We start from the raw sequence: 288,358 nt of genomic DNA, 5'->3' as shown, positions 1-288,358 counted from the left end.
AATCTTGGCTTCACACGTATCAGCAGCATGCTCTGCTCTATAGGCTGACAGCTGGGCCCTGTAATCCGCTTGAGTAACTCCCAGATGCCAGGAGCACATTTCTCTTGAGAACTGTACGATACCTTTTTAATAAAGTAATGATTAGGGTTAAATAAGAATCACTGCTCATGTGGGACTTATCATCCTATCAATTACGCTAATTGCTGCTGTTATGGAACCTAAATGAGAGCCTTGTCACAAGCTGCCTGCCCTTATTCTGAAAGCCTACTGTAGTAGTTCACAGCTGTCCAACCTTTTGTATTACTGCCAGTATTTTTTTAGGGTGACCAGACATGCTAGTTTTCTGGGATTTGATCACCTTAAGTTTAGTATATGACCATGTATGTGCTTGTTTATTTTAGTTTTTCAAATGCTTTTTGTAATCAGTTATGTGTTAGTTTTGATTTATGCTCATGTTGTTTCCTAAATAATTATTACGAGTTGTTAACACAATGGGCCGTATCTTGCACCCAGCACAATTGACTTTGAACACCGACGCATGTATCATTCCTATTTTGCACCCGCGTACAGCGGACTTTTCCCTCCACAGACGCACGTCGGTAAAATAGTGAATGAACTTGCGCTCGCGGGGGCGGTTCAGCGAAAAGAGGAGGCGTGTTCCGGCGCAAACTTCCCCTGGTGCTATTTTGCTGTTTTTGAAAACAATTCCGCCAGGAAAAACCTAGTCAAAAGATGTTGCGCGTTAGTCATATGGTATTTTAAGGGCGCGTGCTTGGCCATTATGTAGCGTGTGAACAACGTGCATACACTTTGATTCTCCAATCTAAACAGACGCAGCCGTTTTCATTTTTGCTAATCATACATTACAAGGAAACAAATTAACACTCGAGGGAAATCATTGTTGTGTCCACGAAGATGTGAAAAAAAATAGCAATAAATCTAGCTTACACATTTAGCTACCCAAATTATTATACGCCTGTTTAACCGAAGCTAATGTGGGTTAGGTTTTTCTTATGAGGTTCTCCCATCATCCTCATACAATGTCACTTCTCTGTGTTTTATAGCCCTGATGAGAACGTTGGTCTCCTCGGCTGTGAATCGCTCCTGGCGCGCGCTGGATAATCCGCCGTTATAATAGCAATCCGCCATGGAACAAGCGCGCCTGCTCTTAAAGGGAATGTGAGAGGACGCTCTGATTGGTTTATTTCACGTTACGCCCAAACCACACCTATGAGTAATGAAGCGACTTCAGACCAACACATTTTAGATTTGCATCGGGCGCAAGAGTAATTTATCCCGCCGGTATAATAGCAACAGCGCCCGGGATTCGCCCACAAAGTTACTTGCGTTTCGCGTTTGATTCTTGCGTTTCAGATCGTTAAAATATGGCCCAATGATTACAATACATGGAACATTTTGCATGTTGATTCAGAGTTTGCGTCATCTGAAGTTCTCGCAGTTGGAGTGTCTTCACAGGTGTTGGGTCATCTAAAGTCTTCGTAAGAGGCTGGAGCTGACGTACTCTTTAGTTACCTCGGGATGGGCATTACGAGATAAAACCAAAGCAAATGGAAAATAACTACCGTTGCTGCTGTTCATAATATTTCAAGCAAAAGATAACCATGTGCATTTGGTCTGATATAACTGGAGTACAAGTTAATGAGATATATTATGTGAATGCTTGGCTAAAGAGATGTGCCTTTAATCCAGATTTAAACTGGGGGAGTGAGCCCAGAACATTATCAGGAAGGCAGGAAGGTCAGTCATGTAGTGCATCAAGAGAAGATGTTTTCTTTCCAATCAAGGCATACTTGTTGAGTTGTTTTTCGAATTGTCGAGAACTCTAAAATTTAACATGCTAAGTGAGGCCTGTAGAGTCTGAGATGTACCGTAGCTCTTGGGTATTTTGCACTGTCTGACCTTGGGGTGAATTTGCTGTCTTGAATGTTTTCCACTTGTGAATAATCTGTATGATGGACTTCAAATTGCTTGGAAATGGCATTGTAACCCTTCTTAGATTGATGGGCAGCAACAATTGCTTCTCTAAGATTGCTAAGATTGCTGATGTCTTGCTTCCTTGGCATTGTGTTAACACACCTGAATGCTCCAGCAAACTGCCAAAACTTCAGCTTTTATAGAGCTGGTTACACTTGCTGACGATCAATTAATCAAAGGCATTTAATTAGCAGCGCCTGACTGCTACTTACCCTTTTAATTCTTTTGGAAGCAGGAAGGGTGTACATAGTTTGTCACACATGGCTTCTCCATTTGACCTAATTTTTATGATAAATAAACCATGACACGGTGTAATATGTCATGTGTTGTTGTTCATCTGAGGTGGTATTTACCTAATTTTAAGACTTTCCAAGGACCAGATGATTTCTTTATTATTTCCTGATACGTAAAACCATATAATTGTCTTGGATGTGTCTGTTTGTGGTCTACAGAAGGAACAAATAAAGATAAATAATTACAAATAATATTTAGTTAACATGTCACTTTGCACTCACAATGACACGCAGCAAGGAAATCAGTAAACATAATACAAATATATGGTTGATATAAATGTCAGTATTCTTAATCACAATTAAATGAACAATACTAATTCAGTAATACAATTAATAAATCACTGCTATAAACAATTACATGAAACCATAATCCATAATCCGAAACCATAGTGGACGTTATCGAGTGCACTCATTCAATCCCATAATGCACCGCAATATCCTATCCTAATGCACTCTCTGTCCTATTTTTCTCTGTCCCTAAAATCCCTGTCAAACTCCAACTCATACAATTTTATCTCGCAATATATTCCTTTCTGAATTATCTTTTTTACACCTCACTTTATAACATGCTCAACTTTTTCAGTGACGTTACAAACATCACATGTGTATGATATGTATTTGCCCATTTTAAAAAGGGTTAATTTAAATCTGGTATGTCCTAGCCTTAACCTTGAGAAAACCACTTCTTCTCTTCTGTAATTTCCTTTAAAAGCTTTCCCCTTTATCGAATTCTGTGTATTGTAATAATGTCTCCCTTTGCTATCTGTGTCCCATTTTATTCTGCCATAAGTCTCCCACTGCGGTTCCTATTATTGATTTGACCTCACCTTTTCCAAAGGGAACTTTCATTATTTCTTTATCCGTTCATTTCAATGCAGCCTTTGCAATCATACAATATCTGCTTTCTCATTGCCCTCCACACCAACATGAGCTGGAAGACACCACAACTTTACAATAATTAAATTCTTTGTATTCTCAACAATATCATTGATATTTCCTTCAATAAATCATCTCTTTTTGTTTCACTTGCATTCAGACTACTACGAGTTTTATATAGTTTAATCATTAGTCCTTCTCTCCACATTGAATCATAAGCTTTCTCAATATCAAAATACACTATAATCATAACCTCTTTTGTGCTAATATCTTTTTCTGCCTCATTACCTCATTTCACTAAGGCATATCGCATATCCTTTGGTGAAAGCCATTTTGATGTGCGCAAATCATTCCTCTTTGTTCTAAATAATATGACAATCTGTGAACTATTACCTTTTCCATCCATTTACACACAAGTGAGATGTTAATGCTATAGGCCTGCAATTTCCTGCATTATCTGGGGTTTTGCCCGGCTTAATAAAAGGTAATATCTCTGCACTTTTACTCCATATTTTATTAAATAAACTTTCAATACTTTGTCAGGCAATTGTCTGAACATTTCATAGCACACTAATTGGTCTTGTCCTGGAGCCATATACCCACTTTTCTCTAAAGCCGTTTTCAGCTCATGTAGTGAAGTCCATGTCAAGAGGAGAATTTTCACTATTCTTTTTCTTTAATATTTCTGGAAATGTCCTTATAATGTCCTCTTTCCATTGTTTGTGCATTTCATCTTAGTGACTTCCATTATGTATGCTTACAAACGTCTTGCCCAAAAGATCTGCTTTCTCCTTATTTGTAATTAACAAATATTCTTCATCAACTGACACTAATTTTGGCGTATTTTCTTATCCCACTCACCTTGACTAAACGTCATCCAATTTTATTTCTCTTCCAAATAGAGGAGCAGAATTTTCATCATGTTTTCCTCTTGGACAACGTAACTATTTTCCATGCCATAGCTCTCTTTCTTTGGTACTCAATCAAATTCTTTTGACTCAATTGCTTCCTTAAAATTCGAAAATATCTATTTCTATTTTCTACATTTATCGTTCCACCATGGAATCATTTCCCTTTTTCCATTCATTGTGCTTTTAGGAATGCATGCTGATAATCATGTTAAAATCACTGCTTCTGCACAGCTGTCTACACCACCCTCCATCGCTATTGTTTCAGTGGACTCTTTATTCATGCATTACTTTTCATTCACATAAATTACTCATATTTCCTGAGACCAAAGTAAGGTCTATGAAACTGGGTTTCTTGTAACATCCACTCTAGTGCCACTTCCATCATTAAGATTGCAGACAAGTGATCTCTCATCCATTAGTTCTTCAACCATTTCTCCATTTATATCTACGTGATTGATTCCCTATACATTTTTATGGGCGTTAAAGCCACACCATATTTCTCTTCCATCAACACTTTCTAAAATCCCTTTGAAATATTTGCAATTGATAGCTTCTTATAAGGATTATAAAAATGTATTACTTTTCTGGGTAATGGTGCGTTCACACCGGACGCGAATAGGGCGTCAGGCGCGAGTGATTTCAATGTTAAGTCAATACAAAGACGCGTTATGCGCGTAAAAAAAATCCTGCGGTGTGAATGAGGCGAAGAGTGCTGGGCGGTAGACGCGAATACGCCTCATTCGCGCGAACTTGAAATAAAGCGAATTGAGCGTCTGGTGCGTTACGTGCAAATTATTTTATAGTGCTATTTGTGCATTCACGCGTTTGACGCGAATTCGCGTCTGCCGCCCGAGTTGAAAAATCTGAACTTCTGCGTCAATTCGCGCCGCGTTAACCAATCGGAGCCTGCTTGCTGCTGTCACGTGGTGAAGTGACGTGATAAACGGGGGAATGCCTGATGTCATTTTAAATGTTTGGCCTCAATAACTTATGTTTGGCCTTAATAAATTATTTTGTAATGACTAAATGCCCGCGTGAAAGAAGGAATGACATTGTTCAGATGTTAACTATGTGACACGACACTGAACACTTGCATTCATGAATGAGATGAAGAAAAACTTACATAACGTTAATTAAAGAAGTCGTTTGACCTACGTTATAACGAGTCATTAATGTATTTTAACTTATATGTTTCATATAATAGAGCCGAAGCTATAGATTGTGAATTTAAACATTTCTCGTTTACCAGCGGCAAACGTCAGGAGGACTAGCCGAAGTGAGGCTGCTCCAGGCGGGTTACATGAGCGCTGAGCGCCCGGTGATCGCCTTGATCTCACAGCTCCGAAACGTCAGATCAAATTTTTGAAATAGACGCTATCTTTATAAACAAACCACAGATTTGAGATATAAACAACTACATTCTCGACTGAACAACTCTTAAAACTACATTTCGTGACACAATAACAGTAGTATTTTTAAATTTCCCGCAGCACTTGCCTCTCGGATTTCGCCTCGGACGCGCTTCAATTTCGCTCCAAACGCTTTTTACGCGCGTCCAAAGCGAAATGGACACGCGTAAAAAGCAAGCGTTTGGAGCGAAATTGACGCGTGTCCGAGGCGAAATCCGCTTCTTTTGCATTCAAAATGTTCAAGCGTCAAACTAGACGCAGCAGGCGCGAATTTGACGCGCTATTCGCGTCCGGTGTGAACGCACAGTAACACTTTATAATACTGTTCCGTCGTTAATGAATAACTACACAGGAACAAATGAGAAACGCAATATTAACATCCAAGTATATAAGATGAAGGCAGAAACAGAACATTCAGAAACAAAGGGAAAACAGGGTAATTCCTGATAAAGGCAAGGTAAGCAAAACTGAACTAAACATACAAAGGATACAACCATAAAGGACAAAACCAGACAAGGAACATGAGAAACACTGGGATATATACGCACAAGGGCTGATTGGCTAACAAGACACACCTGGGATCGAACAAAGAACGAATCAACAAGAAAAACTACAAAGTTATCACAGGGTGTTTTGAAGACAGACGAAGACAGATGAATATAGTTCCCAACGAAGTTTAATAGCAAATGTACTCGGCAACAGACGTAAACAAACACCACTGACCGTGACCGTAACCAGACACAGAGTGAAGACAGAGGTACAACTACAGTGAACTAAACAAGGTAATTAGTAGAACACAGCTGGAACAAATGAACTAATAATGACATGACCATGCAACTAAAGAGTGGTGGGAAATCAAACAAATGTAGGCATGAGCTGAAGAAATTCTAACTAAAAGTCATTGAACTTAATTAAACTGAACATAATGGTGAAAAGTGACAACAAAGGTTCAAAACAGAAAATAGCATAATAGTCCACACAGGACCAAGGAAACACATGACAGGATTCATGAAAATAGCACTGAATGAGGTAATTCAATATTAACTACGGTACTCTTTTTTGTCTTCATATCTCCCAGAGGACTATTACTATACAGGTCAATTAATGAGAGTAATGTACAATATATACTTAATTCTAAAATAAAGATCATGGTAACCTACTAGTAATTACTAAAATATTACCAAATCCTTCAGGAAGGAATTACTAATTATTTGGAACAGTATTCTAAAGTCAGTGGTGTAAATAAATATAGTTAGTTTACTGTACTGTCTTTTTGGCAGTATCAAAGATATAAGCAACATTTACTCTATACTTGACTACATTTTTTTATTAGTATGTACTCCAATACATTTGTAATGAGGGTAGCACTTTATTTTACAGTCCTGTTCCCCATGTACATACTGTATACTTTTTATAGTAATTACAATAACTGGGTAATAACAAGCTACTAACCTGAACCTAAATCTAACCTTAACCCATCTACCGTATTTTCCGGACTATAAGTCGCTCCAGAGTATAAGTCGCGTCAGTCAAAAAATGCGTCATGAAGAGGGAAAAAAAACATATATAAGTCGCACTGGACTATAAGTCGCATTTATTTAGAAGTTTATTTCACAAAATCCAAGACCAAGAACAGACATTTAATCTGGAAAGGCAAGTTATTCAACTACACAACAGCACACAGAACAACAGGCTGAATAGTGTCTGGTGTGTTAGCGTAACACATTAACAGTTATTCAGCTGCACAATAGCATAAAGAACATATACCTGGGAGGCTGAATAGGCTAAACTAACATTAGCCAGCGAGTCCAACAAGCAGTGTTTGGAATAACGGCGTTTAAAATAACGGCGTTAGGTAACGACGTTATTTTTTCAGTAACGGGGTAATCTAACTAATTACTTTTCCCGTCGTTACAACGCCGTTAACGTTACTGGATGTTAAATGCGGTGCGTTATATGCATTGATTGAATAAACTGTAATCCGATTCCGAACGCACCCCTGGCTCACAGCTAGTGAGGAGGTGGGTTAATAACGATGTAAGCGATTATGATTGGCTAAGGCAGAGTCATGTTTCATAGTAGCCAATCAGAGCCAATGTTTTTACACACATGCCAGCACACGCGCCAGGCGCCACACACACACACACAACCGCGCGCTAAACAGATTTGACGGAGCAGCAGAGATGGCGAGTCAGGAGCAATCCGATGAAAAGTTGGTGGAGATATAAGCACTACGTCAAATTTATTGTAGTCAAAGGCAAGAACGTGCATGTAATGTGTACATTATGTCCAGGAGCGAAGACTTTGTCGACATACGTTGTAAGCAACTCTAATTTAATGAAGCATATCTCACATTGACACGCGCATCTACAAAGCTAGTGGCAAAAAACACCGATATACCTCCACCACAGATGCTAGTTCGCCAGTTGTCAATGGTTGAGAGAGTTTGATTTAATTTGCTAGAGTTATGCACTTTATATGGTGTAACCGTTTACTTTTCTTACAAAGTAAAATTAATACTTGAAGTGCCGGATAAACCTCTTGCTGTCTGTCGACGTGCAATAAATATTGAAAGTTATATACAAACACCCGTCTGTTCTACTCATTTCAACTGACTTGTGAAAACTGCTTACAAAAATCCAAATTCTTTGGATTATAGCAACTTTCTTTTTTTTTTACAGTAACGCAAATAGTTACTTTCCCTGGTAACGAGTTACTTTTATTATAGAGTAATTGAGTTACTAACTCAGTTACTTTTTGGAACAAGTAGTGAGTAACTATAACTAATTACTTTTTTAAAGTAACGTTCCCAACACTGCCAACAAGTTACCGGTAAGCAAGTTCACCAAGCTCCTGATCTCATTCCTCAACACTGAATCCATTGAGTTCTTCCTCGGTGTCGCTTCTGAACAACTCCGCTAACTAGAGCGACCTCTCGTGGCTGTAGACGGAAATGTTTTCTCTTGGTTCATCTCAGTCAGTATGATTTAATTTTGATATATTAGTTGCACCTGACTAGAAGTCGCAGGACTTATAGTCTGGAAAATATGGTAGTTACCTTATATTAACCAGTACTTACTTAGGTAAGTACACTGTATATACACATAAGTACACGTTATTTGTACTGTAAAATAAAGTGTAAACGTAATGAGTAATGCAATTACGGGTGTGTCTCAGTCTCCTCCCTAGTCCAGTAGTGAGGGCACTGATCAAAGAGCTCATTTTAAGGCTGCTCAATCGCAACAACTGAAACCTTCGCTCCATAAAAAGTCCCACAATGAAAACACTGTGAAACACCGCACTGTGAAAACCAGGGAGCCTTAACAAAACTCCTGAAGCGCGAAGCTTAAATCATGTGAGCCAGTGCACTACACATGACGACACACAATAGATGTTTTTAAAAATACAAACTATTCATTTATATTTCAGCATAAACATGCATCGTCAGACAGGTATTGAATATAATCTTCCTTTTTTTCTAATATATTTAATCTCCAATAACTCTCTCACTGCCTCTACAATTGTCCTTTTCAATCACTTTTTCTCGGTTGCTGCATTGCCACATTCCCAATCTTACAGATGAAAGCTACAAAACTGTTCTCATCCATAATCAGTGTATCCTCATTCATCTTTTTGGTCCATGGATTTATTTCTGTTTGCCTATGACTTATTGTGTGAGATGGAATTTCTATTGAATGTCTTCTTGCAGACTGACTTGAGTTAGAAACCACATGAGTATCACTGACTCTGGCTAGATCAATTTCCTTCAAAACTGCATCAGCGTATGAAACTTGGTTAGTTTTGTACTTTCAAAATTTTGTAATTTTGTACTTCTGTACATATCTCTAGCCTTCCTTTGAACCAAACATACTCCAAAAGCAGGTCTGTGCTCACCACCACAGTTTCAACATCAGATTTTAGCATTTTTACCACATTTACCACACTCGTCTTTCCTTCCACATCTAGCACATCTTTGCTTTCCTTTGCATTGTGTCCCATTCTTTGGCAATCGCAACATGGCATTGGGTTTGGGATATACTCCCTAAAATCATAACTCGAGTAACCCACTCTTATTTTCTTAGGCATAGCCTTTTCAAACTCCAGGAGTAGTGACAGGCTATCCCTTTTCTTTGCATTTGTAATCTTGTAGATTTCATCACCTTTCCCCCTTTCACTTCTCGAATTATCTCATCCATCGTCTTTGTTAAAGGTACATCATAAATAACACATTTATGCTTCGCTGCATTTTCCTGGGATGTGTGCATTAATTCTTTCTCTGTTCAGTGTTTCAGAACGGAGGAATTTATCTCTTTGCAGTTTATCTTTAGCAAAAACCAGTAGCCTCCTGTTGCTTAGATATTTATCAAACTTGATTTTACCGATTTCTTATTCAATTGCTTTCATCAGTTTAGTGGGTGAAAGTGCAAAAAAACGTATTTGAAAGTTATCACTTTCCATTTAGTTTGGTCATCCTCGTCTCTCACACTTGTCTTTGCAGCACTAGTTTTTTGTTTGTTTATGCCATCTCCAATCCTAGAGTTCAACTTTCAGAAAACTATTAACTTCTATTTTTCATCTTTCTTGTTACATCCTGCCAAAACATATCATCACTATTACCAAACAGTAAATAAATAACAGTAAATCATGCATAATTACGTGCAACTAAACCAAAACCAAACCCGGAAGCAATATATTTACAGTCCTGTTTCCCATGTACATAGTATGTACTTATTAAAATTAATTACAATAACTGGGTAATAACTACATACTAACCCTGTACCTATCCCTAACCTTAACCCATGTAGTTAACCAGTACATTGTAAGAACATGTAAGTGTACTGTTAAATAAACTGCAACCCCAAACCCTTTTCTTAACCCTACCTCTTTATTAGGTATACGTTGTTCATTTATATTACTCAGTACTTAAATGCACTGCATAGTTACACTGTAACAAAGACACCTTAAAATAAAGTGTACACATTTTTTCCTTTGATGCTTTTCACCTTGATGAGTATAGAGTATGATGAGTATATTCAGCTCTTTGAGGTCTGTTTATGGTCTCTTTGAGGTCTCTTTGAGGTCTGTTTAAAGTCGGTTTTAGATCTCTTTGAGGTCTTTTTAAGGTCTCTTTGAGGTCTCTTTGGGGTCTGTTTGAGGTCTCTTTGAGGTCTTTTTAAGGTCTCTTTGAGGTCTCTTTGGGGTCTGTTTGAAGTCTCTTTGAGGTCGGTTTTAGATCTCTTTGTGGTCTCTTTGGGGTCTCTTTGAGGTCTGTTTGAAGTCTGTTTGAGGTCTCTATAATGTATCTATGAGGTCTGTTTAAGGTCTCTTTGAGGTCTGTTTGAGGTCTACTTAAGGTCTATTTAAGGTCTCTTTAAGGTCTGTTTGAAGTCTCTTTGAGGTCTGTTTGAAGTCTCTTTGAGGTCTGTTTGAGGTCTCTTTGGGGCCTGTTTGAAGTCTCTTTAATGTCTCTATGAGGTCTCTTTAATGTTTCTATGAAGTCTGTTTAAGGTCTCTTTGAGGTCTCTTTAATTTCTCTATAAAGTCTCTTTGAGGTCTCTTTAATGTCTCTTTGAGGTCTCCTTGAGGTCTGTTTGAGGTCTCCTTGAGGTCTGTTTGAGGTCTCTTTAACGTCTCTTTGAGGTCTCTTTGAGGTCTGTTTAACGTCTCCTTGAGGTCTGTTTAACGTCTCCTTGAGGTCTGTTTAACGTCTCTTTGAGGTCTGTTTAACGTCTCCTTGAGGTCTGTTTAACGTCTCCTTGAGGTCTTTTTAAGGTCTCTTTGGGGTCTGTTTGAGGTCTCTTTGAGGTCGGTTTTAGATCTCTTTGAGGTCTATTTGGGGTCTCTTTGAGGTCTGTTTGAAGTCTGTTTGAGGTCTATATAATGTATCTATGAGGTCTGTTTAAGGTCTCTTCGAGGTCTGTTTGAAGTCTCTTTGAGGTCTGTTTGAGGTATTTTTAAGGTCTCTTTGAGGTCTATTTGTGGTCTCTTTAATGTTTCTATGAAGTCTGTTTGAGGTCTGTTTGACGTCTGTTTAAGGTCTCTTTGAGGTCTCTTTAATTTCTCTATAAAGTCTGTTTGAGGTCTCTTTAATGTCTCTTTGAGGTCTCCTTGGGGTCTGTTTGAGGTCTGTTTGAGGTCTCCTTGAGGTATGTTTGAGGTCTCTTTGAGGTCTCTTTGAGGTCTCTTTGAGGTCTCTTTGAGGTCTCTTTGAGGTCTCTTTGAGGTCGGTTTATTGTCTCTTTGAGGTCTGTTTAACGTCTCTTTGAGGTCTGTTTAACGTCTCTTTGAGGTCTGTTTAACGTCTCCTTGAGGTCTGTTTAACGTCTCCTTGAGGTCTGTTTAACGTCTCTTTGAGGTCTGTTTAACGTCTTTTTGAGGTCTGTTTAACGTCTCCTTGAGGTCTCTTTAACGTCTCATTGAGGTCTGTTTAACGTCTCTTTGAGGTCTGTTTAACGTCTCTTTAAGGTCTGTTTAACGTCTCTTTGAGGTCCGTTTAACGTCTCTTTGAGGTCTGTTTAACGTCTCCTTGAGGTCTGTTTAACGTCTCTTTGAGGTCTGTTTAATGTCTCTTTGATGTCTGTTTGAAGTCTCTGTTTAACGTCTCTTTGAGGTCTGTTTAACGTCTCCTTGAGGTCTGTTTAACGTCTCCTTGAGGTCTGTTTAACGTCTCTTTGAGGTCTGTTTAACGTCTTTTTGAGGTCTGTTTAACGTCTCCTTGAGGTCTCTTTAACGTCTCATTGAGGTCTGTTTAACGTCTCTTTGAGGTCTGTTTAACGTCTCTTTAAGGTCTGTTTAACGTCTCTTTGAGGTCCGTTTAACGTCTCTTTGAGGTCTGTTTAACGTCTCCTTGAGGTCTGTTTAACGTCTCTTTGAGGTCTGTTTAATGTCTCTTTGATGTCTGTTTAACGTCTCTTTGAGGTCTGTTTAACGTCTCTTTGAGGTCTGTTTAACGTCTCTTTGATGTCTGTTTAACGTCTCATTGAGGTCTGTTTAACGTCTCCTTGAGGTCTGTTTAATGTCTCTTTGATGTCTGTTTAACGTCTCATTGAGGTCTGTTTAACGTCTCTTTGAGGTCTGTTTAACGTCTCTTTAAGGTCTGTTTAACGTCTCTTTGAGGTCCGTTTAACGTCTCTTTGAGGTCTGTTTAACGTCTCCTTGAGGTCTGTTTAACGTCTCTTTGAGGTCTGTTTAATGTCTCTTTGATGTCTGTTTAACGTCTCTTTGAGGTCTGTTTAACGTCTCTTTGAGGTCTGTTTAACGTCTCTTTGAGGTCTGTTTAATGTCTCTTTGAGGTCTGTTTAATGTCTCTTTGAGGTCTGTTTAATGTCTCTTTGAGGTCTGTTTAACGTCTCTTTGAGGTCTGTTTAACGTCTCTTTGAGGTCCGTTTAACGTCTCTTTGAGGTCTGTTTAATGTCTCTTTGAGGTCTGTTTAATGTCTCTTTAAGGTCTGTTTAACGTCTCTTTGAGGTCTGTTTAACGTCTCTTTAAGGTCTGTTTGCTCTCCTGTTGGTTTGTTTATTTTGACATGACAGGCTGTTGAGAAACAGTCTGAACACCTTGTAGGACTGATGCTATTCAAAACATGAACTCAACAGAGTTCTTATACTTATTTGTGTTTGTTTGTGTGTATTCAAGCGGCCCCCGCTCAACAGACATGTTTTATGTGATCTGCTGAGCGTCCTGCAGTATATCTCTGTGGCAGCATGTCAGGAAGCCAATGTGAGACAGCGAGAGATAGAGCAAGACAGCGAGAGACGGGGAGAGAGGGATTCCCACCCTCCCACACATCCGTCTGTCTCAGTGTATCACAGTGCTCAATATTGGCAGTGATTATTACAGAAAAGCTATATTTATATGCACAAGTGCTCAAAAGCAATCAAACTGAATAATTGTATAAACAATATCCTGTTGCCAGTCCAAGAAGTCTAGAATATCTACTGTATGCTGTAGAGAAAAAAGCATCGTTTTTCTCAATGTGAATGCCCAGTATTTAAAGATGAAATTTGTAATTTCTGTGCCACTTTATTTATCAAACGTATTTGCAAAATTCCCAAACACAGTTATGGCCCTTTCCTCTCTGTCCCCATTTACTGTACCAGTGCTCAGACACATAGATGGTCCCTCCCTAAACTCACGCCATTAGTTAAGCCAGAGGTTGACAAGTTGGCTGTTCAAAAATTTTCAATGTGTAAGAATGTCACAGAAACACAGTCTGCATTTTTATATGCACAGCAGCATGATGGTTATAGAGAGAAAGCTGCATGCACGTATGCATTCACTGTGTTTGAGACATACCCTCAAAGCTTGTATGCATTATACACATCCCATTTCACACTGTCTAAACTCAAGTTCACTTATCATGCTCTCATCATCCGGCTTCACGGATATGAAGGACACTCTGTGAACATGCCAAATGACTGAAATAAAAAGTGCCCCCAAAGCATTCTGTTTGGCTGAACAAACAATCTGACAGTTTTTATATTACTGTTTACTGAGACCAGGGCTGTGTCACGGTCTGGTGGGGTTTTGATCAGCAGGCACAACGAAGATGATGAAATTTAAAAAGTTATTTATTAACAAACTAAAATAAATCAGAATACAGACACAGGCAGAAGATTAAATGAACCAAACTTCACTCACACGACGAGAACCTTCAAATGAACAGAGAACAGAGGAACTTCTGTACACAACGATAATGAAGTGCTGACAGGTGTGCTAGTTAATGAATGTCCATGACAAGACAACAGATTAGTGGCGTGAAACTAGAACAAAAGAAGCAAGTAGGCTACTGAAGAGAAACAAACTAAGAGTCCATGAAAATGAAACTAAAGAGCATAATCGTGACAGGCTGTCACCGAGATCTTAAGACAGTTTTTTCAGAGATATTTTTAAAGGGAGTAGAATCATTTTCTGCATACAATTGCATAAAAATCATGGTTTCACTTTATTTTGATGGTCCCTTTAACACATTCTGTTGATTATAAGTACCCTAAGTAACGTTGCACTTGCATGTCTACTAACTCTCAGTATAGTGTTAATAAAGTATTAATAGACTGGCAGGGTAAGAATAAGTTGACATGTAGTTGCAAAGTTACTTATAGTCAACAGAATGTTAGAAGAGGATCATCAAAATAAAGTGTTACCAAAATAATTTACAGCACATTTAACCATGAACATAGCTTGACATTTAGACCATGATACTGGGTATTCAGGTTTCTAAGTTTCACATTCATGCACCCTGATAAACATAAATAAATAACGGCTTGTCTCGCACTTGTGCATCAGTCACACTTACACCAGATGAATGCACCATCCAGCTTGTCCTGAAATTACTTTTTGGACCAGATAGCAGTAAATTGGATATTCCTTTAATACATTTTCTGCCACAGATTTCCCCCCAAACTGAAAAAAAAATACAGGGCATAACATTTTCTGTGACTGTATAAGGATGTGAACATCTTAAGAGGAAAGCACTATTTCATTTATAATTGGTCATTTGTTGCCAAATATTTGGCCAAGACCACCTAGTTCCACATTGTATAACTTTATACTGCAATAAGGGATAGCCTCCCAAAAGTGTCTTTAAAGAGACAATACAAGGAAAATGCAGTTTGAAAAGCCCAAGAAACATACCACAGCATTTTGTTGGATGAAAACATCCTACCTGAAGAGTTGAGCCTTATCTTTCAACCTGCAAAAGACCTACAGTATAATCTTTTCTGGTGACACTGTCACTGGAAGTATATTCAGGCTGTTGTTGATAGGCTTAAAACGTGAAGAGATCAGAAAATGTTGGATTTTTTTTTTATTATTGTTTATTTATTTATACATATTAACCATTTAAAGTGTATTTAATTACTCACATTACTTATTTTGGAGTTGTTTTTTGTTAAATAAAATCTTTCAAACACCATCTGCAGTATTATAGCGAATTATTCACAAACTGAATTATGCAAAGCTAAAATCTGTGCTGGATTCAATTTGACAGCATAATTCCCAATCTTGTAAGTTGGTTGTGAGTACGAGGTTGAGGACGATGCAGCGGAGTACTTCATAATTTGACACTCTTAACTTGGACTGCACACCACTGCCATCCAGACCCCTGAACCATTTCTTTAACATGCTGAAATACTGGAATCATTTGATGAATATCTGCTGCCAGCACAAATAGAAAATGTACTCAAACATCTCTTTTAAATGAAATACTATTTGCTGCCGTTTTGAAAAGTGAAAAAAGTGAAAGTGACATGTGAAGGCCAAGTATGGTAACCCATACTCGTATTTGTCCACTGCATTTAAAGTTAGTGCACACACTACTATAGACATTAAACTTATCTGTCCAACATTTGCATATTATTCTGCCTAGACATTCACTCACGGTAAATGTGTTCACATGTGCTATTAATGTAAAGTAGACTGACAAGCACAAACAGAAATATGCTTGAACACATAATGCATAAATAATGATGTCCTTGTTGAGCACATAGTGCAAATATTCACAGTGAAGGGTGAAACAATTATATAATGGATATAATAACTGGTTGACCTTTTGGCTGCATAACATCCACCTAGCATTTTATGTACAGTACTTGCACAGAAGACCTACAAAAGTATTTTTGCACCATTCCTTAAAAAAAAACGTGTTTAGGCGCAGAAGTATTCTTGGACTGAATGAATCAGTCGTGCCGAAGCATCTCAGTCACGTTGAGTCAGGACTCTGATTGCGCCACTCCAGAATTGTTTTGATGTTTTTCTGTTAAAGCATTTTTATTGTGGTTGATTTATTCCTGTGTTTTGGGTCACAGTCTTGTTGTATCACCCAAATGCTGCTGAGTTTCAATTGACATAACATTCTTGCAATGTGTCCTGATCAACTTGAAAATGAATTTTTCTGTCAATGATAGCAAGCTGAGGCAACAAAGCAGCCCCAAATCATGACGCTCTTCCACTACACTGCCTTTTTCTCCACACTTAGCATTTCGTGTTTTATTTCCAGACACATAAGTCCAGAAAACATTTTGCCAGTAGCAGTCGCTCTTTTTCACACTCAGGATGTGCAGATTAATTTTTTTCCTCCTTGATGTTCTCCCTTGAACATCATTGTTGTTCAGTGGTTTGCGTGTCATAGATATGTCAGCACATTCCACAGACATTCGGTCTTTAACTCACATGCGTCATCCGAAATTGCATACTATATAGTACTGTAGGTACTACATTTGGCCGACAGTTATGTACTGAATTTTTTTATATTGTTGTCTGAGGTCAACTTATGACGTTCGCTTGGGTATTACATTCAAAAACATCAAAATGAATAAGTAATAGGCTATTTTCTTCCCTGGTTTTGAGCCTAGCTCCTGAAACGCTGGGTTTTTATGGGCGTGCCGCATTGAAGACTTGGAAGTAAACGCCCACTGCTATGATTGGATAACAGTTTTGCATATTATAATGAATTTCATGTAATGCGTGAATCGGTGGGCGGGGCTAAACAGGCGGTTTTGAAGTAGGCGTCGATCTTCTTCTGCGGAGGCGGGGTTTGATACCCTGTGACGTCATAGATCCCCACTCTGAAAAACCTGTCATTCGCTGTGCCAATAAAAGTTTTTAATGGACTAGCAAGGAAGTTTTCAGTTCGGAAACTTATAAGATATTCTTATAGTATAATGATGACCTCTTATATGTCAAAAGCTCAAGAAAATTTGATTTCTCAGTTCATCACCCCTTTAAAAAAGTATGTTCTGTATAGTATGAATGTGTGTAGCATGAATTAAATTAGAAAATTCCGCCATGGTGTCATTGTCATGTGACCTACAGCGTCAGTTGCGTTGCTTCACTTCCATTCACAAATCCTCTCCTGTGGCCTTATGGGATAGTAAAGTGTCCAGTGGTTGCGAATCTCACCGGAAGTAGTGGGTCATCCAGGTCATTTTCGCTACTGTTTTATGAATACTATCTCAGAGCAGTTCTTGTGAATGGCAAACTCAAAATGTCCTGAGTTTTTTAAAAATATAAATATAGTGGAGAGTGGCTCTGACAAACTCCAATCTCGGCTCATTGCTTAAGGGTAGTTTCATTCTGACTCTAATTAGCTTTTTGACAAGTCATTAGCCTATAGAATGACATATTTGTTCCTGTTTTAACTGTACTGTACTGTACTGTACTGCATGACAGAATAATTAAACACAGTATCCAGTAACAAGTCATTCTGAATTCATGATGCCTGAATAATATTTCTCTCGTCAGTGCTTCTGTTCTCCCCAGAGGATTATGGCTTCTCATTTTACTATATTGAAGCTAAAACTAAACAAAGCTAAGGAAAGAAAGCCCAGTCTGTCATCTTTTTCTGTTTATGATATGATGAATAATTTCTGTTCACCTCACAATGCCTGCCACATCCGTTCTTTATATTTATTGTAATCTGAAATATATTGAAGCACCCTTATCTAGTTTGAATGAGAAGGCAACAAACCTTTAAAGGCTGAGAAATACATAATATTATGAATATTATTATTGCCCAGTGTGTGTGTGTTTATATATAGATATCCTGGAATAAAAGGTTAAACAAAGGCATATGTTAAACCTAAGACATGTCCCACTGTCACAGTCAGCATATTTGCAGAGATACTGTACATAATAATCTCTTCAGAAGTGAGTTTGTGGCTTACATCCTTTGACTATTATCTAAATCCAGACAAATTATGGGCGAGACTGTCAGTATGTAGAAATATTTTCAAAATGTTGTCCTCAAAGACAAACACCAAAATAAGCTCAGACTGCTAAACATTTTCTAAATTGTCATATATGTTTTATTTAATTTTGTTTGAATTAAGGGCCATTCACACACGATGCTCTCTTGCGTTTTGCCTGCAGAACCAGTAACCAAAACAATTTCAAATTTCCAAAACCAGTTTAAATAAAAGTGAATAACTGAGCAAATAAAGGCACATATGTGTATGTTTTCTCTGTGCTCTTGTTTGTTATAATTTGCAGCGAGTCTAAAACTTGTATGCTGTTCTATGGACAATGTTTTGGATATTTTACACGTGCATTTATGCATTAGGCAGACATTTTTATCCAAAGCAACTAGCAATGAATCTAAGGTACACCTTTAATCAATCAGTGTATGCATTCCCTGAATATCCTCCTTATTTTTCAGATTTCTATATTAGCCACTGTGAAGTAAACTGCCTGCTACAAACCAGTGGTTATGACCACAAATTAAAAGAATATGATAACAATATCAAGTAGCATAATGGACTGTCTGTGCAGCTAAAATACTGTAACTGGCAGTGGCTGACACTGAAAGCCAAGTTAAACATGCATGTGTCCACTCTTATGTTAAAAATAAAGTAAATAAGGCTTGGATACTTTATCTTCTACTGTTGGTCCTTCCTCTGTGACGACCATTGAAACCCACTCGACCATGCTAAACCACTCACCGAACACTTTATGTTGAACACACTTTATGTTGAAATGTGTACGGGAGGGTTCCTCAAATCCAAGCCTTAAACCCTGATCAAACTCACCTGCAGGTCATAGTATAGTAAAGCTTTATAGTAAAGCTGAAGGCAGTGCACGGTCTCATCCTCTCTTCTTCTGTCTAGGTTCACAGAGTTCCTGGAGCCTTTTGAAAGAGTTATCCAACCTGAAGAACTGTGGCTGTACAAGAACCCTCTGGTGGAATCAGACCACATCCCGAAGAGAGTCATGATTGTAAGTGCACATCAGTCAGCACAAATATTACGGCAAATTTAATCATGCTTTCCAGTAAGGCTGGATTGCTTTCACTCGTATGAACACATTTGAAGATGCATGATTGTTCATTAAGTTTCCAGACTGCTTTCATATTACTGCTGAAGAGGAGCTTCAGAGACACACTATACACATTTCCATTATTTCACACTGATTTCATAAGAGTTTGATGGGTTCAATGTGATAATTGCACTCACATATTATTACAAAAAGCAATAATCATATTCATAAAAACATCCAATGCAGTCATTACACAAGTCTTGCTATTATCTCCAGGAGTCTGCCTATCTTCCTTATTGGTCTTATTCAATAACCACTTGTGTTGGTGCATTTTAATGGTGTGTTAAAAGTCGTTATTAAATTATTTTCATTATCATTTGTTATACACTACTCATAAAACAACAGGAACTGTTTATACAATGTCACACCAACAGATGTTTCCACCACACATTATTATAGAATAGAGTCATGTGCAACTATCATATACAGATACGCACAGGAGACCCCAAAATACATATTTAACAAAACAATAAATAAATGAAAAATTAAATTCAACAATAATCAACATTTTTAACTGAATATTTTAATTGAATATTTTCTTGGTTTAGAAAAGGGCATTTTGTAGAAAACTAGTGCCTTTAGTTAAACTATATTGTAAGATATGTCTGTATATAAACTATATCTGTAATATCAGTACTGTAGATAACTTACAGTAAAAAGATTGCTCAATAATAATAGTACAGAATAGTAGGTTTCACTTTATTTGGATGGTCCCTTTAACACATTCTGTTGTCTATAAGTAACATTGCCCCTTCATGTCTTCTAACTATCATTAGTGTTAGTAGAGCATTAGTAGACTGGTAGGGTTAGGGTTAGAATAAGTTGGCATGTAGTTGCAAAGTTACTTATAGTCAGTAGAAAGTCTGTTGGAGGAGCATCACAATAAAGAGTTTGCAGATATTAAGCAGACAGTCTACTAATACTCTAATGAGAGTTAGCTGACATGTAGTTGCACAGTTACTTATAGTTAACAGAATGTTCAAAAGGGACCATCAAAATAAAGTGTTACCGAATAGTAAATAGTAAAGAAGTCCAATAGTAATACAAAAAGGCAGTAACACGTACAGATTGTTCCCCCGTCAATTTTTAAAAAAAGATTGGGAAATATTTGTATATATACTATATATATATATATATATATATATATATATATATATATAAAATGCTCCAAAAATTCATATTCTTCCTTCAGATGAGAAGTGGGGAAATTTTCAGACTAAAGATATTTAAACTCGTATATTACCCATATTCAAATATGTTTAATTTTTCAAGTACTTATTGTAAAGGGCCACGAATATATGGATTTAACAGGCATGATCTCACCCTTCTGTGGATTTTCTTTAAATCCAGAAATTTGAACAAAAACATCTCTCAGTTTGAGCAGGTTTGTGTGGGAGGTGGTTGGAGGTGTAAACTGTATGAGCTTTTATAACCTCGAGATATAAAGACATTCATGAAGTGGCAGGAAAAAAAAACTTTGATTTCATCTAGCCCATTATATGCTTTTGGATAGAAAAACAGCTTCCTTTTCTTTTCTTTTTTTTTTTGCCATAATCATGTCGGCTTTGTGAAATAGGATGCAGCAAAGGGATATTGTGTTCATTTTTCTTTACAGGCAATTTCATTCCTCACCCCGTTGGCTGTGATATTCGTGGTGAAGATTATACAGAGGACAGACAAGACAGAAATTAAAGAGGCTTGTTTAGGTGAGTACCCAAACCATGCCGAAGATATAGTCAACAAAGTCAATGACTAATGTACATCATTCAAATCTGTACAAAATTAATGTTTCTACCATTATTACTCAGGCAAACATGAAAAGTGACTTTTATACTGCATGAGTGATTGTCTTTTCTTCCCTATTGTGACATATATCCGAGTGAAACCTCTTCTGGAACAAGAACAAATATAGGGTGAGACTTGATTTTGTCCGTGGGGAATTGATTGGATGGTTTGATGGTTGTGGTTTGCAATTGGTGGATCTCATGTGAGTGACAGGTCTAGTGCCAGTAAGCATGACATCAGAGAAGAGATGTCACTGAAAGAAGGAGAGGAAATTATTTTGATTAAACATTTCAAGGGCACATGAATTTAAGAAAAAAAATTATGATGTACTGATAAATCTATCCATTAATAAATAATTACAATAATTACAAATTTGGGTCAAATATGGACAAACCCAGCCGTTGGGTAACATTTTTAAATAAAAAATTTTAACCCAACGGTTGGATTCGTCCATATTTTACCCAAATTTGGGTTAAACAACCCAGCATTTTTTAGAGTAATTTATTTTTTATTTTTTATATCAAATCAATATTTCATGTACACATAAATATTTATTTGGTGAGGTGCCATTACTCTGTTGTCCGTTACTAACGTTAATCATTTTTACTTAAGTGGCAAGCCTCTGCTTTACATATTGGTCCTGATAACTCTGTTAGGTTGGGGTCACTATTGTGACAAAAGATTGGCTGTACATTCTTCCTTACTTAATGAATATTCATAGTGAACCAACTCTGTTTCCCCAGCCTGTCATCGGTAATTCCTCATTTTGTTGAGAATGAATATTAGATTAATTTGCTCTTTTTAAAATAAGGGAAAGGACTTTTATGGAAGGAATTTCCTAACATTGTACAATAATCACACTACTTACATGATAATAGTCATATCATGAGAAGATTTGGCTTCATACGATAAAAAAACCCCCAACTTGATGTACTGTACTATGAAACTGTGAGACTCAAAGCTTTCCCCCTGCAAAAATGGTTCTTAAACATGATGCCCACAATGCCTATTGGACAATCATAAACTCGATCTGCCCAGTCACAGTCAAATAATTAGTTTATTGCATGTTCCACATGTAATCACTGTGTTTTTTTATAAAGGCCTATTTACATTGATTTCATACACTCTGCCCTATAATTCAGGAAACACACCATGCTTTTTTTATCACGCCACAAATTCTCAAAGAATCTAAAATGGTTACACGTGCTCTCCCTTGTTGCCTTATTTGCTTGTTCAAGTTGTTCCTCCAAACCATGTTTCTGTGTTTCTTTGTTTAATCAACCATTTGTCTCCACGGTAATCCCACATTCTGCAGAGACTACAAAAATCAACGACTTACATTACACATTTAACATTTAATACAGTTTGCCTTAAGCCTCAACGAGCAGCCTGGGAATGCAATGTTTTGTTTTTTATTTGTTTTGTGCAGGGCCAACCCACTCCTTTCTACTCTACAGAATTTGATCCTTCGCGCCCCAAAAAATGCACTCTTCTACCATTACCTACTTCAATCAGAGGATTCTGGTAAAGGGTTTGTTCCCGCGAATGTGAAAAGTCAGTCACTATTACAAAAAAATACCAAAAGAGCACCATTAAAGCATATCATGAAAGCCTCTCCTTCACTGTAGCTCTTAAATTTCATTCAATCTTACTGAAATATCAGCTTCAACACACGACGAACCAGGTTTGACGTGATGCCACTGACTCCACATGTCTTGTGACTGACTGTGGCAGTTTGAAATAATACCAAATGTACTTTTTGAATGTTATTTGAGAGCAATATTTTAAATGAATAATACTTAAATCTATGTTTGCTTCTCACACAAAGCTATTGTACGACTTCAGAAGACTTATGCAGCACAATAGTCATGTGGATTATTTTGATTTAAGTGAAGTCTGTAAAACCTAAAATGTTGCTAACATTATTTACGGTAAATTTCTGGCAACCACAGCTGCCGTTTTTTTACCGTAAATTTAACATATAGTTTTTTTTTACAGTGTATTATAATAATCTCTCTTGCCTTCACACATGTGATTATGGATATTACAGATACTTTATGGAATAGTCCAAACTGGATTGAGAATGTTGAATGTCGAATGAGTGAACGAAGTCAAAGCCATTAAAAGAAAGCTGTACAAATCCAATTAAAAAGTCTTCAGAAGAAGAAAAAATTAAATGACCATGTGCTTTTCTAAGATGACTGGTTAAAATTGCACAATTACAAAAGAGCCAGGAGGACTTGAAACTGATTTCATTACAGGGCTCCAGACTAACTTTTTTCACTAGGAGCACAGTGGCCCCCAACTGAACATTTTAGGGGCACAACCAGAAAATTTAGGGGCACACACCGTAAATCAAGATGCTAACCAAATATTCACATTTCTACAAATTTCCACTGTATTAAATACTTTGATAAGATGTAGAAATTACAATGTGCTGTTTCAAATTCAGTGTCACATTTTATTGTGCACTTTTGAAGATGCAACAACAAGGTAAACCGACACCACCATCGCCGTCATGACAGAAGAAATATAAAAAAAATATACCATTAGGGTTGTGCCGATAGACAGACATCGCGATGTTTAGCCGAACGCACATAGCAGGTTGTGATATTTGTTTCCGTCTCCTTCCCACAGATGTGTAGGCAGTAGAGTGCGGATCGGGCCGAATTTTTCTGTCCGAGACCGGCCCGCGTCCGACAGAGCAGTAACCGAACCCGACCCGAGCCCGACAAGCATAAATATATTTATGTCCGAACCCGACCCGAGACCGGCAGTTAAAATCCCATTTTTTTCTCATACTAAAGACAATTGTATGTTTGTTTGTGTGGAAAGCGCGCTTTTATTAAGCAACTGTAGGAAGGCAATCGAAAATGTCAATAGGATGAGCGCATCAGCACGCATGGAGCAACAAGCGCTCTTAACACAGGCGCGCGGACATTATGCACGTGTCTCATTGTCACGGCTACATAAACAAATGTCCGCACACAGGAAGACAGATGTTATGGTAATATTTTTATTTTACATGTATTTTAATCACAAAAACGATCGTTTGCATCAAGTGAAAGCATTAGGCACATTGGCTACCTACATAATAAACTGTTTTAAATTTAAAATGTTCAATGCCTTATCGCGCTGATGTGACCGAGCCCGACCCGAACCCGAACATCATTTCTAAATATCTGTCCGAACCCGGCCCGTCCCGTCGGGTCCCGTCGGGCTCGGGTCGGGTATCCATCCTCTAGTACGCAGTACGCTCGATTATCTCTAGGACCCTCCCCCTCCACACATTAGCCATTTACAGTGGCCATTCCCTATTCTCCTCGCACTCATTGGCCTGCCACACATTCTGGATTCATTGACTCGCCCCTTCCACGTTTAATGTGTAAAAATTTTTTTACTGGTCGCACATGTGCGACTGGATGTAAAATTCAGTCGCACACTCTCAAATTTTGGTCGGAAAATGCAACTATTTGGTCTCAGTCTGGAACCCTGCATTACGTAAAGACAAACAGGTCCACAATGTGATCCTTCAGGTGTGAAGTGTTCAAAAAGACGCCATTACCCAGTATGGGTGACAGAGGTAATGACAATAAACATTTAGTCTCAGGTGGCTTTCACAACTTTCTAATCTTGACGTTGGTCCCCTCAAGCTTAAGCATTGAAAAAAAGGTTCAGAACAGTCCAACTAACTGTTAATGTTAACTAAAAGTAGCAAATCAGTGACAGTAAAAAGTAACATAAATTCTAGGTCAGTCAGTTCACTTAATAACTGCAGTGTGTGTACAGTAATTATAGGCACAGTTTCTGTTTGTTCATACACTCGAGCGTTGACAGCTATTCAGCTTGCACCAATTAGTAAATTCCTAAAAGAAACCCAATGTTATTTTGAGGAAACCTCAGATATTTTTTTTTGACACCTCAGAAAGGTACTGTGGTTGTCCAATAGGTGTTTATGAAGGTGTTACTTTAAACTTGTCTAGCTGTTTTTTGATTACTTGAATGGAAATTATTCAACATTGCTGCCCTAAGAGTTCATAAAGACCCTATACAATCATAATTAGAGTTTGCAAGTCATTAGAGGCTAACATCTTTATGCTAATATTCAAGTTGACAATACACTTTTACCAAATGTACATTAGTGCCATATCATAATGCAAAGCCTACAAGTTAATAAATAACAAGGTAATAAATAAAAACAGTTATTATAATAACATTATTGTAATGCTGGCTTTTAATGCTTCTAAGGTTTTGGAAATAAATAATCAAGTCAGCATTAAGAATCATAAAACGATCAATGTTATCAAAAGGCTTATTGGTCTTGGTAAGACCTGGTTATGTCAGTGCATATAATGTAATACAATACGCATTTTATGCTTTGATTCGAGTCTGAACTGCACAGTGCTTTAACATAACCTTCATCCCTTCAAAAAAAAATGTTCTTCAAGCAGATGAACAGACTTTTTAATGGGTAGAGATACAGACAGCAGGAGTAAAATTGGGATGGTAAAGTAGCACAGGAAGCTATAAATAGTCAAACTGTCCAAGAGAGTTACTCCTTCTTGTTCCATTACCAGAGGCCAACCACTGAGGGAAGGACCCGGTTGAAATCGAAGTTGGCAAGAACCAAATTCAGTGTAGCCTCTTTTTACATTGTGCAGGACCCACGGAGACACATTTGGCAGATGTTTGGCAGATGTTTTACTAAAGGAACCAGTATCTCGAGACTGACCTCTGGTGCTATATGCAAGGGGTCAACTCGGCACCCTGAAGTGAATAACGGGCAAGGAACAACCGAACTGGCTCCTGGTAACTTCCTTGGAGGGTGTGAGTGTCCCAGTGCCACAACGAACCCGGGCAGACACTGAGACTTGAACTCGCTAGAAAACCGCTGAGCCCCGAAGCACCAAGGGTGGCGAGGTTGGCAGAACGGTCCCCTGAGGGCACAGAGGGGAAACGGGCATTGTATAATGAGGTGTGGACCGTTCCCCCCATAAGCGTCAGGACCTCTTTGCCGAAGCCTTAGCGTGAATGACAGTTCTAAGATCTGTCTTCCCTCTAGAAGACTTTGGCTGAGAGTGTGTGTGTGTGTGTGTGTGTGTGTGTGTGTGTGTGTGTGTGTGTGTGTGTGTGTGTGTGTGTGTGTGTGTGTGTGTGTGTGTGTGTGTGTGTGTGTGTGTGTGTGTGTGTGTGTGTGTGTGTGTGTGTGCCTGCAAAAGCGACATGGTATGTAGACACGCACTGGCCTGACCTGGTGCGATGTAAGCCTTACCCACCAAAGCCGAAGTTGTTCTACGTGGCTCGGTGGGTTGAGGGACGATGCCGTATTAGAAGACAGATAGTTCTTGAGCGTCTGTTCCACTTTAGGCAGCGAAAAGACTGGTCCTGTCTCAAACCCCTCCACTAGATCCATTTGCGATTCCCACGATCTGAGCTGCCGCTGTGCCTCGGCGACATCTGGACCCGAACCGTGAGGACGGCAAGCTTAGGCACTCTCCAAGAGCCGCTCACAATGAACACAGTCCGCCCCCTCGAGCTGACCGTGCATGCTCCGCTCCCAAACATAAAACGCATTTAAACTGTTGTTTGTTCACCTTCACCATAACTCCTTTCTAAATGATGATATAGTGCTTAAACAGACTACAATTAAAAGTCAAGGACAGTTCAAAACAAAGCGCTTGCTGAAAGCACAGAAGCTGACATTGTTTGGTCCACACGCTCTTTATAGCTTCCTGGTCATGACGTCACCCCACCTGTGACGTCCCGCTATACCAGTGGACTGATTTCACATGTGCTTCAGGACGCAATCATGCAGGGACGACCCCACAGCGTCTCTACTATGATGAGTTCCCTCAAAAGGGAAGTTGAAACATTTGTCAAAAATTATTTTCCTTTTTGCCATTTCCACTCTCTGTCAAAAATACAGTTTCAGGGAGCATTTCCTCTTTCAGAATTGAAAGTAAATGTCCACTGAGTTCCTTGATGAAACCCTGATATAATGTAATGTTTAATGCACTTCATGTTGTTGATAACAAAAATAATGTATATATTTTTTTCTCTTTGTAACTTTATATCAATATGGTACAATATTATTATATTCAAATCAATGTGATAAATGTATGGAAGCTTGTCTTTGCCACTAGATTAAAACAAATTTAATTGGGAATTTTTATTTCACAATTCAGATTTTTTTTGCAATTGCTCACAATTCTGAGAAAAGAAGATTTGCTTGGTATCGCAATTGCTAGTTATAAAGTCCAATTCTGAAGGGATTATTTTTTATAACACAATTGCAACCTTATGCCACGCAATTCTGACTTTATAACTTGCAATTGTGAGTTTATATCATGCAATTCTGAGAAAAAAGTCAGAATTGTGAGATGAAAGTTCACAATTACCTTTTTTATTTTTTATTCAGTGGCAGTAACATGCTTTCATATTAAAAAGTTATGTCAAAAGTAATCAGATTATGTAATCTAAAATGTGTAATGTAATAGATTGTTACAAATTATAATTCTCGCCATGTAATTTTAAATAAGTACAATTTGTGAGTAATCCACCCTGGTTGGAGTGGTTAATCCACAGGATAATTATCTTTGTCAACTCACTCTCCATTATTATCAGACATCTGAAAAGTGTACCTGAAAAGGTTTTACAGTTAACAAGGAATTTCAGTTGAAACCTACGACAAATAAATCCTGCTCTGTAGTCAACAATGTTCTTTTTTTTGTATATGCACTGTGTACTGTGCTAGACTAACTGGGACTTGTCACAACACTTACATATTGTTACTATTTTGTTGGTTTAACTGCTTCTATTGTTCTTATTTGTAAGTAGCTTTGGACAAAAGCATCTGCTAAATGGTTAAATGTAAATATAAATCGAGTATTTAACAGGCATCAATCATGAAGACAACGGATGCTGTTTAGGACATAATATAGTGGATTGTTTAAGGCTGATATCAGATTAGAAAGGTCACTTAACTGTGAATGCTGTCTAACAGAGTCATTATTAATCTGCTTGTCTCTTGTTTTCTCTATTTTGCAGCGGTATCTCTCGCACTAGCTTTGAACGGCGTCTTCACAAATACCATCAAGTTGATAGTTGGCAGGTAATGTAAAAACATGATTTCTGTATCATTTCCATAATAATTAAATGTTAGACCACTTTAAAGGAATGTTCCGGGATGATTAAAAACTGGAATCACTGAAAGGATTTTAGACTCATCTTTAAGTATTCTTTACAAAATAAAATAAAAATCACAGCTACAGTAAGGCACTTACAATGGAAGTAAAGAAGGCCAGGTGATATAAATACACACTGGAGGGGGGAACAAAGACAGACACAAGCTGAACGCAAGCTAATGTTGATTAGATTGGCACAGTTAGGAAACAATGGTGGACTTCTCATGTTTTGTAGTGCTGTGTCAGTAGCTGATGCTATATGGAACACCCTTCAGGTATTACGATTGTCTAGAATCACAGCAATTTACTGGCTGATGGTTCTTGCACCACCCATCGAGACACGTCACCTGTACTGTATCTCAAAAGGACATACTCGCGACATTACTCCTCAGATTTCTTTTCTTCAGGAAGTGGTTGATCTGACCTGTGCAGTGAGGCGTTATCTTCCTATTCTCACTTTAGAGAATAATTTTCAGACAACCTTCTTTGAGAGTTTCATTACAAAGGATGACACATATTGATGTGTGTGTGTGAAGTACTTGCTCAAGCAGCACTTAACTGCCCATCTGACTGTCAACTCACCTTCTTTCTGAGGAAATTATGTGACTTCTGCTCAATGTAGCTTGCTGGATTCTACAAACTATACAACATGGTTAAACCAATTTCGACATGGTTTGTCTCGCTTCAACAGAGTGCTTTCCACGACTGTTGTCCAGTACTAAAGGAAAACTCCAGTACTCAGAAAGGAAATACCTTCTCTTTTGGAGAAAGGAACCACAGAGGAAGTGCCTCCTTCCCAGGTAGAGTCTGGCTTTTACAGCGGATATTTTCCTAATTCTGCTGGGCCAGCTCCAAATGAAATTGTTTCAGTGGTGGATCAACGATTCACTTGGGTAACCCCAAGTTGGCATTCTCACCACAGAGTTATTCGAGTTAATTGCAAGGGATTTTGTACTCTTTTACTTTGAACACGACCCTGGTTTTTGACGCAAGATGTCTGGCTAGATGCGGTCTGTGATCGCAAGACGATCAAGACGGATACCTCTTTGGTGGGCTGGGACATGCTCTATCAAGGCCGTCCGGCCCACTGAGTAGGCATAGAACAAGTTTCTGTCTGTCAGGGGGGTTCTGTTCCAGATCGGCTGAAGCTGGGAGTAGACTTGGGGCGTGTGTCCACCAAAGCATTTTTTCCTAAGGCCAGAATATATTTTCAATAGTTTTCAATGCCTGGCAGGACAAATACCACAGTGATCAATTGGCACATCTTGATTGCAAATGGAACAAAATCATCCAAAAGCAGAGCAAGTACTTTACAAGTCTTAATTTTTATAATCAGAAGTGAACTATCTGCAAAATCAGATACTAGTACAGGCCAATTCACACCGCACTGACCAACAGGGAAACAAGCTCCAACAGACGCCAACAGACTCCATCAGGCGTAACACACTGATCTGATAAAACCCGACAAAACTATTTAAGGCACAGTTTGAGGACCATAAGTGGAGCTTACACCCTCAAGTAGTAAGTGTGAGTAAGTAAGCAGAGGTTTGATAAGGCAAAGATGTATCTGTTTGACCTTTTGGTTCTGGCCTCTGTACGGAGCACTCTGATTGGTTCTGGCCTTTCTTCTGAGATAACTGAAACCATTTTGAATTGAATCTATGAAGCGTCTTTATTCTTATAAGTCACGGCTCTTTGTGTTGTGGTGCAGGGAGTTGGAGTTGGACCCAGTCCACTGCTTTATTGGTTCAGTGAAAACATTCTTTGGTTTCCCACTTTATGTGTGGAGACGACTAAGGCCTACACATATTCCTTCATGGGATTTGCCCGTGGTCCTTCAGGGTTTGACAGACTCTCAGTTATAACTGTTGGAGTCAGCCTCATGGAGTGTTCTTGAAACAAGAAATGCTATTTCTGCAGCTAATGAGGCTCATTAATTGATTTTGCCACTGGGCATTCATGCAAACTCTACTAGTTCAGATAAGACCACTTTGGTAAGTTACTTGGGTTTATTAAACACAATTTATCTTTGGTGGTATGGTTCCTTATGGGGGTTCTTGCTCCATAATTAATGACATACAGAGCCTTAGCATTAACCCCCCATAGAACTATCAGCTTGAGTGATATACAGATTTTAAAGTAAAACAGTTTTAACATGTAGACGTAGCAGTAAATCCCTGGACATCTATACTGTAGCTTGGCTATGAGGATGACTGTTTCTCGGCGATGATGTCCGTGACAGCTAGGACTTGAAAGCCTTGGTAATCTGAAACAAAGAGACGACAGCCAGAAGGTGTACAGAAATATGCATTATACTTATAGTGGTGAGGGCGGGAGGGTTGCGAGCAGTTTGAGCATGCTTTCCAAGCAGTAGTGCCACGTATCCTCCCGGTCTAATAGGAGAATGGTAGTTGTTGGAGTGATTTGACAGCTGACCACGTCAGCTGATTGCAGCCTATGCCTACGTGGCCTGTCTGAACTAACGCTGTGCCCGATGAGTGTAACTTCTTCCAAAGTATTGTTTAGGGGGGCTTCCTTGGAGGATAATATCAGTTTCTGCTTCAGCTATTTTGTAGTGGTATACTGTGTCCATAATGTCAGCTACTGATGCAACACAAGTGAACCTCTGTCCTTGTTTTTGCTTCCTTTGTTGGAGATCTGAGGGGTGATGGCACGAGCATGTCTTTTTGAGGCATAGGTGACATCAATAGGTGCATTTACATGGTGCATTGAATTCCAATTTCAATTGGTTTAAAATAGATTGACCAAACGTCCCATTTTTCCCGGAAATGTCCGCGACGCGCACATACACATTGAGTGGAGCAGCATTGCACACAAAATGCCAAAGTGTAAGTGCAGCTTCGCAGTTGAACTGCAAAAAAAATTCCCACATACCGTCCCGATCGGGACAAGTGGGAGGCGGAGTGCACCGTGTGCAAAGCTGACACATATGTTTCAGTGTCTAATAAAGTTGTTGGAGATCCCAAAGCTCACATGGACACCGACAAACATAAAAAAGCTGTGCGAGGTGAGAGTTCTTCTGCAAAGTTGACTGAGTTCTTTGTTAGACCTGGGAAAACAGAGGGTGCTGTAAATGCAGTGGAAGGTGCGATGGCAATTCATACAGTGAAACACCACAACAGCTACAGGTCCATGGATTGCACCAGTACCTTGCTAAAAAAGTAATTTCCAGACTCGCCATCGTCAATGGGGTTATAGCGTCCCACTCTGTTGAAGTCGCTCATGAAGCACTCAAAGAAATCCAGTACTGTGGTGTTTCTACAGACGGGAGTAACCACGGAGCAGTGAAAATATTCCCAATCATAATCCAATATTTTGACTGGAAGAAGGGTGGTGTGCAAACAAAATTGATTGAGGTTAAAGACACACCTAATGAGACAGCAGAAACCATCGCAAAATATCTCACTGAAACACTGGCAAAAAACAATTTGTCTGAAAAATGTATTGCATTTACTGGCAACAATTGCAACACACAGTTTGGAGGAATCTGACGTGATGAAGCAGGAAAGAATGTGTTTGCAAATTTGAAGAGGTTGCTGCAGAACAAGACTGATGATCGGTGTGGGTTGCCCAGCACACATATTGAATAATTGTGCTCATTATGGGGCAGACACAATAGATGTTGACATTGAGAATATCATGCTCAAAATCTACCAGTACTTCCACATTTACACCGTGCGCACTGAGAGCCTGAAGGAGTACTGTGATTTTGTTGAGATTGATTACAGAAGGATCCTCACTCACAGCAAGACAAGGTGGCTGTCATTGTTCCCAAGCATTGAGAGGATGATACTGATGTTTCCAGCTTTAAATGCATATTTTCTGTCTCAGCAAAAGCCAAACATAGTACTCCAGATTTTTTTTGAAAATGACTTCGCTGAGATCTACCTCTGGCAAATGCACTCACTCATGTCTGTGTTCCACACCCACATTCAAGAAATGGAACAGGAGAACATGTCCATTATGGAGGTGAGGAAAATATTGAACAATATCCACACCATTCTTCTTCAACGCAAGAGCAACAACTTCATGTCCCTTAAAGCTAAGGGACTACTGGCACAAAAGCGCAAAGATGGACATGGTAAGGGCTCTGACCAGTTCTGTGCTGAATTGCAAGGCCTGTACAGTGCATGTCTGGAGTATCTGGAGAAGTGGATGACTCCCATGGAAGAGTTCTCAACATTCATGTGGATGGATCTGAGTGAGCCACCAAACTGGAATGATGTGGAGGCCTGCATCAAGTATTTTGGAGAGAAGGGGGTGGAAGTTGATGATGTCAAGTGTTTTGACCAGGTTGCCAATCTTAAGAAATGATCAGAAATGCGCAACAGTGATGAGGAGTTCAGTGGCCTGCTAGTGGACCAAATATTTTGAGAAGGCAAAAAACATTGCATGTTACTCACAGCTACTGAAGATTGCACAGTTTGTCTTTGCACTTCCCTCTCACAATGTCACACTGATGCAGAGCCAGTGGACCAAGGAGAGGAACCAGCTGTCTGTTGAGTCACTGAAGGGGATTCTATTAGTGCAATACAATTTCAAAGACGCTTCTTGCAAAGACTTTTGTGCTTATTTGTTGAGCAACCGAAAACTTCTGGGAAAGATCAGCTCTACAGCAAAATATGGATGGTAAGACAAGCAGGATGAAGAAAAAAAAGCAGGATGAAGAAGAAAAGCAGGATGAAGAAAAAAAAGCAGGATGAAGAAGACAAGCAGGATGAAAAGCAGGATGAAGAAGAAAAGCAGGATGAAGAAGAAAAGCAGGATGAAGAAGACAACTAAAGATTAAAAGTATAGATAATTTTTGCTTGTTAAGTTAGTATCTTTGTGAGACTGTTTTATCTTTGAGTATTTATCTTAGGGTAATAGGAGATATTTTGTTGAAGCTAAATTTTCTAACACAGGAGATGTCCTATGTAGAACATTTTTTCATATTATTATTATTTTTTTGAAAAGAGAGCTATTATTTTGTTACAGGTTGTTAAAGATTTTATTTTATTTTATTACAGTAGTTATTTTTGCACCCTTGAGGCATAATAAAGCATGTTAATTAACCTCTGAGAAGCCTGTCTGAATTTGTGTCTAGAGGCCGGGCCGAGTGTCCTCTTTTTTGGAAATATAAATATGGTCACCCATCCAAACTGAATGAAAATGCTCCATGTAAACACCTCAATCGGAATAAAAACCGATTGAAATTTAATCTAAAATTCTCTGTCCACTCATCTTCTGTGAAGTGGTGCAGAACAGCGTTGTCCCACAAGTGCTTGCTTCGGACTCTCATCTGCGTTTTTACTCCTTGATTAATATAAACATCATTTCATAAAGCTTTGTGCGCTCGTCGTCTCCTAATTATGACCCAAAATAGATAAATATTTGGTCTGCTTTTTAAAACAAAGAAAAGGAGGATGGATAGTATAAGACAACAGCTGCTCTGTATATTCGCGCATTGTGCATGTCAAAAGATTAAATCCGATTTGAAGCTTGTGATCACTTTATTTAGCGTTAATGTAAACACTATGTTCGGATTCATCAATTGGAAAGTGTCCATGAAAACATGGATAATGACATTAATATGTGGTGTATCAGCTTAAAGGGTAACTAAACCCTAAAACAACTTTTTTTAGTTAATGATCTGTAAGACTGGGGCTTTAGTAATGCTGTTCATTGATTCAAGTAATGTTTTTGACATTTGGGTATAAAGTGTTTTATTTCTACAATATATGGTGTAAAAACGTCTGAGTGCTGCCCTCTTCAGGTTGAACGGTGGCTACTGCAGTTGAATTTTCCTATTGGCAGTTGTGGTACCCTGTGATGTAAGAGGGTACCAGCTAACCCCGCCCTTGCCTACAGAGAGACACGTCTCAGGTGTACGCCCCCCCTCCACTGGGCTCTGCCCACTTTTCCAGCATTTTTCAAATATTGCCAGTGGGTGGAGTCAGGCTCTGACCAGGGGTTTAGTTACCCTTTAAAATTGAAAGGCTGCTCACGACAGAGACAATGGGTGGAGCTTGACGTAAAGCTCCCCCTGTCTGGACCTTATCGGTGAATTAAGAAGTTCCAGCCACACCCTAGCCCTAACCTTACCCCTGTCCCTCAAACTAAATTAGGTTAAGCTCCATCCCTTAGATCCAAAGAGGTGGACCCATTTGATTCATTGGACTCTGCAGTAAGTTCCACAAGCAATACATTGGTGTGATACTATACAGGCTTCAGTTAACCATCACACCTGGAGGGTGTTCCCCATAGCACCAGCTACTGATGCAGCATCTAGTTCCCTTCTCAGGGAAGCAAAGTCACACTGAGATGTTCTATGCTGATGGATGGTGGAAGCTCTCCTAGCGTCTTAGGCTATAGGCAGGGAAACACTCTGGCTGGATGGCCAGTAGGCCTAGAACAGAATATCGTAAACAAATACAAAAAATACAAAACATGGATAATTGCAAAATTTTGTACATATAAGTGGTGTTTATTATGTAGTTCAGAGGCTTGGAAACATTAGTTCCACCTAAATAAATACAGTGATTTAATAACTAGATAACAGATCATCCATCACTATGATTATTGTGCTAGATAGACCCATTTCCTTGCCTGTGATTTTCAAGCAATCCTGAAGAACTTGATTAGCTGGTTCTGGTGAGTTTGGAGCTAAACTCTGTAGAACAGTGTGTCCCCATGAGCAGGGTTGAAGACCTCTGTTGTATAAAGATTTATTAGGACAGGGGTGCAAAAATCAATTCCTGGAGGGCATAATTTCGAGATTCTTACTTGTAAAAAGCATTCACATTCTTAACTTGTAATTACAGCTTGTAAACTGGTGTTTTTCTGAGAGTAACTTGTACCACATGACCGCTGTACCACCTGGTATGTGTGTTGAACTCTGCAGGGCTGTGGCCCTCTGGGAACTGAGTTTTGCACCCCTTTATTATGATATGTGTGCTTTTATTTGTAATCATGCTCTTACCATTGGCTGAGATCTCTGATGTTCATCTTGATCTCAGGCCAAGGCCAGACTACTTCCACCGCTGTTTCCCTGATGGCCAAATGAATCCCAAGATGCTGTGTACTGGAGAGCCAGACCTAGTGTCTGAGGGTCGGAAGAGTTTTCCCAGCAGCCATTCGTCCTGTAAGTGCCAATGCGTAAGCTTAACACATTGTTTGATCTGCTTTAGTTGTACAAGATATTTTAGTTGGCTAAACTTTCAAACGTGTATAGGGGAGAGCATTGTCAGTTGTAACAGGCAGCATCTGCTCCAATCAGAACCAAGCTACAGTGATGCAAACAGACATTTTCCACATTCTCATTCTTGATATGGTAGCAGAGATATTGTGCATCCCTAATGTATATTTCAATCATGACAATTCTCTGAATCATTTTAATGAATATGATAATGTATTTGGTCTTGGCGGACTAGAGTATTGACATGCTACAAAGATATGGTGCTGCTGCATGAATAGGCACACACAAATTCCTCAACAAGACAAAAAAACAAAGGAGATGATACAAATACAAGCCGATATGCAATCATGCTGCTATATGTAAAACATACTTCTGTATTGATAGAAATATATAAATCCTCTCAACAGACACATCAGAAAGACAACAGGACACTACAGCAGATCTATCGCCAAGATGCATTGCTTAAAATCTAGAGGCTATCTGGGCTATCAAAGCACAAAGATATTTAACTAGTGACTTGCAAGTAGCAGTGTGTACCTGGGTGCCATAACCTTAGGTATGTTAACTATTGGCCTAAACCAGTTAAAGTATGTGTGCCTGAGCCAATAAGGCTTAAACTTACCTAGTTAGAACGTGCACTATGTGTTAGTGAAATAAATTAACAAATTGTCTTGTAAAATGACTCATTTTCATATAAAACATGGTGTCATGCAAGCTATGTTTTCTGTATCCTCTTCGGATCGCCCGAAACCCCCAAGCAATATCATTTATGGGACCTCGGTATTTATAAAACCCTGCGTACGGCCCTGATATGCAAGAACACTAGTCATTCTATATGTTCTACTCTAGGGACCGATGGCGAGGCCGAATGCCTGATGGTCCTTGCTGGAGATGAGGAGTGGAACATTTAAAAATAAACACTTTTTATCATAACATGAAGATAACCTGTAGCCCATCTGAATTATATAACAATCAGACTATCCATCTCATAGTGAAAACCATGTTGCCTAGCAAAATTTAAATAACAATAGAAGTGAAATCTTATTGTATTTTTGAAATCTGGGTACAGTCTTACGTTTTAAAATCACGTACGGTGGAAGTTTGGTCCCGTCCACGAGACATGTAAACATGACAGTCACGCAGCTCTTGGACGGTTAGCTTTTATTTGACTGTTTGTGTTTTTAAGACTGTCTTCTTGTGCTCGGGATTTCCTAACGTTACACTCTGACACACCGTATTTCTTGGCACACTCGTTTTATGCATATTTATTGTTGTGGGTGTATTTTTGAAATGTCTAGACACTGAATATAAGACAAAACCGATTTTTCAGATGTATTTCTAAGAAAAAAACATTATCTTATATTCGGAACAATGTGGTACTAGTGACTGTATTAATGATTTTTCAGCCATTTTGACTAAAATCATCTAAAAATCATCCTCCATTAGCCAAATCATTTTTGCACTTGGTTGGATTTGCACTGCATGAACAATCTCACTGCTTTCTCTTGCAAGCTCATGCCAATGCCTATATTATTTGTAATGGGTTCTCATTCAGGCAAACCTTATTTTTCTTCCAAACTCATTGCTGATTCCAAGTGATCAAGGGCTACATACAAAAGTGCGTTACATTTAAATACATTGCAATGGTTCCACAAGTAGTGGGTACTCGTGCAACATAAGCAATGATTTGCATCTGAGTGAACAAAACGGAGGGAAGTTAGCGAGAGAACGGCGCCAAAAAGCAGTTCAGGACTGGCCTACAGCGAACACTGAACCAGATTATTTAAATGTTCAGAATAAGCAGAGGCCAATCAGCTTGTGCCCTGCAGAATGTGCTAATGGTGTGATTACTTGCTGATTGCATGTAAAGGACCTATCAGCAGCACCATCAGGATATGAAAAGTGATTAGATATTGAACAACACACAGCAACGCCAACTGACTTTTTAAGGTGATTGCATCAAGTGACAACAACATCTGCTGTCAAGGACACTGAATGCATCTACAACAGTGGTTCCAAACCCTTGTCTTTAACTGTTAAAGAAAGAAGAATAAACGTCACTATGAAAGCCAAACATCATGCCTGCGTACCATCTGTACAAAGCCTTTAGACTCGTCTGGCTTTATAGTTCAGCACAGGGATCTTGCCTTTACAGTGAAAGACGGTGATATTGAGTTACTCATAAAGGATCTCAGAATATAAAATACCATTTGTTGCAAGGTTATAATCAATAAAAATATCTGTATTTTATGCTTCAGATGCATCTGGTATGTATAGGCCTGTAAAAATACTTAGAAACTGTTCAGAGTGGTTGCATAGAAGAACAAAGGAAGAAAACGATGAAGGAAAAGTTGTTTTATAGTCTGCTACTCTTGAGGTCGTGAGGATTAGAGTTGGTGAATTTATTAAGCTGAAAGACTCTTTGGTTTTCAGATGTTATGGCGCCTTGGCACTTACTGCAGGCACAATCATTCTTTAATTCATCGTGTAGAGAGCAAATGCTTGTAAATAAGTGCATTTATTCCATATTAGGACAATGACATGCAGGCAAATAAATTTATACAGAAACTCCAAAGTCTGACTTTGTAACGCATGCTTTTTTTAGCCTTCCCCCAAGCCCTTGATTTGACTAACAGAAGGATAACACTTCAAAAGTCATTTTCAGTTGCTTTTGTCAAGATAGCAAGTTGAGAAGCAAAAAGACTTTTGTTATTGCCCCTCCTATTCATCAAAAACAAAAATTAAACCTGTCTAAGTAAGACTCAAGTTTACCCTGGTTTTATCAACGTAGATATCCTATGTTTCACTTTAAATCCTATAATAAATTAAATTAATCCTGAAAAATGCTTTTTGCATAGAAAAATAGACAAAAAATAGACACAAATCCAAGGCAATCGAGATGCATCCGTGTTGTTTTATGCTATTTGTTATGTTATGTTTTGTTATTTAATCAAATGAGTAAGTGTGCTCCAGTCTTACTGAGATTAAGAATCTCTTTTACAAAAGCATCCTGACTCAGATCCCATTCTCTAATTTAAATAAGGTTGATATGAGGATAATAACATCTTAATGGGTAATACCATTGACATTAGCTGAGTTAAAGTATGATAAAGTAAAATACCATCACGATTAAGAACAAAACGCTTCAGTTAAACATTTTAAGGTTTACCCTCTTTAAATTGAATATATAAAGCAAACTGTTTGCTGAAATATCCATAAAATTAATATAAAGAGTGAAATATGATTGAATGGTTTATCGGTCAATCAGGTTCATGTAAAAGTTGTTTTTGTAATTATTTAAATAGGGTCACGACACAGAATCATCATTCTTTTAATTCATTTTTAATATTAAAATAAAGTGATGTCTGCAACCAGATGCCTGTCACGGAGTCAACAGAGCCATCCCTTCCGCCCACTGCACCTGATCACTACACTCCGCCCACCCGATCAGTCACCTGAATTCTAATCACCTGCACCTGCACATCATGATTACACTCCCTATATCAGCCACCGTTCCCTTCACTTCAGTGTCTGGTCTTGTCTCTACACGACCTAGACTATGCACCTGAACACTACCAGCTACTGATCTACTTACCAGCTACTGATCTACTTACCAGCTACTGATCTACTTACCAGCTACTGATCTACTTACCAGCTACTGATCTACTTACCAGCTACTGATCTACTTACCAGCTACTGATCTACTTACCAGCTACTGATCTACTTACCAGCTACTGATCTACTTACCAGCTACTGATCTACTTACCAGCTACTGATCTACTTACCAGCTACTGATCTACTTACCAGCTACTGATCTACTTACCAGCTACTGATCTACTTACCAGCTACTGATCTACTTACCAGCTACTGATCTACTTACCTAAAGTCCTGTTGTTCCCCGTTGTCTCCGTTCATCGTCTTGGTTGTCATCGGTAGTGATGGCAAAATGAGGCTTCCTGAACCACTGAGACCTCGCAGCCCATTGCTTCACCCAAAGGTTCATTACTCAAAGCTTCATTCATTATTGCTCACTAGTGACACCTAGCTACTGTGCAATGATATAGCAGACAAATTAAGTAATTCTGAACCAATGACCTGAGCAGACTTATGATGTCCGTATCCCGATCCCCCATTTCATTTATTTATGTATTTTCTTCTCACTGTAATATCTGTAACCTTTCATTTGCAATAATAAAAGTACATTAGCAGACATTTTGTCCATTGCCTGGGTATAAAATACAATATGTATCTTTCTTTGACTGAATTTACTTGTGCAAAAACAACTGTCACACACACAATTCATTAATTATTCATAAATTGTTTGGATAGTGCCAGTATGAACAACAAAAGTGAAACGAGTGCAGTGCTTATGTTGGAGGGAGTGTAATAAAGTAAACTGCAACAGAATAGTCTGGGGTGGGAAAAGTTAAGAATTGTTTCTGGGAGGTTTTGTGCCGTGAATGGTTAAAGTTTTAGTGCAGTGTTGTGCTTATGGGACTGTGGATATAGAGGAGTTTGCCGTTTGGGGTGGGTGAAGGTAGGATTACCATTGATTTTTATTGAGAAACAGATTTTTTTCAAGTGTGTTGGGGTTTAGACAATTCCTCTTCTTGGACAAAACCTCTCCAGCCTTGGAAAATATCCTTTCACAAGGAACAGACGATTCAGGAGAACACAAAAATGCCAGTGCCAGCGGGAATAAATGAGGATACCGATGCTTCTGTTGAGCCCAGACAGGGGAGGATTTCCTCGTCCTTGCTGGCTCCATTACCAGGAAAAGTAACAACAAGCAAACACATCAAAAAGGGCAATCCGAATCAAAAAGCAGTCCAGTCCAGATCCAAAAATCCAATCCAAATAATCTTATCCCATGGCCCGACCAGCGACATACTGTGGCGAGGTGGAGGATTGCAGTGGGTTTGTTCTACAGTGCAATCTACATTTTGAAATGCAACCTCACCTCTACACCACCGATCGATCGCGCATTGCGATCGTGATCTCTCTACTTTCCGGACGCGCTCTCCAGTGGGCTCAATCGCTATGGCAAGCCGATGTTCCCGTTACTAAGTCATTGTCTGCATTTCTAATGCATTTCAAAGAAGTCTTCGGTCAAACCATCTCCACTCTATCCGTTCATGATCAACTTTTTCACCTTCAACAAGGTAACCAATCAGTGAGTTCCAACTCCTTGCAATTCTGTACACTTGCCGTGGCAAGTAGATGGAATGAAACCGCTCTCCTCACAACCTATCGTCAAGGCCAAGATCCTGAGATTTGACAACTAATGGTTATTCATGATGATAATATGGGATTACAGAACTTCATCCAGAAATCCATCCGAGTTTCCCAACGACTCTCTGCTTGCTTGATACCGGGTCATACCCTATGGCCTGTCCAATGCTCCTTTGGTCTTCCAAGGATACATGAATGAGATATTCTGAGATTTCCTTCATCGATTTGTCATTGTCTATATCAACGATATCCAGATATTCTTCCAGAATCTAACAACACCATCACGTAAAGCAGGTCCTCCAAAGCCTCAGAGAACAACATCTCTACTTGAAGTTAGAGAAATGTGAGTTCCACAGTCCACTTTCTCGGTTACATCATAAACCAACGAAGCATCCAGATGGACCAGAGGAAGGTGGAAGCCATCCGGACCTGGCCTCAACCCATCACCATCAAAGAACTTCAGAGATTGCTCTGATTTGCAATTTTTTTTACTGTAGATTCATTCACAACTACAGTCTTCTCAGCTCACCCTTGACTTCACTCCTCAAAACCCGGCCCAAGTCTCTGTCCTGGAACCCAGAAGCCACCATTGCATTTGCCACCCTCAATGAAGCTTTCGCCACCGCTCCCATCCTGATCCATCCAAATCCTGAGTTCACCGTAGAAGTGGATACTTCATCTACAGGAGTGGGAGCAGACTCCATCCATGTGCCTTCTCCAAAAAGCTGTCCCCGGCGGAGTAGAATTATGACATCAGCAATAGGGAACTCCTCGCCATCAAGCTTGCAGTAGAAGAGTGGAGCCATTGGCTGGAGGGAGATAAACACAAATTCGAAGTAATCACCGACCATAGAAACCTTGAATGTCTCAGAGAAGCTCGTCGTCTCAATCCTCGTCAAGCCAGATGGTCCCTCTTCTTCACAAGATTCGACTTCATAGTCACTTACCAACCCGGACATAAGAATTCCAAAGCAGATGCTCTCTCTCGTCTTCATCAACATGATCTTGAATCCACTACTTCAGAACCCATCCAGCCATGATCGTCAGTCCCATCCTCTGGTCTCTAGATGAAGAAATTTGTCTAGCAACACAATCTGAACCTGCTTCTGCCGGGAGGTCCAGAAGGGCGTATCTACGTACCATCATCCTGTTGCCTACCCCTTCTGGACACCCAGGTAGCCAGCGAACCCTCTCGCTCCTCAGTCAACACTACTGGTCGCCCACTATGACCCAAGACATCTCCCAATACCTCAAGGGCTGGAGCTCATGTCCAACTACAGCAGGTAGTGCGAAGACATGCAGCCCAAGCCAACGTCGGAAGATCCGAGACCCCACTATCAACCTGGTCAAAAAGTATGGTTATCTACCCGAGATATCAGTCTTCGACCTGCCCTGCCATAAGCTGAATCCCCGCTACATAGGTCCATTCACCATCCAGAGGCAGCTCAACAACATCACCTACCGGCTCAACCTTCCTGCAAAGTATCGTATATCACAATCCTTTCACATTTCCCTCCTGAAACCCTATTCTGAACCTTGTCTCCTCCTAACGCAGAACCCGGTGAAGCTGACGCCTGAGAATTTCTGAATTCTAATCACCTGCACGTCATGATTACACTCCCTATATAAGCCACCTTTTCCCTTCAGTGTCTCGTCTCTACACGATCTAGACTACTCACCTTAACTACCAGCTACCAATCTACTTACCTGAAGTCCTGTTGTCTCCGTTCATCATCGTCTTGAGTGTCATCGTCATCATCTGCAAAGGCTATATTCCTGTTCAGCTAAGTGTTCACCATTATCAGCATTCCTGTCATCGATCATCTCTACCAGCATTGCTCACTCTGTTCTTTCAATAAACCTGTTTTCTTACACTTTAACCCTGTCTGCCTTATGGATGTGACAATGCTTTGTCGTCATTTGTTACCTTTATTTTATTATTCATTGAGTCCATATAGACTAAAAACCTGTCAATACCTGAGTAATGTTTTTTGTTTTTTTCATGAATGTAGACATGCTTGTTTATATATTCCATCATGAAGTACAGAAAGCTATTGTAATTTGTTAGTTTACATAACAAAAAAATTGTAACTGACATTAAAAAATTATTTACGAGTGAGTTGGCTATACCATATCTATAAAGAAAGGCTTTAGATTAAATTAATTTGTGTTCAAAAGTTTATCATAAATGCAAAAATCATCCTATGGGTACTGCTTTCATGTCCCCACTAATGACAAAATTTTGCGGAAGTGCAACCATCACTTTACCGAGCTGGGCTTTATGTCTGAGTGGCCAGACCGAGGTCTCTCTTAAGACATTTGCACACAAAAATGGCTCTAAATGACTCTCGCACTGTCAGAAACAAGATATAACCTCAATTCGAAGCATCGTTTCTGGAGGAAATAAGGCACTGCTCATACAGCACAATCCCTGCTGTGAAGCACAGAGGTGTAGCATCACGCTGTGAGGAATAGGGAATGAGGGACTGGTCAAAGTAAAGGAAAGCTGAACGCTGCAAAATACTCAAATTTATTCCCAGGGATTCACATATTATTGAATATGTATGAAGACCATTAATTGCATTTGCCTAATTTTTTATTTGTGGATATCCATGCTATGTCATAACTGTTTAAATCTGATGGGAGAACCAAGATATCTTAATTAACGGTATCAGGGGTGAAAAAATTTAGCATTTTAGCAATTTTTGCCATTTTAGCAATTGCCCAAAAAACTTGCACTTGATATTGAAAGTATACTGTATTGTGTTGCATACAGAGGATTTAAACATTATTTTCTAGTGCTTTTCAGCTACTGTAAGATCACTTTACAAAATTAAAGTAATTTGGTACTGTATATGTTAAACATTAAGGTTTGTGTCTAATGATAAATTAGCCGCTACACTTTATTTTGATGGTCCCCTTTAGACATTCTGTTGACTATAAGTAATGTAGCACCTACATTTTTCTGTATTAGTAAACTGTTAGGGTTAGTAGAATAAGGGGTTAGTAGAATAAGTTGACATGTAGTTGCAAAGTTACGTATAGTCAACAGAATGTCTAAAGGGGACCATCAAAATAAAGTGTTACCAAATTAACGTCCACAAAACATATTCTAATCCATAAATATAAATGTTTGCTGGCCCTATATGTAAAATATAGCCAAAAAAAAAAGCAGTCTTTGGATTAAAAAGATCCAATTTTGCCTTCAAGCTCTAATTTCACTTCCAAGAGTGAGAATAATTTGATTATGTTGAGGCGAAGAAATTAGGTTTCCAATGTTTATTTGCAGCCAAGATATTCTCTTAATTTCCTTTTCTTCTCCAAAAGTTCTTCGGTAACCTTCATTTTGAGCCTGCAAGAAAAATCCAACTGCTTTTTGATGATCCGACTATCTCATTAGTTTCCTGTTTATTCTTGCAGGAATTCACATATTGCTGCATTAATATGTATGAAGAACAGTAATTGTGTGTATATCAGTGAAACGTTAAAACTATTTAAATCTGATGGGAGAACCAAGATATTGTAATTAACACGTTTGCTTTGGTGACTGGCAAGAACAGCTGCCCACTGACAACAAGAATCTCATCTAAACAAACTCTGAATTAATTACTTTATTTATTTTTTTGCATGAAGATTATGAGATTTTTCCCCCACATGGGTAGTTTTTGTTAATGAGCGCTGTAGGCCTACATTTTGGGTTGTAACTTGAGAATGATGCTTAGTTGGATGAAAAAGGGGATTGATCTTTTGAGAGTGTCAACTAATATTACATTTTAAAATGTTTATATTATACCAATTTCTGTATTTTACGTTTAAACAAGAAAAGCCATCTTACTAATAATGTATTAATACCTGAATTAATACTTTAACCTGAACTAATGATTAGTTAAGGCATAACTAATCAAGAACGAATAAAGATCTAACCTGTCATATTTCATGCGTGAATAATGACAACCATAACTACTGTACATGATAATTAATGCATTAATTCACATTTAGGGGAAAACTAAACTAAACAGTCTCTTTAAGAATAAACAAGAAGTACTCTGACTTTGAATTAAATGTGAATAATTTAATTCTTTCATAATGTAAAAATTTGCCATCTGCGGTTTCATTATAAAATACTGTATATTGGATGGCACATTAGTTCACCATTATTTACATGGATCCTTGTTATCAAATGTAGAAAATACTAAATACATTAATAACTTACCAATAATATGATACTGTTTTACAAGATTATTTTAAACTTCAAAGTCACCCTACAAGCTAAAAAATATATATTGTAAAACCTAAAAATAAAAATGATTTGTTCCCAAAATAAATACCCAAACAGGAAACATATACATTACAGAACATAGGTACGACTTACAGTTCATTACTATCAAACAACATAAATCATAGTCATATATCATTCTTGATGAGTTAATGTGTTCACTAATCATTAGTTCATGTTAAAGTATTAATTCAAGTGTTAATACATGATTATGCATGTACCCTTATTATAAAGTGTTACAAATGTTTTTGTTCTGTGGTTTTCTTTTTTTATAGTGAGTTTAATATTTTATTCAGTATAATAAGCATCTGCAGGCAACTGCATCTTCAATTATAACAAAAAATCCAATAAAAGAAAAAGGCTGTCATTTCCACTTATAACTTAATTACCAAACTTGTAGTCTTGCCAGGAGGCTTAGTGCTTGGTAATGGGTCCCATCTGGCCAAACACTCACTTTGCTTCTTAGAGATGCATCACTTTTGATAAAGCATTTATCAGCAAAGCCCTGGACTTTGAGGCTTGAGAATAGTATATATATACTGTATATATATATATAAAACCAGCAGCGAGTGGACAGATCAGTGACCACCAGTAGTGCAATTACGTCTGCATTTTCTTCAAGCTTCATCTCTCCTGAAAGCAAGCTCTTTCTCTTTCTTCGCACCTTTTTTGTATTGGATCTTTTGATGAAGCCGAATGATTAATCTGGTGCTAATGCGTTTCCTTTGTGTGCAACAAAAGAGTGTCGATCTTCCAGTGGTCTTCCGTGGTTCAGTTGCCCAGTTTAATTTACACTCTATAGTAACAGGAGTCTACCCTAATGTAATGTACAGCCGCTGTTTTCTGTTTTTTTTTTTACCCAACTCTATTATGTGCTGGCACGTACTTTGAATACTAAAAATGTATGCAGAATAAAATTTTCTTCCATCTTTGAGATAAAAGAGTTATCTGGATGTAGGATAGTTACTATTCCTAACGACCAGCAGTTGTTGCACAAAAAAAAAAAAAAAAAGATACAGTTTTTTTATATATATAATTGTAACTAAGGGTTTTTTTAGCTAAAGGGCTTTGTGCAACGGGGCCCAGAAGAAGCAATACAACTGATGCGATCTTCAACCAGATGGAACTGGATTATATATTTTGAATGATCCGATTCCCAATCTGACCATAATTCTGTCTGAATCATAATCATGCACTGTTCGTTTGTTGGCCAGAGGAGAACTGAGCGACTGAGCCTGGTTTCTGACAAGTTTTATTTTATCTCCTGATGGAGTTTGGGTTCCTTGCCACTGTCGCTTCTGGTGTTCTTAGTCAGTGACACATATTATTATCTAATATATATCTAATATAAGATCTGCCTGCATTGACACCATTGTATAAGAACTGAACTGAGCTGGCACTGCTTTCTCCAATGCGGCTGTATATATAAATTAACTAAATTAATAACTAATAATTTTTTACAATGGCAATGAATCAACACTGAACTGGACAATGACATGTTTTCTTATAGATCTGTTGTACAGCCATGTTTCTTGTTGCACTATTTTCCTGTTCACTGTAAAGCTGCTTTGAAACAATCTGTAAAAATTGCTATATAAATAAAGGCGACTTGACTTGACGCAGTTTGGCCTATATTTGCAATCATAAAAAACAAAAAAAACAAAAAAACAATAGACGTACATTTTATGTTTAACTGAGGCATTTAAATTGAACTTGTCAGTTGTAATGGCGTGTGAATCAAACGAAAGAGAATATAAAATGCCAAGAATTAGTCTTTTAATAATTTAATAAACCAAAATACTCAGGAGATCATATATACAGAAGAACAAAAAACCACACATGCTGTCAACAAGAACCGACCAGAGACTGAATTAAAAAGGGGGTATATATACACAGGACTAAACGAGTGTTAACAATGGGCAGGTGGACACAATTGGCTGCTATGGTAACTAAAGGCACACAGGAAATTAGGTCAACTAAAGAAGACAGAAAATTAACACAGGAACGGGGAGCACAAAACTAAGCCAAACCAGAACATAACTGTGCCATCAATGGCTTTATTTTCAGACACCACTTTTGCTTTATATATATATGATCTGCTACAAAATCAAAGTTGTTTTAGCATAAATGAATGTGAAATGCAAAGAGTGCTTTTGTTACATAATCGCACAGATTCAAAACTCCTTACTTCTTGCCATAAGGGAAACCTAAGTTGCTCTCAAAGTTATATCAGTCAAAATACATCCAGTGCCTGTCTTCGATTTATTACAACCCAAATCTAATTGTGTGAGGTGAAACTTTTTACGACTGTTCTCTCAGATAAGTTCGCTTTGCTTCTACTTCATCTTTTTCATATACGATTTGTTTATTGTCTTTAAGATGAATATTATATAGTCATTACTCTTAAAAAAATTCTCTATGGCAATATGGTTTAAGATGTGTCATTTAAAATATTCTTAAGTAATGGTAATAAAAGATGGTAATAAAATTAGATATTTATTTCTTTATGCAAAGAGACCCCATCCCGCCCCATAATCACTAATTCACATCATGAAGCCTGCATCACTGGCAAGGACATTATGAGTTGCCCAAGGCTACAAAGTAAATAATTATTCAGGGTTACAATTTTGATTGTAATGCATTACATGTGGTGGGATGGTTGCATTTCCTATTAAATGGGAAATAAGTGTGCGCAACCGAAGTAGGATTACACCATTTGAGTGAAGAGTTGTTGCACCAATAGGTGCTTTAATAAGGCCAATAGTTTGAACAGAAAATAAGATGTCTTTACTATGTACTTATGTCATAGTAATACTATTGTGCTATTATTTAGGCCTTCTTGAACCCTGATTATTGTATGTGTATGCACAGGAGAAGTTCTCACAAAAACCTAATAGAAAACACGTGTGTCGCGGACTCCAGGCTCCTCTGTCTCACACTCTCAGCCGAATACTGATCCCCTGAACCTGTCCCTCATCAGCACACCAATCAGGACCTGTAAAACACACACACACACCTCACAGTCACTCTTTGTTTGTCTGGTCTCCAGTGCGGATTACGGACTACTTACCTGTGAAGTTCCCTTGTGAAACTCCAGCCATCTCCTTATGAATGTCCTTATGTGATACTCCACTGATCTCCTGTAAGCTATTGCTCGGGAAATGATATTTACCTGTCTCCTCCTCGCCATACTCCGCAAAGAGGAGTGTGTTCTTTCCACTCTCCGACTGCTCGCCCAAGGATAGACATCTGCATAAAACATGCACAGCACAACCTTTCCTTTACAACATTTAGTTACATATGACGCTCTCTTTCTGTGTATATGATGAAATATAATTAAGATGAAATATTTATGTATAAAATGTGATGATATAGGCACCCAGATGTGATTTTTGCATACCGAATGTGTAGTTTGTTGTTCCTTCCTTTTTTTTCCTAAATAGATTTTTGTATGAAATTAAATTGTAGGCAGATTTCGCACACAAGTTTATGAATGAAACCCACATTTTTTTGTGAGGTCAGAGTAATTTATTGCATAACTTTAAACATTGTACTTTAAAAAAATATTTAATTTGATTTAGCATTGACATTTTTAGTCTTTCATTGTCAATGAGGGTTTTACAATTTGAGGCAGCATTAGTAATTGAAGAAGGGTAATGCAACCAAGGTAGACTTCATGCAAATGAGAAGCAATGCACCAGCGGGAGGGCACACAGTCAGTCTCTAGCTGAGCAGGAACACCTAGTACCCACCGTGATTTGGCAACCTGTATCGCTGCAATCACTGTCAGTGAAAACACGAACCCATGGTTAGGAAAACCGACATTGTGTGTCCTACGATTGTAATCACTTTGAAAAATCCAATGTGCAAATTTTAAATTAGCAGCTTGGATGCTTAATTATTTGTTTTCACATCATATCAGTTTATGCTTTTTAATGCAACTGTGCTGGAGTCAAAATCTCTATTCAATCGCATTTATAGTAAGTAGAAGTTGTAGTATCTCAATAAAATACATTGTTAATGTAATACAGAGTTTAAAAATGCAACAGCAAGAAATCTATCTTGATTCTTTAATGCTAACTCAGGTTGCCAGGGCAACAGGTTTGCAGAGAGCAGGATAGTAGTAGCAAATCCCATTTTTATTTATGTTTTTCCATGGAATTCGGAGAAATACAAGATCTGTTCTGTGCTATACAACAATGTATTTATATCTAAATGTCTAATGTCTACTAAATGATTATAATCAGTTTTCACTCATAAAATTCGCTTGAAATAAATGAGACCATTGACAAAGCATAGTGTTATAAAATAAATGTGCCATAGCTCTGATAATTTGGTTTGCAAAGAATTGAGGAGACATATTTGATTTCATACTTAGATATCTGACATCTGATTTCAGAGCTTGGTATTTTGCAAATCTGAGCACATTTTAAGACATTGTTGAGATCTCTTTTGAAACTTTAGAGCGGACACATGTCAGATTACTGGGGTTATTTCTATATTAGGATTAGACAGCATTTGCTATCTTTTTAATATCACTGCTGTCTAGCAGACAGTTTTGATATTAATAAGTTCACTTCAGTCATGTCCTACTGTATATGGTTTCTTACAGAAACTTTGCATTTACTTTTACTCTATATTTTATTTCTCTCACCTTTTGTCTTAGTTGCTTTCTCTGGCCTGGGCTTTACCTCCTTTTACTTGGCGGGCAAGTTGCAGTGCTTCACTGATGCTGGACGCGGGCGCAGCTGGCGTCTCTGTGCCATGGTCCTGCCCCTCTACAGTGCCATGATGATCGCGCTGTCCCGCACCTGCGATTACAAGCACCACTGGCAAGGTCAGAGGTTTGCAGCAGTGTCCTACAAAAGCACACAACTGCTTAATACATGCATGTGCACATCAGGCAGTCGGAGCCACTACATTTACACTACAGAAATGGTTTGTTTAGCAGCACAGTGACTTGGACCATTCATTTAAAAACATTAGTTAGATCATATAGATTACTGAAATATGTCACTATATAAATGTACTTTTAAAACATTGTTTCTCAAGTGTAATAACATATGTAATCTTGGTAACACTATTTTAATGGTCCACTTTAGATATTCTACTAAGTAACGTTGCACCTACATGTCAATTAAATCTTATTATAGTATTAGTAGCTTGTCTACTTAATATCTGCTAACACTTTATTTTTATGGTCCTCAACAGACATTCTACTGACAATAAGTAACTTTGAAAAATGTCATCTTATTCTACAAACCCGAACCCTATCACCCATTAATCTAACAGTCTACTAATACTCTGAGACTTATATAATATATATTCGATATAAAGTTAAACCAAAATGTTTATTCTGTCTTGCATTTATGACATTATTGACATCTTTACTCGATCTACCATTCAAATAGTTATTTCATTAAACATTATAATCAAGCTAATTAACTTTATTCCAGGGATTAATACAGATCGAACTGTCTTCAATACTTGCAGAACATAACACTGAGTATGCATGGTTTGTTGAAGTTACTTCTTCTTGGAGATAGAGATAAAGCATCAGCAATTGTTTGCAAGCTTTGACATCAGCTTTACAGCTCACTGGCCTGCTTCTAGATGTTTTACCCATTCAGTCATTAATCATGTCTGTGTCATCCAGAATCACCCTGGCGCACAGCCATACTGTCACCATCAATATCAGCCTCAGACAAGATGTGAAGCCACATGATGTATCCAATGAATAGTCTGAATCACCAAAGAAAGCATGACATAATATGATGGAAAGGGATGTATAACCGATGCAGAAAAAAAGAACACAACATGGTCCATTGGTTTTCAGAATTCCTGAATCAGCAGGCATGAGCACCAAAACGATTTGCCAAGACAAGAGCAAACACACCACATTTAAAGGCAGTACTGACGAGCTTCAGGTGTGCTGATTATCTCATCAGCTGAGAAGCTTTGCACAACTCAACAGGAACAACCTGTCGATTGTAATCTTCGATAAGAGAGTGATCACTTGCAGGATCCCAACTTCTCTCCTCCCGACCATAATGCTCCCAGTCCACCAAATACTGGAATCCGCGTCCCCTCCGTCTCGAGTCCAGAATACGTTTGACCGAAGGAAATTACTAGTAATCCAAATTTTTATATCAGGTATGCATTCCGTTAATTTCTTGAATTGGCAAGTTTCGTCAGGCCGCGAAGAGATATAGAGCTGAGTATCATCGTTATAAAAGTGAAAACTAATGCCATGGTTCCTAATGATATCTCCCAAGGGTAGCATGTACAGAGTGAACAGCAACGGTCCTAGTACTGAGCCTTGTGGTACTCTACACTGAACTGGTGATTTCTTAATTTACTGCTACAAACTGATAACGGACAGATCAGTATGATTTAAACCATGCTAATGCAATTCCACTAATGCCAACATAATTTTTGAGTCTATTTAAAAAAAAATGTTGGTCAATGCAGCACTAAGATCAAGTAACACTAATAGAGAAATACAACCACGATCGGATGATAAGAGTAAATCATTTGTGACTCTAACGAGAGCTGTCTCGGTACTATGGTACGGTCTAAATCCGGACTGGAAATCCTCGCAGATATCATTTCTTTCTAAAAAGGAACATAGTTGTGAGGATACTGCTTTTTCTAGTAACTTTGACAAAAAGGGTTGATTTGAGATTGGCCTGTAATTGACTAATTCTCTAGGATCAAGTTGCATTTTTTTAATAAGAGGTTTAATAATAGCCAGCTTAAAAGTTTTCGGTACATATCCTAGTGACAAAGATGAATTAATGATATTAAGAAGATGATATATGACCTCTGGAAGCATTTCTTTCAGTAGCTTAGTCGGTATAGGGTCTAACATAACATCTAACATCTAGGGTAACATCTAACATGTTGTTGATTTAGATGATTTAACGAGTTGTGGACAATTCTTCCTCTTCTATTGCAACGAATGAATGGAATTTTTCCTCAGGGACACTTCACTCCCTGATGTGATACTGTAGTAGATGATTGCATAGTTATAATTTTCTCTCTAAGATTATCAATCTTGTAAGTAAAGAAGTTCATAAAGTCATTACTGCTATGCTCTTTGGAAACTTAAGAAGTAGAAGCTTTATTTCTTGTTAAGTTATCCACTGTGTCAAATAAATAGCTAGGGCTGTGTTTGTTTTCTTCTAAGAGAGTCGAAAAATAAGCAGATCTAGCCGTTTTTAAGGCTTTTCTGTACGCAATCATGCTCTCTCTCCACGAAATTCGAATAACATCTAGTTTTGTTTTCTTCCAGTTGCGCTCCATTTTTCTAGCTGCTCTCTTAAGGGCCCGAGTCTGCTCTTTGTACCATGGCGTTGGACTATTTTCTTTAATATTTTTTAAGCGCAAAGGAGCAACTGTGTCTAAACTGCTGGAAAAGAGAGAGTCAACTGTTTCTGTCCCAAAATTGAGTTCTTCTAAGCTTTCTGGGATGCTAAGGAGATGAAACTGATCAGGAATATTATTAATAAAGCAATCTTTAGTGGCAGAAGTGATCATTATAACATATTTGTAACACGGAGTCTGCTTTGCAACCTTGGCTAAATGGAGTATACACGAGACTAGATAATGATACTAGATGTCATCGCTCTGCTGCAGAATTTCAACGGCATCAACATTTATTCCATGTGACAATATTACATCTAAAGTATGATTATTACAATGAGTGGGTCCTGACACATGTTGTCTAACTCCAATAGAGTTCAAAATGTCTCTAAACACCAATCCCAATGTGTCTTTTTCGTTATCTACATATTAAAATCACCAACAATTAGGACTTTATCTGCAATACTAACTCAGATAAAACATCAGCAAATTCTTTGATAAAGGCTGTATGGATTCGCTGAATCCGAGCTGTCTCGCCTAGGTCTGTATGCTGTGGCAATGCGTTTTACATAGATACAAAATTAAGGATAATTTTTGCTTCAGTATTCTCGTGGAAAAGGATTTTCCCCAATGCGTTGCTACGACAGATTTCCTAAGGACTTTTCGTTCGACGACAGAGAGTCCTTTAGAGGAAAGAGTCTGGCCAGATTTTCGGGGACCCGTGGAGCTTGCAGAGGAGGAAGTATTAGAGGTGAGTCCCGAAATCAGTCTCTAGTTCGGTCTTCCTTCGACCACGATCCGGTGACGCGCAGCCCAGAACACCTTTCGCCGCAGGTCCTGTCCCGTCCTGAACCAGCACCTCGCCAGAAGGGACGACGGAGGAGAAGGAAGACTTCCTCCGTGACTGTCCCTGTGGTCCCTCTTTCGGTGGTCCCGAGTCCGGTGGTCCCGAGTCCGGTGGTCCCAGTTCCGGTGGTCCCAGTTCCGGTGGTCCCAGTTCCGGTGGTCCCAGTTCCGGTGGTCCCTGTTCCGGTGGTCCCAGTTCCGGTGGTCCCGAGTCCGGTGGTCCCAGTTCCGGTGGTCCCGAATCCGGTGGTCCCAGTTCCGGTGGTCCTGAGTCCGGGGGTCCCAGTTCTGGTGATCCCGAGTCCGGTGGTCCGGAGACGGAGGAGGAGGAGAAGGGTCTGCTCAAGGACTTGTCCGGTGGCTCCTAACTCAGAGACCTTCCCGGAGGTGACTGCCATCCCTGACGCGCCGCCCAGGCATCCTGCTCTGCCGGCCCCGCCCGAGCTGCTCGCCCTGCCGGCCCCGCCCGAGCTGCTCGCCCTGCCGGCCCCGCCCGAGCTGCTCGCCCTGCCGGCCCCGCCCGAGCTGCTCGCCCTGCCGGCCCCGCCCGAGCTGCTCGCCCTGCCGGCCCCGCCCGAGCTGCTCGCCCTGCCGGCGCCACCGGACGCAATCGTGCCGGACTGGTACGCCTGCCGATCCTGAGCTTCACGTCACGCCTGCCGATCCTGAGCTTCACGTCACGCCTGCCGATCCTGAGCTTCACGTCACGCCTGCCGATCCTGAGCTTCACGTCAAGCCTGCCGATCCTGAGCTTCACGTCACGCCTGCCGATCCTGAGCTTCACGTCACGCCTGCCGATCCTGAGCTTCACGTCACGCCTGCCGATCCTGAGCCGGTGGTGTCTGTTGCTGTTCCTGAGCCGGTGGTGTCTGTTGCGGTTCCTGAGCCGGTGGTGTCTGTTGCTGTTCCTGAGCCGGTGGTGTCTGTTGCTGTTCCTGAGCCGGTGGTGTCTGTTGCTGTTCCTGAGCCGGTGGTGTCTGTTGCGGTTCCTGAGCCGGTGGTGTCTGTTGCTGTTCCTGAGCCGGTGGTGTCTGTTGCTGTTCCTGAGCCGGTGGTGTCTGTTGCTGTTCCTGAGCCGGTGGTGTCTGTTGCAGTTCCTGAGCCGGTGGTGTCTGTTGCTGTTCCTGAGCCGGTGGTGTCTGTTGCTGTTCCTGAGCCAGTGGTGTCTGTTGCTGTTCCTGTGCCGTGGTCGCCCGAGTGGTTGTCTTCGCCCTGGTCATCTCCGACCATGGCCACCCGAAGAACCTGCCCCGTCCCGGCCGCCTGCACAGCCGGATCCGCCCTGTCCACCTGAGGGAAGGTCTCCGCCGTGGTCGTCTCCGCCGTGGCCGCCCGAGTGGTCGTCTTCGCCCTGGTCGTCTCCGCCGTGGCCGCCCGAGGGGTCGTCTGCTTCGCCCTGGCTGACTGTTAAGTCGTCACCTCGTGTTCCTGTTTCCCTCATGGTCCTGGCCTTCCCATCCCTCCCTCGGTTCTTCCACATTCCACCTTCCTCTTGGACTCTTGTGTTGTCTTGTTTTCTGTCATGGAGCGTCTGGTAGCCGCTCCGTAGAGGGGAGGTTCTGTCACAGTGTCTTGTGTGTGGTTCCCTGGGTGTCCACTAGAGGTCTCTTCCCCATATCGTCACCCACTCATCATGAACTGCAATTCCCATAATCCTTTGTCTGCACTCATCATCTGTTCATTACACTCAGCTGTTTCTCATCATCCTGTTAGTTCTGTGTATAAATACCCTGTCTGTGTTAGTTCATGTCATGGAGTCATTGTATTGTATGTCACACGTCAACGCCAATGTCTGTTTCTAGTCTGTTCTCGTTTTTGTTCTTGCTTGTTTTGTTTATTTGTATCTGATTGATTAAATGGTTTTCGACACTGAGATGGATGACTACGATTCTGATTATTTGGACTACGACTCTTGCATGGACGACGACAATTTGGATTGCCCTGACTATCATGTTGCTGCATTTGGATCCACCCAATTCTCTGCTATCTGCCGTGACACTTTTAGGAAATCCGCATAGGGCCCTGGAGGTCTATATACAGTAGCCAAGGCTAGAGATAATAGGGATTTCTTTCTTACATCTAAAAGCGTCACATTTAGCACAAGTACTTCAAACGAATTAAACCTGTGACCTGTTTTCTGAGTAACATTATGTGTTGATCAAATGCTGATGAATGCAACACAGAGGAATTTCAAGAGGAATTTTTGCCCAATCTTTCCTTATACAAGACAGCTGCTCAAAAGTCTGTGGTCATCATTGTTTTATTCTCCTTTTCATCATGTACATGTCATAACAGCAAAAGGGCGTTCTACTAAGTACTAAATATGCTTGCCAAGAAGGGGTTAAATAATTTTGAGACTGCAGAAGTTATTAAAAGTTGCATTTTCAGTTGAATTTGGGGAAACCACTTAAAACATGTTTTGTGTTGAGCTATTCCAATTACTTTTGTATGATTTGTTCATTGCAAACAGCTGAAAGACTGTACATTTTGCCAATAAACCTGATTTGCACTTGAGTATGAATAACTTCTTTTAATTTCTAATAAAACATTTTTATTACAAAACAAACAAATACTTGTTTGTTTTGATCAATCATGTAATATAAACAGTTTTAACCATGTTCCATTCTACAGTAGTAATCAAATTGAACCATTTTACACTGTTAACCCATTAACCAACCCTTAAACCTACCCATACTGCTTTGTAATAGAATATGAACACATGAAGTACATTTTACGCAAGTAAAGTATAACATAAAGTTATAGCACCTAACATAAAGTTAAAACATAAAATAAACCAGTCATTCTTATATTGTTCAATTTTCTGTTGAACATCCAGATAACTCATTGCCACCAAACACCTTTTTGCATTTGTACTCTTGTAAATCTAAAAAAAAGTGCATTAGGTATTATATGAACTGAAGTTTAATGACATTTGTAAGCATTTTAATTTACATTAAACAATGATCTGTAAAATCAATCAATGTGTAATGTGTAATAAATTCATTAGTAAGTAAACATTAAAAAGCATATTTCTAGTTATGTGAATATATATAGGTATATATATATATATATATATATATATATATATAACTAATAGTCTTTTAAGCATTGTATCATGTTTATTAAAGATTTATTAATGAAAGTTATTATAAAGTGTTACCTTTATTTTATTTATTTATTTATATTTATTTCCTCGTCACCTCATATAGACTCCTCATATAAGTCAAACAACCGCAAGCGGATACTTATTAGTGTGCCTTTATATGGACCTATCCCCTAGGGCCTGCTGGGTAGTAGAACAGAACTAATCTGAACAATAGTGGCATGGACCATTAAACTTGATGGGTCCAATCTGGTCCAAGTAAATACAAGCTGTGGACCCATACAAGCTTGTCCTGTAGCTTATAGTGATTTAAAGGAATAGTTCACTTCAAAATTAAAATTCTGTCCTCATTTACTCACCCTCAATTTGTTTCAAACCTGTGTGAATTTATTTCTTCTGCTGAACACAAAAGAAGATATTTTGAAAAATGTCGATAACCGGACAGTTGATGGACCCCATTGACTTCCATAGTAGGACAAAAAAATACATCCATCAACTGTTTGTTTACTGACATTCTTCAAACTATCTTCTGTTCCAGGGGCAGTCCATCCTCAAAATGATGTTTCAGTCATTTGATTTGATTTTAGACTGAACTTTTGGAGAATTAAATAGCTGTGAGGTGTTTATATGCAGGTTATACTGTGTGTCAGTGCGCACTGCAGCTCTTTTTAATGGTGGTGCGTAACTGCTTTCTCTCAGGGTGCCATTAAATGGCAGAAACCATTTAGTGAATTGTGTTTGCTGCAGAATCTTAGGTCAGTAGCAAAACATTATTTTAAAATGTTGTAAAATCTTATAAAATACAACCTATCGTCTTTGTGTTTTTGTTGTTAATTATTCATGGAAATGACAACAATAAAAGAATGAAAACATATTATGTTAAAGACAGGCAGACAGTTAGATCGCTAGCTGTAAGGATGGATGAGATTTATTGTAACTGTTTCTTACTTTGTGAACCTTGAATTGTCCCTCACAGATGCATTTGTTGGGGGAGTGATCGGCCTCTTCTTTGCCTACGTCTGTTATCGGCAGCACTACCCACCCTTCCTCCACACAGACTGCCACCTGCCATACGCTAGTCTGGCTGTAGCGACCGCCCACAACATGCCAACCTCCCAGGATCAACCTCTGCCCACTGATAATGCCACCAGCCTGCCTCTGGAGGGCATGACCGAGGGACCAGTATGACTAATAGAGACCCACCGAGGCTCACAATCCTCTGACCCCCTACCACACCGACGTGGTATGAACCACACTTGACTGACACTTGCACATTCCAATGAATTGGACCATCCCATTTCATGTAGTTGCTTTTCTACTTCTTCTTTTTCTTCTTCTTCTTCTTCCTCCAATCATTAAGCAGAGTTACAGCTGCTGCTCTCAGATCAGTTACACTTTATTTAATTACTGACTATAAGTATTGGCAAGTTGGAACCTGGTGCAAGAATCTCTCTCTACCGAAAAAGTACCATGGCAAGTAATAAAGAGTACCATGATAGATAAAAATGGTAATCATTCAGTGCCATTAAACAGAATGCTGAGGTATCTCTTGTATAACCATCTGAGACTTTTTGTAAGGGCTGCCTATGATCCAAATAGCAAATTGGTTCTCTGAGAGATTCTTATTCTAAAAGGTTTCATTCATAAACTCATCAATTCATTATTTGCACTGGTTTCCTTATATTGTTTTGTGTTTATTCAGTAGCAGGTGTGCATGCATGTTAACGGCTCGTGTAAAACTGTGCCATGTTCTGTAGCTTTGCCATGTACCGTGTACCAGACACAGAGGAATTAGATGGAAGAACAGACTCACTAGCATAATACCAAGGCATGACTTTTTTATTTTATTTTTAATTTTTTCACATATAGTATGATCAAACCATAGGTTCTGGTCACTGAATGTTTTAGAAGTTATTATTATTATGGTGTAATAATATGGTAATCATTCAATGCCCAGCCCAGCTATTCCCATTTAATATCATCATCATTCTACTATGGTATTGCCACAGTCCTTTTTTTGTAAGGTTGAAGGACAAGATATAGTATGATAAAGTTACCTACAACATGCTAAAAGTGCAGCATATAGCCAGGAGCATGATTTGGTTTTAAAACAATGGAAGGGAACATGCTAAAAGATCTACAGTATCTAATGTCTGTATTTTTGGGTATATTCCCTCTCCTAAAGATCCATCTTGAAACCACTAAAACAAGCTGACCTAACCATAACCCAAGCTAACCCTAACCCTATAAAAATAATAATTTTTGATTGAATAAGCCCCATTGCAATTATTAAATTTTTAAATTATTTATTAGAAAAATGATAGCTCTGATTCCAAACTCTGATTGAAAGAGTCGGGTTTAAAGCAAAAAGCAAATAAAAGTTCAGCTGTGACCACACGTGCTATATGAGTGGTTCTGAATCCTGTTCCTCCACCAAAACAAAATACAAAGTGTTGAGAACTTCTATTTTCCAAGTATTTTTTTTACCACATATCAGTGGTTCCCAATCCTGGTCCTGGAGTACCCCCAACAATACATGTTTTTGATGTCTCTCTTACTGTATCTAACACACATATTAAGGTGCTGGGAGTCTTTTCTAATGAGCTGATGAGTTGCGTTTGATTAGGAAGACATATACAATGGGCATATTAAATTGGGGACATATATCATACGTCTCTGATGTACTGGTCAGGACTCAGGAGTCTAAATATATAACAAATTCAAAGTTTCTAACCAGTTGTATATGCAGCTGCAACATTATTACTATAATTCCAGTGTAGACAGACTCAAATCGTTGTTGCAAATTAAGCCGTGGTGCATCAACATCCTAGTGTAGATATAATGTGTCTTTACTGACTTCACAAACTTCGTTTCTGCTCGGTTGTATTTTATTCGCATTATGCTGTAAAACTGTCCATGGCAACCTGCCAATAAAAATGGACCTGCTACACAGCGTCCAGAGATCATCGACCCATGACATTGAGCGTCTCCGCCACAGACACTCCCTCTCACTGCATTTCTTCTTTTACTCACTTTATATGACACTTTATTTTTCCTCCTCTGTAGTTTAAAGGTTCATTCATTTTGTGTCCTTCAACCTACGCTGATTCAAAATGCTTCCTTTTTATCTTTAAAACCACATACACTTTTAACTGGCATACAACTAATACAGTTTTTGAACACATCGCCATGTTAATACCATGTTTTTCTTTAAGTACCTTGTAAATACTATGGTATATGAATATTGTAATCATAAAATACCATGGTATTAGCGCCTGACCACTGTACCATGGGTTTGCCACTGTGCATATTAGCAAAGTACTTTTGTCTGATTTTCTCCTCGTATTGTTTTCTCAATCCAATCAAACTATTCCACTGTTTGATCTTTACCTGATCCGTTATCTGTTCATTTTTTGTTTGTTTGTTTTATTACCTTTATCCATCCATTCTCCAAACTGCTTATCCTCTGTAGGGATGCTGGAGTCTATGCCAGCGCCACAGGCAGAGAAACACTGTGGACAGATGGACAGTCCATCACAACACACACACACACACACACACACACACACACACACACACACACACACACACACACACACATCTCTAATTCATCCTTGTTGCATGTGTTTGGATTGTGGGGGAAACCGGAGCACCCGAAGGAAACCCACACAGACCCAGGTAGAACATTATCTCCCTTTTCATAGTTTCTCTCACTCATCCCTCATTCAGATTTTCATGAACTGACATTTAATATCCTTGAGATGATTAGAAACTTGATTACAAGGAGGTAATGTGAGAACATGGTGAGAAAATGAAGCACTTCTGTAATCACCACAGCAGTCTGCCAAAATAACCAGGAGCTCACAGTAATTGTTCCCATAGTTCATTAATTCATCATCACCACCAGTGTTATTGGATTATAACTTTGGCCTTTTCCATTTTAAGGAATAGTTCACCCAAAAATGAAAATTCTCTCATCTCATCCTAACCCATGCCATGAATAAAAGGACAAAAGCTCATACACAAAAGGATTATTTTGAAGAGTTTATGTTGGTCCTTTCCATTCATCAACACTTTAATACAGCATAATTTAGCCAAAAGGGTAAAAAGCACCATAAAATTATATTTTTGGTCTTTCGCTTGAATTAATCTTTCCATATTGGGTTCCACGAAAAAAATAAAAACATACAAGTTTTAAAAAACAAAAGGAGGAGTAAATTTAAAAAAAAACACAGAATATTCATTTTTTTAACTAATCCTTAAATAATGAAAAAAGGTCAATAAAGATGAAAACAAAATATGTTAAAGGGTACCTCACTACTGGAAAATGGGATTTCAATAAAACTCGTCTGCCTATGAAGTAGAAAGGCTTAAAAAAAATGATGGTGCTCCCTGATTAGAGAAAACAAAGAAAAATTGCTGTTGTCTTCCCATTTGCCAAATAGGTAGGAAAACTTCAGCTCCCATAATAAACCAGGCATTGCCGTCCAAGGCCAATCCCACCAGTCCGCTATAGACACCCTTAACCACAGTCTAAACCTGACCTTATCCCCACCTTGCTTTAGTAGGAAACACTTCTTAGCAAACTTTTAGTCATAACGGTGTCGACTTGTTTTGTTCCTGGTTGCAAGAACTCAAAGAGTAAACATTCAGCGGGAGTGCATACAGGTAAGAAAACTGTTGCCATAGTGTTACATTTTTACCATAATGCTGTTTAAAGAGACATAGTACGATACAGTTTTCAGTGATAAACTTACTCTTACAATACCTGTTTTTTAATAACCCTCTTTTGATCCGACTGTCCGCGGGCGAGGATACAAACATGCAGAAGTATAATCTGTAGTTTTCACGAAAGTCCACACTGTAAAAAATTATAACGTTCCCAACTCAACATTTTCTAGTGACTGGTGGTCACATCTACATTTTTCAATTGGCCCAAGTGAAATTCTGCTAATTTAATTGTATAAATTTGCAGAATTTCACATGGGCCAATTTAAAAATTTAGATGTGACTAGTCACTAGAAAATTTTGAGTTGGGGAGGTTAGACTTTTTTACAGTGCAGAAGCTGTCAAAAATACGCTGACTGATGCGTTTTGCTGACAAATAAACGTGAGGTTTTTGTTCCCAGAGAACTAGTAGCCTACACATTGCACATTTACATACAGACATTGTAACAATATAAAGCTGGTTGAAAATCGGCAAAAATACACATCAAATTAGACTTACTGCGATTGTGTTAACAAAGTGTTATTAAAATGCACACTCATATAGAACAGCATATTTTGCAACTTTCAAATATTTGAAATCTAGCATTGTTTTTTTTTTTAATGAGGAACTAAAAAACTGAAAAACTGGAGTGTTCACCGCATTATAAAATGAAGGTCTTCAGTCCTGGACGGGTTTTTTCCTCTTTTTTGGAGCACTCTGTCCCATCTGCCATCCCCTGATATCAATGGTTGTATACAGTCTGCTGTACACATTTCTGTATGTATTTAATATCTGGAGGACCTACCATGTTTGCCAAAATATGCAGTATCCATTCAGAGCACACTGTGTGGGATACATTATCCCATAATGCAATGCAAACGACTTGAACTTCCTTAGTGAAGAATGTAACTCAAAGTGATATAAACAATGTTTGTGATTGAAATCTCATTCTTGACTCATAATTAAATCACATAAATTGGAATTCAAATTAAGATGATTGTATGACGCTTGATGAATTATTGTATTGTGTGTGCAGTATGCACTATTATTTCTTGTATGTAACTACTGAGTCAAGGATCTCTCGGTGGGGTCAACATCACACAGCTGGTCTATCCAACACACAAAATTAATCTATATGAATATGAAGCAGATTCTGCCCACGCATCTCAATTCCCTCAACATCTGCTGCAGAAATGATTCTCAGCTAATGTCAAAAGTGTTTCATTAATTTTAATGAAACACTTTTGAACACCTTTTCATTCACTTTGATGAAGATGGAAATGATCAAATGATCTCTTTGATAGCCGTCCTCATATTGTATTTTCTCAGTAGTTGTGTAATAGTAGCAGAGGACAAAATAAGGCTACGCTTGTGAAAACTATCTATTTTGTGTTTCCGTAGCAAGGCCAGCATGTTTAATATCTTGTCAGTGTTATTCCTCTGGAAAAGATGACGATTGATTAGTTTAAGTTTGTTTCAAACATCTTCTGGCTGGATTTATTTTTGGAAGCGGAGAACAAAAGCATAATCCAAAGGACGTTTCCCTGAGGGTTTGGCAACACAAATAGCAATGCAAACTTTTTTTTTCTTTTTTTTCTGGTTGGCATACCTGATTTTCATATTTTAGAGAACAATTGTTGTATTTATATGTTCCAGTTCTGAATGTAATGAAAATAGCATTGAAAAACAACAGTGGTCTAGAGTGATGAATATATTTTGGTGCTAAATAAAGTTACATATTATATAAAAATTGTTTTTAAATAGTTGCATTTAGCATTGATACATCATGTGTTTGTTGCACTGCCATCACACAGAAATGATAATTTGTGTTTTAAAATAATGTCAAATTACTTGTATCACCATCTGTATTTTATTAATGCTGTACACAATCCTTTATTTTTCCTTTTTTTTTTTTTCTTCGTGTGAGATACACCCAATAGAACGGAAATTACCAAAACAAATAGAAAAATGGCCATGATTAAATATAGGACAATAATGAGTTACTTATATTAAAATTCGAACTTCAAATTGATTGTTTTAGATCAGTGTTACTTATCTTTTTTTTTTCTCCTATGTACATCTATATATTTACAACTGCTATGTTAGAAAATATTAGTACAAACTAAAACATGCACAGTGTTCCAGTACAACAACACAATCTACTGGTTTAACATCTAAATAGGAGATTCTTGCATTTAGTGCTGTGGAATGTATCTATCGTATTATTTCATGTTTTCCTTCATTTTCCTTTGGGATCTGTAACCCATAAAAAAAAAAGAGAATGTTTCAGAAGTAACAAATTTGAGTCATGTACATAATGTGATTTGTGTTGTGCAAAGATCTTTTTATATGTATTTGCAGATTTTCAAAATACATAAATACATGTTTATGCAGACATCAGAATGTTCTAGTTTCTACGGCAAGTCCTTCTTTTATACCCAACAAATGTTTCATAGTTGTCTTTTAGACAGAGGAAATGAAGTCTCTAATATTCCACTGTCATTGAACACGGCATGCCAATTCCATTCGTGACAAGAAACCATTTTATATGGAGAAGCATGCCTGGCTTCAAAAGCACTTTGAATTGTATTTTGATGATTATACTTACATGTACAAATAATTGTAATCAAACAAAGAAGTGAATAAAGAAAAGAAAGTGTGCTTAAGGCAGTATTTTTTTCTTTCAACAAACACTGAAGAGGCCTTGAGTTTGTTTCTCTGTGTTCATCTCAAGTGTTTGTTTTGATGCATCATATCAGAATTATGATACAGACATTTTCAAATGACAGCATAAAACATTTTTTACTAATTTAACTACATTCTTAAATGTGTTTTTAATTACAGTAATGTGCAACCAAACGCTACATTGTTGTTTTTGAAGACTGAGAATAATCACAAACCCACACAAGTTTGATTCTGTCATCCTGATTGTTCATGCATTTAAAACCCCGTATTGTCCTTTTCCATGCAGTTAGCTCATTTGTATTTGTAGTGTGGTGTGTTCAGTTTGATCTAAAACAGATGAATGTGAATCTGACAATGTTTTAAGTTCAGTCGACTGTTGCACATATCACTAAAGTTCAGAAATGAAATGTCTGGAGAGTTGTGAAATGAACTTGGTGCTTTATTGTGATAGAAAATAACACACATCTACACAAAACCCTAAACCTTAAACCTAACGGACAAGGTTAACAAAAGAAAACTTGAGATAAAATGCATATGCTGAAGCAACCATGCAGTTCTAGCTTGCTTCTACACGTCTTTGAGCTCTTCTATTGAGTATTGCGACTCGTGTTTGATCACAAGTACAATGCAGTACCAGGTGAGCATCAAGCAAGTTTGCTACATCAAAAAAGCTGGTGTGATGCAAATGTGAAAATGTATTAGTTTACAAATAATGCATGTGTGTTTTAAGGTCATTGCAAAATATAGTATGAAAAGGACTATGTTTTTGACGTTTCGCTGTTCATTTCAGCTGGAAGTTGCAGTGAAAAGTAATTTTCCTGTAGTTTAACTTCAGTAATTGACCCTTCGCAGGGAGTTTGATTGACAAGCAATCTGACCAATCATAATCTACCATCAGCCAAATCCGCCATTTTTGTCCGACAAAGCAGTCAGGAGAGTTAGTAGATTAACGCTGGAGGATTTGAACTTGAAAAACGGAGTGTACTGACAAAAACAACATTCCTTCTGATTTCATTCATGTTTATTTGATGCTATAAATGAACTAGAAGGAAGAGATGATCGGTTCACGAGCAGCTTTAACTGAGGCATGTGAAGTTATAATGATTTTTTGCCATAAAGAGTAAAGGCCATTGCACACTGAGTCCGAAATTTTCGTATGCGTTTTTTTCGTATTCGTGATTCGGTGGCTCTGAACTGTCAAAGCACCATTCAAACTGCTTGTTACGGATGCGAAAAACGCAGAAAATCGAACCCGTTTCGATTTTTTTTATGACGGACGAAAGTTTCGGAGGCAGTGTGCAAGCGTGAATGACATAACGTGAGGTCGTATTTATTTTTTAACGTGCGAAAATTTCGGATGCGAATTTCGGACTCAGTGTGCAATGGCCCTAACACACACACACACACACACACACACACACACACACACACACACACACACACACACACACACTCCTCATCTGGTGTAAATCAATGATTTAGCATATATCCTGGAGCTAAATTAAGTAGTACATTCATAGACTACAATGATTTCGTATTTTAGGACACTATATCACTTGTCAGACAATGTGGAGCATTGACGAAACATAGTTACTTTATTATTTATTATAACAAATATATGACAAAACATGAATTTTCTTTAAAAATTAGGTATAGAATTTAATTTACAAGCATTGAAATTCATTTTTTTGGCCAGTGTCATGTGATGCGGTCAACAATTCCTACATATGACCTCACTCTTCTGGTCCATGAATGCAGCATTTCTTTGAAGGGGTGGGTTGTGCCTCACAATGAAAGGTGAATGACACACACATTACAGGTATTAATAAGTTGTTGTCCTGCATTCTCAATAAACAAGCTACTGTTAGTCCAAAATGCAGCTGCTAGAGTTCTTAACCGGGTCAAGAAAATCTGATCATATAACACCAATTTTATCATCTCTATTACAATTATGGATTAATTACAAAGTATTACTTGATGGCTTTAACACACTTCAAAAAAAGTTGGGACAGAGGCAAAATAAAAGTGAAAAGACTATGGAATATCCCAGTTAAACTGTTTTGAAACCATCCACAATTAGCAGGTGAACTGGTAATATATGAGGGTATCGTGTTTGGGTATAAAAGGAGCATCTACCAAAGACTGTCTGAGGGTCAGATGTACTAACGCTTTTCCGCCCACTTCAGGGGTATTTGTTTTGCAAAGTGTGCATAAAACCATGGCGAGGTATGTACGAACGGGACGCACCGAGATGAAAGCGCAGACTGCCTGTCGCGGGAACTGAAAATGGCAAAATGCGCTTTTCGTGTCATGCATATGCATTCATGGGATGGTCAAGAGAAAGTGGGAGTGTCACATAAAGAGATGGAAGGGGAAGCGTAAACTATGCCTAATTATGTATTCGGCGTTATGTACAGAAAAAGCCGGTGAAAGCGCGCCTCTATTTTGCGCTGAAAATTCTCCGCCTCTTAAAAGCAGGTGTAACTTAGGAAGCGGGTTTCCTGTATTTGCCTCCTGGTGAAATGTCAGCAGTAATCCGAGTAAGACGAAGACACAGGCTAAGGAGATGAGCTGAAAAGATTTTTGCCACAAGAATCACACTTTTTTAGTTGAGTGAAAACATTTCGTTTCCATTAAGCGTTACAGATTAAGCAGCTACGCAATATTACGGTTACTGGACGAAATCAAAGATGGCATCGAATCTCCGACTCAGCGTTCACATTCCATTCCAGCAGTTGTAAAAATCCTCACTACATTACAATTATTGGCATCAGGATAATTTCAAACAGTCATAGCATCAGCAGTGGGAATATCGCAAAGAGAGGAGGAGGCCCATTCAATTGCACGTTTAAATATGCGTAATTTACGGTATAGTGAATGGGGACAGGCGCTGATTACCTGATGAACTGCAGGTTTGGTACATAACACACACACTGCGGTTTCACATCAAGCGCTTTCTGCGTCTTGACCATGGCGCTATTACAGTTTTTTACAATCGCTATGACAGTTTTTTCAATACATTTAACAAGTTTCCTAAACTCTTAACACGGTTAGCACAACATCAGTCTTTGTAGGCTATACAATTAACACATTTCTTGTTGCTTTGACACAAAATGCATACAGTTAACACAAATTTAAAATGCTTGAACTTCTTTTACACACAAGCTCAACCAATACCAAAAAAAATTAATTTTACTGCCAAATTTACGAATGCTTTCACACTGTATGTCAGAACAGATAACATCATGTTCTAAACCTAACTAATATAGGCTAAAGTCAAAGTGAACAGCGGGTCATATTGTGAATTGAAACACAAATATATTCCCTGTATTTTATTCCATTGCTACTGAGAAACAGCTTATTGAAGTTATGCAAATATATAAATTACAGCTGATATCCAAGGAATTACACTCAGGTGTTGAGTTTTTCAATCGCATGACCATATGTTATAAAAGAGGACTCTAGGCTGATCTTGTGTGGAAAAGGAACAATATCAACAAGATAGAAAGAAAGAAAGAAAGAAAGAAAGAAAGAAAGAAAGAAAGAAAGAAAGAAAGAAAGAAAGAAAGAAAGAAAGAAAAATGCCTACACGAGGGAGAGGAAGACGAGTACAGGACAAGGGAGAGGTATATCTTGCAGTAATGTTCTTTTGCAAATAAAGTTTTTACTGCAGCAATTCTGTCTCTGTCTTTTTTTTTTCCATAAACTGTACATAAAGCTACTCTGAGATGGTCATTACTTTTTTGTATTGAATTTCTGCAGCAAAAGAAAATAAATGCATGCATTTACTAAACTCAACAAAACAAAAATGTAGAGAAAATTTTATATTCAATACAATATACTGTCTATGGTATAAGGGCAGACCTGACACATAAAATAATGCAGTTTCTGTAAATTCAGCTGATGTTAGTGTTTTTTTTGTCATTGTGTTATGATTGACTAAATGTTCCTGTTGGAAGAGAACATGTGTTAGTGTTTTGAATAATTATTTGATTTTGAAACATGTTTGCAGTGTTTTGTTAGACATAGTGTATTGTGTTAGTGTATTATTGTATTTTAAAAATGAGTTTTGGAGTTTAGTTTACAGTGTGTGATTTTGTGCATGAAATTAACCGCTTTGCCAATTGTGTGTTTTAGGTGTGTTGGTGCGTTAAGAGTTTAGGAAACTTGTTAAATGTATTGAAAAAACTGTCATAGCGATCGTAAAAAACTGTAACGCTGCGTTCGCAAATGTACATACATCTGGCCCTAAATCTTTGCAAGCAAAGATGGGTCATGGCTCACCACTTTGCGCCAAATTTCATGCGGGATAAAAGCGTCTACCAAATGCATAAATGTAAATGTACCATACATAATATTGTAGAAAGAATCATGAAATCCAGAGAAATCTCAGTCTGTGTAGGGCAAGGCAGGAGACCTCTGTTGAATGTGCATGACCTTTGAGCCCTCAGATGGCATTGCATGACAAACCGTCATGCTACTGTGTTAAATATACTGTAGCCACATGGGCTCGGGAGTACTTTGGAAAACCGTTTTAACTTAACACAGTCTGACGCTGCATCAAGAAATGGCACTTGAATCTCTGTTATTCGAGGAGAAAGCTATACATCAGTTCTATGCAGAGATGCCGGCAAGTTCTCAAGGCCCGAGCTCCTCTCAGATGATCCAAAACAGTAGAAACATGTGCTGTGGTCAGTTGATCCAAGTTTCAGCTTATCTTTGGGAAAAACTGACTGAGTTCTCGGTCCCAAAGACGAAAAGCACCACCCAGACTTTAATCAGTGACAGGTGCAAACATCTGGCATGGTACGGTGGTGCCTCAGTGCAAACAGCATGGGTGACTTGCATGTGTGAAGGTATCATTGACGTCGAGGCACATATTGGGATTGTACAGAGACATTACTGCCATCGAGATGACATCTTTTCTGGGAAGCAAGACCATGCCAGGCCTGATTCAGCACATGCTGCAACAGAGCGGTCTCTAGACACTCCACACCACCAGAGAACGGATGTGCTTGACTGCTGGCCTGCAGTCCAGATCTGTCTCTTACTGAAAATTTATGGCCCATTATGAAAAGGAGAATCAGACAACGATGACCACAGACTGTTGAACAGCTGTCTTGTATCAGACAAGATTGGGCAAAAATTCTACTTGCAAAACTGCACTTAGTTTCCTCAATTCCCAAACATATAAAAAATGTAATTAAAAGTTAAGGTGATGTGACACGGTGGTAAACATGCCTCTGCCCCAGCTGGTGTGGAGTGTGCCGGAGCCAACACAATCTAAATTAGTTTATATTTGCAAAATACACTTAAGTTGATCCATGGAAACTTTGAAAATCTTCTCTTTGCACTTTTGTCAGTTAAATAAAGGTTAAAGAGAATTAACAAATCACAGATTCTTGATTTTATTCCATTTTACAAAATATTATGGATTTGCGGATTACACAAGTATGGTAATTTATAATATTTATTTACATAAGAATATTATGTCATCATACCTCAAACTTCTCTCATATGCGAGTTTTGTGTGTGTTTGATGTTGCGGGGTGAACTTCAACAAGAATCAGTGAACACTGCAGTGAAACCTTCCTAAAAGTAAGGTGGTTTGTGGTTTATTTGGTTTATTACACTTCAGGAAAAATAAATTAATTTGCAATTCCATTTGATGCCACTAATGGATCATAAATTACACACTTAATCACCTTGATCAGTTCTTTTTAAGTAAAACTTAGTATTTTGAGTCCTTTTTGTGTGTGTGGTTATTTTGGCAGCATGTATACCAAAGATGAAAAGTCTTCCAGTAACATTATTACCTTCAATTCAGGATAAAGTTTGCCTGTTTTAAAGATGTGGACTGAATAATTTACATGAATTGTGCCACAGTCTTCAGTGGTATTCTGTCAATCGATGGCCATGTCCCACCGGTCCATTTAAAGGAGTTCAGTTTGTATCCAGAGGACAAAAAAGGAACAAGTGTTCAAACGTACTACAAAGCCTGAAGTTTAATGGAAACTGAAGTGGTCTTATGAGCAAAGATCTGTGTGTATGAGTCACGCTTCAGTATCCATTTCAGCCTCTCTCGTCCCATTCAGAGCTTTCAGCATCTCCCAGTGCAGGCAGACATGGCCTTTAATTGAGGTGGAGTGTGTGCTGCTCTGCTCTACTTTGTTTTCCCTCACAGTGACAAAATTGCACAACCTACAGTTGCAAGCTAAAGAGAGATACTAGTTCCTCTTAGCTATATAGCTCCTGTTATGTTTCCTAAGACAAAACCAGTGGTGTGTAGTGAGCATCTACGAGGCAAATGCCTAATCTCTGTGTTTGTGGTTGTTGGGATCTATTCTATTAGTCCAGAGGAGAATCGATTGCATACCTTATGCTGGGTACACACCAACATATTTTTTACATCTTATAAGATTTTCAAAATGTTCACAAACATGAGCACAAATAATCCTAGATTTAACCGTTTTGCTCCTATAGTGTGTGGTGTGCCAAGACAGCACAGAGTCTCTGTGAACACAGGAAATCTCACAAAATCTCGCGAGACTTCAGAATAAGCTCTGTAAGGCTGGAGAAACTGGTTGGAGAGATAGACTGGTCTATGAAACAAAGGACCTTGCTGGAAATAACATCTGACCTCCCCCATACAGTCTCACTCCCTCTCACGCCTAAAGACTCACACAAGAATATATATGTGGTTTAATATGAATGATTATTATGTTTAGTATCATTTAAAATGTCTCGGAGTGAGTGGTACAAATGTCTCATTTCCAACTTAGTTAAACAAAAAGAAATCAGGTTTTGAGAAGTTTAGAGAAACTGACACACAAAGGAAGGTTGTCTCTAGGCAAATGGTCTCCTACCCCTATAAAAGGTGTCAACTCCGAATGTAAATTCCCATTGTTAACATGTTAAAAGAGGTTTTGGCTATTTAATGGAATGCGGCAGAGGAATCGGGGCGCTTTCTGTATCTAGACTGGCCCGTGATGGCTGGGAGTGACCGAGACTTCCAGCCTCATGTATTTGCATCAGGTTGGGTTCGCATCTCTTCTTTTTATTCATGTTTTAAATTGATTATCTTTGAATTGATTATACAATTGACCTGATACCTGATTTAATAAATTGTTACATTTGATTATTCAAACTGATTTTGAACTTGTTCATTTAATAGTCTAAAAGTAAAAATCAAACATTCGCTCACTTTTAGTGATGCATATATATTATCAAAACCTTTCATTTATGGAGTCAGATGAAATAACGAGTAAATACATATGAGAAATGTATTGCATTTAACCCAAATTACTTTGAGATGCTGGAAAGACGGAACGCGCAAGAAACCTTCCCCGTGCTATTGGAAACCCCCATTGGACCAATATAGCGCGGCTTACAGCAAGATATGCAGGAAGAAATTGCGATGATAGTGTTTGGAATGATTTTCACAGGAAATTCACGGGGGAAAAAAAACATTGTACCCAGCATTATATGAACCCTGGATTGAATATTGTTTCGAGAGAGAGCTCAACATTGTATCCCCAGAGCCCTATCTCATGAGGCGCCTTGAGAACGTAAAAAAAAAACAGTCACAGGGAGTGACCGATCTCCCTTCTTTCTTCAAAACGAAGGCAAGCTGACAGTAAAGCACTTTAACTTGAAAGTTTTCACAGTGTACTTAATCAGAAGTACTTTTGAGTGCTCCTTGAGCATGAGAAATCCCCAGGCGCTTCACACAGTTACCGTGTCTGTCCTCACTCACTCGTTATAAAGCACTGGTGATAGTGCCCCGAAGGGCAGTGTCAGCATCATCAGCCAATGACTTGTGTGTTTCTATGAACTTCAGATAATCCACTCAACTTGGAGGAGTTCCCATGGTTTTAGCTACTGATGCAGCGTCAAGTGAAGCTATGGAAGTGTCTGTGACAGTTTATTTTCAGTGGGGCAATAAATCAGTTGCCAAACCCTCCACAAACATTCCAAGTCATTTTATATCAAGAAAAATGTATCTTCAAATTCATAAATGAGTTACAATATAATGAATGGTGCACTTTAACTAAAGCCAATCAGGAACCCATCTGAATTATCATCTTGACTTACCAGTGATGTTCCCTTAAAAGAAAAGATGCATGGCAATCTTTCATTTGTCAATGACTTTACTGTCGAGATCTGGTTGTCCTTGAATACTTTTTTTTTTATTGAAAGCATTGCCATATAGAACATTTCGTACATTGCTGTACGTTCAACATTTTGTGCAAACCAAAAATCCAAATCCAGAATGAATTTGACATTTTTAAATTGTTAATACAATAAGGGTAGCAATATCAATAAATATAAATCTTTCTTTTCTTTAATGCATTTACACACAACACTGCACAATGAATGCTGCACAGTTCAGCTAGGCAACATGACACACAGTTTATGTATACAAATAAAGCATTACATGATCGTGTTAAATCCTAAATGGTCATTACAGAATTTAACAAATTATTGATTTCACCCTGATCAATTAGAACAGTTGATTGATAATTAAAGGTGGACCCTCTGATCAAGAGGCCGGCCCCCTAAACAGTCTGTGCCTCCCTGGCCCCCCTGAACTGTCGGTGCCTCCCTGGCCGCCATCGCCTCACTGACCCCCTGAACCATCTGCTCCTCCCTGGCCCCCTAAACCGTCTGTGCCTCCCTGGCCCCCTGAACTGTTGGTGCCTCCCTGGCCCCCTGAACTGTTGGTGCCTCCCTGGCCGCCATCGCCTCCCTGGCCGCCATCGCCTCCCTGGCCGCCATCGCCTCCCTGGCCGCCATCGCCTCCCTGGCCCCCTGAACCGTCTGCTCCTCCCTGGCCCCCTAAACCGTCTGTGCCTCCCTGGCCCCCTGAACTGTTGGTGCCTCCCTGGCCCCCTGAACTGTTGGTGCCTCCCTGGCCGCCATCGCCTCCCTGACCCCCTGAACTGTCTGCTCCTCCCTGGCCCCCTGAACCGTCTGCTCCTCCCTGGCCCCCTAAACTGTCTGTGCGTCCCTGGCCCCCTGAACTGTTGGTGCCTCCCTGGCCGCCATCGCCTCCCTGGCCCCCTGAACCGCCATCGCCTCCCTGGCCCCCTGAACCGTCATCGCCTCCCTGGCCCCATGAACAGCCATCGCCTCCCTGGCCCCCTGAACCGTCATCGCCTCCCTGGCCCCCTGAACCGTCATCGCCTCCCTGGCCCCCTGAACCGTCATCGCCTCCCTGGCCCCCTGAACTGTCTGTGCCTCCCTGACCCCCTGAACCGTCATCGTCTCCCTGGCCCCCTGAACCGCCATCGCCTCCCTGACCCCCTGAACCGCCATCGCCTCCCTGGCCCCCTGAACTGTCTGTGCCTCCCTGGCCCCTGAACCGCCATCGCCTCCCTGGCCCCCTGAACCGCCATCGCCTCCCTTGCCCCATGAACCGCCATCGCCTCCCTGGCCCCTGAACCGCCATCGCCTCCCTGGCCCCATGAACCGCCATCGCCTCCCTGGCCCCATGAACCGCCATCGCCTCCCTGACCCCCTGAACCGCCATCGCCTCCCTGACCCCCTGAACCGCCATCGCCTCCCTGACCCCCTGAACCGTCATCGCCTCCCTGGCCCCATGAACCGTCGTTCATGTCACATGTATGTTCTGTTTCCAATTGGTTTTCATTGTGTTGTGTTTCTAGTTGGCTTCTCCCTATTTTCTATTAGTTCAGTCATCCTCGTTTCCCACCTGTTCGTCTCCATAGTTACTGATTTGATTAGAGTTTTCTGTTCAGGTGTGTCTCGTCTATTATCTCGTTAGCTCCCCTGTTTACCTTTGTAAGCCTGCGCAATCCTTTCTAGTTGTCTATCCATGTAGGTTTAAGGTTGATTGTTCTGTTCCTAGTATTCCTGTTCTTGAGTGTGATTTGAGTTTGTTTCTGAATAAAGACTGCTGCACCTAGATCCTGCTTCCTCTCCGCTGCAACCGAACGTGACAAAAACAAAGCTATACAGAGCAACAAACGCAATTCACTCAGGCAGGAAACCGCTGTGCAACAGTGAAAACGGGCCGTCCGGAAAAGCGCAACAGTGAAAACGGGCCGTCCAGAAAGTACAGGACCGTGCAGAACCCGTACTTTCTGTGACCGTGCAGAAAGTATTACTCAAATTTTATACTCTTGATACTTTTTAGAGAATTAGTACAGTAATCTAAATACACTGTTGAAAATGTAATTAGTAGCCAGCAATTAATTACTTTTTTAGAGTAACTTACCCAAAACTGCTCCCTTCTCAGAATTAGGGTGCGTCTCAATCAGCTCCCTAGTTCAGTAGTCAGGGCATCAGGGAGTCTGCCATTTTAAGGCCTGTCTCAACTGCAAAATCCTACCATTGCACTGAAATGTTTGCTCCCTAAAAATTCCCACAATGCACCGTGAAAACCAGGGAGCATCAATGCAATATGTTCCCTTAACAGATTTTCTGAAGCACAGAGCCAATCACGTGAGCCAACTCACTGCACATAATAGCGATAGATCAGGGTTCCTCAAATACGGCCATGGAGAGCCACTGTCCTGCAGAGTTTGTCTCAAACCCTGATCAAACACACCTGCCTGTAATCTTCTAGTAACTCTGAAGACTTTGATTAGCTTCCTCAAGTGTGTTTGATTGGGGTGGAACTAAACTCTTCAGGGCAGTGCCTCAGATGTGGATTTGAGGAACCCTGCAATAGATGTTTATCAAAATACAAACCATTATTTAATTATATTTCAGCATAAACACACATCGCTAGGCAGGTAATGAAAATAATCTAGCTAACATTTAGAATTTAGTTACAGATGAAATGTTGCATGCATCAAGCAAGCATTTATCATAGTCCACTTGAGAAACGAGTGAGTGAATTCGGACGCTGAGTGCGCCGCAAGTGCTGCTACTTTTGCATAGTTTGTGCTTGCTGTTTAATAATTATTTGACACTTAGCAAACTGGCAGCTCCAGTAGTAAAATTAATAGATTTATCTTGAACTCTGTCATGAAAACTATGTATAAACCTCAAATCAATTAAAAGAAAGTTGGAAAGTTGCACATTGGACCAGCGGTTTGGAAAATCGATGGATGGTGCCATCTTGTCAGACGCGGGAATTCATTTGGTGAGCAATTCTCACAGTGCATTATGGGTATTCTCTAGCCATTGAGCGTACATCGGTTTCGATTGTTCTATTGCAGTGCATTGTGAGATTGAATGATTGCACATAATAATGTCCACTATGGTTTCGGACACCACTACTAATATGGTATTGGGGGCGTTTTCGGACACAGCCAGAATGTGCCTGTTCGGGGCAGAGAACCACTGCTTTATTATTATCATTATTATTATTTTTCTACATCTATATTCTATATTCTACATCTATACCCTATAATAATGACAATAAAATAAAGAATAAAAAGAAAAGTTTGTTTTGATATTTTTGTCAGTTCAATACTTTCTGGCCCCACTATAGATATTATTAGTGAGGAATTAGAAAGTTTACAGTATTTGTAAATATGTTTGTAGAAAGTTAGAACTCTTCTGCAATTTCTCTACTATTTTATGTGTCTTTAGAATGAGTTGTAAAACCTTCCACTCAGAAAGTCTATATATCTGTTATTTGGGATGCCAGAGGCATTTAGCAAACTCACCCTAGTTCCCAGGTGAGGACAGAGACAGTTTGCCGTGGTGGGAGACATGACCCAGTGCAGCGACAGACATCCATACAAAGCATTGCAATGCAGCATAAAGAAACCCAAACTATTCTCTGAGCGTGCATTACATCTCCAGATAAACCTTTGATGGAATGTTCCCTGCCCCGGCAGATGCCGACGTTCAAAGAGAATGGCTTTCATTGCTAATTAAGCCGCTGTTGTGGTGCCCTACTCCATCTACTAAAATCGAAACAGTTTGTTTTTCTAGGCCACTGGTCTCTTTTTCTGCGTTCTACTATACTCTTGTGCAGTGTTGAAGAGTAACTAACTAATTGAGCTACATATATCTGAAGCATCTCGCATGCTTTTCCAGTAGAAGCTACTATTTCTAATGAATAGCATTGTACAGTCTGTTTTCCCATTTTTCCATCCTATTATTACACACACTGCTTGACAGCCAAGCAGACCGAGGCAATAATCAAACATGCATGCTCAAAATGTATGTATCTCTGCACTGGGAAGCACTGGGTATTCATTCATTTTTTCTTTAAGCTCCAAAAACCATTCATCATTTGCAGTCTACACCTACAGAGCAATTTACGTATTTTTGGTTGCAAAATACAAATGAATATTGTAATATTTATTATATAACAACAAAAAAAATATGTATTTAATTAGCATGCTTTAACAGTGGTATGCAGTGTACATGTATCTGTTCAAATGCAGTCCCTAAGTGCAATCCCAATTGTGTTCGGTGCACATAAGGACTGCTCTAATTGCAGTATATTTATTTTAAAAGATAGTGTACCCTATCCAAATAGATTTCAAAGCTATTTAATCACTTCAAATTAGGTAATCATTTACCAGTTTTAAAGCAGAATCCCACATTAGTGGTTGTTTTCCATGATGGTGTTTTGAAACACACGGTGACTCATATCAGTGATTTACAGATGGTTTGGAATTCATACTTTTTTTTATGCATCTGTTTTTCAGCAAGTCCAGCAGAAGTCTGAGTTTTATTCAATGTGCAGCTGATCTTCCCTTGTTCTGCTACTGTAGGACGCAATATGTCTAATATCCTTTACTTCAGTATTATCCATTATCCAGCTATGAATCACGTTACACATAATTCAGAGGAGAACAGATCGCGACTGCCCTCTCGCATCTGCAGTTAGACTTTATAATGCCTCTGGGAAATATGGTCAGATGTAATGGAATGAGATTCCACTACTGGAGAGATATCGTTGAAACATATGCATTTTTATTTTGGGGTCACGTGATGAGGTGACATGTGAGGCACGCTGCGTCTCGCGCTCTTGCAAATGTTTGCCCAATAACCTCACCGATTGTAACCTAATTCGCTCCTAAAATCTAAAAGTGGTGGATATACATCTTGCTGATCTGCTGCAACTATGCCGAAGGCTAAAGCAGTGCAAACCGACTCAAACGCCGAAGTGGTCACCATGGCGTCACTCACCCACCTGCTTGAGTCTCACCGAACCGCCATCTCCGAGGACTTCAAACGAACTCTCTCAGCTCTCGAGACCAAATTGAACGGTGTCATAACTACAGTGACAGAACATGCTGAGAAACTCGAAATTCTTGAAAGTGAAGGTGACGCGCGAGAGACATGCCTGAAAGCTGCCAATGAAGCTATTGTCAAGCTCCAGACGGACCATGCTAAACTAGCAATTAAAGTTGTCGACCTCGAATCACGAAGCCGGCGTAACAACATCAGGGTAATCGGTGTACCTGAATCCGTGGAGGGGATACAACCGACAGTTTTCTTCGCCAAGATGCTCGAGGAGGTCTTTAGAGCGGTCATCGATTCGCCTGTGGAGTGTGAACGGGCTCACAGAGCCCTGGCCCTTAAACCACCACCCAACCAGCGGCCAAGACCGGTCATCATCCGTCTCCTCAGGTTCCAGGTAAAGGACAAGATCATCCGTCATGCCCGGACCATGAGGGGTAGGCTGAAATTCCGGGACCATTCCATCCTTGTATTTGAGGATTATCCTCCAGAGGTTGTGCAGCAGCGGAACGAGTTTAAGGTGGTCATGTCGGAGTTGTACGAGCGAGGGTTCAAGCCGGCCCTGCTGTACCCGGCCAGGCTTTACATCAAGATGGAGTCGGGAGGTAAGAAACACTTTCCAACTGTTGCTGAGGCCAAAGCCTTTATTGTCTCCTTGCCCTCACGGAACGCATAAGATCATGGTCGCCTATATTCATGCTACGAGGATGCTGCAGGCTACGACTTGTTACTGTTGTTTGAAGTAGAGTTCCTATTTTTGCATCCTCCATTGACAACGGTGATTTGCACCCACTTTTGCTGATTACGGGAGACAGTGTCTCTATCTTGACTCTATCATGACTTAATGTCTCCAATAGACTACTCCCTTTTACGGGAGGCTTGGACAATGTTTTTCAGGACGGAAAGGTGAGACATTTTACGGGGTCTTTTTTTTTTTTTTTCTTCTCTCTTTCTCGTACGTTTTACGAGGTTATTTTTTCTCATTTATTTTTTTTTTTTTGCAAGTTGGCGCTGATGACTGCGGCGTGGTACAAATTACTACACAATGGTACTACAATATTTCCGTATGTGTGTGTTATGTGTATGTATGTGTGTTTTGTTGCTACGTTTGCGTTTGTGGCTACTGCCGTGTAAATGTTTCAATGTAATTCCAGAAAATTCCATGATCAAGTTGTACTATTTAAATGGGTTTTGATGATCTTAATATCGTTGGAGAATCTCAGCACTGCATTGACATGGGTGACAATATAACTTGTAATGCTTTTGACCTTGATAATCTAAAACCATTAAATTATATATATAATTATTCACTGTTGCACTTAAACATCAGAAGCCTAAACAAACATCACTCTGATTTAACCTCCCTATTATCTAATTTAAGCTGTCATTTTGATGTTATTGGATGTAGTGAAACCTGGCTCAATGACTTTTCAAATGCCGATTTATTTAACATCGATGGGTATAATCTACACATTAAGAACAGACCAAATAGAACAGGTGGAGGGGTCTGCCTTTATGTTAAGAGCAGTCTACGAGTTAATATCTGTGATTATTGCTTAGAGGATGACCACTGTGAGTCTTTATTTATTGAGATTAAAAATTCTGACAAAACATTTATTGTAGGTGTTATTTATCGTCCACCAGATTCTGCTTTCGACATATTTTGCAGTAAATTGGAAGACCTATTACATAAACTAAATAAGCAAAAAAAAGATTGCATAATTCTTGGTGACTATAACATTGATATCTCTAAGGAAGACAGGGCAAAACATGACTTCATGAACACATTGCATTCCTCCTCTTTTTTTCCCACCATCAATAGATTTACTAGAGTTACACTGACATCCAAAACAATTATTGATAATATCGTGACTAATATTCAAAATACTAAGATGGAGACAGGAGTCGTGCAGTCTGACATCACAGATCATTTCCCCATTGTAATATTTTTTGGCTCTGGTAAATTATCCTCTCCTTCACTTTCAAAAACTAAATTTAAAATCACCAACGAGAGAAACTTACAACAGTTAACTGTTAATTTACAGGCCAAGCCATGGGACTCTGTCTATGACAGTGTGACTCCTGATGCTGCATATGACAGTCTGATAAAGATCATTCAAGATTCCATCCATGACACAATTCCTGAGAAGACTGTCAGATGCAGCACTACCCTCCAGAGCCCTTGGATTACAAAGGGGATTTTGAAGTCGATTAAATATAAAGGTAGGCTCTATAAATCCTACATAAAAAATCCTTCTATTTTAAAAAAAGAGAAATATATTTCCTATAAAAATAAATTAACACAGATCATAAGAAAAAGAAAACGATTTCACTATACGGAACTGTTAAAAGCTTCGCAGGGGGACTGCAGGAGGTCATGGAATGTCTTAAATGAAGTTCTTAATAGGAGACATAAATCGACTGTTCTACCTGACATCAGTGATGCCAAAGCTGATCTAGCACAGACTTTTAATAATCATTTTGCTTCAATAGGCGCAAATCTGTTTAAAAAGATAAGCCAACCCCAGGGTGTCACCTTCAAGCATTTTCTCTCTGGTAGCTACACTCACTCATTTTTTATGATGCCAACAGACGGTGCTGAACTCCTCAAGATCATCTTAGACTTGAGGAGCTCATGCTCCGCTGGTGTGGATGGAATATGTAGTAGGATCATGAAGGCCATAGCGAACGTCATTGTAGAGCCATTGGCTCACTGTATTAATCTTTCTTTATTAACTGGTATTGTACCTAAAATGACAAAAATTGCTAAAATAATCCCAATCTTTAAATTGGGCGACAAAAATGATATGAGCAATTACCGGCCCATATCAATTCTACCCACTTTCTCTAAAGTATTGGAGAAAGTGGTATATAATAGACTCAGTGGGTATCTTGACAAATTGGATATTCTTGTTCCTTCACAATATGGTTTCAGGAAAAAGAGCACAACCTGTATGGCAATACTCGACTTATTAGAACAAATTAATGACTGTATTGAAGAGGGAAAATGCGGTGTTGGTATCTTCTTGGACCTATCAAAAGCATTTGACACCATCGACTTTAATATCTTATTGCACAAATTACATCACTATGGTATCAGAGGTCTCGCACTTGAATGGTTCAGAAGTTATCTAAATGAGAGGGAACAGTATGTCCATGTCAATGATCAAAACTCTATTTGTAAGCCTATCATTTATGGGGTACCCCAGGGTTCAATCTTGGGGCCACTTTTATTCATTCTATACATAAATGATTTTATAAATTCCTCTAAAATATTTCATAAAATAATCTTTGCTGACGACACAAATCTATTTACATCACACAGGAATCCACATATGCTACAAGATATAGTAAACTCAGAGTTAACCAAAGTTGACACCTGGTTTAAATGCAACAAACTGTCATTAAATATCAGCAAAACAAATTTCATTTTATTTAATTCGAACAAAAAATCGTCTTTTTTTAAAAACCCTGCTCACTGCCTGATTAAAATTAATGGGCAGGTGATAAAAAGAGTGTACTCAACGAAATTTCTGGGGGTCCTCATTGATGATTCTCTTAGCTTTAAATGTCATATTGACCATCTTGTAAGTAAATTATCAAGGTATGTTGGCTTGTTTTATAAGATCAGACATTTTCTTCCTCTATCTGCCCTTATGATGTTGTATAAAACTTTGTTTGAACCACATCTCAATTACTGTAATGTTATATGGTGCAACACCTTCACAAGTCATCTAAAAAAAACTTGAATCGTTGCAAAAGAAAGCCATACGGGCTCTGTCCTGGTCAGAGACAAATTCTACGACCCGCCCTCTATTCTATCGCTTTAAGTTATTGAGACTAGCTGAGCTAAATGAATATCATAATGCTTGTTTAATGTTTCAAATTGTAAATAACATGAACCCTAGATTGAGTAATCTTGTTCCTATCTCCAGCTCCCAGCATATATACCAAACGAGAATCAAACCACTTATATTTGGAAAATATCGCAGACATGTGCGCGCCAGTATGAGTGTTGTTTGTAGGGGGCCGCAGATTTGGAACAGGGTTGATGATGGTATTAAGGTGTTACCCTCTATCTCCAACTTCAAAAGACAATTAAAACACAAGTTTTTATTAACCTATATCTAATTTTCCAAAACTGATCTTCATGGATTACTGGGATGTGTGTATGTTTGTATGTATATGTTTGTATGTATGAGTAAGTATGTTGTTGTAACGTATGTTATAGTACATTTTGTGTGTATCTATTGTGTCTCACTGCACATTGTCTGTAACTAACCATTTAAGAACTATGGGCCCCTACTTATAAGCTTTTTTTTGCTTCTTTGGGAGACCCATTTCACTGTACCTAATCTACTGTGTACCTTAAAACAGTATTATTGTAATGTTTTGAAGAGGTAATGAATGAATAAACTCTAGTGCGTAAAACATGGTGTTCGCATTTATATTAGTGTCATATGGAAATCCTACACAATTTATTTTAGCCATTCTGAACCAAATTAATTTTCAGCCATTGTCACCGTGAGTATGGAGTAACAGATGATTTACTGTGGAATGCTAAGAGAGGTGTTCACTTTCCATTACAAAGAAATGGGGGCGAATGCGGCAGAGAAAAAGGCAGTGCACAGCTCGGCAGTGATTTGCCAGCGTAGCTAATCACCATTCCAAATCGTTTAGCTTAACTTCGCCTGAGCAACTGCAAGTCACTTTCTGCTATGCTTAAAGCCAAGAGAGCCAACAAAACAACCCTCTGCCAAATCACCCTCCAGCATCTCTGTGTGGAGCTTGTGCTGTGTTGAGGTGCTGAGTAATCCCTTTAGTCCAGAGGCAATCTGCTTACATGCCGAATGACTTTCCATACCTACATAATTCCAGCTTTACAAAAGAGACTCCACAGGAATGTCTCGCCTAATCATGAGTCTGCAGCTGGAAACGTGCCATAGTTCTTCTGAAAAATTGATTAATGGTATAAAAGGAGTTTTGAGTGTTAAAATTACTTTTCCAAATCTGTGATGATACATTTGCAAAATTTAATTTGCTGTAGAATGGATTGTGCCACGTAGAGCAGGACATGTGTGTCCTGTATTTCAGTTACTTTTACAGCAAGAATAGAAGTCAAGTAAGTCCCAAGCTAGCTGGTAAACAAGTCAAGTCTGCATGTGTGAGAATCTGTCATTTGCTTACTTAAAAACAACTGTGCACATCTCTACTCGAGGACTGTTTTTAACACTCAATTTTATATATTAGATACATGGAATCACATTTTCATGATCATACAGAAACAATGATCTATTCACAATCAAATAAAATAAAATGTAAAAATGCAATTGTTCCAGTCTAAGAGAGCCAATAGAAAAACAACTAAGGTCTCTTGACTGTCTAATCTATAAAGGGATTTGTCCACGGGTTCTCCTCAATTTATTATTTGGTTGAGCAATATCAATTAGTCTAACCTCTATTTTAGCTCTAAATTATTTATGCCCAACTTTATTGACATACATACAGTATACTTGCATAGGGCAATATACTACTGTATATAGCATATCTCTGCGGCTTGATTGCTTGTATTGTTGCAAAATGTAAGCTATTATCACTCAACTGTAATCTTCTGAAAACAACATCAAGCTACTTTGAAACCATATGTATTGTGAAAAGTGCTACAAACCAATCTGACTTTTACTTGACTTCTCCTTTTGTAAATGATGACAGACTTTTCAGTTTTGGGGCGAATTATTCCTTTAAGCTTGTGTTAGATAAACACATTAGTTTAAAAAAACAAAAACAAGGTACATATTGGTCTGGTTTTAAGAGAAGTTAAAATTTACAATAGCTTCACAAAACCATGTTATTTTCCTTCCTACAGTAGGCTATGTAATAGTTGAGGAAAAAAGTTGCCATTTTGCCCTGCCTGTGAGAACTTCTAAAGAGCCTCTCTGGAAAATATCAATCAGCACAATTACCAAATTGGATTGTTTCAAAGATGGACCCATTTAGGAGAGACATGACATGCTGTACCTAACTATCTGAAGTGCCATCAAAGGAACACCCAAACTGTGAATGATTATGGTGCAATTGCTACTACGCACAATGTCCCACAGAGGTACAATTGCACATCAGATATGGTATATGAGCACGTATATGAAATCATCCCATCATCACTGACAAGACAGGGACTTTTCTCTATCTTCCTCACCATTCTCAAGCTGTAAGAATATACCATCGTAGCCAGCTGACATTGTAGATTAAGAGCCTCCAGCTCTGAGGCATCATTATGGCAGCAGGTTTTCTTCATTAGTGATTAAGAATGAACTCTTGTGTTTCCCACTGCATTCATACAGGGAAATGAATTTACAATAAGCATAAAGGGGCTTATTACAAGCACTGGTCTATTTGACATCTCGAAGGTATTGAGAATAATGGTAGCAGACAGGTCTAACACTACATCTGTTTTGTACCCAGTGGTGGTGAATTCGAGAGTCCATGATCACTGTGACCCATCAAAGGACTATCTGAAAGGGAAAATACCCTACATGCTTATGATATCATAATTTTAGATTATTTAAATTGAAAAATTTAAATAATCCATGTATTATTAAAAACTTCACATACGTGGTTATGAGAATTTGCTTGTTGAATTTCTGTATAGTCTGCATTTATACCCATGTGTTTTAATTGTTAGTTCTCCATTCCTTATGTTGTTTAGATGTGGTTTGGTTTTCTGAGCTCCTATGTTCCTGTACCCCTGTGTTTATATGTTTCTGTGATGTTCTGTTTTCATTTAATAAATGAACCGTTTGGAAATAGATCCTTATCTCTCCATGTTAGAGCCCCTGACAGAAGAACGGACCCAAAAGAAAGGATCTACCAGTGGTTTGTCGTCTCCTTGCCTAGGGTGATCGCTCTCTTGAGGACCGTACCTGTGGTTTTCTGGACCTTGCATATAAGACGCATTACTGAATTACAGTAGGAATACATGTTAATAAAGCATTTATTAACACACTGCAATTACTACATGTATAAATAATAAGATGTAGGCTATAAATGTAGGTACATTTAAATAGTTTATTAATCATTTACTTGCACTTTCTAAATTATCTTATAAACCACTGACAACTATAAATTGATAAATAATAAAGTATGAAAATACATTTATTAAACACATTTTAGATATGGTTATAAAGCATGGATAAAGCATTTATAACTGTATTTATAAACTGCTTATTAATGTATAATAATGCTTTATAAATGCTAAATTAACTATTTACTAATGCTTAACTAATTATTCATAGCGTCCAGTCACACTAACAAAGTGCTAACAACGCATTCGGTTAAAATGGGTTAAGACTATGGGTTTATAAATGCTGAATTAACTATTTACTAATGCTTAACTAATTATTCATAGCGTCCAGTCACACTAACAAAGTGCTAACAACGCATTCGGTTAAAATGGGTTAAGACTATGGGTTAAGACAAGCAAAATGGTCTAAAACCAAGATTAAAGCCATCATGCAAGCCACCTAACTCCTCTTTTCTCACTTCTTTTGTTTAACTTCTTTACTTAGTTTCTTTTATTTTCCGTTGAGAGTGTTTTACGGGGTTTTTTTTCAGCAAAGCCACAGTCCACAGAGTCCAGACACACTCAATTATCAGGAAGACAAACACCTGCATGGATGAGATGCTCTCCACCTATCCACAAGGCACACCTATGAAATAGACAACTTCTCCATTTAAGTCACATGGGTCTGTACATAGTCAATGGTTATGAGGGACTCTTACAGAAGGTACACTTATAGCTCATCACATGCAGTACAGTAGACTGCTTTATTACAGACCTAAACCCAAACTCTCTGGAAATTGTTAATGAGGGTCAAATGCAGAGAGATGCTGAACACAAAAGCTTTTATTGAAAATCACTCAAAACTCAAATGTAGGTGGAACGCCATCTCTCGAACAAAGTAAGGGACAAGCAGAGTTCATTACACATAATCTGTGCAAAAAGGCAACCAAATCCGAAGGCTAATCTTAGACATAGACATCAAACTTAATCTTAGACATCATCATCCAACAGGTGATATGGAGCAGAGGAGATGATCCTACTGGTTGATCCCATGCTACAGATAACTCATCATCCCGTCCATTAAACTGTCTGGAGTGACACAGGGAAGAGACTCAGGGGGGTATTAATCTGGCACAAGTCGGATATTGCCCACTCCAGCAAAAAAGTTCAAATAAACCAATTTTATCTATGGCTAGATATGAACAGGAGTAGAAACTGGAAGTGAATCCGACAGGGATAATCAACACTCAGGACCATAAAATCACAAGATCCTGTCGTGTGGTGACAGAATAACTAACTCCTTCATAGCAAGGAAGAACCATTAACATTGCCTTGTTTTTGAATTGAACCCACTCATTTGACTATCATGTTGTAATCACTCATTGTTTATGTCCTTTTGAATAACCATTTAATAGTTCAACCCATTTAAAATGGGTTAATACAAGAAAGAAACAAAAAAGAAAACAAAGAAATGAAAAGACAGGACAAAAAGGACATCTAATTCCAGTCCTGATATAACATTATACTTCTTTAATGCTATAGACTTTTCACCATCAAACTTTTTTATATGTTATACTTTCTCTTTGATAATACTTAGACTTTCCTGTTTAAGCAACGTGACATTTATCATGTCACAGCTTTCTCTCCATCCCGTCTCAGTTCTGTCAGCAGGCATTACAGCTGACTAAAAAATTGACCCACTAGAGACAAATAGAAGCAGAGCTTAAAAAAGCCAGACCTGTCAATCCAATCCATTACTCCCTAGACTGAACCATGTGGAGTCAGTCAGGATGAGAGACAGCAACTTTTTTTTAAAGGTCAGGCGGTTGGTCATCTGAGTTATTTTTCATTGACTAGGTCCCCTAATGGTCCATTTTAAACTTACCCAATTAACCCCATTGATTACATTCAAACTAACAGACCCTTTATCATTACCAAGGGTCTAATAAAATAACAACTTAATTTAAAGGGCACCTATTATGGAATTTTGAAATTTACCTTTCATGTAGTGTGTAACATAGATCTAAGTGAACAAAAACATCCTGCAAAGTTTGAAATATGAAAGTGCACCGTATATAAAGTTATTGTCTTTCAAAAGTAAGAGTCGACTCTGAGTCATTTTTATGAATCGTTAGAAGACCGAAGCTTTTTCTCTGACTAGATGACGTCAACTTGTCAAGTTATTTGAATACCACGCCCACTTATTGCACTCCAAGCCCAGCAGGGAAAACATCATGGCGACGAGACGCTGTGTTCTGAAATGCGACTCAAAAGCCAACTTTTTTCATTTGCCCAAGGAGGAGCATTTGAAGACTAAGTGGCTACAATTCACTATACCACAGAAGTATAGTCCGAGCCTTGTGCTTTGTTCGCGCCATTTTGAAGACGATTGCTTTTTAAATGCAATCAAACTTGGATTCGCGAGCCGGCTGATAAAGGAAGGTTCAGTTCCAAGTGTATTTGCATCAGCTTCCTCCTCCGTATCACAACCTGTAAGTGTTATTAATAATTGTTGCTTTTATGTTTTATGTAGCATGCTTAATTATTATTTTGTTTGTTGTGTAAGCACCGTTTAGCTTCTAGGTCTTCAATGACAATTGTATTGAGATATGTGAAGTGTTTGTCGTTGTTTTCGGAGTTGTCTTAAAGAATAGAATAATACCTCGTAGTTAACATAACTGCATTTTTTTTTTTTTTTTTTTTTAAACGTTATGTTTATGCAACGGGCTAATGCAAACAAAGACTGATTGTGCTTTTACAATATGAACTCTGGGCTATGCTCGCTAACATAACATTAAATTCTTCATCTTATTTTTAGTTTTTAACTACAAACTACAAAGCAGTGGACTATAATCATTATTATAACACGATTTAATTGATAAAAGCATCATTGTACTCCGTGTTAAACAATACGTATTATCTCTGTAAACACTGCTGGGTCATCTGACCAATCGCAGATTAGCGTCGCGCAAAGGAGGGGTTTGGAAAAACGAGTCGTTGAACGAATCATTTGGGAGTCGGTGAGCAAATCAGGTAAAAATAAATGCATATTATACGACAACAAAAGTGTTTTTTGACATTGCATGCATGTAAAACTGTTGTTGGGGACTCCCTAAACAACATTAGGAACATTTTAAATGTCATAATAGGTGCCCTTTAAGAACTTATAGACAGCTCAAATGCAGTCATGTAAATGATGACCTTAGAAAGTCGTACATAGCAGATCGAACAATATTTTGATAAACATCTAATTACTCAGGGCAAGGCAGTTTATATCCTCCATGGTAAACTCACATGTCTTGTTCAAGTGTAATTCTGGGTTTAATGGCACTGTTGTGCATTAATGCTTCACTCAAGAATCTATGCATTCATTTGGCTCCTGTTCATCAGGCTTAATTATAGCCATTAAATGAATCAGATGAGCTGCTACAGTCAAGGTCACTGAGGTTTTGTATGGAGAAGGCTTAAGTGCACTTTGGAGAACAAATGGTTAGTTTTTCATTGGTTTTCTAAAAGCTAAAGTTTGTCAAGACAAGTATGAGTAATACATCACAAAGGGCCCTTTTGAGCACTCCAAATCTAATGCAGAATAAATAATTATTAAATTCAAGTATGACTAAAAGCAAACGAAAAAATAATCTGAAATTATGCCTCTAATATGCCATATGGCTCTGAATTGTTTTATCAACTTTGTATATGTAGAGACAAAACCATCAAATTGAATGAACTCAAATGAGACCTTTAATAAAGGGAATCTTCAGAAACTTTGTGGCAGCAATGCTAAATTACATAAAAAAGTATTTACTCTTTACATTTTTAATGGAAATTTTATTAAACTATTGTTTGTTGCAACTATGGCTTGATTATTGATCGATTTTTTAAAATTATTAATTTGTTGATTATTTTTTTATATTATTATAGCTCTGACAAGACTCCCAACATTCCTTTCATGTTGCTGTGTACGAATAAATCCAAACAGAGAGGTTGACAGAATGAACTATCAAGAATAACTTCAATACACACACTGAAGAGAACACACAAGCTTATCACACAGTTACCGTTAACAATGACGAACACTGAACTGATGAAACCAAGGGCTTAAAGACATAGAATACAATCAACAGAACAAGGAACAGGTGCAAAACAAATGAGAAACTATGGTAACAAACAATGAACTAGAACTCAGGCAAAACAGTGACACAGAAAATGAAACTCAACAGAACATGATGGTGACGATTACAAAATAAAATAAATAAGGTACAAGACAGTGTACTTAAATTGATAGTTAATAATTAGTTGGGTTAATTACTCCTTTAAAGATGCACGCAGTGTTTTTTCTCCTTAAAAATGATTAACAGCTTACTTTTGACAAAAAAATGCGCATGAGATGAAGAAGATCTTGAGAGATGCTTCTAGAAAACACCCATCCAGGCTTTTGCAGTGATTGGTGCCAAGGGCTGGAGGAGTGTTTTTAATTCATTCAGTCTCGATAGTTCTACTCTTACATTTTAATAAAACGTGTAAAAAAAATGATGTATTTTTGATTCAAGTCTTAATTGGGGGGTGGGGGCTATTAATCAAGGCTATTCATCTCTATCCCACATTAGTTTATGTGGAGGAATCTCCTCTACTGAGTTGAATTAGATGTGTGTTAATAACTCAGCTTCAAATCAACCACCTTGCCCAGTTCGCAGAGAAAAACAGATGCTCCATCTATGGGGACAGTGGAATTATTGGACATTAAAGAGTCTCAGGTGTGATGAAGCAGGGGTGATCCCTGTTGCTGCTGCCCCATATGCCAGCCCTGCCTCAGTGGATAAATCTGAAGTCAGCCATTAACGGTTATGCCATAATTAGTCTAATAAGTCTTTCAGGATTTCTATAAGCAGATGGACTATATCTTTGCCTGAGTTAAATCAACAGCTTACCTGAAGAAGAAGAAAAATGTGACTGAAAAGCAGATCTGTTGAGTTGAATGTTTCATGCCTACTGTTATCTTCCATTCAAGTTCATCACTTTGCTTGCTGTTCCAAAGATAACGCTATGCACACAATTGGTTAAAAGGTGGACACCTTCTATGAGGTCTGGAAATGTAAATAAATATAATAAACCAAAACTTGCCGGAATTCTATAGTGAACATTAACAAAGGATCAGAATATGGTTCCCTGTTTGGAGGGAATACAGTTACGTTCATAAATAATTCAAAATACAGTAAAAATAGTCATATTAAAAGAACCGTTTTCTAATTTTATATTTATTCCCATCCATCCATCCATCTTCTTCCGCTTATCCGGGGCCGGGTCGCGGGGGCAGCAGTCTAAGCAGAGATGCCCAGACTTCCCTTTCCCTAGCCACTTCCTCTAGCTCTTCCGGGGGGACACCGAGGCGTTCCCAGGCCAGCCGAGAGACATAGTCTCTCCAGCGTGTCCTAGGTCTTCCCCGGGGTCTCCTCCCGGTGGGACGTGCCCGGAACACCTTCCCGGGGAGGCGTCCAGGAGGCATCCGGAACAGATGCCCGAGCCACCTCAGCTGACCCCTCTCGATGCGGAGGAGCAGCGGCTCTACTCTAAGCTCCTCCCGAGTGACCAAGCTCCTCACCCTATCTCTAAGGGATCGCCCAGCCACCCTGCGGAGAAAGCTCATTTCGGCCGCCTGTATCCGGGATCTTGTCCTTTCGGTCATGACCCAAAGCTCATGACCATAGGTGAGAGTAGGAACGTAGATTGACCGGTAAATCGAGAGCTTCGCCTTGCGGCTCAGCTCTTTCTTCACCACGACAGACCGGTACATCGTCCGCATTACTGTGGAAGCTGCACCGATCCGTCTGTCAATCTCCCGTTCCATCCTTCCCTCACTCGTGAACAAGACCCCAAGATACTTGAACTCCTCCACTTGAGGCAGGAACTCTCCACCAACCTGAAGTAGGCAAGCCACCTTTTTCCGACTGAGGACCATGGCCTCGGATTTGGAGGTGCTGATTCTCATCCCAGCCGCTTCACACTCGGCTGCAAACCGTCCCAGTGCATGCTGAAGGTCCTGGTCTGATGGGGCCAACACGACAACATCATCCGCAAAGAGCAGAGACGAAATCGTGTTGTTCCCAAACCAGACACCCTCCGGCCCCTGGCTGCGCCTAGAAATTCTGTCCATAAAAATTATAAACAGAACCGGCGACAAAGGGCAGCCCTGCCGGAGTCCAACATGCACCGGGAAGAAGTCTGACTTACTGCCGGCAATGCGAACCAAGCTCCTGCTTCGGTCGTACAGGGACCGGACAGCCCTTAGCAAAGGACCCCGGACCCCATACTCCCGGAGCACCCTCCACAGGCCGCCACGAGGGACACAATCGAATGCCTTCTCCAAATCCACAAAGCACATGTGGATTGGTTGGGCAAACTCCCATGAACCCTCCAGCACCCTGTAGAGGGTATAGAGCTGGTCCAGTGTTCCACGGCCCGGACGAAAACCGCACTGTTCCTCCTGAATCCGAGGTTCTACTATCGGCCGTATTCTCCTCTCCAGTACCCTGGCATAGACTTTCCCAGGGAGGCTGAGAAGTGTGATCCCCCTATAGTTGGAACACACCCTCCGGTCCCCCTTCTTAAAAAGAGGGACCACCACCCCGGTCTGCCATCCCAGAGGCACTGTCCCCGACTGCCACGCGATGCAGCAGAGGCGTGTCAGCCAAGACAGCCCCGCAACATCCAGAGACTTGAGGTACTCAGGGCGGATCTCATCCACCCCCGGTGCCTTGCCACCGAGGAGTTTTTTGACTACCCCGGTGACTTCAGCTTGGGTGATGGACGAGTCATACGGCCGCAGGTCAGATGAAACGACCACAAAGTCGATCATCGACCTACGGCCTAGGGTGTCCTGGTGCCACGTGTACTGATGGACACCCTTATGCTTGAACATGGTGTTCGTTATGGACAAACTGTAACTAGCACAGAAGTCCAATAACTGAACACCGCTCGGGTTCAGATCAGGGGGGCCGTTCATCCCAATCACGCCCCTCCAGGTAACACTGTCGTTGCCCACGTGAGCGTTGAAGTCCCCCAGTAGAACGACGGAGTCTCCAGTCGGAGCACTTTCCAGCACCCCTCCCAGAGACTCCAAGAAGGCCGGGTACTCTGCACTGCCGTTTGGCCCGTAGGCACACACGACAGTGAGTCTATTTTGTTGGAGTTTATATTTATTTTTTTATTAAAAAGTTAAGTTCCTTGCTATCCTGATATATAGTAATGTGTTTCATTTCAGTTTTGTCGGTTACAGTCTTTGCATGTTTTCTGCTTAGCTGTTTAATTTTAGATTTTTTTTTTTTTTTTAAATACTTCCTTCTTGGATTATTTAATTTTGAACAAACACTGTAAAGAGACCCAGGCCCATGCATATTTCCACCAATCTGAGTCGACGCAAAAGCCTGGCACAGACCCCCAGCCCAGGGACCGGTCCGTCCCATTGTCAGCGCTCTTTGTATGGTCTGTACCCAGGCCCGTCGCGACAAGGCAAGCAAACCAAGCAATTGCTTGGGGCCCCGAGCTGGCCTGGGGCCCCAAGACAACGACTGGTTAAGAATAAAATGCAACGACAAACTGCGTGAGCACCCCTTTGATAGTCAATGCAGTAAAGTGCAATGACACTCTTATCGGGATACCCCTCAAGAGGGCCCCTCTCGCTGACAGCAGCCAGCCAACCACGCGATCTCTGCGGCCGGCAAAATACAAAACCTCCTCGGTAGTCATAATGAAGCGGAATTATGCTTCAGGAAGCCAGAAAAGAAAAAGAAAAACAAGAAAGTGGTATGTACTAAATTACACTGGATAAAATAGCTCTACTTGTCTTGTACAAATGGTGTAATTTTGCAGCAGGTAGGCTAGCAAAAATATGTTTATGTTAGCTAACGTTACCTGCCTGACGGGAAATGCTGCTGGTAACGAACAGTTAGTGCAACTTTTCTTTTGCTTTAATATGTTTTTTTAACGGGATAAGGAAGACGCAGATCTGTTCCAGAATCACTGTTTATCGTATTTAATGACATGACATTTCTATAGCTTGTAATAGGTTTTGATGAAAGTGGTATAGCATGCTATAGCCTACTAACTATTTCACCGTGATAATCTATTTATGGGGGTTAGGAAAACCACACAATAAATTCTGTGCATCAAACATGAGCTTGGGATGATTTGAAGCATTGGTGGGCTAGTTGTGAAAGCAGCTGCATCCCTTCCCTTCTAATATCAAAATATGGAAATGCTAACATATCTTTTCGGTAACACTTTATAATAACCATCATTAATAGATGGTAAATTGTTAGTTATTTAATCTTTAGTTAATTGTCATTTAACAGTTAGCAAACAGTCTTTTTACCCATCTATAAACAGTATTTAACCAGAAAGAGGCAGAGGAACATGATTTTTTCATAGCTTATCTTAATGTGCTAGTGTCGTGTGATATTACTTTATTCTGTGTGGCAATCTTTACACTGTTACATTTTGAAGTACAGTATCAGGACAACCCACGTGTTTTACTGGTAGGCCTACTGTTTATTAACTATTTAACAAGGTATTATAGTCATCTGTCGGGGGGGGGGGGGGGGGGGGGGGATCCATGTCCATTTTGCTTGGGGCCCCCAAATTCCTTCAAACGGCCCTGTCTGTACCTGAGCCAGTTCCCAATGATCAGTCCGTTCTGGAGAAAGAACTCATCAATTTGCCTGTCATGGAACAATAGCCCTTATCACATCCCCCTAAAGTCCTTTCTCCTCCACTGGTCCCATTCGGCATGTTAGACTCTCTGGTTTTGCTCAGTTCCCTCGTCTTTTTTCCTCCGCTGGTTCCTTCTGGCATCGGTGGCTCTCTGGCTCCCTCCAGTTCGCTGGCAAATTTTTGATTTTGTTCATATTTCTTTCTGAAGACAAACATAAATAATGATTGAAGCCAAAATATTAAATGTCATGAAAGAAAGTAATCCACTGCTGACTTTAGCAATCCTTGTTGCATTCAAAAAATTAACTCAAGATGTAATAAAGATATCTCAATGCAATTCTGTTTCTTAACTATATGGCATCTCGTCTTGCGTCTTGTGACACGCCACCAAGGTAGAGGTTTTAAAGGGCACCTATTATGACATTTAAAATGTTCCTAATGTTGTTTAGGGAGTCCCCAACAACAGTTTTACATGCATGCAATGACAAAAAACACTTTTGTTTTCGTATAATATGCATTTATTTTTACCTGATTTGCTCACCGACTCCCAAATGATTCGTTTAACGACTCGTTTTTCAAACCCCTCCTTTGCGCGACGCTAATCTGCGTTGATTGGTCAGATGACCCAGCAGTGTTTACAGAGATAATACTTATTTTTAACACGGAGTACAATGATGCTTTTATCAATTAAATTGTATTATAATAATGATTATAGTCCACTGCTTTATAGTTTGTAGTAAAAAAACGAAAAATAAGATAAATAATTTAATGTTATGTGAGCATAGCCCAGAGTTCATATTGTAAAAGCACAATCAGTCTTTGTTTGCGTTAGCCCGATGCATAAACATAACGTTTTTACAAAAAAAAAAATGCAGTTACGTTACAGTTATTACTCTTTTCTTTAGACAACTCCGAAAACAACGACAAACACTTCACATACGGTATCTCAATACAATTGTCATTGAAGACCTAGAAGCTAAACGGTGCTTACACAACAAACAAAATAATTATTAAGCATGCTACATAAAATATAAAAGCAAAAATTATTAATAACACTTACAGGTTGTGATACGGAGGAGGAAGCTGATGCAAATACACTTGGAACTGAACCTTCCTTCAATATCAGCCAGCTCGCGAATCCAAGTTTGATTGCATTTAAAAAGCAATCGTCTTCAAAATGACGCGAACAAAGCACAAGGCTCGGACTATACTTCTGTGGTATAGTGAATTGTAGCCACTTAGTCTTCAAATGCTCCTCCTTGGGCAGATGAAAAAAGTTTGCTTTTGAGCCGCACTTCAGAACACAGCGTCTCGTCGCCATGATGTTTTCAAGGTTTCCCTGCTGGCCTTGTAGCGCAATAAGTGGGCGTATCGTATTCAAATAACTTGACAAGTTGACGTCATCTAGTCAGAGAAAAAGCTTCGGTCTTCTAACGATTCATAAAAATGACTCAGAGTCGACTCTCACTTTTGAAAGACAATAACTTTATATACGGTGCACTTTCATATTTCAAACTTTGCAGGATGTTTTTGTTCACTTAGATCTATGTTACACACTACATGAAAGGTAAATTTCAAAATTCCATAATAGGTGCCCTTTAAGCTGCCACAAAACACAACCACTAGAGATGGTGGAGCATGATTAGCTAAAAATTCTCTTTTATTCAGCCAAGAACTTAGGATAGGCAAAAGGAATTTCAAACGTATTGTTTTTTTTACAGTCTCCATGTGCAATTTGTTGAATTTTTTGGGGTCTGTTGTGAGATTGCCTTTTGTCCAGATGAAGCTACCGTAGTTCGGGTATGCTAACCACGAGCGCTTTGTATGATCAGTATTGACTGGATAGTTCAATGCATGCTCAGCCTCATACTCTCCGTGCTGTAGTTGAATAAAACGTTCTTTAATGAAGACTACGACCTGTGTCTTGCTTCATATCATGACATGGTGTCAGAAGTGACGACTTCACGCCGAAATTAAGAGTAAGATCATAAGATGGCAAAGTTTGGACCTCCCGAGCCGTTCGATTTCTCGCAGCCAGCGGAGTGGCTCACATGGCGGCAGAGATTTTCCCGGTTTAGAGTTGCATCGAAACTGGACAAAGAGAGCAGCGAAGTGCAGGTGAATTCGCTTTTGTACTCGATGGGGAGAGATGCCGAACCTATTTACGGCTCGTTTGTGTTTCCTGTGGCAACCGAGGCCATACCACATCCAGAGTATGAGTTTAATCTAGTGATGCAGAAGTTCGATGAACACTTTGTCCCGAAAAGAAACGTCATCCATGATCGCGCCTGTTTTCATAAGCGAGGCCAAAGGGCCGGTGAGACAGTTGAAGCTTTCGTGCGGAGCCTGTACGAGCTCGCGCAGCACTGCGAGTTCGGTGCGGGGAAAGACGAGCAGATCCGGGACCGGATCGTCATCGGAATAATGGACAAAGACGTTTCGCAAAAACTCCAGCTAGAGGCGGACCTGACACTGGAGAAGGCCATCCAGCTTGCACGGCAAAGCGAACAAGTGAAACAGCAAAGCGCGGAGCGCGTGGAAACTACAGTGAATGAGGTGAGACAGAAACAGTACAATAGTACAAAGAGGAGCTATGATAAACCACGGCAGGGACAAGGACAGAGATACAGTGATAATAAACTGAACTGTCAGCGATGTAACAGAATGCATGATAAAAAGGAAAACTGTCCAGCCCGTAACAAAAGGTGCAGAAAGTGCAATAAAATGGGACATTTCGAGGCCGTGTGTAAATCCAAAATGCTAAAAGAAATTAGAGCAGAGGCTGTTATGGATTCAGATGAGGATTCATTTTTTATTGGAGAACTGTTTCGGAGAGTAACCACAAAGTCAAAGCCAAACATCATTGAGGAGTCAAACCCGGATACTGACTGGGATGTAGAGCTACTAGTGAACGGCAGTTCTGTGTGCAGGCAGCTTTTCAAAAGAGCCTCTCAGTAGTTACCCTGGGACAATATACATGCCAACCCACTCTAAAGCATCACTGTGACATCCCTTATTCCCTATATTGAACAAAAAGTGCTTCTTCAAAAGCATCTTGGTTATTTCTTTGTCACTTTTCATTAATAATGCATTGTAAAAGTTGGATGAGCCCAAAAACTGAATAACTGCATAAAGCAAATAGCTAAGCTCTTTTGTGAGATATACAGTATAACACTCACACACACACACACACACACACACACACACACAGTATGACAAAATGAAGATAATGATATTGGATTTACAATGTAGAGTTATAAAGAAGAGATTAGCACTTATAATAGGTGTGAATTGCTGAAATGTAAATGTGTGTGCTGATATGAAAGACACATAAATGTAAATCTAATGGATTAAAATTATACTGAAAACTTTCTGTGAATTTCTTTAACAGAATCATTTCAAGGCTCTTAGAATTCAGTCATTTTCAATTCTTTCCAAAGAAAAACAGCCCAAGGGTACCATTGGAGATGGCAATAAAAACAGAATCAGTGGCTCCGGAACCACACAGGACAAATTACTACCACAGCACTGTTATGTCCATGAAGTAGAGAGAGAGAGAGAGAAGGAGAGAGAGGGGGAAAAAACTAATCTCATGCTTTAGGAATGAGTCTGGGGGCAACTTTGCCTCAGGTGTCTTCTACAACCTAATTTTCTTCATGGCAGGAGGTATAGTGTTTACTGGATATAATGAACATTATTTCTTATGAGGGTTTATTTCTCCAAATTTGCATGTGGCCTCATTTAATAATTTTCATATTGTAAATGAATATATATGTCTGTTGTGATGTATTCTCTGTTAAGGCCCTGATATTCACAGTGAAGTTATTTGTTCTGAGGGGTAAGCAGAAACTCGAAATACCCACGGACTTTCTGAACATTACGGACTTAACAGAAGAAATTAATCGGAGAAGATTTCCACATCCGCAGATATTACGTAATTGCCACAGACCAATGTTAGTTCGAAGGTGTTTACCAGCCAAAGCGGACATCCGGACCTTCCGGTTTCAAACTCCCAAAGTTAAATGAATTTCGTTTCGCCCAGATTTTGTTTGAAATGATGTCACGTCAGTTTGTTCTTCGATATTGCTTGAACTATATCGAGGCTGTGGTAGATTTCCCCCTACGCACCGACTTAAGTTTACCTGGGGCGTCTCCAGTCGATACCCAAGCATCTACAGTACAGTCGATACTTAATAATATGTATATTATACTCTAGCACTGTGTCTACAGTCGACAACTGGCTTCGAATCGGAAGACGTCTCGTCCCTTTATACACTAGTACTCAGGAATAAGATCTCTAGTGTCCTATAACCTGCAGCGCAGTATTGACTAGACAGACTCCAAACAATGCATTAGAATATGCTGTAATCACGGCTGGAGGATCTCAGACCAATTTCAGAGAGAATCCCACCAGCAAAAAGAACAAGTTTTTATAGAATAGGAGCATGGCAGTAACCAGCGCACCAGCTACACATTAGCTGCATCAAAAACAAGTGTGCCGCACAAGTCCTGAAAATTAAAACCCCGCCCTCTCCATGTAATCAAATGGGATGTGAGCCAAACTAAAAAAATCCAATTACACTTCAAATAAATTTTTTTTCAAAGATGTTTATATCATTTTAGGTATAGTTCTCATCACGCAGACCTGTGTTAGCTTTTCCAATATGTTTGGTTTTACTTTGTTTTTTTGATGCTATAAAAACAGTGTGTAACATCATGATTGACAGGTGTAATTGCGATTGAGTCTGCAGGAGCGGGTGTGTGGGCGGGACCTACAACAGTCTACCTGAGAATTCATTGCATTCCGGATTACACTTTTAAATTTAAGTATTGGGTTTCAACTTACTCGAATATCTAATGATCCATCCATCCATCCATGTTCTTCCGCTTATCCAGGGCCGTGTCACGGGGGCAGCAGAATAAGCAGAGACACCCAGACTTCCCTCTCCCTAGACACTTCCTCCAGCTCTTCCGGGAAATACCGAGGCGTTCCCAGGTCAGCCGGGAGACATAACCTCTCCAGCATGTCCTAGGTCTTCCCTGGGGTCTCCTCCCAGTGGGAGGCGCCCGAAACAGCGTCCAGGAGGCATCCGGAACAGATGCCTGGGCCACCTCAGCTGGCTCCTCTTGATGTGTAGGAGCAGCGGCTCTACTCTGAGCTCCTCCCGAGTGACGGAGCTCCTCACCCTATCTCTAAGAGAGCGCCTACCCACCCTGCGGAAAAAGCTAATTTCGGCCGCCTGTATCCGGGATCTTGTCTTTTCGATCACAGCTCGTGACCCACAGCTCATGACCATAGGTGAGAGTAGGAACGTAGATCAACTGGTGAATCGAGAGCTTTGCATTACAACTCAGCTCCTTCTTCACCACGACAGACTGGAACATTGACCGCGTTACTGCGGAAGCTGCACCGATCCTTCTGTCAATCTCCCGTTCCATCCTTCCCTCACTCGTGAACAAGACCCCAAGATATTTGAACTCCTCCACTTGAGGCAGGAACACTCCACCAACCTGAAGCTGGCAAGCCACCATTTTCCGACTGAGAACCATGGCCTCGGACTTGGAGGTGCTGATTCTCATCCCAGCCGCTTCACACTCGGCTGCAAACCGTCCCAGTGCACATTGAAGGTCCTGGTCTGATGAGGCCAATATGGCAACATCATCCGCAAAAGCAGAGACGAAATTGTGTGGTCCCCAAACCGGACAAACTACGCCTAGAAATGGTGACAAAGGGCAGCCCTGCCGGAGTCCAACATGCACCAGGAACAAGTCTGACTTACTGCCGGCAATGCGAACCAAGTTCCTGCTCTGGTCGTACAGGGTTAGGTCAGCCCTTAGCAGAGGGCCCCGGACCCCATAGTCCCAGAGCACCCTCCACAGGACGCCACGAGGGACACAGTCGAATGCCTTCTCCAAATCCACAAAACACATGTGGATTGGTTGGAAAAACTCCCATGACAAGTCCACCTCCGAGCCCTCGGCCTCTGCTTCCTCAATGGAAGACGTGTCGGTGAGATTGAGGAGATCCTTGAAGTATTCCTTCCACTGTCCGACGACATCCCCAGTTGAGGTCAACAGCTGCCCACCTCCACTGTAAACAGTGTTGGTAGGGCACTGCTTCCCTCTCCTGAGGCGCCGGACGGTTTGCCAGAATCTCTTCGAGGCCAAGCGATAGTTCTTCTCCATGGCCTCGCCAAACTTCTCCCAGGCCCGATTTTTTGCCTCCACAACTACCGTACAGGGTAGTCCGCTGCAGTCTGCTTGCCCTGTCAGGTACCCGTTAGCTGCCTCAGGAGTCCCACAAGCCAGCCAGGCCTGATAGGACTCCTTCTTCAGCTTGACGGCATCCCTTTCTTCTGGTGTCCATCAACGGGTTTGGGGATTGCCGCCTCGACAAGCACCGGAGACCTTATGGCCACAGCCCTGAGCGGCCACGTCGACAATGGAGGTGGAGAACATGGTCCACTCAGATTCAATATCTCCAGGCTCCCTCGGGATCTGGTCGAAGCTCCGCCGGAGGTGGGAGTTGAAAATCTCTCTGACAGGGAACTCGGCCAAACGTTCCCAACCGACCCTCACAGTACGATTGGGTCTGCCGAGTCTGTCCAGTTTCCTTCTCCTTAGCTGATCAGTTGACAGCCCCTCTCTTCACCCGAGTGTCCAAGACATAGGGCCGGAGTCAATTTCAGAACCCCTTTCGTTCTCTTGCCATCTTTTTTAATCTGTTAAATAAATAGTTTTTGAACTGCATAGTTTTGATTCTGCTATTGCCAAATGTGAATTTGGCACAGCACTAAAAATGTTGCTCCATTGCATGGCTTCAAATTGGTTAGCTGTCACGTAAACAGTCAGCCAAGAAAGAAGATGAACTCAACAGCGGGTCTTTATTGATGGGTGAGCACAGCATACAACACAGGTGAGCAGAGACAGACGGAAATAATTATGTGGATAAATGGAGTATGAAAAACAGTCCTTTTACTTGCAGGTGGGGAACAATGAGAAATGTAATCAACAGGGAAGTATAGAGTTACTGTAGGAACACACAACGAGAACAGGCAGATAATTCATGAGTGAATATGCTGGGTATTGTGGTAGATTTTCCCCCTACGCACCTGACTTAAGTTGAACCTGATGTCCTTGACACCTGAAAATATTATACTCAGTTGAGTTACCTCTGAACAAACGAGTTGAAATGTGGTACAGTACATTTTTCCCCTATTTGTTATTTACACACACACACACACACACACACACACACACACACAGTCACAAGTTTTCCCTTGGTTTCGAACAGTACATTTTGTCCAAATTTTAGATGTTAAATAAGGTTAGATGTTAAAACATGGTTAGTTTAATATACAGTTTAAAGTTTCCATCACAGTTATATGTAATACTGATGATCCATTAACTGGGTGGATGTGTGGGTGATTAGCACTGAGGGCCAGATGTACGTATATTTGCAAACGCAGCGTTAATAGGGCAATGGCCAAGGCTCAGAAAGCGCTTGGTGTGAAACCACAGTGTGCGTGTTATGTACCAAACCTGTAGTTCATCAGGTAATCAGAGCCTGTCCCCACCCACTATACCGTAAATTGAGCGTATTTAAACGCGCAATTGAATGGGCCTCCTCCTCTCTTTCCATCATGCTATGACTGTTTGATATGATCCTGATGCCAATTATTGTAATGTAGTGAGGAGTTTAACAACTGCTGAAATGGAATGTGAACGCTGAGTCGGAGATTCGATGTCATCTTTGATTTCTTCCAGTAACTGTAATATTGCGTAGCTGATTTAGTTTTCACTCAACTAAAAAAGTGCGATTCTTGTGACAAAAATCTTTTCAGCTCATCTCCTTAGCATATGTCTTCGTCTTCCTCGGATTACTGCTGACATTTCACCAGGAGGCAAATACAGGAAACCCGCTTCCTAAGTTACACCTGCTTTTAAGAGGCGGAGAATTTTCAGCGCAAAATAGAGGCGCGCTTTCACCGTTTTATTCTGAACATAACGCCGAATACATAATTAGGCATAATTTACGCTTCCCCTTCCATCTCTTTATGTGACACTCCCACTTTCTCTTGACCATCCCATGAATGCATATGCATGACACGAAAAGCGCATTTTGCCATTTTCAGTTCCCGCGACAGGCAGTCTGCGCTTTCATCTCGGTGCGTCCCGTTCGTACATTCCTCGCCATGGTTTTATGCACACTTTGCGAAACAAATACCCCTGAAGTGGGTGCAAAAGCTTTAGTACAGTTGGCCCTGACAGTCACATACCTATATGTAACCGGGGCAGGAATAGCCTGATATTTGATTAATTTCCCTGGTGATTTACCCATATGGGCCCTATCTTGCACCCAGCGCAATTGACTTGGTACACCGACGCATGTATCATTCCTATTTTGCACCCGCTCTCAGCTGACTTTTCCCTCCACAGACGCACGTCGGTAAATTAGGGAATGAACTTGCGCTCGGTTCAGCGAAAAGAGGCGTGTTCCGGCGCAAACGTTCCCTGGTGATATTTTGCCGTTTTTGGAAAACAATTCCGACAATGACCAGGAAAAACCTAATGTAAAGACAGTGGCGCGTTGTGCGTTAGTCATATGCACAGGATACACACAATGAGAACCACAATGAACCGGCCCAGGACACCCAACACAAGGGGATTAAATAGGGAGAAACAAATGACAACAGGTGACACAGATGAAACAATAATGACTAACGAGGAGAACAAGGGGGCGGGGATGAGTGACAAGACAACACAAGCAAACAGCCCAAACACAAGGCCATGTGCTTGCACACAAAACATGGGTCTGTCATGATCCTGCCTCAAGACTTAAGGAAAGACAAGGACTAGATGCAGAATCATGACAATAATAGCAATCCGCCATGGAACAAGCGCGGCTCTTAAAGGGAATGTGAGAGGACGCTCTGATTGGTTTATTTCACGTTACGCCCAAACCACACCTATGAATAATGAAGCTACTTCAGACCAACCCTTTTTAGATTTGCGTAGGGCGCAAGAGTCATTTATCCCGCCGGTATAATAGCAACAGCGCCCGGGATCCGTCCACAAAGTTACTTGCGTTTCGCGTTTGATACTTGATACTCACATTCTACAGAGAGAGACTTTTTTCTCCCGTGATTATTCACCAAACGGACAAGCCCACGCCGGTCCTGCCCCGCGTGACTCATCCTCTGCCAAGTGAGGGTTTTCTCCATTGTTATTCATAAGTGCGATTGATTGGACGAAGCATGGCCAGTTTAGTCATGTTAATGTGCCATCTCGGGCTCCCTACAAGGGATAGTGAATACAATCCTCTCTAGCTCAAACAAGAGGTATTTTCATGCAGGTTGAGTCCATTGTAATGTTCGCTCCACTGCAAACTATACTTTCCCTTCTGGCTCACGCTGGAGGCTGTGTAGGCTGTGTGCCCACTATAAGTACACACTCAAGCACGGTGCCAATAGCAACTGAGCATGAAAACAGCTGGGCGGCCGGGTCCCTATCATAAAGCGGTCTGGCCCCAGATTTCATTCAACCCAGGCTGGAGATGTTCTAAATATAGGTGGTGTGCCTACAACAAAATACTGTTGGCGCAGATGTCGAAAACAGCCCCATGGCCGATACTGCTGAGGAAGAACCTCTTCATGCAGGCAAACGGGATGATTTGGCATCCTCGTACCAACTTGTGGGCCCTCCATGTATTGCCCCTCAACGGGTACCCGGGTGTCTCCCGGGTGTGTTAGGGTGCTGAAAACCATCACTGAAGCAAGAGCACCTTCAACAAGGCGCCGCTTTGCTCAGAAATGGACAGTGTTTTCTGGCTGGTGCGCTGCACGAAGCCTGGATCCCTACTCATGTGAAGTACCAAGTGTACTCGCCTCCTGGACGTGGGTCGTACCCCCTTCATGCTCAGAGTGTATGTGGCGATCATAACAGCATCTCACTCATTGCCCCTTAGGCGTCAGAGCCCATTCCACAAGAAGTATGGCCTCGTCTTGGGCTTGGTCAAGTGGAATAACTATTCAAGATATTTGTGAGGCGGCCAGCTGGGCCTCGCCGTCCACATTTATAAAGTTTTATAACTTGGAAGTGCCCACTTTGCAAACGAGGGTTCTTTCAGTATAACAGTGAAACACATTACCCCTAGCCATAGGACTCGACACATGTGTGGTTATGGCCACTTGAACTAAGGTTCTTATATACATTCCCTATATGAAGCCCGTTACAACCGCTTATATTAGGACTCATGCTTTACTCTTCTTGAGTCTCAGGCATCTGCCTTGGGCTATAGTAGGAGTAAAGTTAGCATGCACAGCGTTTTGAAGGGGGTTCTCATAGCGTAAGCTAGACTTACGCAATACGATAGACCTCTCGAAAGGGAACTACTCGGTTACTAACGTAACCTCGAGAAAATGAGTTTTCCCATAGTTTAAGCTAGCCTTACGCAATACGCTTTCCCTCATCTCAGGGAACTGAGGTTACGTTAGTAACCGAGTATTTCTCATGTATGCTGTGTTTTTGTTTTTGTTTTTTTTCATAGGCACATACAGGCCACTACCGTTGTTTTTGGCATACCCTTTGTTTATTTTTGAGATTATCAATGAAAACACCTTTTTATTTGTTCTTTTGTTTAGTACTTTGTTTGTCAATTGGACAGTTTTGTTATTTTGTTATATGCTCGTTTCTCTTATTAATTGGAGTGGCTTCCTAAAACTGCTTTTCTCCCTGAACAAAGAACCCATTAATGCTTTGTCTCATTTGAGGCTCAGTCGAGAATAAAATAACCCCTTTTCTTTAGATGTTATGGCTGTGTCTTATTCCCTGACATATCGTTGACCGGCCACATATAGTTTATTTATCTGTTTTGAAAAGGTGGCTTTGTAAACTATAATTATTGTTTGGGAAGCTAAACTTTTGGAGCGCCTTACCCAACACTGCTATACTGTATAAACAGTATGTATTGTTAATCAGTGTGATCACTGGAATTTCACAAGGATATCTCAGGCAGGTAACATAAACCACATTGGAGACCACTCAAAGCCTACGTTCAGACTGCAGGTAAATGTGCCCTAAATCCATTTTTTTTTTGCTCACATGTGACTCAGATCTGTTTTTCTCATGACAGTCTGAACAGCATGTCATGTCACAAACCACATGGGATCTGATATTTTGGATTCGGATTTGTGCCACTTCTATATGTGGTCCTGAATCCGATACATGTCAGATGTTTTGCAATGTGACCGCAATCTGAACAGTCATATCGGAAATGATTAAACTTTTATGTCACTGTAGATCAACATTCATCACAATTCTTCAAAGATTTTATTTACCCGAAGTTATCAAGACAGTTGTGAAAGGTAGTCAGTGAAGACAACACATACATTTTAACAGTATAATTTCTATACCTACAGTTGTGGTCAGAATTAATGGGACCCCTTGTAAATATGATATAAAATGGCGGTAAAAACGAAATCTGCATTGTTTATCCTTTTGATCTTTCATTAAAAAAAAATCCAAAAATCTAACCTAACCTTTCATTGAAGTAAAATAATTGAAGGGGGGGGGGGGGGGGGGGGGGGGGGGGGGGAAGGGGAAATCACATTATGAAATAAAAGTTTTTCTCGAAAACACGTTGGCCACAATTATTGGCACCCCTACATTTTTTTATGAGTGAAATATCTCTGAAGTATATTCACATTAATATTTACCTTTTTTTTAGCACACCAAGGTGACTAGGAACGTGAAATTGTCTAGCTATTACTTCCAGTTTCAGAGGAGTTTAAATATGAGGAAACACAAAGGCCAAATTCCCTTAATCATCCATCACAATGAGTAAAACCAAAGAATATAGTGCTGATGTGTATCAAAAGATTGTTGAGCATCACAAATAGAAAGTGGCTGTAAAAAATATAAAGAATTGAAAATCCCCATTTTGACCATCAGGGCAATAACTAAATCAACTAAATTTGTTATGAATCTGCCAGGAAGAGGACGTAAGGAGGAAAGTTTGAGTGGCCAAAGACTCTCCAAGGATCACATTGAATTGCAGAGATTACTTGAGTCTTAAGTGGTCAGAAAACCTAAAAAATATATCAAACAACCCAATGTTTGGAAGGGTTTCAAGAAAAATCCTCCTTCCTCCTCCAAAAATAAACTCCAGGATATTCAGTTGTCAGACACGACTGGAACTTCAAAAGTGACTGTCAAATGAAACAAAAAGGGGCTTTTTGACAGCAAACCCACCAGATGTGCTTGGTGCAAACAGGGATAAAAAGTACCCCATGCCTACGGTTAAATATACTGCTGGATCTTATATGTTGTGGGCCTAATTTTTTGGCGGAGGTCCTGGACATCTTGTTCAGATGCATGGTATTATGGATTCTAGCAAATACCAACAGATAAAAAAATAAATCCTAACGGATTCTGCTAGAAATTTCATTGAGCACAAAATGAAGCTTCTGCCATGACCGCCCCAGTCCCCTAAACTGAACCTTAAAATGAGTGGGCTGAACGGAAAAGAAGAAGCGCCAACATGAACTTGTGAACCTGAAGGATCTGGAGAGATTCTGCATGGAGGTCTCTGATCTCTTGTCAGGTGTTCTCCAAACTCATCAGGCATTATAGATGAAAACTCAGAGCTGTTATCTTGGCAAAAGGAGGTTGCAAAAAGTATTTAATAACAGGGAGCCAATAATTATGGCCAGCGTGTTTTGGAGAAAAGCATTTATTTCGGTAACACTTTATTTCGATCGTCCACTTTAAACATTCTACTAACTACTAACTTCAAGTAACTTAGCAGCTACATGTCAACTAACTATCATTAGAGTATTAGTAGACATAATGCATAATATCTGCTATTACTATATTTTGTTAGTCCCCCAACAGATATTCTACTGACTATAAGTAACATGGCAACTACAAGTCAACTTATTCTCCTAACCCGAACCCTAACACCGAACCATAACCTAACAGTCTACTACAGTCATCCAATACTCTAATGAGAGTTAGTTGACATGTAGTTGCAAAGTTATTTATAGTTAGTAGAATGTCTAAAGTGGACTATCGAAATAAAGTGGAACCTTTATTTCATAATGTGATTTCCCCCCTTCAATTCTTTTACTTCAATGAAAGGTTGGGTTTTTGCAATTTTTTTAAATGAAAGATCAAAAGGATAAAAAATGCTGATTTATTTTTTACAGCCATTTTTTATCATATTTACCAGGGGTGCCATTAATTCTGACCACAACTGTATGTCGTGTACCGACTGTATGTGAGTGTTTGTCAGCAGACAAAAGCTTTGATTGTGAAATTACATTTCATAAATAATTAGTTTTTTTTTTATTTAAGTTAAAAAAATAAAATAAGGCAAGAACAGTATGCGACTCTCATGAAAGCACTGAGTTATCAGTGTGGAGCTTTCAAAATGCATCTTTTGTAAAATGTATCAAAGCGATTCAAAACCCTGTAAATTAAAACGGTTAGCTATGCAGACTCAAAGGCGGCCTTACAGCACCGTTTATGCTGAAAAAGTTGCCATGGTGAGCAAGAGTTCTGTGATCAGTTTGAATCAACCAGCAGCTAATTAACTTTTAACTCCGTGTGATGTATGATTCTTTTTCTCACTGTTCTCATTACGGATGTTTCATCACACACTAGCAGCCGGCTCCTCGGGCTAGCATGGTTATTAAGACCTAAACCCGGTGAGATGAAAAACCAAGAAAAAAAAACCTTACTTCTTTGGACTTATTGATTTGCCTTACCGGGGGCGAGGTGTTCGGCTGCCACTCTGTTAGGGGAAAGCCACCTACAAGAAATGGATGTTGAAACATGAGAAGAAAGAAAATTGAGATTTACTCTTCTGTGTTTTTGTATAGAATGGTAGGCTATGGATTCGATTACAAATAAGTTTCTTCGTCATTTTTGCTCTAAAATTTCTGAAGAGTAAGATCTAAATATGTGTATTAATAATTGTTTTTGATTTTTTGTTTAAATATATGATAATAATAGGGATTTTATTATCAAATAATAAAAGGGTTTACTTACTTTAGCAAACACAATTCTGAACTATATAAAGTATTTTTTGTGCAATTACTTGTGATGAAAAGACACTTAAAGAGTCTAAAGTAATTTATTCAAATATAATTTTTATATTCATAAACCCCTTAGTGTTGAGCCCTGTGTGTTTATATTTCCTTTTAATACATGGGCTGCGTTCCAGTCCAAAATTGTCATGCCCTTCACTCGCTAACTTCTCTCTGTGTCGTTCACTCGGATGTACGTCATTGCCTACGTTGCACGAGTGCCACTACTGGCGGAAACTGCAATGGGCTAAATTGGAGTGTCCTAACCCTTGATCACTTGGAATCAGCTATGGAGTTAATTTATTATTTACATTTCTTTTCCCTTTAAGAATTTGTTTAATTAAGCATCCAAATGTATATAGGTGTGTTTGGGCTGTTTTCAATAAAAAAATTTAAAAAATTATATATCAGAGTTGTTTGTGGTGATGGTGATTAGACGAGATCTGAGATGACGTCACAATTGTATTGCATTGTGGTATATGGAGCTGTCTGAAGTGTACATATGAAGTAGACTCGTTCCCTCGGTCAAAATAGAGGGAACGAGGCGAGGGTGTGTCCATATAAACTTCCCTCGTCCACTTCGCGAAGTGGAACGCACTTCAAAATGGCGGCAGGGATTCCCCCAAGCGGAAATGCTTAGGGAAGTTCGCAAGTGCGTGTCTAAAAGTGGACTGTAATGCAGCCCTGGTCGTTTTGTTATAAAAGAAAGTTATATCCTTTAAACTGAATACAAAAAAACACACACAACCTGATGAGGGTCTCATCTGAACACAGCTTTCACCACAGGAAAGCTCAAGAATAGTCCTGCCAAAATTTTATGTTGGCGTGTATATAACAAATCTGAAATAAAATTACCTCTGTGTTCTAGTTTTCAAAGAGTGAGCATACTACTGCTTCCGTAAATGCTAAAATTTATTCTCACTGAATAAAAAATAAAGTATTTTAAATAATCCCCAAAAAGTATTTTGTGTGCTGTCTTTTTGTCCAGTAATCATAGTATAAAAAAACAACTATCTATAAAAAAACAACTATCTTTAATAATATGGCAGCTGTCATGATAAGAGTTGTAACACCTGAACCTAATAATTGAGTATTACATGTTCCCATGACAACTGATTGTCAGGAAACAATTGGTATGTCAGTTGCTGGCACTATAAAGAGTACTGTCAGGCAACACTAATATGTGTTGGAGGTCAACTATGTTTTTTATGCATTTTTAGTGGTGTTGTTGAGGTGGTTAGCTGTTGTATTTTTGTTTGGCCATGGAGGGTACCACTAGCCGACTCTTAAGGTAGGATGATACATTGTAGTATTTGGCATTTTGTTAACAATTGGCATTCATCTAACAAGTGTTTTTGTTTTGTTTCGTCTACAGTTTTTCTGTGGCACTTCTCAGTCTTTGTGTCTGTGACCATTTTGGAAGTGGTAAGGTTTATCCAGGCAAGTTCTATAACTGATATTTGCTAGCATGTCTGTTTGATTCTCTTTTCCCTTTTTTATTTTTTTCTAGTTGGTGGTTTTGTCAGGAGTGGTTATCCTGTATACTATGAGGCTGGTTTCCCCAGGCAGGATGTGAAGCCACGGAGTTCCTACAGCTGGTATGGCGCTGATGTATCAAATCCCAAAAGTCCTCAAAGATCAAGGAGTAACACTTACAGTGCTGCACAAGTTAAGGGTGTGTATAGCAGTGTAAGCTATAGTCCTCAAAATGGCTCTTCTGGTTTTGGACCAGTGACTAATGTACATAAGCCTGGTTCTGACTCTGATGCTAATAGTCATCTTCAAGGATCTCTGATATCTTTAGCTGGTAGTGGCAGTTTTGTTTCTGGTTCTGTGTCCCCTGCAATGGGTACAAGTCTGCGCATTGAGTCTCTACCTGAGCTAATACAACTCAACTATCAAACTGTAGTACAGTCTAGTAATGAGTCTGTGGTGTCTAGTAGCCAGCAAATAGTGCAGAACAGCTCCCAGTCCAGTGGCCAATTGATGGAAGTCAGCTACCAGTCTGCAGTGCAGCCCATTGTCAAGCCTCAGAGAAGTAGACTTCAAGTTGTTTCCAAGTTATTTTCTGGTAACAGGCCAGTCCAGGTTTCAAGTTCTACCTTTTTTGTCAAGCCTCTGCAGCAGAGTAATGAGTCCTCACAACCCAGCAATCAGTTAGGGCAAGCCAGCTTTGGATATGGACTTGAGCCATCACTGGGTGGCCAGCAACTAGTGCAGTCACACTATGGTTCCACAGTTCAGCCTAGTGGTGTGCAGCTAGCACAGACAAGAAACCAACTTGTGGCCCAGCCCAGCCTTCAACAATCATCTCAAGCCAGCAGCCAGAACTCTGAACAAGCTGTCTCGCAATCTGTGGACCAGTCCAATGGCCTGCAATCAGCCCAAGCCAGCTCTCAGTCAGTGGAACCATCAGGTAGCCTGCAGTCAGGCCAAGCCAGCTCACAGTCTGTGGAACCATCAGGTGGCCTGCTGTCAGCCCAAGCCAGCTCACAGTCTGTGGACCAGTCTGGCATCCAACAACCAGCCCAAGCCAGTTCACAGTCTGGCATCCAACAACCAGCCCAAGCCAGCTCACAGTTTGTGGACCAGTCTGGCATCCAACAACCAGCACAAGCCAGCTCACAATCTGTTGAACTGTCAGATAGCCTGCTGTTGGCCCAAGCCAGCTCACAGTCTGTGGACCAGTCTGGCATCCAACAACCAACCCAAGCCAGCTCACAGTCTGTGGACCAGTCTGGCATCCAACAACCAACCCAAGCCAGCTCACAGTCTGTGGACCAGTCTGGCATCCAACAACCAGCCCAATCCAGCTCACAGTCTGGCCTGCCGTCAGCACAAGCCAGCTACCAGTTTGTGCCTCAGCTTGGTTTCCAAAATCCTACACAAACTGGCTCCCAATCCGTGAACTGGCCCAGTAGTCTAAAGTTAGCACAAGCTAGATACCAGTCTGTGGTCTGGCCTAGTGGCCAACATCCAGGACAGGCCCACTACCAGTCTGTGGTGCAGTCCGATGGCCTGCAGACAGCACAAGCCCGTTACCAGTCTGTTAATCAGCTGAGCGGTCTGCAATCAGGCCATGCCAGATACCAGTCTGTGTCCCAGCCCAGTGGCCTTCAGTCAGCACAAGCCCGTTACCAGTCTGTGTTATTTTCCGGTAACAGGCCAGTCCAGGTTTCAAGTTCTACCTTTTTTGTCAAGCCTTTGCAGCAGAGAAATGAGTCCTCACAACCCAGCTTTGGATATGGACTTGAGCCATTACTGGATGGCCAGAAACTAGAGCAGTCACGCTATGATTCCACAGTTCAGCCCAGTGGTGTGCAGCTAGCACAGGCAAGAAACCAACTTGTGGCCCAGTCCAGCCTCCAACAATTATCTCAAGCCAGCAGCCAGAACTCTGAACTAGCTTTCTCACAATCTGTGGACCAGTCCAGTGGTCTGCAATCAGCCCAAGCCAGCTCACAGTCTGTGGAAACATCAGGTAGCCTGCTGTCCGCCCAAGCCAGCTCACAGTCTGTGGAAACATCAGGTAGCCTGCTGTCAGCCCAAGCCAGCTCACAGTCTGTGGAAACATCAGGTAGCCTGCTGTCCGCCCAAGCCAGCTCACAATCTGTGGACCAGTCTGGCATCCAACAACCAGCCCAAGCCAGCTCACAGTCTGTGGAACCATCAGGTAGCCTTCTGTCAGCCCAAGCCAGCTCACAGTCTGTGGACCTGTCTGGCATCCAACAACCAGCCCAAGCCAGCTCACAGTCTGTGGACCTGTCTGGCATCCAACAACCAGCCCAAGCCAGCTCACAGTCTGTGGACCTGTCTGGCATCCAACAACCAGCCCAAACCAGCTCACAGTCTGTGGACCAGTCTGGCGTCCAACAACCAGCCCAAGCCAGCTCACAGTCTGTGGACCAGTCTGGCATCCAACAACCAGCCCAAACCAGCTCACAGTCTGTGGACCAGTCTAGCATCCAACAACCATCCCAAGCCAGTTCACAGTCTGTGGACCAGTCTGGCATCCAACAACCAGCCCAAGCCAGCGCACAGTCTGTGGACCAGTCTGGCACCCAACAACCAGCCCAATCCAGCTCACAGTCTGGCCTGCCGTCAGCACAAGCCAGCTACCAGTTTGTGCCCCATCTTGGTTTCCAAAAACCTACACAATCTGGCTCCCAATCTGTGAACTGGCCCAGTGGTCTAAAGTTGGCACAATCTAGATACCAGTCTGTGGTCTGGCCTAGTGGCCAACATCCAGGACAGGCCCACTACCAGTCTGTGGTGCAGTCCGGTGGCCTGCAGACAGCACAAGCCCGTTACCAGTCTGTTAATCAGCTGAGCGGTCTGCAATCAGGCCATGCCAGATACCAGTCTGTGTCCCAGCCCAGTGGCCTTCAGTCAGCACAAGACCCTAACCAGTCTGTGGACCAGCAAAGCGGTCTGCAATCAGGCCAAGCCAGCTACCAGTCTCTGGCCCAGCCCGGCAGTCTGCAGTCAGCACAAGCCCATTACCAGTCTGTGTCCCAGTCCAGTGGCCTGCAGTCAGCACAATCCCGTTACCAGTCTGCGGACAAGCCAAGCGGTCCGCAATCAGGCCAAGCCAGCTACCAATCTCTGGCCCAGCCCAGCAGTCTGCAGTCAGCACAAGCCTGTTACCAGTCTGTGTCCCAGCCCAGTGGCCTGCAGTCAGCACAAGTCCCTAACCAGTCTGTGGACCAGCTAAGCGGTCTGCAATCAGGCCAAGCCAGCTACCAGTCTCTGTCCCAGCCCAGCAGTCTGCAGTCAGCACAAGCCCGTTACCAGTCTGTGGACCAGCAAAGAGGTCTGCAATCAGGCCAAGCCAGCTACCAGTCTCTGGCCCAGCCCAGCAGTCTGCAGTCAGCACAATCCCGTTACCAGTCTGCAGACAAGCCAAGCGGTCCGCAGTCAGCACAAGCACGTTACCAGTCTGTGGGCCAGCTAAGCGGTCTGCAATCAGGCCAAGCCAGATACCAGTCTCTGTCCCAGCCCAGCAGTCTGCAGTCAGCACAAGCCCGTTACCAGTCTGTGGACCAGCTAAGCGGTCTGCAATCAGGCCAAGCCAGATACCAGTCTCTGTCCCAGCCCAGCAGTCTGCAGTCAGCACAAGCCCCTTACCAGTCTGTGGACCAGCAAAGCGGTCTGCAATCAGGCCAAGCCAGCTACCAGTCTCTGTCCCAGCCCAGCAGTCTGCAGTCAGCACAAGCCCGTTACCAGTCTGTGGACCAGCAAAGCGGTCTGCAATCAGGCCAAGCCAGCTACCAGTATCTGGCCCAGCCCAGTGGCCTGCCGTCAACACAAGCTCGTTACCAGTCTGTGGAGCAGCAAAGCGATCTGCAATCAGGCCAAGCCAGATACCAGTCTCTGTCCCAGCCCAGCAGTCTGCAGTCAGCACAAGCCCGTTACCAGTCTGTGGACCAGCAAAGCGGTCTGCAATCAGGCCAAGCCAGATACCAGTCTCTGTCCCAGCCCAGCAGTCTGCAGTCAGCACAAGCCCGTTACCAGTCTGTGTCCCAGCCCAGTGGCCTGCAATCAGCACAAGCCCGTTACCAGTCTGTGGACCAGCTAAGCGGTCTGAAATCAGGCGAAGCCAGATACCAGTCTCTGTCCCAGCCCAGCAGTCTGCAGTCAGCACAATCCCGTTACCAGTCTGCAGACAAGCCAAGCGGTCCGCAGTCAGCACAAGCACGTTACCAGTCTGTGGGCCAGCTAAGCGGTCTGCAATCAGGCCAAGCCAGATACCAGTCTCTGTCCCAGCCCAGCAGTCTGCAGTCAGCACAAGCCGGTTACCAGTCTGTGGACCAGCTAAGCGGTCTGCAATCAGGCCAAGCCAGATACCAGTCTCTGTCCCAGCCCAGCAGTCTGCAGTCAGCACAAGCCCGTTACCAGTCTGTGGACCAGCTAAGTGGTCTGCAATCAGGCCAAGCCAGCTACCAGTCTCTGGCCCAGCCCAGTGGACTGCAGTCAGCACAAGCCCGGTACCAGTCTATGTCCCGGCAGTATAATTTCCAGGTCTTTTCTAAGCCAGAGCAGTCAAGTTACATGTCTGTTTCCAATCTTGGTTCCAAACCTTTGGAGCAACCCAGTAAAATACTACTTAAATCTTTGAGTCTGATGCAGTCTGTACCGCCTGGCTTTCAAGATCCAGCACATCTGCACTCTCAGACTACTCAAAATAAGCTTTTATCTCCAGGCATATTGAGATTGTTGCATCAAGTGAAGTCATAGCAGTATACTTTGCCTTGTTTTCTGCAAACAAGAAGTTGTTTGCTTTTTGTTTTTTGAAAAAAAATAAACAAACCTGTAACCAATTGTCTACTGGGAGTCTTAATATTGTTTGTACTGCATTAGCATGACCTTATCTTTGTTTAACATAATCTGCTCTGTTCTCTCCAACGTTTACACCTGGAGATGAGTTTTCCGTTCACCTGCGAGATGTCAAAGCTCAATTTTGTACACGCGCTGTTTATGTGCACCGTTACTGAACTGATCTCTCTTGTCTTGGCACACTTAAAACGGTGAATACACTTGAAATTGTCAAAGGCAGTTTTGGTGAGTATCCTCCTAAGGCCAGAGTAAAAATAGTCTTAATCAACGTAAACAGTTGAGAGAAAATCAGAGCCATGCTTTTGGTTTTTAATTGAAAGTAGCCTAAAACTCTGCTCATGGCTGAATAACTTAAGCCTTAGTTAAGATAGATTCATACATTTTAGTATGTTGTACTTAAATACTGTTAGGCTTACCTGAAATATGTTCAATTTGTTTGAATCTTTGTTCTAAAGCAGGGTTTTCAAAGTCTAAGACAGTGGGTCTCCATTTTGACACAACTTACCCAATGTCACACACAAAAAAAAACACACACAGCAATGTCAGACTCTTTAACTCCTCACTTTTAGCATTGTGTTAACATGAAAAGTGCTGAAATGTTGCCTCGTTTACGCTGTCAGTGAAATGTGACCCAATTCTGATTTTTTTGCTCATATGTGACAGATCGGATGTGTTCTATTACCGTGTAAACAGGAAAAAAAACGCATCCATTTGGACATTTCGAGATCGGTTTTAGGCCTCATTCATATGTGGAAATAAATCAGATGTGCCAATGCGACTGTCATGATGTAAGCAGGCAGATCGGATTTCCTGAGGCATTAGGCAACGTCTCCACGGTTAAATGACAAGAGAAACCCCGACGCGCATCTGCAAAGGGACGGATGGCCCAACGAAACATCATAGAAGATGAATGTGGACAAATATTGACTCATATATCAACATATCAAAGGTTGGCTTGCTCATCCTAAAATTTCGGACCCACTGCTCCCTGTTAAAGCCAATATTTAAACACAATATGCTCCCGCCAGTCCTGAGATCTCTCTCGCACACAATAACTAAAACATATTATGCGCAGGCTACAATGATGGCACTTTTCTTTCGTCGTCCTCCACTTCAAAATCATGGTTAAGTTTGTGGAACTTTGCATATCGCAGAGCTAGCATCAAGCATATTTCGCGTTCGTCCATCTGTGCAAGAGAATTTAAACCTTTAAGCATGTGCAATGTTTCAGATATATGGCAAGTGTAATTAATCGGATACAATTGAAAGAATGTGTAAACGGACAGTCAAAAAATTGGATAAAGGTTACAAATCAGAATTGGGCATCAAGACCTGCAGTGTAAACGAGGCCTTATTTTCAGAATAACAACTTTAAATGTATTAATTTAAACTAATTTTTAGGCTATACTTTTTATCACTCTCCGCGCCTCACCTGTTATGCTCTGGCGCCTCCCTGGGGAAGCGTGCCCCACACTTTGAAAACCCCTGATATAGACGATTGGCTGATTCTAGCAGAATCGGAGCAGTTGGCAAGTCGGCATCGAGATGTCGTCCTCGCACACATGCAAAAATTGGGGTTGAGACTCAATGCCAAAAAGAGTGTGCTTTCTCGACTACAGAGAACCACTTTCCTTGGTGTGGTCTGGGATTCAGTCACGATGCGAGCAGTCCCATCGCCCGCTTTTGTAGCTGCTATCCTCACAGCCACAAAGGAGTTAAAGCTAGGCCAGTCACGCACTGTGAAACAGCGATTGTTGCTTGGGCACTTTCCCATTGAAAATGGGCAATACATTTTTATCTGGATAATTTAGATCGGTCGTGGGCCCTGTGTCTCATCTGGTTGCCCGTTGACTGCAACGTTGCAAAGTTACCCTGTGTATCATCACCTTTAGACCTCATGGCAGCGGCGTCCAATGTGATACCCTTTGGCCTGCTGTACATGAGACCTTTGCAGTGGTGGCTCAGGACCAGAGGTTTCTCATCGAGGGGAAACTCACTTCGTATGATCAAGATCACGCGGCGGTGTCTCCGCGGCTTGGTTATATGGAGGAAACATTGGTTCGTGTCCCAGGGGCCAGTGTTAGGAGCTCTTTGCCATCGAGTTGCGCTCTCGACAGATGCTTCCCTCACTGACACGGGAACAGTAATGGAAGGCCACTCAGCTCAGGGTTTTTGGAGGAGTCATCATCTTTCGTGGCACATAAATTGTCTGGAGATGATAATAATAATAATTAATAATTCATTACATTCATATAGCGCTTTTCTGGGTACTCAAAGCACTTTACATGGAAGGGGGAATCTTCTCAACCACCACTAATGAGCAGCATCCACCTGGATGATGTGACGGCAGCCATATTGCGCCAGAACGCCCACCACACACCAGCTTACTGGTGGAGTGGAGACAGTGACAATCCTTCACCCCCACCCAGAGATTTGTAACCTATGGGTTTGGCCACACTTATGTCCGCAGAGCTGCTCCGTGGAGAAAATCAGATCAGCTATTCGTCTGTTTTGGATCACCTAAGAAAGATCTTCCAGCTTCTAAGCAGACGGTCATCAAGTGGATAGTTGAGGCTATTTCTCTTGCTTATAAGTCCTCTGGCCAGCCGTCACCCTTGGTGGTCAGAGATCACTCTACTAGGAGTACGGCGGCCTCTAAAGCCTTATTTTCAGGGGTTTCCCTACAAGAGATGGTCTTCCCCGCTCACATTTGTGAGGTTTTATAGCCTGGACCTGGACGCTGCCCCAGGGTCTCAGGTGCTTATGACTTAGTTGCCAACAGTTTCTCATAACAGGCAATTGTAAATACGTAAGTTGTAAGATTTATCCTTTCCTGGTCGTGACGTCACCCGCCGTGATACTCACTCTCGCCATTGGACTAAGTTGACATACGTGCCTCAGACGCAATCACGCAGGGGCGTTCCCAAAGCGTCATCGATGCAGCGCGAGTTCCCTTCTCAGGGAACTAGGGTTACAGTCGTAACCTGAGATGGTTTTCATCAGGGAAAGCCTATGTTATGTATAGTATGATAGTATGCATAAAATGTCCCTAGTAGTTAATGACAGATAGCATTGAGGCCGATACTCACCTTTGCCTGTATCACTTACATCATAAAACCCTGCAGTTGAGTTCATCCTCCATCTTCGCATCAGTTGATCAGTGACATAGGTGTCACAAGAAATTACAAATGTCTCAGCTTATATTCATTTCTTTGTAAGAAATTTTTGCAAAGAGGGCATGTGGTTGAAATTAGAAACAATGTCGAAGTTAGCAAAAGCAACTGAAATGTAGAACCTTTACCACCACTACTAAATATATTATTTGTTAACCAACCATTTATTATAAGTGTTTTAGTGTTTATATTACATATTCTGCAGGGTTATATATGAGTTTGGTTAAATGATTTAACTGTTTTACAAGCACAGCAACTAAAATAATTAGTGCAATATAATGAATCAATAATAACACATTTAGATATAATAATTTTGATATAATTTGTAATTATTACAGTTGTAGAGCTGTTAATCAAAAATTCATCGTAAAGTTTTAAAAATAGACCCCTGAAAAATCCATTGAGGGACTGAATCGCTCACCATCGTCCTGATTACCTTACAGTCTTACAACATTGTATTTAGTAAATTAAAGTTCTTTTTTATATATATATATATATATATAGCATTGTATATATATATATATATATATATATATATATATATATATATATATATATATATTTATATGTATTGCTGGTCACTGTGATTTTGCCAAGTAGAAGAAGACATGTTCCTGGATCATCATATTTTGTTGATCCTGGAATAAGATTCCTGTCCCACAATTTAGTCCTTACCCAATCCCTACCCCTAAACCTAACCCTACCCATAACTTTTCCCTAAAATAAGAGGGAAATGATGGGTGAATAACATTGATGTTGGAGCACCTCATGGTTCTAAGCCTAAACTTGACATAAACTGTAAACGTGTCCCTCAAATCTGATTGGTTGATCTGAAAGTTGATCCAGGATCAACAAAGATGTTGATCCAGGAACATGTGGTACTTGGTGAAATCGCATTCACCATATATTGCTACTTCTCTTTAGAGATGAGATGACTATAAATCAACTTGACTAAATGCTAATTAACATGGTATTCCAAATATAAAAAATCATGTAAAATAAACTTTTAGATACTTTCTTGTTAGTGTATATAAAGATAAAGTTTTAAGGTATTAAAATGTTATATACTAATTAAATTAAATGTAACTGAAGCATAAATAGTTAATGATCTGGTTGTGACTTAACAGTAATTGATTTTTTATGAAGCGCAGTGATAGGCATCTATAATCATTTGGATAATTACTGTTATTGAATAATATCAGTCCACAAATCTGACTTGATGCAGCCTGGAATCATAAATCATATACTGTGTTCATTAATTTAGCCAGATGAGCATGACAAAGCCTTGTTTCTCCCAATGTTTTTTTTTTTTCCGTTTCTGTCACCTTTTGGCTTGGTTAGTCTAAATATTTCTTAATATTATCAATTTGACTGCACTGACACTATCAGATGAGAACAACATTTTAATTTAATTGAGCTGGATACTGACTATTGTCTTCTGTAGCTTTATAGCTAAATCTAATTTTTCAGCATTGAAACGGTTATCAAATGAATTGAATCAACATTTAAATGACTTGAACTGAATAACAACACTATTGCCTCTCCTTTACAACAGAATTCGTCTCGTATTTGATGAAGCAATTGCTTCATTGACTCTCTTATTTTCCCGTTCATTACCGCAAAGCTGCTTTCAAACAATCTGTATTGTATAAAGCAAATAAAGGGTTAGGGTTAAATTACTAACCCTACCCTAACTCTAACCCATTGTATCAATTACATATTCAATGCCAATTAAATGAAACAAAATATAGGCCTGCAAGCTGATAAGAAAATGCCACAATGAATGATGATAAAAAAAAAATCTAGCAAAATAAGGAAGTAAATAACTCAGTCAAGTGTTATAGAGATGAAGACAAAATAAAGGCTTATGATTGATGATGCCTGTTTTCTGAACATATTATTACGGTACTGGATCTGGTAAGTTAAAAGTGATATTACACAAAATGCCAAAATAAATTCAATTGTGATACTTTGATAAAAAAAGAAATAATACAAAATTTAGTGTTTTTTAACCAGCATCTTAAGAAACGATCAGAGCGGAACTAGAGATTTGACGGAACATTTTCTGAACGGAACAGTAATGGGACGCACCGCAAACACTTCCTAGTAAACACAGCTCGATCATTCATTACATTTAAAACGAACCAAAACATTCCACTTTTTCATGTAGATTTGACATATGGCTTCAACCATGATTCCGTACACTGTCAATATTAAACTGGCCGCAAGAACACTGACCGGAACCGTTAATTTACAGAACAAGACAGCAGTGGACTGGTGAGTAGCTTTAGCTTCTGCAGACTGTCAACACATACAAACATGATCAAACCAACAGAGTTGGACGTTTTCAACATCATCATCATCATCATCAACAACAACAACACATTGCTTTTGTAGACATGTGTTTCGTAGGATATATATATATATATATATATATATATATATATATATATATATATATTATTATTATTATTTTTTTTTTTTTTTGGAAAGTAGTCACTTAATCTCACCAAGGCTGCTTTTATTTAATAAAAAATACAGTAAAAACAGCAATGCTGTGACATTATTATTACAATTTAAATTAACTGGTTTCTGTTGTAATATATTTTACAATCTATTTCTGTGATCAAAGCTGAATTTTCAGCATCATTACCCCAGTCTTCAGTGCCACATGATCCTTCAGAAATCAGTTCAATATGATGGTTGGGTTCTAAAGAAACATTTCTTATTATTATCAATGTTAAACACAGTTGTGCTTCCTAATATTTTTTTGTGGGAACTTTTTCCCCCCTTTTAGGATTGTTTGATAAATAGATAGTTCAAAAGAACAGCATTTATTATAATTTTTGTTTATTTATATTTATTAATTTCATAAATGTCTTTACTGTCTTTTTAAAACAATGTAGGCTAATTAATGTGCATTTGCTAAATAAAAGTATATATATAGCCTATATATTTTTATATCTTACCCCCCCCCCAAAAAAAAAAACAAAAAAAACATTGAGCAGCTAAAACTGTTTTCACCGTTGATAATATTAAGAAATTATCTTAGAATGATTTCTGAAGCATCATGTGACACTGAAGACTGGAGTAATGATGCTGAAAATTTGATCACATGAATAAATTGCACTTTAAAATATATTACAGAAACCAGTTAATTTGAATTGTAACAATACTTCACAGTATTACTGTTTTTACTGTATTTTTGATCAAATAAATGCAGCCAGATTGAGATTACTTTCTTAAACATTAAAAACCTTAATGTGTCCAAACTTGTGACCGGTACTGTGTATATATATATATATATATATATATTTATACTGTGTATATATATATACACTGTATTTTTATACTGTGTATATATATATATATATATATATATATATATATATATATATATATAGCCTATATATTAGACAGTGCTAAGCATAAGTGAACACACCCATGCTAAAGTTGACTAAAAAGAGGATTAAAAAAATAATCTTTTGGAAAACTCCAACCTTTAAGGACACCAATTTACTTTGTGAATGAATAATGTATCGTAAAAAAAAAAAAAAAGTTCCTCCTTAAAATACAGTGTGCATAAGTCAGGACACCCCTATGTTAAATCGGATCCCCATAGAGGCCGGCAGATTTTTATTTTTAAAGGCCAGTTATTTCATGGATCCAGGATACTATGATCCTGATAAAGTTCCCTTGGCCTCTGCTGTTAAAATCGCCAAACATCATCATCATCACACACCCTTTATCAAACCTAGAGATCGGCATAGGTTTATCTCAGTTCGCCTAACAGCTGGTTTGATTGGCATTGAGAGATGATCTTATGGAAAGTTCCCCATGCCAATCTCTGGGGTATTGAGCATTACACATAACACTCGTGTCTGGTTGCCATTAAAATCCACACGCATAATGAACAAATGGACAAATATTGACTGCTTTCCCAATTATCCTGTTTCAGCTTTTTTAACTGATAGCTCCAGATCTTTGCATTACATATTTTTCTAAATATTATAATAAAAATGTAAAGTTGTGATGAAGTATAATGTTGTCACAGTGAAATCAGTGTAGTTTGCAGCACACACACATATCTTATTTATAGTTTGCAGTGCTTCAGTTTAGACTGAAAATACGCTTGTATGATGCTGATGGGATAATACACACACTTATAAACATGTTTTCTGAGTTTGTTTGGCATTGCTGGTAAGGTTTGAGTTGTCACCAGTGTTTCTGCCTCCGGTTACTACAGCAAATATATGTTTGTCCCCCATTGTCTCAGTTCCTCAAGTTACTGGCCACTTTGTCAACCATAATGCACATTTTCATCACATTTTTGTTTTAATTTATTATATTTTTTTGGGGGGGATTTTGAGTAAGTAATATAACTTCATATTTAGAACATTATTCATATTTATGTCCAACATAATTATTTATGTCCATTATTTTGTATGTATTAATGGTGTGCTGGATCAGTTTAGTTCAGTGTGACTGGGAAACATTGCTGCCTCTGAAACCTTGAAGACCCTCTTTCATCAGATCTGGCTTCAGGTTTTTTTTGTTTGTCTGGTGGTGTACTTCAACAGGCTTTGAGTTCTGGCTACAAAGATATTTCCTTTATGATGTCTATATGCTGTGGGGATCGACTAGGTGAATTTGAGACTGACTGACTGACTTATTGAATATTGTTTATAAGGTCCACACAATATTGTAAAAAAACCCGGACATTGCGATATTCGGTTTTACTGCGAATCTGCGATATATATTGAATGCAATATGAAAACAGTTTCACTAGGTGACTTGTATAGCTCTATTTGAAAATAATCATTCTAGGATGATTATAGGAGAAAATAAAAAACAAAATAAAAGCATAGGCTAGATAAATACAATAGAACAAAGATAAAAATTAAATGAGCAGTAAAATAACTAAAATAACACTGCATAGTTTTCACTGTATAAATTAAATACATTTCATCTTTGTTAAAGCTACAAAAGTGATTTTCTCTTTGTATATTTTGTTTTTATTAACATGAATGACACAGACGGCATCAGTAATATTAGACTACTGTCACTTTAAGAGCTAATGCACAGATCCAATATAATAATACGCATCCATTTTCCAAATTCAGCTCGAGCGTAAAAGCAGAAATGAAGCTGTGGTTTGGAGTTAGAAATAAACTCTTTACACTGTGATAATAGGCCACATCTATTAGCCTAATCAATAGAGTTGGGCGTCTTTAGGATGACTTGCTCATGATTCAAGGCTTCTTTCAGGGAGAGTTTTTATAGTTTTGTACATTGTGAAATCCAACGCTGACGTTCAACCGTTTTACCTCAGAGATCAGTGCCGATTCATGTGATTCTATAACAGTAGCTCATTAAACATGTACAGACGAGTCGCTTAAAGTGGTGGAGTATCATTCATCTTTAAGGAGTAAAGTTAAAGGGATAGTTCACTTTGAAATTAAATGTTGGTATGTTTTATCTTACCTGAAGTGCATCCAAGATGTAGGTGTCTTTGTCTCCGCAGTAGTTTCAATTTTGATATTTTTAGGTCAAACCGTTCTTGTCTGTCAGTCATATAATGCAGGCATATAGGCACTGTCTCTAATAGCATGCAGAGAAAAGTCCAAATTAAACAATTCCCCATCGTAAGTGCACATTGATGGCCTAAGACACGAAACAAGCGGTTTGTGTGATAGACGAACAGTATTTATATAGTTTTTATCTCTTTTACACAACCACGTCCAAGTGATCTGTTTACACCGGATTTCTTCCCCGGAAACTAATCTAACCGCTTTCGATTGGACGTTGCATTTTTAAACGCGTGTGATTGGCTGTACGGCTCAACGTATGCCTCTGATTGACCTGAACAATGAAGCGAGTCGTGTGTCAAGATAGAAGGCTTACAAATTGGGAATAAGTGAAAACTCAACACTCCCGGATGAGTTCGCGCGAGCTTAGGCCATCAATGTGCACTTACGATGGGGAATTTTTTAATTTGGACTTTTCTCTGCATGCTTTTGGAGACAGTGCCTATATACCTGCATTATATGACTGACAGACAAGAACGGTTTGACCTAAAAATATCACAATTGAAACTACTGCGGAGACAAAGACACCTACATCTTGGATGCACTTCAGGTAAGCTAAAACATACCAAAATGTTATTTCAAAGTGAACTATCCCTTTAACGTATTAATACACGTCTCTGGTGTTATTCAGCTCTAGAGACTGTTGGTGGTCTAGTGCTGATTTCTCATCTAGACTTGATGGTCTTCTCTGTATGGAGTTAAAATAGTCTCAAAATTACTTTATTTAAAATATAGGATTCACAAATGTGTAAGCTAAGATTATATATTTGCTGCTAGGACTGATGGATATACACATCCATTTTCTTTCTCAATTGTTATGTTCATGTATGCCTGTGTTTACTGAGACGGGCATTGTGACATAATTTTGCTTGTGTCCATTCAAGCACACATGCACGTGAAAGAGAACGTAATTAGGTGTTTGTGTGCTGATGCACTTTAACCGTTTAACTGACAGGACCTAAAACACGTGCAAATGATAAACTTTCACTTTATGGTGGTTAAACTCTGCAATTAATCCGTGAAACGCGTTTTGATGATGGCTTGCGTTAGATCAACAGTTTAATTGTCATTTGATCATCATAATGTCTGTTTTATTCTGTAACCTCTGGGTCATATTTCAACCTAATGTAAAATCAAGGACATTTTGTTGATGATTTATAGGACCTTTCAATTTTTTGTATTGTTAGCATTTTCTAATTCCCCATTTATATCTGTAATGTGAAAAAAAAGATGAAATGGGCATTTATTTGATCAATTGTTTTGTAAATGTATTTATGCGTTCACTTTTCACATTGTTCGATTCACCCTGGTGCTGTTCTCATCTTCTCTCTTTGCTCAGGGGATGGCAGGGTCTGATCGCTCAAGGCTGTCACTCCAGTATCCTCATCATTGACCCAAATACAGCTCAGACCATTCAGGTCCTGGAGAGACACAAAGCCAATGTGGTCAAGGTGGGTTTTCAATCTTTGTCACTCAGTCACACATTGTTCAGTTGACAGATTTGTGCTTTTCTTGGTTCATTTGCTGAGTATTCACCATCAGAGAAGTTGTTAACCATGGTAACAAGAATCACGACACAAGGCTGTCTACACCTTTGACTGTCTGAAGCAATGCAAGTGACATAATCAAGTTGGTTTCACCACTCTCTCAAAGAAGCAGGGTTCCCATGGTTACAGAACTGGGAATAGGAGGGAATTAGGTGTGGGTGTAATGACCAAAATCTTATTTCACGATATGAGAAATTGTTTTTCACTATAACGATATATATCACCATAGAGTCGTTTTTGTTATTTTATTATATTTTTGTCATTAAAAATAAGAACAGATAAGCAAATTACAGACAACAGGACAAATACAATAGAACAAAGACAGTTTTTCGAGTACAGTAGATTTATTAACATGTCATGTAGTAAGAAACACTGCAGAAACTGAACAATTAAATCTAAAAAATAATACACAGCATAATCGTGACTGTATGAATTAAATATAATACGATTCTTATTAAAGATACAAAGTTGTTCAAGAGTTGCTGCGTCATAATTGCGTCTTTTTAACGGACGGCTCTGCCGCTTTAGTTGCGAACATCTTGTCACAGTTAAAATCCTCCACATTCAATTGAATTCAATTTAATTTCCTACCGTATCGGAGAGAAATGTAGTAGCATGTTGATCTGCCAGTTGTGGGTCTTTCATGCAGAGACTCTTCTCATGTGTTTGCATTGTGATGCATTTAAAAAGTCAATGACCAAGTGCATCTTTATAAAGTTCACAATGCTGCTGCAGATGAAAAATATTGTGAATAACATTGATTTTTTTGTTTTGTTTTGTCAAATTAGATACTGATTACAAATCACTCAGATGTCTCTGCTCCACATTTGCCATGTTTGTAGTTTTTAACGCTTTTGTTTATATTCATGTTTGTAGTTCTAATTGGTTCCTCGTCCAACGGGTTGTGGGTAATATTATCAGTTAGAGTGTGCACGGATCTGCACTTTGGATTCTTACCGGAAATAGTAAACCATCCGGGTGTCATTGGAATACTCATTTCAACATACCACGATTTTGGGACACTTATAATTTAGACTTTTATTTAGAATGGATAGTATGCAAATTGGGACGCAGTATTTGTCTTTTGTTGTTTGAACATTAAAGGGGCTATATGGAACTTTTTCCCCAAAATAAACGTAACAATAGCCTTTTTATTTTACCATTTATGACTCAAACATCTCCTGCTGAGCATACTGACACCTTGTCTGCACCTATAAGCCTGTATCCTATTTTTCCTATTTTCTGTCGGGTCGGATTTTTCCCGCGCTGTCTGCGGATGTGACGTCAAGCGCGTTCATGTTAAACGTTTCAGATCACTCAGAACACTTATCTCAAACAATATATGTATTTGACTGTTCTTACCTCTGTAAACATAATGTTGTCCTCCTTGCAGCAGATGACTTGTGAAGTGTGCACGTACGAGCGCGTGCTGCGAGAGCGAGCAGAAAGGAAGAGCAGTTCTGTTTTTTGGCCACAGGTGTCAGTCACGAGTTTAAATTTCAGAAAAACGCATATAGCCTCTTTAATGACACAGATGGCAGCAGGTTTATTAGTCCCCGATATACTCACTGCAAAGTTCTTTTTCATTCTGGGCTCAGGCATAAAAATAAATATATTTTCAGCGAAATATACTTTTAGATGAATGCAAATATGTGTTTCACGCTTTCCCGCTCAATAACAAAATAAACACAACAAAAATAATTTTTGATAAATTTTTTTTATTGAAATATACAAAGGATACAATAATTTTAATATAGTTGCAAGCAGCGATACAGGCCCAAACCCCTGAAGTGTCTGGAAGCGCAATGCAGAGCCAGAAGAACAAAAACAGAACAAAAACACACTTATTTCTAATCCAAGAGTTAGAATGATTAGTACAATGCTTACCAGGATAATAAAGGAATTGAAATGACACAACATTACACACAATTTTATAAAATGTTATACTATTTCTGGGTCCGATGCCTGTTTTGTGAGTTAAGCCCGGCAGGTGCGCACGGACTGGGTTCAGTAATGAAAGGCTTTCAATGACCAAAAAATAATTCAGACTGACAAAATAATTAAAATGACATTCTTCTTCTTTTAAATAATAATAATACAAATAATAATAATAACAACAGCATTCTTCTTCTAAATAACAATAAGCGTCATTAACAATCAAAATCATAATACTAATAAGAAGAATATTACAAATTGTCATGCAATTATTCACATCATCATCACTATTGTACACCCCATTACATGTGACGTCATGCGAAATTCAACACTAATAGTTTCAAAACACGTGCTGTAAAATAATGCATTGTGATAGGTAATTTGCTCAACCAACCAGCGATTTAAACTGGATTTCCACCGGAGAAGTTTCTCCTCTTTGCCGTCTTCCGTGTGTCCATGGCGTAAAATGAGGGCGTGGGGGAGGCGGAGACGTGAATATATAGGGGCGTGTTAATCTAATGACGATCGTTTTCAGCCGCGGCATTTATCAAGGGGCAGGTATTGCGTACACCTGAATTTCAAAGGTACGCACAGCTTCATAAATCAGACGGTGAGAGGAGTGTAAGCATAATCTTACGCCAACATATACGCCCGTTTCGACCCAAGATTGATAAATGAAGCAACTTTTAAACCACTTCTGGCCACATACCTCTGGCGGTCTGGCATGTGCCACACAGGATTCAAACCCACGACTTCGGGACACGGGGTATTACAGACTGGGACACCAAAAGTAGCAGTCAAAGGACATGGTTTGGAGAAAATATTAAGAATGTTAGAAAAGGTTTCAAAAGAAGAAGACCGAAAATCTCTTGACAAGAAAAAACAAACAAAAAACATGCGAGTGTGATTGACAGGAGCCAGGGAACCCATATTGCAAGTGACATCTCTACCCGGAAATAACTTTCTTAGTTTGACATTTGAGAAATGAGTTCTGTGGAAAACCTTAAATTGATTCAGACTTATTCTGGCAAAGGATGACGAAGAATTAACTCTGCCACCATCATTCAAAGCTACATCCAAGTTCGATCTCCCATCGATGTAGAGGTAGATAGCCAAACAGAAGGAAGAATTAAGATGTGGAAAGGAAGGACATAGAGAATTAACTAAATTATGCACTTGGTAAATTAGACCTTGGGATATTACATTTTTCTTCAAGGTCAGAAAAAGATGCAAAAACTCCAGCAATCAATAGATCAGAAAAACATGAAGGTCCTTTTTCCATAAAAAAAAAAGCTGTGCGGGCACAAACACATTGATATTGCAAACAGGACCATAGAGAGAAGAATGTTATTTAAATTGCCTCCAAATCCTAAGAGAAGAGCAGTCAACTGAATGTGTAGTGTAATTTGAGGTACGGCTAGATAGGATTGTGCTTATTCCCTTCACCCATCAATATGAGGAGAACTGTGAATTTTGCTAATATTTGCCGCACAGCAATAAACCAAAAAATTAACCTGGCATGTCTGCCCTGCCATAAAGCATCTGATCATTGCAATATGTTTGCACGAGCTCTGCAATTCAGCACTCCAGTCACTTATAAAAATAGCTAGATTTCAAATTGGAAGCAAGCAGCTTCACAGTATTAAACACGAAAACCAGTGTCAGTGCCGCTTTCTATTAGAATTACAACTTCATTCTCTCCAGCGTGTTCATGTTTTTACTCACGTCTGACCTCGACGGACTGAACAGAAGAAATGAGCCGGAGATTTCCACGACAAAGAAGGCGGAGCCTCATACCACACCCACCGATTACATGATTGCCACGGACCAATATTAGTTCGAAGGTGTTTGCCAGTCAGATTCAGATTTTGGCCTGGTTTAGTTCAAAAGGATGTCAGACCAGTTTGCTCTTCAGTTTTGCTTTAAGTATATCAGGGCCTTTACAAATGGCCTTCATACACTGAAGACTGCTTGAAGTCACTTTAGGATCTAATGCACAGATCTAATATGCAGACACGCATCCGATTTTCTCCCTTTCACTTAGTCACCATGACATTGACAATTCTTATTTTTGTGGAATATTGCAGTATTTATTATAAATTATTTATAATCTGTGCACATCATTATTTTTTGAATTCATGAGACTTTATCTTGAATCAAAATAACTCGTGCAGCTTCTCTTCTCTTCTCTGATGATGAGGGCGGGGCAACCTGTCACTCACATGAGATCCACCAATAGCAATCCACAATTTTTTTAAATTGTTTTCTCGCTTGAGAAGCAATTTCACTCGGATATATAGGGACGAAATAGTCACAATAGGGAAAAAACAATATTACAACTTCTGTTTCATGGTGACTTTCAAGACATAACCCACTGTGTTCTCGTGAATACTCCACACGATGGCCATTTTGACATAATTGTGTGACCGTTCAAGCGCAATATGTCTTGAAAGAGAACTGAATTCTCGGGATCGAATGGCACAGCTGACTCTATTGTACACAAAAAGCACTCAACAAATGAATAGTCATAATTCAACATAAACACATACTGAAATAATTCTGGTCATTGCAGACACAGAGGGTGGTTACTTTACTGCATGTTTAGCAGTGTTGTGTTGCTGCGCTGACTGAGGTTATTGAAGCTGGTCTGTGTGACTGCTTGACTCGTGAGTTATAGCCTTCAAAGAAGCCTGCATGTGCCAGCAGCGGGGAGCCCTGCTCTCTGACTCTGTTTTCCATCCCTGCTCGTGCTCTCATAGTTTATACCATGTGACCACCACCATAGCTGCACAAATGCAGGCCTATATCCACTTTATTTTGCAACGTGGAAGTAAAATATTTTCTATGAATGTGCAAAACTTCTGATTCATTAGGCGCTATAGGAAAATAACTAGAAGAATAGCTAAGTGCAGTAAACGTTAAACTATTTGTGGTACAAATCAGTGCGTTTATGATTACTACAATACATTAAGATAATATAAGAATTAGTAGATATTTTGTAAAGCTAAAAATAACTGGAAGTCACATTCAAGTTACAAATGTCTGCACCCACTCTTACATTAAAAATGAAAAGCATAATAATATAAAAAGCATAATGTTTATGTGAAGCAACATTGATATACTACATTTACTCTGTATTGGTCACACTTGCGTTTACTCTGTATTGGTCACACAAAACTTCATCCAGTCCCTAGGGATTTCATTGTTGTGTTTAGGGCTGTCATGATTCATCGATTCATTTCAAGTACTCCATTAAAAAAAATCCTTGATTGCAATTTACCCGACAAAATACCAGAAGTGCCGTATTCAAAGGATGAGAATCCATGAACTGCATTATTTATTAGACCATTTAAAATCATAGCATAGTGCTATTGTGTGATTCAATTAAATAAGTGTATGCAGGGCCTAAAAATAACTTTTTGTTACACCTGACCTGCAAATGTCCGGTGACTTAAGAAAATGACTGGCCATAAATTCAAAAACAGGCAGTTATGACACCACAATTGTAGATACCAGTGAAAATTCACAATTTTCTATTCCAATTTCGATACCACAGTTAAAGGTTGTATCAGCGATTTCAGGCCCAAAAATAAATGATCACATTCATCTAATTTTTCCTAACGATCCGCTAGCTGCCCGCCCCATAAGCAAGCAGCCTAGGCTCTGAGATCTGCACACAAAAACAATTGCCTTTACCAACCTCTCAAAACCAAAATAAATAGTGTTCAACCAATCACCGACAGGGGCTGGGTGTTGTGAGGGCTGAGTGCACGAGCGCAAAACCTAACAACACCCAGCCCCAGTCGGTGATTGGTTGAACACTATTTATTTTGGTTTTGAGTTTTTGTGAAACCGATTGTTTTTGTGTGCAGATCTCAGAGCCTAGGCTGCCTACAGAGACGCGTTTTTTTGACGGCTTGCTTATGGGGCGGGCAGCTAGCGGATCGTTAGGAAAGATTAGATGAATGTGATCATTTATTTTTGCGCCTGAAATCGCTGATACAACCTTTAAAACTACTTGTCTAACTAACATACATTTAAAATATTATTGACAAGTATGCAGTCAGTAATAAAATAACAACAAATAATCAAACTACAAGCAATAGCACAAATAAATCTAACAGAAAAAAGATATAAATGAAATAAGCAGTGCTTTTCAGGTGGGTCTGACAGTAATCATCTGTCAGTAGTCTTCACTGTATAAATTAAACATAAAAAATCCTTAATTAAAGTTTCAAAAGTTACTCAGTCAAGAGCAGTCTTTTGTTGTTTGATTAACATTAAAGGGATAGTTCGCCCAAAAATGTATATATTGTCATAATTTACTCACCCTCAAGTCAAACCTGTATGAATTTCTTTCTTCTGCTGAACACACACACAAAAAAAAGGTATTTAGAAGAATATGTATAACAGTTGATGGGCCCCACTGACTTCCATAGTATGGGAAAAAGTGGAAGTCACTGTTAGCATTAGCAAGTAGCATTTGTAATGAAAAATAGCCGTCTACATATTTAGAAATAGCTACAACATGCCACATCTGTAACAAAAGTCTATGGGCCTAGTGAAACATCTGTTCCCTTAAAAGATCTTTTAGAAATTCTACAAGTTAGTCAAAATGTACCATGAAAGCTGTTACTAGAATAAAACGTGATAACTAAGAGTGGTCATGAGTAGTTTAAAAAGCTTTCTAATTTATGTTAGTGCAGTATGATGTTTTCTCCTCTTCGCGCCAGTCTTTATGATTTATGTGGCTGTTATAGATCATATTTGACTTTCGACGTACCATTTAAAAGTAGTAAATCTTATCACACTTTTGGAGTGTATATGGAGATTTGTGTATCAGTCATATTGACTTCAGTCATATTGCGCAGATGATTGGTCCTAGTTCAGTATGGTTAGTTCAGTAATGTTTTCATTAACCATGGGATACAAATTTGGGGGGTTGTACTTGCTAGTTTTGGTTATTGGGAACGTTACCTTCCCCTCATAAACTAGCCTACTCCCCTGCATACATTGAAACTGAATGGCTTCTGGTCTCTTGCTTGTCGGATAGTAGAAAGGTGGTTTAGGTTCTTTTGACTGGACCACCAAATGCTTAGCAACATGTATACAACCACTTAGCAACCACATCAGAATGTACAAGTGGAAAAACGTAGTTTTGCTGTCCTGTTTGTACTGCGTTAGGTGAAGTGGTCGAGAGAAAACTACCACCACAGCCTCAGCTCACCCTACTCTCTGCGCCTGGCGTCTGCGGATGCGGCAGGGAAGATCATTGTGTGGGATGTGGTCAGTGGTATGGCTCACTGTGAGATCCAGGAACACACCAAACCTATTCAGGGTAAGAACCCTTTTTACCAAGCTCATCTTAAAATAAACCATCTCTGTGCTGGTTAACAAAGAAATGGAGAAAAACATGATTTTCATTAAGTGCTCATTACTGTTATATTTACTCTTACTCTTATATTTTCACATTTACAAGTAATATGTTAAAGGTGATGCAGCAAAAACTACCTTAATGTGTTAATACATAACAGTTAAAATTATGTATATATGTATATATATTTTTTGCATTACTGTGATGAGAATTGGGACCAAATTTGTCAGTTGGTGAAAGTTGTAAGAAATCTTTGTTTGTTTTTTTGACCCTGACATGCCCTTGAAAAGCTTTGTGAGACTCACTCCAATACATCTCTGAAACTTCTAGAAAACAAATGATTGAATGAATGCAAATCCTCTCCTCACTTGTGATCCTTGCTTCAGATATGGACTGGCTGTGGGCTCAGGATGCCTCACGCGATCTTCTTCTGGCTGTCCACCCACCCAACTATATTGTTCTGTGGAACGGAGACACTGGCACCAAGCTGTGGAAGAAGAGCTATGCTGAGAACATACTGTCTTTCTCCTTTGACCCCTTTGAGCCCTCCAATCTGGCATGTGTGTATTCAATCTCATTTATAATTGTAATTTGTGATGCACAGATGCGTAGATCGTTATTAGTGATGTTCGAATTGCTTACTAATTCTTTGAATTTGTCCTTTGAACTGATTCACACAGCTTGGACACTTTGTTGGAATGAAAAAAAAATCAAACATAAACAATTAATGACTTGAGGGTGAATTAAATTTACTCACAAATCTGTCCGTCTTCACTAATTAATCCAATTGTTATTTTTCACTCAATACAAAGTTGTACATAGGAATTTAAAAATCATTAGTCTAACTGTACTTTACTGAACCTTTGAACATTGCTAAAATATTGGTTGCAGAATCTGTGTTCTGTACCAAATGGTTTTGTACATCCTCAATAGAAGTCATTATTAAGGCCCGTTCATACCAAGGACGAACTGTAAAGATATAGGTATAAATATAGTTCTCAATATTAAAGCTACACTGTGTAATTTTTTAAGTTGATTCTTAGCAAAAAAAATAATAATTTTGTTCTTTCAAAATGATATGTGCTCATTAATGTATAATTACTTCTACCAACTAATCAGGTATTCTCGTAAGCATAAATCTGCCATTTATAATACATACGGGTGAGCTGCTCGAATGGCGGCAGCCATGTTGCGCCTCCATCTTGAAAATACATTAGCCTACGAGGGACATACCTGGAAATTCAAGCTTCACCTTTCGTGTTTTTACACTCAGTGGCAGCGTGACGAATGTGAGGGGAGATTACTCGCGACTGCCGGCAGATTTGAAATAATACGGCCACCGTAGGAGTTAAAACGCCCTCGGAGTGGGAGGGGCCAGTAGAGTAATTCCTACACAGTGCAGCTTTAAAGAATAGAAGAGTTCACACCTCAGCTATAACAATAAGGCCACAGAGAAACCATCTTGTTGGAATAACTTTCAGAACAATTTTATCCGGTTGATGAATGATAAAAACATTGAGAGCCAATCAGAATCCATCCTGCTGTAACGAGCTCGAGCATTTAAAGCGGCAGATTCGCTTAGAATAAACAGAACGATATCATCCGCTGGTGTGGACGCTATTATAGTTGTCTTTATAGTTATCATTCTTGGTTTGAATTGGCTTTTAGTGCATACTGTATGGCTTTTTATAGTTTATTGAAGTAACTGTCCATTCGCTCAACTGTTTCTCTAATGTCTGCCATTTATTCCTTCCTGTCTGTCATAGTGCTGACCAGTGAGGGTATAGTGTTCATCACAGATTTCTCTCACTCTAAACCACCGGGCAGTGGAGGCAAGAAGGTTTATATCGCCAGTCCTCATTCCAGCCCGGCCCATAGCAAACCTGCCGCGGCTCAACCCACCGGTGCCAAAAAAGCCCTCAATAAGGTCAAAGTGCTCATCACCAATGAGAAACCCACGTGAGTCTTGCACACCCCAGAAACACCACAGCACTGAGCAGCACACACTGAATGTTTGAAGAAGGAAAGCGAGTGTTGTTGAGTATTTCCAGGTCTGTCTTGTGTATGTGTTTGACATTAGACGACTGTTTGACCTTGAATTATCTTTGTTTGTAAGCTGGGTGAGAATGAGGCTGGAAATAGCTCAGGACCCTTGCCTACATCTAGTATTTAACAGTATTTTTTAAAGAGCAGCGTATATTTACACTAAGTGAAAATTGCAGTATTGTAAAAGCAGTGTAAATAGTTATGCTATTTATACTTAGTGCAAATAGTGGCAGCAACTATTTGCACCGCAGTGATTTGTAGTATATTATAAAACAGTATGCAAAACAATATGCATTTATTGCATAAGTATTTTTGCATAAGTAATTTATTTATATATAAATGAACGCTGCCTTATTGGGACATTACTTGCAGTGGTTCTCAAACTTTTCAGCTTAAGGCCCCCTTTGTGAAGGGTGCATAATTGATGACACTAAACAGCCTTAAACTTTAAACAGTTTTAATTAAAGTATTAGTACACTAAATTATACAATGCTGGAGAACATCAATTCTGTTGGTTGGTAGCCTTATTTCTCTGATGTTTGATTACACAATTTATGATAAAATTCTATATTTCATAAAATGGAACATATTGCCATGAAAATGTTTTGACGGTTAGAAATGGTATTGTGTTGAAACTGATACTTTCAGAAATTTTTGTTTTGGAAAAGTGCAACAAAATGACGATGACTGTGGCAATTATTATTTTTATTATTTTTTACCATTGACGGTTGGCACTGATTGTAAAAGGTCAGAAGAGTTATGTTATCTTCCACTCAAGATATGAATAGCTATTTGATGCTGTGCTGCCCGAAGAAAACTAATTATCTGCGCCTGTGAAATGCGTTATACAAATAAGCTTAACGTGCCTAACCCTAACCGTGTCCAACCAGCACAAACTGTGTAAACATTTTATTTGTGGTGAGATAAAGATTGGAACTAATGGGATAGTGTTTTTCTCCTTTGCCATTATAAAGGATGCGAATACAGGGATTAAAAGTGAACAAAAGAAAGTAACATTTATAATCCTCTCCTAAGGGGGACGCGAGTGTGGGTTTGGGAAAAGAAACAAGAGATTCCATGTCCAGAAGAACAGGCTAATTCATGGAATAGGTTATTGTTAAATTTGTGGAGAATCACATAACAGAATACTAAACCAACAAATGGCTTAATTATATTTTAAAGCCAACCCCTAACCCTACCTGTAGGAAAGCAGAACCTGATGACACAATTAGTGTGACAACAACAAACCAAAACTTGCTCCTCACACAGGGCCTTCAAGAGAAGCCAATAGAGATTGATTTGTTTGCTAGCCACCATTTTTATCCCGCATGTAAACGCAGCTCACCGAACATGATGTAAAACTCCAGTCGAGTTGGTTGCGTGCATCTGTTTTTAACGATTCTTGACTGTCGTACAGTCTGACATTAAAGGGACGGTTCGGAGTAATTTCAACTTAGGGTCCTTGCACCATGACCTCGAGCCAAACACCCCCCGGGAGCTTTTTTTCCCCTTGCTGGAACATTATTATAGTTTAGTTCGAGCTTATTTAGAGATATCAGCCGAATGGTTTAGTGCAGGCGCTAATGGATCCGAGTGTATCTCGTAAATTACCCCACTAATAATGTACATAATGGTACCAAACTTCTACGGTAGTACAAATAGGTTCTGTAGTCATAAAACAAGGCATTGAAAAGTTTGTAAGTTCATCAGGACTTTATTTATATAACACTTGCCTGATGGCTTATGCTACCGCTAACCTGGACGTCGAGGTCACTTCCGTGATTTGGGAAAAGTCCGATACAATTTTGGATCCATCAGCGCCTGCACAAAGCCATTTGGCTGATATCTCTAAATAAGCTCGAACTATAATAATGTTCCAGCAAGGGGAAAACAAGCTTCTGGGGGGTGTTTGGCTCGAGGTCATGGTGCAAAGGACCCTAAGTTGAAATTACTTCGAACCATCCCTTTAAAGACGACAGAGATCCCACAGTGTGACATGGCTTACAGCTGGGATCATGTTCAGTTTCTATTCAGCTTTTATTTATATATATTTTTTTGAATTGATGAATTAATACTGTATTTATTTTACAATGGAAACACAGTGCAGTTAAGTTAGGAGTAGAAGCAATAAACAAATAAATGAATGTACAATTTGTAGGTGGCCAAAAGGAGTAGATAATGGATATTAATATATATGTGCATTGTGCATTTTGGCATTATTTTGCATTTGCATTTGTCTGTGCTTTTATAGAGAAACAATTAAAAACAATATAAAGCTTGAGACTCCTGTTTCTGAAGGTAAGAATCGCATCCTGTATGAATGATCCTAGTCTTTTCTGTGATTTCTGCATCTCGATTACCTTTAATGTAATATTCCATCTCTTATGGAACACTTTTATTTTCATGCTCCGTCATGTTTTCCTGCTAGACTCGGGATGATGAGGACAGGACACATTCACTTTCAGTGATGGGGGGTGGTCATGGCTCTCTCTCTCAATCTCAGTCCTTTGACATTCAGTCAGTCAAACTGTATGTGTCTGATTCCTCCTGATTCATCTTTCTGATCTTCCTCCATCTATGTGCCCATTGTTTCGCTCTGTGATGTCAGTGGGAGTTTTTCATGTGGTTTTATTTTCCATCGATCGTGTCTCTCACTGCCTGATTGAATGATAGCAGGTCTTAGTGGAGCACCTCGTCTCACTCTTCTTCTGTTCACTGCTTTCTTATTAGCAGTCGGGTTTCCCCAACCCACGTCCCATTGCCTCCTGCAGTCTGATTGATTCAGCTTATTCCCAGAATTGATTTCCTTCCTCCAAACCAAAAGAAAGCCCCCTCAGATCTCATTAGTTCACCATTAGTCCTGCAATTTAGATGGAATAGATAGTGAGAGCAACAGACACAACTGTAGAGTGAATTTTAAAGGGCTCATATCATAATGTTTTTTTTTTCATTAATTCATTTTTCACTAATAATAGCATTCATGTTTTGCAACAAAAATAGTCATAATTTAGTTTTTCATGACCATTTTCCTCCCTCTTTATTGAACGTACATAATCCTCTTGTTATGCATAATGTAGTGTTGTGTTTCCCCCACTCACCAGTACAATGTGTTGTGGTCGGTTACTGGCCCAAATCAAAACATTCTAGTCTCTTTATATGGCTCGGCTCCCTCCTGTAAGTCTATCAGAACATTTTGCCCATTTTATCACTAGGAAAATTAATTATATAAAGTAATTTTAGAAAAGTTATAGCACACTTCTCTTCAACAAGCTGTATCCTTTGAGATTAGGTTTGTTAAAATCCCTAATTCTCAATTTGACCAACAGTATGCTTGTCTTACACAAGTTAAAGGGACACTGTGTAGTTTAAGTATTTTATTAACTAAAATCAATGTCTTTATTCATAAATATGTCCTCAATGGTGTACAATTACCTCTTCCAATGATCCGACTTGTCCTTGTACGCAAATCATTTCTTATCTTTATTTACATGGGACGGGTAATTCCACGGAGGCCTCCATGTCGTTCCTCCATCTTGAAAAACTATAATAGCAGAGAGGGACAAAAAGCACTAGGCTACCTCAACGCGTTTCCACAACGCGTGTTCGTCCAGAGCCAGCGTCACGTGACTGACACGGCTGAAGCGGACGAGGAGAAGGCCTGATGCGTGTCACTGCCCTGGTAAATTTGAAAGGCTGGACTGCACGGTACTTCATAATTCAAGATCATACTTATGCCGAGCCACAGGAGAAATGCCAAAATTGGATGTAAAAGGAAACGTGACCGGCGAATTCAAAAACCGCGGGTAAATAACGGGATAGCACCTGGATACCCAGGTGGAAAGAGCTAATGAAGGAGAAAGACTTTGAAAGGGGCTGAAGTTTCTTGCTTTCTTATCGACGGGTAAGTCAATGTTACGATCTAAATTACAAGATTTTTTTCATTGCTTGGTTTTGTAATTCATTATATAGGCAGCATAACAGTAGAACATGTAACGTATAGTTAAATTCGACGAAGGGCTATTGTTGTCAGAGCTTCTTGGCACATAACGGCTACCGTAGTTGCAACACGCATTTGAAAAAGCGAAGCGCTAGAGAGCACTATTCGTTTGAATGCAAAATAACATTTCACCGCTAGATGGGAGTAATTCCTAAACACTGTCCCTTTAAATAAGAACCAGTAAGGAATTGAATAATGAATGGTTGAAGCCAATTGCCTTGTGCGTAGCGCTCTGACATTCGAATCCTCATGGTATTTTCCCATCACACTCTCCCAGTGCATTTCCTATCTGCTCTTTATACTGTCCTCTATAGAGATGTTTCTGCAGAAAAGGCATTTGCAGTATTTGACCTTTAAGTAGCGCTTTAACCATAGGCTTTTAGTAGTCTTCTAGGACCTACTGTGCCTTGCAAACGTATTCATACCTCTTTTTTGTTATGTTGCAGCCTTATGCTAAACTGCTTTAAATTTCTTTATTCACACATCAATCTACACTCCATACACCATAATGACAAAGCAAAAAACAGATTTGTGATATTGAAAATCAGGGCCGCAAGACATTTTGGGTATGATGCTACACTCAAAAAAATTACTCTTTGAATGAACATAAAAAAATCATGGAAAGGATTTCCACATGATTAACTTGCTTTATTTCAGCATTATGCAATTCTGTTATTCCAATTGAATGTACTTACGTTGGGTCAACTTAATTTATTAAGGTTGATTCAACTTAGTTACTGTGGTTTGGCACAGCTTAATTTAATAGTGTCAGCCCAACTAATTTTAAGGTTTTCTGACATGATTCAAGAGTTTTTTATTTTCAATCATCCATTAATATTTCATTTATTTTAGTGACACATAATTAAATCGATAGACTATATAGCTAGCTATTTGCTAGCAGTAGCACATGTTAGCAAATGCTAAGATTTACATGCTCCTCCAACCAAAGCAGTTAAACGTTACTGAATCAGTCCACAGCCAAACAAAATGCTCCACTCTTCTCCACAATGGTAACCCACTGTAATTTAAATGGTTCTAATAATTCCAATGTATTTGAACATTAAACACAATTACACACTATCAAGTCTTCCCCTTTTCTAATTTTCTCAAAAAACATAAAATAACACTTAATTTGAACATTTATTCTCTCTTAATTTAACCATATGCAAAGCATGCTGGGAACTAACAAGCACCGCCCAGTTTCAGTTAATGCAACTCAAATTCATGTAATCCAACACAAACGGATTAAGTAAATTTAAATTTTATATTTAAGCAGATTGAACACAATCAAATTAAGTTAGGGCAAAATGGCAGTTGGCGTCGCACTATACCGCCACCCTCTGGATGTAAGATTTTTTTACTTTACATAAATGGTTTGTGTTTAGACAACACGTTAGGATTTTGTACTGTTAAGATGAGACATAATTACGTGGACCTTAATAGAAAAAAACATTTCAAGTCAACAAACACAATTATTATAAGTAAACTAAATATAAATATATTATGTAAAGTGCACAACCTTCCTAGTTCATTTTTTTGAGTGTACAAGCTTTGCATATCTGTTACTTTTGATATGAAACAGTCTCAGCTTTCAATTTTGTAACAATATTCAAACAATAAAGGCTGTTTTGTCACTTTTTAATGTGGTGTGCAAGATTGATATAACACCTCAGTTCAAGCTAAACAGGAGCGCATGTGATAATCTGATAATCTGATAATCTCTTCCGCTTTAAGCACAAAATAAACAAATGAACATCAGAAGGTACGTTGAGAGATATAGTGCAACTATATTGTGTCTTCACTGAGAAGAGGCTTGAGTCTGGCCAGTCTGCCATAAAGCCCAGATCGGTGGAGTGTTGCATTGATGCGTGTCCTTCTGTAAGTTTCTCCCAACTTGATCAATATATGATCAGCGAGCTCAACCAGAGTGACCATCAGCTTCTTGGTCACCACTCTTACCAAGGTCCTTCTCCATCGATTGCTCAGTTTGGCCAGGACAGGTCTAGGAAATGTCCTGGTTGTTACAATCTTCTTTCATTAAGGATTATGGAGACTCCATGCTTTTTGTGAAGACTTTGTAGTCTTCCCCAGATCTGTGTCTCGACACAGTGTGCTCTGCAGACCGTTCCTTTGACCACATGGCTTGGTTTTTTGCTCTGATATGCATTTTCAGCTGAAATTGAGAGGTGTGTGTCTTTCCAAATCATGCCCATTCAATTGAATATGCCGCAGGCTAACTCCATCCGAAGGGTAAAACATCTAAAAGATGATCCAGCGAAATTGGAATGCTTCTGAGCTAAATTTCAATTGTCCCATAAAAGGGTATGTGTAATGCTGAAGCTGAGGCGGTTTGATCCATTTGCAGAATTTTATTGGCACATGCAATGAAACACAGGTAAGCAGACATATAATGAGACAGGCAAGAATCAAATGGGGATATCCAGTACTCGTAGTGAAACACAGGCTGAAGTCGGGGCAGGCAGAAAAGGATCACAGAGTCCAGAGTCCGGGCAGAGATCATAGGTTCAGAGAAACACAGAGAATGATACAGGGGAAACGCTTGGTAATGTCCGCAATCCAAAACAAGACTTCGCAAGGGAACAATGGAAGGGACAGTCCAGATAAAGGGGAGATGATGGGGAACAGGTGGCGGTGATGAGGATGATAGGTAAACCAGGCAGGGATGGAGAGTGATAATGGAGTGATAATAATATCTTATTATCTTATTGTTGGATAATAAGAGGGAGTGATGGGAAGTGCAGTTCTAATATTCCGGAGAGAGGGAGCGGATAAGACCAGAGGGAGGCGTAGCTGAGCGTTCCGTGACAGTATGCAGTTAATTATTGTAATTTTTTTTTTATAAATTTGCAAAATAATCACAAATATGTGTTTTGCTTTGTCGTTATGAAGTGTAGATTGATGTGGAAAAAAAAAGTAATGTAAAGCAGTTTAGCATAAGGCTGTAACAACAAAATATAAAAAAAAAAATAAAGGACACGAATACTTTTGCAAGGCACTCTATCCACACTATTCCTAGCCTGGGTTTCCACATACTGCCTTTGCGCAGCGCGATTTTATTCACGCTGAAAGGCAGTCTGGATACCATGGACCAGATTTTCGCCTCCTCTAGGGAACCAATCACAGAACGGGGAGGGTGCAGCAAGACGATGACGACATCTATGCGACACAACTAAGCAGTTTGTTTATATCTATGGATTCAACATGGCAGCAGACGCGAAGCTACCTTTTGATGCAGCCTTAGATATTGTTCTAAGTATATAAAAATATCTTACCCAGCGTCTTCTTCCTGGTCTAATTTCTGTCGCTCTACATACGTCATCTGGTATAATGGAAACGATTGGCTATGAGCTACGTACATGCGCATTTGATAGACATTCTTAGCACCCAATAAACGGCGCCGGGCATTCGTAAACCACGCCTCAAATACGAGAAAATGAACATGTGGTTCCCAGACCCAAGTCTCAATGAGAATTGGGTCTGGCGTTAGCCAGGCTACACAATTCCTGCGCCCCATGGCGCTTTGTGCGAATTGTGGGTGTAACTTCCGTTAAACTGTAAACAATCAGTGAAAAGGCTCGCTCTATGCACGCAATATGTTAAGAAAGTGTCACAATGAGATGACATTAATCTACTCACCGTTAAACCATCGAACATTAAAAGGAAATTTAAAAGTGTAAAAGCATCAACAAAGGTACTTTCAGCAGACCAAATAGCCTAACTCCAAAAGCGTGAGTCTTTGGTTAAATATCACTGCAGTAGCTAATATATATCTTATGTTGCCTTAATCAAAAATGTTAATTAACTTCAGCATTACGTGTTACTATTTCAAAGTGATTTCCGTCATTTTGACAGATTATAAATTGCATTTACCTGTGAAAACAAACCTGGAAAGAGACGTGAGTATTTGAGGAGAATAACGAGAGATTCGTCATGCATTCCAGTGAATTAATTTAATATATCGGAAATTAAATTCGGGAGAACAGACCACAAATGTGCAATATATGTTGTCCTTTTTCATACTTTTACAGCGGATTGCAAAGGGTAAAAAAGAAAATAATCACGAGGGAAAGAAAGCAGCGACTGAAGAGCTCTTGCCATAGATAGCCTATTCTTGTTATAACATGTCACGTTAAAATACCAAGTGTATGTTATTCTCATGATGTCTGAAAATAAATGGAAAATTGACAGCTCACCCAGTCAAACTAACGGATCAGCTTTATTTGTAGGGCAACCTTATGATTTGAAATGATTAGTTTCAGCGTTTTTGAATGGAAGTTCCCCAAACCGGAAGTGCCACCCATAATTCAAAACGCAGTGAGATCGTAAGGAATAAGGTGGATAGTTATCAGGCAAACTTATCAAAGCGAATTTTCACGAGTAGCAGTCAACCTTGCTTTACCAATGGGCTAGATTTTACAGTTGCAGTCATTGGATAATCAAAGAGAAAAATTTATGTTCACAGGAACAAATTTAGGACATTAGTGCAACTTATGTAGGCCTTTATGCGTTTGTTATTTAGAACAGCATGGTAAATGTCAAGACATTTTCCTGTTGGCTACACGGCAGGCATACCACTACACCGTATTTTTACACAATTAATAGGTGTGCTGTGCAGTTATTTATTTCGTTGAATCTTGTTAAACATTTTTTTGCCATAAAATAAAGTCAGGGATAATTAAAGCAAGCTATGATCCACAGCTAGGTGTGCATGGCATTTTAAAGCACAATGCGGAGGCAAAGAATTCATTGCAGGACATTTGTCACATGCAGGTTCATGAGTTCACGCTTGACACATTTGTGAAGTGTGTTGTAAGCGCCTTACGTTGTGAAGTGTGATGTTAGTGCTTTTGAGGCCATTAAAATGCTTAAAATGTCTTGAAATTTTGCACACACGTCAGAACCATTGGCCATTAAGCCCGGGCAAGAGGAGCCACATGGGTGGGCAGGGGAATCTACAGCCCACCCTTTTGCACTGTACATAAAATTAGGCCATATATTGAACATACAGTTATGCTAACATATCAGTTTTCCTAACCCTTGCAGAAAATACAAGGCAAAAATAGAGGGATCATTAAAATCCTTTTTTTAGTAGTCCTGAATAAGCTGTGTCTCCAAACATTAGTTTACGTATAGTCTAAAAGACAAAGTAATAACTTAATTTACACAAATGAACAGGTTCAAAAGTTTACATATCCTTGAATCTTAATACTGTCTTAAAAACAGTCTCTGACCATCCAGATAATATGTTTTGTGGTAGTTGTTCATGAGTCCCTTGCCTGCAGTTCTATATAAAAATCCTCCTGGCACATTCTTTGTTTTTGTTTTTTAGCATAATCTGCAAATTTGAACTCTTTACAACAGTGAATATATGATTTTTGATATATATCTTTTCACACTAAGGACAATTGACGGACTGATTAAACTATTACAAAAGGTGAAAGCATTCACTGATGCTAAAGAAGGAAGCATGATGCATTAAGTTGCATCAAAACTTCTTGAATTGGATGCTTGTGGTAAATTGTACTTATTTTGTCTTCTGTGAAACATGTAAATATCTTATGTAGCTTTTGAAGTGCAATGCTAAATGAAAAAAACAAAATAAAATCTTTAAATTAAATTTAAGAAATTGCACATCTTCAATCCTGTTAAAAAGTTTTCCAGATAACCAAGAAGCAAATATCTGTCCCGATTAATCGGCAAAAAAATAAAATAATATTTACACATTTATTCACTTAGGAAACTCAAAGCCTCTGTGGAATCGCTGTCATTTCACTTTTGTTGTCACTACAAACGAGCATTGCAAGAGCCTGATGCCACAGTGCTCACAATGTAGACAGTTCAGTTAATTGTAATAATAGATTTGTTTTAAATAGATTACATTTAGAATGCATTTTTCTGTTAGAGAGCATTATTGTGTGCTACTCTCAGTATTTTGAAATAAAATATTTTTTATTCTTTAATTGGAGTTTGTGCATGTAATGTTTTGATTTATGTATACATGCATTTTATAGATTCATTCAGAGCCTATAAAGTTTGATGAAAGTTACTTTTTTTTTTTTATTACGTTGTTTAACAAGAAATGCTATTTAGAGTTTACTTTGGTTTGAATGCACAGAGCATAGCGGTTCTTGGTTGTGTTGTATCTGTTGAATAATTTGCAATTGAGTTGCATAGTTTTGTGCCCTGTTTTTAATTTAGAAAAATCGTTTATGTAATGTAAATATACCACGTGAGTAGGTTCACACTACACAGCATTAGATGACAGATTATTTTCATATGTAATTAAAATGAATCGAATCAAGAGTTTGTTAAACCAAACGGGAAAACTGTACTCTTGATACTCTATCCTAGGTTGTAGCGCGCTAGCCTTTCAAAGTATACTACTTTTTGGGCTAATTCAATCCCAAAGTATACTTCAGCCGTCTGTATGACGTACTTTTCTTTATCAAGAGGGTCCGCGGACTTGTACGCTTATGGCCAAAGGAGTCTACTTTGAAAGTGTAAATCTAATCTATTTAAAACAAATCAATTATTACAGTGACTGAAGTATACTTTGTGCTTAACTTACCGCCTCAAATGGCTTATTGTTTTAATAATCCATCATACTGTTGTTTAAATGGTGTATCCAAGAGAAAGCAAGCCTTGTAATATATTGAAATTGCTTTATTTTTTTATGAAAAGCTAAAATGCATTACACTGGCTATTTTAAAGAGTTATGAAAGGCTTCATAAAAACACTGTAACCCTTGTATGGGATTATGTTTTTTCTGGGGATTTGAAATTAAGGCAAATTGTGTGTTTTTGTGCAAATTCTACAGGAAAGAAAACGCAAAAGCATAAATGGTTCTTGAAAACTTGTTTTGAACACATTTCTTTAAGGTGATATATACAAAGTATTTTTCATATTTTTCGTTAAAAAAATAATAATATACTAAGTATTTTTCAAAAAAAAAATATTTAAATCCGCTTTTATTTCATTTTAAATCGCGATTTTAATAGTATGAAATTTGTTGCAAATAATAATGAAAATGAAAATTTTCGATCATAAAAATAAATTAAAAATCTATCATATTTATTAGCACAGAAAAACTGGGGCCAGGGTTGACTGTATACAAATGTAGGCTAATTAAAAGGCATTACAGCCTACTCACCAAAACTACTGATTATTTGTACAGAAAATCCATCCTCCTTTTTTTCCTCAAGAAGACTTCAATTACACTGTTGTACAGCTTATCTGTGCATTTCAGTTCCAACGTTAAGTCCCTTTCTATCGCCATCAAGACTAAAGCTGAAAGTCGAGTCTGTCCAGTCTTATTTCTGGCATAGGTTTTAATTCCCTTTAGGGCTGAGAATGTGTTAAGTTGGAGAAGGCAGTGTGTATGAAACTGCTGGGGGTCGAGGAGGGAGAGAAACACATTTTTCGTGGTCTTGAAATCTATTCTGTATCTGGCAAAGAATGCTGTCCAGAACACCGCTGTGGAGTTGGTGGTAGTATGCACAAAACTCCTTCACCCTTGCCAGACAGAATTGTCCATCCAATGTTTTGCTCTGTAGAATTCCAAAAAGCACATCTGAATACTCAAAAAGCCCATTAAATGTGTGAAGAAAAAAATAAAACTCAAAATCCAAACGTGAATTGCATGCATCAGCACAGAGTCCTGGTCATACTCATCATGATGTTCCAGTATGTGGTGAAACGGCTCCTTTAGGGCATCTCTCTTCTCGAAAACTGTACTGACCAATCTTGATGTGTATTGCCACCACGTTGCTGCCGAGGAAGTCGCCACTGGCAAATTTTGTCCAGTAGTTGCATGTGCCTAGGGGATCTGGGGGAAAATGCAGCTAGGCCATTTAGATGGGCAAAAAATATCTTGCATTAAGCTTTGAGGCCCCTTGACTCAGTACTAAATTCAGTCGATGTGCATGGCAGTGTGTGAATAAGGCCATAGGTGAATAAGGCCCTCTCCTTAACTCTAGCCTGCACCCCATTTAGTCCAGATGACATGACTGGTGCGCCATGAAAACACTGTGCCACAACTTTATCTAGACATTCATATTCCTGCAAGAAACTGACAATAAGAGCAGCAATGTCATCGTCTTGCTTGCCACTTGTATTTAGTGTATTTGTAGTTCTAAAGAAACACGACAATGTATAAAAGGCTCTATTACCTTGTGTAACGAGGTATGTTGTTATGGGAAGAAGGAGGCGGGAACCGGCGAACATTCAACACTTTAATAAATAATATAAACAAATACAAAATGAAAGTATAAGCCAGCAGCCCCTCGCGGACGACTGCTGGCTACAGAAACAAAACACAACATAAACTCAGGCCTGTTCCTCTCTCGATCTTCACTGTCGACGCTCCTCCTTTTATGCTTCCGTGAGAGATACGAGACCGTGCGTCGCGCAGGTGTCGTTCATCATTAATCACGCCACCGGTCTCGCGCCGCTCTCTCACGTCCCTCGACCTCGTCCTGCTCGCCACACCTTGTATCTTACGTTATGGCCCCGTAGAAGCAGTTTTTGTAAAAATAGGCTAACGATTGCGTCATAACCACGCGAGAAATCACCGTATAGACCGGCGGAGAAGCTCGCAAGCAATCGGGGGGATGTGGAGTCATAAAGTCAAGGGAGAAACCCATAGAGAGTGATAAAGTTGATCCTGCTGCTGCTCATGGACAGCTAATACTCACGCTCTCCGTCTCTGCGAGATTCGGAAGGGAATGATTCAGATTTCTCTCGGCACAGCTACTAGAAGACTGACAGCTGTCAGACAGGTTGCTCACGTCACATCTACGTCATCAAGCTCAGTTTGAGCCTGCGCAGTACGCCCAGCCATCGGGAAGTGAGTGCTTCTAATTGACTTCAGTTTTCTCCGTTGAAACCTATCGCTGTCGCTGTGTCCAGTTTATATACCGTGTATGTGCATTACTCACGTCTGTCGTCTCGTCCACCATAACAGCGACAAAGGGTGCTTTAATTAATCTCCTTTTTATCTCTTCTCCCATCACTTTAGCAATGGCATTAATCAGGTCGTTTTGTTTTTTGCCTGACGTCCCACAAAACACTTTGTTAGTGGATAGGTGGAAATGTAAGTCTGTGTTGTTTTCAGCAAGAAAAGAAAGAAGCTCCAAATAGTTGCCTCTATTTGTGGATCCAGCGCTTTCATCTTATCCCCGGAAAGAAAGTTCTTGTTTACCCAAAAATATGACACAATCTGTCAGTATTTTCAATATTTTTCTATTTTTCTTCACCTTTTCGTTGTGGAGCTCCGTTTCCCTGTGCACCTGTTCATTGAGCTGTAGATCCACTCGGGTTTCCCCAAAAGTTTTCAAAAGCACTGTTGCTTGTAAATGTCCGGCCGTGCTTTGGTGTCTCACTGCTGCCTTGGTTAGACAACTCAAGTTTGCAAACCCAGTGTGGCTCCAAACACCAAGTCGATCGACTGCAAATAACAGGCATTCCCAGCAATACTATTTGCAGTGCTCCTCGGAGGCTCCTGAGCCAAAGATACCGCTCTTAGTTACTGCATTGAAAGTGATGGGTAAACCCTTTCCCCGGCTTGCGCTTCGGGGTTGGCCGACCTTTCCAGCTTTTCTTGAAAAGTCCATCTTGAAAATGGCTTTGTAAGTAAACCCTGCGACCAAATACATTTTTTCTCTGTCAGCCAGGTGGTTTGAAAAATAAAACAGTGGTATTTAACTGCTACATGTATATATATTTCTATCGTGTACAGTTCGCTACTGATGCGGTTTGCTAGCTCTGAATACTAGTAATAGTATGCACTCCAATCAAAGGACGTGAAAAGGTAGGCGTTATTGTAAGCCTGCTAGATGGCCCCGGTGTCGCCAACCTCGAAATCTGATTGGTTGATTCAATCTGATTGATTATCTGATCAGATTCATTGCCATTAATTTTTTTAAGCCACTGGCGCCCAAACTATTGATTCTGAAGACCTCAAGGCAGATTTCTTTGACCCTGGCAACACATGATGGCTGAAATATGATTGGATAAAAGCTCTAACATAAACATACACTACTGGAAGCAGCACAACCAAGAAAAAAACTATGAAAGTAAGAGAATTGACTATTGGGAATAATTTAATACACATTCTTGGAAAAAATATATTACAATGTAAGTCAGTGATTCTGATAGTGTTTGGACCAGCAGAGAAGGCCTCGCTGACCCCGATGGCCTACCACTGTCCCCTAAATAGGGAACTAAACACCACGTTAGTAGCTTACACTTTGGGAGCACCGCGGCTGCATGCATCCTTGGTTAAATCTCTCTTCCACGATCTCCACCATCTCATGCAATGCAGTAAACTCTATTACCATCCAGTAATTTTAATGAACTGCCATTATTCTGAATTGCCTTCTTGTTTTTACCATCCTGCCATCTGCTGCATTAAAGTCTCTCCTTATTTCTACTAACCATCTGTCTGAGTCTGATATCCCGTAACACATAAGCTCAAAAAAAGACCCTGAAAGACCATCTAAGACCGCAGACAGGTCCCAAGAAGGAACAGTCACAGGATAGAAAGGTCTCAACCATCTCGTCCTGTGCATAAAACTAGAAACAAGTGAATATTTACCCAAAGAGATATTCCCTAAAACACAGACAAGACTTTGGAGGATGGCATGAAGAAGGGCAAATACGCTTCAGTGGTTTAACCACAAACTCCGTTGGGGATTGGTAGTACGATGGAGCTCTTTGACTGCCTCCCGGGTCAAGCCAGCTCCTTCATCCATGTCCTTGCGAATATCTCTGCTTTGTAACTCTGAGACAGCCATAGTGTGCAGCACTACCAGCTGCCATGTTAAAGCTGCTGGAAGATTTTTTGGATCATATTCACTGAAACCGACACTATGCTCCGACAGAACAACATAAATCAGCCGGTTATACAAAAAAAAAAAAAAATTCTACCTCCACCTAGAGCCTGTTATTTGTTTTGCAAAAATCCACCGCTCCCAGTTCGTCTGGTCCAATCAGCGCAGGGCTGTGTTAGATCTGACTGTCAATCACAGTTCGTGCACATGCCACAGATCCCCCCTCCCCCCTCGCGCACGTTACAATATCACATGCACACGCCTGAAGTTCGCAGGTGTGTTGGATTGTACGAAACGTGATGGCGGAGAGAAAATCTACTAACAAGATTCCAATTCCTCGGTTAACAATCAGAGCTAGGAGGTCCAAAACAACCAAGGAAAGAAAACATCACAGAAAATCTGGTGCACACGCACTGACGAGCACGACCTCGATGGGAGGGTGCTCGCGGTAGTGGGGGAGGGGCATGAGAGTTGTAAACATTAAAAGTCCCCTCAATCTGCCAGACTTGCCGACTGCAGCTTTAAAGTTCCCAATCCTGCAAGGTTTTGATTGCAGTTGAGGCCGCAACTTACAGGAAGAGGCCGGGTGAACTTATCCTCGATTGCTGTATGCTACATCTGGTGCACTGAACCAATTTTATTGGTGAAGTCAGAGGCAGCTGCATTAGTAGTACATCAGTCTGCTTATAAGATCTTGCACTTTGCCACAAGGAGAATGTGAAATCCTGCTCAAATGCAGCTGCTGAAGTACAAATAATAGCAAAGGAAATAACTTTGAAGAAAGCACGGGCCAAATAAATCTCTTCTTAAAGAAGAAATCTAAGGCGTGGACATACAATACAATGGATTGGCGTGTCTATACAGGCTTCAGACCATCGGCACCACCCATAGAATCAGCTACTATATCACGGCATCGAAGTGAACCTATCAAAGGGAACATAATGTCTGTGTATTTTTTGCTGTAATCATTATTTTTTTCAATTCACTCTGCCCACTCGGTTACAAACAATTTTGTAAACACGGATGATAGTCGGGTCAGCCTTGACTTTGGGTTTTAATGATGCTGTCGCTGTGGGTAGTGTGTATTTTTTCCTCGTTATGGAATAAAGCCTCATATCTGTCCCTGTTTTTTCTCTTCGCAAGCCGAAGGCCACACAAGCTCGAGGGCCCTTTTTAGACACAACTTCTCTCTGTAGCGTAAAATAGACAAAGTGGTTGTTAAAAAAGAACAAGAGTGTATGTGAGAGAGCAAGAGCATGCTTGTGTTCTTCTGAATATGCATGTAGGAGTGAAGAATGAGAGACTTAGCTTAGGGGACACTGTTATGGATGGCCACAGTTTCTTATATAAGCGCAGAATTTCAGACAGATCTGAGACCTGACCAATCCCACGCTTGCTGCCAACCACATACTCCCTGCCAACCCTGACTTACTTCGTGCTCTTTTAGTTCCAGACAAATCCTTTAATCATGATTTTTCTGTCTTGCACTTCCTTTGCTCTGGCATTTTAAGCCTGACCATTTTAAAATGTCCATACAAATTACTAGGGTCTAGGGAGTCTGCAAGAATATTTTCTCATGCATGTTGTTCAGCCCGACTTCTTTTCTTGGAGTTATGTGGTCAAATGTGACAGAAATATTTATTGAGATTCACCCCATATGATTTTGACTGATTTTTTAATCATATATTAAATATATGTGCACTACTGTAAGTGTACTTTGTTGTTTTGTTTATTTTTACAAAATGAAACCATTAATAAATGTTTCTGCATGCCAAAGATGCTATCCAAAGGGATTAATGTGTTTAACCTGGGACATTTCTTTAAAGGGGTGGTTGAATATGGTTTCTCTTTTTTAACTTTAGTTAGTGTGTAATGTTGCTGTTTGAGCGACGCTCAAAGCAACTTAGGGAGATATTTCCTCTTAAAGAAATTGCTTTTTAAGGACTACAACAAACGGCTGGTAGGGACTACACGACATTCTCATCCTGAAAAAGTGACAATTTTAACATGCTATATAAAAATATATCTGTTTTTGAGCTAAAACTTCACATACACACTCTGGGGACATCAGAGACTTATTTTACATCTTGTGAAAAGGGCATTATACCCCCCCCCCCCCCCCCCCCCTTTAACCAAACTCAGGTCATGTTCACACATCAACAAAATACAGTTGTCAGTCCTGCATTTGAGTCCTTAATATGGTTGTGTTCACAAACACAGTTTGGTTAATTATCACATTGGGACCACACTCTTTGTTTATTGCTTATATACATTATATACATTGCTTATATACATTCTTTACCATGATTAATACATAATACACAATATGATTAAGAACAAGAGTTAAAACAAATCAATAAATATATAAAATAATAGGATGGATAAAACCAGCACATACATTTGCACAACATTTCCATAAATAGCTCAAATGAGCAGTGTGCACTGCAGTTCATGCTCTCCTTAAGGCCTCTCCTACTCAGCTTAGTGATGAAAAATAAAACTGCAAACCCCACGTAAATATTACAAAATGTACAAGAACAGTAAAAACAGTGATGGAAGACACATTCAATGTCTCTCCATCACACAGTATGTTGAGTGAATTCAGGAAAAAAGTGTCCCAATCAACCCTGAATTCAGGCTAAGTTTCGCCGCTAGTGGTCACTTATTCAAAACAATATGATCGTGAACGAGCGTGGATTCTGTGGAGTTATCGTCTTCACCTCCACAGCTGAATGAAAGCAATCCGATGAGACTGAGAAATCATGTTTCATTGATGAGCTAATGTATGAAAGTTTTATAATGTTACTGTGGTATAAATCAGGGCAAAGAGAGCCGTGGAGCAATTGTCTAATGAGAGACAGTCTGTGTCTGAAACCGCTCCCTATCCACTATATAGTGCACTATATCGGGTATCTGCCATTTTGTAGTGGTGTCCGAATTCTGAGTGAACGACATCATTTCCTACATTCGTTCACTACTTTTACCCACAATCCTCTCTGAATTCAAGTGAACATTCGATGTACACTTGCTGAAGCACTATTTCCCACTATCCAATGCGGAGAGGACTGAGCGCACATGAAAGTGCGGGAGCGAGCAAGTTTAAACCAGAGATTACTTTACAGCTTTTTTTTTATTTCTGCTTCAACATTTATTTAATGCTATAGTTTTAGACCCCCCCCCCCTCCCCCGTTTTATTATTATTAATCATTACTTGAATAAAACATATTAAAATATTGAGACTCGTTAAACTGTAAGGAATAGATGATAATTTGGTGGATGATTAAAAAATTATCCGTTAATCATCTGTAGGAAGCGTATTCATTCGGATGTGATCATAACGGTCGCCTGAGGGCGCTCAACAACCATGTCATCCGTGAGCGTGAGAGTTTCTAACAATTTTAATCGATGAAACTACAAAGCTGGCACGGAGGTATTATTTCAAAATAAAGTCATTTTGATTGTTATTGTTGTTAATATTATTTTATAAATTAAGTAACGTAAGATAAAAGGAGTTTTGTCACTACGTGTGACGAAGCCTTTTCTGCGACAGCTCCAGCTCTCCGACGCACGTGTAAACGTCAGCGTCTGAATTCACTCACTTCATTTTGTTCACTCCTTGGAGATATAGTGCACTCAAATGCCATACACTATATAGGGATTAGTGAACGAGTGAGCGGTTTCGGACACAGCTATAGATACCTGTGCGTCACACCGGCCTCGAGTCCCATGGGATGATGACAGTGAAGGGCGAGAGAGGACCAGGCCTGGGATATTTTTTGCTGTTTTATTCCCTGTCCACACGAACATGGGTATTTTCAAAACCTCAGCTTTTTCTATACGGTTTAGCCGTTCGTCCACATGCAAATGCAGTATCAGGACACTGAAACCGAACCTTTTTGAAAACTCCTGCCAGGGTGAAGATTTTCAGAAACTCCGGTTGCAGTGTTGTCGTGTAGAGACGGTGAAACCGGAGATTTTGGCTTGTGACGTCGGAGTGCGCGCTTTTATCTTCTTTGTATAACGTCAGATTGTGTGCCGGTATCTCCTTTGTTTACATGAGGCGACTCTTTGCAATGGCAGATCTAGCCAAAATTTTGCCTCTAATAACTGCGCTAATCGGGCTTATCACATGTATACAGATACATGCACAGTTCTCCCATTATATTGCAGAACAGAGACGTCAGAAATGCAATAATACGCTGGACACCGCTTATGACAACACGTTGTTAGCATGTCGGAATGGGTAATTCAGGCTTCTGGTAGGCCAACGTGGCTTTACGGTTAGGGTTATATCACCACCTGTTGGTTTGGCATGCTCTTGACAGCACTTCATGGCGTGTTTTTGTGTTTTCATGTGGACAGAGTTTTTTTTAAAAACCATGCTTGTGTGGATGAGAAAATCTGTGTACGTGTAAACTAGGCATTAATTATGCTTATATGCCGCTGTCGGCCGCTGGCGCTCCTTTCGTTTAGTTGTTTATGTCTATTGTGAATAAAGTTACATTTAACGTTTGCTGGTTCCCGCCTTCTTCCTTTGTTTTTTTCTACAGAAGTTAAACCGGAAATCGAAGGTAATGTCAACAAAACTAAATATAACACCATGCTAGCGGTTTTTGGATATTTTAACACAAAAATACTACATATTGTGCCTTTTAATAAAAAAAAATGTAGACCAGGAATGGTCACACAGTATCGTAATCGGAACGAATCTTGAGGTGCCAAACAATTCCCACCCTTACTCAAGTATTGACTGCACTTTTCAGTGTCTTCTATAATTGCTCAGATGTCCTCAAAAGTGAAATATCCACTAACACAACTTTCAGTCTTGAGAAACACCACACTGCTTCTGACTATTGCAAGAATATTATAATGCCATATACAACTAGGCAAGATAAATGTTGTTAATAGCTGTTTTTTTTTGTTCTTGTTGGTTTTTGTTGTTGTCTAGAAACAATTTTGCATTTCTTTTCCCCCATTTTTATGTTTTCATTCATGGATTGTGAAAGCAACTGGATCACAGCATGTGTAATTTATACATGCTTTTGTTTGTTTCATCAACGGCTCTCCCAGAGACAACATTAGTGTGTGTCAGGGTTGTTATGTACAAGTTTTCAAAGGGAGAAATGATCATTTCCAGGGTTGCAACAACAAATAGATAAAAGTTATAATAAATGATAATGGGAAAAACAAACAATGAAAATGAATTCATTGAGTCTGCACGCTGTGCATGGAAAACATCCACCAGCCACTTCACTTTACAGTAGTGAAAAAAGCATTGCCACGGACAAAACATCTGCACTGGTTCATTTTCTGTTTCATGTAATTACTTTCACATGACAGGCAGTCCATGCATCATTTAAAGACATACACGTTTATATAATGTTAAGAGAAATTAAGTGGACTAAAAGAAAACATGCAAACCTATTAAAACTAATGCAATCAATCATTTTTTGTCAGTCTTCACTTAAATGTCACATGATCCTTTGGAAATCATTCTAATATGCTGATTTGCTGTTCAAGAAACATTATTTCTTATTTTTGAAAACATTCTGTTTAATTTTTGTGGTAACTGCGATACATATTTTTTTTCCAGGATTAATTGATGAATAGAAAGTTCGAAAGAACAGCATTTCTTTGAAATATGAAACTTTTGTAACATTATACACGTCTTTGCTGTAACTTTTGATCAATTTAATGCACCCTTGCTTAATTACTGCATTTAAATCACACCACCAGCAACAATGCCAAATCAAGACATAGTGATAATTATCCAACCCTATACATGCAGACACTGGCAATATCAACAACTCAAGTGTTGTTTGCTGTATTTTACATGGAATTAAAAAACAAAAAAACAATTGTGCCTCCACACCTTTATCTCTTTATTAACTTTTTGAAGCGTCAAAGTCGTAGACTGTCAATGGAGGGACAGAAATCTCTCAGATTTCATTAAAAGATCTTCATTTGTGTTGTGAATATGAACCAAAGTCTTACGGGTTTGGAACGACATGAGAGTGAGTAAATTATGATTTTTGGGTGATCAAGTTGTCAAATAGTGACTACACCAATTACCCCACAGCAATTGACTACGCAGGGCCATTTACCATTGAACAGCTTAGGATAAAGATGCACAGTGATCTGATTTGTGTTGTAGAATTGTATGCAAAAGCTGGTTGGGCCATAGATAAACACTGAAGCAGGCAGGATAAATCGATGTTTTAAATGTGACCTGGCTATGTGTGTATGCTTGTCTGCAGGGCTGAAGCAGTGACTCTTAATGACTGTCTCCAGCTGTCATATCTGCCATCCAAGAGGAACCACATGCTGCTGTTGTACCCCAGAGAAATCCTCATCCTAGACTTGGAGCTCAGTCAAACCGTCGGAGTGGTCGCCATCGAGCGCTCCGGAGTGCCTTTTATACAGGTGTGTGTGTGTGTGTGTGTGTGTGCGCGAATGTAACATTCTGTTACATGTAACAAGTCTGTTACATTCGCGCACACACACACATACATTCTATTGAATGGGTACCTTTTTTAGTTTGATAAAGTGATTTTTTACTGTGTTTTAATGAACTACATTGTGCCATCTGAAAAAGTTGTAGATGATGTACCTCTACCAACCAGAACAGATACAGGGATATTTTTTGCCACACTTGCCACAAAAGAAATTTACCGGCCAAAAATATTTTTTATCAGCCATGATGACACAAAAACACCAACATTTTAAATACAAGTGAAAATTCACATTCCTCTATTACAATTTGATACCACAGCTAAAACTACTAGCTTATTAAACTAATATACATTTAATAGCCTACATTTTTAAGGAGAAGTAAACTAAGAAATAAAATAAGAAAAAACAATCAAATTAAAAGCACAAATAAATACAATACAATACATACAAATAAAATAAACTGTGCTCTTATAGTTTTCAGGTACCGGAATTAAAGTAGGCTAATCGAATAAATAACACTGCATAGTCTTCATATCCTTTTAAAGTTCAAGAGCAGTGAGTGTTTTTCCTTTGTCCTTGTTGTTTGGTTAACATTAAAGGTACAATATGTAATAATTTTGTAATACAATATCCAAAAATCACTTGCACAGTGTGATATATACCCTGCAGTTGTGTACTTACAGTATCCCAAAAGTCTCCAAAGATTTTTTATTTCAGAGAAATTCCCATTTTAAAGAACTGGCTGTCCCGGAAAAAAATGACGCCTGTCAATGACGCAATATCCGCGCTATCCTTGGTTTCCGCTCGTACTGCCATAGCCATGACGTAACCATGGCGACAGACGTGGACAACTGCGTAGTGCGTAACGTTTAGCGGCACGCTGTTCTTATTTCGTTCAAACATTATGGACCATGGCAAGCAGACTTTGGGACAAAAAAGAAGAACTAAAATGAGGCTCAATATCGGCGTGGCGTTTTCGAGATGCCGAGAGCTCCACGTCAGCAACTAACTTGGACTTGACAGAGCTTCACGAGTCACGACTTGACAGCGACACCACTCTTGCACATACTTTATTAGACAGGTGAGCAAATGTTCATGAAACAAACCAATGTTATATAGCTCAACATGATGAAATGTTAGAATACGATCAGTATGTTATTCTAATGTTGATCTCGCTTACTGCTAATTTCATATAGCAAACAAACTAACACATAGAATAACATTATAACTTTCAACACACTCAAATGCAGTTTAGTGTGATAGTGTAGAGCGAGTGAAACAGCGCTGCGTTACCTCACAAGTTTAATTCTTCTAATAAACTGACCTGTGTGAGTAGTAATTCAGCACTTGCAGGTAGTTCGGTAGAGTGAAATCTCCTTATTCCTTTATATCCGCAGGACTCGCGTGTGATATCTGTCTATTATTAGCAATCACGACCTGCTTCATACCACTGTAATGTTAAAAAAAACATGAATGTTTTCACTCATCCAGATTATTCGATCCATCAGCTTGACAGCAAGTCCCATCATTCAGCTTCTCACTGCATCATAAACCTACGCCTTTGTTATTGTAAGAGGTTAGCGATCCCTAGCGGCGGATTTTTTTTTACGTATTGTAGCTTTAAAATTCAGACAGTAGCAGGATTATTAGGATGCTGTCACTTTAAGACCGAATGCACGCACGGATAATGTGTTTTGTGTTTGCGTTCACTTAAGATAAAACAAACTATGTTTACTAGCATACTCGCCGTTTTTTTGACATAATTGTTACTGGCCAACTGGGGACTGACCCCATTTGAAACACTAGCCAATGCCGATTTTTACTTGGCGAGTGTAAATTTTAGGCCCTTAGTACACACATTTACACAAATAAACCAAAAACATGAACCAAAAACATTTCAGTGCAAGACAGAACATGAATTTGTTTGCTTCTCGTGCTCCATAAACACTGGTGGCTGTTAACAGACACTCATGCCACACAGATTGTGCTTCTCACATGAAGAGCATGGGAGACGTGATTATTTCTCATTCTGCTAAACACGAGCAGAACTGCTTAAAGAGACACAGAGACTCCTCGACTCTGACACCTCATTCAAGCAGATAGAGAAGCACTTATCAGAGATACTGACATACAGACAGAACAATATTGTCACCATAAATATGGGTGAAGCGCTATTGTTCGGTGGTGGCCAAGCACAAATACAGCTAGAGTGCTTAATGTAGAAAATATGAACCCAAATACATCAGTGCTCCTGATAAAAGTCCCCACAAAAATGCAACCTGCAACTGTAGATATCAATAAGCTACTTTCTGATAACTCAAGCAGCCGGCATGGGAACACTGTGGATAGATAGATAACAATGACATTCGTTTTTGAGTAGTATGGAACTTCAAAGTCAATACCGAGACAAGTGTAACTGTATAAGGAATAAGTAAGAAGGTAAAGCTTTATATATATTGCACCTTTTAAAAACATTGTTTAAAAAGTGCTTTACCGAAGAGAAATACATGTGTGCATTCACAGAAATGAAAATCATACGTGCGCACATGATAGAGATAAGATAATAAAATGAAATACAATAAAACAAATCAAGGAAATGTCCTAGTGAACAAATGTGTTTTGAGATACTTTTTAAAAGTGCATATTGAGCCGATTGGATGTAGGTTGTCAGGTAGAGAGCGCCAAAGCTTGGGACTGAAATTACTAAAGGCTGATTTTTAGCCGTGTTTTTATATTTTTGTATTTTTACAACCACCACTGGAGGATGTTCGAGGTGATCTTTACTAAAGAAATCAAGCATTACAACATATTTTGTTGTGTTATTTCTGAAATATCATCTGCAGGCTCTGTATTATGGCTAGCTAATTTGAGATGGCAAATTTCCTCAGACACTGAATGGCGCAGGCTAGCTAATAAGTGAAAAAAATGACCTCCTACAAGGGACATTTCGTGAAACTGTGATTTTTAGAGACGCCCGTTTCCAGCCTCAACATCTCCTGAATTATCATTATTATTACTATTAAATGTTTTTCTGAAGTAAAAATTATACTTTTCAAATAAGTTTTGATAGTTTCAGGGGCTAAAATAACAGACGGGCTGTTTTTACACAAAAATGGTCTAGAACAACTGCCCATGACATTCATAGACACTTGACACAATGCTCAGTTGATGCATTTATCCAATTTAATTGAAAAAGTTACGTTGGCATCACCTGTTCACTGTTGTTCACAATTATTTGCACATGTAAATGTGACACAAATGGCATTTGTTTTTAGAATCATCCATTTAAATGTCATTTCTTGAGCATTTATGTGCATTCGATGATGCCAGTGTGTCTTCTGATCTGTTTTTATTGTGTTTTGTTGATTAAATTGTATTTAAAGTTCTGGCAAACACACACACACACACACACACACACACACACACACACACACACACACACACACACACACACACACACACACACACGCATATACATTGAGTGTTATAAAGCACTTGTCAGGAAGGCGATTTGCATGACTGATGGTGCAGCTGCAAGCTCTCATACTCTGAATCTAGGCTGACCGTGGGAGCCTGGCATAAGCCAATAACACACACTGAAGGCTCACACATTCGTCCTAGTTCTTCTCTTACCAGAACCCAAATACTCGCAACAAACGCTTGTTTTTAATATTCAGTATACATAGAGGCAGATATGTTTCCAGACTCATGTCCGTTTGAATACGCAAAACAGATGTTGTCAAAAGAACAGTTTACCGAAACATGAAAATTCTCTCATTATTTACTCATTATCATGTTGTTTCAAAACCATATTTATAATTTTTTCTTTAAAGGGGTCATATAATGGTACATGCACTTATACAAGTTGATTGTACTGAAATGTGTGTTGGCAGTGTCTGTACACAACCATCATATAATGATAAAAGTCCATCCAGTGTTTTTTTTTAAAAATCTCCTTATATGTTTCCCCCTGTCTCAAATCGAGCCGTATGACGTCACACGGTCGGACGCCCCTCCCACGATTGTTAATTGATAACAGCGCTTCAACACAGACCCGCCCTGAGCGAGCGTCATCATAGTCCGCCATTGTTGATACGCTGGAGCAGAATGGCGTGTAAGCGATTGTGGTGTTCTGCTCTTGGGTGTAATAACGAACACAGTCATTTTGATGTTCCTAAATCCGAACCGCTGAAGACGCAGTCAATGGCTGGGTTTTGTTTTCGAAGGGAATATTACAACAAATTCTTAGGTGTCCTTCAACTACTGCTAGAAACATTCCTGCCGTGACCTCATGTCAGTGCTTCAGCCCATATCAACATGGCTTATGCTGTGACGGCTCTTCCTGCTGAAATTTTATCAAACTTTTATAAAGCAGCAAATAAAGTGTCCGATAGAAGTAGGCAAAAGGGGCTGCAGTATGCGTTCGAAGGCTATATTCAAGACATACCGGAGAAACGCAAACAACAACAAGGCATCCAAATAGAGGCAAAAGCATAACGGTCACAGTCAAAAAATGAACCACCGCATATCCTAATCGAGACGGAGGCTGGGACTCACAATATCAAGAGCAACACTGTTCATGCAAAGCTGGGTAGGTCTCTATTCACTTCTATAATCGTTATTACAAAGCAAACGGACTACGCGAGTATAAAGTTGTATTTATTAGCAGCGTGTGCTAGCGTATCAACAATTAGGATAGAGAACAGAAATCATAACCTAAAACTGTCTAACTAGTATAACTTCACAGTAAGGTTAAAAGCAACATTTATCTTAGAGCACAAAAGTGAGCTTGTTGATCCTTGAGGGTTTCGGTGACTGAGGACGTCCACACAGTTTAATCCAAAGACGACACTTGTCAGGATTTTACTTCGGTTTTGGGAAGGGAAAAAAACGGACACCCCCTCCAACCTCTCTGGGAAACGCGTATCTGTGTTACAAATGCCCCAGGCACAACGTTTAACCATATTTTTGATAAAACTACGACGGTAATAGCCTGCCGAGACCAAAAATATGAGACGCCTGTGTTAAAGTCAATGGAGCGCTGTGAAAAAGTGTCGGACCCTCTGTGGGAGCTCGTTCTTGGCTGCGCTGTGATTGGTCAATCTACATTTTAGGGTGTGGCTTAGCCAAAGGCAAATTGTCGAATTTCATTTCGGGGCCGTCATCTTGCTCTGGGTCCGACTCGGCTTGATACGGTTGCACAGATGTGTCCTCAGAGACTCCCGCTGCCATTCTTTCTCCAAAATATACCCCAACTGTTGTCAAGGCAACACTCCACGTGTGTTGTGTCAAAACGCCCCACAGAAAGGAGGGGCGGGGCGGGGCGGGCAAAGCTCATTATCATTTAAAGACACATGCACTTAAATGGCGTGCTGAAATCAGAGCTATTTTTGACCAGGGAAAATTAGTTTTTTCTTACAATATTAATGAGATTTTTTTATTTAAAGTATATTACAAACTTTTCATTTAGACCCTAAATAATCATATTAACTTGTACAAAAATTACCCCTTTAAACAAGAGCTTGGACAAGGAGTTGTGCATCATGGATCAGGATCCTCGTAATGTTAAATAAGGCAAATCTGCAGGACCGGGCAATTCTAGCTATGTGGTCTGTGAAGTTTATCTGATCGTCAATCACAACGCCAAGGCTTCTGGCTGTCCTGGACGGAGTTATGGTTGATGAACCTATTGCTGAATGGAGAAGTTGTAATGAAGCGTTGAGTTGGCCGAGACCACAAGCAGTTCTGTCTTTACAAGGTTGAGTTGAAGGTGATGGTCCTTCATTCTGGCTGGCTAATAACTGTCAGTGTCCTGGTAGTGGGAAACTTATTTTTTTATTGCCTTTTTTTGCTATCACATATTTTAGTAACCATCATAAATTCGGTATCATCCGAAATCTTAAATGCTCCAAATCCATCCTATGAAGACCATTTTAAAATTGAACATTGTGTTAACATGGAAATTATATTTAAAACATTTTAGCAGGCTTAATGTTTGTGATATCTACTTCAAATTTGGTTAAACATAGGACTTAGATTTTTTTATAGCAATCTTAGAACTCGTTTTTTTTGGTAACATATAATTTGTATCAAATATATATATTTTTTACTTGAGTACATTTGCTTTACTGTAAACTTAAACTTCTATAACTTTTTTCCATTCTCCTTTTTTGAAGTGCATTCACTTCTGCAATAATCTGCTGAGTTTCTTTAAAAAGAGATCAACCTTAGGTCTGTATTCCAAACCATTCATGAATTACAAACATGTAAGTTCATATCTGTGCTAAACAGGGGGTTTAGACAGTTAACAGCTTAAAGGAGAACTCCGGTCAATTTTAACATTGAGCTCATTTTTTTGTAAATTTGGAGTGCTGTCAATACAGAGAACAACGACAAAAATCAGTGTTGCCTACACCATGTTATCCTCTTTTTAAAATTTGCACCCTATTGACTTGAATGGGGCACGTTATAAACCTGCTTTTAGCCTCTTAACATCCTTGATGTGTCATTACAAGTGCCCAGCCATGTTGAGTGATTCCTTCAGAGTGAACACGGTGAATCTGACTGCATTAGATGTGAAAGATATGAATAAAAATGATGTTAGTTCAACAAGCGCACATACCTGTATTTACTTCCTGTTTTCGGTCGAAGTCCACAGTAGTCGACTGTCGAGTTCACGCGCGTGATCATGGGTAACTAAGCAACAGTGGAGACTCAGACTGTCAGCTGTCAGCCGAAGACGGTGCTGTGTGGTGTTTTGAGAATATCAGCTCTGATGGATATTTGTAAAAAAAAAAAAAAAAATCATCTTACTTACCTATGATCACGCGCGTGAACTCGACAGTCGACTACTGTGGACTTCGACCGAAAACAGGAAGTAAATACAGGTATGTGCGCTTGTTGAAAAATAACATCATTTAATATCTAATCTCTAAGATCTAAATATTAATATCTTTCACATCTAATGCAGTCAGATTCACGTGTTCACTCTGAAGGAATCACTCAACAAATACATTTTAAAGGTCCTGTTTTTCCTGTGTTTTTGAAGCTTTGATTGTGTTTACAGTGTGCAATATAACATGTGTTCATGTTTCGCATGTAAAAAAACACAACAAAACATATCTGTATACTGCTGTTTACACTGTTTACACAGCTTTACACGAGCTGATGACTTCCTTGTTCAATGATGTCCCTCCTTCAGAAATACGTAACGAGTTCTGATTGTGCCAGCGGTTCCTGTGTTGTGATTGGACAGCAGCTTAGCGCACATTGGCCGGAAAGGTCACGCCTCTTACCATAACGTTGAGACGCATGCGCTCAGTGTTATTGTAAACATGGCCAAACAAAGGTGATTTGACTCCGGGATGAAAATAACAGCGTCTCGACGACATGGCGACAAACACACTCTACAAACGCAACTCTTCCTCTTCTCTGTAGGAGCGCAACAAGACCACGCCCCCTTTTTTGTGTATTCCTGTGGGCGGAGGTTAGTCAAAAAACTGTTCTAGTGACGTCATTAAAGCAGGAAGTAGAGGATGTAGTACGAACCGGCCGTTCGCTGTAGGCTTTGAAAGGGGACTTCTGTTAAATCAAATATCTTGCTTGGCATTGAACTTTGAGCTTTATAATTTTACAGGTATTATTTATGCTCTAACAGCAACATTACACACTAGCTAAACTTAAAAAAATGGGATCACGAAGGACAGGACCTTTAAGACTTACATTTTGGTCATTTATATGATGTCTCAAATTTGCCTGGGGAAACACTGAAGCCTCTAATGCTTTCTGTCTTGTGTGTGTGTGTGTGTGTAGGTGATTCCTTGTGCCCAGAGAGACGCTCTCTACTGCCTCCACGAGAACGGTTGCGTCACCCTGCGTGTGTGTCGCTCCACAACACCTTCTCCTAATGAATCAGGCAAGACCGCCTTTGTTACTTCACAACTGTTCTTCAGTCTGGCGCTAAGGCATATAAGTCATTTTACATCACAATGGTATACATACCGTAGTTAGTTAGTTACTTTTATGGCTTCTCCATACTGACATCAACTAGCCTGGTTGACAGCAGACCCTTCTCAGTTGTAACTGTGGGTCTGGGGGAAGGTTCATTCACAGCCCATTTCCAAAGGGACCAACGGACGTCGCCCAAATGCCTCTGGGCACAATTGGATAGACCTAAAACCAATCAGATTTGGAAAAATTGGAAATGGGCTTTTGGCCAGACGGACTTGCAGAGCAAATCTCAAATTTGCCGGAAGTGCGTCAGGGTTTCCCAGGCTATACATCAACACAACAAATTCAAACTATATACACACGTAACATTTCATCGTACACACACAAATATACAGACACAGTACATTGATTCCCATATGTACATATATATGCCTACAAATCCATGTCAACAGTTGGGACAAATGACATCTGATACACATTTTTCCTTGCCCATGGTTGCCTAAAAACGGCTCTTTGATGGTAACAACTGGAATTGAGAGTCTAGGCAGGGGATGAGAATGATCTTCTGTTTGATCTATGCTTTTTGTTTTATTTGTAATATATGAATATCATTTAGTTTATATAATTTAGAATATAATTTTAGCCTTTGTAATCGTGTTTTCTACATTAAGCACTTTAGATAATTTTGCTTTACATTTAGCACTCAGATTTCCATACCATATAAAAGACGTGATGCTCTCAACAAGATTTGTATTGGCCATTTTTTAGAATAAGTTTACTCATACCAAATGTTTTTTGGTTGTTCCAGTGACTGACCCAGAGCAGAATGTCCAAGAGTTGGTATACGATCTCCGCTCCCAGTGTGACGCTATCCGTGTGACTAAGACCGTGCGTCCCTACCGAGTGGTGATCTGCCCTGTCAATGAGAACAGTGCCGCCCTGGTGGTCAGTGATGGAAGGGTGATGCTGTGGGAGCTCAAAGCTCATCCCAGTAAATCTTCATCCAACCTGAGGTACAGATTTTCAAACCATATTAAAGTACTGAATATGAAAACAATGGGTTCTTCAGTTTCACATAGACAACTAATAAATAAATAAAACCTGTTGGTAGTACTGATTTACATTGGTAGACATGTAGCAGACTTACAAATTTTACTATAATAAAGGCTTTGTTGATTTTCCTTGATATATTCCCAAATCACGGAAGTGACCTCGACGTCCGAGTTAGCGGTAGCATAAGCCATCAAGTGTTATTTAAATAAACTCCTGATGTACTTACAAACTTTCCAATGCCTCGTTTTATGAGTACAGAACCTATTTGTGCTACCGTAGAAGTTTGGTACCTTTCCGGGCATTATTAGTGGGGTAATTTACGAGATACACTCGGATCCATTAGCGCCTGCACTAAACCATTCGGCTGATATCTCTAAATAAGCTCGAACTATAATAATGTTCCAGCAAGGGGAAAAAAGCTTCTGGGGGGTGTTTGGCTCGAGGTCATGGTGCAAAGGACCCTAAGTTGAAATTACTCCAAACTATCCCTTTAAATTCAATTAGTTCAATTCAGCTATAAAGCAGGTCTGTAGAAAACACTAATGTCATCTTCCAGCACAGTTCAGTTCTCGTCCAATACTGTCAGTCCAGTCAGATCAATAATATTGAATATTAAGTAAAAAAACTAAAATTTGACAAACAAAAAAACGTATTTAAATTGTGCAATTGTAGTCAGATTTGTTAGACCGTTTATATGTTTGTTTTAATAAAATGTATTGTATTTTTCATGTTTTGTGAGTTCATCCACAATACATTTTCTTTCTCTCAGTTCTGGCTTGCCTCCTTTGCATTCTCCCGTGAATTTCTGTGGGACACCTTTACGTCCGAATCAAAAATCCATCCCGGATCTTTCTCTGAATACAATGATTGGTAAGACACACACACACACACACACACACACACACGCACACACGCACACACACTTTTCTTTTCTTCCACATGATTGGCTTATCCTGGCTTCTAAATATAACTCATTTAAACCGTCTCAGGCTTCATTCTGCTAGCCTTTGACTTGAGGAGATATTTCCAGGCTGAAGACCCTGAGGCCTCACTCTGCTATCTGTCTTTTACAGTATCTGCACATCTTATTTTCCCTTTTAGAAGCCCGGCACTGATAACACTCATAGCCTGTGGCCTGGTTTATCTCCTGTTGTGTCTTTAATCATAGGCATTGGGTGGGCGTTTGGGTCTTAAAAGAAGAGTTCTAAGCCTGAATTATTTTATTTCTTCTTTGGGACACAAAAAGAGGATTTTGAAGAGTTATGCTGGTCACTCTTTTCCAAGCAGTTTACAATAAATGGGGACTGATGCTTTCAAGCATAACAAACAATGCAAAAGCACTATAAAAGCAGTGCACAAATTGAGGACGACTGTGGGTGTCGGTCAAATATCACATTTTTTTGTAACTTTTTTTGTAATTTTTGTAAATATTTAGTTAATATTAATAATAATGATTGATTTGCAATTGGTTTATTTTTAAAAAAAATCTGTGAGCAGTCAGAAACACTGAATATAATTAACTATAATACAATAATTTATGCCAACATTTAAAAAAAATCAACATAAAAAAATCATGCATGTTCATTTTTGAGACTGTTAAATCTATTTACTGTTGCATGAATAAGTTTACATGCCACTTACAGAATCTCTAAAGTGTTAATAATTTTAACAAAATAGGAGGGTCATAAAAATATGTTGTTGTGTTGTACCATCCTGAAAAGGCTATTTTACATAACAGATGTTTACATATAGTCCACAGGACAAAATAATAGCCGAATTAATGATCTGGATTTAATGGCCACCTTCTCTCTTTTCGCTCAACTGCCTCAAAGAGCTGCTCTGTTGTTTCATTTAGATCAATTATGTGATCTGTCGCTGTTCCAGGTCACAGTCTGATTTCTGGAGTGGACTCCCCGCGACCCCTGGCAGATCAACAGGAAGTACATCTGAAGTTCCTGTTGACAGGGCTGTTGTCTGGCCTGCCCTTGCCCCCCTTCTCCCTGCGGATGTGTCCTCCGCTCACCACCAAGAACATCAACCACTACCAGCCCTTACTGGCCGTGGGTGAGTACTGCACATGCAGAGGCCAGACACTTTCCCCCTCCATTATATAGCTGAACTTTAAACATGCACACACACACAGAAAAGTATTGGTGTACAATCTCAACTTGCATCAAATAGAACAGATAAAGACACTTTAAAGGGATGGTTCACCCAAAAATTTAAATTCTGTCAGTAATGACTCTCCCTCATGGTGTTCCCCGTAAGACTTTCCTTCATCTTCGGGACACAAATGAAGATATTTGTGATTAGATCTGAGAGCGGTCTCACTCCTCCATAGGCTTCTATGTTATTGAAACTTGCCGGCCCAGAAAGTTAGTAAAGACAATGTTTAAAATAGTCCGAGTGACTACAGCGGCTCAACCTTAAGTTTATCAAGCGACGAAAATACTTTTTGTGCGCAAAAATAATAATTAAAAAACGACTTTATTCAACTCTTGATGTTCTTCTGTGTGTTCCTCTGAGTGAGTTCACGTAGTGTAACAGCGCAGCGCTTCTGGGTTGTACGTCAGAACGGAGGCTCTCTATTGGCCGACGCTGGTCATGTGTGTGATGCTGGCCAATAGTGAGCCTCCGTTTTGACGTACAACCCAGAAGCGCTGCGCTGTTACACTAGGTGAACTCACTCAGAGGAACACACAGAAGAACATCAAGAGTTGAATAAAGTCGTTTTTTTGGGGGGGTTTTGTGCACAAAAAATATTCTCGTCACTTATAAACTTAAGGTTGAGCCGCTGTAGTCACTTGGACTATTTTAAACATTGTCTTTACCAACTTTCTGGGCCGGCAAGTTTCAATAACATAGAAGCCTATGGGGGAGTGAGACCGCTCTCAGATTTGATCACAAATATCTTTATTTGTGTTCTGAAGATGAAGGAAAGTCTTACGGGGTTGAACAACATGAGGGAGAGTCATTACTGACAGACATTTTTGGGTGAACTATCCCTTTAAAGACCTGGACAGTGGCTTTCTGGCTTTGTCTTGGGGACTGTTTGTCTGTGTCATGGGCGTCAAGCCCAGAATCAGTTTAATTTGGACCAAATACCTTTTGTCTGTAACAGATCAGGAGTTATTCTGTAAAAGTTGGTTATTCTCTTAACTTCCTTTTAATTTCCTTAAACTGTCTTCCCCCTTTCCCTCCCCACACACAACACAGTCTATCCTTTAATATATTTTTCTGATAGCAGTTCAGCTAAAATTACGATTGGTCTCTTCATTGCCCTAGCTTTAGAAACTGATTGGCTACAGGAAGTCTATTCAGAGATTATGTAATCAAAAATGATAACAACCCCAGCATCTGTATTATTACATTCCAATATGTCCAGCATTCAACAAAAAAGTATTGTAATAACATTAATTAAATGGAGTAAATCACAGAAACTTCTAAGACTAAGGTATAAGGTAGGATACATGTTTAGTTTTCTCGGTTAATTTACGTGGATTTATTATAGGTTGCCACTTCTATAAACTCATGTGACATTCATTTAAATAAGGTTTTTATAGTATATAAAAATAAATCATTAGACAACACATGTGATGCATGCAACCACAGAACGGCCTTCTGTAACACCCACTTCTAGAAAACACACAATAAACACAGACACATTAATCCCGGACACATAAAATCCCTGAGTCAGGTGTTAAGAATTGTAAGTCCGTCATTGTTTAGAAAACTAGTCCAAATAAGGCTTTACAGTCATTCATTTAATCAATTCATTCAAATCGCTGATTTGTTCAGGAATGAAGTGACTGCCTAAATAAATGAGCCATTCAATCACTGACTCATCCAATTCTTTTAAAAAGGCAGATTGATTTAGTAACAAAACATCGCTGTGTATTGCACGAAGACTCAAAACTTTAAAAAAAAGCATTTTCTTTGGAACTTTTTTCATTGGCAAAAACAAAACAAAACAAAAACAGATGTTGTCAATGTTGAAATGAAACTCACAATATTATCTTCTTGTTTATTGAACTGTTGTATAAAATAATTATCACATTTGCAGTCGTGCTGATATTCAAGAAAAAACTGCACTCATGCTCATGTGATATTGAGGAACTATATTATGTTATATTATATGAATATTAGACAAACTTTTTGGGCCCCATATCTTGAATTTCGGAGGCATTCTAATTCTGCATTTTAAAACACATTTTTAAGCACGTTGTTAAAACAAGTTACAATATTATCGTAGACGATACAAATCACACACCCCAATATGACATGCTTGTCAGTTGAATGATGTAGTTCAACTATCCATTCTCAAAATCACTGTAGCATATCGTGTATTAAGAGTGCACATATTGATGGAGTTTGTTTTTTACACAAGTAACTTTTCCAGTGTTTCTGTGAGCGTGACCTGATTTTTTGACAGCAAATGGAATGAGCCAAGAAAAGGAAATCATATGAGCAGAAATGAAAAAAATGTGATCAAATCTAATGCAAACGTCATTCATCACAGCATTTCAAACCAGCAAGGCCATAGATGTTCTGTTTACTCCATCATCTCTTAATTAAATATTCTGCAAAGATTGAAAGCTTTGCACAGATATTAAAAACTCAAGTGCACAAGTCACAAAACATATGAAACTTTGACAATTTGTAGAGTAATGTATGATTTCATCTAGCGGTGGCTAAAAATAGAGCTCCAATTGAGTTTCATCTGTTGCTGAGAACCAGAGTTACTGAACATATTTTACAGCTTAAAGACCTCCTAAATATGTGAAAATCAGTTTTATTGCATTATAGAAATATCAATCTATTTTAAACGAGGTTTCACACAGTTTGGTCCACGGATCTTGCAAATTGTAATTTGAGCTCTGTGATTGGTGGTCTAATTTCCTCCACTTGTCATCTCATTATTGGAGTCAACACAGCGGTGCAGTCTTGATGAGATTTTGTAGCTCCTCGAGTGCACCATACATCCAATTGAACAAGCACACCTCAGCGGTTGTCAATACCCCGTAACGGGAATCCTTCTTGACGGATGCATTTCTAAAGTAACTCCATAGCACAGGTTTTGCCTCAGGGAAGATACAGGACTTCAAACTCTCTTTCTGCTTCAATGCACAAGGACTGTTTCTGAATCATTCCCAATGGTGGCTTTTTTTTTTTTTAACCATCTCAAAACTTCAAAGAAGCGATCTTGACGAGAGGTCGTCTAGCACTTTAGGGGAAGAAGCTCCATATGCAACATTTGTGTGTGTGACATTTGAAGCCAGACAATTGTGCAATTTTGGATGCAATACAATACATAATGGCATTTGGACTGAGACCATGAGCCTGGTCTTCTCTGATAGAAATGATGCAGTGAATGCTAAGCTGTCTGATGCACTCAGATCTGAATTTACGGTCTCATGTCTTATAAAGCTTTGTGATTGCTTGAATAATTCTCTCTCTCTCTCTGAATAGACTATGCGCATATATTCTGAGACTGTGGTGCCTGCTAGAATTACTCTGTGTACATTATTCTGTGCCAAATGTACTTAAGCATACATATCTTTTTTAGAGTTGGGTATCACCAACTACTACATATTTTGAAACGCTTCACAGTTCGATTATGGGTTGCACTTCAGTTGTGCCATGTGGATGCATTGGGTCTGTGCCGGCTGGTTGCTGGTCACGACTTGAGCTTGTTTGATTGTTTTCTATTGAATTTAATTGATTTATAATCACAGTTTAATAAAACACATTAATAAATATGCAAGGATCTATAACCACAATAATCATGATTAATTGATAAGAGGGATTCTATTCGTTTTTTTACACGTTCATATTTCTTTTGTGTGTAATGTTGCTGTTTAGGCATGAAAAGGCTTTGCAAAGTTTCAAAGCACAGTCCCTCCAGCGGGAGTTATTCTCTATATCAGTGCGCACTGTTTCTGAACTCCCTGAAACGCCTCTATTGTAGTCTTGAGTTTTCTTCTGGGAAAGGCATACACAAGATAAAAGGGCCTGTTTGAGTTAGTGAGTAGTGTGTTGAAACTTGCGGTTATGGTAATGTACGGGACATTTCCCAAAGACGCTTGAAGCGCTCGACCAAACACAACACACGGCTCCGGCCGACTAATCAGAGCACAGTGTGCTTTTCAGAAGGAGGGGCTTCATAGAGACAGGAAGTGAACAGAGCGTTACTGACAGACTGGGAAGTGAGGAGCTGCAACAATGGAGAATTTAGGGAAAATAATGTGTTTTTGGAACATTTCAAGTGTGAAAACATTCTAGTAGACCCCAAAAACAAAATCAAGACTTTGAAAAAGGCCATAATAGGTCCCCTTTAATAATTTTATCTGCACTGTAAACCCGAATAAGTTGGCAGAACTCAAAACATTTAAGGCAATCAATTGCCTAAATTTTTTTAAGTTCTGAAATTCATAGTTTAAGTAAGCAGAACTAGCAGATGTTTATTTTGTACTTAAACATTTCAAGTTAGGAACAATTAAAATGTATGAGTACATTAACTCATACAATGAACTTAAAACTTTAATGTAATCTCAATGTGAACACTTTTATTAGAATAAACTTAGTTAGCTTTAACAAGCTAATCTGCTAATATACTAATTTGTTAACATATTAGCAATAGTATGTTATACAAAAGCTCTTGCTGTGTGAGCGCAACAATATAATGGTATTATTTGCTCTCAAATCAATCTCATGCACCACTCGCCACCATGAGGGTAACTATCCTAAAACCAACATTAACAGAAATTCTTCTAAATTAGCATAACAAAACATTAATCACTACTAAATCTCCCAGTTAACATTAATCTTACACAAAAAAAACATTATATTACACTTAATTTTAGCATTTACTCTCCCTTTCGAGTGCCATCGGCAAAGCATGCTGGGAAATAGACATCCAGCCGTTTCAGTTACACTTGAGTTCGTCTAAATTAAAAGAAATAATTTCATAAAACTCAAAACAATGAAACGTTTCAGTTTACTTAAAATATATCAGTTCTGTGAACTCTGAAAGAAGAAGAAAGTGCTAAATACTCATAAAAGTTCATTTGACTGAACTAATTAGTTTAATTTAAGTTTGTCCTACTCAAACCAATTCATTATTTTGAGCGTTAGGGTTCTACTCACTCTAGCAAATTAGAGAGAAATGTACCCTCAAACTCAACTGGCATGCCACCTCAGCTCTGTCCCATCACTGAAACTCTCAGAAACACTTCACTACCTCTCAGACTACTCCTCTCTGATTTTCCTCTCAGTGCTACAGCTATCAACCTCCACTGACGGGATGAATGATGTTCTGCTCAGTCTAAGCAGACTGTGTTATGAACAGTGTCATTAGAAATGACTTATGAAAATGTAGTTTGACAAGTTTGACAATGATTATTATTATGCATTTGTAATCAAAGGCAATATTGTTAATGCCTTAGCAAGGATAATTCAAAAAATTTAATCATGTGTGTTTTGCATGTTTACCCATCAGGTACAAGCAATGGCTCTGTGCTGGTGTATAACTTGACCAGTGGCCTCCTGCACAAAGAGCTAAGTGTCCATTCCTGTGAGGTCAGGTAAGAAACCTTTACTCTGTAATAATATACCTATACACCCATTCATGATGTGACACGAGAATCATACCATACAATAGAACAATCCTGTGTTCAATCCTGGATGCCAAATGCATAAACAGCCCCTAAGACTGTCTTAACAACTAGTTTGATTACATTTTCAAATTAAAATAGACCACTTTTTATGTAACAGACTTAAAGTTATGAAGTCTTGAAAACAATTAGATGACTAACTTCTGCTCTTAGCAATTTATTCAATGGGATCTCGGGCTGTGTCCCACTACACTATGTGCTTTTGGAGCATTTGTTTCAGAAGCTGATGCGTTTTCTCCTTCAGTTTCGTTTAGGCATATGAGCATACAAATCACGCTCGGATCCACACCAAAATAATTGTTTTGAGAGTGCATGAACGAGGTGGTCTTGGCCAAATTGAAAACAAACTCTGGAGTGGTTTTACTTGTGGTGAGAAAGCAATCAAGAATCACAATGAGTTTTATTCGCCAAGTGTGCACAAACACAAGGAATTTGTTGTGGTTTTTCAGGAGCTCTGGAGGCATGCATGCATACAGACATATATGACACAACTAGAAAGAACATTTTATTAAGACTAAGCAAGATAATAATAATAAAAATAATAATAACAAAGTGTACATCTGCAACAATAACATTCCAGATGTTATTATTTGTTAATAATAACAAACAGTAACATCTGGAACAGAAGACTTATGTACAGATTTGTGCATTATGTACTGTAATACAGCCGTATAAAATATATATATATATATATATATATATATATATATATATATATATATATATATATATATATATATATATATATATATATGTATTACATGATATCCAATTATTGCCTCTCTCTTAGGTACTGAGGTATGAATTGTAGAAACGGGTAGTAGTTGCTGTGTTAATTGTTTAGGCTGGAGATACTGGGGATAATGGGGGAAAACAGTTTTAATGCCTAGATGTTCTAGTGCACATAGATCTGTAATCCAGCCTAATGGACCAACAAACCAAGTTGCATCATAATTCATATTGGGAAATACATTACCTAAAAATAGCCAATGTCTAATTCTGAGGATGAGCACAACATTGATATATATATAGGCCACATTACCACCTCGGGTACCACCCTGAATTCCGTTCTCTTTTGTCTTCTTGCTCTTAATCGGAGGACAAATACACACACATTTGTGAAAATGCCAATCTCGGCGAGTATCAAAGTAAACACAGTCAGTCATGTGGTAAGTAAACAGTTGGAGGTGTGTCAGTATATTAGATCCGTGCATTAGGTCCTAAATCCCATTTTTGTGCATATCCTATTGGAATCTGATTATATTTAGCAAGTGTGAACAGCAAAAAAAATCACATGAAATTAGATTTTTTCAAATCCGTTTTGAGCTACATTCATATATGGTTTGAAATCCTATTCAAATCAAATTTTGTCTTTTTTTTTTTTTTGTCTGATTTTGCGTGGTTTGTCACTTTCTTGCACCATGTAAGACGTAAGCATGTCACGTTGTTTGTGGAAACATGCTGAAAGTCGCTGCAGAAACAAGGTTGTGTTGTTACAAAAGGCCGGTCGAGCAGAAAATTGCAACAATAATGGAGACATGTTTTGCGACCGGCGGAGACGACAGCATGGAGTAAAGCCACACACACCACCAGCCTCCTACATTTCTGCCGCTGCCTCGGAAGACGCAGTAGACCAGCGCCGTGGATACACACTGGCATGCTGTAAAGAAGACAACATCTGTATTGCAAACCTCTCTATGTTGCTTTTGGCTGTTGTTGTTTTTGCCGAATGCCTACCAACGGCACAGCGTTGAGCCCTGCTCACCAACACCAGGCTTCTGGAGGGGATGTAGACTCGTACACAGGAGAGAGGAGGCTGGAAGGTGCAGAGACTCTGGCTGTTTTACACAATCATCAACGTCTTGAACTTGATGTGACAGCAACCGGTAGCCAGTGCAGAGAGATGAAGAAAGGTGTAACATGAATCAGTGGAGAGGAGCCAGGGTAATGTAGCCTATCTGTGTACATGGATGAATTATGGACCATGATGGATAGACGCCAATGTGCATTTTTTTTATACAGTGTTACTATCTCTATCTGGAGCATTGCAGAACCTATGCCTCCTGCTGGCATCACAAACACACTTTCACATTTTGATTTTCAATAACTACTAGATAGCTATCTACCGCTAACATCTTTCACATTAGATAGTTGAACATTTTTTAATTAAAAAATGACAAGACTGATTTTGGGACAACCTGAACTTTACATTATTTTATGGTTTTGCCGTAAATATTTGGCACACACATGAAATGTTCTCGCTGAGTCTTGGTGCCATCTTGTGGTGTAAATGACTGGAATGCACTGAGGTCGGAAGTGGAACATTTCGGCCTGGATATTCCCACCTCACACCACTCGAATGCGGCATTAGGATCACTATAATCTTCCAAACAGGTGTGTTGGAGCTAAACTCTGCAGGACGTGGTCCTCCGGGAGCAGGATTAGACACCCCTGCCAATGGTTTTTCATAGTTTTGATGATTTTACTATGTGTAGGGAAAACTGTTTCCAGGTCCAAGCCTCTGCTCGTTTAATTTGAGAATATCTCAACAGGTGTTTATGAGCACCATTTATTCATATCACACATTAAAGCTAAACTTTAATGAACTCATGCTGTACAATACAGTCTCCAGGCTCACTGCCTCCCAGACATCAATGCTTTAATTATTCAAGGGTTTAGGATTATACGTTTTTGGTAGTATTACATCACATTATAAGTGTATATTTGCACCATTTGTTGTTGTCTTTTGGCATCTGACCTAAAAACGGTGAGACTTGGATTATTATTATATATTTTATAATGCCTGTAAAAGTGTTCCCTAAAAACGATGCCGCAGTGTTTCCAACTTGCATTATGATTCACTGAGGATTGTCAAAATCAAGATGAGGAAGCAGCCCTCCATCTAAACTCATAAAATGAAGTTAATCATTCTGTTCGTGTGTTCACTGCAGAGTTCAGACCCCATGACACACCGGCTGCCCTCATTTTTATTAATTATCTCTCTCTTTATTTAAGCAGGCGCCATTTCCCCCTAATAAATTAAGCGAGAGATTTAATCAATTAAGTCATTAAGCAATTGATTGAAAACAAACACCATCCGTTGGCTCTGCTGAGGCACTTTCTTGTGAAATGGAAGCCTTTCAGAATGTTTGGTTAACTTATTAGGGAAGGGTTTAACTGAGGAAGTTTTGCCAGCACTGCTCCAATGACAAGGAAAATTCAGTTTCAAAAGCGTTGTTTAATGTCTTTCTGTATTCTGTATGCATACAAAGGCCCCAGTATACTTTCGAACATAGTTCTTTTTTGTTCTTTGCTAGAGGAGTTAAAAAAGGCGAAGTCACAGTATACTGTTTTCAAACATACAGGCCGCGCTGGTGGTCGCAGAGTTTTGATTATGTAAAAATGTGTGTCCTGTGTGTTATGCTCTAACAACACACACACAACAAACATTGGCTGCAGTGGAGCGGCAGAACACACCTATTCACATAATCATCACGGACGAATGGTAATTAGAATATGCTAGCCAAAGCTTTGGCGAGCTGTTTCGAACTACTGAAACAAACTCCAAATGAGCTTTGTTTTGGCCAGATTTTGTTCAAAATGATGTCAGTTTGTTGTTCGATTCCACTTGAAATATATCGGGGCCTCCCCCATATTTTAGAACACCTTGATCATGCTTTAATATTGTGTTTGATGGGATAGTTCACCCAAGAATGAAAATTCATTGTCGTCATTTTCTCACCCTCAAGTCGTTCCAAACCCATACGACTTTCACTTATCTTTAGAACACAAATTAAGATATTTATAATGAACTATTCGAGATTTTTAAAGTCTATTCACTAAGTTCAAAACTGTCATAAAGACATTGTAAAAGAGATCCATATAAAATGCACATTCAAATTTGGTAAACGGAAGGCAAACCATACTTGCTTTGTGCTTGAGAACAAACCTCATTAGTTACTCGAAAGCTCAAACGTGATGCGTAACACGAGAATGAACCGCATTGGTTCTTACAGAAGCTCAAACGTGCAGCGTAACACGAGAATGAACCTCATTGGTTCTTACAGAAGCTCAAACGTGCTGCGTAACACGAGAATGAACCTCATTGGTTCTTACAGAAGCTCAAACGTGCGGAGTAACACGAGAATGAACCTCATTGGTTCTTACAGAAGCTCAAACGTGCGGAGTAACACGAGAATGAACCGCATTGGTTCTTGCAGAAGCTCAAGCGTGCTGCGTAACACGAGAATGAACCTCATTGGTTCTTACAGAAGCTCAAACGTGCGGAGTAACACGAGAATGAACCTCATTGGTTCTTACAGAAGCTCAAACGTGCGGAGTAACACGAGAATGAACCTCATTGGTTCTTGCAGAAGCTCAAACGTGATGCGTAACACAAGAATGAACCTAATTGGTTCTTACAGAAGCTCAAACGTGATGCGTAACACAAGAATGAACCTCATTGGTTCTTACAGAAGCTCAAACGTGATGCGTAACACAAGAATGAACCTCATTGGTTCTTACAGAAGCTCAAACGTGATGCGTAACAAGAATGAACCTCATTGGTTCTTACAGAAGCTCAAATGTGCTGCTTATCACAAGAATGAACCTCATTGGTTCTTACAGAAGCTCAAATGTGCTGCTTATCACGAGAATGAACCTCATTGGTTCTTGCTGAAGCTCAAATGTGCTGTGTAACACAATAATTAACATCAATGGTTCTTGCATGTCAGGTACCAAATTGAGTGCCCTATTTACATTTGCGGATGTTAAACATATCAGCACGATTCACAGGGGCTGATATATATGTAGGGCTGAGCTTAAATTCTGGGGTGTTAGGACCCACACAGACCACAGGGTGAGCGCCCCCTGCTGGCCACACTAACACCTCTTCCAGCAGCAACCTGGTTTTCCCAGGAGGTCTCCCATCCAGGCTCAACCCAACCAGTCTTAGGCTACTGGGTGATATGGCTTGACTATTTAAACCCAACATCCCTTATCTCGTTCTTTTCACTTATTTGTTGGAGGATGTGTGTTGGATTTAATGTATTTTCACAATTTGACCGTTCTAGTCACATGGTAATCAATGATCTCCTGCTTTTTTTCAATGATGAGTTTGTTGAACCTCAGCTTGATGCATAAAAGCCTTAAAACGGCTAAATCGTATAGTGAGCAGGATATATACAAATTTAGCGTATGGCTTCTGCGGGCATGTATTATGATCCCTGAATCCTCCTCAGCTCTTTGCAATTTTACAATGTAAATCTGTGGTGAAAAATGGAACTGCAACGCTCTCTAATTAAGATCCATTGGGGCAGATCTCAGACTGCCCCGCTTATTTTCACGTTGCCTTACTAAAACCTTGTCCAGACCAAGATAGTAGTCTGTCTGTTGTAGCTATGTCTATATTAATCTGCATCAGATCAGTAACTAGTTGGCATGTCTGTTCTTTGTATCCAATTAATGAAAGTTGAAATGTGAATAGCCTTTATATAGTTCTGTAGTTTAAGTTTTATGTTTGTTCTGAGAATAGAAATTACTTTCTTTTTCTCACCGAAATTCTTCAACAACTTGTAACTTTTAAAACAACATGAGGCAATAAATACTACATTAAGGCAATTCTAAGATAGCATTCTGTGTGTACCTACCAATCAACACCAGTGTGCCTCCTTCAGGCTGAATTAAAAAAAAGGCTGAAGCTCTGCCAAAAGTGTGTCTGCATATGTTGAGTGATTAGAATATAAAGCTTACAAAATGTTAATCATAAACTAGCGCTAAGACCTAGAATCTACCCTACCTAAATTTACGGTCAGGAGCCGCTACCGCTCACTTGTCATCATGCCACACATGCACAAAGTCTAAAACTTTCCCCGGCCCTATGCCCTCAATCCATAGAGGCTCCTCATTACCATATCATTTGCATTTTTTTCAGGAGAAGTGGCCTAATTAATCATGTGGCCATTTTATGTCTCATTAGTGCTCTCTGCTTGGATCCCCCAGCCAGGACACACCACCCCACAGACAGTCCATTATTCTCTCTGCCTTTCCTAGACTCATTGTTTTTTTGTTGTTTTCGATTTATAATGAAGGCCTTTCACATTTTGATTTTTTCAAGAGCATAAGTAGGAATTCTGAGGATGATGTGATGCATGTGTTGTAAAAAAATGTGCAGTAAGTGGAAAAAGAGAAAATTCGGAATACACAGTCAGGGTGTGTGTGTTGTGTTCACACTTGGCATGTTTGGTTGGATTAAACCGAACTCTGGTGCGATTGCTCTGTTAGTGCGGTTCATTTGAATAAGTGTGAATGCTGCCATCTGAACCCTGGTGCGCATCTAACAAGTGGAACAAGATCGCTGATGAGTCTCCAATTCCAAACGAACTCTGGTGTGGTTTGAATTAAATATAAACGCAACACAAAGACATGTAAACAAACCAAAAACCCAACATGTCACAAGTTATGACCCTAAAACGTACAGAATGATCTAGCATACCTGTTTTCTCTCATCATAGTCGCGATGTTGCTCATCACAGGCATCAGAACCGCGTCTCCTCGCAGCAGATCTTGGTGTGTGTGTGACGGAGGGTGTCACACGTTTTATAAACTCTTCACGAGTTCTCAGCTGGTCAAAATACTATCATATGTAGCTACACACATATAACAAGCGCATTTAACTCAGAACACTGCATTGGTTTGGTCATTCGGTAAGTTCTCTTACGAAGAATACATAATAAAGGCTGACCAAACAGGTTGTGAACATATCCCTATGCCTTTAGGTTTGGTGTTAAATGCCAATGTGAAAGCTAAGCGGACCAGGACTAAATGTTTTTTTTGTTTTGTTTTTTTGCACCAAACCGAACACCCTCATAGTTTATGTTGCACCTGTAGAAGCGTTTTCACACCTATAGATTGTTTGTTTTGTTCTGAAACAGGGACTTAATTTGTTACAATGTTGCATTTTCTTCTTGGTTTGTTTCATTTTTTCACAACATGTGTTTATGCAAGTCACATGCGAGTACAACTGTCCTCTTATTGGTCAGAGTTTTCTCTGTCATCCATCAAGACGATTAACAAGTTCGCTCCATGAGCTTATTGGGGCTTCATTTGTAACTGTCGAGAGTCGAGACACGCAAACATTATACTAATGTAGCCGTCATTCCCGCTGTTAAATTATATACTACATTCGTATTAATACTGCAGCAAATTCAAACACGCTCTCTCTGGATCTCCCAGCGCTGTCTAGAGATGAACTGTGTCGAGACACACACAAACACGAATGTTATAATGCAGCTAGAGGAGAAATCAAGGCTTCATCGGGACAGCATTCTCGCACGGAGAAGCGCAATTACACAACATTCAACTGTGACAACTAATGTGATCCCTCACAGAATCAGACTCTACTGCTATTTATATAGCACATTTCCCGTTATGAATTATAATAGCATTTAATTTGTTTGTGCATTGGGTCGGATTGCTTTCACACCTTCTCCAGAGTTCGTTTGCAATCGGACTGAGACCAGCTCGCTCGATTGCCCTGTTCACATATGCGTAAACGAACTGAACCAAGGGAGACAATGCACTTGGTTCTGAAACAAACACTCAGCACCCTCAGTCTCTTTAGGAGCTATGACATCTGATATATATTAAAATAAAAGTGATCAAAGTACTTTATAGCCATACTCTAATTTTTAAGCTCCCTCCCCAGCCCACCAAGAGTATTTTTCAGAACTAACCTGCAAACATTTTCTGTTAAGAATTTGTCATTGTATTGATGTCAAGGTCATGGGCACATTCAAGTATTAATTCACACACAGCAAAAAAAGTCGTCAGGTCACGAGTTGTCACTTATTTCTAATGTGAGCAGATTAGCCAATCGTAATGTCTTGAATGTACAGTAGCAAAATTCTAGAGGTCAGAAAGAGGGGGTGGAGATTAATAAATGTTCTTCTAATGTTTTTTCCCTTGATATGCTTGTCTCTTGCAGAGGAATTGAATGGGTTAGTTTGACTAGTTTTCTGTCCTTCGCCACCTCTGTTCCCAACAACCTTGGACTTGTGAGGAATGAACTGCAGCATGTGGACTTACGCACAGGTAAAGCACACACACTGACACACATTACACACTGGTATTTTATCATTTATTTTATGGTATTTGATTGTACATTGCTTGATCTTGAAGTCCACATGATATCAAAATTGACCATATTTACTTTGTTTGCCTAAATTGATTTTTTTTGTGGTGAACAATTCACCCATGCAAGTCAATCCACACAAAACAATGTTTTGGCTTTGTAATCTTTCATAAAAATCTGGAAATGCCCCTCCCCTCTGCATTGGAGGAGCTTCCCTGATGACGTAGGTTTGACGGTTTTGGTGTCTGCTTAACATCCGTAACCACGCCCCTCCAACTGACAGTAGACAGGCTGAATGAAACACCTACTTTTCTAGATCCAATCAGGTGCTAGTTGGAAACAGAGCCACGCCCACTCTTTTTCCTCATTTAGTATTCCGTTTCTCTCGGAAATACGTCACAACACTGAGATAAAGTCGGTTGCAACTTCCGGTTCACGCAGACTTTAAAGTTGGGTGCATTCTGACTGTCAATGTTCACTGGTATCAGCTGGAATTAACTGTTCTGAAAGTGAATCCAATGATATTATTCCTATGTGTCATTATGATTATAGCTGTGATGTGGATGCCACTGTTTCTTATTGAACTAGTTATTGTTATTGTCCTTTGTGTGAACGGGTCTTATTATGATTAAAAACAACAGATTGTCTAACCTTATAGGCCAAGTACATTTCACACTGTTATTGGCTACATCTTTCCTGTATTTGCTGCATGGATATTTTTGGAAGTCTTATTGGGTCATGTGCATAAACGGTGTGTAATGTCAAGTTAAATGCAATTTCTTTTATAAAACCCTCACATTTTGTTAAATCCCATTGCTCTCTGCTTTTGTTAATTAAGCTAGTGTATCAATATTAGTTAGGTCATGCAGGCATTGCTTGGAAACTCCAGTGGAAGAACTTAATGAATATTCATGCACTTTGATCAGCTGGTTCTCTGGCTGATTAGTCAGTCTAACACTTCAGTGTTTCTGTTTTTCAGGCTATAAACTAGGCCTACTATGCAAATGCCACATTAAAATTTAATTAATTCATTAAAGCTTCGAGCAGCATTGATCGAGGCCTCACACGTTGGTGCACATTTGGGGTGTGTGTGTTTTTGAGCGTTCCTATACCTCTCAACAAGTACTTCCTGTTTCAAAATGCCTGTGAAGAGAGATGTGTTTGAAGTGTGTGAGTGGCGGTAGAAGTGTAGGAGAGATCGCTTGTAGAAGGAGTGAGGGAATCGGGTCTAGAAGGAAGGTTGAAGAAGGTCTTCTGCCTCTGTAAGGGGAGAGGAGGAGATTATTAGCTGTGGATGTGATTAGTCTGAGTTCCCAGATGTGTGAAGCTAAGAACTGACAGCTGATGGTTGTGGATTTGTCTGTGAAAAAAACGTGCTAAAACTTTAGCTGTTAAAGAGGTGGTGGGAGGAATTGGAGGGGCTGATAATTGTAGAGATCCACAGAAAAAGAGAGAGGACCCAGACATACACTTTAGACTTTGGATATACAAAGACGGTGCGATCACAAAGTTCAATGTGCAATATGGCAGAATAAGTCCCAACTTCGAAATAAAAGAGCCAGTTGCTAGTTGGTAAAGTCATTGCATCACGACAGCTGCCGTTAGAAGCTTCGATTGCCGTTGAAACAGTGTTTTGAGATGCGCATTGACTGGTCTAGCCTGAAAAATAAGCTTTTTTGAATGCTATGAGCATTAGAAACAACATTTATGGCACTGCTCATGTCAGATCTTGTTGCTGATTTTAAAAAATGTTATTTAAATGTGAGTGTGGCAAGTAGTTGAGATTTCAGGATTCCTACTTTCAAATAAATAGGACTTGGATTGGAAATAAATTGGTCTTGGATGCCTGAAATATCTGCTTTGCAAGTATGGCTGCCGAGAGATTTTGACAGGTTAGCAGGATTGTGTCCTCTTCTGTGTGGGATGTGAGTGTTTTTGTAGAGAGGAATGTGCTGAAAACATGTTGAATCTGGTCAAATAGATTATTTAAAAAAGTAGGAAGCAGAAAAAGAAAATGGATACTTAAGTGCCTTGTCTGTCTTTGCTTTGTGGACTCACGCAGGTTTTACCCGAGTATGTCTTCTTGACACAAGGAAGGCTGACACTGACTCGGATTCCAATTAAACATAAGGCTCATCAAAGCTTGTGTTAATACAGCTGTTCACGCCTTTATAATTAGCAAACCAAAATGCAATAGCACACAAATTACTTTAATCGAAACTACTGCCGGCGGGACAGTTCGGCACTTAAGTGCAATAGATATAACAAGCAATAAAAATAACGGTAACACTTTACTTAAAGCCTTTATGTATAATGCATTATAAAAGTATTTATGCTTTGTAATGCACCTTATAATGCATTGTATGGTCTAAATAATTGTAAAAATAATTATAATACATTATATAATACACCTTTAGAAAGTATAATGCATTAAAAAATCTACAAATAACCAATCTGTGAATATTATAATGCATTTTTACTTTGGTTACATTTATTCATGAAAAGATAGAATGCATTATAACTTACATTATGAATATCTTTATAATGCATGATACATAAAGGCTTTAAGTAAAGTGTTACCAAAATAACAAATAGCCGCTTCTTGCTGACAGACATTATTCTAATAACAAACAAATACAAATTAAAATAAAAAATAGGAAAAAAAAGCAATAAACAGTAAAACAAATAAATCCTCTCAAGCAGCAAATATTGCCGTCTCCTCTTTATCGCTTTTCCTTGAATTGTTTAAGCATAAACACATTTTTGAAAATAAAAATAATGTTTTTAAGTATTTGGTATGGTTTGATAAGCTATATCAAATACAAAAATCTGAAGGGCTGTTTAAATTCATTCACTCCTTCATTCCTTCCGCCATGCTGCTTGTTTATGTTGGGGTTGTTAACATCAGAATGCACATCTTTTTACCTCTTTTACACAGCATACACACAGTGCTGTTAAATTTAACAGGCTGATGTAAAAAGTATTGTAAAAATCGAAACAATTTGTAATAAGGTATCTATAATAATTTACGATATTTTAAAGTGCCCATGATAACAATACCATGCATGTTCATTACTGCGATATATCATATTACAGGAGACCAGCACGTCTACTCGGTTGAAGTGGTTTAGATTAATTCTGTTTTATGTTTACTGAACTTTACTTGTTACGACAGCTTGCTTGTGACAGCCTTATGGAGTGTTTTCTGGGTCATCTGTGTACGGCATGCAGATCCTAGCATGGCCTTTTCATCCGTGTTTTGTTGTTGTTGATGTTGTTAACTCTCCTCCGCAGTCTGCACTCTTTTGGTTGATTAGCTCCCTGTCTTCATTAGAACAGGACCTTAATTAGGCCACTCTTTCCATACAAACTTTGTCTCAGTGAATTTCACACACTTGCACACACTTACACAATCCTTCTCACACTAGCTAAACACTTGAGAATCTGGAGAGCAAATCAGGGCTCTGCAAACTCTCAAATCATTCATTAGTGGAAAGAGGAGGAGACTGCTGAAGATAAAGGTCAATCGACTATTCATTTTACCACAATTTTCTGTATTTTATAAATCACAGCAACCCACAAAAACGTTTTAAAGGTATTGAATGTTAACTAAAAAAAACTTTGTTATATTTTATATAGTGATATTCTATATAATATAGTGAAATTAATAGCTTTTTATGCTCTATAAATAAAACACATGTCGTACATTTATATTTATTTAGCATTGAAAGGTTGCTTACCTGCCAATATTTCATGATGTTTCAGTCGATTTTACACATTTTAGTCTGTCAATAGTTCAACTAGTAAAATGTGTACAAGCTTGTATAACAATAACATGTTAAAGGGGTCATGACATGGTTTTTTTTATTTTATTATTATGTTCCCTTAGGTGCAAATATAGTATTACTATAGTTTTTTTTACAAAAAACTTTTAAAATGTAGTGATTTATGACCTTTTCCCACCCTGTTTCTCATCCTCTGATTCAAACAGTCTGTTTTGGGGGTGTTTCCCCTTTAAGAGTTCAGTGTTAACGCCCACTGTTATGATTGGCTAACGTCAGTGCCAATGCATCAATTATTAACGCCCCCAGCCAGAACCTGTGCGGATTCGGCGCAACTGTTTAGTAGCGGGTGATGCATGCGAAGCGATGGCTCTTGCAATGATAAAACCTTATTATGTTTGAGCCGGAATCAGAGGAAAATGAACCATCACCACAACAACGAAGACTGGATCAGCCCGTGTCCACATGGAAAGTGAAACTATTTTGAATTAATAAAAAAAAATTAACCCGAGACACTTGAAAACGGATTATTGTTACATAATTTTCCTATAGCTTAATTTGCTAACAGTTTAACATTATTTAACTAATTCCAATGAAATGATAGGGTGTACCACGGACAAAAATGCATGCACATATTTGAAGATGCAGCATTGATAAAGGCAACATTTTTAATTTTCTATCACATGTAGGCATACTAGAAAGGCGACATATTTTCAAGATTCTCTTATACAAATGTGTTTATATTAGCCATGGTAAAAAGTAAGTTTGCGTCGTCGTTGTTGAGCCCAGAATATTCGGCACGGACTTATCTTTGAGCAACAGTTTTCTGGCAAAGCCAAGCATCATATTGGGATTTTTTCCTCAAAACAGTCATCCTTCAAATGTATAGAACACTGCCGTGACTGGGACGTCCGCAAAAAATAAAGTGCATTCATTTTTCCCTGACGACTGGATCTTTCAGCGTATTTAAAAAGTAGTTTAAAGTTTTAAATACATTACTTACAGTTTGCGTCGTCGATGTTGAGCCAAGAATAGTCGGCACGGACTTATCTTTGAGCAACAGTTTTCTGGCAAAGTTCAAAACAGTCATCCTTCAAATGTATAGAACAAACGCTTAAACTAACACTGCCGTGACTGAGACGTCCGCAAAAAATAAAGTGCATCCATTTTTCCCTGACGTCTGGATCTTTCGCAGCGTATTCAAAGATGTTGTTTGTCCACAGCCAGGAACAGCACATCTGCGGCATCGTAATTTCCCTGTACACAGACCCACACTCGCTGTCCGTCGACTGAACACTTGTGAGGCGCGCGGCGATACGAAATGAGCGTAGCTGCCTTGCGCTGAAAGCGTAGCTGTCTTGTGCATGGAGGCGGTCATATGCAAACGCTGGTACGTCACTTCGTACCGTGACGTCACTTCTTACCATGGATCCAGAACGAGCTGTATTTAGAGCTTGATTAAATAAATGATTCGTTTATAATGGGGAGGACGTCTTAAGCTATGAAACTTGCAGGACGTTTTAATGGTACAAAGACCTCTTATATACCAAAAGATCAAGGCAAATTTGGTTTCTCATGTCATGACCCCTTTAACTAATGTAAGTAAGTATAACTGGCTTGTGATGATATCCTCGTCTGGATCAAGCCACACAGCGCATCCTCCAAACTCGATGAAAAGCAGAGGAATGAAGCTTGATGGTTTATTTATCGACGTGATGGGGGTGTTTACAGGTTTGCGTGGTCACATTCAAAATAATGAGCTCAGACACTAAAGATTGTACCTCTCGTTGGTTTCATATGTATTACATAAACAGAGAAAATGTGTTTTACATATGAATTACTTCATTTAGACACTTCAAACTTTCTAAAGACATATTTCTCATGTCTGTGTGGCAAGTATTCGCTGAATTTCTGTAACATTTTCGAACGCATTTCAGAAAAAAAGTTCACAGAGACAGCAGAAAGCACACCCTGTTTAATTTCTTTATTTTACAAAATCACAAAGTTTTGTTGATATTGTCAGTGCACTCAAATAAAAGGAAACCCTTTACAGTTGTGAATGATGAATGAAAAATAATGGAGTATTTTAAGTCGATTTAGCTGCTGTATGTGGAAAAAATCCACCAGAATGCGCCAGCACGTTCGTCGACCCCAGGGGGTTACTTAAATCAAATAACTTTCATTGTAACTCAACCACATACACAAGTTAAACACTCAGTGAAAGTATTGGATGCAGTTCCAAGCAACATAACATTTTGTGACTGTGATAGACCGTATAAACAGTATACTGTACTGTACATATGCCAATTATAGTAGCCACACACAAACCCACAATATACAGATGGTGCTCAAACAGAATAAGCTTTTTACCTCCCGTTAGTTCTGCGGTAAATTAGTTTGCTATGGTGCTATTACCATTATTAGTGGACAGAGTGTGACACAACAGTGTGGAAAGCTTTCAATTTAATGGGATTGGGGTTTTGTGGACAACACAAACCAATGCCTTTTGCCTTCAGATAAAGCGAGATCTCTTAGGGAGTACAGGGGGCTTATCATCAACAGATATCGACCCCCTCAATCACAGGAACTGCTTCCCCCCCAATTCTTATCCACTAGTGTGAATGATCATCAATTCTTTAGGACAAACTCACAGGAAGAACTATTTTACCATAAGGCTGAAGCCACAAAGAAAGGACAATCTTCACAATTCTTCAAAGTTCAACATTACGCAATCATGTTTTGAGACTGTTCTCAGCACAATGCCTTGGTTCATTTACAATTGGTTTAAAAAGTGAGCTATGCATAGGTACAACTTTGATGCTGTGAACTGTGATCATATGTACAGCGGACTAATCAGAGGTCTTAGAACTTGTTTTGATGATGGCACTATTGGCATCTTCCCAGCTGCGCTGCTCTCAGACGGTTAGAGAGCATCATGTTTGCTGTGAGTGACAAAAGAAAAAGTGTGTGTGTGTAATGCCCTTATATGGACATGGTTTGTGCGTGCTTTATGTAAATGACTTGCCTCGGGCATGTGCTCGCTCATTTAGAATACTCCGTATCGATCAACATTAGAACAAAGTTAAAGGGATAGTTCACTTTGAAATTTAGCTTACCTGAAGGGCATCCAAGATGTAGGTGTCTTTGTCTCCGCAGTAGTTTAAATTTTGATATTTTTAGGTCAAACCGTTCTTGTCGGTCAGTCATATAATGCAGGTATATAGGCACTGTCTCCAAAAGCATGCAGAGAAAAGTCCAAATTAAACAATTCCCCATCGTAAGTGCACATTGATGGCCTAAGCTCGCGCAAACTCATCCGGGAGTGTTGAGTTTTCACTTATTCCCAATTTGTAAGCCTTCTATCTTGACACACTACTCGCTTCATTGTTCAGATCAATCAAAGGCATACGTTGAGCTGTACAGCCAATCACACGCGTTTCTGCTGAGTTTAAAAATGCAACGTCCAATCGAAGGCGGTTAGATTAGTTTCCGGGGAAGAAATCCGGTGTAAACAGATCAGTTGGACGTGGTTGTGTAAAAGAGATAAAAACTATATAAATACTGTTCGTTTTATCACACAAACCGCTTGTTTCGTGTCTTAGGCCATCAATGTGCACTTACTATGGGGAATTTTTTAATTTGGACTTTTCTCTGCATGCTTTTGGAGACAGTGCCTATATCCCTGCATTATATGACTGACAGACAAGAACGGTTTGACCTAAAAATATCAAAATTGAAACTACTGCGGAGACAAAGACACCTACATCTTGGATGCACTTCAGGTAAGCTAAAACATACCAAAATTTTATTTCAAAGTGAACTATCCCTTTAAGAACAAATTCATGTGCGTACGCACGTGTTGTGAATTAGGCGGAAAGGTTTCGTGAGAAGTACAAATGTGCGTATAAATACGTATAATGTATGCAACTAATCAATTAAGACCCATTGCTCTTAGGTACATCAGCCGTACAACTCCTTGCAGTTCTGCTGTTAAGAGTCTTGCAGTAGTGATTGTACACATCATGCTTTAAATGTTGCTTCATAACACTCCTCCAAACAACCAGGTCCATGTGAAGTATTTGGAGAAAAAATGAGCAGTTAGAAAGACAATGAAGCAATAAGTAATTTAAGGCAGTTTGTTACAGTGATTTATTTTTGGCTACGGGATGTTTATATAGGTAATAAATGTAAAAAATAAATAAATAAAAAACGAGCAAATTCAGACACGGACATATATCCACTTAACAACTTCACCCAATGGACACTTTGTTCCCAAGGTTCTTTGCGTTTGCAAAAGAGTCTTGTTCAAACCGTCATAACTGCACAAGGTTTACACACATACAATTCAGTGGTTCTCAGTCCTGGTGTGTCTCTTATTTACCAAACAGAATTTATATCATTGGTAGAAGTGCCAAATCCTGAACTGTGTGTGACTGAAGTGTAATAAAGAAGTTGTCTGCTCCTGCAATTGGTGATTGTTTTATTGTTTTTATTCTGCTTTGTGTTGATGATTATTGAGGGAATCGTGTGAATGATGAACAAGTGAGTGATTTAAGACTCCAGTTGACACCAAAATGTCTCATTTACCGGTAGTTGTTTTATGTTAGTTTTAAGAAAAACTCTTTGTTTGCAGATACTGTACCACTTGGTTTGATATTTTGTTTTATAATTTGATGACATTCAGACATTTTTAAGTGTGGCTTAAGTGTCCAAATTGTTTTTCAGAGTCACCGTCAGTATAATTAGGCCGTGTGTCCACCAAAGCATTTTCCCCCCAGAGGCCAGCATAATTTTTTATATTTTTTTAAATAGGAGCACCGTGTATTTTCCAAAGCCAGAAGCGTGACGAGGTGCTGCACGCTTGGTGTTTTTGTTTTTGCTGGTCAATGAGAGATGAAAAATGTTCTACGATGGGTAAAAATGTCCTGTCACTTTTTACCCAGCTCTCCAATCACAGTGGAAGAGGGCAGGAACAAATATTACTTTGACCAACCGTCTCACCCTGCTTGTACTACAATGGAGAAGTTACAGAGTATTTATATAAAAAATAGTGCTTGGAAGAAAGTTTCGTTAGCCATGGGTTTACCAGGTAAGCAGTTAAACACTGCAATTCCCAGCTGGCCTTTTTCAGAAGCACGCCATTTTGGTGGACACACGGCCTAAATCTACCATAAAAAGCAGTCCCATAATGTGTATGTTTTGTTTTATATTGAAGAGAACATTCATTTATTGTTTGTTTGTTTGAATGATGAATATTTTGTGCTTTCTCTCTCAGGGCGGTGCTTTGCATTTCGAGGTGAGCGGGGGAATGATGAACCAGCCATTGAAATGATTAAAGTGTCACATCTAAAGTAAGTAACATCAATTCTTTTCACACTGGCACAAACACCTCAGTGAGCACTTAAACACGTTTCCCTCATCAGCGGTGTCAAATACGGACATGCACAAACTGCTCTCGGTAATTATTTGGTATTATCTGTACGGTGTCTGGGGTGCACATTCACCATCTCCGTCTACTTCCACTCTCACATTGCAGTACTTTAGCATGGGGACATCCTGAGTGATGTGTCTCATTCCTTAACCTTGCAGTAGAGGGGATTTTATTTATTGTTTGCCATCGTTTCAAAACTATCACCTTTATCACTTTCCAAACTGCAGTTTGAAACCGTTCAGTCAAGCATGAGCAAGTCAGTGTCTGCTGGTTATCAGCCAACCCTATAGACACCTTTTCACTGTTTACAACAAATGACAGACCATATTGATTTCCATTGGAGAGTCTCACAGTGACTGTGTAGCTCTGTGAATGTGAATTTTTAGATCCATTTTGAGCTTCAAGTTGAAATATTTACACCGTATGTAACTCTTACAAATGGGTGTGATGTGTTCCATTCAAATCAAGACTTATGCGCACAAGGTGAAAATTACCCACAATATATTTTCTTAAACCCTAAAATCCTGCTAGAGTGGATGTTTATGAACAAAGAAGTCCAAAACAATTACCGGTATTTACATTGTGTAGTAGTGGTTCCTAATATTGATGATAAATTGACTGGGATCCACTGGGCTGGTCTAGTGCAACACATTACATAAAATGTATAATTGAAATAATTTAATGCACAGCTAGCCGTGGATTATCCCGCTTATACTTTGACTGGAAATTAGTATTTTAGCTATTAATCATTATATCTATCTAGTATTCTGCCCACTTTAAATAAGACAGAGACCAAGTAGTTTGGTAAAAAAAAAAAAATGTATTGAATTTTTGAAAGAGAGTCTGTGCGTGTGTGAATTACCTGCGTTTGTCTGATGTCTGAATTGCTACAGTTTTTAGCATCGATGGAGGAATGTAAAAAGTAAAGCTGTGAGTGTAATTACTTTAAAAACAGCAATGTTACTCACATCTTGCTGAGAAATGTAATGCAGCAAATCAGTAGCGAAGCTATTTTGTTAATAAAAGTTGCAGCGTTGACAACACGTTTTTGTGCTCCTGGATGTGTTTGTGTGTGCATAGTGTGATCTCCTGGTGTGTGTGTGTGTGTGTGTGGTCTGGGTAAAAAACATATGTTGTGGGAACAAGATACCCTTGAAAGGATGGCAATACCAGAAATCTTTGACCTTATAAGGACATTATTTGGTCTCCGTGAGGAATGCGTTTTTTGAAAATGTAAAAATGCAGAAAGTGTTCTGTGATGTGCAGTGTAAGGGGAAAGAATATACAGTTTGTACAGTATAAAAATCATTATTTCTAGTCCCCATAAAACATGGTTACTCATCATAGAACGGTGAATAAATTGACTACTAACGGTGCATATGTAATGGTGCAGAAAGGCTTTGTTGGTCAGTCATTCATCTATCCATTTTATTAAGCTATGTAGAGACTATGTTTCGGGCCATATGCAGGAAAACACCCTGGACAAATGGACAGTCCATCACAGAGCTAACACAGCCGTACATTCACACAAACACACATACACACTCACACTATGGACAATTTAGTGTCTCCAATTCACCTACGCTTTTGGATTATGGGGGAAATTGGAAAACCCGGAGGAAACCCATGCCAACACATGGGAACATGGGAACACAGAAAGGCCTTCTGGCTCAAACCAGGGACATTCAAATTCAAATAAGCTTTATTGCCATGACTTGTAGAGTATTGCCAAAAGCATTGGCCATTACATAAGCAATTAACAAATAATCAATAAATTCAATAATGTATTAATCTGTTAATTAATGTAAATTCAGACATGTTAGGAATATTTCTGACTTTAGTTAACTTTAGACCTTCTTGATGTGAGACAACAGTTCTACCCACTGAGCCTCTGTCCCGACCGGGCAATCAGACAATCAATGCTAACTTTAATGAAGCCAGATTGTGAAATGGTCTACAGTTTGAAATGCTTACTTTTAATATAGGATGCTCCTTTTTTTCCAGAAATGTCAGGTATAGTCCAGAGGACGAAGTAAATGTATGTGTACATGGTCTTGTTTAGGCAGTACCTGGTGGTGGTGTTCAGAGATAAACCTCTGGAGCTCTGGGATGTCCGCACAGGAACATTGCTACGCGAGATGGCCAAGAACTTCCCTACTGTCACTGCCCTGGTACTGTACCAAACTCACAATGTGCCGTTCTGCTTATTGCCTAAATAGTCGCTTATTGTTTTGAGCTTGTATGTATCAGTCTAGCTTCTTAAGTATGCAGTTTTATTACAAGATTTTGAACTGGGAGATTACTCTGAATCTTTCTCTGCACAGAGACTGGCTTTATCACCACACAAACCCATTGAAGGGTGAAGTCGCTATGGGGTTTTGACTGCAAGGCCAGTAAACATTGTAATGGTGCCGCTAGCGATCACTCGCAAATAACCCCAACAATAACCTTAGCAATAAATGCAGTCTCTCTCCTGGCAACCTGACTGCCAGCTCATTTGCATCTTGATTACTTCCTAGGGGTAAAATATGTGCCAGCGACTTCAAGCGATCAGAAATTACAGAGTTTGAAGCGCTTTTCAAGCACAGTAATATCTAGCTAGCATTTGGCAGATATAGGAAAATTGGGGAATGTTTGATTCGTTACGCCCCACAGAATCCAAAGAGACCAGTTTCATGATTTTAAGCAAAAGGTTTTTGAAATTATAAGAAAATAGACATTTAGTCTAACCGTGATCAGTTGTTAGCTCTGTTCCAAAACTGGTGATAACAAGTTTCATGAAGTAGCAGAGATGTATTTCACAGTTATATTTGTTGTTGCGTTATTCTTTTAACATTCAACCTAAAAAGAAGCCAATAAAAAGAAAATACACACCAGGTGAAATTGGAAAATAACATTTAACTAACAGATATCACCATACTTGATTTGAGAAGGTCTTTTTTATCAGTCCATAAATCAGAAATTACTGTCAAAAAAAATAAATAAAAAATGTAATATAAAATTAGACAAATTATAGTTACAGCAGTTACTGATCTCCACAAAAGTTTTTATGCTTCAGAATCATATATTGCATATCCTAATTTGAATCCATAATAATCACAATAATAATCCTATCAAAAACAAAAGGGTTAATGATCAAATGCAGTTTATGACCCCCTTAAGAAAGAAGAAAACATTTAATCCTCCTCCAAAAATGTTCAGCAATATTCTTTGAGCATTTGCTTATATTAAAACTGTCTGTGCAGTGACTCATGATAACATTTATTTGTGTGTAAACAGGAGTGGTCTCCTTCACATAACCTTAAAAGCCTGAAGAAAAAGCAGCTTGCTGCGCGCGAGGCCATGGCCAGACAGACCACCCTCTCTGACGCGGAGCAGAGCAGCGTCGAGTCCTCGGTCATCAGGTCTGGGTGACTCAATCACAAATCTTCTTCTTTCATGTTTTTCCTGGAGAACACACACACACACACACACACACACACACACACACACACACACACACACACACACACACACACACACACACACACACACACACACACACACAAGCCATAATCATCAAAAGTATAACATGATATTCTAATTTTTCTAAGAGTTTCACCTGTGTGTGTGTGTGTATATTTGTTTACACAAAAATTGTACACACACACACACACACACACACAAAAATATTTATTGAAGAATGAAAACATGTAATGTCAAGCTCTGAAATCTACATAAAAGCAGCATACAATTACTATATAACTCCTGAGCAGTATTACACAACTTCTACTATACACAGAGATTTATAATTAATTTGAAAAATTCAGATCTCGACACTGAAATTTAAGTTCCCAAATGTTATTTGCGCTTACGCACATTCAAACTTGAAGATGCATTGCACCATGTTTGATGACATCGATAACATTGGTTCTCCCGTGACCAGCTGTGCCATGGCGAGTTTGAACATGCTGAAGTATGAATGAGATTACAGTGGAGGGGAATACTTTCATTTTTGCACTTAAAAAACACACTTCAAGTGACTATAATGACATACAATGCTTTTATTATAACTTTTTGAGCTTTTTGTCATTTTAAAGCTCTATAGGCCAACTCTCCACTGTTGTTGTATAGAAAAATGTGGACAGTATGTTCTTCAGCATTTCTTATTTTGTGTTCCGTGAAAGAAATTAAGTAACCGAGGTTTGGAATTACATGATGGGTAAATTATTTTAAAAAATTGTCTATTTAAATTTAGCTTCTATTTAGTCTAGCTTTGATTCACTAATCATTGTTTCTTTGGTGCACGCTCCAGTCGAAGTGGTTTGCTGCTTCGATCAGAACTCTTAACAACTCTCTGTGTCTGTCTGTCAGTATGCTGCAGGACGCTGAGAGTAAGTCTGAAATGGGTCAGGGCATATCGGCTCGAGAACACTTTGTGTTTACTGACACAGACGGCCAGGTCTATCACATCACCGTGGAAGGCAACAGCGTGAAGGACGGGGCGCGTATTCCACCAGATGTGAGTGTCCTTATGTGTTTTGCTGTCTTAAAATAACTTATTCTTAATCATAAAATGGTACGTTTCTATTGATATCGAAGGCTATATGCTTAATATGTCGCTCTGATTGACACATTTTGTATCGGGGGTCCCTGCTCCATGTCTCTATAATGGATCCTTGCCCTAAAAAACGTTGAAGACCTTTGCTTGGACGTATCATAATTATTTTGATAACTTTTTGTCGTATAGTCTCTATAGTTGCTTTGTACAAGGATTGATGAAGATCTGGCAAATTATTATTAGTACACGCCCTAATAATTACAATAAACAGAGCAGTTCCATGAGGGTCTCGCATAATCTATCCACTGGCCCTTAATATACAGCTGGACAAATCTAATCTACCGTATGTCAACTGTCAATGTCACATTTCAACATTACAACATTTGTGAAGAAATTGCTTGGGATTTTTAGAGAATTTCCTTTGTTTTGAATGGCATAAAGCAAGATAAAATAATAATAATACATGTGATATTAAAAATATGGGTTCATTTTAGGGTCCAATTCTCACTATTAACTATAGTTGCATATTAGCATCTGTATTTCTAGTATATTGGCTGTTTATTAGTACTTATAAAACTCATATTAATACATTATTCTGGCTGACCTTATTCTACATCTCTGAATCCTAGCCAATACCTAAACTCAACAACTAACTAACTATTAATAAAGCAGTAATTAGGAGTTTATTGAGGCAAAAGTCGGAGTAAATAGTGAGAATTGGACCCTAATCTTAAGTGTGACCAAGATGTGGTCCTATGTTCAGCAAGTCAGTCAAATGCTCTCTGTTGTTGGTGACAATTCGATATTTAAAGCTAAAAATCAGTTTGAAACCATCCTGTACACTCAATTTATTTAGCATTTTGACTGCTAGATTTCCTCATTTTGTGAGAAAGTGAATGTCGCACTCAGTTACTCCAAAATAATTGCTTAATACATAAACTTTTATTTTTGTGTTTGTGTTCTTATAGCCTGTTTTGTCCCATCACTCACACAATAATCAGTCATGCATATGAAAGCAGATTCTGTCTTCAGATGAACGTTTTGTAAAGTCCTGGAGACAGAATGTCATGAACACAGCTGTACACACTCTTCTGAACGGATCAAAGGAGTTTTCAAACATTTCCTTCTAATGTTTTGTATAAAATCTGCAGTTTTAAACTTCTGAGATGAAAGAGGAGATGGAGAGAAAATTGCTCCCTTCTTCATCCTCATTATCCTTTTATCTCCTGCAGGGCTTTTTTTCCCACAAGCCACAATGCCTATTTCTGATCGGTTGTTCAGATCCGTTTGCTTTTTATTTCACTGTTTGTATTTTGAGTTTATATACTGTATGTTTTCAGCATAACCAGTGACACAATAACTCATATTCTTGGTCACCAGTGTCACGCTCCCTGTTCATTTGTTGCATTAATTCTGTTCATTCAACTGTAATTTCTATTAAAAAAATAAGAGGAAGGAAAATACTAAACAAAGAAGATGATATGAAAATAGACTGAGAACTTTATCTTATTAGATAAAAACATGAGGACAAAGTTTTCCTTTGGGGATATTTGCAGTTGAAAAATTTTAATCGCAATATATTTTATTGTAGTACTCAGCATATTGCAAAATGTTTCAAATTGCTATGTAGATATAGTACTAAATATGTATTCTGAATTTTTTTTTATCTGTTGGCATTTGTCATAATAACTCTATATGTTTTAGGTTGGAGTTGAACTTTGTTTTTCCTTAAAACCTTTTATTTTAATGCAACATCATGACAGCTCTTTAGGTGTTGTGGCATATTAGCTGTGTCCTATGTCTTTAATGCAAGAAACTAAAAGTGTTTTCTCCTTCAGGGCAGTATGGGGAGCATTGCCTGTATTGCATGGAAAGGAGACACACTAGTTCTGGGAGATGTAGATGGAAACCTCAATTTTTGGGACCTAAAGGCCCGTCTTTCAAGGTACAAATGTATACATCACTACGGTAATAACTAAGCAAGTCAAACATGTCGCAGAAAATGGGGCAGTTTACACAGTCATGTACGTGTGTAAACTGATTTAATTCCAAAACCTGCTGAACTATTTACTGAACTGAGAAGACACATAATAAGGGACTGAGTTGAGGAAAGTACAACTGTGTTCATCACACACTCTTTTACCGTGTTGATAAAATGTCACACTCATTGGTATTTTTCAGGGGTGTACCTACACACCGCGGGTGGGTGAAGAAGATTCGTTTTGCTCCAGGGAAAGGCAACCAAAAACTTTTAGTGATGTACACAGATGGAGCTGAGGTCTGGGATACCAAAGAGGTGTGTGTGTTGTTCATTTATTATGTATGTATTTATTTAAAAAAAGCATCACTGCTTAATTTTAAGGCGAGACACTACAGGTGAATAGGGTAAAATGTTTAACTAGCCGATATCACCATGAAACTTTCCCAGTTGATTACCTACATTAAGATGAGAAAACAATGTATTACAAGTTTTCTGTAATTTAATGTTTAAATATGCAAATTAGGCAATATCTAATTAAATATGCACTAATTTGCATGTAATTTAAAAAACGAAGTCTGAGTATTGGATAAAGCCAGGTTAAAAAATGTTTTTTTTATTGTGTTCACATATTAGATGGGAAAAAATTACAGAGGTATTTATGGATATCTACTTTTGTTATCCTGTAAATCAGAATATACTGTCAATAGCAAAAAGCAAAATAGAAAAAAGATTTTCGCCATGTTTTTTGGAGTAAAATGTTATATAAATCAGGCTAGGAATAATATATTTACAAATCCCTCTGTAAATGTCTTCATAATATAACTAGGTACAAGACTGGAAAGTTTGGTTTATATCGGTGCGACTGAAGTGGAGATTTCGGACTTGGAGAATGAGAGAAAAGTCATTTTGAGAAAACGGGCTTTAAAGATTTATCATCAGCCAATGAGATTGCGCATTCAGCCCTTTTACTTTCACGATTGGTTGCTGATAAAAAAGGAAATGACCATATTTGGATCCGACAGCATTGTACAGGAGAGAGAGAGCTTTCCAGCGGTGTGTGTGATGACGGTGCAGACAGAGATCGCGGAGACGCGCGGATGATTGAGAACGCCAATTTTTGTTGAATTTATGAGAAATCTACAGACGCAAGCAGACAAAGTGTAGTAATATAAAGACCTAAATGTGTATTTCAGACTTTTTTTCACCACAAGTCTGAAAGAAGAAAAAAAAAATTCACAGCCTGCCGTGTCTCGCCTTAATATGCGATACAGAAGCACAACTGCTTATTTTGCTTCAAGTCCTTATGAAGCAAGTGCCACCATCTTAGCAGTTCCCCATAGCAGCCATTTTCTATCTAGCTGAAAAAGCTAAAAAAAAAGCTAATTTAACTCTTTCCAGGGTTTTGGGCAGAATACAATATTTTATGTCTTGGGAACTCTGAGGTGTGTTTGTTGCTGTATTATGTATACACAACAGTTACCGTAGTTCCGGTCCTCAAATTGAATCGGATGAGAGGCCTTTGAGAGTGCCGATATCCACCAGTATCAGCGCTTGGTCTTTCACTGCCTGTATTTTCCTTGGAAGATAAAGCTGTCACAAACTCCTACAGGTGCAGATGGTGAGCAGCATCAGAGTGGGGCGTAACGTGAGCTACAGGATTCTGGATATCGACTGGTGCACGTCAGATAAAGTGGTGCTGGCTTCAGATGATGGCTGTGTGCGAGTGCTGGAGATGGCCATGAAGTCTGCCAGTTACAGAATGGATGAGCAGGACCTGACAGGTGAGCGTTTTTGCCTGGAAATATTTACAGGTTCAAATGGATTTCAGTCTTGACAACTCTCACGGTAGTTTATCAAATATTTGATTTATGTTAATGGAATGTACAAATGTTTGGCGGACTAGATTTGCTACACTGCTTCTTAGGGATGCACGATTATGACAAAAATCATAATTGTCGATTTTTCCCTTGAAATTGTAATTGCGATTTATTAATTACGATTATCACAATTTACATTGAATGATGTTTTGAATAGCTTTATACCAGTGATTCTCAACTCGCTTGGCCAGGGGACCCACATATCCCAATGGTCATCAAGCCACGACCCACTTTTTTTAGGAATTTTATATATATATATATGGAAGCAAATCTAAATATATACAGGTGAAACTCAAAAAATTGGAATATCGTGCAAAAGTTCATTTATTTCAGTAAATCAACTTAAAGGTTGGGTAGGTAAGAATTGTCTAAAGAACTTTTTTTCAAATTGGCTTAAACTGTCTTTATATACCAATACATAATTAAAATGTAAGTACTTTGAAAAAGAGAGTATAAAAATCGAGTGACTATAGTGTATTTAATTTTCAAAAAACACAGCTCATTAATTCCTACGCCCAAACCACACCTATGAGTAATGAAGCTACTTCAGACCAACCCCTTTTAGATTTGCGTCGGGCGCAAGAGTCATTTGTCCCGCCGGGAAAATAGCAACAGCGCCGGGATCCGCCCACAAAGTTACTTGCGCTTTGCACTTTGACACTTGCGTTTCAGATCGTTAAAATAGGGCCCATAGACTCATTACATGCAAAGTGAGATATTTCAAGCCTTTATTGTTATAATTTTGATGATTTTGGCTAACAGTTTATGAAAACCTTTTCACAATATTCTTATTTTGAATTTGGGGTTTTCATAAGCTGTAAGCCATAATCATCAAAATTATAACAAATAAAGGCTTGAAATATCTCACTTTGCATGTAATGAGTCTATATATTAGTTTCACCTTTTAAGTTGAATTACTGAAATAAATTAACTTTTGCACAATATTCCAATTTTTCGAGTTTCACCTGTATAAATATTTATATACACATCCCTATTATAATACATTTGTTTACACAAAAATTGTACACACACACACACTCTCACACACACTAACACACACACACACACACACACACAAACACAAAGTACTGTCCCCCTTTACTTAACATGCTCATAAATTGTAAGAATATGACTGCTGCTAGAGAGAATGTTATTGTGTGAACTATCCCTTTAAGTCAAGTCAATTCATCCTCATTTATATAGCACTTTTAACAATGTAGATTGTTTCAAAGCTGCTTTACAGAGATAAACGTATAATTTCAGGTAACAGATTGTTTTGGCTTTATAGCGGTTCTTGAATAATGTTACTTTCCAGCTAAAGTTAGTTTTGATTGTTTCACTTCCATCGAAAGGATAATTTGTTATTAAATCAGAGACCGCTAAGACGACACAGTTCTCTCTACACAGACTTTAAACGTGAACCTGTGAGAAACGCTGATGGCGCTCACGTGCGCATCAAGAATTAATTCTATAGTTATGTGTGTTTGAATATATGTGCGCATGTTTGTAATTCTCTACAAACCAAGCCTTAAACTACTTGTCCTGCCTATAAATTTGATACAGAATTGTATTTAAGAGCACTAAAAGTCAATGGGAAGTCCCCATTAGGAGAGCTGATAAATGTGTTGTGGACCAGTCATCCTTCATGTTTGTATGTGCATATGCTGACGCTTTATTTATGAAATTAAATGTTTCAGTGCTAGAACTGTGGTTAAGTGGGTCATGCCATCAGACAGACTTGTTGGTGTAGAACAGACTGATGTATCCGTGCCTCTGTTTCAGATCCAGTGTGGTGTCCCTATCTCCTGCTGCCACGAGCTGCTCTCACGCTGAAGGCCTTTCTGCTGCTGCAGCCGTGGTGCGACACATTCACCATGGACATCTCTCAAATGTGCGTGACGTTATTCTGTCACATCCGTTTCCATTCAAAAGTTATTCACAGCACATTTTCATCCAGTCTGTTGTGATAACTATGTCTTCACTGAAACGTTGACAAAATCTGACCTGAACAAAAGCCTAGTAAAAAAATAAATAATCTGCATCCATAAAAGAAAACTTTTGGTAACATTTTAGTTTAGGGTCCAGTTCTCACTAATAACTAGTTGCTTATTAGCCTACATGTTAGGTCTAACTGTTAATTAAACTATTAATAAGCAGTGATTATGAGTTTATTGAGGCAAAGGTCATATTTAATAGTGAGAAGTGTAAAAAAAATGTTGCATTGAGTACAATAACCAGTACTTTCTTTTTGGTATTTGCTGATTTCATCAATTTTCCAGCACAGTACAGTGGGGCTGATGGATTGAAAGTCTATTTATTTTCATGAAATGTCAACCCCATTAATAACATCAAATTCAAGACACAATAACTGATCACCAAGGCATCATACAATCGAAATATATTATGTACCCTTACTCTTACAACCAGGAATTATATCATTGACCCAATTAGTTTAGTAAACAGTAAAGATGTCATTGTAATCGAGTAAGCACAGCAGAGACAGGACTGAGCCAACACTCTTTACATTAGTTTTATACACCTAAACATGACTTTTCATGTATTTAACATACTTAACATGCTTCCAAGTTGAAGGCTTTTACATTTATTATTTATAATCCTTACTTACATGTTGCCTGCAGTTGCAAAAATGGCATATTGTTTCATATGCATCAATTTGTTTAAAATATTTACTTATAATTAATTCATATGCGTTAAATGGAATTTCCAATCCTTGTGATTGTGGAAAACCTGGAAATATCAGGAATAAAAAATAATGCTCATTCAGAGTGCTTGTGTAGTGTAAATCCTCCCAACAAACATGCTGATCATTTCAGGAAGTAGTTCCGGGTCTGTTTGGAAAGTTGGAGATGTGTAGCTCTCTCAAAATATGCCATGACATAAGCAATTTTATTAAAACTTTATTTTTCTTTCATTGTGGTTTCATATTTCATGCTTCAGGGAGTTTAATATGAAGCCTATTTACAAAGTTCACAGACATGCATGTCAATATTTCAAAGGGAAATGTGTATCTCTATGAATCCCTTCACACAGATATATTTAGATACACTTCTGTGAATAGATTTGCAGAATCCAAGAGCAAATTCTTGAATTGTGATTTCCAGATCTGGAAAAGTCATGGAAATTACATAATTATCTTTTAATAATAAACTTCATAGTTTTTCACCTTATATATTGCTCTTTTCGAGAGATTATATAAAGTCAAAAGTCTTGTAGTAGCATGTATGTTACACATTCTGTTGAGGGTCTTATTGGAGAAATTCACACACTAATACTGTAAGTATAATTGTTTAAATAAATCGAATCAGTTTGTGCCTTACACACGAATAAACATTTCCGATTTGATCATGAACGCCTGAAATCGTCTTAGAAAAGTCATGGACATCCAATGATCAATCAGTATGTCTGGTAACCCAGTTTACTGTTGTTTAGTTGGTCTACTCGAATCGTTTCTTGACATACTTTTTACAGTTGAACAGCAACTTGATTCCAGACAAAAGATGAACTCTTCTGCTGACTTGTACTGTGTGCTTCCATCCTTAGAGACTACATAGAAAAAGATGAAATCAAGGGACTGATCCAGGAACAGCTCAACTCTCTTTCTAAGTATGTTCACTCCCAGAAATAAGCACAGCACTGTTTCTATAATAATTCTGTAATTCAAGTATGGTATTCAAGGCCTTGAAAGAAGTACCTATTATTACAAGCAGGGAACACAATGATCCTCAAATAGCTCTCACTGTTTTATGTGAAGAGCTTTTTAAAACTCATTCTGGGTCATCACTAGTTTTGTTCTTCCCACTCAAGTGACATCAAAAGCGTTCTCCAGGACCCGAATCTGAACTTGCTGCAACGCTGCCTCCTAGTGTCTCGGTAAGTGTCGGTTCTGCAGGGTTGTGCACCAATTTAATTCCAGTTCAGCTTTAAAGGATTAGTTCACTTTAGAATTAAAATATCCGGATAATTTACACACCCCCACGTCATCCAAGATGCTTATGTCTGTCTTTGAGGAAAACATTCCAGGATTTTTCTCCATATAGTGGACTTCAATGGGGTCCAACTGTTTTAAGGTCCAAATTGCAGTTTAAATGCAGCTTCACAGTCTCTACACGATCCCAGCCGAGGAATATGAGTCTTATCTAGCCAAACCATCGGCCATTTTCTACAAAAAGATAAACATTTATATACTTTTTGACCACAAATGCCCATCTTGCACTAGCTCTGCGATGCACCACACATTACGTCATCATGTTGAAAGGTCACGCGTGTTTAGTTTCACAAAGGTCAAAAACTCGACTTGAAAGGACAATTACAATTATTCTCCCGATATTATTATAAAGGGAGGAAAAGAGGGAAGGGGAAAAAAAGAAAAAGAAGGGGAAAATTTCTTTCTCTCTCCTCTCACTCCTTTGAGACTATTGGGAGAGTAAATGGACTAAAATCCATATAAAACAATACAAAATAAAAGTTGGAAAAAACAAAGGTCAAAAACGAATTAAATATATATTTTTTTTTTTCAAAATCGTCCGACATCGTTGTTTTATCCTTTTTGTAAATGGCTTTTGACTTTGTCTTTGCACGTTGGCGTTGTAAACACTAGGGCGGTACTTCCGCATATGTCTCACGTGACCTTTCAACGTGATTACGTAACGCGCGGCGCGTCGCAGAGCTGGTGCAAGATGGGAAAAATCCTGGAATGTTTTCCTCAAAAACCTTAATTTCTTTTCGCTTGAAGAAAGAAAGACATGAACATCTTGGATGACGTGGGGCTGGGTAAATTATCAGGAAAGTATCATTCTGAAGTGAACTAATCCTTTAAATTAAATAGAACCGTACTGCATTTGTAAAGATTTTCTAATTATACATATTTAGTGGTCCAAGCGCCTTCACTTTGTTGTTGTTGTTGTTGCCTTGGAGTTCCTCTCATTATTCGGAATATTTTCTCAGGCTGTTTGGTGATGAATCAGACCTTCAGTTCTGGACGGTGGCTGCTCACTACATCCAGTCCTTTTCTCCGAGCTGCCATCCCAGCGGATCTGTCCCAGAAGGCCAAGCGGCACCCGAGGGCCCCCAGAGCACCCCTGGGAGCCACCTGGACATCTGCCATGACACCCTCTGTGAAAGCTCCTTCTTCCAGGTATGAGCCCGTACTGAACAATACATGAATATGAGGATTATGGAAGAGGATATTTCTGCCTCAGAACCAAGAATTCTTTGAGTCCTTGTAGAAATAACTTACAAATTCATTCATAGTGATTGTGAACGAGCACCGATTTGCCTGAGATTTTGAGCTTTTGTTCAGGGATTTCCATTTACTGTCAAAAGTGGAAAATCGGTGGTGGAATAGTGCAATGTGTGTGCGGCATTAGAGACATCATTTTTTCCCTGTTGTTATTGGGTGTTACGGCTGTTTGATAAGATATACACATATGTATGGTTATTATTATTGCTCATATTATTAATCAAGTCAAGTCAAGAATATTTGTATAGCGCTTTTCACAATACAGATTGTATCAAAGCAGCTTCACAGTATTAATTAAAATAATAATAAAACGTCCATGTTTGGTAACGCTAATCAATAGTATTATTCATTGATTAATTCAATTGAATATTAATGCTAGGGATTTAAACAGTAATTTGAAATAATTGATTTGTTTCTAGTTTTCGATACAGATTCCTGGTTGACCATTCCTCTTTTACGTCTACATGTTTCCTGTTCACTCAAAAAAAAAAAAAAATTGCTTGGTTTTTCTCTCCATGTCAATCATATGCACTTAATAAAACCCACTGTTGTAGCTTATCCCTGTTGTGTGCGCTAAATAGACACTGAACTCGGAGACGCATTAATTAAACGTCTGATGCGGTCACTGATTTCGGCCCTCCAAAATTATTTTATCCTAAAACTCAAAAATTGCTGTTTCTGTCAAACATTTTCAGTTGAAAAAATCAGTGCATCCCTAATATAGACACTTTAGACATGTACCGAGCAACTACCCAAAACACCCTACCATTGTGCCAGCATGAGATCACATCTATTCTACAGTTTACTGAATGGCAGTAATGGAGCATCAGTAATTAGACTGGGATTAGAAGTATTCTAGTGAATTTATGACACATTGATTCTTGAGAGGTCTTCAGAGAGAGAGAGAGACACTGAATATTAACACTGCAATATTCAGCAGGACTTTAGGGGTTTAATTATAATAGCCAGTTATTCTTCATAAATGGAGAGAGACCGTCATGTTGAGTTATTTGTAAATAGTGCAGTTTACACCTAAAATGAAAAACACTCCATTATACAGAACTCATTTGCTTTATTGCGCACCATTATCAGCAGTAAACCAAATATGTTTTTTTTTCATTTGTGAGTGCAAAACTTAATGCCACAGTCTGCATTGCTCCAGCAACAAAGTGTGATCGCCAGGACGTTGTTATCTTGCGGTGTTGCTATAGTATGTGGGTTTTCAGGATGGTTGCTAGGTGGTTATTTACTGCTCCTGATCACATCTGTCTTATATTCTATCTGACGTCCATAGTGCCATAGATTACCAACTCATTAATAATCATTGACTTCTGATCACTTTGTGTCTGCAAACATGGGCCGGGTTCATGAATTGGTCTGGTTAAAATGAGGAGTTTTGAGGACGTACTCCATATGTCATTAATTTTTTTTTATATTTCTTCTTCTTTTTTTTCCGCAAAAGAACAAGGAAAATCCAGTTGTTGCTTTGATTGTACCAACAAATGCTGCACCTCTTGATGGAAATGACATCACAACATTAATTTCCATCAAAAGGTGCATCAATGTTTGGTCAGGATCTTGTATTGCCAATGCATGAGTCCGGCACTCTGTAAAGTCTCCTCCAGCACGTCACAAACACTCTCAGTGAAGTTAAGCTCTGGACTCAGAGGAGAAAATTATTCTTCATGCTCCTCACAACCGTTCTTTCACAGTTTAAACCTGATCTTGACATCGTCATCCTGGAATATGGTCATGATGTGTCTTCATACATGGTTGTTTAAGAAATGAAAAGCCACACACTCCATCAATTAGGGGTAGAAGAACTGTTACCAAACGTATAATTCAATTCAATTCAAGTTTATTTGTATAGCGCTTTTCACAATACATATTGTTTCAAAGCAGCTTTACAGAAAATGCATTTGAAAAATATACATACAAAAATACAGTTAGTTAATCATAAAATTTAGGGCATAACATATCGCTGGCGTTGGGTCGTCTCTTCACAGGCGTCGAGTCGTCTCATCACAGGCGTTGGGGCATCTGAAGTCTCCATGAGAGGCTGGATACATAACTGGAGCTGACGAACTCTATTTGAGTTATAGGGACAGGCGTCCCGAGATAACAACAAAAAAAGGCAGATGGGAAATAATTAGCGTAGCTGCTGTTCATAATATGAATGTATTTGATCTGATTTAACTGTAGTATAAAAGGTATGAGATGCATTATGTGAATGCTTGACTAAAGAGATGCGTCTTTAATCTAGTTTTAAACTGGGAGAGCGAGTCTGAGCCTCAGACAATATCAGGAAGGCTATTCCAGAGTTTAGGAGCTAGATGTGAAAACGCCCTCCCTCCTTTAGTGGACTTAGTTATCCTAGGTACGACCAGAAGCCTCGAATTTATCGATCTTAAAGAGCGTGATGGATTATATGGCGATAGAAGATCTCTTAAATACACAGGAGCTAAACCATTTAGGGCTTTATAGGTCCGTAACAATACTTTGTAATTGATACGGAACTTAATAGGTAACCAGTGTAGAGATGATAAAATTGGTGTTATATGATCATATTTTTTCTTGACCTAGTAAGAACTCTAGCGGCTGCATTTTGGACTAACTGTAGCTTGTTTACTGAGGATGCAGGACAACCAGCTAATAAAGCATTACAGTAATCTAGTCTCGAGGTCATGAATGCATGAACTAACTTTTCTGCATCAGAAACTGATAGCATATTACGCAGCTTAGCAATGTTTCTAAGGTGGAAAAAAAACACCTTAGAATAACACGCTAGAAACATAATAACCACTGCAATAATGATCAGATCCAGCTGGAAATCTTGACTACAAACACAGAGGTTTTTCCAGATTGTCCATCACTGCAAGCTCTCTGTGTTTAGCTGGATCCTTCTCTGAAACTGAAAGTAACTCCGTCCTGCTAGACATTTACTCTTTGAATTCTTGCATTATGACTAAAAGTTTGCTAAGAAGTATTTCCTACTAAAGCAAGCTGGTATTTGACTCTGGTTAAGCGTATCCATAGCAGACTGGTGGGAGTGGCCTTGGACTGCAACATGCCCAGTGCATTATGGGTGTTGAAGTTTTCCTAATTATTTGTCAAAAGGGAAGACAACAGACATTTTTCTCAAATTTTGCTCTTCAGGTTGCACTGATTTCAAGGTTTTTTTCTTTTCCTTTTTACTGTAGAGGAAGTTTTTTACTGTTCAAGTTTTATTGAATTCAATTTTGCCAACAGTAAAATCCCCCTTTAAAGGAAAATGCATTGAATTTTAAAAGCAGCATGACAGGTTTAGTCTTGAGGTGTAAAGCTGTCAAATACAAAATTGAGAAATGGCCTTCCATATCATAACAAATTTGAGTTTCGCAGAATGCAATGAGACTCAACTGAGACAGGGCCCGATTAGCAAAGTGTGTTTTTCCAATGTGTGGTTGAGAAATCTGTCCGTCTGATAATTGTATGCTTCTAGCAAGCATGTATTTAAAAACACCATCTATATTTCATTATTTGCTGATTTCCAAGATATTGTGATAAAGCTTGCTACACGACTTTCAAAGTGGCTTTGTGAAATCACACTGCATATTTTATCTGTTTGTCTGACGGAAAACTGAAAAACAGCATAATGAAGCTGTAGGGGTGTCATTTGAAGTGTTAATTGATTATTCAAATTAATCTCTGCCTGTTCTCTAGTATTAACATAAGGGGAACAAATATGACTTCCCCCTGAGGGATCAATAAGGTACATTATCTTTAGAAACATTCTCTTCACAGGGGAGCAAGAGTTACACATTATTGCAGTCCTGATTGGGCTGCTTAAAATCTAAATATGGATTTGATCTAAATATCTGATCTAAATATGGATCAGATCAAAACAGGATTTTGTTAATTCTTTTGAAATATAAGTTCTCCTCAAAAGAGTCAGTTTGCAAGCATCAGAAATCCAAAAGTAGCACCAAAAAGTAGCACCAAATGAATGAAAAATCTCAATATTAGAACTCAAACCCGAGTTCTGTTTTCGCTCATGCAGTGTGCATGTTTTCAATGACTTGAGATGAATGCAAATGCACTGGCTAGTAATGCGTTACAGTAATAATATTACTTTCCCCAGTAATGATTTATGTAATGAACTTCTAAAATGATTTGTATTTCATTCAGAACATTCATTAACGGAACACAAAATGACTTGCAAATCACATTTTCTTTCTCTCTCATTTAGAGGTTTCAGCTGGAGCGAGTTCGTCTGCAAGAAGTGAAAAGGTCCAGCTACGAACACACCAAAAAGTGTGCTGACCAACTGCTGCTGCTGGGACAGGTCAGTGCCGGCACACTTCTGGGGGAGTTTACATCACGCCATTATCAAAAAACAAAAACAAATATTTGTTACAGTAAGGTAAAGTAAAATCATTCATATATATATTTATATATATAATATATAATATATAATAAACAAACAGGATGCCGCATTTTGCCGTCTCTGTTTTCTTTCAGGGAACTTGGGTCCCACTTTATATTAAGTGGCTTTAAGTACTATGTACTTACATCGAAAAATAAGTACAATGTAATTATTGTGTTCATGTTGTATTGTAAAACACTTTTGCTGCTATTGAGATGTGATACTGGTAAGGTTAGGGACAGGTGTGCTGGTATGGGTCGGTATAAGGGTGGGTTAAGGTGTAAGGGACAGGTCAACTGTGTAATTACAGCTGTAAATACATAAATTAATTATTTTTAAAATATAAGTACAATGTAAAAACATGTATGTGCACAATAAGTCCATTGTATCAAATTGTTAATTTCAATATAAGTACATAGTACTAAAGCCACTTAATTAAAGTGGGACCGGAACTTATTTTTGAAGCAAAAATGCAGCATATTTTGTACTACTTATCACATTGTTTTTTCTTTTGTTATATATATATATATATATATATATATATATATATACAGACGCGGCCTTACCTATGTTTCACCCGTTTCAATTGAAACGGGCCCCGCCCTCCAAGGGGGCCCCCAACAGACCAGCAAAATCCCATTCATTTTCTCCGTAGGATATTGATTTTCAGCCATATATCTAAACCATCCAAGGTAGATTGACCACGAGCTACGAGGTTGTGAAACGAAAGTGGGCTTAAGCCCCGAATGTTTTGTCAAAAGCCCCGAATCTTTTAGGTTTTTTAAAATAACTTCAACTTTGTTATACAGTATTTCCTCTCAGTCTTTCTGACTGGAGCGGCAAAAAATGAAACAAAAGCTCTATTACCGTGCGTGGTGGCGGACGGAAATGCATCGCGCATCGCTCAGCTTGTTTGCCAACTGCCAGTAAAAACTAACAAAGAAGAATATAAATCTTCTTATTCGTTGTTGTCATCAGGGGCTGGCGGGCTGTTGTATGTTTCACCGGCATTGTAGCGAGCTTACTGGCTAACCGGCTGAAGTTAATATACTTAACTTAGTATATTAAGTATATTAACCCTCTGGAGTCTAAGGTGTTTTTGGGGTCCTTGAGATGTTTTGACATGCCCTGATATTTGTATTTTTTTCAGTTGCTTATAAACATATTAATGGCAAAGGTGTAATTACACTCTATTTAGCACGAACATGGCTATCATAATATGTGAGCAACATATATGTACATGTTTGCATTTTTGAGAGAATATTATTTATGCGTGGTTATTCAAAAAACTCAAACTTAAATGTTCTGATATAAGACCACATATGACCAACTTCACATATTCCCACAATACTGTTGACTAATGGATGTTGTCGGCTAGAGTATTTACTTCAAAATGATCTGAAAATCATCCGGGCTAATCGTTCACATTAAACAATAGATTGATTTAAATTTTGTAAGACACTTTTTGTTTGGAAAGGCAATATGCAGGTGGGCGTGAATGATCCAACAAGGTCATGAATAATGTCCTCATTCACACCTGAAGACAAAGACCTGCTAATGCTGCAGTGCATACTAATGAGCCTTAGGTGTCACTGTGGCTACAAGAAAAAATGCAAAGACAACACACACACATATATACATACATATATACATACATACATATATATACCGGTATATATATATATATATAATTACTACAGAATTGGTTCAGAGTTGGAAACATCTTGAAAAAAGTGTATTTTTCCACAAACTGTATGCTTGCAAATTGTATAATATCCAAGGTAAACATTTCTAGTAATTGTGCAGTTAATTCTCATTCGTATTTTCAGAAAGTTTTGGATGTAGGCTATCCTCTCCCCAAATTTGTCACTAATAAAACACAAAAATAATTTATAGAGAAGGCTTATATTGACCTTTTAAGATTTTGTTTTCACCTTGTAAATTAGGTTTTGATGTGGCAGTAAAAGCTTTATAAATAATCTATCCAAAACGAAATTTTGTCTTTCATATTTCGTCTGTAACATATGGTCTTTTATAATATATATTAGGGCATAAATGTTAATTTGCAGTTTAATATGTTGCTTATACAAATACATTTTATTTCAACGTATTCAGTTGATTTTTACTCATCTCAGTAGGCAATATAGATAGTTTGCTAAAAGCGAAACTCGCGCGAGCTGTAGTAAACAACAGCATGCGCCGTTCATTCATTCAAACACAGAAACGCGATTCAAATTTAAACAGTCTTTTGCGGTTTACAGACACCATTTCATATCGCGATTAGAACAAAGCACTTACTGATGATCTGCAGCTGGATCCGTTGTTCGGCTACTCCAGCACGTTTGAGGTAAAATTTCCAGAATTATCACGATATTATTATTCCTCACAGCGAGCGTGTTGTCCAGCTGTTGTGGGCGTTGACTGGTTTGCATGTGTTGCTTCAGATTATCTGCGTTTGAATAGCGCGCGCTCTCGATGGGCGTGTCACATTAGCGGAGTAATGAGGTGGCAGAAAGATAATGAGCACAGCTGATCTCTCGCTCTTTTTATATAGATTACATAAACAGAGAATAATTGTTTTAGTTTTGAATTAGATAATTTAAAACTACACACTTAAATGATTATAGAGATATATAGCTCATGTCTGAGTGAATAGTATTCGCTGAGATTTGTTTAAATTTAGAAACGTGCTTCAGAAAAAAAGTTCACGGAGACGGAGAGGCATAAAGCACTCCCTGTTTACTTTCTTTATTTTACAAAAGCACAATGTTTTATTTCGATTGTAAGTGGACACATAAAAAAGTAGACATTTAACAGCTTATTTTCCTATATTTCTTAAGGCTGTATGACCAAAACTGACTGAGTATTTTAGGTCTATTTTGCTGCTATGTAAAAAAAAACGAGCAAAACGCGCCCGCGCGTTTGCCGACCCCAGGGGGTTAAGTATATTAAGTATAACTTAATATACTTAACCAGCTACTTTCAGACGAAACCTGCGCTCACTCTCTCCCTCCCATCTCTCCACTGCTGTGTCATCTTCTCTTCCCTCACACTCACACTTCTCATCTCTGGATGTTAATACCGCAACAGATACTTTATGCTACACTTTAACTTCTTCTTTAGACAATATCTGCCCTATCTCCTCCAGGCCAGCACGTACTACTCCCTCTAACCCCTGGTTATCTGAGGTTCTTCGTGAACACCGGACTAAACTCAGGGCAACAGAGAGGAAATGGCGCAAATCAAAAGACAAAACTGACCTTAGTATGTATCAATCTCTGCTCTCTTCCTTTTCTGCTGATGTTCATGCTGCAAAATCTTCTTATTTTCACAACAAGATCAACAGCACCACTAACACACGAACTCTTTTCAAGACATTCAACTCTCTCCTCTGTCCACCTCCACCACCACCCACCTCCTCTTTAACTGCTGATGATTTTGCCAACTTCTTCACCAACAAAACAACAACCATCAGCAGTCAATTCTCAACTCCACACACACAGGAACCCAGTCCAACCCCTCCCAATCCGAAACACCTTCTCTCCTCATTCTCTCCACTGACCGAGGAAGAAGTATCTAAACTTCTCCTCTCCAGTCACCCCACCACCTGTCCTCTAGATCCCATCCCCTCACACCTTCTACAAGCCATTTCTCCCACACTTCTACCAGCACTCACACACATCATCAACTCATCCCTCCACACTGGCACTTTTCCTACAGCATTCAAGCAGGCTCGGGTAACTCCACTGCTTAAGAAACCCACATTAAACACATCACTCTTAGATAATTACAGACCTGACTCTCTCCTACCGTTCATTGCGAAAACACTTGAACGAGTTGCCTTCAACCAAGTAACATCCTTCCTCTCTCTGACCAACCAACTAGACGTAAACCAATCTGGCTTCAAGAAAGGGCATTCAACCGAGACTGCATTGCTGTCAGTCACAGAAGCCCTACGGATCGCAAAAGCTGCCTCCAAATCATCAGTTCTCATTCTCCTGGATCTGTCTGCTGCCTTCGACACTGTGAATCATCAGATCCTCCTGTCCACCCTCTCATCACTGGGCATCACTGGAACTCCTCTCCACTGGTTTGAGTCCTATCTCACAGGTAGGTCCTTCAGGGTCGCATGGAGTGGCAAGGTATCCAAAGAACATCAACTGACTACAGGGGTTCCTCAGGGTTCAGTTCTTGGACCGCTCCTCTTCTCCATTTACACCACATCACTGGGACCCATCATACAGGCACATGGCTTCTCTTACCATTGCTATGCTGATGACACCCAGCTCTACCTCTCATTTCCACCTGATGATCCCACAGTAGCTACACGTATCTCAAGCTGTCTGGCGGACATCTCGGCGTGGATGAAGGAACATCACCTGCAGCTCAACCTGGCAAAGACTGAGCTTCTCGTCCTCCCTGCCAACCCGTCCCTACAGCACGACTTCACTATCCAGCTAGATTCAACTTTAATCACCCCATCAAGGTCGGTCAGAAACCTTGGAGTAACATTTGATGAGCATCTGACCTTCACAGACCACATCACAAAGACAGCTCGATCATGCAGGTTTGCACTGCACAACATCAGGAAGATCAGGCCCTTCCTAACTGAGCATGCAACACAACTTCTCGCCCAGGCCTTGGTTATCTCTAGGCTTGATTACTGCAATGCTCTTCTGGCTGGTCTTCCATCATGTGCAATTAAACCTCTACAAATGATCCAGAATGCTGCAGCCCGTCTTGTCTTCAACGAGCCCAAAAGGGCCCACGTCACTCCTCTGTTCATCTCTCTGCACTGGCTACCACTCGCTGCTCGCATCAAGTTCAAGGCATTGACGCTTGCTTACAGATCAACCACAGGCTCAGCTCCCTCCTACTTTCACTCGCTCCTACGAGTCTACATCCCTACCAGAAGCCTGCGATCGGTCAATGAGCGACGACTCGTGGTACCATCACAGAGAGCCACAAAATCACTCTCCAGAACATTCTCATTCACGGTTCCTTGCTGGTGGAATGATCTCCCTACCCTCGTCCGGAATGCAGAATCCCTGACCACATTCAAAAGACAACTGAAAACTCATCTCTTCCGTGAGCACTTGACATAAAAAAAATAAAAAAATTAAAAAAAAAACCTCTCCTTTACCCTCCTTTGTTTTGGCTTATGCTACTCTGAGCAATTCCAGAACTTTGTATTTTGAGCACTTCTTGCGTTATTTTTGCTTCTTCACGATGACTCGCTTGTTGTAGTCCTCAGTTGTAAGTCGCTTTGGATAAAGGCGTCTGCTAAATGACTAAATGTAATGTAATGTAAATGTAATATGGACATAACGTTTTTTATACGAAACACTAACAGTAAACCTCACCAGCCGCTGAGATTCAGAAGTTAAGTGACTGTATTGCACCTTTTTTTTTACTGAGTAACTATTATCATTTTCCCTGATAGTGTATAGATTTTTAGGCATTCTATTATCTCAAACAGCCTGAAAAATAGTGCATTTAGCTGACGTAAACGGGAAAAAAAATCTCCCCGGTGGAGTATGCCCCTGGACCCCCCTAGGTTTGGGCTTAGCCCCGCATGTTTACATCGTCTGGCTCCGCCCCTTTGCCTTTTTGCCGTTAGGTTAAGGCCCTGTTTACATGAGAACGCTCGCGGGTGAAAACGTAAAAATATTTTATCGGATGTGCCTTTCGTTTACACGGCGACGGCGTTTTTGGGGCTTAAAAACGCAAAAAAGGGAAACCACCCTCCAGAGTGGAAATCTTAAAAACGCTCCACCATCGCGTTCCCGTCTTAAAGGGTAAAACCGGTAAAAACGCAAAAGTCTGCTAGACAGTGAAGGCGTCACGTACGCGTTTACGTCACAGGCATGCGCCAGTACAGGAAAATAACAAAACATTATCAAACTAAAATATAGCATTCATTTCATTGACAAAAATTAAATAAAAAATTCTGTCATTTTTGAGCGACACGCGAAGAGCACCGAGGGTTACAGCAGCAGCTTTACCGTATCAAACATGAAAAACTGTGTCAGCGTCTCTTTCACTTTCAGTGCTCCACATCGCCACCTAGCCGCCTGGAGTGCACACTACATCCAATTTCACACACTTTTGCGTCACCATATGCACGCAGATTTCCCCCCAATAACGCTCGTCTAAACGCAGAATAAAAAGTGATAACGCAACGCCACTTTTGCGTTTTCTCTTCAGATCGTTTCCGTGTAAACATAGGCGTAAATGTTATTTTGAGCAGGAAAGTTGAGGGGATGTTTGAGCTGTATTTTTTTTTTAAGTCAGCCCAGACAGCTGAAAAAATACTGCGCAGATCTTTAAGCAGTGAAGTTGCCCTGCGTGAAAGGGCGAGGCTTATTCCAACGTAAAACGCTGTATAATTGTATAGTTTTAATCAAATAAGGTTGGATTATTTCTATGTTGAGCTGCCTGTTCATGAAGCTGAAAGTGCACGTAATAAAATAATATACCATTGATGCAAATCAACAGGAATCCTTGCTTTTTCTGCTCTATACTGTTTCTGTTTTATGTGGGTAGGGCCACATATTAATTATTGAAACGGGCCCCCAGATGCTTAAGGCCGCCGCTGTATATATATTGTGGTAGATTCTTCTTCTTACGCACCTGACTCCTAATTACCTGGGGCGTCTCCAATCGACACCGAGTTGTTTTCCCCATGAACAGCACACACACACACACACACACACACATGACCCTGTTCTGCAGTCTCCTGCCGTCTGCAGGACCTGTAGGGTGCAGATCCATCATTCATCGCTGTCCTTTCAAGAATGCTTTAGAGAGTCGTCAACTAGGGGAACTGGAGAACTGTAGTATAAGAAAAACTAATAAGAAAGTGTATTTACTTGAAAGAAATGAGAGATTACTATTGATCTCCAAACTGATGTTGAACACAAATGATTGATTAAAGCGTCTGAAAGCCGTGCATTACAGTCTTATTACTTTTATCTAATATGGCCAACCGGGATATAACATCAATGTTCTATTAATTTAAAGTCCCCCTGTGGTGAAAATGAAGCTTTTAATGTTGTTTATATGTCTATGTGGTGTTTTTAATATGCTTTAAGACAAACCACGTGCAAATTTATTAGTCGACACCATTGCTGAGAAACCAAAGACAGTCTCAAAAACACGGTTTGACACAGCGATAGCTGTTACCTGTCCACGTGAGTTACACACTCATGCACACACGCACAGCTGGTGCCTCACAATCTGACTGTAAAACCGCCATTCTCATTAGAATAATAACTGGGAAATGTTATGTCCTGCCTCATACAGATCGAGGTTTGCACTGTTACTTTCTCTCTCTCTTTTTCTGATATTTTCTAATATTCTGAAAATGGCTCACTGCTGAAAGATTAAAAGATATCGCGTTACTGTCTCCGTTGGAGTTGCAACTCAGTTAAGTTTTTGGTCATACATATTTAAATGTAATATTTTTTCAGATTTGATTACAGTTTTCCTTCATAGCTATAGATATTGAGTATGGGTATACGTATATGTATGGGCGTGTGGGCCTGTGTATATGATTAATATTCGTGTGTTAAAGTGCGCACACGTAGTTTTCTGTGTGTTTATGCACGCGCACGCCCATTGATACTACATATGTTACTATAGCACTCCAATAATTTAATTTTATTTTATTTTATTTATTTTTTTCTCACTAAACTACATAAATGTTGTATAAGTTGCCATGCTATGGGATCACAGATAGGAGTTAGCATCAGGCCACCAAGTTATTGGTTTATCTGTACTTCCTTAAGAAGGCTCGTGCCATATTCACTTCGAATTGGCTAGAGTAGTTTTGTTTTCATTCGTTTCTATGGGGACTGGGCTGACCTTGATAACGTGTATGGGGGGGACTGGGGTAGAGGGGTGGGGAGGGATAGGAAGACCATTTACTCAAATCATACACATTGTCAACTATACTGCTACGGACACTGTACTGATCACATATTTACGATGTATGATAGTTTAAACAATCACAACAGAGGGATGAAGGGTCTCACATTTTCCAGTTGGAATGTACGTGGAGTAAATAACCCAGTCAAGAGAGGTAAAGTTTTGACCCACCTAAAGTCACTGACCTCAGACATTATGTTCCTACAGGAAACTCACTTGAAGAGTAGATCGCATGGCAGGTTAAAAGCGAAGTGGATAGGGGAGGTTTACCACTCAAACTTTTCATCCAAAGCAAGAGGTGCAGCCATTCTACTGAGAAAAGGTGTGCCCTTTCTACAGAAAAAAACAATCACTGACAAAGAGGGCCGCTATGTTATAGTGATTGGTGAAATTCACAACATTTCCCTCACTCTAGTAAATATATATGCTCCGAACATAGATAACCCCATATTCTTTCAGAAGGTTTTTTCACTGATACCAGACATCTCACAAACACACTTGATAATAGGGGTGACTTTAATACTGTCCTTGACACATATCTTGATAGGTCCTCCACGAGGAGACTCCCAAGAAACGCCTCTAGTGAATTTTTAAATACGTTCATTAATAACACGAACGTACTGGATATATGGAGAGCGATGAACCCTTCAGGTAGAGACTACTCATTTTATTCACCTGTACACAACTCCTACAGTAGAATAGACTACTTCCTGGTGGACGCCAGACTCGTACCATCCACATTGAATGCTAAATATCACAGCATTGTAATTTCAGATCACAGCCCACTCACCTTTTCGGTGTGTTTAGAGCATGTAGATAAGCCACACGCCTCTTGGAAATTTAACTCACATTTACTCACTGAAAATACATTTTGCGAATATTTAAAAGACCAGATTTCTTTATACTTTGAAATGAACGACAACCCTGATACCTCTCCCTCCATCCTCTGGGAAGCATTCAAAGCTTACATAAGAGGCTGTGTCATATCGTTTGAAGCTTCTAGGCGAAAAGTAAACAAAACCAAATTAAAAGAGTTAGAAGATCAAATTAAATTACTTGACATAGAAAATGCACACTCCCCCGCTATTATATTGCACAGGAAAATAGCAACCCTTAAGTATGAATATAACAAAATTATCTAGTCAAAACTAAGTAAAGCGTTCCTCTATACTAGGCAAAAATATTTTGAATTTGGTGATAAACCGCACAAACTACTAGCTAGACAACTCAGAAAAATGGAAAACGACAGAACGATACACAAGATAAAAGCCCACAATAATACAGTACTTACAAAGCCTAAAGATATCAAGGACAGGTTTCTTGAATTTTATACTGATTTGTATACCTCAAAGACCACTTCAGACTCTGTAACTATTAATGCATTTTTAGACAAATGTGAGCTTCCCAGACTGAGCGAGGAAGATTGTGATTCTTTGAATTCTGACCTCACAATTGTAGAGGTTCGGAGCGCCATTGCCTCCCTAAAGAGTAATAAGACACCCGGTCCTGATGGACTTCCTGGGGAATTATACAAAACATTCAGTGAAAAGCTATCTCCTTTCTGTTGAAATTATATTATCATGCCCAGATACAGGGTAATTTACCCCCCACCTTAACTGAGGCTGTGATCACATTAATTCACAAAAAAGGCAAGGACTCACAGGAAGTAGGCGCTTATCGTCCTATTTCCCTCCTTAATGTCGATGGGAAATTATTTGCCAAGATACTGGCTAACAGGCTGAATCCTCTATTGGGAAAGCTAGTTCATATGGACCAGACGGGTTTCATACCAAATAGGAGTGCTAATTTCAATCTTAGACGTCTTTTTAATATTATATATACAAAGAGAGGTCCACCTACTGATCTTGTCATACTCGCACTTGACGCCGAGAAGGCATTTGACCAGATTGAGTGGTGTTATTTATTTGAAGTTCTTAATAGGTTTAATTTCGGAAATAAGTTCCTGTCACTAATTAAACTAATTTAAAAGAATCCCACGGCTCAAATCTTAACAAATCGGACAATATCCTCCCCGTTTAGCTTACATAGAGGGACAAGACAGGGATGTCCACTATCCCGTTTAATTTTTGCACTGGCTATCGAACCTCTAGCCCAATGTATTAGAATGGAACCACAGATTTATGGATACTTGACCAAAGACACAAATAATAAGATATCATTATACGCAGATGACATCCTTTTATATATAACGTGGCCTCAAATTACCATCCCAAATCTTCTTGACAAAATCAACATTTTTGGGACATTTTCGGGTTATCGGATCAATTGGACTAAAAGTGTTTTAATGCCGGTCCATATGAGTGACTTAACACACCTAGATCACTTTCCATTTGCAGTCTCTCCAGAGAAATTTACCTATTTGGGGATAGAAGTGACAAAGCAGTACTCTTCTCTATTCCAGGCAAACTTTCCCCCTCTAATAAAGCGTTTACAGACTAGAATATCATTCTGGGACACGCTTCCAATCTCTTTAATTGGGAGAATTAATGCTATAAAGATGATTTTCCTCCCGCAATTGTTATACCTATTGCAAAACATTCCAATATTTCTAAAAAAATAAATTTTTAAAGACCTAGATTCTCTAATAGTTCCGTTTCTGTGGGGACACAAGGTTCACAGAATAAGTAAAAAACATCTTTGTAGGCCAAAGCCAAATGGGGGATTAGCACTCCCAGACTTTTTGCTATATTACTGGGCCTCCGCGATTAAGATGTTTACCTTTTGGTTGGACACATCAATACCAATGTCTGATTGGCTAATGCTGGAGCGGGAGGACTGCCACCCGTATTCTATGGCCGTGGTCCTTCTAGCCCCGGCCGCGGTTAATAAGTCCCTGTATAATAGCAATCCCATCATACATAGCATGATCTGCATCTGGAAACAAATCAAGACCACCTTCAATCTTAAACCAATCTCTCTTCTGTTACCCATCACTCGAAATCCCACATTTGCCCCCTCCAGTCTGGATGGAGCCTTTTCTACATGGAGTGAGAAGGGTGTCCAATGTGTTGGTGACTTATACGTGGGAGGCGTCTTTGCTTCATTCACACAACTACAGAGGAAGTATGAGCTGGGGAATAATAATTTTTTTCGTTACCTACAAGTTAGGGACTACGTTCGGAAATACTCAAGAGAATTTGAGACTGAATCACAATCTAAAATAGATGACTGTCTGAAATTGTCTCCTAACGAAAGTAAACTGATATCCCGCATCTACAACAATCTCTTATTAATAAGTTCCCCATCGACTGAAAATTATAAGCGTAAATGGGAAGAGGAACTTGGTGAATCTATTCCAGACGATTTATGGGAAGAAAGTCTCGAAAATATAAATAATTGTTCAGATAACGCAAGACATTGCCTTGTCCAATTTACAATTATACATAGGCTTCATTACTCAAAGGAGAAACTACATAATATATACCCAGAGGTGTCTCCTATGTGTGATAAGTGCCACTCTTCCGTAGCATCACTTCTCCATAGTTTTGCCCTATGCCCAAGGATTCAATTGTTCTGGATTGATATATGCAACATTATATCTGAGGTCATAAATACTTCAATAAAACCTGAGCCCATGTTCATTATTCTTGGAATATCGGAGACCTTCAGGAAACTGAGTGTGTCACAACAGCGTTTTCTCTCTTATTGTTTCATAATAGCAAAGAGATTAATCCTCATCCTATGGAAGAGCAAAACCGTACCTACCTCTAAGATGTGGTTAGAGGATTTAACTAACACACTCCATTTAGAAAGGATAAGTTATACGCTGAGAGACAGGCTCAACTTATTCAGTAAAACATGGAAACCCTTCATATCATACTTAAAAACTACAAATCCAGTACAACAGTCCGCACCCTAGCACACGATATATGACATTTGTAATGGTTTAGAGGGAAGGTCTTTATGAGGTAGGGTGGGTGGGGTGAGATACATGGGATGGGGTTAGACGGGCAGATAGGGGGTTGGGACAGTGTGGGGGATCGTGGTCAGCCTGATGGTGTTCTTGCCATCGTTTTTGTATTGCGTTTAATTGTTTTGTTTTGATGTTGTACTACTTTAAGTTGACTGTTTACTAGATTTTTTTTAATTTTTTTTGTATTATTATGTATTCATTTATGTATGTGTATATATTATATAATATATATATATTACTTTATTTTTTTCCTATCTTTTATTTTATTTTTATTTTTAACTAAATTATATTATTTTTTATTTAATTTTTTATTTCATTATAAAAAAAAGAAGAAAAAAATCTCAAAATGTACAAGTGTATTGTACGTTAAATGATATGCTTTAATAAAAGGACGTTTGATTAAATGCAAAAAAAAAAAAAAAACACGGTTTGAAATCGCTGGTGTTTCTGACGTCACAAACTACCTTGTAACCAATCAGATTAACGTGTGATCGTCAACCAGTGGATCTCTGAGCTGAGTGAGTGAGTGGAGGCGGGGCTCATTTGCATATTCATAGAAGTGCGCATACTAAATAAGGCAAGGGTGTAGTTACATTCAAGCTATTTTAGGCCATTTTTAAAGAAAAAATGCTTAAAATATGTAATTTTGGTGATCAAAGAAGAGTTTTAAAGGATACAATGATTGACTACATGGGGACTTTAAATGTAAAACATATCAGTTGACTAATAATATTATCTTCTCTTTGTTCATCAGACGGACCGTGCGGTGCAGTTGCTTTTGGAGACCAGTGCAGATAACTCCAGTTACTACTGTGACTCTCTCAAAGCCTGTCTGGTGACCACCATCACCTCATCCGGCCCGTCTCAGAGCACTATTAAACTGGTGGCCACAAACATGATCGCCAATGGCAAGCTGGCAGGTAGGGTGTTACTTGTGTGAACTGTGTGATTATCTTTCTTCTATAGAGCACTGAAGGAGTTTTTCAATGCTCTTTTCCATACAATGAATACAGGCATTTATTATTGCTATAAACTCCAAAAAGAACAAAAAAGTATGATAAGAGCAGTTTGTACTACTTATTCCCTATATATAGGATACAAGCCATACAACAGCTTTATGTGAGGAACAGACCAATATACATTATTGTATTGTATTTTGGGATTGCCTTATCGATAAAAGATACAGAGCACATAGTCAAAACATGCTATCCAGCTCTTATTTCAAACCAAAAAAAAGAAGATAAATAGATCTTTTTATTCATAAAGAACATTAATAAATTATATATTGCAAATTTTGCATGAATTACTAAAAAATATTTGCATTGTGATACATTATATATATTTATTACATGGCTTGGTTGAATTCTAATGTAGAATGCGTTATGTTATTTCTTGATAACAACCGCTGCTATAGGATAACACACTGTTGCCATGAAAAACAGAGCGTTGCCATGGACACGGTGTTCTTTAGCGGAAGCAATACAATAGTTTTTAAATCAATAAATTCTTTTTTTTAAATCAATATTTTGTGTCAAATTATTGATTTATTTGGTAAGTAGCCATGTAATAAGCGGGATAATGTAGAGCGAGGCGGTTGTTATAGCGAATACAACCTCCGCTTCGCGTCGGGGTCCTAATCAGCCTGTCTGGGTTGTATTCGCTATAACAACCGCCTCGCTCTACATTATACCTTACATATAGTATATATATATATATATACATAGATGCATACATACAGGTGAAACTCGAAAAGTTTATGCAAAAGTTTATTAAAGTTAAAGTTATTCAATTTATTTCAGTAATTCAACTTAAAAGGTGAAACTAATATATTATATAGACTCATTACATGCAAGGTGAGATATTTCAAGCCTTTATTTGTTAATTTTGATGATTTTGGCTTACAGCTTATGAAAACCATTTCACAATATTCTCATTTTGAATTTGGGGTTTTCATAAGTTGTAAAACATAATCATCAAAATTATAACAAATAAAGGTTTGAAATATCTCACTTTGCATGTAATGAGTCTATATAATATTAGTTTCACCTTTTAAGTTGAATTACTGAAATTAACTTTTGCACGATATTCACATTTTTCGAGTTTCACCTGTATGTGTGTGTGTATATATATATATGGACATTGTAATATGTCTGGAGTTTTATTTGTTTGCTTGCTTGTTTGTTTATTATTTTGTAACATTTTTCAATTTAACATTTCCATTGATGACTCTCATAGTATTATCATTACTTTAATACTTTAATTTTATTAACTTTTATAATTAATAAAATGTATCAATTATTAACAGATTTTGTAAGATTTACCCACTAACTGTTTCACATTGAGATTGTGTCTGCATGATTTCAACCATCATCACGTAAAATGGACGGTTTGTTGCTGTGCTGCTATTCAGGGGGTGTGTGTTAATGGGTATTAGTATGAGCTTATTAACTCATAGAGACATGTCAAAAGCACATCAGCCCTATTCCACATCCAATGCTTCTGTTCTGACTGTGTGTTATTCTCTCACTGTATTGACTCTCAGAGGGTGTGCAGTTGCTCTGCCTGATTGACAAAGCGGCGGATGCTTGTCGTTATCTGCAGACATATGGAGAGTGGAACCGCGCCGCATGGCTGGCCAAGGTACCTCAAGCAGACACAATCTAGAGCGGCTGATATATCAACTGTTCAGGATATATACAGTGACTACTAGAATTGATTAGTTCACTTCCCCCCCAAAAACATATTTTGAATCAGCAGTACTTATATATATATATATATATATATATATAGCTATACATTATATCAGGTCCCAAACTGGGTGGCACATCCGAGTTATTAAAAGGGTCCGGAGGAAGGCTATGGGATATTTTACAGTCAGAACATTATGCAAAATAAACCTCTTCTGGGTAATACAAGACCCCACTGCCAAATGATCCTTCTTATTATGCGGCTACTTGCCACATAAGTAAATAATTGTACACAAAATATTATTTTGACATTTTATTTCCTCAAGATGATCGCAGTCTGTTATCAGATGTAGCGGTTGTTGTTGTGGAATAATGGTGCGTTCAAGTCATGTCGAAAAGATCATATTCACAAGTTGAACGCACATGAACACCACCAAAAAGTCGTAAATATGAGTGGGAAGCTTGGGATTTTCTTTACGCCCCGATCTTTACGAGTTGGCGGCATGTCAGTGAGAAAAATGGATGGAATACCACAATAGTTATAGGTAATTAGCATATTATCAGGCTTTTTTATTTACAACAAAATAAGCTAATTATTGTGTTATTGTGTGTGTAAATGAATAGGTTTGGACTTGGTGCTGGAAACCCAAAGCACAGGACAATAGAGACACCAGAATGAACATTCATGATTCTGAAGCTGAAAACACAGAATTATTTTGCACGGATATGTTTGCACTCTGTCACTGACTAGATATATTTAAAATAATGTAGGCCACTATATTGTTGTATTGCGATATATTTGTGACACGATATATTGTTACACTCCTAATTTGCAACATCCACTGAAGACGAGAAAATATGACAAGACAAATGTGATTTGGCCCTCAGCTTCACCAGTAAACCGGTGGGTGATTAAGAGAGATATTCTCTTCTGGCAGAAGCGGAACGCTGTAGTGCTGTAAAATTACTGTGTTTATGTAAATGCTATCAGATTTGGCAAGTAAGGTCATGTCTGAGTGTCTTTATGTGGGTGCAGGTGGGGGGGCTTAAACATGTTTCTCTACAAAAGGGCCCGGCAGAAAAGGTTTGCGAGCCACTGCATTATATAGAGCTATAATAACCAGACTTTTGACTGTTGACAAAAAGCCTTTGCAGCTTGTTCTGGCCAATAACTACCCACATAGATAACCAACCAACTTAAAAAAAAAAAAAAATTATTCAGCAAACAGATAACTCTCAAACTGAGGGTGCCACAGTACTAGACGTGGGAAATAACTTGTTTACTTGGTAATAACAGCTTCAAAACAAATTTCTTGAATATCTTTCAGAGGTTTGATGTAACAAACTAGTTTTTCTTCAGTAGGACTCATTATATCCACCGGCTCTCTTATATAAACATAACTTTGTTTCCTGATGGACTAATAAAAAGCCTTCCTCCTGACACTGGAAAATAATGTGGAAGCAAGACAATTAGGTTGCAGTTTGTTGTTGACTCTCTCTCTCTCTCTCTCTCTCTCTCTCTCTCTCTCTCTCTCTCTCTCTCTCTCTCTCTCTCTCTCTCTCTCTCTCTCTCTCTCTCTCTCTCTCTCTCTCTCTCTCTCTCTCTCTCTCTCTCTGTGTCTCTCTCGCTCTCCCCCCCCCTCTCTCTCTCCCCCCCCCCTCTCTCTCTCGCGCTCTCTCTCTCTCTCTCCCTCCCCCCTCTCTCTATCTCTCCCCCCCCTCTCTCTTCCCCCCCCCCCCCCCCCCCTCTCTCTCTCAGGTGCGTCTGACCCCAGCAGAAGGGTCAGATGTGCTGAAGCGCTGGGCAGAGCATCTGTGTTCTCCTCAGGTTAATCTGAAGTCAAAGGCCATCCTGGTCCTGCTCTCATTAGGATGCTTTCAAAGAGTGGGCGAGATGCTCCACAGGTGGGCATTGCTTTTCCTGACAGATGTATTGTTTATCCTCATTCAGTGCAGCATGTTGCCCATTCATCCATGATCATTTGTTTAGTTTAGTTTACTCCCAAAGGAATAATATGAAATAAATAAATATATACATACATGAACAAAATTATCATGTTGTTCCATAACCGTATTTTTTTTTTTTTCTTGTAACACAAAAGTAAATGTTTCGAATGTTTGTATGGCATCGATTACATCAAACTTGACACAGCATATGCCAAGTTTTGAATATGCAGAAATGTGAATGAGATTTCAGAACTACAGCAGAGAGGAAGATTATCAGTGAATAGCAACATTTTGATTTGCTCTTTACTCACATATATATAGTGTAGTGGATTATACTACAACATTATGGTGCTTTTTTGGGGGGGTGAGGAGCAGCATTATAATTTCCCATTAACTTTTGCCATTGCAAATAGTTTTGGAATGACATGAGGGGTAAATGATTGTATGAACAAATCGCATAATGAATTTTTAAGTGAGATTTTGTCACTCACAATGATGCATTTTCTCCAAACACACAATATTGATTGACACATCCTTTCCTAAACGCCATTACATTTGAATGTGCATGATGAATGACACAATGCTCAGATATTTCTCTAATATATCTTTCCATTTCCTGACAGCATGAGATATTTTGACCGCGCTGCACTGTTTCTCGAAGCCTGCTTGAAATATGGTGTGATGGAGACAAATGACGACGTTAATATCCTTCTGAAGCATCTTCCAGTTTTACAAACAGCAGAATGCAGCAGGGATCTACTGAATTTAAAACTAATGTTGCATGATTTTTTCCCCCCCATTATTATTATTAGTATTGTATACACTTTTTATTTTATTTTATTTTTTAAGTAAAATAATAAAGACCCCATGTAATAATGTTAGGTCATGTCTGTTAGCTTTGAGGCTATATGTACTGTTCTCCTAAATGTTGACACAATTTTAGTAGATTAACCTCTTAAACTCTGCCAGTCTTTTTAGTCTTTCTCTTCAACTGTCTCATTTAAAGTAGATAACTCGTATGCTGCATTCACAACAAACGCGTCTTCAAATTAAAAACTATTTAAAAATTTGATCTGACGTTTCGGAGTTGTGAGATCCAGGCGATCAGCGGGCGCTCAGCGCTCATGTAACCCGCCTGAACAGCCTTACCTCGGCTAGTCCTCCTGACGTCTGCCGCTGGTAAACCAGAAATGTTTAAATTCACAATCTATAGCTTCGGCTCTATTATATGAAACATATAAGTTAAAATACATTAATGACTCGTTATAACGTAGGTCAAACGACTTCTTTAATTATGTGAGTTTTTCTTCATCTCGTTCAGAAATGTAGTGTGACTGCAAGTGTTCAGTGTCACATTCATAGTTAACATACAGCTGAACAATGTCATTCCTTCTTTCACGCGGGCATTTAGTCATATTACAAAATAAGTTATTGAGGCCAAACATTTAAAATGACATTACAAACTAAAAAGCGGGCCTGCCCCCGTTTATCACGTCACTTCACCACGTGACAGCAGCAAGCAGGCTCCGGATTGGTTAACGCGGTGCGAATTGACGCCTAAGTTAAAAAATTTCAACGCTCTATTCGCGTTTGGTGTGAACGCAGCATTAAAGGGAAAGTTTAATCTTTGAGGGTCTAAATAAATACAGTTTTGGCTTCCACTTTTGTAACTGAAGCTGAATGTCTTTCCCCATGTAATGTGTCAGTCATGGTCCCAACAGTCTCAAGCTCCGCCTGCTACAGTAGCCACGCCCCCAAACACACGCTATTGGTTAAGCTGGAAAGAGATTGACGGATATGAGAGAAGCATTTTCAATGTTTAGCTGATGTCTGGGAAGCTGAATGTTTACACTTTTGGGGGTGATAAACCCATGAATGGCATTTAGTAGTTGACAAACAATAAACTGGGTTAAGATAATCTATTAAATAAAATGACATACTTCACCTTTAAATATGTTTTTTGAAATTCAAAACACTGGAAAATGGACTACTGGCTTACAAGACACACTTTGCTTAAGTGTCTTGGCATCCTCTTAATGCTTTTAAGGGTCACGGTAGGTTGTAAGTAGTATCGAGATAACGGTAACTTGTTTACTTGTATTACTTTCTGATTCCCAGTCTTCCTTAACCACAGCATCTCCACATAAGCTGATAGGTGCTGCGTTTGTGGACTACGCTAAGCTGCTTCGCTCCATCGGGCTGAAGCAGGGCGCTGTGCTCTGGGCGTCCCGGGCTGGAGAGAGAGGGAAGGAGTTGCTGGATGAGCTTTCCCAAACTGAGGGTGTGGGACCAGAGCCCAGTCCCAGTGAAGAGGAGAAGGAGGAGGACGACAAACCTCTTCTCAACATAGACTGAGAGAATATGTGATGAAAAACATAAAAATCAAGATGCAGTATCTTCAAATCTCGTCCTTATAACACCCATAAGCATGCAAGTAGTCAACAAACACAAACACGCATCTTTTCATGTAGTTCCAAACGGTTTCATAGTTGTGTTTAAGCCTCTGCGCTGGTTGTGAGGTGTGTGATATCCGAAAACATTCCCTTAACACACGTTATCCCGCTGTAATGTGTTCCAAACCTGTTATTGCGCTTATTTTATTGACCAAAATATATATTTTCATGGTGATTTAAAACAAACCAAAATAATAATAATAATGCCGATAATTAATAAAAACACATTTTAAGCACGGATTATTGTGTTGGACACTAAATATGCTTATAATTTCAGATTTAGAAACCATTTAAAGACAGAATATAGAAAAGAACTAGATGAATCTCATGAAACATGTTCAGTTTCACATCAAAATCCAAAGAAAAGCACTAAGCTATTATATTTTTCAAAAGATTATTTATTGTTATATTAAATAATAGACATGGCTGTGACGGTTGAGATAACTATAGGAATTCAAGTCTTAGGTTTATTGTATTTCAATAAAATGTATATTTAGGGGTACAGCAGCTTTTCACTGGAGCAAAACCTCTTTAAGGGACTTGATCTCTGTCGCTTATTAACCCTTTCAAATATGTGTTTTATATATTACTACGCTAAGGCACTGAAACGCAGCTTTCAGGGGTAAATAAGCGTCAGAGATCAAGTCCCTTGGAGAGGTTCTGGTCCAGGGACGAGCTGCCGTACCCCTCAAGATATCATTTTACACTTTTTTGTTTTTCTTGACAGTGTAATTATTAAACATAATAAATCTAAATCAGTGCTGTAATCCAGGATTTCAATCTGTGTAAATCACTGTCAAAGTGTGTGTGTGTTCGTTCTTTAAAGGTTTCATGAGCATCACTCTGTTACGTAAATGGTTATTATGTGGTTATTTGATAGTTAAATGGTTCAGATTTAAATCAAAAATGAAAAACAAATTCATAATTCATCCGTGTGATATAATTCAGATGAGTGCTGTTCCTTCAGTAATGTTGTATATTGGTTAATTTTGTAAAATAGTGAATTTGCCCCATTTTTGGCTCTAATAACTTAATTATGTTGTTGGATTGCACTTGTTCATGCTGTTGTGTGTGTGATGTACTGTATACAGTTTAAGTGTTTGTATGATGTTTCCACATGGCTTCAGATCTCCAGAGAGTTGCTATATTTGGATATTATTGTCCTGTTGAAATGAGATGTGACTACAAACCCTTCATTTTTGTGCCACCTTTGTGTCTGTGATTTAAAAATGTTGAATTATGATTGTTGGATTGCCCTGCCTTGATTTGGTAGACTATGATTGTGAGTAATGATTCATGACTTTATCCTTTAAACGTTCCCATTTCAACATGTGTAAGTAATGTTCCAGGTGTTTGAGCTCACTGTATGGATATAGGCCTACTGCATGTATATTTGCAAAGTAATACAGTCTATAGCCTATCATCCAAGATTGTCTCTATTTTTTTAAACACTTTTTATTAAAATAACAACCTACATTTAAGTTTCATTAATGGGCCATATTTAATAAGGAAGAAGACAAAGGCTCATAAAACAAATTAATCATGGCTGACTGCGAATTTATATTTGCTTTGGTGCGATGTCAGTAAATCTGGGACACGAGTAATTAAAAAAAATACTGCGACTTTAAATTCACAAACACTGCTTAGTTTTTGCTAAACTTCTCCAACAAATACGCCCACCTCAGCTCTCTGCTGTCATTTACCTGTAGTGATGGTGGGAGAGAAACAGTGCTTTTTTAGAAACTGAATCAACAACCAATTGTTACCTTAAAATAAAGTGTAGCCCAATGCTCTAGCTGTTATGGAAAACATATATATAACAATGAAAAACCTATGGCAAAAAACTTATTTGTTATAGACCATACTCTTTTCCAATTAATATTTTCATATTTAGTAGACCAAAATCCTGTAGAACAAGGCAAATAATTTGTTTTTAAAGTATTTCTAATATATTTGTTACTGCATTTATCTATTAGTATATTAATATCCCCAATAAATATTGTGTCACTCACTACAAAAGATTGTTTGACAATCAACATTTATAGGATAGAATCCAGGATTTCGTAATAGTGATACAACATTCCTAGGGATTGCATCAAAAATATTAGCATATTCGTTTGGCCTCACAGGAATCAAAAATGTATTAAGAAATTCTGAATATGTTAAAAGTAAACCTTGTTCATTCAGTAATTGATTAACTGTAATAATTACATTGTCGTACCATGTCTTATTGAATATTGACTTTTTTTGTACAAGATGTCTTTGTTATTCCATATTAAGTAACGATGCGGAGAAAAGTTATGTTTATAGATCAATTGCCAAGCCAGCAGTGCCTGCTTATGAAAGTTTGCCAGTTTAACAGGGATTTTTTCAACTGAAAAATTAAATTTTATATGAAAATTGATGCCACCCAAAGAGTTAAATATATAATTTGGGAAAACATTCCATACTATCTTTATTTTTAATCAATTCGATTATCCATTTTATCTTCAACACATTATTGAGATCTGTAAAATGTAAAACTTCAAGGCCACCACAGTCTCTATTATTATTTAGAATATATTTCCGTAAATAGTGTTTTCTTCCTTTAAATAAAATTCTTATCTTATTCCTTGAGATTCGTTTTCAAAGCGTAGCGTAGGCTACTGACGACACCTGCTGGTCAAGACATCAATAAAACAATAACGCGGGCTAAACTTGTAGAATGGTGGGTTTTATAATCCAATTTCACATGTTTTTGCAAATATTACGTAACAATTTTGTTTCTAAATTAAAATGAAGTGGGAGGAATGTTTAGATGGTCACACACAACATTCACTCACAGGTGCACAGGCCAGGACACTGACAACGACAGACAAGACAGAGCAGGTTACTTTTAATATAAAATAAATTATCCGCTTTCAGATTCTGTCAATTGTATTACGCAATTCAAACAATAAATACCGTTTTGGCGCTTGTAAATGTGACGTGACAGATCTCTGTAGCGCCTCGTGAACCGATCATCTCTAACTCTTCTTTACTATTAGTAGCTAAATAAACCCGAACTTACCGAAATGTATATCCTCGGATCAGTCAGTGTTTTTCAACCGCGGTAAGTCAATAAAACTTGTAGGCTAGAATGTCACAAGTTACATTTACATCAGGAAAGCAATTTAATGACCATTTATAGGCTGGAAAAATTAGCTATAGAGTTTGGTTAAATATGTCCACTATATTAGGCTACATGTTATATTTTTACTTATATCATTAAAATATTACGGTATAAAGTTGTTATTCTAATAAAGAACGCATTATATTTCATAAGTTGTTATTTTTAACCTTTAATAAAAATAGTATAGGGCTCTCTATGTTTACAGTATTAGTGATATTTTTTAACATGCATCTACTGTAACAAATAATATCAAAATGAATCGATATTGAATCAACCTGCCAGTAATTGTAACCATGCAGCTAAACATTGTAACAATGTTTGTCAGTAAACTTAATAAAAATAAGTTACCAAATGTTTTGACAATCACAACTTATTGTGATGCAAGTTTATTTTATTTTTTTTCAGCGCTAAATCGCCTCTCGCTAGCTGCCCGCCTCATAAGCAGACCGTCCAAAAAACGCGTCTCTGTAGGCAGCCGAGGCTCTGAGATCTGCACACAAAAACAATTGGTTTCACCAACCACTCAAAACCAAAATAAACAGTGTTCCAACCAATCACCGACGGGGGCTGGGTGTTGTGAGGTTTTGCGCTCGTGCACGGTGATGGATGCACACGAAGTCGGAGCTGAAGAAGCAGCCAGCGTCTATCAATGAACAAGAGAAATTGAACATGGCTGAGTCAATCCCCAAGAGGAGGAGGAGGATTAAGGCGGGGAATACCATTGTGTTTATTCCAAGACTCCGCTCCGACCTCGCGTGCAGCCGTGCACGAGCGCTAAACCTCACAACACCCAGCCCCTGTCGTGATTGGTTGGAGAGGGGTCAGCTGAGGTGGCTCGGGCATCTGTTCCGAAAGCCTCCTGGACGCCTTCCCGGGAAGGTGTGACTATGTCTCCCGGCTGGCCTGGGAGCGTCTCGGTGTCCCCCCGGAAGAGCTGGAGGAAGTGTCTAGGGAGAGGGAAGTCTGGGCATCTCTGCTTAGACTGCTGGCCCCGCGACCCGGCCCCGGATAAGCGGAAGAAGATGGATGGATGGAAGTTAATATGATAATTAACAAAATTTTAAGTGTTGTTGAGGATTTACAGTTAAAGACCTATAACCATATGATGAATGAAGACCCGGAGTCAATAGTGCAGTGAACTGAAGACATTTTTTACTGAAGATAGTTTGTAGTTTCGTCAGGCCGAAGTCATGCTTCAAGACTCACATGGAGTTTGTAGGCCGCTTCCTTACGGTTACAAAACTCACAGCAATTATACCATACACCAAGGTCTAAGCTACGTCCTTGCTTCAGGTTGGATGATTCTCGTTGGCTAAGAAATAGATAAACACAGTAATTTTCCACACATATACAGATAGCTGCCTATTCGATGGAGATGTGCTTTAGTCTGACGCTCGGACCCTGAAGTTAGTAACCCAAATCTTCCAGGACGCAGATTTGGGTTACTGGGCGCCAGCATGTCCCGAACAAGTCAGTCCATCTCCTATAGTTAAAAATACTAACACACACACTTCAAGGTTGGATTTGGCCAGGCTCTAACTATAAACAGGAGAGTTTTCTCAAAACATCAAGATAATACGTTCTTTCTCTCAAGGAGAGAACTCTTTAGTCTAACTGGAAAGTACGGCTTTAACTGAGAAACGGTCCCTTACACTATAGACTTCAATGACCATAGTTGTCAGGTTACCCTAGAAAAGCAGATGGATGTATTGACGTGTTAAAGAAGTCCATAACACATTTCTGGATGTCGGGCTAATTGAGCAAGCACTGTTACTGCATTCCTGGCATTTAAAGCCAGACCCTCGGTCACCTCAGATATTTCACACAGACTTTGAAAGAATACAAGAAATAATATTATAGGATATAGATGTCCTGAAAAGACAAGGAATTCCAGATATTCCCCTTCAGTGTCCTTCTGTGTTCTGTGTGGATCGTCAGTCAGTTGCATTGGGTGGTCAGCCTGTGACGGCACTCAAGGGCCTGGTGTTGAGATGTATGGGCTCCGTTGTTTCTCTGCCTCTCCTCCGTCTAGCTTTAGATCAATCCTATCCTTAAGAAAAATCTCAAATGGAAAAAAAAAAAGTCTCAAATTAAAGTTTCACCGTTTCCTGAACTGAATCAGCCTTCCCTCCATGCTGACCCCTCCGAAGGGTCAACTTCCTTTTTCAGGAGGGGAGCTGAAGGCCCATCAGCCACTTCCTCCTCTTCTGTATACAATTGTGTCTTGTTGAACAGACTTCAGTCTATTCGCTCGCTCCTATTTGTCTAGGCGGCTGTTCCAGAAACTGCCTGGTCTAAAATGTGGACACTCAGAAAACAGCATAAATCTAATTAAACCTCCAGTATGTAAACAATGACCACAATTGTCTTTGAGCAATCAGCTCTTTATTTAAATTCCAATTTTTTAACCATCTCTTTCAATGTCCCTTAATTTTATAAATCTTTATTTGGTTAACCACAGCAGTTCCCTCATTCGATTGACAAGCTAAGTTCTTCGCAGAAAAAAAGAGCAAGCAGATTTTTCTTTGCAAAATGGAGGAAACCGGAAAGAGTAGTAAACTACTATTGAGTATGGTGTATAATGTAATGGTAAATAATTCTCTTTTCTCTTTTATTAGAAACTAAATTACTGTAAGATGTCTGTTATGTGCCTGTTCAATTACAATTTCTATCTAGCTTGGTTACCCAATCTCATTCTCATTTGACACAATGGACAAAAGTATTCTTCGTTAACCTCCAGGGGTCGACAGTTGCGCCGCCGCCGCGACCACGTTTTTTCTTCTTATCAGTGCGAAAGAGACTCAAATAACTGTAAATCTACAGAAAGTAGATCACAAGTAAGTATATTTGTGTACACATAATAAAAACAAAATGTTGTGCTTTTCGTAAAATAAACGATGCACATTCTACCGTCTCTCAGTCGTCTGAATTTCAATTTCTCTAAGGACACATAAGGGTTACGCACAGAGACAAAATCAAATTTAAACTAAACTAATAAGTTAAGTGCACTTTACAGAAGCGCGAGTCAAAGACGTACACGCAGTGCACCTTCACACATACCATTAGATTCTGTCGTTGGACCAATGGGGAATCCTTACAGTCTAAATTGCCCTTATCAAGTTAAAATGCCTTTGGAAAACAATTTAATTGTTAAACTTTTTTACATGGATTCTGTGAGGAAAATGTCTTCATCTATTATGCTGTGCAGACTAAATGCTCAGATGCACCAACTTCATAAACAAGCTTGTCACAGTTGTGAAATGTGAAGTCTACATAAAATATTTAACTACTGAGGAAAGACTCAATATAAACCACTGTCCAGGTATACATTTATTAAAAACTGCAGAGTATAAATCACAACACTTTTTACATCATCTGTACACAGACATGTCAAATGCCAATTAGTGTTGATTTTGTCTTTTTTTAAAATAGCTCATTGTCTCCTATTGGAATGTAGTGCTGGATGCTGGTTTTGCACAGAAGATCCCCAGAACAGATATGATACTGTATAATTAACAAGACAATCTTTTTCAAAAGGTTTTTTTTTTGTGCTCCGACAGCAAGATTTAAATTTTCTTTAAATAACAATTATACAGATCCATTACATAGATCCATACAAAAGAAAATGTACACCCAAATTAAAATGAAACAAATGTTCTTGTTGTCTTTCCTCATTTCAATAAACCATCATTGCCTTAAAAAGGCCTTTCAGAGTCAGACTGACTACTGTACTACACACGAGAGGCTCGCTGAAGTGAAGCTGTGGTTCCCTCAGCAAAGGTCACGGTCAGGAGAGAAGAGAAGCTGTGGTTCCCTCAGCAAAGGTCACGGTCAGGAGAGAAGAGAAGCTGTGGTTCCCTCAGCAAAGGTCACGGTCAGGAGAGAAGTGAAGCTGTGGTTCCCTCAGCAAAGGTCACGGTCAGGAGAGAAGAGAAGCTGTGGTTCCCTCAGCAAAGGTCACGGTCAGGAGAGAAGAGAAGCTGTGGTTCCCTCAGCAAAGGTCACGGTCAGGAGAGAAGAGAAGCTGTGGTTCCCTCAGCAAAGGTCACGGTCAGGAGAGAAGAGAAGCTGTGGTTCCCTCAGCAAAGGTCACGGTCAGGAGAGAAGTAAAGCTGTGGTTCCCTCAGCAAAGGTCACGGTCAGGAGAGAAGAGAAGCTGTGGTTCCCTCAGCAAAGGTCACGGTCAGGAGAGAAGAGAAGCTGTGGTTCCCTCAGCAAAGGTCACGGTCAGGAGAGAAGAGAAGCTGTGGTTCCCTCAGCAAAGGTCACCGTCAGGAGAGAAGAGAAGCTGTGGTTCCCTCAGCAAAGGTCACGGTCAGGAGAGAAGTGAAGCTGTGGTTCCCTCAGCAAAGGTCACGGTCAGGAGAGAAGAGAAGCTGTGGTTCCCTCAGCAAAGGTCACCGTCAGGAGAGAAGAGAAGCTGTGGTTCCCTCAGCAAAGGTCACGGTCAGGAGAGAAGAGCAGCTGTGGTTCCCTCAGCAAAGGTCACGGTCAGGAGAGAAGAGGGCGATCAGACCTGCGGCATCCGTGTTCTCCAGCATATCTTTCGAAGGCTTTGGCTTCTTAAACAGAGATGGAAGGTTTCGGATGTGTACTTCCTTCTTGAACTGCTGTCCTAGGGGTTTCTATCAGCACACACACAAATGGACCATTTGATTAAAATGTTGACATTTGATTGACAATGATTTATTATATGATACATTTCCACATTAATACATTTCCATAGAAATGTTCCTGGTCTGCTACAATGATAATTAATAACTTTAAGACCAATTTTGTAATATAAAAAAAGGTGTTCATATTTTGTATTTATTTTATTAGCGAGTTGAACTGTATGAACGATTAGAGCTGAGCGATACAATATCAAGGTTCAAGTGGATGATTAGGTGATCCATTCATTTTTTCCCATAGGGATTAAAATATATATATATATATATATAATTATTTTGAGAGCGTAGGGAGATCGACTTCATTATGTCATTGGTGGTGCTTCATGGGAGTGGGCGTTTTCCGCAAAGCTCTTTTGGTTTGAGTACAGCATCATGGGTAATGTAGTTTTTCACAATGAATTCCACTGTAAAACACAATTATTAGTGGAAATAATTCAAACTGAATGGATTCAAAAACCATTGATTAAAAACCTTTGGAGCCTACAACAGATAGGTCTTAAAAATGTTATAAGTTATTGTTCATTCCTTTTCTCGGTAGGGAAATTGATTGAGTTTTTACTTTTGGAAGCTGGAATTTTGCACTTTATGGGTGTTTAGCTTATTGCTTTATTGTTGCTAGGGTGTTCTGGGTGGTTGCATAAAGGCCCAAGTAAAAGCAGCCAGCTCCCACCTTCATGTTGTTTGGATCACATTGGCCCTGTTCACACCTGGTATTAAGATCCGGATCTTTTGATCTAATGTCAAGTCACCTTTATTTATATAGTGCTTTTTACAATACAGATTGTTTTGTACACAAGCTTATAAATCATACACAATTAGTTTTTTTGAAAATGTAAAAATGCAGAAAGTTTTGTGACGGGTCGGGTTAGTGTAAGGACAGAATATACCGTTTGTACAGTATAGAAACCATTGTGTCTATGGAGAGTCCCCACAAAGATAGTGGACCAGAGAGTGTGTGTTTGTTTTGTGTGTGTGTCCTGGTATTCCTTACATTGTGGGGAAATGACTCCAGACTCCACATGGATAATAATATTATTAGCAGTATTTTTTTTGTAAAAACAAAAGATAATAACAGCACCTTTCAGCCCGTCAACCTTCATGAAAGCATGACATCTCAAACATACAGTAGTGGCCCAGTACATTAAAGCTGCTGTGTGCTTGACGGACTTGTTTTGCTCAAGATAAAAGAAGTCCAACACGTCTTATTACTAGGGATGCACCAATCCGATATTCAGTATCGGCTCCGATACTGCCATTTTTGCCAGATCGGGTATCGGTCAGACGAGGCCGAACCAAATCCGATATTGTGCGTATACTATTCTGTGCTATTGTTAAGCCCCACAAAAGGGACAAAAACATTATAAAGCACCATAAAGTTGTCGTGCACTATATTATACGTGTTCTGAAAACATTATATAGTATAATGTGAGATATAAATTAATATTTAAGTCATTTAATTCAAGATCACACACTTTTCCCTCCGCTGCGGCTGTCAGTCATTCTCCATCCAGCATCAAACAGCGCGTCGCGTTCGGTTACGAGTCAACACGATGAACAACTCTCTCCAAGATGATTCAATGTTACTATAATTATACTTGATCTGTAGATTAAGATCTATGGTTTTGTATTAAACAACTTTATCTTGCTGGACTTTATTGCTGTAGGCTACATTAACTACTTTCTACCGGGTGTCTCTCACAACACTGCAGTCAGAGCACTATAACTGTTCTTCACGCGCACAGTAACTGACATTTAAAACTGTTAAAAGAAAATGCTCAATAAACTATTGCATAGATAGATACTGTATAATACACTACGCATCAATATGTCTTTCCTTTGTGATTTGAACTTTTTAATGCGGACTCGAAGCGCAGCGCGCTGTGACTCGTGTTGCTTCAAGCGCATCATTCTGCGCTCGGGATGCGCATAAGCGCTGTGAGCCGCACTGTACTGGAGCCTTTCATATCATAATACAGCGACGCAATGAACGATTATTAATAGCCTTTCTAGTTCTGTCCTATCCATCATGTTGCTGCCTCATTAAACCGCTGTGCTATACATTTAAAACATGTCTCAATTTTATAGTAGGCTATAAAATAATTAATCTTTTTGATTTTTGTTATCTTGTTTTTTCATGAATGTATTTTACAACAATACAAAGAGCAATGTGTCACGTTTTACCAGATTTAATGTTACACTTATTCTCATATTTGTTCCCCACTAAATGTTTTTTCATGTTCAGATTTAATACAATTATTGTGCACTTGTGATTTTTCCACTATTCTAGTTTATAATAGCATTTATGGTCATAGATTATGCTCATATTTTTTTTGATTTGTTGTTTTTATTTGTAATGAAGTTGTCTGTATTAAGTAGATTTTTGTAGTTTTACACACAAAAGAGTGATTATCAGTTCAACACACAGGGTTATAGAAATTCTACTTGATTTAAAAAAAACTGCCCTGGTATCGGATTGGTATCGGTATCAGTCGATACCCAAAATTTTTGGTATCGGATCGGTTCTGAAAAAATGGTATCGGTGCATCCCTACTTATTAACCTTGTTTTGAATTGTGCAAATAGAGAAGTCCATAGGCTTGCTCCAGTCTGGATATTCTCCATAGTATACCTCATAATCAGGAAGATCGAGATTCAGATCGTGGATCGTGATCGTCTGTTATAAGATCATGATATGAAAGTTTGAGAAGATCACCCACTCCCCATGACAGAGGATTACATTTTTCTTATTTCTGTGATATTTTGGCTGGGAAGAAGAACATTCAGACAGTATGATAATGATAATCTCAGGTATTGATTATGCGCTTAGTTTAATTTAAGCTTGAATATAATTGAGCATGTCTGCAATAGCCATAATGAAAGTGCCAAGACATTATATATCTATTGAATTCATCTTGAAATCAAATTCTTTGTGAACAACCAAGTGTATTCCAAGACTTTTTTCTAACATTGAACATGTATTTGTAAAATGTTTTAAAGTGGCCATACCCCAACAGTGCCTGCAATGAGCCGTTTGAACTGCTCTTTCTTCTTCTTCTCTCCTGCCTTTGACACCGCGGGTTGGATGGCCTTCTGATCAAACTGCTCCAGGGCATCAACTTGGATATCAGGAATCTGATTCATGATGAGACGCAGCTCAGCGTACCGAGGCCTCTGTAGAGAAATACCAGAAAGAAAATCAATGACATTTTCTCACCGATGCATTCAGTCACTACTACTATGGTCATTTAAAGGTGCATTCAGTAGTACTTTAACTTGTGCTAACATCGCTGTTCTTTGTGTACTTGAAGTACCAATAAGCATGATCGTCACTGACTGAAAATTAAACTGATAGCATCATTTTAACATGGAGAAATAAAGGGGGGTGAGTGTGTACACAATGAAGGCTTGAATGATACTTCACAAAAAAATATTGTTTTTGATTGGGGCTTGAGATTGAGATGCAACGCTACAATGGACGCTTCAATAACATACAGCATCATCATACAAATGTATCTTTTTGTTTACATTACAAGTAATGTTTACTTTTTTACTAAACAAGATTTGTTTGGTTATACCATCTGGATGCTAAAATTGGTGAATACACATTTTAAACAGCTTATCGTACACGCAAGTTAATCACCGTTCTAAACTAATGCACTGCTGCACACACACACAGACAGTAGCCCGCACATTACACACAGATTGCGCGCACAGAAACATTCAGCAGCTCAGAAATGTATTGTCAACACTGTTCTGTGATTTATCAATAAAATTGTTTAGAAACTGAAAAGTTTGCATATATTTCTTAGTAAGTAAAACCCACAGCTTCACTATTAGAGAGTCACTGCCGGATATAATTAATTCACACGCAAATGCTCTCTCACTAATGCATTCATATAAATGTAATCTTTACTGTGCTACTTTATCTATATATGATTTAGAACGAGCAGAAATCTGCTGCGCCGCTGCTAAATACATTGTAGGGGAAACACTGTCATTAATGACGTCCTCAGCAACTAGACAACTTTAATCTCATAAATGCCAACTTTAAAAAATCTGAAGTCATTCAACCCCTAGTCTGTACAAGTCAGTGGATGAATGAAACTGATATCCAGCAGGTTAGCGGCTTTGGGCACAAGAGTAACATTGGCAAAAAAGATCTACTTGTGACTGTTGTGCTGCATTAATATAAGCTATGAGAGCGGAGCTGAGAGAACGCACTAGAGCCTCGTAGATGAGCAAGGCCAGCTGAGTTAGTGCAGCATTGCAGCCTTCGTGTTGACCATGCATCTGCAGACCCTTCAGCACACTGGCGAAGAGCCACGTCACAGCCTCCGGAAGCAAGTTACCACCGAGCACCTGCACAACAATTCATTCACACACACACACAGTATTTAAAAGTAAAGTAAAGGCAAAGGATTCAAATATAAAGTAGCAGGCATCTTTAGAACTCAATTCTAATCTCATTTGCAGACTGACAGAAATATTGTGATCAATTATGAACGTTTTTAAAGGTATAGTTGATCCAAAAAAATGTATTCTGTCATTTACTCACCCTTGTTCCGAAACTGTATGAATGCTGAACACAAAAGAAGATATTTGAAGAAAATGTGTAACCAAACAGGCCCAGGGAACTATGGGCCATACTATGGAAGTCAATAGGGACCTGGGCCTGTTTGGTTCCCCATATTCTTCAAAATATCTTCAGAAGATAGAAATGTATACAGGTTCGGAACAACTTGAGGGCGAGTAAATGATGACAGAATTTTCCATTTTGGCTGAACTATCCCTGAGAGACAGACAGGAAAAACCAGCACCTGTTTTAGTAAAGTCCAGCAGAGCAACCCAGCAGTCCGCTGACAGTTCACAGTGTCCTTCCAGGAAAGGGAGTTAAAACATATAGTCAGGAGGTTCATATAAATATCCTGAAAAGAAGAGGAGAAAAAAAATGAGACTGATCTGAGGTCAGCTATAGAAGCCAACTGAAGGAGCCCACAAATGCACGTCTAGTTACCTCACTTCGGAGAAGGCACTTGCCCAATTCTGAGAGCTCATCTGTAGGTGTATTTACTTGAATCCCCTGAGAGGAATCCATCGACACCATCTCCTCGTCTCCTGAACAGAAGATGAGTCTTTTTAAGATCTGCTGATCATATGTCTTGACAACATCACATGAAAAACTAAGGTGAAGTATATTGTATTTAGCATTTAAGGTGAACACATCAGATGAATGATTCTGTTAGGCAAAAATGTTTCTGCCAGTTCCTCTTCTCTTTATTGCAAGTCAAACGAGCCAGATTAATGAAACGCTCACCCTTTGTCTTTAATGGCCCTTGGAGCCCCTGTCCAATTCGTTAAATAGTTATGCAGCTTGAATTAGGACTGGTGATACTCTAGTCTCGGGCAGGTTCCTATACCTGGATACTTTATTTGCATGTTTTGTTTAAGGTCGTCACCCATGTACTGTCTCCATTTCTAAGCACTGCCCCCTAAAACCTATATAATCTACAATGCATCACTGCTTTAGGCCCCATCCACACTACTGCGTTTTCGTTTAGAAACGGAGACCTTTTGCTACGTTTGCACCTCCCGTCCAGACTACAACGGCAAAAACGAAGACCTAAAACGGAGAAGTTTAGAAACGCTGCCGACCAGTTTTGCGTTTTGAATCTCCGGAGGGCGTTTTAGTGAAGACGGTCAAACCGGAGGACTTTAGAAACGATGACGCTGAGGCTCACGCTCGGCTCTATGATTGGGTGTCATCAGTCATGGCGTATCCTTCCGATTCGTCAGCCACCCATCATATGACCCGACGCCCGGGAATAAAACATACAAAAACAGCCTGGACTACGTAACGTTAGTGACTGCAACATGGATAGCGAATTACTGACGTTGATGTGTTTGCTAGCAGCTGTTGTGCAAGTAAATTCTGCATTTTACAATGCTATCACTGCCTACATGCGCCTGTTTACACCGGCACACGCATGCCCAGTGTTGGTGAGGTCACGTGATCCGCGTTTTCAGTCGTTTTAATGTGGACGGAGATCAATTCTAATACGCTGTGACGCAGCTAAAACGCAGGTGTGAACGGAGATCGTATTCGTTTTAATTCTCCGTTTCTAAACTAAAACGCAGTAGTGTGGATGAGGCCTAAGTTGGCCTTGATGACTGCAGCTACGAAACAGCACATTCTCAATAAGGAATCCTGTTGAAGATGTATCCAGTCTTTGCTTCTGAATTTCCAACACATCACAGTACTCAGTAGGCTTTTAAACTACTAGTCAAGTCTGAAACAGTGCATGATTCATATGAAGAAGAAAAAAATGGTATTGTGACCGCTGTGTCATGTGGACTAGGGAGCCGAAGGAGGTGATTAAGTTCGGTTGCACTGGAACTGTGGCACGATGCACATGAAAGCAACTCACACTCTGGTCCATACTTGTTCAGAAAGTAAAGTAACCTACGCATACGTTTCAGACGTTATTAGTTTCAAAACACACATACAAGCGTGAGTGAGTGTGCCGTAATCTGAGTAATGCTCACAACCAGAGGTCACAGCAGAGTGGCTTCAGCGTGATGCAGTGTTGTTCACTCTGCAGCACATGATAGTCCCAAATTACTGAATAAATAGGCTACTTTGTTTTGCTTAGAGCTCATTTTGTAGCTCTCGGAGATGTGTTTTGGTTGTAAGAGACTATCCTGGATCATGATTTCAGACAATTAATTTAATTGCTGAATTTCCACCACACGATACAGGGAGAATGTGGTCATTAACTCACCATCTGCGTCCTCTTTGTTTGCAGATAACTCTGGACATTTTCTTGTAATGCAAGTCACACCTGAAAACACATTTACAAAGTGTTTGTTATTATTTTTTATAAAAAGTGAAGCAAATTTAAAAGGCTGCACATGCATAAGGCAAACTCACTTAGAAGGTCAATGACCTCTCGCGTGACCAACCGCAACAGCTGCTCCTCCACCATTTCCTGAGTCACATGGTTCTCCTCATAGGCCTCCTCCTCCTCCTGAGCACTAAAACATGAACAACAACAATATTAATCATATTTGACTTAAAGCCAACACAGATATTTATTTAAACTTACAACATCAGTATGTTACCATTCTCACACCAATTGCCAATATAATAAGTTTTATTTATATGTATTATGTTGGTTTAAGAAAGCTACCATATTGAACAGGTGCATGACCAGTTTAATCTATGAAGGTCTAAATGCAGTGAATGTTGGAACGTTGTTGAAAAAAAATACTAATGCTGTATTTAAACATTATGTTGGCTTAGGAAAGCTAACATACTGATGTTGCATTTAAACATTATTATTATGTTGGCTTGACAACGCAAACATACTATTCTATTATTTAGAGCCACAATGAAACAGAAGTAGTGACAGATCTTCTGTATTGTGACACACATCCGTGTGAAACCAATTACTGAATGAAAAAACAAGGTTTCAAAAAACTTGGTTCTGTGCCTCTGTTGGTGATTGGATTTTGAAACGTGCAAAATGTTCATTTTAACAGACAAGAAAACTGAATATTTGACAAATTTTATGATGTTTTGGAACCTTTTGGCACTGGATTTTGACTAGGGATGTCAAAATGAACGCATTAAAAATATCGGTATAAACCATTAAAAAATATTTAACAATTAATGCAGCATCCGTTTTCCCCGTCATCCTTTGTCTAGTGTTATGACCACACTCTTATTCATGCAGATGCTTTTAAACCATTCAAGTGTGATAAGACACAAAAGAGAACGCAGTGCTGTACTGGCGGGCACCTGTGAATCTCGTGTCTGTGTGATCACTCACTGCTCTTGACTGAATAACTTTTGTAGTTTCAAAAAGTATTAATTTATATTTAATTTATGCAGTGAAGACTGAAGTGTTTACAAGGTTATATGGGTCTAAAGCAATGAAAAACAAACTTTAAAGCGACGGCACAAGAAACAGCCACAAGTGACTTGCAGTACGGAGACAAAGTCACTGGTGGTGTGAATGGGGCTTCAGTCAGGTCTTCCGGAGAATAAAAACTTGTGTCAGTCTTATGCAACTGCAGCTTCTCTCTCTAACTACACACACTACACACACCCGAGGCAGGGGTATCACACAAAAAGAGTGAGAAGGAAGCGTGTTAAAAGAACCGGTGGCCAGAACTGTACACAAATATTCACAGTATTATCCAACACTAAACTCTCTTACCTCAGACTGGTCCTTTGGTTGACGATCTGCCACCGAAAGCTCAGTCTCTGTTTTCATAAAAAAAAATAAAAAAAAATAGGAGATAGCATTAGGCAAAGCCCGTGCTACAAGCAATATTGGTTGCTTCACCCAAAATTACTGAATGATGTAAAACAACAGTGTCTGTGCAACCTTCGAACTTCATAGTAGGGGTGTGCAATATTGAAAACAGAATGATCAGATCTCCATATTTTATGGGATTTTGTTGATATTGAGATTTGGATGATATTTAGTGTGTTTTTGTGCTAGGACCTTGGCTGGTTTAAGCCCGTCATGGAAAGCTGATACCCAAACATATGTTTTATAGCAATGGTTAGTTTCACAGCAGTTCCAAATTAATGGAAATTAACTTTTCTATTAGGGGACGATTCTGCTCCCTTACATTCTTTCCAAGAGCACCTTTATACCATTATAAAGGCAATTGTTCTTAAAGGATTAGTTTACTTTCAAATAAAAGTTTTCTGATATTTTACTCACCCCCATGTCATCCAAGATGTCCATGTCTGTCTTTCTTCAGTTGAAAATAAATTAAGGTTTTTGATGAAAACATTCCAGGATTTTTCTCCATATAATGGACTTCAATGGCAACCAATGGTTTGAAGGTTCAAATGTCAGTCTCAGTGCAGCTTCACAGTCTCGACACGATCCCAGCCGAGAAATAAGGGTCTTATCTAGACAAACCATCGGTTATTTTCTAAAAATAAATAAAAATTTATACTTTTTAACCACAAATGCCCGTCTTGTATCATCTCTGAAATGTGCCACGCATTACGTCATAAGGTTGGAAAGTTCACGCGTGACATCGTTAAACATCCAAGATATGCACAAGTAAAGGACCATTATAAACTGACACAAATACATATAAATATGTGTCATTCAACATACAATAACTTGTAAACACTGGGTCGGTACTTCCAACTACGTCACGCGTGACCTTTACAACGTGATGTAATGCGCGGCACATCTCAGAGATGGTACAAGACGGGCATTTGTGGTTAAAAAGTATATATATATACATTTTATTTTTTTCAGAAAATGACTGATCGTTTCGCTAAATAGACCCTTATTTCTCAGCTGGGATCGTGTCGAGACTTTGAAGCTGCACTGAGACTGACATTTGAATCTTCAAACCATTGGTTGCCATTGAAGTCCATTACATGGAGAAAAATCCTGGAATGATTTGCTCAAATTTCCTCAATTTCTTTTCGACTGAAGAAAGATAGACATGGACATCTTGGATGACATGGGGATGAGTAAATTATCAGGATTTTTTTTTATTTGAAAGTGAACAACTCCTTTAACCTTTTTAGAAGTATACATAAATTAACTTTTAATGAATCACTTAAAGAGAAAGAGGGCTAGTATCAACAACACATCTTTGCACAGCAGAGGCGGCACAGAATATCAGTATTTATTGGGTGTGATGTGAAGTTTACCTGCTGTAGATAGGCAAATAACGGACCCAGCAAAGGACAGAGGAGGCTGTCATAGTACTCACGAGGACAGGACATGACCAGCTGCTTCATGAAGAGACGTGAAAGACATTAAGGAAAACAACAAAAACAAACTGTGCCCTACAGCACTTCATGAGTCAATGACAATTAGCATCATCTACATTTGATAAAAAGGATCTGTGTAATGATGGCGAACTTATCCTGTGCCATCCAGTGATGTTTATGATGAAGCTGCAAAGAGTTTAAATCATGGCAATAAAATGCAACTATGCATGTTTAATTCAGAGTCAAATACTTCTCATTCTTTCTTATAGAGCGTGTTGATTTAGTTTATACCTAGATGTTAGTTAGTGCATTAACTATTAAACATGTGGTTACACTTTATTTTAAGGTGTCAGTAATAATAATTAACTACAAGTACTTACTATAGGGTTAGGATTAGGATGGGGGTTTGGTTTAGGGTTAATTGCACATAATTATGCATCATTTATAGTTATTACTACAGTAATTACATGTAACATATGTAACAATGACACTAAAATAAAGTGTTACCAAACATGTAGTTACGCTGGTCGTTATTCAGGTATGAATCAAAATGACTAGTCAGTAGTTAAGGTTAGTTCTTTTTTTCATTCTTGATCATAAGCTCATGGTGATATATTAATTTAGGTATTAAGATGATTTAGGTACCATTATTATTAAGTGTTACCGGCAAATGTAACTGACTTTTTAATAGTGCTGCATGATTCTGGATAAATTGAGAATCACAATTTGTTTAGTTTGAAATAGAAATCACGATTCTGCCACAATTCTGAACAGACAATTGAACAAAATACCATGTCATTTACTAGAGGTTCTGACAAAACGTTAATTGCTGTGGTGTATTTTTTTTTAATCTGTTTGAATGTCAGCACCGATAGCCTCGTGGGCAGCGCGCAGATGTAGCGATGTTGAGCTTCGGGCGACCCGCATTAGAGTACCCGCTTGCTGACCTTTCCCGAGAAGACTTTAGTTTCTGAAGCCGTTTCATATCTATACATGACAACTGTTTTCTCTCTGGTTCCGCGGCAGCGCCAACATAGATCTGCTCGCTGTCATTATAGACAGAGCCGAATCGCTTTCAGATAGGAATTAAATTGCGTGGGTGTTTGAATGTAGAGCGCAATATTTTGCTTATTAACCCTGCAGCTCTACTTTTTAGCACCTAATAGCAAAAAAGTACATATATATGTTACAAAGGATATGGACTAGGGGACGGAGCCTGTGGTCTGGAACACTGTCTAGATGGATGAAGGCGGAACCAACAATCTGCTCTGCCAAGCCTTCTATTGCATAAAAGTCTTGTTGCAAGCAGAGACCAGTATTCCCAAGCAGTTGGTAACTTTAAAAAGAAAAACAGAAACAGGACCGGGAAAGTGAGATTACACCATTGGAGAAGAGTTGTTTTATATTAAACAAACAAACAAGAAAAATTTATAATTTAACTATTGTTCCAACCAGTTTTCGTAGAGTGAGCAGAAGAAGCCTTGCATGCGCTCATCAATGTTTCTGTACACTGGAGAGTCGTAGGAATCTAAAACTTGTTGAGGAATTCCTGTAGGAAACAAGAAGAGTATTTTCTTTAACATAACTAGGGTTTAGTGTTCAAAAGACAATTAATATTCAGTAATACCATCGATTCAACTGCACCGATTATAGTAGATGAGAACAAAATCTGAATAATAATATTCCATATAAACTGAATAATGATATTTGTCTTGTGTAGAGCTGCTTTTACCTGAATTTAACTTGTTTCATCATTGATTAAAGAGATGGTTCACCCAAAAATGAAAATTCTGTCATCATTTACTCGCCCTCATGTCGTTCCAACCCCGTACGACTTTCTTTCATCTTCAGAAAACAAATTAAGAACTTTTTGATGAAATCTGAGAGATTTCTGTCCCTCCGTTGTCAGCTATACTAGCTAAACTACCACTTCGACGCTGCAAAAGTTCATAGTATACATAATCCATGTGAACTGAGCAGTAAAGTCCAAATTCTGAAGAGACTAACACTTTATTTGGACATTTAAAGGGGTGGAATAATGCCCCTTTTTACAATATGTAAAATAAGTCTCTGTTGTTCCCAGAGTGTGTGTGTGAAGTTTTAGCTCAAAATACCCCACAGATCATTTTTTACAGCATGTTAAAGTTAAAACGTGTTGTTTCGTTTGTCTCTTTAAATGCAAATGAGCTGCTGCTCCCAGCACAGAGGGCGGAGCTTCAAGAGCTTTGTGTTAGCAGCTCCGATTACCTCACACAGACACTAAAATGTCAGAAACTGTTCTGCCTTTTATGCTTAAACTGGAGTCTGACAATGATGGAGACTCAAGAATAAGTGACAACATGTAGAAGCAACAGGACGTTTCTGAAGAGGTTAGTTGATGAATTTATGTTGCTGATGTGGAGTTAATATCTTCAAGTCATTGATTAGCATATTCGCTCGTGTGGGAACTTTTGTAAGATGCCTACAGAGTGACATGCTATTGCATTTGTGTTACGTACTGTATTGCATGTGAAAAGACAAATGCGACAGCTTGAGCAGACTCCCAAATGTGCTGTACTACAACAACTATTCTATTCAGTCAACATGGGCTGCGTATTCCCGGGGGTGGGGTTTATGTACATTTTAGGGTTGGTGATGTCACTAACCCGAGAGGAATAGTCCCTACCAGCCGTTTGTTGTAGTCCTTTGAAAACAATTTCTTGCGAACATGCTTGAGCTTCCATTTACCACAACTGATGAACGTTTATATGTGAATCTGTTCATCATATAAAGGCATCGTGTTTCTTCAGAAGATTTGGACTAAACCCCTCAATTCACATGAATCAGTTTTATGATTTTTTTATGAACTTTTTGAAGAGTCAAAGTGTCAGTTACGTAGCTGTCAACAGAGGGACATACATTTCTCAGATTTCATCAAAAAGATCTTCATTTGTGTTCCGAAGATGAAAAAAGTCTAATGGGTTTGGAATAACATGAGGTTGAGTAATTAATGACAGCATTTTCATTTTTGGGTGAACGATCCCTTTAACTTTGCAGCAATGACACTTTTACTGAACTGAATTAACACTGAACTGACTTGAGCAGAATAAATGACTATTGTCTTCTGTAGAGCTGCTTTACAGCTGAATTAAACTTGTTTTATAGTTGATGAAATCTGCAACAGTAACTGTTCGATTCCTGTTTATTACTGTGAAGCTGCAATATTAGGTGTAATATAAATGTGACTTGACTTAACCGGTAACAGCAAAACCTGAATTATGGTGTTTGTATCAGGAGAGGACAAATTAGAAACCTACCTAAAACAGAATTCTTCTCCATATCCATAATATCATAGACTCTAGTAAAGGTCTTGCTAAGCCGGTTGACGTTCTCTGGCAAGAACAAGCTGTTGTGGGTCCTGAAAGGATGAAGAACATTACAAAAACTGTTACAATAGCATGAAAACAGTACATATACACAAGCTAATGATTATTTTCACATATCTAATAGGGGTGGAACGGTACACAGAAGTCACGGTTCGGTTCATACCTCGGTTCAGACATCACGGTTCGGTACAATGGAGGGAAAAGCAAAACAAAAATGCAGAGGGCAATTATTTTTATTGTGCATGTCTCAGTCTGTACCACCTAGTGTCATACAGTCTCTCCCCTGAGCAGCTGCGACAGCCGGCCCTGAAGTGTGTAAAGTAAGATGTAAACAAAATAAGACAATCAGCCGTAAAACTGAAAATACAGCATCTCTTATGTGCGGACGCACGAGCGCGAAGGTGTGCGGCAAAAATGACGTCATTGCGGTGTTGGCGGTCATGCGCGTTGGGTGCGCAAAACATGTCCATGTTTTATAATAAGGTTCAAAAAACTAAAAAATGTTTAGAAAATGTTTAGATTATGTAAGATAACGTTAATTTAGTTGTAGGTTACGCTCTCATATCCATTTTTTTCTCTAATGTCACAAGGAATAATTTGGTTTACTGCTTTGCACGATTCTTTTGTAGTGTGGTTTTGGTGTACTAAAGAGTTGTACTAAAATAAACATTTACGAGTGTACCTTACTTCTTCTCACTGCTGATTCCTGATGGTTTAGAGGACAATTACACCGAGTCGCACCCTGTAGTTTCAAAGAATATTACACCGGCGAGCGCGAAGTATAAATGGTAAATTCGTGTAAATCGTCTAAATTCATCAACCGTGACGCCCGTACCGATTCGGTTCAATACGAATACATGTACCGTTCCAACCCTAATATCTAATGTCTTATTTTGGAAGCACAATTTCTAGAAATGACCTAATGTACCTGATAAGGGCCAAAAGGTTGGGCAGAAGGGCCTGCACGGGCTCTGCACAAGGGTTTCTGTAGATGGGGGTCCCATCAGAGGTAGTGCCGATCACAAAGCCGCCTGCTTTTGCCTCCTCAGGATCAACAGGCCAACGAGCACGCTTCACGACTCCAAGTATGGTGTACACACAAAAACTAATCTGCCATAAAAGACACCAAGCCAATAAAAGACACTCATATTCACATCTATTAGACCAGTGTTTCCCAACCCTGTTCCTGGAAGCACACCAACACTACTCATTTTCAAACTCATCCTAATATGATTCAACTCACAGAGTCTCCAAGACCTGAAATTAATGGGTCAAGTAAAATAAATATAAAGCGTCTGCTAAATGATTAAATGTAATGTAAATCTTTCAATGATACCAATTATGCACTATTATAGTAGAATTCGCTGCCCGCCATTTATAATTTCTTTGAAAACATCCTTTTTCAAACTCCTCCTAAACCTTTAGTCCAATTTTCACAGATACAGGCTAAATCATCTTCAGGCCATGCTGGTAAAAAGCAGCTTTTTGATTGACCAAATCGTTCTTGAAAAATGTCATGGCATGGTGCTTGAACTCTGCAACACTTTAGCATATTGACACCAAACTATTTTTGTGTTTCATTGTCTCCTCACACTGACTATACTACATTTATTCGGTAACAGCGCCACCTATTGGTCAAAAGTCATAAGAAATCTACTCCGTGATTTCAAGCTTTCATTTTGACGGGTTGCCGGTTTCAGAGTACAGGCACTGTATGTTCATATACATGCTCAAAGCATCTCATTCACAGAAAATGAAACAAGCTGCTCTGAGACACAAAATATAAGTGTATCATGAACTACATGTGTAAATGATGCGTTTCACTCTGAATCTGATAGCACACAAATTTACTTAAATCGAAGCCTGAGCAATCTGATAATCACACTAAGCCATAGAGCAATATTGATTTTATTTAAATATATCATGCATCCCTAGGGCACACCTACCCGTGACCTGTTGATACCCATCTGGTCCTCTGTGTCAGGGTCATTGATCACCTGATCAGCACCAACATATGCCAAGAAGGTAGCAGGATCCCATAACACGCTACATAACACAGAAATAAAAGGAGGATCACACATCATTAATTAATTTAATCATCCGTTTAATAAACTCAGTAAAGGCCAGTGTGGGTAACAGCATCTATTCATACCTCCTCATCTCCTCTGACAGCCACTGGGCAGTAACGGGTGCCATGAGTTCCTCCAGGAAGGCTTTCTGCTTGTTATAGTCTTTAAACTGATTGCTGATCAGTATCAGGGCTTCCATAAGAGCACACTTCTCCATCTGTGTCAGCAGCATCTCATTTGAGAATAACATCTTCACGTGCTCATACATCATGTCGAAGCATGGCTGCAATGCATGAAAAATAATCTATTATCGTTAGCGTTTATATCACAATTTCTTAAGGCTGACAACAAACTGACTGACATCCTTTATCAAACTGAAAATTATCTGTTTTGAAATAATTTTCCAGCATTAAAACAAAGAGCAGAACAAATCCTAACTATTAAATAGCATGTTTTTCATTGTGGAGGAACATTTTTTTGTACCTGCATGCTTTAACATACCAGAATAAAGTCCGAATAATCTCGACACATCCTAATGATGGAAGAACAGGCATGTCTTCTGACGTTCTTTACTGCTCGCGTTCGAGGTGCCTGAACACATCCACTGAACGTCAACAAGAGTGTTTGATTAGAGAATGATATGCAGATATGTTTACAAGTATGGGCACCTTACCTTGCGTTCTTCAACCAATTCAAACGTGATGGCAGGAAATATCTTAAAAAGGAAACAAAATTGATGTTGGTAGGTCTTTAAACACATCTATAATTGCACTGAGTAAAACACATACAGGCTAGTAATAAATAAAAAAACTAAAATTTAGGTTAGGGATGGGCGATATGGCCTAAAATCCATATTGCGATATACATTGCAGCCTCTTGCGATAACGATATATATCACGATATATAAATTATAATAAAACCATTTCAGAACAGGTTACATAGAACCTAAGGAAAGCCAAACAATTTTTTAAAGAAAGAAAGAAATGGTGTATGTAGTTTTGAGAACATTTATTGTGCAAAACTGTAATTATACAACATAATGTTGCAGATAAATAAAATGCAAGTACACTAGCTGCAGAGACTTTGTTTAAATATTAATGTTTGTTTAAAGAAACTAATGTTTAAATATTATGGCTAGCAGCTTATAAAAAACCCAAATTCTAAATTAGAATATTGTGAAAAGGTTTTCATAAGCTGTAAGCCATAATCATCAAAATTATAACAAATAAAGCCTTGTAATATCTCACTTTGCATGTAATGAGTCTATATAATATATTAGTTTCACCTTTCAACTTTGCATGATATTCTAATTTTTCGCGTTTCACCTGTATACGTCAACTAAAGAAAATGCTTCAAGTATAAAAGTTTGTTTACAGTAGTGCCATGCCATAGACAGTAAAAAGTGCAGAACAGTGCAGAAGGCACTCCAAATGTAGTTTGGCTATTTTTTTTTAAAGGACACAAAAGATGCAAAGAGCAGAAAAACTGATGTCTTCTCAGTTAAAAAGCAACAACAACGAATCTTAAATCGGGCACACACAGAGATGTTGTGTTTACACCACTATTTTGTGAATACGCGCTGGTATTCAGTGACATGTTTCGTTTTGAGGTGGTAGAACAGATTAGTCGTGTGTGTTACCGAACTGTTGCCCCACACACTCTGTATAGTTTGCTGCTGCTCGTCGGACGGCTTAAATCCGAACCAAGTCCAAATAATGGATGTTGCACCGATCTTTTTCACCAGCTCCTCCGTTTCGCTGTCAGCCATGTTTACTCAAGATGACGACGAATATGATGCGTTTCAGCCGGTTGCAGCTCGTGGCTCTAATTTTCGTGGGTAGATTGCGTCATCAACATGCATTATCGCGATAGTGCAATAGGATTAAAATCTCTATCGTAGGCCAATTTTGTATCGTTTATATCGCATATCGTTTATATCGCCCATTACTAATTTAGGTAAACAATATGTAAATGCATGACATAACAGCAGAGAGAAGACATCTTGGGGAGAGAATACAGGGGGTTAGAAAATATTGTGAACCGGATTCAAACTCACATATTACTGATTGATTGATTCTAGATCATAAGCCTTGTATAACCGGGAATAATATAATATAAGCGCGAATCCGAAGCTCGTGGCCACCCACACGAGCCCGAACAGCGAGGAACAGCCGCGGACGATGGAGGAACAAGAGGCGGCCGCTGCAGCAGAGGAGCAAGACCCGCCCGGCGGTCAGGAGGAGGAGCCCGGGCAGACTCGAGCTGTGGCAAACTAACCACGGAGAATTTACGATAAAACGCCGTCTTTTCAGTTGTTTCGAGTCAACTAGTAGCCTATTTGTATCTTTCGATACTGGCCTCTGTAACCGGTAGGTGTGGCCTCATAGGGCAGCAAAGCAAGTGCATTCTGGGAGTTGTTGTCTTTCATCCACATTAGCCAAAAATAAATTCTGGCTTTTCTCAAGTCTAGAAGGCACCAACTTCTAAAATAATTTGACATTTCTACTACATATATTACCCAATTTAAATACACATTCATCTTTCCATCAGTGAAGTATCCTTTTAAAGTAAGCTAAAATTCTGCTGTGCAACAGTAAACATGACCAGACCTTAGAGCTTTACAATTTTGAAACAGCAGATTATATCTCTTACCTTATAGAGTACTTGAGGCAGGAAGTGAGGTTGGTGTTTGACGAAGGGAAAGAGCGTGGATATGATGGTAAGAACACAGGACAGAATGAGAGGATCTCTTGTCTCATAGTTTACAACCATCTGCAGCAGCTCCATGCCCTCATCTATGGGAAGCTTCTACAGGAGTGGAAAAAAGTCTCAATGACAAGATCCGCTTAAATTCCCACACTGCTGCACCATGAAAGAAATTGGATGGTCTTGCCTCTTTTTCGAGGATTTTGAAGAGCTGTCCAAATACACTTTCAGTGAAGAAAGTCATGGCATCCCACTGAACCGCTGAAGGGGACAGAGCAGAACAGAGAACAGTCTCTATCTTAGCTTCAACAGACAACGAGACACAAATGGCAGAACTTTTGGCAGATTAAAGAGTACCTACCATAAGAAAGTGTAGTAACAATACTCACATGTTGTATTCCCAGTATCTATAGGTGTGTTGATCTGACACTGCGCCCACTCCCTTGCAATTTGAAACGCCTCAAACGGGACAATTTTACAAGCCAGACGAACTGCTTCCCCTTGATGAGCCCTGAAAGCTGTTTAACAAATAGTGTTAAGGGGTTAGCCAAACCGGGGGGGAAAAAAGACAATCATTTAGGTTGTATTCATATTCTTTCATTGTGATAATTTTGAGATTCAAACCATTTTATTATTGCCATATCTTTACATCACACAGGGCATGCACTGGTTGATGGGGGATTTTTTTGTTAATCATTTTCCTAACTGTTATTTATTTTCCTAACCACATCAAATTCAATCACATCATATTCATCCTCCGCCTACAAGTCCATGTTCTCTCCTGTCCTGTCCTCTGCAGTCAGTGGGAGGACACAAATGTACCATCAACATTTCTCTCTAAAAAAAATCTCTACAAAATCAATAACTGGAACCTTTAATCACCCTCTCTCTCTCTCTCTCTCTCTAGGGATGTTAACCAATGACCGTTTGACCGATGGTTGACCGTATCAACGTTAACCGATCAAAGTTGTTGGTAGTCGGTGAAAAAAAAAAAAAAAAAGTGATCTCTAAATTAGTCTATTATAGACAGTGGACTAAACGCTACTACAGTTAGCCGTCATATTCCAAGATCTTTTTGTGTGAAGTGAACAAATCCCTCTCACTTTTCATAACTCGCCCGTTTGTACTTAATAAACCAATAAAACCATTCGGCGCGAGGTCACAGCGTTTGGGTTCGCGCGCTCACAAGGTTTGCGAAAAGTAAAGTCTACAGGCTAACACACTCGAGGTTAGAGCCAGGGCAGACGACGGGACGAAGCGTGCAGAAAATAGTAGTGTGTGGGACCATTTCAATGACACAGATGTAAGTTGCAACTTGTGTGATACAGTGCTTAAATATGGAAATACATTACATCTACATTTCAGTGGTAACAGATAAGGTGATGATCATCATCTTTCTTTATTATTGTTAGCACTACCTCAAACTAAAGCGGCGTCTCTTCGGTTCGGAGCTGTCATTTTCTGAAATGAGCCGCGGCAATGTTTCAAATGAGCTGCTAACGCTAGACAAACGCCTTTATTTTCAACGCGATCACCTTGTACCCAAACCATTTCGAAACTAAGGAGCCATTTGTCCGCCGATTACATACAAGCTCCTCGGCGCCGCGTTTGCGGGACTCATGTTTCGCGCTGTTGGGGATTTAAAAGTGACGTGAGTGGAAGGGCGGCGCCAGCGCCGTGTGTGTGTGTGTGTGTGTGTGTGTGTGTGTGTGAGCGGGAGGCAGAGCGGCGGAGAGATGCGACAGAGTTGCGAAATTGCGAAATTGCAGGCGCGGCTCGAAATGGCAGTTATTTCAAATAGCGTAGCATATTTTAAACTAATCGGTTAACCGGTTTCAACCGGCTAATGAGGCTCGGTGGTCGGTCAAGATTTTTTTTAGTTTTCGCCATCCCTATCTCTCTCTCTCTCTCTCTCTCTCTCTCTCTCTCTCTGATGAGATGCACGGTTTACCGCAGAGCTGGTTTATAGTAGAATTGAACTAATTTAATAATTGATGATCTTTACACTGAAACTGAATCAACATTGAACTGACTTCAGCTTAATAATGACACTTTCTTTTTAGAGTTGCTTTACAGCCGATTTGAGCAATGTTTGTATCATTGAATAATTTTCCCATTGATCACTGTAAAGCTGCTTTGAAACAATCCGTATTGTATAAAGCACCATAACAATAAAGGTGACCTGATTCTGCAACTTTTAGATTGACATATGAACTGCTGGGTTGATAATATCATCTGTGCATTTGATCAAGGATTGGGAAAATTACTAGTAACTAGTAAACTAAAACTAGTATTACTAACCAATAATAACTCACAATTAAAGCAGCAGTTGAAATCTTCATCACTATCAAAGTCCACTCTGGAGAATTCGCAACCTGGACAATCATTCTTGGAGGGAAATCCAGTCTGTAAAAGGCAAACAGAGCAATGAAGTATGATTAAGTATGATAGCAATTACTCAAAACTGCTCTGGGACTGGGATATACAGCACTTACTTTCACAAGATTGATCCTTGCTGATCTTAAATATGTTACGGTCATTTGGCAAATTATAGGATCCTTTGATAAAACTTCATGTCGGAATAAGTTTCCCCAGGTCATTTGCGTGGACGACCTCAGAAACTGTTTTGAATAATATACAAATACATGAATAAATATGGAACACAATATTTAGTAACAATTCTTGGTTGTTTGGTTTTCATGGTTGTCTTGAGTTTCACTGAGTAGGTATAATGCAGTTCAACCTGGCTGGGGTGAGTAGTGAAGGCAAGAAGAGCTTCCATGTATTTATTCAGGTTAACAGGAACTTTTACTTCAACATCTGAACCCTGAAGAGAAAAATTTAAATCATTTGTTATAAGAGGAAAAAAAGGATAAATGATACACTACAGTGATGTTCATGCGATCACCTCACCACTAGAGAGCAGATTTGGCTACCAAGGGCACAGAGAACCTGACACAGCCTCTTCAAAAAAGTGTATCTTCTTTCCACGACGGCACCTGATGATCTGAATTGGACGACGGACGGTTTTGGTTAAAACTAACAGGAGAGAACTCAGTTGTTCTAAATTAAGCCTGTGTTGGTTTTTAAGAGAAAAATGTAAACTCACTGGTTACACAGAGCTGCACCATCTGCCGACCTATATTAAGATAAAATCCAAACAGCATTTTGCAGTCATTCGAACAGTATCCAAGTCATTTTGAGCAGGGTTCCTCAAAACTATTCCTGCAGGGCCACTGTCCTACAGAGTTTAGTTTCAACTCTGATCAAACACACATGAACAACCTAATCAAGGTCTTCAGAGCTACTAGAAGATTGCAGGTAAGTGAGTTTGATCAGGGTTTGAGCTTAACTCTGCAGGACAGTGGCCCTCCAAGGCCAGATTTGAGGAACCCTGATTTAGAATAAGCTTAGACGTTTACTTACTGTGCAGCAGACAGGATATAGTTCATGGCGACTTCATCAAAGAGTAACATAAATGGCTTTCTCTCCTCTAACTTTCCCTGTGGAAGTAAAGAATTTGCTCAATCAAAAACACTTTAACTGATCACTTAAACTATTGACACTAAATAGCACTAAAATTAACTTCACAAAACATAGTGATGCTATTCAGGGCTTAACATGAACTTTTTTGCTCACCAACCAATGTGGCTAGTGGTTTTCCAAAGTTACTTAATAGCTACTCAGCATTTTCTCTGGCCACAACAATGACATTGATACCATGCGTAGAAACTGCCATATAGATATTTTAATATTATCTCAATTTGGCAGCAGGTATATTAGGCTGCTTTCACTTTAAGATCTGACACACAGAAAATGCATGCGCAACAGCATAAAATCTCTCTCTCAACTGTTTACGTTCAATTAAAACATAACTGACGGTGTTTGCGCGAATACTCGCCAAGACCGGCATTTTCACATTAGTTTGTGTGTATTTGACTTTTTAAAGGCAATAAGCAGCGAAAAATAACAAAATTTAGCACTGTTACGACAGACAAATCAGATGCAAGTATGTGTTATATTGAACAGATCATCTTAAAAATAAACCTCACCAACCACAAAACAAGGTGCCAAGGTGTCTTTTTTCCAGTTAAGGATTATTATAAAATTTTTGCCTCCCATAACTAAAGTTTCTGGGTTTCACTTTATTTTGATGGTCCCTTTAACACATTCTGTTGACTCTAAGTAACATTACACCAACATGTTTACTAACTGTCATTAGGGTGTTAGTATAGTATTAGTACACTGGTAGGGTTAGCGTTAGAATAAGCTGACATGCATTTGCAAAAGTACTTAGTCAGTAGAATGTATTTTGGGGGAGCATCACAATAAAGAGTTAGCAGATCAGTTCAAATACAATAATTAATACAATAATTAAAAGATATAAACTCAAGTACAGAAAAAAAATGGGCTTAGAGTTATTGTTGTTATTGTCTTATTGTACATTTTCTGAAAAGCTAAATTTCACACTTTCCAATGTCATGTATGCAAGTGAAAAGTGTTAGTGTACTAGACTACAATGACAGCAGAGTTCGACCATAAATACAACCCCAAATCCAGAAAAGTTGGGACATTTTGTAAAATGCAATAAAATCAAGAATCTGTGATTTTGTTAATTCTTTATAACCTTCATTTTTCCTTCAAACATTTTCAAAGGTTTCACAGAACAATTGAAGTGTATTTTGTAAATATAAACAAATTTTTATTTTGATGGCTGCGACACATCAAAAAAGGTGGGAAAGAGGCCAAATAAAAGTGACAAGCTTAGATAATATCCAAGATAACTGTTTTGAAACAGTCCACAATTACCAGGTGAATTGGTCATATGTGAGTATTGTGATTGAGTGTAAAAGGAGCCTCTTAGTCTATGCAAGTGTTGCAGACCTCGTTCTGGGGTCAACTCAACAGATGATAATGTGCCTTTAGTAGATAAAGGAGAGAGAGACAATAGTGTGTGTTCAGTCAAGCAGTCCTCTGTGTTTACTGAAGACACGCTCTTGTCTCAGTCTCCTTTATTTACTAAAAAGAAACATTCTCATTTATTTAGTTGACTCCCAGAGTGAGGTCTTCCAAGAGATTTGTGGGGGCTCGTCCGGGACCAGCTGCACGTGTCACAAGGAGACTGATCCAAGCATCTCAAAACCTTTGGGACCAGGGGGCATTGGGGCTAGAGGTTAGTGGCTGCTGCGTTTACGGGCAACGAGACAAGGCGAGTGCCAGGCGATCTGCGAATGGCTATCTGCATCCAGAGGTTGAGGCTGCATTCAGGGTCCAGAGGGACGTCAGAGAGCAACATCATGGCGGATCGTGCTAGGAAGCGGCTGGCGTGGGACATCAAGAAATACTCAGTAACCTTACCTGCTGATGAACTTTATTGCATTGTCAAGGTCAACTGGCAGATACCAGGGAAAGACACATAGGAACTGGATCTGGAGGACACTGAGGGATGTTTTTAGTACACTGACACTTTCATGTCAAGTGAGTCCTTGCTTGAGGCTGAGGCTCTGAGCAAATAGTTATTACAAAAGACTGTGAATTCTATTAAGCAAGCATGTACTGTTGTAAATTCACAAGTTTAAAGACATGCATCCAACATTGAGAACTCACACCCACCAATACCTTTTCCAATACATGATCCTGTCGAGTCAACATCACCATTCACTGTAACTGTCTCTGTGATGTTAGAAGGGCCAGAACTGACACTGGTACGTAGAATGTTTTCTGATTATGAAGAACTCCATAAGAAACTTCTCCAAAATGTCAACATGTACACATGCACAACATACTACTCTGACATAACATACACAAACTAGTGACATGACGCGTAGAAAAAGTAAAAAGCTTAGAGAATATGAATCAAAAGGACTTTGACGTTGACGAGATTAACCTTAGGCAAGAGATTTTTTGATACTCGATGGTATCGAGCCAATTCGGTCAGTGCCTAAAAAGTATCAAACTCGATACCTAACCCTAATAAACACACAACAACAACGAGAAACAGCAAGTCTGACCATGACGGACTGAACAGAAGAAATGAAGCAGAAAAGATTTCCGCGTGAAAGGAGGCAGCGGCTTCTCCGGATTTTGTTCAAAATGTCAAATCAGTTACATCGGTTTGTTCTTCAATTTAGCTTGAAGTATATCAGGGCCTTGAGGATTTGAATGCATTTTACAGCAGGTTTGAAAAGTCCAGACTCACCCGACACCCACTCTGCTTGCCTTCCGTTTACCCTTTTCTCTTACTGAGAGTGATTGAGAAGGAACCTGGAAGCCTTGAGAAAACTCTCTGCTGGTCAAGCCAACTCCCTGCTGTCTGGGTAAAGTTTGCTATCTTCACTCCACTTTCTCCAGCACACTCACAACAGAAGCACAAGAGCACCAACACTTATTTCATCCTCACTAGTCTGTTGCACAAGAAACACACGCACCCTCCGGGTTTAACAACTTACATGTTTGCTCTCCTTTTTCCCCCAAGCCCCACTACACTGGTGGAGAATGCGGGCAGCAGAAGAGCGACAAAATGCCACCCCAGAGGCAGCTTCCCTCCCCAGCGTGGGAGAAATCTTCCGCCACCTTGCTGAGGTCTCTATGCAGCAGAACAGTTGTTAGCTGGACAAAATCAAGTGGCTGGGGAGCTTATGCGCCAAAGAACAGAGACCACCACCTGGATTACATCACTTTAAGCCAAGAGCTTCAGCACTGCAAATTCTCCCGAAAATGACAGATCAGGATGACGTGGAAGCCTATCTTTAAAATTTTAAGGTAGTTGCAGCCAAAGAAGAAAGGGGCCGCCGTGAGTGGGCACGTCTGCAGGCCCTGCTGTTGACTGGTGAGCCTCAGCGAGTATATTATTCCCTCCCCCTTGAGGATGCCGTAGACCATGACACACTGAAGAGAAAGATCCACGCCTGGGTAGGACTATCTCTGGTGTGCGCGGCTCAGAAAGTGCACAAGTGGAACTTTGAACCCAGAGTCCCCATACGTCTCCAGGCTGCCCAGTTTGCCATTTTCAAACCTCAGTCTACCATCCAGACTGAAGGTTCAGTGGAGCAGTTTGTTAAAGCAGATGCTGAAGAGGATGGTCACTGAGGATGGGCGCGATTGGGACCGGATGCTGCCTTATGTGCTTTTTGAAATCAGGGAAGTACACCAGGCTTTCACTGGTTTCATCCCCTTTGAATTGCTCTTTGGACGCCAGCCCAGAGGACTTCTGGACATCGCCAAAGCAGCCTGGGAGCAACAGCCCTATCCCTATCGCTCCGTCATTGAGCATATTCGCATCATGAGGCAGAGAATCAACAAAGTAATGCCTCGGGTACAGGAACATTGGCTCGAGTCCCAGTGTGCCCTGTATGACCGGGTACCTTCGCAACCTCGTGAGTTTCAACCTGGGGACAAGGTCCTTGTCTTAATCCCCGAAACTGCCTGCAAGTTCCTTGCCTTCTGGAAAGGTCCCCAACACTGTCATGGAGCGGGTCAGACCTGTGAACTACCCTTTGCGCCAACCCGGGAGACGAAGGTCAGAGCAGATTTATCCTGTTAACCTTTTGAAGCATTGGGCCGCAGCCCCCAACGCCATGGCCCGTGTTAGCAGAGAAGGACGAACAAGAGGAAAAAAAAGCAATCCATGAATTCCCCTGACCCACGTCCAAGAAACAGGGACATGCATTTCTCTTTGGCCTCACCCCTCACAGACCTAACAAAGAAAGGCCAGCCCGACAGTGGAGTCCCAAAGCAGAGGAAGCATAACCATAACCCTATTTACAAAATACACATAAATTGGTCAGAGCAAACTTTGAAAATCAATTATCTGTACTTGTGTCAGTTAAATAAAGGTTTTAGAGAATTGACAAATCACTGTTTCTTGATTGTGTTGCATTTTACAAAATGTCCCAACTTTTCTGTATTTGGGGGTGTAAATAAATAAATGAATAAATAAATGTGGAAATGTCTATTTCAGAAAAGCAGCTGAAAAAGTAAAGTAGTATAAAGTAAATGCAGCAGTCACTCACTTTCCTACTAATGGCAATTAGCAGACACTCTGCAGCCTCCAACTGAAGCTCGGGTTCGCTAAGCAACAGGCACAAGATCTCCAAAAGACGGCAGTTTTCATTGGTGATGTGGCTTAGAGCAACCCAATCAATGTAGCCAGCCAGAGTGTTGAGGGTGGCCACACCAACTCGCCAGTGAGCTTTTGTCTGGGAGTAAAAGACAAAAATCAGAGCTAATTTAATCAGACAAATACACTACTAGATGGTGAATGTATGGCAGATAGATTACATTAAGGAACTTTAAGAAAGCATTAAAAACACTTAATTTTTAAAGAACTTAAATACAATTACTGCAAAAAGCAATTATGGGAACAAGCATGACAGTCTCAAACATTACCCGAGATCTATGCATTACCCGAGAACAGCTTGATTAATTGCTAAAAGCTATTAAAAGCTTTTCAATATTAGTCTTAAGGTCATCAGAGCCAAATTTTGTGCAAATCTGATGAACAAGAACAATTCAAAATGGTAATTTGCAAATTCGGACAAAAGCCAAGTTCCTCCACATATACATCACACATGCACAGTAGTCAACATTTGACATTTTCTTTCTAAATTATGACAGTTTTTATGTAAAAATCCTATTAACAAGAACAAATCAGGAAAAATTATAACATTTTTTAAAAATATTTTTTTAATCAATTCTAGACTCTTTTAATAATGTATTTTTTTCTTTTTTAAATCAAACTGGACATTCTTAAAGTGGGAAAAAAGTGTTTTCAAAGATTGAATATTGGTATATATAAAATGGTTTAAATAAAGCATTTTCCAAACTCTGTGCAAACCCTGTTATATATAGGAGTTGACCAGATCTCAGATTTTCAACAGACTACATTTGAAATTGGCTCTTGAAAATTTAAACTTGGGTTCAAGCACTTTCATTTAAGCTTTGGTCAGTCTAAAGTTAACCCTGGGTTAGCTTTATCCATGTTTCACACTGTACATTTTAGATGAACCTTAGATGTTTGGCCTCTAATAAGAACAGCACTAACCCCCTCACAAAAACCTGATAAATAAAGATGAATAGCCCAACTCACCTTCAATTCCAGACCAGCAACACATTTCTAGAAAACAACATGAATAAATCCATTCAAATCATACGAACGTGACAATATTCTGTTGCATGCACCAGACTGTAGAAAAAGCACACAAATCATTTAAAAATGTTTTGCATGCGAGCATGAATTTTTGAAGAACTCACCAACTTGTTGTACTCATTCACATGAAGCTGCAGAATACCAAGCAGGAAGGTGAAGATGCTGTCCATATTCTGCGTAAGGGTCTGCTGGATATCTCGCCGTCTTTGAGTGGGTAATGTCTGAAATGTGATCACGTCCTCAGCTAACCGCAGCAGGACAAGCATTACAAGTTCTGTCTGAGCATCCTAAAAATAATTACAATGTGATTGTTTATTCAAATAGACAATGATTATTTTACATGTCATTATTTACTTAATCTTTACTTAATCAGTAGCAGATCAACAGAATATTCTCACACTGACTCCTGAAGATTTCTGTAGAGTTTAGTTTCAACCACGTGTATCAAATTTGACAAATTATATCTCAGGATTTTGCCAATAACAATAATTAGAGAATTTATTTTTGGCTGGTTTAGGCCTGTCGTGTCCATCTGACTCCAAAAGCTTTCCATGTTCTTCATATTCTGTGCAGTAGTCAATGGGAGCTCATGTAAAAAAATACATTTGGAGAATGTTTTTATTAGTTTTTCATTTATTATTTTTCAAATTGATTAATCATGTAATTGACGTAATACATGGTTTACCAGACTAATAAATTGTAGGTCTTGATTTATTCTTTGATTTTCCGGGACTTCATTTTGAGTAATAAGTTCTGAGGATTCTGATGTTACTGCAATCCGGTGTTTTCCGGTGTACACAGTGCATGAATGTAGTGAACTCCATCTCTGCATGTTTTTTTTCACATTTGCATAATTTTCAGATTTACTTTTGCTTCCGAATTAGCGAAGGTGCAAAAGAGGGACCCTGTTTTTTAATAAACTTTCTAGATCTCGTAGACACTGTGGACATCCATTCTTCTTCTTTTTATCCGGCAATTAAATTAGCCCAATTCTGGGGTTTGGATGTGCACACCAACTTTGTATTTCTTGGAACTAAACTCTGACAGGAAGGCATTAGTTCAGGAGCAGGCTGAAGCAGACCTGTCCTACAACAACAAGCCAAAACTCTTGATACCCCCATAGCAGCCAGGGCCTCCATCTCCTTCAGCATATCGGGCCAGTGCTGCGGCCACTCTCTCTTGATCATCTCAACTACTATGCGTGAGAGCGCATCCTTAACATGACATTCCTCTTGCAGAATTGGATGTGTTCCCTAAAACAGGACATTAAGCCATATAAATAAATAAGAAATCTTCATAAAGCATGCAATAAGATAATTGAGTAGAGACACTTCCAAGATGCTCACATCTGACAACAGGCCCATAGTGCAGTTCTTCAGCCGGAGCTTTTCTTGTGGTGCCATGTTATTCCACTGAAACCTGTTCATAGAAGAATGTGTTCAGTTTAGTGTTCAATGTTCACATCAATTTTGGGACATTGCATAAAAAAACCTGAATAGAAAAAAATTTGCATAAAAATCTCATACGCTCAACTGAGGCGTTTTTTTATTATTATTATCTAATAAGGCGACACGTATATAAACTATGAAGGAAAAATATTTACTGATTAAATCCCTTGATGCACTAACTTGCGTGACACTACCTAAACACAGAATGTGATTGGATAACAGGACTAACCAGCGAACCAATCACATCACGCAGCATCTCAAATGTTGGTTTGGTGGTTCTGAAATACCTGGGCCAAAGTCTGTCATCAGAATGCAGTGTTTCCCATACACTGATTTGTTTGTGGTGGCCCGCCACAATATCAACATTGACCGCCACAAATAGATTTTAGTGCTTCCCATTCATTAACTAGACTGTGGCGTAATAACCCATTCATTATACTTCTCATAAAAGGTCTTTAATGTCGTGTTTTGCGGAATTGCTGTCAAACAAAGTAAAATTGAATGCGTAATAGGCTTTGTGTCCTTAATCAAAAGACTGTTTGCGTTGCGTCAATTCACAGTGAATGAATGCAGTGAACTCCATCTGGTTATGTGGGGAGTTTAGCGTGCATTTGGGATCGCAGTTATGCATTATTTTCACATTTGTATTGTTGATGATTACAGAATTTCGCTAGACTTGTAATGAGACGTGTTTGTAAACTTATTTTCCGTCAAAATAAAAGCTCACAGGTTTCTCTCATACATGTATAGAAATTAGGGCAATTTATTTTTCAGTGCATTTGTTTTATAATATATGGCTATTACTAGGCCTGTCGCGATAGTCGTTAAATCGATTAATCGCACGATAAAAAAAAATGACCTCGATAATTTTTCTAGCCGCGATAATTTAATTTGCATACTTGTTTGTTATCCGCGACTGAATGACAACTCTCGTTTCCTTAGCGTAGGAGAAGTGAACCCTCTTGTCAGTTGCATTGTCTTTTGTGTGGGGAGGCGGCGCTTGTCAGTCACATGGACTTTGTGTGGGAAGGCGGGAGTGCTTGAGGCGACTGCCGAGAAGAGCGAAAAGACGAGACGGTTTCAAAGCCAAACGCGACAGCTGCAGTGTGGGAGCACTTCGGATTTAAACCGAATGACCGTGGTGAACCACTTAACCTGAGCGAGCCGGTATGTCGCATTTATTGTAAAACAGTATCGACTAAAACCCAGTGTTGTGCATGAACGCATTCAATGAACGACGTTCATATTTTCGCCGAACGCTGAACTGAACGAATCACTTTTCATACAATGAACGTGAACGAGAGATTTTTCGAGAGAACTCATCTGATTTTTTTGTACATAGCATAGCCTATTTGTTAGGATTTTAGTATCATAATGATTAGGCTAATAAATGCATGCACAATTATCCGTGAACTTGATTTGAACAAATGCCTTTCAACTTGTGTGTTTAAAATTCAGAATTAAATTAATGTGCAGAAATTTTTACAAATGGAGAGTAGGCTATGTAGGCCTACTATACTGTTGTAGCCATAAAAAAAAAGCGCGTTTCATATTTATTAAAATATTATGTTTTTTTTGTTTTTTTCATTTATGTTGATTTATGAAAAGTGAACAGCACGACCGAGTAAGATAGGATGCGCAATATGAGACATGGAGCGGGTCAGACATGATTTTGACCGTTGAAGTTGAAGTTGTTATAGAAAGCCTTTCTTTAAAGTGAATTTCGTTTTGTATAAAGTGAATTTCGTTTTGTATAAATTGTATCTTAATTTTAATCAATTTTTCATCAACCAATTGCCTGTATTTAATGAATAGGCCGACGAAACAAATATAACGGAGGCGCCCGCGCGCTCACTTGCACGTAAACTAGAGCACATCCTAACTTAACGAAACTCAGTGTATGCCTCACACAGACATGACAAATACACCAAATACACAAAGCTTGAAATGTCTTTAAACGAAATAATTCAAAACGAAAAAAGAAAAAGCCTACTCTCTGATTATGTAATCCATTATTAGGCTTATTTATGTGCATTTCTCTCTATAAGCGCGTTCACACGGAGATGGCGATCGTCAACTTCATCTTTGCAGCCGAATCGACACTTTTAGAGAAAACACTTGTTTATTAATAAAAATCAATACACGCGTCACTGGATTTACAGATGCACGCACACATATTATTTCGAAATAACGAGATATTGTGTTGAAATAACATTATTATTAATAATAGCCTACATCTTTGTTAAAAGAATTTAACAAATGAACGTAAACTAGTTCATTTTTAGATATGTGAACTTAGTTCATAAAAAAAAAAAAAAAAGAACTATGAACATGAACTAGTTCATTATCATCTGTGTGAACTGAACTTTGAGCTAGTTCTTTTTAAGTATGAACTGGCACAACACTGCCGGTAACACAGTAAACATGCACATGCACCTGCACATAGATGAAAATGGTCTCAGATCGACAATATTATCGTTTATCGCGATAATTTCTTGGACAATTTATCGTCCAGCAAAATTTGTTATCGTGACAGGCCTAGCTATTACTGTCATAGGAATAATATTATAACAACATCATTATTATTGTGTAGTGTAATGTAGACAGATACTATATTACAGGTTTGAGGTTTGAGTCCCCTTTAAAGTTCAGGTACAAGTCAATGCACTGACTTTTTTCTGTGTTCAATTTTCACACTGAGCTCTTAATTTTGAACTCTCAAAATGCATCAGATTGATGAATTTAACTTTAAAATATACAAAATTGTCTTACGGAGGGCATGACCCTGGACCCCACTAGAGGGACCGAGGTACACCTACTATAGATTCATAAAATCCTGTGGGAAACACTGGAATGGTTTGGTTATATGTCCTATTTTTTATTGCGTTTCCAAAAAACAGCATCTGACCGCAAGATAACATGACAGCGTTTATTGCATTTAGCCCGCAAGTCCTTTATGATATACAAAAAATAAAAGCCACACCGTCTTCACCGATTGCAGAAACTTAAAATTCAGTACAGATATTCTGCACCAATTTCCCAGGAAGTGACGATTTTATTATCTTGAACACATGGGGTAGAAATAGTGCTTTATTCACAATTGTTTTACATGCTACACTAATTTTGCACAAAAGTTAAATTCTCAACTTGGGATGGAAAAATAGGCTAGCACACACTAGGGATGGTAAGATTCACAGATTCGCATCAGCATAAAAGCTAACGATGTGATGCATCAATATAAATAAATGTGCATCGGATACAAGTTGGCATTTGTATCACGATGCATCATTTCTTACATATCTGCATCAATAAAAAAATATTTATTAATATAATTATTAGTAGATGCGCTATACTTTTACTATTTAAAAAAGTGACCAATATTTTATTATGTAACCGCTGCGTTCACACCGAACGCGTATAGAGCGTCTGGAGCGAGTGAATGTAAAGACGCGTTGACGCTCGTCTGGAGGTCCTGCGGCGCGATGGACGCGATTTCGCCTCATTCGCGCATACTGTTCGACTAGATTGATTTCTCCTTTCTGAACTGTTGCTCAAGTGCGTTCTCTCATCACCACTGCTGCGTGAATATGACGTATCACAACACTACAGAGAACGAGTCCTGAGAGTCACCTACCTTTAAACCTTAAAGTAGGAAATTTAAATGAATCTGGTTTACAGAAGTCTGTGACTGCCAATAATAGTTTTTCATATTTTTTTTTTTTTTTTACATTTTAATACAGTTATGAAAGACCTGTTTGTGAAAGTTTTTTTTTATTTTTTATTATTGCTTATGTTAAAACAGCACCTGCTTTCTGGTCACTGTTAGCCTACCTGCTGAAATCACATTATCTGCTGGCAAGTTACGGAACATTTCTTTATTGTTTATCCCCGAGCGAGCATCCTTAAATTGTTTCACTGTTAAGTGTGTGAGCTGTTAAAAGTGTAACTGGAGACAGGACAGGAAAAGAATGTCTGTTTTTATTTACTATTTTGGTTTTGTAAAAAACAAATATTTTGTTTGTGAAAGAGCCATGCGTTAAAAGTCAGATGGCACTTAAGCTACTTTATGATTTGCTGTATGTCTGAACAAAAGAAATAAAAGTGAACTATCTATACCATATTGAATTGCATAGCATCATATTTTTCTCCATTGCATCCTATCACATCGAATCGAAATCGGATCGCACCACATCTTAATAGCAGTGAATCGTATTGCATCGCATCGGTAGCTGCTGATATGCATCGTATCCTTGGCTATGCATCGAGATGTGTATCGCATCGGCCTCAGTTATGGAGATACACATCCCTAGTACACACACACACAAAAGTGTTTTAGACACTTACTTGACTACATGCTCCAGTATCTGCAGCCCAAAGTGTCTGACCACTGCCGTCTGTGATTTCTCCGCTAACTGAAGACCACATTCAACACAGAAGGGACTTTTCTCTTTGAAATCTTCAATAAACTGTTTAAAAAAACACACGATTAAAACATTTAACAACAAGATCTAGTAGAACAGCATGTAGCCTACCTCAGTTTTGGGGTGACTGTTCAATACAGCGGAGAACAGAAAATCTCCCTTAAATTATTTGTTTTATAAACAAAATTCTTAGCACAGTCATATGCAATTTAAGGGTTAATTCACCCAAAAATGAAAATTCTGTCATCATTTATTCACCCTCATGTCATTCCAAACCGGCAAGACTTTGGTTCATCTTTAGAACAAAAATGGAGATGTTTTAGATGAAATCGGAGTGATTTCTGTGACTCCACTGGCAGCTACGCAACTATCACTTAGCCTAAATTAAATCTGTGTTCATCATAAAGTGATCCGAGTCTCTTCGGAAAATATGGACTAAACTGCTCAATTCATATGGATTAGTTTTGCAATCTCTTTAAGAATTTTTTGAAGCATCAAAGTGGTAGTTGTGTAGCTGTCAATGGAGGGACAGAGATCTCTCAGATTTTATTAAAATATCTTCATTTGTGTTCTGAAGATGAGCGAAAGCCTTGCAGGTTTGGAATGACATGAGGGTGAGTAAATTATTTTTTCTTTTTCAGAAATTTTCATTTTTGGGTAAACTAGCCTAACCATTTAACTATAATATTTCAATATATGGATACTATCAATATAACTTTTTTTATATAATACTATTTCAATTTATATTTAGTGATCGTGTGACCACCTTGTAAGTTTGCTGAGGCCCCCTATTGGGCCCCTGGTTGAGAACCACTGGTCTAGTGTAATGTGTTGATCCGCAGACAGCAATGTTTGTTTAACTTAATTATTTATAGATTTTGGTCTTGTAATGACAATAATATTCATCCATGTCATTGTGTGTATCCGTTCTGTTGCATCCCTTGATGTATGATCAAGTGAATGTGCATACAATATTTTATGTATGCGAGATACTCATTGACACAATGTCGCCAAGTGCGACCTTACCTTATGCTTCATGGTTGATATCGATAGGGTTAGAATTATAAAGCAACACATAAACAAAATAAGATTACGACTTGATCGTTTGAATAAACATGAATGCAATGAAAACGGGAGTTCCCAAAAAATGTTATTCAAATGTAACCTACATAATATGAATTTACGTATCAATACATAGATAATAACCATTTTATTGTATTTGATAGAGGATAATTCACCTTAAGGGCCTCCAGGCGGTATGTCTGACTGGATTCTGCCTCCATCATCACATTCACAGCCTTTATAAGCTCATCGCATAAAGCACGCATCGGTTCGGCCATGGCTTTAAGCGCGTCCAGCAGACGGAATGTAAAACACCAGTCGACTAGTAAAATGTTCCTGCACGCTTCGCTACTAGTTCAGCCTCTATGGATGTGCATTAAACAAAACGTGGTAGGTCTCTGCTGTCTGTGGACCGCCTTAATCAAGATGGCGGATGTTACGTGCCCTCTGGGGATTGTAGTTTTTTAATGTTACAAGCGCCACGGTAGTTTTACATTGCCTATTTTGTGAATATGCGTTTTTCTGTGTATATTTATTTTTTATTGAAGCGACATTCTTATATATAAATACCACAGTTAATTTAAATAACATTCAACAATTGTATATATTCAAGTGAATGTTCGGATGTGTGACCGTCTAATAAATCCTCTCACCTCGTTTTCAAACATGCCAGATCGCTTGATTTTATTTTAGAAAAAACTTTGTAGCATAACGTCATATTTGCAAAAACACTTGATTTTTTTTTTTTTTTTGATTTTTTTTAAGGCACAAATCTACAAGTTTAGCTGCGTTCTTATTAAAGTCCCCATGGAATCAAAATTTAAGTTTTTTGGCTTTTAGTATGTTAACTTTAGTGTGTTAGCCTAGTGTGCTCCAAAACAATGACAAAATTTGCATTCAAAACTTACTCTAACTTCCGCCAAGGGTGATTTTGAAAACATCTCAGATTCTCATTCTCTGTCCAATGCTCTAGAATCTGTACCGCCCCCTTCATTGAGCTGAAGTTGCGGCTAAAATAGGTAACTTTTTAATGTACTATTTTCTACATGGTGAATGGCTGTGTGAGCCATTTGTATGGTAAAGGCTTTGTTTTCCACTGGGTGGCGCTGTTGCTGTGTATAATAGAGCACCTGAGCAACAAGTGTGTGCGTTTGTAATTGGGAAGCACACCGTTTTTGACCGCACGAAGGTGGATTTTAGTCAAGGTTTGGCTTTGTGAACTAGGAAAGGCCACAAGAAGTTTTGAGATCATGTTTAATGGAGCACAAGTAGCCTAATAAAGAAAAGACATTTGTTTGCATATCCGTCTGCATGGACTCTTTTTGTACGCGTTCTAAACAACTCCTATTATCAACAGCATTAGAAAGCTTATACAAAAGTCAAAAACTGCATGTGCTTCAATGGATAAAGGAGGTCGTTTGGAATAAAAGTCAACGCGTTTGTTTCCACGGACAGGAGGAGTTTGGAAAAGGTATTTGTGTCGCTGCACGTGAGGATCGTCTCCTCGAGACGGGCGGATTCAAGCTTTGGATTTGACTCCGTGGACTCGTTATGGATTACATTTCCCCCTTGCTGGTTTCATGGCTGGATTTATGCTGCGCTCTCATCTGGATTTTAAAGGCCGATTGTAGGTAGGCTACGTTGTTGCAGCATTAACATGGCCGTATTGTGTGCACACAATCGCAATGCATTGGTTGCAAAGACTGACGAATATTGTTTGTGTGTTTGAATTGTATGTTTGTTCACAATTGTTTGCAAAATGAAAAATTAATACTAAATGGTTTGAGTCAAATCAAAACCTGCCTAATGTTGAAAACGAGTCTTAAAGAGGTACCTGTTAAATAACAGCAAAGGCTTTAATGCAAAAACTTGACACTTATATATAAGACACGCAATATATAAGAAAGGCTAAGTTAAACAAGGTTAAGAAATTAATGATAGTCAATTAACAGGTTAATCTATGACAACAAAGAATATGAACCTGAAGTAAGTTTTTGAAGATTTTAAGAGGTTATGTTCAGAAGCTAAAGCACATGTGTCACTGTTATTTTACCTGTTGATGAAGCTGAAAAACCGGAAACATGGTTTAAAGCAAAGAAGATCCCAAATAATGAGCATTGAATGTGTGAATAAATGGTTATCAGACACAGCAAAAGGTCAGAAAAGCTCTGAAGTGGGTGAAGTATGTGACGTTGGTCCTGGAGAAAGTATTGGAGTAGGAGTTCATCTACGTCATCTGCATACTCAATCCGAGGCCCCACTTATGGCACATGCTTTGCATTAAAAGCCAAACATGCCATTGAAGCTCAGGAGGAATTGAGACACAAAAAGTAACAATTGGAGTTGGATGCTCAAATAGCAGCCTCAACCGTAAAGATCGCTGTGTTGCAAAAGTCTGATAATCAAAGCAAATGTTCATGCAGTTCAAGTTCAAAATTAAATGTGATTAATGCAACTGATAACCGACCTTCAGTTCAGATGAGACGTTAAACCGAGGTCTTGACTCTCCGTGGTAATTAGTCCCAGGATGTCCTTCGAAAAAGAGTAGGGGTGTAACCCTGGCATCCTGACCAAATTTGCCCCTTGGCCTCTGTCCATCATGGCCTCCTAATCATCCCCATATACTGATTGGCTTCATCACTGTCTCCTCTCCACCAGTAAGCTGGTGTGTGGTGGGCGTTCTGGTGCAATATGGCTGCCGTTGCATCATCCAGGTGGATGTTGCACATTGGTGGTTGTTGAGGAGATTCCCCCCTTCCATATGTGATATGTGAAGCGATTTGAGTTCCCAGAAAAAGCGCTATATAAATCTAACAAATTATTATAACCTTTAAAGTTTGATTCTTCTCTGTCAAAGTGTTTGAATCCCATTGCAAATTAATCTGTGCCAGTGCATTCAATGCCAATGAATAAAGTTGGAACAGCTGGTGTCTCTGCATCACAAGTCATAACAGAGAATCAAAGGAAAGGATGGAGAAATCAACAAATATTCCACATATCTTAACAATCTGATTTCCATTATTCAGCTCAAGTGCAACAAGACAATATGTTATGTTTACATCTAAAAACACTGAGACATCACTAATGCGGTGGCTCTGAATCCACTTGTTGACAAGAAAGGAGGAAACCGCCACATGGAAATATATTAAGCCGCGTTTCCACCGCGGGAACTTTCCCCAGGAACTAGGAACTTTGGGGTGGTACTCTGTGTGTTTACACCGCAGGAACCAGGGTCTAAATGAAGTTCCGGGTAAATATTTCCCCCTCCGAAAGTCCCTGCTGGCGAGGTAGTACTTTCTCAAAGTTCAGGAACTTTCGGGGGCGGCACTTGTGCGCTGAACATGCTGATTGGTTGTGTTCACGCCGCATTTTTACTGGAGGACTCCACGCAGCATTCTATTTTAACCGGCATTTTTAAAAAATCTATTGCGGTTCGTGGCTTCATGTCTGTCTGCAAATAGCCTATTTAATAAATAAATAAAAACACAGCTGGACCGACGACGAGGTTCAGGCTTTATTAAGCTTATTTGTGTAACAGGACATTATCTGCGCGTTCGTCCCAGCCGTCTCACGGTCAATGTCCGCAATACATCACAAACACAACTACAGTACAGTTTGAATCTCCTCCATACTTATTATAAATGTGGCGCTCAAAACGGATTACTGTCCGTCCAGACTGGGAGGAGCAGTCGCGCGCATGTTTATAATCTCCCCGGTACTTTAGACCGTGGTGTAAACGCAGAAAGCAACCGGTCTGGGGCAAAAAAAGTTCCTGGGAAAAAAGTTCCTGGGACCAATTGTTCCGGGTAATTTCGGTGGAAACGCGGCTTTAGATTAGGTTAATGTCACGTTGCCATAAGGCGCCGTTCACACAGCGTGTTTTTTGCGTGTGCAAATTCGTTATTTCAAATGTAGGCGTGCCTCCGTTCATGGTTGCATAGCAACGACAGATGCCAGGGAAGAGCAAGCGCTTGAGAAAGCGGTACAAACTGCGCTCTCCATGATGACGAGGAAGTATCAGTAAAGAATGAATTGATTTCTAGGCCTTGCATTAGCTTTACTACTAGATATGGAGATGAGAAATAAAAAGCCGCCCTGTACAGCTATGATCAGCTTTTCGGCAGAGCTTTCGATGTTACGGAAAGGCCGAAGCTGATCTGTTGGTATGACCTGTTGAGATGAGATGTTGAGATGTTTTCATCTCGCCACGGACGGTATAGCCGCATCGTTCAGGGCTCCAGACTAACTTTTTTCCCTAGGAGCACAGTGGCCCCTAACTGAAAATTGTAGGAGCACAACCAGAAAATTTAGGAGCGCACACCGTAAATCAACATACTAACCAAATATTCACATTTCTACTAATTTCCAGTGTATTACTAATAAATATTTAGATAATAGATGCAGAAATTACAATGCCTTTGCGCTCTGATTTAATGTTACAGCCTCTTGTCTTCTAAAAGCAACCGGCAGTTGATTTATTAACACCGCATACTCTATGCTTGAGGATAAGATTGTTATTAAATAGAGTATTGTGTTTAAACTGTGAAGTGTCTGCACTGTCGGCAAACTTCATGTTCCCCGCAGTTATGGGGTAGCGACTGCAACATTCGCAGTTCATGGAGTTCGTCTCCTTACAATACTACCTCAACCAGCTGAATTCTCACCGCCAGTCTTCCAGAAGATGGTGGTTCGGCCTTTTTCATCGCCACTAAAACCTCTCTCTCTGAATCATCATCCGACTGTGGCACTGCACTAGGGCTGCAACGTTTCAAATAGCTCACGGTTCAGTTTGTATCACGGTTTTAGGTTCACGGTTTCGGTATGATTCGGTATGTGTTATGTTCAGGGGGAAAAAAGACTACTGTCAAAAAAATTAAGAAATAATCTCAACACAAGCAAAAGCACAAATAAATACAATAGAGCAAAGATAGCCTAGCCTACTAATAAAATAAACTATGCTTTTCAGGTGGGTCTAACATTAGTTTTCAGGAACAGAAATTGAATAAAATAATCAAATGTAAAATAACATTGCATATTTGACTGTATAAATTAAAGATTAATCCTTATTAAAGTTACAAAAGCTATTTAATTCAGAGCTGATTCAGTAGGCCTACACCGATACTGTGAGTGTCTTTCTTCATACATGTTCACTTAAGGCATAATAGAGACTATGTCTGCTAGGATACTCATCAAGACGGACATGTTGACATACTTTTTGTGTGAATTTGTACATTCAAGAGCAAGACTTGAAAGATAACTTGAAAGATAATATTTGCGCGCTGTCCGAGATGAGTAACCTACGCATACACGCGCACGCACGCACACACACACACACACACACACGCACGCACGCGCGCGCGCACAAATCTAGACGCGAGTTCTGTTTCACGTCTTGCTCTTGAATGTTTGCATTGGCAAAATAAATGAGTTTAGTTTAAACACCGATGGTAATGTCTGCAGTTCAGGTCTCGCCTGCGCTCGTGCGCTATCAACTCCCGGGTGATGACGGCGTAAATGACAGGTCGTGTTCGAGCATTTGGCACTCACATTGAACAATGCACAAAGAGTAATCGTTTTCTTCACGTTTTTTTATTATTATCGCTGTTGTAATGTTTTATTTGAGAAGTCAGCAAGTGGATTTAACTGGCATACTTAGCCGCAGGTCGGAAGAACGAGTCAATAGTTCGCTTGCTCGTTGCTCAGACGCACATAGCAGGTTGTGATATTTGTCTCCGTCTCCTTCCTACAGACATTTAAACGCGTACTCGATTATCTCTAGGACCCTCCCCCTCCACACATTAGCCACTTACAGTGGCCATTCCCTATTCTTCTCACACTGCCACACATTCCGGATTCATTGATAAGCCCCTTCCACGTTTAACGTGTAAAAAAAAAAAAAAAAAAAAAGGGGGACAAATTTACTGGTCGCACATGTGCGACTGGATGTAAAATTCAGTCGCACACTCTCAAATTTTGGTCGCAAAATGCGACCATTTGGTCGCAGTCTGGAGCCCTGTCGTTTCTATTATGAGCCCGCTTGCCGTGCGCCTACAATTGAAATAACGAATTTATGTGCAAAAAACGCATGGACGGCCCCTAAAGTGGACTTGAGTAGCCTACATGAGCACAGTATCGGACCAACACCCGAGTACTGGTATCCGTATCGGTGCATCCTTATTTATGTCATTAATATTAGTCCATCAGAAAAGCAGTTCTAGGCTTATTCTTGACTGGATAACTCTTAGCAGGTTTTAAAAGAATCAGCAGAATAAATAATACCAACCATTTCTTCCCACTTCCTGCTTAGCAGAAAATGATAGTTGACTCTGGAAACACCATTACTCAGGAGGAGTTATCCAAATGGTCATACTTGGATAAGGTTAAGATACCACACATTCAAGCAGGTGTTGATTTATTGATTGGAACTAATGCTGCTAATGTGATTGAACTATATGAAATAATAAACAGTCATGGTAATGGGCCATTTGACATTAAAACCCTATATTGCGATGGGTTGTTAATGGGACCTTTGAAGGAAACCGTGACCACAAGAATGAAGCTGGGCATTCTGCTGTTACTGTTAACACATTTTCTGTTGTTAAATTGGAGGAGCTGCTCAACAATCAGTTCAATCGTGATTTCAGCGAAAAGGGCTGCTGATGAAACGTCAAGGGAAGATCTTCGGTTCGTGGACAAAATGACCGTATAATTCGAATGGTGAAACAAATTCTTTGTGCAGTCCTTCGACAACAAACATTGGAGGACAAAGCACTGCAAACTGACTTGTGTGAAGCAGAAGCTATTTTGAATAGTCAACCTATCTCTAAACTATCCATGGATCCTAATTATTTGGAAGCCCTCACGCCAAATCACATTCTGCTTATGAAAGGAAATTCTGCATTGCTGCCTGGGTTGTTTGAAAGATCTGATCTGTATGTCAAAAAGAGATGGAGACCGGTGCAATATATTTCCAATCTCTTCTGGAAAAGATGGGTACAAGAATACTGTGACTACTTGGAAGACTACTTGGAAGACTACTTGGAAGACTACTTGGAAGACTACTTGGAAGACTACTTGGAAGACTACTTGGAAGACTACTTGGAAGACTACTTGGAAGAGTTTTGGAGACCTACCCTGACAACAAGGGGTACGTTCAGTAAAATAACTAAAATTTACATCTTAGAACGTCCAATTAACAAGCTTTGTGTTTTATTAGAAGCAGACTAAAATAGGGCATTCAACATTTTAAGTGTTTGAATTCACTGTCACCTACATACATTTGTACAAAACTTGAATTGGCTCCATTTGGATCAATTTGTAATTATGTCAATGTTATAATCAATTAAGGGGGCCAGTGTGTAGGAGCCATTTGTTGTATGGTAAAGTTTTGGTTGTCCACTGGGTGTCACTGTTACTGTGTATAATTAGAGCACCTGAGCAACAAGTGTGTGCGTTGGAAATTGGGAAGCACACAGTTGTTGACCGCACTGCAGAGTAGCTTGCAAGATGGATTTTAGTCTCATGCTGTCTACAAGGTATGGCATTGTGAACAAGGAAAGGCCACAAGAAGTTTTGAGATCATGTTTAATGGAGCAAAAGTAATAAAGAAAGGCATTTGTTTGCATACATCCATCTGCATGGACTCTGTACACGTGCTAAACTTGCTTCTATTATCAACGGCTTTAGAAAGCCAATACATAGGGCATGGGGGATAATTCAGGCAGTGATTTCCTTTGGGGAGAATTAAGTCTGGTTTCACATTAGTCTCAAGAGAACCGCAGCAGCTCCAGTCCAGAGACACGTTAGCACAGAGCAGATCATGCGCGAGCGAGTCAGTGCAGACCAGAAAAAAATATCGGACCCATTTGAATTCTGCACAGAATACTATTTTGAAGTGATATGGAGGAGATTTGGAGGAGAAACTATTAGATACTGTGCTAACGTGTCTGAGGAAACTGTGGCTTTACCGAGCTGTGATATAAACTAAACACTATTGGCTATTTAAAAAAAGGGGAGGAGCCCTGTCTTCCTGTTTCGGGCGAAATTCCGTCTATTCTTGACCAGCATGTGTCGTCAGTACTCTGTGTTTAAAGCGCTTTGAAACTGAATCATTTTGTGAATTAGCCTATTTGTTGGCTATTTTATAAACAAAAAATGTTTTGAAAAAATGTAATAGAGGAAATCAAAATGGATGGTATAGGCTGTATTTATTGTATGCATTCGGTATACAGAAACCTCAAACACCTGAAACATTAAATGTTCCCATTTAAACATTTGTAGTTAAAGGATAAAGTCATGAATTATTACTCACAATCATAGCCTACCAGAACAAGGCAGGGCATTCCAACAATAATAATTAATCAAATAAAGTAGTCATTAAAAAAAGAACATAAATGGGAAATTAAACTAGACAGATGTCTAGGTTTGAAAACTTGTGATTATGAAGTAATTCATAATTGAATAGAATTTGCTCTTACCTAGTAACAGAAGGTTTTGCATATGAAGAACCAATCAGATCGTGGGGAAATTATGTATTGCAGCATGACATTTTTGCCATACCCCTATTCTATAAAACCTGATGCATTTTTCTATGGGATTGGGATTCTCAATGGAATTTGTTTGAGATCCTCCGGCCTTGCTTCTTCTTGGGAGATTCTCTGAGTATTGCTCGAGAACTCCCGGCCACGATTAAAAGCATTTAGAGGACATTTGCTGAAGTTCTGTCTGTTATTACTGCTGCGCAGCAGGTTAGTTTAGGGAAGCAAGTAAGTTAGTTAGCAGGAGAGATAGTAGAGGAATAGGCTATATATTGAACGTCATAGACGTTAGGTAACGTCGATTGAAGACGACCCAGGTAGACTACGTTAGGGAACGTCGATGGAAGACGACCCAGGTAGACTTTGTTAAGGAACTAGGGAACTTCGATTGAAGACGACCCAGGTAGACTATGTTAGGGAACGTCGATTGAAGACGACCCAGGTAGACTATGTTAGGGAACGTCGATTAAAGACGACCCAGGTAGACTTCGTTAGGGAACTTGGGAACGTCGATGGAAGACGACCCAGACAGACGGGTTTTAGGGAAAAATCCATGACAAAAGGCATACAGTATTACTGAAGGAACAGCACTCATCTGAATTATATCACATGAAGGAGTGGATTTACGGAACTCACAATGATGCTCCCAGAGCCCGCCCCAGAGCTTGTTCCTGTCTCCAGAGACATTGGCCCTCATTTATCAATCTTGCGTCGAAACGGGCGTATATGTTGGCGTAAGATTTTGCTTACACTCCTCTCACCGCCTGATTTATGAAGCTGTGCGTACCTTTGAAATTCAGGTGTACGCAATACCTGCCCTTGATAAATGCCGCGGCTGAAAACGATCGTCATTAGATTAACACGCCCCTATATATTCACGTCTCCGCCTCCCCCACGCCCTCATTTTACGCCATGGACACACGGAAGACGGCAAAGAGGAGAAACTTCTCCGGTGGAAATCCAGTTTAAATCGCTGGTTGGTTGAGCAGATTACCTATCACAATGCATTATTTTACAGCACGTGTTTTGAAACTATTAGTGTTGAATTTCGCATGACGTCACATGTAATGGGGTGTACAATAGTGATGATGATGTGAATAATTGCATGACAATTTGTAATATTCTTCTATTATGATTTTGATTATTAATGACGCTTATTGTTATTTAGAAGAAGAATGTCTTTGTTATTATTATTATTTGTATTATTATTATTTAAAAGAAGAAGAATGTCATTTTAATTATTTTGTCAGTCTGAATTATTTTTTGGTCATTGAAAGCCTTTCATTACTGAACCCAGTCCGTGCGCACCTGCCGGGCTTAACTCACAAAAATAAACACTGAAGTTTATCATTTCTATGTTGTTGTTTTTTTTTACAGTGGGTCATAATATATCATATCTTTAGTTTGTCAGTGCGTTTTGTGGTGTTAGGAATTGTTTTTCTGCGCATTTCAGCACTAACTCAAAACGTGCGTACTTGTACACCACCTCCTGAGCTGGCGTAGGATTTGAGCGTGCCGTACGCCAACGTCCATATTGATAAATCGCAAAGTCACCGTGGTTTTGGGTGTACGCCAGGTGTACGCTGGAAATTTGGTGTACGCACTTTTCATAAATGAGGGCCATTGACTTGAGTGTTTCTAGTTCCCTCGTCTCGAGTCTCAACCGCAGTAGCCATTCCTGCAAAGACTATTAGTTCTGTGGCACCAGCGCTTCCCTTGTGGCTCCCTGAGCTGTCTAATCCTCTCTGGCTCACTTTTAATTTTTTTCAACTGTTTACCAAAACATGCGGCTATAGCCTAATACTAGCCTATGCCTACTACATTAGGACATTTATTTATATATTATAACAATTTTTTACTGCCTGTTTCTTTTGGCATATAAAATAGGCATTGTCTGATAGAGATATCAATAAAGGTTCATATGTGTCGCAGAATTGGTGTTGTTTCTACAAGCTCAATAACATCCACTGCAAAAAAAAAAAGAAAGAAAATAGTCGGAAAACTGTGTCCATTAATATTCCATATTCCATTAGGATTTAATGCCCCCACCAATAGAACCCAACACATATCAGTAGAGACCCACAGAGACCACTATAATTCCCATTACAACCAATAAAATTCCCATGAAAACCATTAAATCCAATAGAATTTCTGTAATGGTTTTTCTATAGGTTTTTTTTTTTAGCAGGGCAGTATCATGTGTGAAAGCTTTATCTTGTTTAGCTGTGGGAAGCAGAACTCTATAACTTGTTAACTGGTGGGACTGATATTGTTGAAAAGGATGTGCTTGTGTAACTGGTTGTACTTGTATAATGTAGCAGAGGGTTTTTGAAGTTTCTGTCTTTCTGCATGTTTTTATGTAACTATGTTCTCTAATTAATAATAATAATAAAAAAAAAATGTGGCAGAGGGTGTGCTTTGGGTACATGCAGAAGGCTTAGACAAAGTTTACACTTTTACAAGAAATACAGCCGCCAGGTTTCAAACCTGTCAACACTGGATTGGGCTGTCAAAGCAGTCAGGTGCTTCACTACAGGAATCAACCAGTGTGTTTGCTTCAGAAGTCATTTTCACGTGACTAGTGAAGTAATGATACTCCGAAGCAGTGGTTCATTGCAAGGACCGTTCGAGTTTGAAGCAAGCTTCAGAGCGTCGGTGTCAGATGTAACATCACTAGATTTGGATCCTGCTTCCTCCTTTGATTCTACCTCAGCGTTACAACTACCCTATGACAGCATTTTGTCCATTTCATTCTATGAATGATCAGCCCCCATGACCAAACATAAAACACCGGTTACAGATCAGATAATGCTCTTGTAAGATATGAGATTCTTCCTGATTTCCTTTTTGCCAAATTTAATCCGTTACCATGGTAACACCATTCATTGCTATGCTATCTACAATCTCAAAATATCTTGGCATGATATTGACCAAGTTTGGTGAGAAATGTATTAATCCCCTTGGAGGGGTAGAATAAATACAAGTGGCAGAATCCCTGTTGGGGGAGCTTATATCTTTAATATTGAAAGTTGTCCGGCTTTACGAGAACAATACATGTTCTGTTTGGTGACTGTGTAGTTACCAAACATAGTACACTTGTCCATCCAACAAACCCCTCAATGCATTAACATAGCAACTCTATATGAGATCTGATTTTTACCAATAAACCTGATAGGATCATAAAAACCTTACATTTTCTGACCATCTCAAGGAAGTGAACTAAAAATAGGTCTTAGCAACCACCTTTGCTATGACCAGATATAAAGTTTCATAAAAAGCGAGCTGCTTTAAAATCCAGAGTTCGACAGGACCAACTTGTTTATAATAGGTCAAAGGCACAATATGTACTATGAACACACCCCCCCCCCCCCCCCCAAAAAAAACAAAAAAAAACAATGTTATATATTTTGACTTTTGTACATTATCCCAAATGTTTCCAACAATGTTTCAATCCAGAGATATTCGCAATTGTAACCCGTGTAATGGCCCGTGTCATTAATTCGACTGTCAATGACATCATGCCCTCGATTTCTGCTTTTACTTCCATAGAAACCATGGAAACACGTAGGACGTTTTTATTAGACAGGTGAGCAACTGTTTGGATATCTTTATCGTCAGAAAACGAATCATTGTTATATAGCTCAACACGGTTAGTCGCATCTCATTTTCTCGATTTACCGCAAGTAACATGTTTGTATCATGCATCAGAAACACTATCCTGTCAAGTGGCTAACATCGCAAAATCAGAATGAGCTTTATTAGTAACAGTAAAACAGCATTTTCTCCACCATATATATTTTAAAAATTAATTGCATTGCGTTAGCAGCACAAGTCATGCAGATTTTATTAATAAGATGATCATATCGATTTAGTTTACTGCAGTGTGCAACAAGTGTCTCATACCAGCCACCGAGCGAAAGCACAGAGAACTGCTAACATAACTTTCACCACACTCAAATGTTTTGTAGTATGATTGTTTTGACCAAGTAAAACAGTGCTGCATTATCCACAATTTTAATTAATTAAATAAAGTGACCTGTATGCGTAGTAATTCAGCACTTGCGGCAATTTCATTAGAATAAAATAATGTGAATTTAAGTGATAAAACGTTTAGGGAAGTAGGAGGCAGAAACTGGCAAATGTTAAACATAACGTTAATCTTAAAATAAACAAACAACAAACCGAAAGCAGCATATAAGAATAATTAAAACAGCAATGTAAAATATCCCAGGCCTGGTCCTCTCTCGCCCTTCACTGTCGCCATCCCATGGGACTCGGGGCCGGTGTGTTGCACAGGTATCTGTCTCTCATTAGCATTTGCTCCACCGGACTCGTTCCGCTCCCACGGCTCTCGGCTCCAGTCTGCTTCACACCACAGTAATGTTAATTAAACTTGAATACATTAGCTCATCTATGAACATGATTTCTGTCCCGTCAGATTGCTTTCATTCAGGTGAAGACGACAACTCTTTGCACGCTTATTCACGGCGTCATTTGTTTTCAACATGACATCATGACTTTGCGTAAACATACACGCCACTGCCAACTGTGCCAAGTGTTATCTGTACGCATTTTAAGCTATCCGCGTGTATGTCAACGCCCTAGTATGGGTAGGTTTAGGATTATTTGTGGGTGAGGGGTTAGGATTAGAAGTGCGGTTAAGATTAGGGAATCAGGTACTGACTTCAACGAGGGGGGTAATAATTTGGCAGGGAGTCAAAATTCGGCAAAACATCTGTCAAATGTTCTGAGCGAAACGAACCATTATCCCCGCATGTGATTCCGGGTGTATGTCTACGCCGAAACGAACCATATCCCCAGATGTGATTTAAAAACACGCCAAAAAGCGATTATGCGTCTTGATAGCACGCCGAATGGAATACGAATTGGCGTGTCATACATACGTCATTTCATGAGATCAGTCTGCTGTTTTGAATAAGTGACCTCTAGTGGGAAAACATACATACTGTGCCTTTAGAAACAAGGTTATTGAAAGAACCGGTTTGAAATGAATTAATTAAAACTACAACTGTTACAACCGACTCATTCGGGACTTTTGTAATTTGTTAATTTGGTTCAATATCCCATCTAGGCATGCTTTTTGGCTCATTTGGTGCTTCGCAAGGAGCTTGTGTGCTACTTCGGATGGGCGTCTCGCATTATCAACACGGAACTAAAGTTCGGTTCTGTGCACCAGCTCGACTGGTTACCGGCTTAAAAAAAACGATTTGTTCAAGAACTGAACATCACTAGTCCTAACACACTCTTCTCACTCTCTCTGGAGTCTAATCACCAGCTCCTCTTCCCAATCACTCTTATCAAGGACTGCATAAGCCCAGCACTCACACAATGGTCTGGGCATGTCAGTGTTTAGTCATCATCTTGTTTAGGCATCAGCATCAGCTCACATGTTATTGGTACCAAGGGCGTCACTAGACCCTTTTTCTACTCAGCTCCCTAAAAAATGTGATAAACTGTAATCTACAGTATTATTCGTGATCGCCTCAGTACCTTATACAACTTATACAAAAATGGTGGAAGGCTTAGGCTCCTCCTCGTCTTTCAGCGCTATAGACCTTATTCAGAGCAGCGCCATGACAGGTATGAAAGCGAGGCTGTGAGGGAAACACTTCCTGTGTTCTTTGCGTAATCTGATGCGGGAGTGATACGAGACAGTTTCCCATCCACTGTGAAGTTTTCGCTGCGTTCACCTCATCACACTAGTTTTCCTCCAGCGAAAACTGAATGTGAAGACATTTAAAAAGTAATTTTCATTTGAAAATGTAATTTTTAAATTAAAACGTCTTATTGCGGATTAGATTAACATCATGCAAATAAATGATTAAAGACACAATCACACTGTAAAAATTATAACTTAAACTCATAACTTAAAAGTAGCCTAACCAGATTTTGAGTTCACTTAAACTGAATATTTGAGGTGATACAAAGAAAAAAAGATTAGTTTTTTCAACAGAAACTCAAAATATTATGTTATCTGAACAACATTTGTGACAGAGAAACATCATGTGGAGTTATGTTGGTCTACTCAGCAGCTGATTGTGACATTTATAGCCTTAGAGTAAAGGGAATTGTGTGTCAATGTGGCAAATTGATAATTCATATTCTGTAAAAAAAAAAAAAAAAAAAAGTAAAATAGAAAACAAAAAAGGAATGGTTTTATATAGGGCAGATTAAACATATTACCAATCAAGGCAATTATAGTATAATATAAGGTTTGTCTATATTTTAAATTAATAATGAATGTCTTCTGGTTAGTTAAAATTAGTTGAAATTAAATAAATATTCAGAGATTGACTTATAGGTGGTGTAGAACCAATTGTATATTGTTCCTGCCAACACTAATACACAAACAATATAAAAAACAAATTCAACCCCCCACCAGCTTGGGTGAGCGCCGGCACTTTATTATTTCCACCTCAAGCACTGTTCACCCCTATTGTCTGGCGTCCTTGTGAGCTTATCCTGCAAATCAAAGAACTGTTATTGTTAAGACGTGCTCCATCGTCTGCCACTCACCTGCTCTTCCTGTATATCCATTTACCTGTCAATAAACCACACCATTAAGTTCATTTTCTTCTCCATTTGTCTCCATTGTCTCCTTCTCTGTGTCCTGTGAAACTAATGCAAAGAAATTAAGTTAAATTTGACACGAGAAAAAAGTGTACACTCAGTGTTCTATCCTTGGACCCCTACTTTTTAGTTTGTATATACTGTAAACGATCTTCCCGAAGCCCGTCCAGGTTAAAAAAATCAATTGTACGCTGACGATACCATGATTCACATACATAGTAAACTAAAACTAGAGATCAGGTGCTGCTTAAGTTATCTTCTGCAACAACAAAAATCTTGGCTTGGCTCGGCTCAGTGCTGTCTAATGTTAAATGTCCATAATGTATGTTTAGTCCAACCATGATATTCTCACACCTTTACCTCTACATCTTTAACCCCTTTTTTTAATAGACATGAAAATGCACATTCCGAACTTAAATGGTTGTAATTCAATATTGCTTTGGAACATAGATGTAAGATTGGTCTTGTTTTTAAGAAGACACTTGGCAGATTTTTGTAGAAGTGAAATGAATTAAGACAGTTAAACAGACTTTAAAACTGCAAAAAGATCAAAGGCAAAAATCTGAACAAGTTGTATTTCAAATTTTAGGTCGATATCTCAAAAAATAAGCTTTCAGTGAGATTTAGTTTGGGCGCAGTACCACACTTCTCCACTAGTTGACATTACTGCCCATATAAGGGCGCCTCCATTTCCATATGTTGTTTGAGTGATCTGAACCATTATTTTTACAATTGTAACACAATTTATGAAGTAGACATCCTATTCAGAAATAGTGTTGGAAGTTTGGCAGATTTTGAAATGAATTCAACCTCTAAGAAACACAGAAAGATCACGTGTGTGCATTATAGCTCGCTGCCACATCACTAATGCTGAATCTATCATTTTTTTCTTTATATTTAAGACATTTTCAGACCTTTTTTTCTAAAACAATTGAATGGATGCTATCTTTTTAACTCTTGGCATGAAAACAAACTGAGGTTTCTACCATTCTTTCATGATTTTTCATGTTCATCACTATTTCAAAATAAAGGTCTGAACACGGCTTAGGAGTATGAACATATTCTTGTTGCAAATTGATAAATTACGGCTCCTCTGTAATGTATTTTAAAAACCAGTCACCAAATAAAAACTAGAGATCGTAAGCTTTCAAATTATATATTTTGTCAAGATTGGTTTAGGTTTAGTATAGGATATTACTGTTTTAAATATGTAATGGCTGTGCCAATATAAGGGGTTAAAGAAAGTAATGGGGTGTTGCATACCACTATTTTCAGGAAAGAAACTGACAGAAATACCATATTAAGAGCAGACAGCTTTCATCCTTTATGGATGACTGAGAATATTCCCTTTGGTCAGTTCCAGAGGTTGAAAAGAATATGCGATAAGGAAGAAGATTTTAACATCAGGACACAAGATATGACTCAAAGATTTAAGGAACGAGTACAAAAATAAGGTGATTAACAAAGCATACAATAAAGTAAGAAACATTAGTAGAGATGAGCTATTACGACAAAAATTTTGTGACTCACTATAGCACAGAGCCAAACAGAATTAAGAAAATTATAAAAAGTAATTGGGAAATAGTTATGAGTGATCCTTATCTAAGAGAAGTCATGCCTGAATCTCCTTCTATTGCGTTCCGGAAAGCACCTATTAAAGACAAATTGGTGAGAAGCCATCTTCCTTCTAAGAAATCAAATACCTGGTTACGTTTAAGAGCAGGAAATGACAGGTGTGGCAACTGTAATCACTGACAACATGGTTAAGACTGATATGTCTAGAGATGTAACCTCTGGTTCTGAATTGAAAATTATAATTTATTAATTGTAGGATGGAGTGTCCATGTCGCTGCTTTTAGGGATGACTACAAGACAATTAAAGATCAGATTATCAAAACATAAAAATGCTATTCGAGTCTGCAACCCTTTAATACCCCATGACCCTACATTATAGAGATGCGAATCATATAGCCCAAGTAGGCTACTGAAGATAATCGGCATTGAACATATCAATAAGAGGAGGAGATAGGGTTAATAGGCTTTACAGAGAGAGCCTTTCTGGATCTATACACCGAAAGCAAATACATTTCCAGGCTTAAACAGAGAATTAGACTTTGTACCATTTTTGTAATATAGTTTATTTTTTTCTCTGTCTTCTAGTAATAAGTTACACTGTGCATTATTTGTATTTGATTTTTGTATTTCGACCTGTGTAATTTGATTTATTAAAAAAAAGACAATTTATTGAATATATACAATATTGATTTGTGTATTTTGACTTGTATAGCCTACTTTATTTATACACTCTAAAAAATGCTGGGTTGTTTCAACCCAATTTTGGGTAAAATATGGACAAACCCAAACGTTGGGTTAAAAATGTAATGTACAAATGTAACCCAATGGCTGGGTTTGTCCATATTTTACCCAAATTTGGGTTGAAACAATCCAGCATTTTTAGAGTGTGGTTGGGTTTAATTGTACTTTCTTTTTTTTGTATTGTGTTCGATTCAACTATATATCGTGTGAGATATGCTCTTTCAACTTTTTTCTCTCTCTTCTCCTTACACAGAGCGACCAGGTGTTTAACTGCTGTTAAAAATTAACTTGAGACATTGTTTGTTACACACACCCTGACGAAGGCAGCCGCAACGCGAAGGTGTACCTGTCACCAATTTTAATGTTTAAGCCATGAATAAAATAAAGGCTTTTTAACTTTTTTTCAACATAATTCGAGATTCTTAAAAATAACGACTTAATTCAACTGGTCATTTTCTTCAGTGTGAGTTCACGAGAGCGCCGCAACGCATGCGCGAGCACTGAGAAGATGACGCAGATGGGTCTCGATGTAGTGTAGCCTGCTCCCTCAATCGTATAGTTCAATTTTCCACATTTATTTTATGTCATTATTTCAGGATAAGTATTTGCTTTCTACCATGCACAAATAAAAATGTCATCGAACTTTTGCTGTGTAATTGTAACAATGAGCACTCAAACACACCAAAACATCAATTACTAAAAACACACACAAAAATTGATTTTGCACAGGCATTTTGCACTAGTTAATATTAATTTATTAATATGCTATAAGTGCTGGTTTATTGGGGTGGTGTTATAAACTACTGTGGTGTTTAAAATGTTTATATGGATATATAGTCATATTATACAAATCTAGTGATTGTAAATGTTAAGAAGCGCACATTTGTTAAGTGTATTTAACATTATGAGAATGTTCAGCAAATAACATGTTCCCAGAACGTTTTATGATAGCCTAAGTATAACATTCATAAAATACTAATAACATTATAAGGACGTTCGGAGAACGTTGTTCTAAGAACGTTTTCAATCAACGTTATGAGAACGTTCATCAATCACAAATGACGTCAAAAAGACGTTCCAAGAACGTTGTTCCAAGAACGTTTTATATCAACGTTATGAGAACTTTGATCAATCACAAATAACGTCAAAAAGACGTTCCAAGAATGTTGTTCTAAGAACGTTTTTTATCAACGTTATGAGAACGTTCATCAATCACAAATAACGTCAAAAAGACGTTCCAAGAATGTTGTTCCAAGAACGTTTTATATCAACGTTATGAGAACTTTGATCAATCACAAATAACGTCAAAAAGACGTTCCAAGAACGTTGTTCCAAGAACGTTTTATATCAACGTTATGAGAACTTTCATCAATCACAAATAACGCCAAAAAGACGTTCCAAGAACGTTGTTCCAAGAACGTTTTATATCAACGTTATGAGAACTTTCATCAATCACAAATAACGTCAAAAAGACGTTCCAAAAACGTTGTTCTAAGAACGTTTTTAATCAATGCTATGAGAACTTTCATCAATCACAAATAACGTCAAAAAGACGTTCCAAGAATGTTGTTCTAAGAACGTTTTATATCAACGTTATGAGAACTTTGATCAATCAGAAATAATGTCAAAAAGACGTTCCAAGAACGTTGTTCCAAGAACGTTTTCTCTCAACGTTACAAGAACGTTAATAACGTTATATGAACGTTCCGAAAACATTATTTTAATAACGTTTTGTACTAACATTTACACAACTTCAAACCCCTTCGAATCCTATTTATCTTCCTTGACCAGGTGGTTCCTCAAATGGTGGCTTCTATCTATAGTGGGGAATGGAGAAGACCATTTGGCTTTCTTCATTTCTGAGCGAAACTAAGTTTAGTTTCTCTAAACTTCTAAAAACTTTATTTCCTTTTGATTTACCTATCTGGAAATGACCAGTTTTTCCAGTCTTGCACACACAAAAAGTATTCTCGATGCTTGATAAACTTATGGTTGAGCCACTGTAGTCACTTGTGGCTCAACAATCTTTTCTAACTTTTTTTTTACTGTTTTTACTAACTTTTCTGGGCCGGCAGAATGAAATTACATTTACATTGATGTTACTCCTATGGAGGAGTGAGACAGCTCTCAGATTTCATCAATAATATCTTCATTTTTGTTCCGAAAATGAACGAAAGTCTTACGGGGTTGGAACAACATGAGGGTGAGAAATTACTGACAGAATTTTAATTTTTGGGTGAACTATCCCTTTAAAGGTTTACCATTGCAGACACATCTTAACCTTTTAAACTCCCAGTTACAAGCAGCTCAATCATTATCTGACCATCATGTACCGGATGTCCTACATAAAAAGGTGTTTTATATGACGCTGCATCAAAGTGTTATGTTTAGAATAAACACAATGTTATCAGTGTTGATGTCCTCAGCTCAGGAATGTGAACAGTGACAGAGATAGTGAAGGACTTACACACTCTGTAAGCAGTCTCGCGTCACATCATCGGAAGTGTCAACAGAAGGAAGTGTGGCGTTCTGGTCCGTCAAAGTTAAACTCTCGGATTCAATCATCCAAGCATTACATCGGCTTATTACTGCAATTATTTTATTCTAATTGCTCTGTAACTGCACCAGTTCAGTTTTATTCACATTACAAAATGTTAATACTACAATATCCAACAAAGCATGGTTTATCATACACTACAGTAAGGTGTTGTAGTAAATGAAACAAAGAGAGTATGTTTTAAAAAAAAAACAGCACTGTAAAAAATATGATTAATAAGTTGACAACATATGTTTTCACATGCTTTAACTCTTTTCAACTTTTTAAAAATAAATTATTCAAGATTCAACTCATGAATGTAATTTACATTTACATCTTACATTTATTCATTTAGCAGACGCTTTTATCCAAAGCGACTTACAAGTGAGAAACAATAGAAGCAATTAAACTAGCAGTAGGACTACAGTATGTAAGTAATTAAGTAATGTAATTTAAGTTGAAAGTACTTAAAATTTTAAGGCAGCAACTTTTTTTTTTTTTTTTTTACTTACCGGAACTTCAAAATGAATTGTTTGGTACATTGTACTAATTGTGTTGATGTTGTATTGCAAAACACTACTGCTATTGAGCAGGATATGCGCAAGGTTATGAGTCAGGACAGGTTTGTATGGTACAGTTAAGGGTAGGTTAAGGATTAAGGAAAGGTCAACAGTGTAATTATAATGTAAAATACAGACATTAAGGTCATTTTAAATAAAAGTAGGCTACAATATAAAAACATGTACAGGTATGTACACAATAAATATTAGTATATAGATGTTAAAGCCACTTCATATAAAGTGGGTCCAAAAAAATACTATTTGAGTTTTTACAAATTATCATGTTTAATTCAGTGTGTTACTTGCTGTTTCTTTGTAGTTGTGAAATTGTGAGAGAGAAAAAAATGTGTGTATATTTCTGATCACATGGTCCATTGATAAAACATGTATTTCATCACTACTTGTTTCTATAAGTAGCCTATCCTTGCGGATAAGACTGTTTACACTTTGCACACTGTGTGTATGGGTGTGTTTGAAACACGTCACGCCTGCGTATCCACAACAACGCTATAAAAGTGCAAAAGCTCAGATTCCAACAGACAGTTGAAAGCCGCTGGACAACAGTGACACTCATCAGCAAACACAGATCCACAATGAAGGCCTGGTTCGTCCTGCTGCTGCTGCTGCCTCTCTGCACGGGTAAGCAGGAACCGCTGGCATGTGTGATTGATCAAATCACATCAGATCATTTATTTCTGCTGAAGGTATTCTACTTTGTCTCTGAACTAGCTGAAAATAGATGAAATGATGTGGATTTCTACGACATCTGCTGTGTTTTCTCTTGCACACTCACTTTTTATTACTCTGTTAAGTTTAATTGGAATATTGCATGTTACTACAATAGGTATTCCCAAACAATTTAAAGACGGTCAGGTCTGGTGAATTGGAGACACTAATTCTCCAATTGCCCTTTGGAGAGAGAGAGAGAGAGAGAGAGATTCTGTTATTAAGTATTTATCATAATCATTAGTATTACTCAGTG

General features: G+C 39.0%; 5 protein-coding genes across 7 annotated transcripts in view; 4 read left to right on the top strand and 1 right to left on the bottom strand.

Annotated features, from left to right (window-relative positions):
• plpp4 (phospholipid phosphatase 4) overlaps positions 1-57,945 on the top strand; it is a 106,975-nt gene extending 49,030 nt beyond the window's left edge. The window contains exons 2-7 of the mRNA XM_079634728.1: positions 19,087-19,195; positions 20,910-21,000; positions 28,127-28,190; positions 35,283-35,407; positions 49,636-49,806; positions 57,260-57,945. Of these exons, the coding sequence (XP_079490854.1) occupies positions 19,087-19,195; positions 20,910-21,000; positions 28,127-28,190; positions 35,283-35,407; positions 49,636-49,806; positions 57,260-57,471 (772 nt within the window). The 3' untranslated portion in view covers positions 57,472-57,945. The remainder of the gene's footprint in view (positions 1-19,086; positions 19,196-20,909; positions 21,001-28,126; positions 28,191-35,282; positions 35,408-49,635; positions 49,807-57,259) is intronic.
• Positions 57,946-107,831: 49,886 nt separating this feature from the next.
• Positions 107,832-113,027, top strand: LOC307010456 (uncharacterized protein). 2 transcript variants are annotated; one of them, XM_079635155.1, is made up of 4 exons: positions 107,890-107,999; positions 108,084-108,133; positions 108,219-109,124; positions 109,173-113,027. In XM_079635155.1, the coding sequence occupies exons 1-4, from the start codon at positions 107,971-107,973 to the stop codon at positions 112,943-112,945; spliced, it is 4,758 nt and encodes a 1,585-aa protein (XP_079491281.1). In that variant the 5' UTR covers positions 107,890-107,970; the 3' UTR covers positions 112,946-113,027. The 2 variants fall into 2 exon arrangements, with proteins under 2 accessions (XP_079491280.1, XP_079491281.1); XM_079635154.1 differs by having other exon boundaries at positions 107,832-107,999; positions 108,219-113,027.
• A 5,223-nt stretch (positions 113,028-118,250) lies between these two features.
• wdr11 (WD repeat domain 11) lies at positions 118,251-226,468 on the top strand. Of its 2 annotated transcripts, none has more exons than XM_079634671.1 (29): positions 118,251-118,494; positions 123,145-123,256; positions 130,472-130,625; positions 131,048-131,221; positions 132,428-132,620; positions 153,812-153,977; positions 161,820-161,922; positions 162,766-162,970; positions 163,780-163,880; positions 164,895-165,074; positions 170,509-170,593; positions 178,668-178,774; positions 187,872-187,947; positions 190,090-190,198; positions 191,307-191,431; positions 192,381-192,528; positions 194,406-194,512; positions 194,749-194,863; positions 196,158-196,329; positions 198,208-198,316; positions 199,987-200,049; positions 200,251-200,316; positions 201,391-201,580; positions 205,914-206,009; positions 218,708-218,873; positions 220,496-220,593; positions 222,400-222,545; positions 223,211-223,290; positions 224,731-226,468. In XM_079634671.1, the coding sequence occupies exons 1-29, from the start codon at positions 118,397-118,399 to the stop codon at positions 224,940-224,942; spliced, it is 3,756 nt and encodes a 1,251-aa protein (XP_079490797.1). In that variant the 5' UTR covers positions 118,251-118,396; the 3' UTR covers positions 224,943-226,468. The 2 variants fall into 2 exon arrangements, with proteins under 2 accessions (XP_079490797.1, XP_079490796.1); XM_079634670.1 differs by having other exon boundaries at positions 118,257-118,494; positions 223,211-223,293; positions 224,734-226,468.
• Positions 226,469-232,658: 6,190 nt separating this feature from the next.
• xpo5 (exportin 5) lies at positions 232,659-267,274 on the bottom strand. Its single transcript, XM_079634672.1, has 33 exons — positions 267,013-267,274; positions 265,698-265,819; positions 261,252-261,324; positions 261,021-261,158; positions 260,010-260,192; positions 259,846-259,872; positions 258,770-258,955; positions 254,184-254,260; positions 253,867-253,896; positions 253,671-253,764; positions 253,501-253,584; positions 253,253-253,378; positions 253,073-253,163; positions 251,147-251,275; positions 250,945-251,018; positions 250,704-250,859; positions 248,725-248,766; positions 248,553-248,642; positions 248,135-248,334; positions 247,929-248,028; positions 246,911-247,092; positions 245,914-246,014; positions 244,070-244,166; positions 243,817-243,953; positions 242,555-242,652; positions 241,080-241,126; positions 239,789-239,892; positions 239,640-239,699; positions 237,875-237,975; positions 237,678-237,785; positions 237,082-237,219; positions 235,867-236,031; positions 232,659-232,816 (listed from the first exon to the last, which is right to left on the bottom strand). The coding sequence occupies exons 1-33, from the start codon at positions 267,112-267,114 to the stop codon at positions 232,667-232,669; spliced, it is 3,612 nt and encodes a 1,203-aa protein (XP_079490798.1). The 5' UTR covers positions 267,115-267,274; the 3' UTR covers positions 232,659-232,666.
• Positions 267,275-287,856: 20,582 nt separating this feature from the next.
• LOC307010769 (uncharacterized protein) overlaps positions 287,857-288,358 on the top strand; it is a 2,063-nt gene continuing 1,561 nt past the window's right edge. Inside the window, exon 1 of the mRNA XM_079635752.1 lies at positions 287,857-288,015. Coding sequence (XP_079491878.1) covers positions 287,970-288,015 — 46 coding nt within the window. The 5' untranslated portion in view covers positions 287,857-287,969. The remainder of the gene's footprint in view (positions 288,016-288,358) is intronic.

This window comes from Phoxinus phoxinus, assembly GCF_949152265.1.
Source record: "Phoxinus phoxinus genome assembly, chromosome: 14".
Taxonomy (NCBI): Eukaryota; Metazoa; Chordata; class Actinopteri; order Cypriniformes; family Leuciscidae; genus Phoxinus; species Phoxinus phoxinus.
The sequence above is the reverse complement of the archived record's forward strand: the minus strand, read 5'-3'. Positions and strand labels throughout refer to the sequence as shown.

Excerpts from the sequence above, each read along its gene's own strand:
- LOC307010456 (XM_079635154.1), top strand. The coding sequence starts at position 107,971 with ATGGAGGGTACCACTAGCCGACTCTTAAG. Across the intron at positions 108,000-108,083 it reads ACCACTAGCCGACTCTTAAG|TTTTTCTGTGGCACTTCTCA; the intron begins GTAGGATGATAC and ends TTTCGTCTACAG. Across the intron at positions 108,134-108,218 it reads CTGTGACCATTTTGGAAGTG|TTGGTGGTTTTGTCAGGAGT; the intron begins GTAAGGTTTATC and ends ATTTTTTTCTAG.
- wdr11 (XM_079634671.1), top strand. The coding sequence starts at position 118,397 with ATGGCTTCAACCATGATTCCGTACACTGTCAATATTAAACTGGCCGCA. Across the intron at positions 178,775-187,871 it reads GCATGTGGACTTACGCACAG|GGCGGTGCTTTGCATTTCGA; the intron begins GTAAAGCACACA and ends TTTCTCTCTCAG. Across the intron at positions 220,594-222,399 it reads GCGCCGCATGGCTGGCCAAG|GTGCGTCTGACCCCAGCAGA; the intron begins GTACCTCAAGCA and ends TCTCTCTCTCAG.
- xpo5 (XM_079634672.1), bottom strand. The coding sequence starts at position 267,114 with ATGGCCGAACCGATGCGTGCTTTATGCGATGAGCTTATAAAGGCTGTG. Across the intron at positions 248,767-250,703 it reads TGCCTCAAGTACTCTATAAG|ATATTTCCTGCCATCACGTT; the intron begins GTAAGAGATATA and ends TTCCTTTTTAAG. Across the intron at positions 239,893-241,079 it reads AACCAAAGGACCAGTCTGAG|TGCTCAGGAGGAGGAGGAGG; the intron begins GTAAGAGAGTTT and ends TTCATGTTTTAG.